We start from the raw sequence: 225,725 nt of genomic DNA on the forward strand, positions 1-225,725 counted from the left end.
GGAGCTGGAGCCAGGGAGGCTGGGAGATGGTAAATATTGACACTGGCTACCTGGGTCCTCGCTCCAGGCTGCTCTGCTGATGTGAGCCAGAGGAGGGGCCAGCCTGGCCGCCCTGAGCCCTGCATCTTTCTGGAACCACCTCACTGAGTGCTGTTTGGGTGGCCACTAGGGCACCTGCTCCTTTCTGAAAGGAAGAACCAATTAACTGGAAAGAAAAAAACACTGGTTCTTCTGCCCACGCCAGCCACCTCCTGTTCACAGGCTGTGGCTATTTGGCCAGGGCCCCAGTCTGCCCTCTACAGAGACCTGGCTGGAAACGAGTGAGACATGACCAGGGGTATGGTGGGCTCTGGATTTGGGTCTTTCAAGGTTTGGATCGTGGCACTGCTTCTTAAAAGCTGTGATCTGGCCGGGCGCGGTGGCTCACGCCTGTAATCCCAGCACTTTGGGAGGCCGAGGTGGGTGGATCATGAGGTCAAGAGATCGAGACCATCCTGGTCAACAAGGTGAAACCCCGTCTCTACTAAAAATACAAAAAAATTAGCTGGGCATGGTGGTGCGTGCCTGTAATCCCAGCTACTCAGGAGGCTGAGGCAGGAAAATTTCCTGAACCCAGGAAGTGGAGGTTGTGGTGAGCCGAGATCACGCCATTGCACTCCAGCCTGGCTAACAAGAGCGAAACTCTGTCTCAAAAAAAAAAAAAAAAAAAAAAAAAAAGATGTGATCTTAGGCAAGCAGTTTCATCTCTCTATGCCTCTGGGGAGTGTGAGTAACCAAACCAGGTACCCAGAGTGGTTGTGAGGATTACAGAAAATGAGATGCCAGGTACAACATACAGAGCTTCCCAGTGGCACCTGGCAGGGACTGAGCACTCCTTAAACCTTGACTATCAGTATTCATTAAAGCCCCTGGCACAGCACCTGGCACCCTTTCTTCTGCATAAAGCTTTACTGCTTCCAAGTGACATCTGCATTGCGGAGCTCACTTTTCCTCTCAGCAAGCCTTCGAGAGAGTCTGGCACTGTGTCCTCATTCCTGATGTTCAGAAGTCAGACTTCTTTGCAGCCCCTCCTCAAAAGGAGGAATCAAAACATCTGTGTTCCTCCTGCTGAAAATCTCTGCCAGCAGCCTGTGGCCTTCACAGTCAAGCTCCCGCTTTGCTGCCAGGATCCAAGGCTCTCCTGCCATCCAGGCACACGCTCATCAGCCACATGGCCTCCCCACCCTGAACCCACCTCACCCTCCTGCCTGGTGCCCGAGCGTCTCTTTGGTCTGGACTGCCCTCTCTATGCCTCCTCCCTGGCTCATTCCTAATCGCCCTTCAGGGTCCTGCTTAGGTATCACCTCTGCTAGGAAGCTTTCCCAGACCTCCCGAGACAGTATAAAACTGAACTACCATGGTGTATTAGTCTGTTCTCACACTGATAATAAAGACATACCGGAGATAATGTACAGTGAAAAAGAAGTTTAATGGACTCACAGGTACCTGGCCTGGGGAGGCCTCACAATCATGGTGGAAGGTGGAGGGGGAGCAAAGGCATGTCTTACAGGGCAGCAGGCAAGAGAGCGTGTGCAGGGGAACTGCCTTTGTAAAACCACCGGATCTCGTGGGACACATTCACTACCGTGAGAACAGTATGTGGGAAACTGCCCCCATGATTCAGTTATCACCACCTGGCCCCGCCCTTGACACATGGGATTATCACAATTCAAGGTGAGATTTGGGTGGGGGCACAGCCAAACCATATCACATGGCAAGGGCCCAGACTTCAGAAGTGGCATTCCTGTCTCGCCAGGAACACTTCAACAAGCTGCCTCACCTCTCTAAGCGGGAGGTTTTAGGTCCTCTTAAAACAGTACCTACCTCATAGTGTTGTTGTGTAGATGAAGGCAAAGCCCTTACTTATCATAGTGCTGGTTTACAGCGCTCGACTAGGTACCTGGCTTTTAGTCCTTGCCCAGCTACGGACATGCTGAGTGGACGCAGACAAGTCTGTCTTAGCCTTGGTTTCCCCATTCTGTTAATGAAGCATCTTAAGCCCCAGAAGCCTGTGGATGGGTTTGGTTGGGGTAAATTAATAATGCAGCCCACGGTGCTGGGGCCTCTGGGCATGTTTTCAGAGAAGGGCTGCAGGCCACCCACTAAAGAAATCCAACGGCAGCACCAGCAGACTCTGCAGGAAGCTGGGCACTCTCCAGCCACTTGAACCGCCACGACTGAGGATGTGAGCAAACTTAGGCTCATGCTCTGATCTTGCCTGGCTTCCTGCGGCCAGTGCTCAGGACACGTTGTCATTTGAGTGCTGAAATGAACCTCTGGGCCTTTCTTGTTCCTCAAGGACAAATTCAACCCCCTCTTTCCCTAGAGACTGGCATCCTGCTGAAGAAGGCATGGCCAAGGCAGGAGGTCAGGAGCACACTCCTTCCCAGGCATCCTGAACTCATCTTTCTCATCCCTCCACCTTACTGTTCCCCACCCCCCACCCACAGGAGGGCTGGAAGACCCATGAATTCTACCAATAAGTAGCCCTCGACCACCTCTTTTCTCTGCCCACTTGGTCCAAGCCCTTGGCATCTTTTTGTTGGGCGATTGTAGGGAAAGGTGAGACATGTGGCTCATGCCTATAATTTCAGAGCTTTGGGAAGCCAAGGTGGGAGCGTTGCTTGAGGCCAAGAGGTCAAGACCAGCCTGGGAAACATAGAGAGACCCTCATCTCAAAAAAAACACACAAAAAAACCAAAAAACAGCTGAGCATGGCAGGGCATGCCTGTAATCCCAAATTCTTGGGAGGTTGAGGGAGAAGGATCATTTGAGCCCAGGAGTTTGAGCTATGATGATGCCTGTGTACTCAGCCTGGGTAATGGAATAAGACCCTATCTCTAAAAATATGTATAAATAAAGATCATGGGCTGGGCACAGTGATTCAAGCCTGTAATCCCAGCACTTTGGGAGGCCGAGGTGGGCGGATCACGAGGTCAAGAGATTGAGATCATCCTGGCCAACATGGTGAAACCCCGTCTCTACTAAAAATACAAAAATTAGCTGGGCGTGGTGGCATGCGTCTGTAGTCCCAGCTACTCGGTTGGCTGAGGCAGGAGAATTGCTTGAACCCAGGAGGCAGAGGTTGTAGTGAGCCGAGATTGTGCCACTGCACTCCAGCCTGGTGCCTTGTGACAGAGTGAGACTCTGTCTAAAAAAAAAAAAGATCGTGGTAGATCCAGCTTCCAGGCTAAACTGCCCTTTCTCTACCTGCTACCCCTCTCACCTCTTCTAGCTCCTCACTCACCCTCTACTCTGGCCTCTCTGGCCTGTTGGACAGTCCCTGGCTGAGCTGTCGGGTCACACTTCCATGACTTTGTTCACTTCATCCACTCCCACCTCTGGAAATGCTTCTAGCCTCCAGAGCCGGCCCAAAGTCCTCCTCTGGGAAGGCAGGCTCCTCTGGTTCGGGTCAGAACTAAGGATGCCCGAGGGCTCTCTCAGCTCCTGGTTGCATTGCAGTTGGAGAGAAACTCAGCGGAACGTGCCAGAGCTGAGAGCTGACAGTCCCTTGGGCAAGATCCCTGAGGAACCCTGTTGCAGGAGCTCCTCAGTTGGTCCGGGTCAGAAATGTGATTGTTCCGGCTCAGGGAGGGCCCTCCTCGGAGCGTTCAGCCCAGCATTTCCTGAAATCCCAGCCCGCCCTCCATGGCCTGAGTGCTTCCTTCAGATGAGCCTGAGGATCCAGGTCTCTTCTCTCAGGGCGTGGCACCTGGCTCACAGCTTGGTCCAAATCAGGTTTGCAGAGACTGATGCGTCAACAAATGTGTGAGGCAATAAATGAACCAGGGCCCACCAGTCCCTTGGATGCTCATTTTCAGTTTTCTTTTAAAAGCTTTTTTTTTTTTACTTTAAGTTCCGGAATACATGTGCAGGTTTGTTACGTAGTTATACGTGAGCCATGGTGGTTTGCTGCACCCGTCAACCTGTCATCTAGGTTTTAAGGCTCTATTCGTCCTGATGCTCTCCCTCTCCTCACTCCCCACTGCTAACAGGCCCCAGTGTGTGATGCTCCCCTCCCTGTGTCTGTGTGTTCTCATTGTTCGACTCGCACTTAGGAGCGAGAACATGCAGTGTTTGGTTTTCTGTTCCTGTGTTAGTTTGCTGGTGATGATGGCTTTCGGCTTCATGCATGTCTCTGCAATGGACACGATCTCATTCCTTCTTGTAGCTGTCATCTTCAGTTTTCAAAACTCAGAAAGCTGATGTGTCAACCCAATTTTATTAATTTTCTGTGGGGATGTGTCTGTCTCCCTTGTCAGGAGCCCTCCCATGAGGCAGATCCCAAGTCTCTCTTTCAGGGTATGGGTGGGACACTTTCTGAACCTCAATCGCATGTTTTATTTTATTTTTATTAAAAAGAAATCTTTTGTGACAGGGTCTTTGTTGCCCGGGCTGAAGTGCAGTGGCATGATCACACCTCACTGCTGCCTCAACCTTCCAGGCTCAAATGATCCTCCCACCTTAGCCTTCTGAATAGCTGAGACTACAAGTACGCACCACCACGCCCAGCTATATTTTTCTTATTTTTCGTAGAGATAGTTTCTCCCTGTGTTTCCCAGGCTGGTCTTGAACTCTTGGGCTCAAGTGATCCTTCCACTTCAGTGTTCCAAAATGCTGGGATTATAGGTGTGAGCCACTGCACCTGGCAAACTCACTTTTAAAATACCCCCAGAGACTCTGCCCTGGCCAAGGTATAATCACACACGTAGCTGGAAAGGCTTCAGGGCTGGAGTGCCATAGACCGTGTTTGGGTCCCAGTTCCAGCACTGACTTTGCTGTATGATTCTGGACATCGCTGCCCTCTCTGGGCCTCAGTTTTCTCATCCGTCTAATGGAAATATCCAGCCTTGCCTGCATGGGTGGTGTGAAGCTGGAAAAATAACCAGAGAAGCAGCTTGGTCAGGCTCCGGGACCAAAATATAGCTCCTATTTCCAGAAAACTAGGCTGTTTAGGTGGGCAGCTGGGCATAGAGTGGAGGGTGGGGAGTGGTGGGGTGGAGAGCAGGGTGGGCAGACAGAAGACTGGTGAGGAGCCCTTCAAGATGCTCTTTCTCCAGATCTATTATACAGCTCGGAGCTTCCTAGGGCGACTTCCCACTGGTAGGATGCCAGATATCCTGTTTCATGTGCCGTGCCATGTGGTTAAACCGGCAGAGCCTGCTGGGATAACTGAATTGTGGAAGATGCTAAGGTTGCATCCAACCCCAGTATATCTGCCTTAGGTACCAAAGTGGTAGGAAGTGGCATATGTTTCAGGTATGTGCCATCACGAAGGCTAAACTAGGCTTGTCGTTTAAGCCCTAGACATATCATCACTCCAAGGGGTGACGGGATTAGGATCCACAAGTCTGTCTTGGAGCAGTTTGCAGATTTCCTCTGTGTGGCCCCAGGGACAGGCATGAAATCATGGAATCAGATTCCCCTCATCTGTGTGTGTGTGTGTGTGTGTGTGTGTGTGTGATCACGCCTGGCTAATTTTTGTATTTTTGGTAGAGACGAGGTTTCATCATGTCCCCTCATCTTCGTTAGAAGCCACCTAACATGGTAATGAGCTCCTGGCCATTGGAGGCATTCAAGCAGAGGCATTTGAAACTTGCAAACAGAAGAGAAAGTTCCTATTCAGAAATGATGTGTAGATCCCATTTCAAATACTCCTTCCTACCCTTGAGCACTAATATTCGATTTTCTTTTCTTTTCTTTGAGACAGAGTCTCGCTGTCACCCAGGCTGGAGTGCAGTGGCATGATCACAGCTCACTGCAACATTTACCTCCCAGGTTCAAGCAATTCTCCTGCCTCAGCCTCCCAAGTAGCTGGGACTACAGGCATGTGCCACCACACCCAGCTAATTTTTGTATTTTTGGTAAAGACGGGGTTTCACCATTTTGGCCAGGATGGTCTCGATCTCTTGACCTCATGATCCGTCTGCCTCGGCCTCCCAAAGTGCAGGCATTACAAGTGTGAGCCAGCACACCTGGCCTAGGATTCGATTTTCGTGTGAAGGGTTATCAGTGCCGTTCCAGCCGGCCTTCCATGCTGGCCTGAACGGCCCACTCAGGGTCCTGGACAGGCGTACTCATCCGACCAGTCGGAGCAGTGCTGTACGTGGTCACGGCAGAGACTCCTCGGGATACAGCCGCAGTAAATGAAGACAGTTGAAGGACAGCGCCACCACCCAGGGCCGCAGGCTGGGCACACCGTCACTGGGGAGACAAGAGCCAGCAGGAGAGCAGTTACCGTGTCCCGGAATGCTCTGTGCACCAGGGCGCTCCCCACTTCTGAAACCCGCCACGGCTCCCCACGGCCCTGACCCATCGGACGTGGGTTGAGTGTGTTCCTGGTTTTCCTGCAGCAGAGAAAATCTCGACTCCACATCTCACAGGCCGTGTGACCTCGCTCACCCTGTCTGAACCTGTTTTCTTGTCTGCTCAAGCTTGTTATTAAGCTAAGGATGTTAGGCAAAGTGCCAGGCACACGGTCAATGGGTGCCAGGCACACATGAATGGGTGCCCTTCCTGCCCCTGAGCCCAGCCACGCTCACCCGCCACGACTCCCTGAGGGTGCTCCTAGCCTTCTCCCCACTGCCCAGGCCTCCGGCATTCCTCCCCACACACCCACCTCTGCCTACTGAGTCCTGTCTATTCTCTCAGGCCTTCTTGAATGCCACCTCTGCTGAGAAGTCTCTCTTGATTCCTTCGGGTCCCTAGCACCTCCTTTTGGCATCAGCATGATGTGAATCCAGGGGTAGGACACATGCTTGATTCCTGATGTCCCCACTGGAATCTGATGCCAGGTGTGTTCTGAGCACCTGACCAGGGCTCAGAACGTGTTTGTTGACTGACCACTGGGGAAGAGATTGAGAGAGACTCGGGGGCAGCGACAGGACTCAGGACTCAGCTCAGGAGGCCTGGGTTCACCTCAGCTCCTTTCCTGTCAGGCATTGCACTGAGCTTCTCCTCTCAAAGCCTCAGTTTACTAACATACAAATTGGGGCCAGTAATTCTGGCCCTGCTTTCCTCATGGGGTTACTGGGAGGTACAGAGATGAGGGAGCCCCAGGTTCAAATCCCAGCTGGGCCAAGTATGTACTCCAGTTTTCTCATCTGTGCCCTTGAAGGTGACTCGCCCACTGCAGAAGAATGAGTCTCCAGAACAAGTCACTGGGCGGGTAGTGAGCACCCCACCACCAGACGTATTCAAGCACGGGTAGAAAACTTCTTCCTAGGAGGCAGGGAAGGCAGGCAAGGGGAAGCCCTAGAGATTCCCTGGCTGCCCTCTGGCTGCTGCCTGGCCGCCGGCCCCAGCCCAGCCCGTGCCCAGACCCCTACCTGGGCTCAGTTCATCCGAGCAGTCCCCGCAGTTGTTGGTCCCATCACATTTTTGGTCTGCGTAGATCCAGGAGGCTGGGTCTCCACAGCGGGCCACGAGGAAGCGGGGGAGGCTGTGGGGCACATCTCCTATAAAAGGGCAGAGGAGGCAGGAAGAAGTCCACATCTGGCCACAGCTGTCTGAGGGCTATCTGGAGGAGGACTGGCCACCTTGGCAGTTGCCAAACTCAAGCTCAGTGCCTATCCACCCCAGAAGGGTGCAAGCAGAAGGCTTCATGGAGAGGCAGCAGAGTCAGAGGGAGAGGAGAGCTCCGTCCCTGGACAGATGCCCAGAGAGCCGCCCCTCCCTTCCTCGGTTCCTCCCCAGTCCTGGAGTGTCCCTACCCCACACCACTGCTGATACTATGCCTCCCTCCACAAACAGCCTCCATGACACCCATCCAAAACCAGTCCACTTTCAAGTTCAGGCTCAAGTTCCCTCACCTCCAGGAAGCCTCCTCTAACTGGAACATCACAGGAATAAATGTGGAGTCTTACAGTTGGGCCCCAGAGCTCAGGGGAGGTGGGGCTCACACACCTGGTGAGGCAGCGTCAGAGCACCTTTCTGGAAAGTGTGTTCTGTTAGACAGCGGTGTGATAGGGCTCCCCAAAATTCACACAAACTCAGGCCGCATCACTAGAGGTAGAAAACCTCAGCCAGGGAGGGAGCAAGCTTCTGGTCCTTAGACTGCCCAGACCCAGCTGTAAGGCCCAAGGACATTTCTGAGGCCTGTCCAGGGAGGGGGACGTGGGCAGTTGATATTCATTCTGTGGAGCAATGATGGAGTAGGGAGGGCGAGGAACCCGGTCACGAGCGGGCTGACTGTGACCTGGAGAATGGGGTGTGGCCTGGAAAAGAGCACGCTCATAGCGGGCAAGGGAGCAATCTCCAAATCCATGCAGCGCCACCATCATGGGAGAGGTTAAAACGCGGTCTGTTGGGCAGGGCTGATAGGACAGAGTTGGAATCAGTCCGAGGAATCGCTTTGGGAAGCAGCTCTGAGCTTGAAACAAGGAAAACCTTCCAATCCTTGCATCCCAGGGGATGGAAGCAGAGGCTGGGTGGCCTCTGTTGGGCTTGCTAGAGAGGGGATTGGGGATGAATGGGGCAAGGACTAGACACTTTTGAGATTTCTTCCATTCTTGAAGGTCTATGATGCAATGATTCTCCCTCCGTGAGCTCCCACACCCCACCCACTGCACCTCTCCAGGCTCTCTCCCCTGTGGCGTCAGGCTCCTCTTTCCAAAGAACTTCAGGTCTGGGGCCAGATCTACCCATTCATTCACTCATTCACTCATTCATTCAGCAAGCCATTCTGGATACCCCTCTGTGCTAGGGACTGAGGCCTGGCTATCAAGCGGACTGGGCCTGCCTCAGAGGAGTTCACAGTCCGATGGGAGCAGCAGATGTGCTAATCAAGAGCAATAACCGGTGTGACTTGGGCTGGGACACAGGGGACCACAGGGACTGTGGAAGCCCAAAGGAGACACTTTAACCTAGTGTGGGAGTCAGGGAAGGCTTCCTGGAGGAGGTAACACTTGAACTCTGCATTGAGGGATGCACACGGGTTTTCTGGGAATGGAGATGCACAGGGTGAAGGCATTCCTTAGTGGGGTCATGGATGTGTGTCCCTGACTGGGATCAGGTGCTCCTGGTTGAAGGCCCTGGAGAATTAAAGGCATGGGGTCATGAAGGTACCTGGTGTGATCAGGGATGGCTGAGCTTCAGTACTGCTGCAGAGAGAACTGGAGTGTGGGGGAACCCCTGGGAAGGGCAGCACCGAGTGGGTACTCACGGCACAAGCTCTCGTCCTCATCCTCGCCGTGGGTACAGGTGCGAACGCCGTCACAGACCCCACTGGCTGGAATGCAGCTCCTCCGGTCACGGCACAAGAAGCCCGTCCTGTTTGTCAGTGTTGTACAAGCTTGAGCTCCTGAATGGGCAGGGGAAGGCCCTGGAGGGTCAAGGGTGGTGCTCACAAGGACAAACCTTCCGCACCTGAGCTGCACCTGGAGCTGGCCTGAGGGACAGGGCAGTGGGGAGGATGGACCCAGCGCTGTCAATGGGGTTCAAGCCCCAGCTGTACCCCCTGCCCGCTGCCCGACCTTGGGCAGGTGACGACTGCCGTGAGTCTCAGGTTGACTGCAACACCATAGCACACAGGCTGTGCGACTGCTGTGGGGAATAAATCAAAGCATCCCTGTGAAGAAACATAGAACAGGAAATGTGCACAACAAGTAATGGTTCTCAGGAAGTGGCGGGAGAAAAAAAAGTACTGGTTCTCTCCTTTACAGAAAACTTATATACAGTGTCACAGGAAGCTTCTGAGGGCAATGTTCCATTCAGTGACGTGGTTTTAATGGCAGAGCTTCTGGTACCAGGTTATGGTGTCAGAAGCATTATATTTGGGCTGGCTGGAGGACCATACATCATCACTCCTTCTATCTGGGCACATCTGCAAAGCACTTCCACATCTTTATTCTGTAGTTCCCCAAACGCCCCTGAGACACGTTCTCATTAGCCTCCCCCCATATGGGAGCAGGAAAGGAATACCCACTCCTAGGGCTGCCCCAAGGAATGAAAAGACAGAAAACTGGCTAAGCCTGGTGGTTCCACCTGTAATCACAGCACTTTGGGAAGCCGAAGTGGGCAGATCTCCTGAGGTCGGGAGTTTGAGACCAGCCTGACCAACATGGAGAAACCCCATCTCTACTAAAAATACAAAATTAGCTGGGCATGGTAGTGCATGCCTGTAGTCCCAGCTACTCGGGAGGCTGAGGCAGGAGAATCACTTGAACCCTCGAGGCGGAGGTTGCAGTGAGCTGAGATTGCGCCATTGCACTCCAGCCTGGGCAACAAAGCAAGATTCCATCTAAGAAAAAGAAAAAAACCTGCAGACAAGGTAGGGGTGGGGGAACCACTTGGCCCCACATGTGTGTATGTGTGCATAATTGGGGTTGGAAGTTGGTTTGTGCATTTGTGTTTGCGTATGTGTGAACCACCTCTCAGCCCCTGGGCTGCCTCAGCTAGGGTGTGTGTGTGTTTGGGGGGCAACTCCAGGGATACTCATGTTGACACAAACACACACAGACGCACACACATGCACACATGCTCACACACAGACAGCTGCACCTACATGCACACTCACAGATACACAGACAACAGATATGCACACACACTGACACGCACACTCACACAGACACAAACATGCATCCACAGACATCTGCATCCACTCACAGACATGCTAAACACACAGAGTGCACACACAGACGCAGGACTGCAGCTGCTCATGTACTCGCATCCAGTTCAGGGTCTGTGTTCCTGCACTGGCAGGTAGAGTACTATGAATCTCAGCCCCCGCCCCCACCTCAGCCCTCTGCACCCACCCTGCCCAGCGGCAGAGCCATCCCTCCCCGGTGCAGCCTGTGAGGCCCTTGGCACCCGGCCCCACTCATCACTCCAGCCCTTCCTGTGCGCTGGCCTCTTGCAGTCCCTCCTTCTCTTCCTGCTTCTCCCACCCCTCAGGGCTCCACGCGTGCGTTCCCTGTGCCTGGGATGCTTTTCCTGGCATTCCCCCATGACTAGTACCCATTGTGCCTATCCTGACTCCTCGATGGGGCTAGACTCTCAGGGCTCCCAGAACCCCGCTGTAACGTGTATTCATGTCTAGATTGCTCTCCAAACAGTGAGCTCCGTGAGGGCAGGCACTGTGTCCTGATTGTTCACCCCAGAGCTGGGGCTGCAGGCATGTGTGGGAGGTGATCCTGTCTCCCTGTGGTGGAGATGGCTAACACCACCTGGGATGGCCAGGCCAGGGGAAGGGGAAGTGTGGGGACTGTGGGGCTGAGAAGAGGTTCCTAACCCAGCCTGGGGGTCCAGGAAGGTATCCTGGAGGAGGTGACATCAGAGCTGGGTCCCTTCAATAATCATGTCACAGATGTGCAGATGGACGCTGAGAGACCGGCATAGTCAGTGTGTGTGTAGGTGTCTGTGTTGTCTGTGCATACAACGTAAGGAATTTGTCCTAAGTCACATGGTGGAGAAGCCAGGCAGGTCAGGGCTCCCCTGTCTCTCTGTGTCCCCCATATCCTCCCCACTGGGTCTGACCCACCCTCTCTTGGCCGCTCTGACCTGGGGTTCGTGATGGGAGTCCAAGCGTGGTGACCACAGCGATGAGGGCGGCCAGAGTTGCCAGGAGGAGCAGCAGAAAGGCAGAGAGGCAGGCCCCACGACGTGAGCAGCAGAGGGGTCCGCAGCCTGCCGAGGGGAGCGGGGAGGGAAACAAGCCTGGGGGGGTGTCGTGATGTGGGGCCAGCACCGGGAACAGGGAAGCCCCTCCCCACCATGCGCCCCGCGAGCAGCCCCTCCCCTACCAGGGTGAGCAGAGCTGGGAGGGCTTGCCTGGAGCAGCAGCTCCTAAGCCCCGCTTGATGCTCTTTGTTCTGCCTGTGGGCTCACCCCACCAGGTGCCACCCCGGCCAGGCGCCCACAGCTGGCTGAATGGCAGAGGTGGACAGCCCTCCCTCCCACTCGCCATCAGGAGGCCTCCTCAGGACGCAGGGAGAGATGGACGCCTGCATGTCCAGTCCCCGCTATGGGGCGGACGCTCCATCTGGCCCTTCATAACTGTGGTCTTTATTTTTCAAAATAACCTTTTATTTGATCTGTGAGGAAACTGGGGCTCAGAGAAGAAAAGGTTCAGGTAACCCAGGGTGGAGCTGGTATGTGAATCCATACCTGTTTGATGCCAAAACCCATGCCCTTTCCACAATCCCAACTGACTGTCCATTCTGGAGTCTGCTGGGATGCAGGCTGGAGTCCCAGCTCCACCACTTCCTACCTGAGCCACACTGAGTAAGTCACTTCACTTCTCTGAACTTCAGTTTCTTCATGTGGGAAATGGGGACCATAATAGCTACCTTAACGTTTGTTGAAAGGATTAGAATTTGTTGAGTTAATGTGTTAGAACAGTGCTTGGCACATAGTAAATGCTGAATATGAGCTATTATTATTGCTTTTTAAAAACTTATTATTATTATTTTTTTTATTTTAGAGCTAGGGTCCAGCTTTGTTGCCCAGGCTGGAATGCAGTGGTGCGATCATAGTTCACTGCACCCTCTAAGTCCCAGGCTCAAACGGTCCCCTGCCTCCGCCTCCCAAAGTGCTGCAACAGGTGCGCACTGCTGTGTCCGGGCTGCTATTGCGCACTGAGGACGTGCCACGTGCCAAGCCTTATTCTAAGCACTGGAAATAGTAGTGATAGGGGACATCCCTGCTCTTGTAAAACTGTTCTTTAATTCTCCTTTAATTCTCTCCTACTTACAAAATTATAACAGAAGGCTTTTCTAAGGACCTCCTGGTGCCCCGCCGTGTGGCTCCAGCTCTGGTCTTCGCCCTCTGCAGCGTGTTATCGCACTTAGAAGGCAAAGCATGGACGTGTCTGAAGGAGCGTGGGAGCTACTGACCTGCCCAGGTCGCAGGTACCTCAGAGAAAGGGGCAAGGGCAGGTGCGATTCATCCCCGTGACCCCAGGACCCAGCACAGAGCCAGGCACATGGTGGGAGCTTTTGTTTTTGGGGGATTTTTTTCCTTCTTTTTTATTTTTTTTATTTATTTTTTATTTTTTTTTTTGAGACGGAGTTTCGCTCCTGTTGCCCAGGCTGGAGTGCAATGGCGCGATCTCGGCTCACCGCAACCTCCGCCTCCTGGGCTCAGGCAATTCTCCTGCCTCAGCCTCCTAAGTAGCTGGGATTACAGGCACGCGCCACCACGCCCAGCTAGTTTTTTGTATTTTTAGTAGAGACGGGGTTTCACCATGTTGACCAGAATGGTCTCGATCTCTCGACCTCGTGATCCACCCGCCTCGGCCTCCCAAAGTGCTGGGATTACAGGCTTGAGCCACCGCGCCCGGCCTTTTTTTTTTTTTTTTTTTTTTTGAGACGGAGTCTCGCCCTGTTGCTCAGGCTGAAGTGCAGTGGCGCAGTCTCGGCTCACTGCAACCTCTGCCTCCTGAGTTCAGGAGATCCTCCTGCCTCAGCCCCCCAAGTAGCTGGGATGACAGGTGGCTGCCACATCTGGCCAATTTTTGTATTTTCAGTAGAGACGGGGTTTCGCCCTGTTGGCTAGGCTGGTCTCCAACTCCTGACCTCAGGTGATCCACATACCTTGGCCTCCCAAAGTGCTGGGATTACAGGCGTGAGCCACCGTGACAGGCCCGGAGCTTTGTGAACACTCTGTGAATACGCTGGCCCAGAGGTCCAGGAGACAAGGGAAGGCCCCCAGTATGGGTCAGTTATTTTCAATCCATTCACATTTCTGATGCAGGGTCCTCAGAAGCAGGGTGGGATTTCCACAGGCATGTAAGGGAAGGGTGCAAAGAAAGGGGCTTCCAGGCAGAGGGCATGGCAGGAGGAAAGGTCTGGTGGTTGCAGGTGGGGAGCGCAAGTGGCCTGGTGTGGCCGGGCTCCAGGATGGATGTGCGCTGGGAGGGAGACGATGGCAGGCGAGGCAGCAGAAATCTGAAACCCGTCATCCCTACAGCCCTAGCTGGTGGCTCCGTGGCCGTCAGCAAACAGGGTAAACTCAGGTAACCAGGGAGGCAGCGTGACTCTGGGCAGGGAGAGGTGTCCTGGTCAGCCAAGCAGCTCCTCAAATATTTGTGCAGCACAGACCATGCGCAAGATGTTGCCACGGGAGGACCGGCAGAACCAAGGCTCCTGCCCCAGTGAAGCTATTGAGCTTCAAAGCCAGAAAGCCCTTAGGTGCCAGTCCCTTCCCTGCACAGATGAGGGAAAGGAGGCTATTCTTGCCACAACCACAGCCGTCACGAGTCAGGACTTGGAAATAAACAAACACCGGTATACAGCAACAGTCCTGGGGCTTTGTAACCAGAGAGACCTCAGTTCACATTTGAACGCTGGCCCTCCAGCCTCCCTGCTGTGAGACCTTGGCCTGGTTACCCAACTTCTCTTAGTTTCAGCCGCCTCATCTGTGATTGCCCCATGACAGGGCCCCTGTCTCAGAGCTGTCCCGGGGATTAAAGGGGCCATGCAGTGCCAGGCACAGAACTGGGACTGGATCCTTTATAGTTAGTATTTTCATCTACCTCTCTGGGTGTCTTTCCTCACTGATCAAATGTGGGCCAAGCCAGGGCATATACGACACTCAATACATGTCTGTTTCTTCCTTCTTCTATCTTCAGAAGGGTAAAGAGAACTGTCCTGGTCACACCATGGGCCAGTGGCACATAGTAGGGCTAAATAAATGTGTCACTTTATCTCTCAGAGGTAAAGAGAATTGTCCACGTCACCCACCTAGTCAGGAGTTTGATGCTGTATTACAGGTGGGCACTGTATGCAGTTTGGTGCCTGTGAGGTCGGCAGCACACAGTAGGTGCTTAATAAATATGTGTGCATGGAGAGAATGAATAACCCTATTAAGCAAGTGACTGTCAGTATGGCTGACCAGGAAGCTGGGAACAGACAACATTAACATGGGGCAGAGGTCTGAGGGGCAGCGGGAGCCTCGAACCCTCCAACCTTCCTCATGCCTCTATAGCCAAGTGCCAGCTTCAAGGGAGCCCCACAGGGCACTGGCCCGGGCCCTTCAGTTCTTTACCTTCCCCTCCAGGGAGGGCCTTGGGTCCAGCAGCAATGCAGCCATCCTCTCCCTGCCCAAGAGAACAGAGCGAGGGGTGGGCTTAGGTGAGGTGAGGTCCAGCCTCAGGGAGGCAGACAGCAGGGTTTTCAGAAGGGGTCACGAGAGTCTTAGGTGGCACCACAGCTCCCTCACACCCCAGCATGCTCATCGTCCCAGATGCCTCAGGCCCGCTTCCCATTTCCACACCTTTGCCTGCACTGGGTCCTCTGTCTGGGACGCCTTTTCCTCTGCTGTCCACCTGGCAAATATTCATCCTTCAAACTGGCGTGGGCAGCAACTCCTCTGTGAGGCTTTCCCTGATACCCAATAAAGCTGATGCTCTCCCTTCCTGTCCACCTGGCTCCTCTGTGTCCGTCCCAGCACTTGCCACCTGGACTTTATAGCTGGGTCACCGGTAGGGCCCCCTACACCCTGGGAGTGAGCCCCGGGCCAGGGCGGGGGCTGATTTTCCTCTATGTCTCCCATGTACACCCCCTCTCTACTGCCCACTGCTCATCCCAAGGTTTGCTCTCCCAAGATCAGGAGCCTTGTCAGAGCAGCCCTTACCTTGGGGAAGACCTTGTTCATGTCTTCGGCTTCTAGCTCCCCGACTGGAGCCGTGTGCAGAGAGCTCAGCACCGGTTCCCTGCCTTGTCACCAGGGGCAGCCTGGAGGAGGGACAGGCAGGAGCCTTGCCTGGGCCGCACCCTCCCTGTGGGCAGTGCCCTCCCTCCCAGCTGCCTTCCAAGCAGAGGCAAGGGCAAGAGGGCCCTGCTCTGGCCAGGCTGTTTCCTTCTCTGCCGTCTGACAGCAGCACTGCGAGGCTGGAATCCTCATCCCCATTCCACAGGTGAAGAGCCAGAAGTTCAGAAAGGGAGAAACTGCCCCAGGTCGCACAGTAGGTAGGAGGGGTGAAACCCAGAAACTTTTCAGGAGTGCTTTTTCCTCTGCATCAGCGAGGAAACTGGAGGAGCTCGCGTTCCAGGGGTATGAAGATGTGGGCAGAAACTCCCAGAATTAACATTTCAGTGCCTAGAAAGCAGGGGTCATTTTCTCATTGCTGTTCTTTCAGTTCAACGACATAGGTAATTTAGATGGAAAGAATATGCACTTTCCACTAAAATTATAAAGCAAGTATAATTTTAAATTATTTTCTTTAGAAGCGTGGCAATGTGAATTTTTATTGTCCTTGAGGTGGCACCCGAGGTAGGGAAGAGGAGGGGGGCTGGTTGCTTGCCTGAATAACCCCTTCTGTGCTCCCAGTGAGTGGGTTTCCCTAGCAGCCTGTCCCACTGCTGAGTAAACCTGGAAGCTTGAGGGACAGGTCCAATGACCCAGACCAAGAAGGGAGAGATGTCTACCTCCAGAAATGAGCTCGAGAGTTCTAGGGAGGATCCCCTTTCACCTGCCTCTGATGCCCATAGATTTTCCAACCTGCAATCAGCCTTTTCTTTTGCTCTGGGAAATAAAATGCTGGATCCACGTGGGTGCAAGTGGGAGGGGCAGACACAGGGGCAGCCCTTGGGAGGCAGCAGGTAACACGGTGCAGAGCTGACGCCTGGACCAGGAGCACGGGGCTCTCATTAGGGCCCTGCCGCTGGCTCTGACTTGTGCAATTCACTCCCCTTCCTGTGCCTCCAATACTTCATCCATAAAATAAAGATATAAACCAGATGAAGGGGGTGTTTTAGCTCAGGATTCCCCAGAATCAGACTCTAAGACAATGTTCGAGGGCAAGCAGATTTAATTGGGAGTGATCCCAGGAAACAGTGGTCGGGGAATGAGGGAAATGAGATTGGAAAGAGAAGGATCCGTTAACAGGAGTGTTAAAAGCAGGTTCCCGCTGTGGGCAAGTGGAATTTAGCCCTGCTGGGGCCCTAGGGGGAGCCGGGGGAGAAGGTGCACCTCAATTATCCCTCTCAAGGTAGGGGGAACTGGGGTATTAATCTGCCAGCTCCTGCCAGTCTTGGTTGAGAATGGCCAGAGGAGGCCAGGCATGGTGGCTCACACCTGTAATCCTGGCACTTTGGGAGGCCAGGCAGGTGGATCACCTAGGAGTTCGAGACCAGCCTGGCCAACATGGTGAAACCCTATCTCTACTAAAAATACAAAAAATTAGCCAGGGGTGGTGGCAGCGCCTGTCACTCCTCAGGAGACTGAGGCAGGAGAATCGCCTGAACCCGGGAGACAGAGGTTGCAGTGAGCCAAGATTGTACCATAATTGCACTCCAGCCTGAGCAACAAGAGCGAAACTCAGTCTCAAAAAAAAAAAAAAAAAAAAAAAAAAAGACTAGTCAGAGGGTGTTAATTCCTTGCACTGGGCTGCCTTAGGCAAGGAGATGCCAGTGTTGGCAGCTTGGCAGCTGCACGCTAGGCTGCTATGTCCTGAAATGGAAAGGGTTGAAAGCATGGGCAGGGCACCCATGGTCCCTGCTAAAGACACTAAGTAGATTTTATTTGGCGTGCCAACTACAAATGATTGGAAAAGGCTCTCTGGAAAGTGCAGCTCAGAAGGATTCTGAGGTCAGGACTGTGATTGACTAGAGATGCCTGCCATGGATTTAAGAGTGAAGAGGGGTATCAGACATGATGATCATTTGCCATTCCGGGACCTGTTAATGCTCTTCAGCCTCTGGCCTTCCTTGACTCTGATTCTTAAGTGTTCCTTTATAAAAAGACTCCTCAGGGCTGTGAAATGCCTTTTCATCCATTGAATCCAGGTACAGCCACATAAAACTGTGCTGAAAGCACTGTGTCTCTCCAGGGCTCAGGCTGTCACCAAGAACCCTTGAGGGAAGGGCAGCAGGGGGCCTGGTGAGATGATGGAGAGGCCCTGGTGCCTCAATCCCTGAACTTCTTGGAATCATATCCCCTGCGGTTCACAGTCTCACTCTCGAGGGGAAGGAATGGACGGAAGGGAGGCAGCTATTATTTATTGAGCAGCTGCTATGCTTCAAGCACGACACCAGCTGCCTCGATCCTCACAACTCTGTAAGACAGGTAATTGTTGGAAACAGATGCTCGGTGCTGCAAAGAAAAGTCAGCACTGGGACAAAGGATCTCTCAGCAATCTTTGCTTCCTGGAGAAAGGGCAACTCGGTCAGCAGTCTTGCCACGAGAGTACAATGAACAAAAGAAAAGCAGACGTATTTATCCTTTACGAAATTGGGGTTGTCCTTATTGCTGTGTCTGATTTCCATTGGCTGGAACCAGACCTCACAATCTAAAACTGAACCTGATTGGCTGCTAACTTAAAATTTTCTTGAGTAGGTAAAGGCAATGGAGAACAAAAGGAAAAGAGGAAATCTAAATAAGGAAAGGACAGGAAGTTGCTCGTGAAAGGACTTAGAAAAGTAATAGCATAAACATCTTGGTTAAAGTACAAGGATATAGAATGTACTATGTGCCTGTGAGCATGTCTAACAGCTACATAGGATAAGGCTTAACAAAGAGTTATTAGCAAAAAGCAAGAAGGCTTTGAAGAAAGTCTTTAAAACAAATTATTATTTCTAACACTTATGATTTATTCTTTAACAAGAGAGGAAACTTTTTTTTTTTTTTTTTTTTTGAGACGGGGTTTTGCTCTTGTTACCCAGGCTGGAGTGCAATGGCACGATCTCGGCTCACCGCAACCTCCGCCCCCTGGGTTCAAGCAATTCTCCTGCCTCAGCCTTCCTAGTAGCTGGGACTACAGGCGTGCGCCACCATGCCCAGCTAATTTTTGTATTTTTAGTAGAGACGGGGTTTCACCATGTTGACCAGGATGGTCTCGATCTCTTGACCTTGTGATCCACCCGCCTCGGCCTCCCAAAGTGCTGGGATTACAGGCTTGAGCCACTGCGCCCGGCCCAAGAGAGGAAACTTTGAAGAGGAAGTTTTCTACTTCCCACGGTAATATTACTACACCCACTTAACAGATGTGGAAACTGGGTTCAGAGAGGTTAAGTAACTTGCCCAAAGCCACACAGTGAGTAAATGGCAGAGCCAAGATTTCAAGCCAGGTCCATTTTGACTCCAAGCCTGTGGACCTATGGAGTTGATTCACACTCCCTCCCTTGTGAATGAGTTTCTGTTGATCACATCTCTGTCAACATTTAGTATCATCAGTGTTATTGACTTCCACCAGCCTGACAGCTGAAATACCATCAGTGGCTCACTGCTGTGAGGATTTGCAGTTCTCTTTTGCTTAACCTCAGATGTGTCTCATTCTAAAGCAGGGAGAGGCTGAATGCTGTGGCTCGCACCTGTAATCCCAGCACTTTGGGAGGCTGAGGCAGGTGGGTCACTTGAGGTCAGGAGCTCAAGACCAGCCTGGCCAACATGGTGAAACTCTGTCTCTACTAAAAATACAAAAATTAGCTGGGCATGGCGGCTCATGCCTGTAATACCAGCTGCTTGGGAGGCTGAGGCAGGAGAATCGCTTGAACCTGGGAGGCAGAAGTTGCAGTGAGCTGAGATCGTGCCACTGTACTCCAGCCTGGGTGACAGAGTGAGACTCTGTCTCTAAACAAACAAACAAACAAATAAATAAATCAGGGAGAATGGTGAGTGCTGTAGAGAGAGTTCTAGCAGCAGCCTAAGGGAATGCCCATGTGAGAGTTAGCAGAAGAAACTGAGTAGCGTGAAAACAGGGCTGCCAGAGTCCCTCAGGGAAACTCAGAACTTGGATCAGCAGAGCCAAAGGGACCTCAGGCTCAGGGAGCGCAATACTTTTACAGAAGGGGAACTAGGGTCTGGAGAGAAGAGGAGACTTGATCAAGGCCATAGAGTGGTCAGTGCCCTAGCACAGCGAGCTCTCCTTCCGCAGCAGCAGATGACCTCAGGAACATCGGCTTGTGCAGCCTCAATTATTTTTAGCCTCACTTTCTCTCTTGCCTAAGGTAGAGGCCCCAGGCTGCCAACGTCGCGTGTTCCAGCAACAGCTCCTGAAGGGCACTGTTCAGGTGCTGGGCCCACGTTGTCCCCTCCTTCTCTACCGTCTGCTCTCTCTCTGGTTAGGTAGAACTGACAGCAGGGGCTTTCACTGCCTGTTCTTGTCCTCGTAGGAGGCAGTTGTTGGGATGGTTATATCATGAAGATTAAGGGCTTGTGCTGCATTAAACAACCTCCACCTCCACCCTGCCGAGCCCTGGGCCTTGACTGGGACCCCTGGGCCAGGGCTGGGTAAACTTCTAGCTAGAGCACAGGTTTTGGAGCTGATAGTCCAAATGGTCTCACCACTAGCTGAGTGACCTTGGCTGGGTCACTTAACCTCTCTGAGCTTCAAATTTCCCATCTGCTGCTCTAAACTTCTTTCCCCTTGTTCCCGGAGAAAGGGCGGACCGGAGATCCTACCTCACTCCATGGGGTAGGATCCTCACCCAACACCACGCCAAGCCCACTCTCTTCACCTGTTCCGTCATCCTTCTCCCCACCAGCCCCCCAGAAAAATATGGAAAGGTAGGAAGAATAACATACCAAATAACCAGGAATCCACTGAGTTAACTAAGGTTAACATGTAGTCATTTTTGCTCCAGATTTTTTTTCTGTTAAATACAGCAATATTGGGGGCCTCTGTTCCCCCCCCCGTTGTACCTCCTTTCCTCCCTCTCCAGAGTTAATTGGTTTCCTGAGAATGCCACGTATTCTCCAGTAACTGGTTTATGTATTTTTAACACATAGGTATATATGCACGAAAAATATGTAGTGCTGCCTTTACAGCTTTTTCAAAACATTGATATAAATATCATCTTAGTGTACATATCTCCCTTGCTCTTTACACACACACACACACACACACAGAGACACATCTAGTGTACATATCTCTCCTGCTTCACACACACACTCACACACACACACACACACACACACACACCCCTAGAATCATAGTGTAGGAGCATCTTCAGTTTCTCCAGCTCTTGTCAAACTGCTCTGCAAAGGGAGTGACCCTGCGCTCCCATCAGTAGTATGTGAGAGTTCCTGTCTCCCCAGTCTCACCAGCTCTGGAAATTGTCAGACTTCCTGACACCCGCCAGTCTGGTAGGTGTGGAATGGAATGCGGCTTAACTCTCACTTCTCTAGTTAGTCCTACTGCTACCACCAGCTGCTAACATTTATGGCGTTCCTCACTTTTGTCACATAGTGTACTATATGCTTTATGTATATTAACACATTCCATCCTCCATAGGAGATGGAGACTATTATTATTTCCATTTTACGCATGAGAAATCGGAGACACAGAGGCTTGAAGTTACTTGCCCACGGTTTGCGGCCACAAGGTGGCAGAGGCAGAACTTAGACCTGTCTGGCGGAAGAATTCACTCCTGTCCTTACCTACGAATTCACTCTTATTCTCACCACTCAAAAATGTGGCCAGTGAATCAGCAGTACCACATCACCTGGGAGCTGGTTAGAGATGCAGATTCCCAGGTCTCCCCAGAGACCACACCAGAATCTGCATAGTGACAAAATGCCTAGGAGATCCGAACAGTATGCAGCCATAAAAAAGAACCACCCTACCCTATGTTGTTATGCAGCTCCTTTTAAAATATACTGGTCACATGGATTTCCTCCCTCGTGAATTGTCTTTTCATATCTGTTGCCCATTTTTCTGTGGGTGGTTTGTCTTTTCCTTATGGATTTACAGATTTCTTTATGATGGATTTGAATCACTTGTTACCTGGGTTATAAATATCTTTCCCAGTCTGTGCTTGTCACTTCTTAGGATGACTTCTGCTGGCTCCTTTAGCTTTCGAAATCCATCGTTCTTGCCCAGAAGCCTTCCTTGTCTTTGCTATACCTATATTCTTTATGTTCTGTGTCTCAACCTTAGCCTGGCTGTGGACAGGAAATCAGCAAACCCGAGCTTGAGTCAGACCGACCTGGGTTTTCATCCTGACTCTGCCAAATTAAGACCTATCTAGTTGAAGGTGGCAAGCTTCAGACTCTCTCATTCTGTTTCCTTATTTGAAACATGAAGATAAGAATACTCAATTCAAAGAGTGGTGTCTGGGATTAAGTGAGTGCACATATGTGAAAGGGCTCTGCATCCTTTAAGGGTGGAATAGTTTCTGGATGCCTTGGTCTGTTTCCCATTACAGAGATTGACCTAGGCACCTGAGAGATCTGCTTCTAGACCTGCCTAGAGGAGAGGCCCAGACACTGCCTCAGCATAAATCACTCCTTCCCTGTCCCTCCCACAAGTCTGGGATCCTGGCTGGCTGACTCACCTCTCTGTTTTCTCAACTATACAATATATGTGTTAAACCCCATCCTGCTTTCCTAGATGGCCCACTTATAAGTGAGAACATGTGGTGTTTGATTTTCTGTTCCTGTTAGTTTGCTAAGGATAATGGCCTCCAGCTCCATCCATGTCCCTGCAAAGGACACAAACTTGTTCTTTTTTATGGCTGCATAGTATTCCATAGTGTATCTGTACCACATTTTCTTTATCCAGTCTGTCACTGATGGGCATTTGGATTGATTCCATGGCTTTGCTATTCTGAATAGTGGTGCAATAAACATATGCGTGCATGTGTCTTCATAATAGAACGATTTATGTTCCTTTGGGTATATACCCCAGGAATGGAATTGCTGGGTTGAATGGTATCTCAGACTTTAGCATTTTAGGTCTTCAAGGAAGACACTGTCTTCCACAATGGTTGAACTAATTTACACTTCCACCAACAGTGCATAAGCATTCTTTTTTCTCCACAACCTCACCAGCATCTTTTTTGACCATTTAATAATAGTCACTCTGACTGGTATGAGTCATTGTGGTTTTGATTTGCATTTCTCTAATGATAGTGATGTTGAGCTTTTATTTGTATGCTTGTTTGTGGCATGTACATATTCTTTTGAGACGTGTCTGTTCATGTCCATGGACTACTTTTTAATAGTTTTTTTTTTTGTAAATTTTTTTTTGTCTAATTTCCTTATAGATGCTAGATATTAGACCTTGGTCAAATGCATAGTTGGCATTTTCTCCAATTCTGAAGGTTGTCTGTTTGCTCTGTTGATAGCTTCTTTCACTGTGCAGAGCTCTTTGGTTTAATCAGATCCCATTTATCAATTTTTGCTTTTATTGCAATTGCTTTTAGTGTTTTCATCATGAAATCTTTGCCTTTGTCCATGTCCTGAATGGTATTGCCTAGGTTGTCTTCCAGGGTTTTTATAGTTTTGGGTTTTATACTTAAGTCTTTAATCCAAAGATGGATGTTATAAGAATCCATTTAAGATGACACAAGAGTGCTACAAAGGGCTTTGCAAATGTCATGGGGATTCAACAAACAAACCCCATTGTGAATTACCTACGTAGCCACTTTTACAAGATAGGTTATTGTTTAATGCAGATGATCCAAGTTTTATTAAAGTTTACATACTTAAGCATAAAGAAATTTACAGATTTGGAGCTCCAGTAATGGTGGCATGATGATGCACCTGGAGGTAACATTATTAAGAGCTTTCGTTGAAACCTTTCATTTTCAATCGGGTGCTTATTTTTTTCCACCCGAGTCTTCAATTATTGCTGTTCTAACACTGCAAAAACAATTTGAGCATAAAAAGCAGAAAAGAGGCAGCAAAATAAGCCCAAATAATTTATAATTGAACAAGAAAACAAAATCATTTACTCTTTTTTTTTTTTTTTTTTTTTTGAGACGGAGTTTTGCTCTTGTTACCCAGGCTGGAGTGCAATGGCGCGGTCTCGGCTCACCACAACCTCTGCCTCCTGGGTTCAGGCAATTCTGCTGCCTCAGCCTCCTGAGTAGCTGGGATTACAGGCACGCGCCACCATGCCCAGCTAATATTTTTTTTTTTATTTTTAGTAGAGACGGGGTTTCACCATGTTGACCAGGATGGTCTCAATCTCTTGACCTTGTGATCCGCCCACCTCGGCCTCCCAAAGTGCTGGGATTACAGGCTTGAGCCACAGCACCCGGCCATCATTTACTCTTAAAATTATAAAAGTAAAATTAAAACAACCTCTAAACCAGGGGTTTGGTGAACTTGAATAGGAAAAATTTTAAATCTTTCTTTTCACCAACTTCTAACTGAAATATACATTTCCTTCGATTATGAATATAGGAAACAGTCCACAGTAGGGTCAGAGTACCTGTGACTTTGTCAATGGTAGAAATGAAACATTTAGATATATTACAGTTATTAGATATTTCAAAATATTAATTTGAAATTACAGTAGTTTTAGAACCACCATGCAATCTTATTCCATGTTAATAAAGTACATGTTACTGTATCATAACATTTTGAAAAGTATCTTCACCTTATTTGAATATGATCAGTTTCCTTGGTAATCCTTTATATTCAGTTTTACGCATTTGAAAACCTTGCTATGAGAGGGATCCACAGGCTTCACTGGATCACCAAAAAGTTCAGTGGTACAAAAAATGTTCAGAACCTCTGCTTGAAACAAATAAGTCATTAATATCATAGGAAGACAGTACTTAATAGTGAAATAGGATAGGCATGGTGGTTCACGCCTGCAATCACAACACTTTGGGAGGTTGAGGCAGGCAGATCTGAGGTCAGGTGTTTGAGGCCAGGAGTTTGAGACTAGCCAGGACAACATGGCAAAACCCCATCTTTACTAAAAAATACAAAAATTAGCAGGGCATGGTGGCGTGCACCTGTAGTACCAGCTATTTGAGAGGCTGAGGTACAAGAATCACCTGAACCTGGGAGGTGGAAGCTGAAGTGAGTAGAGATCGTACCAGTGCACTCCAGCCTGGGCTACAGAGTGAGACTGTCTCAAAAAAAAAAAAAAAAAAAAAAAAAAAAGTGAAATATATGAAGCTGACTTCAACAGTAAGATTTTAGAAAAGGTCTAAAAACTGTGTTTCAGAATTTAATTACCACAAGGAGTTAGAAAATCCACACTACAATCCAGCTTCCCAAACAGAAGACTGCATTTCCCACTATCCCTGTCTTTATCACTGTACATACCCCTACCCTAGACACTAGTGTAGGACAGGGATAAAGTCAAGGAAAGAGAGGGTAAAACCGTCACTCATGCAGATGAGAACCCAAGTGCAAACATGACATGCTTAGCATCTGGAAACCTGGTGGGAGGGGTGCAAGACCATGCTGGGTTCCTAGAGATTGGCTAGCAAACCTAGAATGAAAGGACAGTGGTAAGAAGCCAGGTATCCATGGGGCAGCCTTCCCAGTTTGCTTGGCAACATTCAGACTGTGACCAGGACTCAAGAGACCAGTCTTGGGTTTACCATGCAGACAGACAACATTGTGGGGGAACAGAAAGAGCGTTCTAGAGAAAAGTTCAAAACAGTAAGTAAAATGAAAGGAAATAGTATTCTTGGGTATTAAAAAAAGAACTCTGAGGCTAAGCTTTTTGTTGGCCTCTGGACTTGCCCTTTCTGGTCTATCTTCCATGTTGCTGAGTGAATCATTCCAACACTGTATGGAACACTCTTGCTGAAACCTTTCTATGGCTCTCTGCTGTGTTCAGGATCAAGTGCAGGTTTAAAAAGGTCCTTTATTATCTGGTCTGCCTAGCCCATCTTTTGGTATGCTTTTGTGTGCTGTCTTGGCCTCCTCAACCATCTGCAGTGTCCCACCCTCTGGCCTCTAGGTCTTTGAGCACAGCGTCCCCACCGTCTGGTACACTGCTCTCTGTATTTTGCTTGGCTTTCCCTTTCTCTCCAGGTTTAAGCTTGGCTATCACTTTCTCCCAGAAGTTCTCCTATGTGCTCCCATAATGCACACAGCTCCAACTATGTGTCCGTGCTTATGGAGTCAAAGCACTTTTCACATTAATAATAGTCTCCTTTAGTGTCTGAGCAACTGGAGTCGGGCTCTGGGTCTTACTGCGGTCCTAGCATTTAGCATAGAGCCTGCTGCTCAGGCTGTCAAGCGGTTGTTGAATGGTTAAACTGTGGATCTATAAAGGCAGAGCTGAGCAAAATTACTGCCTTGGGGTGGTGGTGACAGTCACTGGAAATCTGTTTATGATTCCTTACATGTGTGGACTTGATATTTGAGTCCACAAAAATTATAATGGAACTACTTTATATATTTAAAAAAAATCCTAACAAAAATGGCTCATTTATCTAAGATAAATCCAGACAAGCTAAAATAACAAAGTGTAAATTGTTTGCTTCTGGCTGGAAGATAAACTCAGACAGTGCAGGGTTTTGTGCTGATCAGCAGCTCAGATTGCCTAATGAAGCACCACAGGGATTTCTGAGATAAGATTGACCAGATAATCTAGTAATTTCTGATTTACCACAAAATATATCATAAATGAAAGGTACCCATGAAGTTTTGCAAAAAATTTTTGAATCTGGGCCTAGATCATTCATTCTGGTGATCAGTACTGTCTTTGTAATTGCCTGAGTTAGCATGTCTCTTAGAGGAACATGAACCAAGAAGGACCTTAGAAGTCTGGGAGATGTGGACCAGAGACCCTTGAGAATTTGCGTAGGGCCAAGACCAGATTCTCAAGATGTTTTCTGTGTGGTAGCAAAGAAGATTATGACTGTTTGATGGAAACAAGGAACTAAGTTAGGCACATGCAAGGGCCAAATTGCTACTTTAGGAGAAGGGGTTTTGAAGCTCAGCCTTTGTTGCTTTGGTTGGGATTTTCAAAAGCAGAAACACTTTTATGCTGCATATATTTTGGGGATTTTTTTCTTCAAAAGTAAAATCTTTTTTCTCAAAAGTAAATTTCTCTGTTTCAGAATTACCAGAAGTCAGAAAATCAACACTACAATCCAGCTTCCCAAACAGAAGACAAAATTTCTCACTAATTCAATCTTTATCACTGTACATACCCCTACCCTAGACTCTTGTGTAGAACAAGTAGCTAAGGAAAGAGAGATTAAAATGGTTGTGCTGATAATATTCAAATGTAAACATCAGTCTGGTTTAATTATGCTAAAAAAGAGGAGACAAATATTTGAGTGCCTACTAAATATCAAGAATATCTTGGTATTTTTACATATAAGGAATTCTCTCAACAAGAGGGGAGATATTTGTCTAAACTTGAATCAATACTTTCAAGAGAAGTGAAGGTGTATCTCAGGGACTTCTCATTCGGGAAGCAAGAGAAATAAAACCAAGGGAAGGTGGAAGAATATAGGACAACTGTATAGTTGCTCCTTCTGTCCAGGTTTTTTTTTGTTTTTTTTTTTTTTAAAGAGATGGGAATCTCACTATATTGCCCAGGATGGTCTTGAACTTCTAGACCGAAATGATTTAGATAATTCTTTGTGTTTTGTTTTTATAAGGGAGGTTTTTTCCTAACAGTGGGCTCTCTGACTCCTGTGAGACAGCAGCATTATGTATGTTTCTCCCTGTTTGCTTCATTGGATGCATTACAAACAATCAAACCTGTGCCTGATTAAGGAACCAAAGTATGCATTAATGATAGGAGACAAAACAACAGGGCTTTTCATTATGTTTTTAACAGTAACTCCAATTCACTCCCCGGGTTTTATATACAGTCCCCATGTTTGTTTTTGTTTTGTACAGAGGGTCTTGCTATGTTGCCCAGGTTGGTCTCGAACTCCTAACCTCAAGTGATCCTCTCACCTTCACTTCCCAAAGTGCTGGGATTATAGGTGTGAGCCACTGTGCCTGGCTGGGTCCCCATGTTCCATCCCATGTTTTCTCACAAAAATAAGAAAGAAACAGTGACTGCTTGACAATGACCGCAATTCTTCCTTTCTTCCCCATCTGGATGTGTTCACAACTTTCTAACTCTCTATCATCCAAATCTAGACAAACTAAAAATAAAAACCTGTATTTTGTGACCTAAGTCTTACTTGATTAGCTGTCAACTGCTTTTTATTTGGACTCAGGAAGGCTGAAGACTAGGCCATAGTGGGAGTGACTTGACTTACTCTTTAGTCAAACAGCACTGATGGAGTTGTCAGCAATGCTCCTGTGTCTGAGGAAAGTATTGATTTACAAAGGTTTTAACATTTCATGGTACAATAACAGTGAATCATATTAAGATTCTGGTGTATTATTATTATGACCTGATACCATTCTAATTTTAAGATCTGCTGTCATTTCAGGTAAAAATAACACTGGTTTTTGCCAAGTAAAATTTATACTTAATTCTGCATCACAAGAGTCTAATTCTTAGTGTCAAAATGAAGTTTTCTCTGAAAATATGTTCACCTTACACTTGATATGCTGTCTGACAGAGAAAAATAGTTATTTGGAAAGACTCAACCAACAAAAACCTATAGTCTGTGCAAAATAACATCAAATTTACTGCTGAGAGATCACTTTTGCATCAAAATGGTCCCTGACCATCACATTATATAGCAATAAACACAGAATATTTCATAATTCTTTTCTAGGTTGGGCAGAGACAGGAAGGAAGGTTTAGAAAATCAGATACTCAAATTTCAGCACATAGTTATTCAAATGAAATTTTAATGATTTCAGTTCCTGAAAATGTAGTGTCATTAAAGGTCATTTCCTGCTAAATTTCAAATTACAGATTTGTGGGCCATTTCTGAGCAGAAGCATCATATTCTACTAAATATTCAGCTTATTAACTAAGGTAACCGACAGTATCATGACAGGAGGTGAGAAGGAACAATGATCAGCTCATAGCTAAGAAAAGGGAAAAAAACAAAAACCAAAGCAAAAAACAAAACAGCTACAGATATTAGTAAAACAATAATACAATCCCAAACATCCACCTCTTAAATTACTAGAAAAACAATACCAATAAAGTTATAGCAAATAGAGTCTTCACAGATTTGAGTAACTTTATTTGCATTTTATAGTGATTTCTTAAGGCCTATATCCAATGAAAACATTTTAAAAGCTCTATGAGGGGTGGAATTTTAGATGCCTATTACACTTTTCTTTTAAAAGAAAAATGCTTAAATTTCGGAATGAGCAAGATTCACTTTTGTAGGTAGAGGCCCTGCTTCTTCATGATCTTCAGTTTTAGATCTAACAACCACAAGAGAAGAAGCTGGATATCTGTTTAGCTTTTGTTCATTCATAAACTCCAAGTCACCATAAATACTCAGCTTCTGCAAAAGAAAACCAATGCAAATTAGTAGTTTGGATAATTAGGAACCTCTCCAAGTAAGTCTTCAAATAACAATTTATAAATAGTTGGTAGAAAAAAAATTCTATAAATATCTTTAAGAATGAAGAACGCTTCTACTCAAAATGTCGTAAATATATGATTCAGCTCCCAGTGGATGGCCAAAGAAAGCTTTTCCACACGTCTCAAGTTAAAATCCTCAGGAGTATAACAATTGAGTAACAAGAAAAATAATTAAGGATGCCTTATGTGATGGAGTCCTTCAACAACTTAGCTCCCCTACCAAGTGGTAAAATAATTTGGTGCAAGTTTTTCTGCTCCTATATGTTTTAGTTTAACATATATGGAAAATGATAGATGCTATTTTAAAAGACTATGAGAACAAAGAATATGCATGAAATGCTCTAACACTGATAGAAGGGTCTTCATAAATATATAAAGTTTCTCAATTGTTACTACCATATCCAAGACGATACGAAAAGAATGAAAGCATACAACAGAATCACTGCTATTGTTATAAAACTCTTTGGAGAATAATGGTCAAATCTACCATCTTTTGAGAATAGGCAGACTTAGATATATGTATGTATTTCTCTCTCATTCTCTCTCTCTCCCTTTTTTTTTTTTTTCTTTAAAAAAGACAGCGTCTTGCTCTGTCACCAGGGCTGGAGTGCTGTGGTGGGATCACAGCTCACTATATGGCCTTGAATTGCTGGGCTCAAGTGATCCTCCTGCCTCAGCCTCCTGAGTAGCTAGGACTATAGGCATGCGCCACCATGCCCAGCTAATTTTTATTTATTTATTTATTTATTTATTTATTTATTTATTTATTTATTTTAATGATGGGGTCTTGCTAGTTTGCCTAGACTGGTCTCAGACTCCTGGCCTCAAGTGATCCTGCTACCTTGGCCTCCCAAAGTGTCGGGATACAGGTGTGAGCCACCATGCCTGGCCTTATGTATCTCTTAAAGGCAGAAAAGGAAAGTGAAAAGGCTTCACTAAGAAATGGCATAGGCCAGGCGTATGTAATCCCAGATGCCTGTAATCCTAGCACTTTGGGAGGCTGAAAGAAAGAGCACAGATTTTCTTTCTTTCAGGTGGATCACTTGAGATCAGGAGTTTGAGACCAGCCTGAACAACACGGTGAAACCCTGTTTCTACCAAGATTACAAAAAATTAGCCAGGTGTGGTGGTACATGGCTGTAATGCCAGTTACTCAAGAAGTTGAGGTACGAGAATTGCTTGAGCCTGGGAGGCGGAGGTTGCAGTGGGCTGAGATCGCACCACTGCACTCCAGCCTGGGGGACAGAGTGAGACTCTGTTTCAAAAAAAAAAAAAAAAAAAAAACGGTATAGATTCTGTTGTTAATCTACTCATACAGCAACAAATCCCTGTATCCATAAGGTAGACACTGCAGTGCTGACATCACTGGCAAGGCAACTGACTCAATTATAAACCAAGAACTACACAGAAGTACCTGATACTGGAAAGATGTTTTTAAAAGACGCTGAATAAAGAACACCTTTAAAAGTTTATCAAAAGTGATACACGCTATACTGGCTGGGCATGGTGGCTCATGCCTATAATCCCAGCATTTTGGGGGGCTGAGGCAGGTGGATCAGCTGAGGTCAGGAGTTCAAGACCAGTCTGGCCAACATGGTGAAATCCCATCTCTAGTAAAAATATAAAAATTAGCTGGGCATGGTGGTGTGTGCCTGTAGTCCCAGCCAGTTGGGATGCTGAGGCAGGAGAATTGCTTGGGAGGGGAGGTTCACAGTGAACTGAGATCACACCACTGCACTTTAGCCTGGGCAACAGAGCAAGACTATATCTCAAAAAAAAAAAAAAAAAAAAAGAAAAGAAAAAGTGATTAAGTGATACATGCATATAACATGATGAATCTTGAAAATAGTATACTTAGTGAAAGAGACCAGTCACAAGAGACTACATATTGGCTATCTAGGGCTGGAGAGTGAGGTGGGAGTGGGGGTGGGGGTGGTACTGCTGCTGCTGCTTGGGAGAAACCAGGGAGCAATTACTAAGAGTATAGATTTTCTTTCTGGGCTAATGAAAATGTTCTAAAAGTGACTGTCATGATAGCTGCTTACTCAAACATGTTTCAGATGTGGTCTACTGCACTGTTGTCTAAGGGCAGCAACCATCCTGCAAGGAGGTGCCCCAGTACCCTATTCTTTTCCAGTAAAAGAGTAGCTTTAAGACAAGTTCAGGCTGGGCATGGTAGCTCGCACCTCTAATCCTAGAACTCTGGGAGGCCAAGGCAGGCGAATCACTTGAGGTTAGAAGTTCAAGACCAACTTGGCCAACATGGTGAAACTCCGTTTCTACTAAAAATACAACAACAAGCCAGATGTGGTGACGGGCACCGGTAGTCCAGTTGCTTGGAAGGCTGAGATATGAGAATTGCTTGAACACAAGAGGCAGAGACTGCAGTGAGCTGAGATTGTGTTACTGCACTCCAGCCTGGGTGACAAAGCAAGACCCTGTCTCAAAAAAAAAAAAAAAGACAAGTTCAGTGGTTGATGGGTTGAACATGGATCTGATACAGCAGGCCTCCTTAAAACTCAGAATTCACATGTGATTATTGGCTCTGGGACACTGTGAAAGAAAAATGTTTACAACTCTACCTAACAATATTTAAAGATCTTGAAGCAGCAACCAGGAACTGGTTGATTTCATACATCAACATGGAAGAAGCCATCATAGGGGAGGAAGGAGATCTTCTGTACAACATGGTGACTGTAATCAGTAACAGTGTACTGTATACTTGAAAACTGCTAAGCAGAGTAGATCTTAAAATGTTCTCCTCAGCTGGGTGTGGTGGTGCACACCTGTAATCCGGGCACTTTGGGAGGCCAAGGAGGGTGAATCATCTGAGGTCAGGAGTTTGCAACCAGCCTGACTAACATGGTGAAACCTCCTCTCTACTAACACACAAAAAAATTAGCCCACATGGTGGCACATGCTTGTAATCCAAGCTACTTAGGAGGCTGAGACAAGAGAATCGCTTGTACCTGGGAGGCAGAGGTTGCAGTGAGCTGAGACTGCGCCATTGGACTCCAGCCTGGGCAACAAGAGTGAAACTCTGTCTCAAAAAAAAAAAAGTTCACAACACAAAAAATGGCATGTTAGGTAAAGTGTATGTTAATTAGCTTGATTTAGACACTCAATAATGTACAGCATACATATATCGAAACATCATGCTGTTTACCATAAACATGTACGATTTTTGTCAGTTTAAAAAAATAATTAAAGCTAGGCACAGTGGCTCATGCCTATAATCCCAGCACTTTCGGAGGCTGAGGCGGGTGGATCATGAGGTCAGGAGTTCAAGACCAGCCTGGCCAAGATGTTGAAACCTCGTCTCTACTAAAAATACAAAATTTAGCCAGGCACGGTGGCAGGCATCTGTAATTCTAGCTACTTAGGAAGCTGAGGCAAGAGAATCGCTTGAACCCAGGGGGGCAGAGGTTGCAGTGAGCTGAGATCATGCCACTGCACTCCAGCCTGGGTGACGAGGTGAGACTCTGTCTCAAAAAAAAATAAATAAATAAATAAAATAAAAACAAAAAGAATAAGGAGAAAATAAAATCTGTACAGAGAAGTGGATGGGATTATATGAACAATCTAACTAGTGTGTATAGTGATTCTGTGGCTACCGTGTAAACTGAGATTATCAATCAAATGCACACAACAGAGATGTTTTCAAAAGTGTGTTAACTAGGAAGTTTACCACCCAAATATTCTTTATGAGAACAATTACTTAAGGAGGTATTCCAACAAAAGAGGAATCCCTGAAAGAAAACAATATAGAATACAAGAAACAGCAGCAGCTCAGTTGACTAAGAAAACAGGAAGAAAGCTACAACAAAGGATCCTTTAAGTGGAGGCACTAAAGATTCTCCTGTGACATCTTTAAACAATTCAGGTTTATATTTGCTTTTACATGACTCTAACCACCAATCACAGTATTTGGTTCCACTGTGAATATTTACATAGTTATAATATTGTAAGTGCTTTCTACTGGATTTTATTTTTTCAAATCAACCTACAGACAAAGTATGGAAGTGTAAATTCCGAAGAATTTATATTTTACTGTCAAGGGTCATAATAATAAAAATTGAGACACAGAGTATGGGAATAAATAGGAAAGTATAGGCAGTGATGAAGTGTCAACAGAAATTTATAAAGTGATCACAGAAAGTATATAACCTAATAATACACATTACAAAAACCAGAAAGTGAAGATAGGATGAGGTGGGAGATAATGTAAAGGAACTAAATTCCTTATCCTTCAGGAGGAAGATATGATATAATATCTAAAGTTGATAAAACAAAAAAATAGAAGATAACATTTAAAAATAACTACCTGGAGAATTTTTTAAAACTACTGACTGGTTTATCTAAGGAGTGAGGAAGAAGACAATTTTATCCCTTATTTATGCATGAACTCTGAAAGTTTAGAATAAATTCAATGAGCAAATATGTACTTGGGTTTTAGGCCTGGCTTTGCCACTAACTAGTTATATGAACTTGGTTGAGTTACTTATACCTTTTCTAAAACCCAGTTTAACAGAATTTGGATTATTTTCTGATTGCCTAACTCTGCTATCAGACTTAAATGTTTCTCCTAAATGGCAAGGTTCTTGGTCTTATTCTTCATTGTCTTTAAAATCTTTTGAATAGAGCCAGGTACATAATAGGTTATACATAAATGTATGTGATTTATTAACTTAAATTATATTAAGAGTTTATTTATTTGCTTTTTTTTTTTTTTTTTTTTTTTTTTTTGAGATGGAGTTTCGCTCTTGTTACCCAGGCTGGAGTGCAATGGCGCGATCTCGGCTCACCGCAACCTCCGCCTCCTGGGTTCAGGCAATTCTCCTGCCTCAGCCTCCTGAGTAGCTGGGATTACAGGCATGCACCACCATGCCCAGCTAATTTTTTGTATTTTTAGTAGAGACGGGGTTTCACCATGTTGACCAGGTTGGTCTCGATCTCTCGACCTCGTGATCCACCCACCTCGGCCTCCCAAAGTGCTGGGATTACAGGCTTGAGCCACCGCGCCCGGCCCTCTTATTTGCTTTTTTTTTTTTTTTTTTAAGAGACAGGGTCTGTATCTAACAAGTGATCCTCCCGCCTCAGCCTCCCAGGTAGCTAGGACTACAGGTACACACCACCATGTCTGTCTGATTTTTTCTTTTAGTTTTTTATAGAGATAGGCTCCTACTATGCTGCCCAGGCTGACCTCAAATTCCTGGCCTCATGTTTTCTTTCTTATTTTAGGGAAAAAAAAAAAAAGTGAGTTTTGGCCAAGAAAATCTGAGTAACTTTTAAGTTATTTTTACTGTGGGAAAAGGAGAAACTACCAGAAAAGAGTGGCATATTTACACTGCAATATTCTAAAATAAGAAATAAAGGTAAAAATATATTTAAAATAGTTTACAAAAGAAATCCACTAAAACAGCAACATAATAATAGTTCTGGATGACAGGCTGGGTGATTTTTTTTCTCTGCTTCTTTATATGTATTTTATTTTTTAAATTTGTTTTTTGAGACAGGGTATTGCTCTGTTGCCCAAGCTGGAGAGCAGCAGCGTGATCTCAGCTCATTGCAACCTTGAACTTCTGGGCTCAAGTGATCCTCTCACCTCAGCCTCCTGAGCAGCTGGGACTACAGGCATGTGCTAACACACCTGGCTAATTTTTGCATTTTTTGTAGAGACAGAGTCTTGCTATGTTGCCCAGGCTAGTCTTGAACTCCTGGACTCAAGCAATCTTCCTGTCTTGGCCTCTCAAAGTCCTGGATTACAGGCATGAGCCACCATGCCTAGCCTATCTGTACTTTACTTTATAAACTTCTACACTGAGCATATAATTTTTTTCTTTTTAAGAGACAGGTTCTTGCTGTTGCCCAGGCTAGAATGCAGTGGTGTGATCAGAGTTCACTGTAACCTCAAACTCTTAGGCTCAAGCAATCATCCTGCCTCAGCCTCCAAATAGCTGGGACTACAAGCATGTGCCACCATGCACAACTAATTTATTTTTATTTTTATTTTTTTACTTTTTGTAAAGACAGGGTTTCACTATGTTGTCTAGGCTGGTCTGAAACTGCTGTCCTCAAGTGATCCTCCTGCCTTGGCTTCCCAAAGTCCTGAGATTACAGGCATGAACCACTGTACCCAGCCCAGTATTTTTGTAAATAAGAATGTACTTAAAATGAATACGTAGCCAAAGTGTGGAACACTGGCTTTGGAGTCAGATTATCTGAGTTCCTATCTTGGTTCTACCACTTACTGATACTGTAAACTCTCTTGCAGTTTTCCCATTTGGGAATTGGGGAGGATAACAGCAGTCATCTCCCAGGGTTACCATGAGGATTCAATGAGCTTAATCCATCTGAAACACTTAGAACAGTACCCAATAGAAAACGCTCAACCTTACTAATCTCGGGGACCACAATCCAGGCTGTGGTGAATTTATCAAGGTAAATTCCATTTGAATCCATCCTATTGTCAGTCTTTCCTGACAATAGGCTGACCAATGTCTATGTGTATCTTTCTTTTACAAGGAGCATCTTAGAAGTAAGGAGAAGTAGAAATACAAGAAGAAACAAACAGTGTCACAGGCTTGGCAGGTGGTCAACAAAAATGTATTACTATGGTGTTTTTTCTTGGGGGGGGTCCTCACTATTTTTATTTTTTTGTAGAGATGGGTGTCCTGCTATGCTGGCTGGGCTGATCTTGAACTCCTGGCTTCAAGTGATCTTCTTATTTCAGCCTCCCTAAATGCTGTCATTACAGGTGTGAGCCCCTGCATCCTTACTACATACAGATTTATAGCTTTGTTGCCATGAGGATTTAAAGTTCATGAGGCAGCTTGAAGAAAAGTAAAAGACAAAGGCAATCCTATGCAGACACATCATTTCAGCTTTGTCAAGAACAATACAACGATTAAAATATGGACATCAGAGGATGAAAGTAGGTAATGTAATAAGAGGATGCTATCAGTATATTCATCTCATGAACAGATGGGTTCTGTAGAAATTTACCCATTCTCTGTAACTTCCACAGTTCAAGGTTCTTCACAATCCAGTCCAACTTTATGCATTTGGTTTGATTTCCCAGTGTAAGTTCTTTTAATCAGGATGGTTGCTTACAGTCCTTTTCCAACAGTTGGCTTACTCTTGCCTATATCAGAGAGAACTGTATACTCTCCTCTCTGCTAATTCATACCTTACTACCCATTCTTCAAAGTTCACATCAAGACCTCTATTGTGTAAAATCCTTTTTTGACAATCCCAGCAAATAGTCTCTGCTTTCCTTAACACCTCATACAATTATTATTTCTGCCACTTAAACACCTTATCAGCCTTAGGCAAGATGGTATATAGGAAAAGACATAGAAGTTGTTAATCTAAAGATGTGAACTTATTCCAGCCAATACATTCATAGCTTTACAATCCCTGGGAGGTTACCTAGACTGTGTAAGCCTTTTCATTAGTCTATAAAATGGATATTAAAACCTGCTATAGAATATTGTTGGACACTGGATTGATATAAAAGATATATGAAAATACTTTGTAAATTTTAAAGACTATAAAAATGTTAGTTACAAACATTATCCTGTCCCAGTTTCTAGGTACCTATATCAATATCACCTTAATAAAAATATTAAATATTTTTTAAAAATTTATTTTTCATGTGCAAATCACATACTTAAACATCTTTATAGTCTACTAGGATAAGACAGATGTTCAAGCACCATGTTAGGCACGTGCCAATGGCTTATTATTAGATTCTGTTTTAATTTCTGTCTTTTCTTCTTTTCTTTTTCTGTAGTACTTTGTAGGCATACAAAAACTAAAAGTTTATTTCCGTTGGATTAGATGTCGATAGCCATTATTATTCTATATTTAGTTATATAAATACTTTTCTCTTCTTGAAAGCTAAGTTGAATCCTCAAATTATAGACTTTCCCCAAACAAAAATCCTTTACCTTAACAGTTTTATTTTTTTGGGCCAGTTAAATTTTAATTACCAAGGAAGTCACAATGTCTCCCATCTCTTGGGGGATTAGGTATCAGAACGTAAGAACTCAAAATCAAACACTACACCCTTTTCTTTTTTCTTTCTTTCTTTCTTTTCTTTTTTTTTTTTTTTTTTTTGAGACTCAGGGTCTTGTTCTATTACCCTGAGTGACAAAACAAAGCTGGAGTACAGTGGCGCAATCCTGGCTCACTGCCGCCTCAACCTCCTGGGGTCAAGTGATTCTCCCACCTCAGCATCCTGAGTAGCTGGGATCATGGGTATGCACCACCAGTCCCAGCTAATTTGTGTAAATTTTCGTTCAGACACGATCTCATCATGTTGCCCAGACTGGTCTCGAACTTTTGGGCTCAAGTGATCCTTCTGCCTAGGCTTCCCAAAATGTTGGGATTACAGGAATGAGCACCATGCTTGGCCCAGCCTTGCTGCTTCTAAAGCAGCATTACTCCTTAATATTGTGGTAATTTATTTAAACTACTAAGTGGTTCTACAGGTCTTCTCTCCGGCTGAGTATGGTGGGATTACACCTGTAATCCCAACACTGGAGGCCAAGGCGGGCAGATCACTTGAGATCAGGAGTCCGGGACCAGCCTGGCCAATATGGTGAAACCCCATCTCTACCAAAAATACAAAAATTAGCCAGGCATGGTGGCACGTGCCTGTAGTCCGAAGTACTTGGGAGGCTGAGACAAAAGAATCACTTGAACCCAGAAGGCGGAGGTTGCAGTGAGCCAAGATCATGCCACTGCACTCTAGCCTGGGCAACAAAGCAAGACTCTGTCTCAAAAAAAAAAAAAAAAAAAAAAAAGTCTTAACTCCTACATATCCTCTTACAAACTGATGTCAACAGGTCTTTTCAGTCTTAAGAGCCAGAAAGAGACACTTTACTCAAGCCAGTCAACATATATGTCATCACAGTAGTTAGCGTCGCAGAGAGCTGGGAACAATTCTTATGCTTCAAACCTATAATTTTTGTGTGCCAACCTCAACCACATTAAAACCACCACATCTTCTCTCTTTCTATTAGTAGAGAGGCCTTGTTTTTCCAGCTAAACAAATAGGGCATTTAAAATGGTATATCACAGGGCTCAGTCTTCCAATGGTCTAAGGGTTAGAATTAAATTTACCTCAGAGGGAACATACTGCTCCACAGCTGTAGCAACAGTTGCACAACAAATCCAAAGCAACACCATCACCGAGAGGACAAGAGTTGTAGTTAAAATCCACCCAGAATTACTGGAAAAGATCAACAATTCGTTACGTTAAAATTTCATAATGTAAGAAATGGGAGATTCTTAATTATAGTCAGTTAACCTTATGTACTTAGCTCAACAGTACAATTAAAACTTTGTTGATTATCTTTGAAACTATTAAAAAATACTTATAGAAGGAAATATTATACTAATATTGGCTTAGTATCTTTTTCCTCCACTTCTAATGTTTCTGTAACACAGCTATATCACTTTTGTAATAATAAAATTAGACATACTTGACTTTCTACTAAATATATAAGGTAATTGAAAATGTCCTGTGGATTGCACACTGTTGTACAAATGTCATATATTATTTTGCAAGGTATTATGATAATATTTGCTTTAAAAAAACCAATATACCAAAAAGTTAAAGTATAGAATAGCTAAATTTAAAACGATGACTTGTTTTATAAAAGAATTCACAACAGGCTTCCAGAAGTCAGCTTCCTGAGAATACTTCACATATTTAATTTGCCATAATTTACTTACACTTCCATTTAAAAGGGCACATCTATGATAAGACATTCTGCAACCATTATAGCATATCTCAGTAAAGAGATAGTTATATTTTCCTTATAATTAAAATATCTTAAGATACAAGGCCAGTTAAGATAATCAGCAATTAGAGGTTTTTAATTTATTTTTATTTATTTTGAATTTTTATAGAGACAAGTTCTCACTATATTAAGGCCTAGGCTGGCCGTGAATTCATGGGTGCAAGCCATTCGCCTGCCTAGGCTTCTCAAAGTGCTGGGATTACAGGCATGAGCCACCACACCCAGCCTAAAGTTTTTTTCATAATTGGTCTATCAAGATTCAAAGAAGAGGAAAAAGTCAAGCCATTTAAAAATTATTAAAAGTCTAAATCTGACAAAACTATGTAATATAGACAGTCCCTAATCTTCACATCTCTGCTCATCTAACACTGCCTAATAAGAGATTTCTACTTACCACCCTAACCACTCGATAGTTTGCCAAGACTCGAACATGAGGTAAGCAGAGTCGTTGCTTGTTTGCCAGCAAAAGAGGTAGACTTTGGAGAATGTATTGTATCTAAAGGCAGGAAACTCCCATATGATGCTTTAAGTATCCCAATTTTAGAAAGATTAGAGTACAACATATTTTTAATAAAAAAAATACCCACTTTCCTCTACATGTTCCAGCCCTAACTAACCTGACTACTAAGGAATTTACTATAAAATGAGGATATATTTGATATCTGGATTCCAGTAGCAACTAGATAAGCCAGAAAACCGGGGCTCATCCCTTCAATCTCCACAACAAAACAATGACTAGATCCTACAGATTTTCAACTATCTCCATTATCTCCTGTTCTCTTTGTCTACTGCCCTAATTCAGGCCTTATAATTTCTTCCCTGATTTGCCAAAGTTCTCCAACCTGGTCCTCTAATCTATCCTTCACATAGAGGCCTCTTCTTGACACTTGCATTATGTTCCTACTCCTCTCTATTCCTGTTTTCCCAGTTTAGTCAAATTTCTGACTCTCCTTATCCTCCATATATAGTACTATACCCATACACATTGAGCAGGAAGCCAGTATATCTGAAAAAAACTTTTTAATAAATCTTCTGCAACAACTAGCAAAAATTTCTACTCGTCACTTAAGATATTTCTATCTCACCTGTCAATGCTCCCCTTGAAACCTCCAGTAGACTTAAATGTAGGCCTTATATGCTGTGTATAAGACGTGTGTGTGTGTGTGTGTGTGTGTGTGTGTAGCAATCATTATTGTCCATGTCTGTCTAGACCTGAGAACTCCTGACATCTTTCCTAGGTTTCAAGTCCCTAGCACAGTGCACGGCTCTGCAAAAAGAAATACAAGTGAAGAGAGAGTAACCTCAATTTCCATTCTGGAGACAAGGGTGTCTCTTTAATAGCTACAACCAGATTCCACTAACTGGCTGAGTGACTCTGTATGTAATCATGGAAAAATCATGACACTTCAGGAAGTAAATAACTACAGCAGAATAGGATGAGTAGAAGATGTATAATTAGAAAAATTAGGTTTGAATTTTAATATAGTGACTGTGTAACCTTGGGAGTAGTCAACTCACCTCTCTAAATCACCGCCTACTTATCACAGGGTATTGTTCTAAAAGTCAAATTGGATCACTGAAGGGGAAAAAGCATTTTAAAAAAGAACACTTAAAAAAAAATATTTGAGACAGTCTTGCTCCATCACTCAGGCAGTGCAGTGGCGCAGTCACAGCTCACTGCAACCTTGACCTCCCGGGCTCAAGTGATTCTCCCACCTCAGCCTCTTGATAGCTGGGACTACAGGCATGTGCCACCATGCCCAGACAATTTTTTAATATTTTGTAGATATGGGGGTCTCGCTATGTTACTCATGCTAATCTTGAACTCCTGGGCTCAAGTGATCCTCCTGCCTCAGCCTTCCAAAGTGCTGGGATTACAGGCATGAGCCACTGCAACCATCCAAAAGAATACTTTTTATTCAAATGTAGGATCCTATTATAATTTATGCTTGGGCATAAAAATTTCTAAGAAAACATTTCTAGTTATAAAGTTAGTTGTTTTACAAAACCACTTTTAAAGTGTTCGATTTAAAAGAACAACATAGAATATAATGACAAAATGTTAAACGTCAATAAATCAATAATACGCCAGGTAATACAGTACTGAGAAGTGTAATTTAAGATTAAATGATTACTTAGGTTTCACAGAACTATCAAACTGCAATAAACATCCTAAATACCGGAAAGAGAAAAACTGCCCCTTTTTGGACAAGCTCAAAACCAGGTTTAGAAATAAAAGGGTAAAATTTAAAGTTTAATTCTTGTTTTCGCATACAGTCTTTTAACATTTTGCTTAATAAAAGGTATTAATTTGTAAGGTCCACGTAAATCTAATGATATATAATAAAACCTCTCAAGAAACTATTTCTATAAAAAATTACAGGGAGCATGTGGTTTGGACTACTGCAGTTTTATACTTGAGATAGAATAGTCCACTAGAATGAACAAACAGTCCACTAGAATGAACTATAAAGCAAGAACTTGTTTATCACTCTCTAAAATGCTTGGCCTGTTATCTGACACAGAGTAGGTAACAGTCAATAAGTGACATGGCCCACTATCTTTCTTTTTCCTTTTTGTGGGGTGGGAAGGAGTAAAAGCATTGGGGAGGGCTCATATCCTATCTCCTTAGAGAAGAGAAAACATGCACATTTTGATAAAACCTGCCTCTCACCCTTATAAGGCTTGGTATTTCTTCTTAGGAGGGCATACGTTACCTACTACTCTCACTTGCCCACTTAACCATTACCCTTAAAAATTCTTGGCACATGCCAGGCACGGTGGCTCAAGCCTGTAATCCCAGCACTTTGGGAGGCCGAGGCAGGTGGATCACAAGGTTAAGAGATTGAGACCATCCTGGTCAACACGGTGAAACCCCGTCTCCACTAAAAATACAAAAAATTAGCTGGGCATGGTGGCGCGTGCCTGTAATCCCAGCTACTCAGGAGGCTGAGGCAGGAGAATTGCCTGAGCCCAGGAGGCGGAGGTTGCGGTGAGCCGAGATCGCGCCATTGCACTCCAGCCTGGGTAACAAGAGCGAAACTCCGTCTCAAAAAAAACAAACAAAAAAAATTCTTGGCACAGAGCTGACACTCCTTAGTATAGCATACAAAGCCCTTCTTAATCTATAGTCCTCATCTGGATCCTCTAGCCTCATATCTGGCCATGCAGATTAAAAAAATTAAACCTGATATCTAAGCCATTCAGACATACTTTATTTTTTTGAGATGGTCTCACTCTGTCCCCCAGGCTGCAGTGCAGTGGCGTGATGAGCTCACTGCAACCTCTGACTCCCAAGTTCAAGCAATTCTTCTGCCTCAGCCTCCTCAATAGCTGTGATTACAGGCGTATGCCACCACACCCGGCTAATTATTGTATTTTCAGTAGAGAGGGGGTTTCACAATGTTGGCCAGAATGATCTCAAACTCCTGACCTCAGGTGATCCACCTGCCTTGGCCTCCCAAAGTGCTGGGATGACAGGCATGAGCCACTGCATCCAGCCTCAGACATAAGTTAAATTAAAGCTTAGTTTAAATGTGTGGAGAAGCACATTCAACAAAAATCAAGAAATTCTAACAAGAAGAATGTTATTGTACTGTGAAAAAAATTACCTGCCTGGGTTTTATTGAAGTAGTATACCTATTACCTTTTAAACAAACTAAAATATTGAATAGTACAACTTTGGAAGGGAAAAAGTAAAAATGTTTACTTTTGAGGTGCTAATTTTAAAATAATAAAAAGTATTTATCTCTCTCATACAAGTCAGATTTTATCTGTTACACACATAATACAGAGTACATACAGAGAGAGGCATCTTAAAAAGCCATCACTTTCTCCATCTTCAAGGAAATTCCTGTGTGCTTGTGAATTTCTCATTTGCAGATCTGCTGAAATAGTAAGGTACAAGTTTATTATATCCTATATCCCAAAAGCTAGTCTCACATTACTACTTCTAGATATATACACTTTACAGATATCCAATTGTTTTTGTCTGTATCATCTGACACATTTTATAATGTGTACCAGTTTCTCTAGTACATCAAAACCAAATGAATATTCTATCACATTAGGAGTTTCCTGTTTTATTTTCAAATTCTTATTGACATTGATGCTCTCTGCTTAATTAAATGTGAGCTTGGAGGCCAGGCACGGTGGCTCACGCCTGTGATCCCAGCACTTTGGGAGGCCGAGGCGGGGGGATCACGAGGTCAAGAGATTGAGACCATCCTGGTCAACAAGGTGAAACCCCGTCTCTACTAAAAATACAAAAAATTAGCTGGGCATGGTGGCACGTGCCTGTAATCCCAGCTACTCAGGAGGCTGAGGCAGGAGAATTGCTTGAACCCAGGAGGCGGAGGTTGCGGTGAACTGAGACCGCGCCATTGCACTCCAGGCTGGGTAACAAGAGCAAAACTCTGTCTCAAAAAAACAAAACAAAACAAACAAACAAACAAACAAATAAATAAATAAATGTGAGCTCGGATTTGGTTTATTCTAATCTAATTAAAGATGGTCCCCATCTACCAAAATAAACAAAAGGCTAATGAAATCAGTATCTAAAAGAAGGTATCAGTAAATTTTACAAGGTAAGCTCTGCTTTAGCTTGGTGTTTTATGTTCTTATGAGTCAAAATTCATTTCTAACATGGAAAAAAAATTGAATGGGGACTCATACTTTTGGCATTTTTCACTGTGGTCAATTTATTGGTATCAGAATATTTGATTAGTTCATGCTCAAAACATCCTTTGAAGCAAACTAAATGTTTTTAGAACAGTGATTCTTAAAGTATGGACCCTAAGCCAGCAGCATCAGCAAAATCTGGAACTTGTGAGAAATACAAATTCTCACATCTTCTCCCAGACCTAGCAAATTAGAAACTCTAGAAGTGGGGCCCAGCAATCTGCGCTTGAACAAGCTCTCCAAAATCCAATAAACATAAAAGTTTGAGAACCACTGTTTTAGAAATTATCTGTTTATGTTCCATCAGTGTAAAAACAAACACACAACTAACTCTACTACAACTAGATTTGACTGCTAATGTTTTTATCTAAGCTACTTAAAATAAAACTTACAGGACATTTTGCTTAGAGATGATTCCCTCAAATTTGTAGGCTCCTGGTCCAAATGTGGTACATACTGAATTTCTGGCTTAGACTAAAACAATAATGAAAGCAATTAAGTCATTTGTACTTCTTTAGCTTTTTTCAGTATAACAAGTTCTAAAACACGTCATCTCTTTAAATATTTAAACTAAGAAAAAGTAATAGAAATACTGTATAAAAAATAAAACACATTAACCACAACATATTTTAATTGCACTTCCTAAACATCAGATCCAGTGCCTTGCAAAGAAACAGATTTCTGGCAGATTTCTGTTAGTTTAACTTCCTGACAACATTTTTTTTTTAAAGGGAGAGAGGGAAAAATCATGACATACTACATTAAATACTATACTTTGCGGAAATGAGTTCTAATTCTAGTTGATCAGGAATAATTTAGCAGACTGCCAAAACTTTTGGCTAAACACACATTCTATTTCTTCTCATATGAAACATTCCAATCTTCCCTAAGTATGAGCAGTCCATAAACTACAGCCAAACATTCCATACTTTACATCTTCTGTGTAGTTCTGATCCTCTAGAATGGGGGTTTCTCATTCCTACTTATGTTCAAATTCACACTAACTTTAGAGAGACAAAGAGCTAATCTCATACCTAAAGAGGAATGAAAGAGGGCTTCATTCTGAGAGTCAACTTATGGTTTGATGTAAGTAGCTTTAGGACATAGAACTTGTTCATGGGTTTAAAGAAAAAAGTCCTGTGTTTTACTTCTTACCAAATTAAGTAGAGGGGATCCAAGGTTTGGGATAGTGCTAAAAATCACATACTAGCCATACATTAAGCTACTTACTTAGCTGCAGTACTTAAAAGGTTTACTTTATTACCTGAGAGGAAGACAGTGCCACACATTTTATGTGTTAACTGGCAAATTTGGGAATTTACTCAATTAAAAGCATGGTAGGGTAGGATATGAGCCTTGGTGCTAAAGCGCGCTGGGTTTGAAGCTTAATTCTATTACTTACTGGCAGGGCAACTTAAACAAGTTACTCTCACCTTCCTCATCAATAAAATAGGAATAATATAACCTCATAATGTTGTTTGAAGATCTGAGATAACATATCTAGTACAATATAACCGCCAAAGAATAACAGTTATTATCACATAGTAAATGATGAAATAGGAGAAGTTACCTCTTTATGTAAAATACTTCAACAAGTTCTCTTATAAGAGTTATGAGGAAAAACACTATAAAAAACTAAAAATTATGTCATATTGCTTTTATCTGATATCCATATGTAATCATATACGTTCACTATTTATGTTATTATCTCTCATATTTAAAGATTTCATTTTATCAATTTCACCAACATAAAATTTAAAAGACTCAGAGTTCTGGTTAGAAAAGAACTAACTGGCTTTAGATAAGGCTTTTAATGCGCAAAGGGAAGGGTAATCAAACTGATGCCCAGTATTTTAATGTAGGGTCAAATAAGTAATTATTATTTGATGATAAATATTTGTAAGTGACAGTATAGTTCTGTGCTGAAACACTCATTTAAGACATATACATTTACTGTTGTTGGTATTTAGATGAATCCATGAAGCACAGTTGTCACCTGGAATATAACTATTTTTCCATCATCAGCTTGAAGATAAAAAGTCCATGAAGAGGTTATGAAGCTCTGTGCGGAGTCCATCATGTCACTCCAGAATGACCTCACCAGAGTTAGAGGAAAGAGTAGATGCATTTTTGGCATCAAGGACATAAGCTAAAAATAAAAATAAATAAATAACGAGAAACATTATTTTTTGCATATGTATATTCAAGAGAACAACATAAGATTACTCAAATCCTTATTGGGACAGAATACAAACAATTAAATAAATCTACCATAATCAATAGCATTAGAATAAACTCAGTTATCTACACAAATTATGGGAAAGCTTAAAAACCAAGGTTACTTTAATTTGCCACCAAACACACTAGCTAGCTACCTGTCATCTCTATCAGAATAACAGGCTTTTGAATTAAGTCCAAAAATAAGGAGACTCTTAAGATAATTAAATAAGGACCAGCAAGGCCTTGAGGGTAGCAAGGGAAGGGGCAAATCATATCATTCTCATCTTTAATGCTTTCATTGAGAATAAATCATCTATACTGAACATCAATGGAAAAGAGGAAGAAAAAATCAATCAGAAGAATATATACATAAAATGGTAGACATGTAACAACAGGCAGGGTGAAGGGAGAATTTATGGGCTGAGTATATGTAGTAAGCTACTGATAAAATTTTAACAAATGGTATCATCTTTCCTCCAATTCTGACTTCTTTAGCAGCACTGGGCCCCTCTAAAGCACAAGTGTGGGATGCCATTTACTAAACTCCAGGGATAGCTTTGGTTCTGCTTTCTTATTTGAGACAGTGTCTCACTCTGTTACCCAGGCTGATGTGCAGTGATATCTATGGTAACACTTGATTCTAGAAGCTTGAGGCCAGCCTGAGTAATACAGTGAGACCCCCATCTCTAAAAACCATAAAAATAAAAAACACATATACCTCTTAACTCAGCAATTCTAGCCCTATGATTTTATTCTACAGGTATATTCACAAATGTGCAAAATAGATACCATTTATAAAAGAAAAAGATAAGGAATAACCTACATGTTCACAAATAAGGGACTGCCTAAATAAATTATAATAAATCTACACAGATTATATAGTAGAAAAAAATTAGAAGCTCTTCATGTATACTTACATATATAAAATACATATGTGTACATCCTTGTATATGCATAAAATATCTCTGTATTAGTAACCTTGGCTACATTCATGAGGAAAAACTGAGTGGCTAAGAGACAGGGGTGGTAGACCTTTCACTATATGTATACTCTTTTTATCTTTTGAGTTTTGTACACGTGACTATTTCCTGTGCAAAAATAAATAAAATTAAGAAACTTTTCCCAGTATGTCTAGAGAACAGAGTAGGAAATTCCCTTGCAGGGAATTTTAAGAGACAGCACTGGAGGAGTAATCAGGAGCTATGTTGTGATAAACAATTTGGGCTTTAATCTGTATGTAACTGGGAGCTACTGATTATATGTGACAGGAGAATGGCACAATGAAATTTAGAAAAAGAAATATCTGGACACAGTAAAGAATGGAGTTAGAAAGGGTTAAAGTGGAAAAACAGTTTGAAAATTAATTTTAAAATCAGGTAAGAAATGATGATGATCTAAGTTAAGGCAATGGCAACTGTCCAATGGCAGGTGGGATGGAGAAAAAGAACTCTGAAATAATTCCTCTGAGCCTTGGTTTTTTCATATGTAAATTAGGGTAATAGTTTCACTAGAATGTGAGAAGAAACAAAACAAGATTATGAATGAAAGCATAATTTTTAACAGTAAAGCATTATACAAAAGCAGTTATTCAATTGACTTTTCTATTTGCAAACTAATTTAGTTTGCTGAAAGCCAAATATAAAATATAACCTTAAAATAGGATCAAGTGGGTGATAAACACTTCAAGCAATACAAGTCAGTGCCATCTAAGCAGGCTATTTTGAAAGGCAGTATTGTTTCCTACTTGTTCTTGTCTCAGTTCAGCAAATGGCAGCTGATTCTGGCAACCAAGATGGCAAGCATATTGTTCATCAGATTGGGAATATGCTTCTGTACATGCTGTAAGAGAAAAATAGTCAAATTACAAGAAACAAAAGAGAAAGAGGAAAGAAAAGGATTTGACATTTTATAAAAAAATTTCTTACAATAAAAATGATTTCATTAATATGAATCTCCAAATTTGGTAATACAGTAGTAGGACATGTATCTTTAAACTCCATACTGCCTTATTCCTATAAGTCAAATGTTTTAGATATAAATCTATTAATTACACACCCAGGCTCTGGCCACATGATGACACTCATATAAGAGGATCCTTGTAGCTAAGGCTTGTGTAGTGGAAAAAGCACTGGGTTGGCATCTTGAAGATGCCACTCAAGAGTTTAGTTCCATCATTTGTTGGTGTGTGTGACCTGGGCTGAGCAGTTTAACCTCTGACTATTGATTTCTATATGTGTAAAATGGAAAATACCACCACCTACTGCATAGGGTTGAATGAAATAATATATTTTAATGATTTATACAAATATAAGATATATTGTTAAGAACTAGATCACTCAGTTAAGAAGTAAGGGTATGCACATGGCAAGGGGAAAATAAAACAATCAGCCTAACATCTGAAAGTCTAAGAAAACTGAACTAGAAAATGTTCTATAGCAGATGATTCTAATGTTGAAATGGGTCTCTACCAGATATTAGTTCATTAAATCCTTTTCCTCCATGTGATATAACATTTTACCACTATACCAATTTTATTTTTTCCCAACTCAGTAATGCATTTGTAATACACTTCTCAGAAGAGCTAGATAATAAACTAGAGAGCATTATGCACATATAATCAGTCAGGAGACCGAGCCATAAAAATAAGGCTATGATATCAAAGAAGACTGCATGTGAGCCATGGCATAGTGACAGGGGAAAAGGTGCCTCCTTTCTACGCTGAATAAATAGTGTAATGAACGGAGAAAATTCCATTATAGTTATTTAAAAGTTAAACGTCAATTGTGTTCTGATTACAGGTTTCTTTTATCAAACATATTGCTTTCAGCAAAAAGAGAGACAAGTGGTTTAATAGATGACAAAGCCTTTGGCTACTTATTTTAATGGCATGACCAATGAAGAATACACTATTAAATACTGAGTCAAAGGCCTGATTCAGTAAAAGACTTGGAGATAAGTCAAGTAATCTATGATTGAAAGGTTTAGGAAAATTATACTATCTGTGAAAAGGTGGTAATGAATTGTGAGTAGGCTAATTACTACTGCATTTGTCTGACAGAATGCTTAGTTAAACAAAGGTGTAATATTCATAGCAGAAAATAAACACTGTCTCAACAAATAGATGAAATTTAAAGCCCATGAAATTTCTAGCAACAGCTATGAAAACTCTTAAATCCATAATAATTACAATATGTTAGATGACTAGTTTTCAACAGTGTATTTGCCATTTCCTAAAGAAAATACTTTAAAAGCTTATCACATTACATACAGCTGATGTTGTTAGCATAGCATCTTACCAGATTCACATTCCAATTTGGTTCGATTTAAGTCAGTTCCATCATCCACAAACTGACAAATTGAAAACAGCCTGCAACCTCTCTGACATGCATACAACTCCTCTTCCTAGGGAGTTCAAAAACAGTAAGGGTTACCAAAAAATAGTATTTTTTTCCTCAGGGGAAAACAGGTGAGGAAGAAAGCAAAGTTAGTAGTTTATTACAAATCATCCAGTAAGTGTCATAACTGAAAGAAAAAAATGATAGGAGCCAGTTGATACACAAGGCCTTTGCCATATAGAGGTTTGAGTTCCTTATTTTAAAAGTGATACCAAGAAAAAACCCTAGTAGGTAAAACCATTACCCTTTTTTCATTTTCTCTGGTTACAATTTGTGGGGGCAAAAAAATTGAAAATAAAAATAACAGTGACAGGCCAGGTGCAGTAGCTCACACCTGTAATCCCGGGCTTTGGGAGGCTGAGGTGGGAGGACTGCATGAGGCCAGCCTGGGTAATACGGCAAGACCACGTCTATACCCCCCCACCAAAACATATTAACTGGGTGTGGCGGTACATGCTTGCAGTCCTAGTCCTCAGAGGGCTGAGGTGTGAGGATTGTTTAAGCCCAGGAGTTTGAGGGTACAGTAAGCTATAATCACACCACTGCACTCCAGCCTGGGAGACTGAGACCCCATCTCTTAACAACAACAAACAAACAAACAAAAACAACAGTGATACAACTAGAACTTTAACAGAAATAGAAAGGAGTAAGTACCCTAGAACCAACGATTACTTTTGCCACATCCATGTTTATATGAATCACCAAGCTTATAAGGAAAAGTATCAGACTAACTTCACACGGCAAACGGTGGCACAAGGACCTGATAAAGTAAGGTATACATCTGTAAAAATGTTTATATGAAATGATTTTTTTAAACTGGGCTTACATTAAATGAAAACACGGGCGCTACAGTGTGGTGTATGGGAAAGGACACTGCAAACAGCTAGACCTAGATCAAATATTTTGGGTGAGTGTGTAAGTTATTTTACCTAAGAATCACAGGTTTCTCATCAAAAAAGGAGACAATAGCTATTATCTCCAAAGTCCTCAATAATTCAGAAAGACAGCTAATCCCAGCACGGTGCCTGGTATGCAGAAGATGTTTAATAAATGGTAATAGTGTTAATAGGTTTTTAAAATTGAAAACAATTACAGGCATCATTGTGTATGTGTGAAAGCTCAAGACAGGATGGACAGCTAGTTCTTCATTACTAAAACATATTAACTGCTTAATAAGACTAATGTCTTCAGTGGGTTTTTCTTTGCTAAAATATAGTATTTTTAAAAAGCTATTGCATATGGGGGAGCCCCCTCAACTTACTATGTGATCCAGTGTGTACAAACTAGCAGACACCTAATAAAGAAACAGTATGTGCATATACCAGTTGGCAACCAATGAATGCAAGGTATGTATTTCTTTCCAGCAGAAGGATTAGTAAAATTTACGTAGCAGCAACAATCCTTCAAGAAGAGATGGCTGCAGTCTAATATTAAATATATTTTATCATACAACTTTGAAGGTAGCACACATTTGGACCTCAGTTCTAGCTGCATTTACTAAGATAAAATTGAAATAATTTTAATAATTAAGATTTTCATACCTGAGTAGCTTTTGCGGGCTTTGTAAAACAGTTAAATTATTCTTTTATGTCTTTGAAGCACCACATATTTCCTTATACTGTACAGAGGAAGCATGAGCTTATTAGTATGAGCTATATCACATGCAATTTTATTTTCAGATATACTTTCCTTTGTTAAAGAAACCTAGTAAGTCATCCAGTATCAATTTCAGAAAACCATATGGCATGGTGAAAAGGGCCTAGGTCTCAGAAGTCAGCCCTGGTTTGAAGCTCAGCCTTGCCACTTATTCTGTACAACCTTTGGCAAGTTACTGAATCTCTCTAATTCCTCAGTTGTAAAACAAGGAGAATACTCTTACATCAATCCTAACTACCGTTTATTTATTTTCTACCACCTGTATAATTGCAGAGTGTCAATCTTGACTATTAGGAGAATTATACATTTACATCTACAATAGAATTACTATTATGTAGTACTATCTAATCTAATAGACATATATATTTAATGAGCATCTGCAATGTGCCAGGCACTGTGTTAAGCCTTAACATATTATGCAACATCTGGTACAGAGCTGACACTCAACTGGTAGCTATTAAGAATCATATCTTTATTCTAAGTATTTCATGTTATACATACAAAAATAATAATTTCAAGTAAATAATTAATAACCTATGAATCCCAAATGACTGGCAAGCTTGTATATCATGTATCTTCTGATTTAGGACACACGGAAATAAGTGGTGCTTCCACCACATTAAGTAACAGCAAAGTTCATAATTAGAAGGTCTCTCAATGATACTATTTAGGCCAGGTGCTGTGGCTCATTCATGCCTGTAATCCCAGCACTTTGGGAGGCCAAGACATAAGGATCTGTTCAGCCCAGGAGTTTGAGACCAGCCTGGGCAACAGAGCAAGACCCTGTTACAATTTTTTTTTTTTTTTTTTTGAGACAGAATTTAGCTCTTGTTGCCCAGGCTAGAGTGCAAGGGCGCAATCTCGGTTACTGCAACCTCAGCCTCCCAGGTTCAATTGATTCTCCTGCCTCAGCCTCCCGAGTAGCTGGGATTACAGGCACGTACCACCACGCTTGGCTAATTTTGTATTTTTAGTAGAGACAGGGTTTCTCCATGTTGGTCAGAGTGGTCTCAAACTCCTGACCTCAGGTGATCTTCCTGCCTCGGCCTCCCAAAGTGCTGGGATAATAGGCGTGACCTACCACACCCGTCCAGCTTTTTCATTAACATAATTTATGTCTCATGTTTTTTGAACCCAAAGTATGCAATTGCACTTCTGTAGATAAAAGATAGAATAATTTAAAAATAAACACCTCCTGAGTAGCTGGGATTACAAGCGTGTGCCACCACGCCCAGCTAATTTTTGTGTTTTTAGAGAGACAGGGTTTCACCATGTTGGTCAGGCTGGTCTTGAACTCCTGACCACCCATGATCCACTCGCCTCAGCCTCCCAAAGTGCTGGGATTACAGGCGTGAGCCACCGTGTCTGGCCTAAAATGAGATTTCTGTCTGCCAGTTACAAATACCAGACAGAGAAGCTATGTGAGTTTGGAAATTCATCTAATTTCTTACAAAGCATAATGCTTTTTTCCTGGAGCACAAAGCACAACAATTCAGAGGAGTATCAATAGAAATTAGTGAAATAATTAAATTCCTTCTTCCCTTCTTTCCTTCCTTTTCTTTCTCTCCCTCTCTTTTTTTTTTTTTTTTTTTTTGAGGCAGACTTTCGCTCTAGTTGCCCAGGTTGGAGTGCAGTGGCACAATCTCAGCTCACTGCAACCTCTGCCTGCCGGGTTCAGGCGATTCTCCTGCCTCAGCCACCTGAGTAGCTGGGATTACAGGACACATGTCACCACACCTGACTGATTTTGTGTGTGTGTGTTTTTATTAGAGAGGGAGTTTCACCATGTTGGCTAAGTTGGTCTCGATCTCCGGACCTCAAGTGATCCACCCGCCTTGGCATCCCAAAGTGCTGGGATTACAGGCGTGAATCATCGCACCCAGCCTTTTTATTTATTTTTTTAAAATTGAGGCAGGGTCTCACTCTCAGGCTGGAGTGCAGTAGTGACATTTCGGCTCACTGCAACCTCGACCTCCCAAGCTCAAGCAATCCTCCCACCTCAGCCCCCAAGTAGCTGGGACAACAGATGCCCGTCCCCATCCCTGGCTAATTTTTGTATTTTTTTTTTTTTTTTTTTTTTGCAGTGATGGGGTCTTGCCATATTGTCCACACAATCTCCTGAGCTGAGGTAATCCACCCACCTCAGCCTCCAAAAGTGCTGGGATTACAGGCGTGAGCCACCGTGCCTGGCGGAGTATGTTTAATGCAAGTTTATTAACAGAAGGGAGCATAGTAATAGTGTAGCCAGTTTTAAGCTGAATTCCTACTCTACTATTTCTTGGCTATGTAACCTTAGGCAAGTCACTTAAACTTTCAGAGCCTCAATTTCCTAAATTTTAAAACCCTACTTTGCAGGGTTGTTGTGAGAATTAGGGATAATGGTATGGTAAATCTCCCACCACTCTGGCTAACAGTGGAGTCTCAAAAAATTTCAAGTCCAGATCTGTAGGGAGCCAGATGACTTGGAGTTCTTAGTGAGAAATGCTTTAATAAATAAGTAACAATGGTTTATAGATATCACACCAATTGTTAGAAAATAGTGGACATATTAAAGTTCCTAAAGGTTCTAGGAACATATATCCTTTCAAATTATTTAATTATTCTCCCAACATTCTGGTTTATACTACAAAATTGCCAGGAAAATCTTCAAAAAGGAAATAAATCCTAGAACAATACAAAGTAAGTCTCAGCCCAATTCCAGGCCAAATCAATATTAATGAGCTTCCTCATACAATCCACTTAATGATAAGTTTACAAGAAGTAAAGAAAAATAAAGTGGTTAGAGGCAATATTCATTGATTTAAATCTGAAGTTAAAACTTCTTTCTTTCTCGATTGTTACATAAATCTCTGGAAAAATATAGTATAGTCCCGTCTCCCACACTTTATTAAAAAAATGATAATCCTCATGCAGCGTAAAATCCAGCCGTAAACAAAATCTGAGAAGTGCCGGCACTTAGAACTTTTCATTTCAAAGACCTTCTGAAAGCACTCGCCAATATGGAACAATCTAAGCTTCCCTGGAACTGTCTCTGTAGCCACTCTGCAGTTTTATAGAGCAAGGAGGTCCAGCCACAATGGTTAAGCAAATAGCATACAAAAGATGAAGGAAAAACGTAAAGGAAGCTGCCAGCAACATCAACAAAAGCTCTCATAAAACAACATGGGGGAGGGCATATACTCAAATCATACATGGAGAAGGTGTGGTCGGAATCACCAAGCAATTTAGAATGTTTGGTTAACAGAGTTCTTAGGCTGAAAAACCAACTTGAAGAGGGTTAGGTATGTAATTAAAAGAAAGGGGGAAGCAAAGAGAGGAGGGCCATTCCTCTCCCTAAGCTGCGAGCCCCGCCTGTGGACAGTCTCATTTCTTTCCCCACTCCACGAATTCCCCGTCTTCTGCACTGAGTGGTCAGTTTCTGGTAGGCAGACACCTAACTGCTTCTTCTCTAATCCAGTCCCTCTTGGCAGCGTCTAGGACACATTAACTCAACACAGGCAGACAGCATTCCTGGGCGTCTCACTACTCCTTGAGACGCCTTCGTGACGCTTTTTATACTACAGTGGAATCGTCTACTCGTCTGACTCCCCGAAGACTGCGCCCGGCCCCGAAAGACGCTCAGTAAAACAAGGGTTATGAATCAATCATCTGTGGACTCGCATATCTGCGCCTCCCTTCCTAACCACCCCCCACTTACGCTCCTTAAGATGAGGACCCCGCATTAATCATGCGTCTCCTCCGCTATCCTCCTCCCTCTGAGTGCTTGACTCCCCTGCTGCCCCGCAAGCTCCAGAGGAAAGGCATTGTCTTTCTCATCTTTGTGTCCCCCAGCCTATCACCAGGTAGTGCAGGACAAACTTCCGGTAATTACAACGGGAACGGGGTGCAGGCAGGATTAGGGAGGAAAACAGAAGCTACACAGATGGGAGACAGCAGTTGAAGGGCGGATAGAACAGCCAGGTTGCCAGAGCCGACAAAGGTGTGGGGAGCCGAGAGATGGGCGTCCAGGGAAGAGTCGCAGCCTGCTCCGGACGGGCCCTACCTTAGGGTAGGTGTGCAAGGGGTAGGTCAACTGACAGGCCCGGTGGCAAGACGCCGTATCACCCAAGACCGAGTCAAATGCTTCAGCCGAAGCGGTCCCCGAACCTCCGGCCAGGGTCATGGTCAGCAGCAGCAACGGCGGGAGCCCCAGTTGGGTCCTGACCCAGAGGCTCCCCTTCGGCGCCGCCATCTTGTTCCCCTCTGTCACAGCAGCTCAGCTTGTTGCTGTTTTCTTTGAAGGGCTTCCTCCTCCTGGGGCCAGCCCCCTTCCCCACCCTACCGACCGTTGCTTCCGCCTCCGCCGTCGCTTCAGCTCCGCCCTGACCCACGTTAAACGGCCGCCTCCTGCCCCACCTCCCGGACTACGAACTTCTCCTTGGCAGGCGTGAGGAGGGAAACTCAACCATCGCGAGCGTTAGCACGAAGCGGGACCGCCTGATTGTCTTCCCTTCGCGGGGCAGGCTGGGGCATGTAGTTCTCCTCAGGCGGGAGGCGCACGGAATTGTCGGGAAAGTTGAGCTGGGAAAACTACACACGCCTTCGACTCACCTTCCGCTCGCGTTTCTTCGCAGCGCATTCTGGGGAATGTGGTTCGCTGTGGCCCTGAGGCGCGAGGGCCGGCCGGATCCTGTTTAGAGAACTACCGCCTTTGGTGGAAGCGTCTGTTTAGTTTCAACACAACGTCTGGGCTTGGGAGCCTAAGAGGTTGCAGTCTGGAAGGTGCCAACAGCAGCTGCCAGGGCAGCTTTTCCTGGTGGGTCTCACTTCATAACTTTGTTGAGTGCCTCTACCCGGACTCCTGAGTGTTGAGAACAAGGAGGATGGGTTTCTCCTTGTTCGGGGATCCAGAGATTACAGCCGTGGGTAGAGTCCTCTGACCACTGAGCAGTTGTTCCAGGGGATGACTCTGTATTGTGAGACCCCCCCTGCTGAGCTCTTGCGGTGGTTGTCGGTTGCTAATTACCAGGACAACCCTTGGGATTGTGGCTGTGATGAGGCAGTTGTTAAGAGGGCGTCTTTGAGCTCTGTGTAATTCTAACCCTTCCACAGCCCGCTCTTAATTGGAAGACGGCTTAGGTGCACGCTCTAGGAGGGAATATTGGAATCCCCTACTAGAGCGAGCTCTTCCGGAAGCTGGGAACCTCCTAACTCAGGACGTAGACCAATGATTGTTTACGGTTTCAATTCTTAGGAAGCTCTTTCTTTTAAAGAGGAAATCTTCCTGTCAATTCCACCCGAGTCCCTATAATTCAGAAATTCTTCCAGAGAACTCAGTTGTGTCACTTTGGGGAACAAATATCACAGAGGTCTTTGGTGAAGTTTTAGAATCTGTCCTCTTTCTTGACCAGAATCGCTGCAAGCACGTCACGGTAGTCGGAGTCCCCTAACAATGGATAAATTCATCATTCGAACGCCTAGAATCCAGAATAGCCCTCAGAAGAAAGACTCTGGAGGAAAGGTTTACAAGCAGGCCACGATTGAATCTCTGAAGGTGAGAGGGGATCTGGGACTAGAGGAAGTGTGCAAAGGACTGATAGCAAGGTGGTGCCAGAGTTTCTGGTGTGGAAAGACCGATGGATTATTTCTTGTTATGCCTCCTTCCCCAAAGTGTACCTGACCACTCCTTCTTTGTTCCCCCCATAGCTGTACAGCCTTAGATTGATCAATTTCCACACTTCTGCTACACCCTTGTAATTGGTGCAGGGTATGGTTTGCAGCATGTGTGCTAGCTGGTAGGACAAGTCCCCTTCGTTGTTAACTGTTCTGCAAAATGTAGTCTGTTAGGAATGTTAAAGTACCAAATATGGTTCTATATACCTACCCTGTACAGACTCATTAAGGGGTGGGTTTTGATGCAGTTCTGTCACGTCTTACTGCCCAGAACAGTATCAAATGGCTTTACAGCTACAGCTGAGACTGGGGAAGAGGCTGGTTTTTGTTGTTTTTGAGACAAGGTCTCACTGTGTCACTCTCTGGAGTGCAGTGGCATGATCTTGGCTCACTGCAACTTCCATCTCCCAGGTTCAAGCAATCCTCCTGCCTCAGCCTCCCAAGTAGCTGAGATTACAGGCACCCCGCTAATTTTTGTTTTTAGTAGAGATGGGATTTCACCATGTTGGCCTGGCTGGTCTCGAACTCCTGACCTCAAATGATCCACCTGCCTCAGCATCCCAAAGTGCTGGGATTACAGGCGTGAGCCACTGTGCCCAGTGAGAAAGAGGATGTTAATGAACTCTTTGTTGCCTTGAACTCAGTCTGATGTCTGTTAGCAAGAAAGATGCAAAGAGTAGTTACAATGAATCAATCAACATAGTTACTCAATAAATGCTAAAGTAATTATATTTTACTAAAACAAAACAGCTTGTACTTAGTCCCCTTATCATCTTGAACCTTGCCTCTTACATTTCTGACTTTTTCTTTTCATTTTTCTTTATTGGTTCCTCTTCCTCCACTAGGTACCTAGTGTTTGGGCTCCTCAGAGTTCTGTCACATTTTATGTATTTGGCCAGGATCACTTTACCCATCTCAAGGCTTTCTGTGCTAAAACTGCGAAACATGCATCTCCAGCCTAGGTTTCAGAAGGTTGGAGGGGCATCTGGAGCTAGAGAAATTGTGCAAAGGACTGTGAGAGCAAGGCAGCATTCTGAGTACTTGACATCTACTCAGTTGGACCCCTTTCCTGGTTGTCTCTCACAGACTTACCAGACCCATATTGGAAAGCAGTGAAGGAGAGTATAAACAGGCCCTACCTGTAACTGGGTGATCTTTAGTAGCAAGTCAGTCCCTTCTCTAAGACCTCAGTTTCCTCATCTATAAAGTGTGGAGATTGAACTATACCTGTGTTTTTTCAAGGGGCTACTATTGTTGTATGGGGAAAGATAATTCTTCATTATTTGGAGCTGCTGGTGAGTTACAGGATACTTAGCATCCTTGGCTCTCAGGCACTTAAGGCCAACGGCACCTCCCATTCTGATTACCGAAAATGCCCTCACGTATTTCCAGGCAGCACTTGGTTGAGCCCTACAGAACTCTAGATCTTGAAAGTCTGTCCTAGTCTTGCAGTTCTGTGACTGCTTAGAACACATTCAAGGTTTTCAACTGTCTCTACCTTGTCAGAATATTCATGGATAATCGTACATAGCAATGATTCTGAATGAGGGATCATATCAGACTCTCTCAAGGAAAAATGTGGGAAGGAATAGTTGAAGTACACATATACTCTCTTACAAATACCCATATTCTATTTTTTTTTTTTTTTTTTTTTTTTGAGACGGAGTCTCACGCTGTCGCCCAGGCTGGAGTGCAATGGTGGGATCTTGCTCACTGCAACCTCCACTTCCTGGGTTCAGGCAATTCTCTTGCCTCAGCCTCCCAAGTACCTGAGATTACAGGTGCCCACCACCACACCCAGCTAATTTTTTCTATTTTTAGTAGAGACGGGGTTTCACTGTGTTGGATAGACTGGTCTCAAACTCCTGACCTTGTGATCCTCCTGCCTCGGCCTCTCAAAGTGCTGGGATTACATGTGTGAGCCACTGTGCCCAGCCTGAACACCCATATTCTAATATACCTCTACCTACCCCTCTCCTCTCTGGGTTCCTGTTTGTGCCTCATTTGAAAACTACATGTGATGATGAAAATAAATGATGTGAAAATTATGGAATAAGAATAAAACAACAGGCTGGGCTCAGTGGCTCATGCCTGTAATCCTAGCACATTGGGAGGCTGAAGCGGGTGGATTGCCTGAGCCCAGGAGTTTGAGACGAGTCTGGGCAACTTGGCAGAACCCTGTCTCTACAAAAAAATACAAAAATTAGCTGGGTATGGTGGTGTGCACCTGTAGTCCCTACTACTCCGGAGGCTGAGATGGGAGGATCACTTGAGCCTGGGAGGCAGAAATTGCAGTGAGCCAGGATCGCACCACTTCACTACAACCTGGGTGACAGAGTGAGACACTGTCTCAAAAAAAACAAGAATAAAACAACAGACATAAGTAATAACATTCCCCTTAAATGCATTAGCTTTCCTTCCAAACCCGTTTCTTGTTCTCCTGTATTAACATATATCCATATACCAGGTAACTGGGACTAGAAATCTAGGAACCATCCTTAACTCTTTTTTTCTCTTATATCCAATTTTCTTTTTTCTTTCATTTTGTTTTAGACAGGGTCTCACTCTGTCACCCAGGCTGCAGTGCAGTGATGTGATCATGGGACTATGATCACATCATAGCTGCAACTATAGGCACACACTACCACACCTGGCTAATTTTTTTTTTTTTTTTTTTTGTAGAGATGGGATTTCATCATGTTACCCAGGCCGGTCTTGAACTTCTGGGCTCAAGCTATCTGCCCACGTTGGCTTCCCTAAGTGCTGGGATTACAGGCATGAGACACAACTCCTGGCCCAAATTTTTAGTTCTACTTCCTAAAAATCCTTCTTGCCCATACTCACTTGATTGTCTTCCACTTTAAGTTCAAAATCATACTTCTCATCTAGAGCAGTGCTATGGTCTGTTGAGTATTCTCCCTGCTCTTGACATCCCCTATTCACCTCCCTTTCACTCTTACACCAGAGAAATATGTCTCAAACAGAAAAGAAAATCTACTCAGGTCCTTCCTGCCTAATCCTTCCATAATTTCTCATTACCCATCAATAAAGATCACATTTTTTTACGTGGCAGCCAAGGCCTTCCATGACCTGGCACCTGCCTGCCTCATCCTCTGCTAGTCTTTTTTTAATGCCACTTCCAATGTCAACTATTCACAAATCCCCAAAGATGTTGTGCTCTTTCCTACCTCTGTGCCTTTGCTTATACTGTCCTGTTTGCCTGGAATTCCCTTACTATCTTGTCTTGGAGGCAGTGTAATGCAGTAATTAAGAACACAGACTCTGGAGCTCGACTGCCTTCCTAGAATCCCAGCTCTGCCACTTACTAACTTTGTGACCTTGTCAAATCATTTAGCGTCTTTGTGTCTATCTTAATCTATAAAATGGGGATTAATAGTATCTGTTTTATAAGGCATTACAAAGTTTGAGTGAGTCAACATATGTAAAGTGCTTGATACAGAGTCTGGCCCATACTAAGTACTATGTAAGTGTTTGCTATTATTGTTATTATAATTACTTTATGAAATCCTATTCATTTCCCAGGACCTAGTTTAAGTCCTCTACTATGGGGTCCTCCCTGACCACCTTTCTGTCCCCGAGACGCAGAGCCGATCTAATCACTCCCTTCTTGAGCCGTCTCTGTATATTAAACATGTCTGTATCATTGCACTTATTTGTGCTGTATCACAGTTGTTTCTTTACATGCCTGTGCCCTGCTATGCTCTGAGCTTCTTGAAAGTCTATGTCTCATTGATTTTGTGTCACTGGTTCCTGGCATAGGACTTGGCCTATAGTAGGCTGCAATATATTTTTCTAAATGACCAAATGAAGTAAAATAAAAGGCTTGGCATGGCATACGAGGCTATTCTACCCCAGTGTGCTTATCATCTCATCCCTTGTAGCCTCTCCTTTATATGCATGCATTCCAACCACACTTTATTTCTTGCTGTTCTTTGTATAAGCTGTACTCTTTCATGTTTCCAGGGCTTCCTTGGACTTGGTGCTGGTCCCTTTTCCTTGAAAGCTCTTCTGTTTCCTTTTACAGAGTCAATTTCTATCCATTTGTCAACCCACTCAAGAACCACTTTGCCTATAAATCCCAGATTATAAGCTCCATGAGTATAGGAAGGACCTTGAGTATTTTTTTTTTTTTTCAAGACAAGAGCCTTGCTCTGTCACCCAGGCTAGAGTAAAGTGGTGTGATCTCAGCTTACTGCAGCTTCCACCTTCTGGGTTCAAGCAATTCTCCTGCCACAGCCTCCCGAGTAGCTAAGATTATAGTCACCTACCACCACACCCGACTAATTTTTGTATTTTTAGTAGAAATGGGGTTTCACCATGTTGGGCAGGCTGGCCTGGAACTCCTGACCTCAAGTGATCCACCTGCCTTGGCCTCCCAAAGTGCTGGGATTATAGGTGTGAGCTGCCACAATCGGCTAGGACCTTGAGTATTTTATTTGCCTCCCTGTTCTAGGATGTAGCACAGTGCCTGACATATTTAATAACAAATATTTATTGACCACTTAATAGGAATTCATAGTGGATTGGAGAAAACTACAAGTAATCAGACAATTACAATACAATAAAGTAAGTGCTATGACAGATATACTATGACAGATGATCCAATCCACTGTGAATTCCTGAGTCCTGGGACTGCAATATCTTATTATGTTCTGATTCTGCTCTAAGACCTAACACAGTGCCTGCTACATTGTAAGTAAAATGTGCTGAATAAATAATAATCATCTTTATACTGGCCCAGCACAATGCTAAGTACTATAGAGAACATAAGAGAAATTTAAGATCAAAATACAAACCCTCATTAAACTTCCTGAAAAGGGATCAAATTATAAGAGGTTAGTAAATAATGAACCCAGGTGTGGTGGCTCATGCCTATAATCCCAGCACTTTGGGAGGCCAAGGTAGGAGGATCACTTGAGCCCAGGAGTTTGAGACCAGTCTAGGCTACATGGTGAGGCCTCATCTTTACCAAAAAAAAAAAAAAAAATTAGTGGCTGGGCGCAATGGCTCACACCTGTAATCCCAGCACTTTGAGGGGCGAAGGTGGGTAGATCACGAGGTCAGGAGTTTGAGACCAGCCTGGCCAATATGGTGAAACCCTATCTCTGCTAAAGATATAAAAATTAGCTGGGCATGGTGGCATGTGCCTGTGGTCTCAGCTACTCGGTAGGCTGAGGTGGAAGGATTGCTTCAGCCCAGGAGGTTGAAGGTGCAGTGAGCCATGATCATACCCCTGCATTCCAGCCTGGCCAACAGCAAGACCCCGTCTCAAAAATAAAATAATGATACAGAATTAGATGTGATCCATTACAGAATTGTCCTATAAACAATAAGGGTTAAGAAGTAAGAGAAGAGGCCCAGTGCAGTGGCTCATGCCTATAATTCCAGCACTTTGGGAGGCTGAGGTAGGCAGATCACCTGAGGTCAGGAGTTTGAGACCAGCCCGGCCAACATGGTGAAACTTCATCTCTACTAAAAACACAAAAATTATCTGGGCATGGTGGCGGGCACCTGTAGTCCCAGCTACTCAGGATTACAGGAGGCTGAGGCAGAAGAATCACTTGAATCTGGGAGGCAGAGGTTGCAGTGAGCCGAGATCATGCCACAGTACTCCAGCCTGGGTGACAGAGCAAGACTCTGTCTCAAAAAAAAAAAAAAAAAAAAAAAAAAAAAAAATGGTAAGAGAAGAGAGAGCTTAGTGTCTGTTTCGGTGGTCAGAGAAGGCTATGTGGCCAGCCACCATAAAGGGACGGGAGGATTTGGCTAGGTCTGATATATTCTCAGGAAGCAGTGACATATAACCATTCAATGAGTGGTACTTGCTCTTCTGTTTCCTCTATGCATACATGATGCTTGGTGTGTTCACAATAGGAAATTAAAAAGAAATTGAGTTAAATATGAATTTTAGAGTTAGCTAGGTCCACTTTTCCACCAAACATCAGTATTATGTTTTAATGCCAAGAACCTACTAAATGTTCAAGCCTCAGTTTCCTCATAAATAACATCAGAAATAACAATACCTTATCTGCCTGATTGTTATGAGAGCAAAATAGATAAATATATATTGAAAGGGCTAAGCATTGTGCCTAGCATGTAGTAAAAACTGATAAATAGTTTCCTCTTTTCGTGTGTGGCAAAGGAGGGGCTTGTATAATAAAACCAAAGCTGAGGAGGAAGAAGAGGATGATAGTAGGAACAAGGATTACTATAGCATTTATCGAGTCCTTTTTTATGGGCCAGGCATTGTGCTAACTACCGCTTCGCATCGATTAACTCTTTAAGTCTTAATAATAGCTTTGTGAGATGTATGCTTTTATCATTTATATTTTACAGATGAAAAACTAAGGCACAGAGAGAGTAAGTAGCTTGCCTGAAGTCATGCAGCCATTAGTGGCAAAGTTGGGATTTGAACTAGACAATCTGGGTCCATAGTCTGTCCCCTACAGATAGGGTAAGCTGAAAAAAGAAAAAAGAAAAAAAGAAGTGTAGGTTTCTCAATGCCAAACTGAAGAGGTATAAAAATCTTGGAATATTAGGACAATTGTACTTCTGTTATCAGTATATTACAAGTAATTTTGCCATAGGCTTGTCTATCACCTTCTGTAAAAGTGATTCTCAGTAGATCTCATGTAGTATACATTTAAGTGGTAAAGGTTAATTTAGTTAATCTCTTTTGATTCCCTTAAGTGGAAGTGATTTCTTCTGTTGGTTGCAATAAGAGATTTTTTTTTTAAATTAAAAGGTCCTAGAGTATACTCATTCTTTTAGGTTCATCACTTCAGAACGTTCTATAAACCTTTCCTTCCTTTGTAGGATCGACTAGCCAATATGTTGCCTCCTGCCCTCACCAGTGGAATGGTGCCCCCATAACTACTTGTGAATGAGTCATTTTCCCTAATTGGTTTTGTCAAACCTGATATTTCAGCAATCCACAACTGTAAAACCAGATGGCATATTAGAAAGCATATCTTTTTTCCAGCAATAACTGTTCTACTCTTCATTGTAGTTTCCTCGTTGATATTTTGTGTGTATTTCTCTCATTCCTCCAAATAATTTGAGTGTTTTCTGGCCCATATTTAGAAATTGAGACATTTCTTGATATATATGGAATTCTTTTACTCTTGAATAGACTGCTGTTTTTCCTATTTCTGACATAAAATTTCATATCTGAAAACTGTATTGTACTTAGTCCTTGAAGGTAGAAATAGTTTTCTGCAGTTAAACCTACTGTGCACTGGGGATAGTGAGATAAATGAAAAGTTGTTCCAGCCCTCAAGTTATATATAGTCTAGTGGGAAAGACAACCTTGTTGATGATAAGTATTTGCAGAAAGCATAGATGCAATAATAGGAGTCTATACAAGTTGCAGAGGCATGCAAAATGGAGCATGGGAAATGTGGTAGAGGAGAGGCAAGGAAGTCTTCATAGAAGAAGTGATGTTTGAAGAGAGTCTTAAAAAATTAATATTTATCAGGTAAATGAGGCAAAGAAAGAATATCCCAGGCAAAGAGTATAAAATTCAAAAGGAAGCTGTAAATAGTTTGGTGTATCTGGAGCAAATGATGAGACTGAAAAGAATGTCAGGAGCCAAGCCATGGAAGGCCTTTTAAGCCATGCTAAAGAGTTTGGACTTCTTTAGTTCCATGTGGTAAAATTATCTGATGTGGAACCCTTAACCTGATTCCAGCCATGTAGAAATGCTGGATTAAAAGCCACCAATTCAGAGCTGAGCTTGGAAACAAGAAAGAGAAATCCTTAGGGGCCAGGAAGAGAGAGGAAAGCCAAAATCAGAGCTGTAAATGGGAGCTGAAGTTGAAAAGCTCCAGGGAATATTGAATCTAGATATAATGTTTAGGGGCTGGGATTTTAAGGCCAGTACAGACGGGAGATAATGTCTCGGGCAAATGTGATGTGGGGAGCTAGAACTGATCCCCTATGTGAAGCTGGAAGCCAAAACAGGACTACCATATGTTTGTGAAAAATGAGCTAGAAAAATTCTATCCACTGGTCCAGGGAAGCAGATTGTTACCTTCTCAGGGTCTTAGATGGAAACAGAGTTGACAGTAATAATAAAGTAGAGCCACGTTCTTATTACCGTTCATGAATATGTGTACAGTCATCTTCCAGGACCCTCCACCGGTGCCAAAATCCACAAATGCTCAGGATTTTTTGTTTTGTTTTGTTTTGTTTAAAGATGGGGTTTCACCTTGTTGGCCAGGCTGGTCTCAAACTCCTGACCTCAAGTGATCTGCCCACCTTGGCCTCCCAAAGTACTGGGATTACAGGCGTGAGCCACCACGCCCAGCCTAAATGCTCGTTTTTTTTATACAGAATGGTGTGCCATTTGCACACTGTATACGTCCTCTTGAATAGTTTAAATCATTTCTAGATTACTTATACAGGTTGAGCATCCTAATCTGAAATCCAGAATGTCGTAAAATCCAACACCTTGGTTTGCCAACATGATACCCAAAGGAAATGCTCATGAGAACATTTTTGATTTTGGATTTTTGGATTAGGGATGCTCAACCAGTAAGTGTAATACAAATATTCAGAAATCCCAAATCCCAAACATTTCTGGTCTCAAGCGTTTTGGATATGGGATACTCAATCTGTAATACGTAATACAATGTAAATGCTATGTAAGTAGTTGTGATGTGGGTGCATTGGGAGGGCTAATTGTATTGTTAATGGAATAATGACAAGGAAAAAAGTCTTATGTGTGTTCAATACAGATGCAGCCATCTATTTTTGTTTGTTTGTTTGTTTGTTTGTTTGTTTGTTTTTATCTTTTAAAATGTAGTCTGTATTATTTTCACCAACCAAAACACACATAATATATTTTATTATAAAACATTAGGCAATGTTACTTTTGAGATATGCAACCTAAAAGGCAGCCATCTATTTTTTTAAAAAAATATTTTTGACCTGTGGTTAGTTGAATCCACAGGTGTGAAACCTGCTGATCAAGAAGGCTAACCGTAGTTAAATTCACACTATTTGCAAAACTGAAAAAAATTAATATAAAAACTGGCCTAGAACTGAGAACATTCGAATCTTGGCAAAGACAAATGTGAGATTTCTCTATTAAGACCCTTCATATCCTAGAGTGCAGAGGACTTTCATAGAACACAACCCCCTGTAAGGATAAACTAATGGTCAGAAATTACAAAGTCTGTAAGAAAAGAAATTGCCAGGAGGGAGAATGAGCAGACAGATGTAAGTAATAGAATTTCTACCCCAAGAAGTAGAGGTAAGAAAACAATCTGAAAGAGACCTTAAATATGTTTAAAATGTTTGTTACTGGTGGAGGGTGTCCAGGTTCTTGGCGTTTTGAACAAAGAATTGGACAAAACGCACAAATCAACAAATGAAGTGATGAAAGCATAGATTTTAGTACATTCCACAGAGTGGGAGTGGGCTTGAGCAGGCTCAAGAGATCTGGTTACAGAATTTTCCAGGGTTTAAATACCCTCTAGAGGTTTCCCATTGGTTGCTTGATTTACACCCTATGTGAATGAAGTAGTGGCCTGCAACCAGTATGATTGGTTGTGGAAGGTGACCAATCAGAGGCTGAAGTGAAGTTACAAAATTACACTCCGATGTAGTTGAAGACTAGGCATGACACCAGTTTGGTTGGTTGTGCATTTTTTCTTTCTTTCTTTCTTTCTTTCTTTCTTTCTTTTCTTTCTTTCTTTCTTTTCTTTCTTTTTTTTTTTTTTTTTTTTGACACAAAGTCTCACTGTGTTACCCAGGCTAGAGTGCAGTGACGCGATCTTGGCTCACTGCAACCTCCACCTCCCAGGTTCAAATGATTCATATGCCTCAGCCTCCCAAGTAGCTGGGATGACAAGCATGTACCACAATGCCCAGGTAATTTTTGTATTTTTAGTAGAGATGGAGTTTCGCCATATTAGCCAGGCTGGTCTCGAACTCATGACCTCAAGTGATCCACCCGCCTCAGCCTCCCTTTTGATTTAGTTCTACGAAGTCAGCGAGAATTAGCCATAGGTTTTCTGCCTCCAGACCTCATGTTCACAAAGATACAGGAATGGAAACCATAAGATAAGAACAGAATAGTATGTAGAGAGAACAGGAAAGTTTGGAGAAGAAGAAAGACCGAACTTTTCCAATGCACAGATACCCTTACTGAAGCAGAAACATATCGAACTGGTTAAACATAGACAAGCCACAGCTAAAGAGAGAAATACCTGGGATATCTGAAGAAGTCACTTAGGATATGTCATAGAGAAATGAAGAGACAGAAATATGAAAGAAAAAAGTACATAAAGGATAGACAGAGAAGCCATGGAATTTGGGTTTCTGAAGCAGAGGCTTCCGAGAACAATACTGGTATCAATTTGTTAGTATACATCATAAACATTGTAAGGGTAGGTTGAGCATGGTGGCTCACACTTGTAATCCCAACATTTGGGGAGACCAAGGTGGAAGGATCACTTGAGCCCAGGAGTTTGAGACCAGCCTGAGAAACATAGTGAGAACCCATCTCTATAAAAAAATTTTAAAATTACCCAGATGTGGTCATGTCATGTGCCTGTGGACCCAGCTACTTGTGAGACTGAGGTGTTAGGACCGCTTGAGCCCAGGAGGTTGAGGCTGCAGTGTGATCTCACCACTGCATTCCAGCCTGGGCAACAGAGCATGACTCTGTCTCAAAAAAAAAAATTGTTAAGAGTAAACACTAAAATGACAGAAATATAATGCATAACCTCCAAACCATAGAGGGGAAAAAAGGGGTGGAGCACAGTGGCTCACACCCGTAATCCCTGTGCTTTCAGAGGCTGAGGTGAGGGGATCAGTTGAGGAGTTTGAGACCAGTCTGGGCACTGGGCAACAGAGTGAGACCCCATGTCTATGAAAAATACAAAAATTAGCCAGGTGTAGTGGTGCTTACCTGTGATCCTAGCTACTCAGGAGGCTGAAGCAGGAGAATCACTTGAATAGGTTGGGTGAGTAGGGGCAGAGATTGCAGTGAGCCGAGATCATGCCATTGCACTCCAACCTGGGTGACAGAACAAGACTCTGTCTCAAAAAAAAAAACAAAAACAAAAATTAGCCAGGTGTGGTGGCACATGCCTGTACTTCCAGCTACTTGGGAGGCTGGCAGGAAGATTGCTTGAACCCAGGAGCTGAAGGCTAACAGTGAGCTATGATTGTTACCACTGCACCCAGCCTGCACAACAGAGTGGGACACCATCTATAAAAAACAAAAAAAGGAAAAAATAGATTAAAGAAAACTGTCAAATAGAAGATATGAAAGAGGAAAAAAGAGAAAATATGTTCAAATATGTCAGTAATCATAATAAATACAAATGGATTAAACATGCCTATTAAAAGATAGAGATTCTCAGATTGGAATAGGGGATAGGGAGCAAAATAAAGCAGCCACCGGCTATGTAAAGTGTAATGTCTCAGAAAATTTTTTTTTTTTTTTTTTTTTTTTTTGTGACGGAGTTTTGTTCTTGTTACACAGGCTGGAGTGCAATGGCGCGATCTCGGCTCACCGCAACCTCCGCCTCCTGGGTTCAGGCAATTCTCCTGCCTCAGCCTCCTGAGTAGCTGGGATTACAGGCACACACCACCATGCCCAGCTATGTTTTTTTGTATTTTTAGTAGAGATGGGGTTTCACCATGTTGACCAGGATGGTCTCGATCTCTTGACCTCATGATCCACCAGCCCCAGCCTCCCAAAGTGCTGGGATTACAGGTGTGAGCCACCGCGCCCGGCCTGTCTCAGAAAAGTTGAAAGTAAAGAGATGAAGACAGTATACAAAAAAATCTGTCATAGACAAGAGTTCACTGAAACAGTGTTTAGAACATGTAAAATACGGGAAAAGAAACTAAATATCTAATCAGGGAATAGATTTTAAAATTCTAAGGCATTTGTATATAAAAATAATGGAATACTACCCAACACTATTAAAATGGACCAACCGGGATTACATGTTTCAGTATGGATAAATCAAGAAAATGCATTGGCGAGAAAAGTATGCTATTTATATTTTCCTAGTGAAAATGTCCCCTTACTTGGCTTTATTGATTTATTTTTCATACAGTTTAACACTAATACCATTTCATATGGTAACAGATCATAGAAAAAGACTTTGTCTTAATTTTTACTCATGCCCTTAAAGACTGAGACCAAAGCAGTAGGTATCAAATGATATTTCCCAGTGAGATTCTAGACCATCTATACAGAAGGCAATACATGGAGACCAGTTTTAGGAAGCTGAACCTGTCACTCACCATAAGCTTTAGAGTAGGTTGAAGTAAAAGGAAGAGGGGAGAGCAAATTCTTTTGGGTGAAGCAAGAATGCCACTTGGAGAACTTGACTTCAGTACCTGGGGTTGGTGGACAGAGATCAGACTATGCCTTGGAAAATCTAAAGACAGAGAGTGGCTGACTGATGTGAAAGAAGTGGGTGCATTGGCAGGGCTATTACCCTCAGATATTTTGGGACAAAGATGTGGGCAAGTGGGGAGAAAATGCTGGCTGGCCTGGAGTTGAATGAAAATGGACGGGTTCACAAAGATACCTGGAAGGACGATGGGATCCCTAGAGAGAGAGCCTGTGGGTTGCCAAAAACGGGAATCAGGGGAGGACTTGTGGGTGGCTGGCAGGAGACAGTACCCACAGTATGGGGAACTGCAGCTGAGAGCTCAACAGTGGGAGCTTTCCAAGGAATGGCAAAAGTAATCTATACAAGAAAAAGAAAGTCAGCTTTCAATATCTGCCAAGTCTAAGTAGTACTAAAACCTGATTAGCACAGTATCACTGTGTTAAAGTAAGGCTTTTCCTTCCCCTTTCCTCTTTTTCTTTTCCTGGCTTTGAACCTGGAAGGGTCATAAGCCAAAGCAAACAAGCAGACTGGAGAGGAAGAGAAGCAAAGTTGGAGTGACAGGGAAATCAAACACACCCTCTTCCCACCATAGGCTTCTAGGCTGGAAGCAGACACCAGCCATTGGGAGAGAGAGAAGACATTTTTGGGTGCTTTTATCAAACTATCATATATAAAATGCATATAGAAAAGTGCACAAATCACAAATGTACATGAGAAATTTTCACAATAAACACAGCAGCATCCAGATCAAGAAACGATATTACCAGAATCCCCTTCAGTTTCCTAACTGTGCCCACCTCCCTTGGGTAATACCAATCTGAGATTTTTTGTGTGTGTAGTTATAAAAGGAACTTAGCAGTCTCCCACTTTACTTTTTAAATAATTCTTAGTGGAATAATTTCAACACTATAGAAAAGTTTGCCACATCGTATAAAGAACTTTCCCATCTTCTTTACCTATAAGATTCCTTAATTGTTAATTTTTTATACTTAATGGAAAGATGCATATCAACTTTAAGGTAGTACATAGTTTCTTCTAAGAAGGGAAGGAGGGGAATGAGTTCGTGCAAGGTACAAAGGGACTTAAACTATAATGCTTTGTTATTTTATGTGAAATGGCAAAATGTTCATTTTTTCCATTATAAATAGTGGGTTACTGTCTGTAACTTTGTATGTGTTTGAAGTTTTAAAAAATTACTTGAACAAGAGTTTTGAGTCTTATCCTCTAGGAAGTGGGGAACTACTGAAGTGTGCTTTTAATTGTTGAAATAAACATGTCTATGACTTCTCTGCTTGCTGTTCTTGCCTATGAATTAAGTCACTCTTAAGTGAGCTGCAGAGTTTGTTCCCCTCAGCATTGTTTTTTTCTTCTCATCCTTATTGCCTCTCACTGCTAAGTGCCCAGTGGTGTCTGACAGTGTAAGATTAAAACTTGCACTTTTCCTAATAGATGCACCTCTCTCCCTGATTTTCAGTAAGCCGTACCTGCTTTTATGCAATTATCCATCATTTGGGGCCATCAGATGCACTGTACTTTGGTTCAGGTCATAATCAATAATTCATATGTCAATAGGAGCCCCATTAGCTCAGGTGAAGGCAGATGTCTTTCTAATGAAAATCTCCCATTTTCCAAATGACTTTTCTTTTTTCCAGAGAGTTGTGGTTGTAGAAGACATAAAAAGATGGAAAACTATGCTAGAGCTTCCTGATCAAACGAAAGAGAATCTCGTTGAAGCCTTACAAGAATTAAAGAAGAAGATACCCTCCAGGGAGGTGTTAAAATCAACAAAGATAGGTATACTCCTTCTTTATTTTTTAAGAAAGCTTATATTTTGTCTTTTTCTTTCCTTCCTCTCTCCCTCAGACATGAAGTTATCTGCTTTATCAATGCTTTTCAAACTCTCTAGTAAAGGACTATCGTTTAAAAAATTATCTGTTGGTTGCAGGCCAATACCTTGGTAATATATAATAAAAATTAGCAGAAAAATGAAATGAAATACACAAAATACAGCCCCAATTTTTAAAATGAGATTCAACGGATATAGAATTACTCTTGTCATATTACTATGAAAGTTTCTAAATGCTTACATTCAATTTATGTACTTAGTTCATGGACTGGAAACTGGCAATAGCATATGGATAACGTTTTGAGTGTGCTAGATGCTAGCTGTGCAGAAATGAACAAGACATGATTTTGTGACCTCAGGAAACTTAGGGGTTGGGCTGGGTACAGTGGCTCATGCTTATAATCCCAACACTTTGGGAGGCTGAGGCGATCAGATCACTTGAGGTCAGGAGTTCGAGACCAGCCTGGACAACGTGGGCAAAACCCTGCCTCTACTAAAAATACAAAGATTAGCTGGATGTGGTGGTACACGCCTATAATCTCAACTACTCAGGAGGCTGAGGCATGAGAATTGCTTGAACCTGGGAGGCAGAGGTTGCAGTGAGCCAAGATCATGCCACTGCACTCCAGCCTGGGTAACTGAGACTCTGTTGCAAATTTAAAAAAAAAAGAAAAGAAAGAAAGAAAAGAAACAGGGTTTGATAGAAGAGACAAGCATATAGACAAATGGTAACAGCGAAATATTGTAGGTTATAAATAAAAACATGTAAGTAGTGTTCTGGGTACTATTCTAATCTAAATAAAGTATATACTGGGAACTTCAGAAAAGTCTTCATAGAAGAGGTGACATTTCAGTTACATCTTGATATTATAGCATTGGAGATATTTAAAAGGTAAGTGAGGGACCATGTTGAATTGCCATTTTAGTACAGTACACAACTGTGAATAATATGCAAGGGAGGGCCAACATGTGTTCCTCAAGCTGCTCCCGGTTCCCCTGGGAGTCCAGGGCAGTCATTCACAGCTGCTGTTCTTGCCCTCACTAGTGCAGCCATTGCCTTGTCTGCTTCCCCTTGACCTCTTGTTCATGAGAAGCAGGAGAGACAGCAGCTTCAGAACTGGCACTAACAGCTGGGAAGAGCTGTGCGAAATCCCCAAAGGGCCCCCCAAGAGTCTTAGAGTTGTACCCCTGTAATATAAACCAGAATCTGAGAAAATCAGATACTTTAAGAATATAAAACCCTACTATTATAGCCAAGGAGATTCTCCCATCTGCTGCTGGATTTTATCTTTATAGGTTATAATCACTAGGGGGCAATAAGACCATTCATATGAGCATATAAAGTATTTCCACCAGCAGAGGGTACTAGTGATTAATATTTCATAACATGTATATATGTACATATGCATATATATATAGTTAAGCACATTCCACAAATACCGTATATAATCATAACTTAAATATCAACATAATAGTCTGGATTTGAAGATTTTAAGATTGTAATATTAAGATTATAATTAAAAAATATGATTTCTATTTGGTGTTTGAGTACAATTATGAGTATGCTTTCAAGAATGGATATTTCTGATGTTTGGAGATTTCAATTCAAGGATCCTAATGAAACCACAACAGGGCTTAACTTAGGAGGAACTGGAAACCATACAACTTTGAGTCTTTTTCTTTTTTTGGGGGTGGAGTCTCACTCTGTTGCCCGGGCTGGAGTGCAGTGGCACATCTTGGTTCACTGCAATCTCTGGCTTCTGGGTTCAAGCAATTCTCCTGCCTCAGCCTCTCGAGTAGCTGGGATTAGAGGTGCCCACCACTATGCCCAGCTAATTTTTGTATTTTTTGTAGAGATGGGGTTTCACCACATTGGCCAGGTTGGTCTTGAACTCCTGACCTCATGATTCACCTGCCTTGGCCTCCCAAAGTACTGGGATTACAGGCGTGAGCCACGATGCCTGGCCTTGAGCCTTGACTATCCGAAGTCTCCCCTAAATCTGAGGTTGTATGGAATATAGGAGTTTCTTGGTTTCTTTATAGTTAAATCAGTTGCTATGCTGAAGATTTCATTTGGATCATTGCCTGAGAATGTTTACATTCTTCAACCTTTGGTCTTCCTGCCTGTTCCTATTCTGTGGGTTATAAGGGACAAATATTTACTGAGTATCTTTTCTGTGTTGGAAACTATATAGGCATAATAATGAAGGAGACAGATATTGTCCTGCCTTTTTGGAGCCTTAAATCTAATAGTTTAACAAGACTTCATCATACAATGTGATAAGTGCTCTGATGATGGGGAGAAGTTAGCAAAATGACTATATGTGTTAGGAGTAGGGCAGAAGGTGTTGAAGAATGTGTCAGGCAGGAGTACATCACGTGAGCTGTATAGAGGGTGGAGGTGGGAGAGAACATGGTGCATTCCAGAAGCTAAAAGAAGTTTGGCGTGTTAGAAATGTAATGTGCTTGAGAGAGCATGGCAAGAAATGAAGCCAGAGAGACATTCTGGACCAGATGGAGAAGGTTCCTAGTAAGCCATTCAGAACTGTTTGGTCTTGGCATATGTATTAGTTATCTATCACTGTGTAAAAATTACTCTAAAATTTAGCTGCTGAAGACAGTATTTATTATTGCACACAATTTTTTAAGTCGAGAATCTGGGAGCAGCTTATCTGGGTGGTTCTGGCACAGGGTCTCTTATGAGGTTACAGTCAAGCTACCAGCTGGGTTTGCACTCATCTGAAGGCTTGACCAGGGCTTCAGGATTTGCTTCCAGAATGGCTCACAGGACTGCTGGCAGGAGGCCTTAGTTTCTCATCATGTGGGCCTCTCCTTGGAGCTGCTCATGACGTGGCAGCTGGCTTTCCTCAGAACAAGTGATCCAGGAAAGAACAAGAAAGCAAGAGAACAACCAAGATGGAAGCCACAGTGTCTTTTGTAACCTGATCTCAGAAGTGATACATCATCAGTTTTATCATACGCTATTGGTCACACAGACCATCCCTGATACAGTTTGGAAGGCAACATAAGGGTATGAATACCAGGAGTTGATAATCATTGGAGTCTAACTTGTAGGCTGGCTACCATAGCCTGTATTTCTTTTTATTTATCTTAGATACATTATATTTCTATACTTCCTGGACCTACAGATTCATGTTCATTGTTGAAAATTTATAGCCATTATCTCTTTTGTTGTTGTTGAGACAAAGTCTTTCTCTGTCACCCAGGCTGGAGTGCAGTGGCACAATCATAGCTCACTGCTGCGTCGAACTCCCAGGCTCAAGTGATCCTCCTGCCTCAGCCCCCCAGGTAGCTGGGACTGCAGGTTAGCACCAGCACATCCAGCTAATGTGTGTATTTTTTGTAGAGACAGGGTCTCCCTATGTTGCCCAGGCTGGTCTTGAATTCCTGGGCTCAAGCAGTCTTCTCACCTCAGCCTCCCAAAGTGCTGAGATTACATGTGTGCGCCACCATGCCTGGCAACAATCATTATTTCTTCAGAAGTTCCTCTCTTTAATTATTTCTGTTCCCTCCTTCTGATATTCTATTATTAGAAGTATGTTAGGTCTTCTATTCTTCATACCCCTTAGTTTATCTATTTTTTATCTCCTTGTCTGACTCAGCATTATAGGGTAATGTCTTCAGATACGTATCTTACAAGTCATGCATTATCTCTTCAGCTGACTCTAATCTGCTATTTAGCCCATTTGTTAAGTTCTTTATTTCAAAAACTGTTTTCATTTTTACAAATCTGCTTTATCCCCAAAATGTTTTTTATAAAATTTTTTGGTACATTCTTGTAATTGTGCCTTAAACATTTAATATCTAGCTCTTCTGTATTCATCTGACTATTCTAACATTTATGGTTCTTGGGGATTTAAATCTGTTGTTTATTGTTTCTGCTGACTGATGCTACTTGCCTTCCCATGTGCTTGTTGATTTTTAATTGCGAACTCATTATTATATATTTTTTTTCTTTGAACTTTATTTTTTTTTGAGACAGGGTCTCACTCTGTTGCTCATGCTGGAGTGCAGTGGCGCAGTAATGGCTCACTGCAGCCTTGAACTCCTGGGTTCAAGTGATCCTCCTGCCTCAGCCTTTCAAGTAGCTGGGACAGGTAGATACCACCATGCCTGGATCATTTTTTAAATGTTTTATAGAGAAGGGGTCTTGCTGTACAGGAGACCCAGGCTAGGGATCTTGAACCCCTGTACCTAAGTGATCCTCCTGCCTCAGCCTCCCAAAATGCTGGGATTATAGGCATGAGCCACTGTACCTGGCCTCTATGAATCTGTAGGAATTCTGTGGGGCTAAATTGAGATTCCCTCTAAAGGGGCTTAACAACTTCTGTTTCTGCCAATAGTCAGAGCAATCTCTGACCTGTAATATTTTAGCACACCTCTTAAGGATCTCACCTCAGTATGAGAGTCCCAGGATTAGCTCTCCCACCTCACTGCTGGCCCAAAGCTAAGTATTTCAGCAGCATTGCTATTGATATCAGCCCATAGGATAGCCCCACCCCTCCCTGAGTATACCCTTCTAGCTTCTGCTAACTTTTTTTTAATTGGGATGAGATGGCTTTTATCCAGGATCTAGTAATTCTGCAGTGAAAGAGTAGCTTTAGTCCACCATAAAGTTTGAGAATTTGCTCTTTGTCCTAAAGATAATAGGATTATTATTGAAGAGTTTTGAATGGAGGAATGACATACTCAGTTTAGAAAAATCTATCTGGTTGCCTTGTGGGAAGAGTGTTGGACAAAAACAAACCTAGAGGCAGGAAGCTGAGTTAGGGAGCTACTAAAACATCTGCATAAGAAATGAGGGTGGCCTAGATGGAGGAGTAATCATGGGGATGAAGCAATTATAGCTGGAATCAAGAGACATACATGTAATATATCCAAAGGACTTGTAGATTGATTGGATGTTGGGAATGAAGATGAAGCAATGGAGACTGAGGGTTAGCTTTCTGATACGGGCAAGTAGGTGGACAGCAGTACCACTCATTAAGATAGGGAACAGCAGGTTTGGAGGTGGAGGGAGTAAGTTCTGTTTTAGACTTGTTCTGTGGAACATCCCAAAAGCAATGTCCAAAAGAATGCTAGAAATACAAGAGTGAAGCTAAGGAAAGATTGTAACATATACTGGGGAGTCATTTTCAGCATAGAGCTGAGAATTGGTGTGATAATAGTAGATAAGCTTGCCCAGGAAGAGTAAGTTAAGAAGAGCCAAGAGCTGAATCTAAAATCTGGAAGCACACCAGTACTTAAGGACTTATAGAAGAAACTGAGAAGGTACGACCAGAGAAACAGAAAGGAAACAAAAGAATATTGCCATGGAATGCAAAGGAAAGAGTGTTTCTTCTAGAGTTGGGGGAGGTTGGGGGGAGGCAAGGTGGGGGGGTATTGTTTAGCTGTGTCCATTCTTGTCAAAGGGCCAAATAAGCTACATCTAAAAATTACACATTGGATTTTGCAAAATGAAATCATTAATGATCTTGGTTACGACAGTTTCAAAAGGAAGGTTGGGGCAGAAACTTGAGGGGAGAAGAAGATGTATGAAAATGAAACAAAATAGACAGTTCTTTCAGGAAGTTTGTTATTGAAAAAAAAGAGAGGTGACAATATCAGAAAGAGAATGTGGGATTCAAAAAAGTTCTTTTTCTTTTTCTTTTTTTTTTTTTTTTGAGATAGAGTCTCACAGAGTGGTGCAGTCTCAGCTCACTGCAACCTCTGCCTCCTGGGTTCAAGCAATTCTCCTGCCTCAGCCTCCTGAGTAGCTGGAACTACAGGCACGCGCCACCACCCCCAGCTAATTTTTTGTGTTTTTTAGTAGAGACAGGGTTTTACCACGTTGGCCTGGATGGTCTCAATCTCTTGACCTTGTGATCCGCCCGCCTCTGCTTCCCAAAGTGCTGGGATTACAGGCGTGAGCAACTGTGCCCGGCCAAAAGTTCTGTTTTTTTAAGATGGAAGAGGATCCTAACATGTTGAATGCTAATGGCGAAGATTCTGTAGAGTGAGAGAAGTTAATATAGAATAGTAACAGAGCGAGCCACTATTTATTGTTAAGATTGATAAGAAAGATGAGGATTAGCAAGAACCTTGGATCATCATTTGATCGTGTTTATAGAATATATATTCATTCATTCATTCAACACATACTGAGCACCTTCCTTGTTCTATGCCTTATGCTGGGTGCTACAGAATGATGCATGGTTCATGTTTGTAAGGCACCCACGTTCTCTGGAGAAATAGACATTCAGGTGTATAATAATGATTGATGTGAAAATGCTAAAATCAAGGAATGTACAAAGGTCTGTGGGAATACAGGGAGACAGTGACTACTTCTGATTGGGCAAATGGAGAAGGGTTTTCATAGAAGAGATGGGATTTTGCTAGGTCAGAATGAGATCTGGCTCATTGCAGGCAGAGACATGAGTAAAGGAATGGAGGCTTGAAAATCCTGAAAACAACATGCTAGAATGTAATATGCGTGGCTGGAATGGGCAAGAGTGGATAGAGACAGGGCCGTATTATAAAGAAACTTAAAAACTAGCCAATAGGGTATGGACTTTTCCCAGATGCCATTTTTCAAGTGTGGATTTCTTAGAACTCTGGTCCAGTGAGATGTTATTTGAAGAAAGTGTCCCGGGTTCAAATAAGCTTGGAAAATGTTACATTACGATTTCCTCTCTCTTAGAGGTTTTCAGTATACCATCTCGTATAATAGGCTAGATGAAATCCTACAATAAGGAAACCTGTTTGGCCGGATACAGTGACTCATGCCTCTAATCCCAGCACTTTGGGAGGCTGAGGCAGGCAGATACTTGAGGTCAGAAATTCAAGACCAGCCTGGTCAACACGGTGAAACCTCATCTGTAATAAAAATATAAAAATTAGCTGGGTGTGGTGCTGTGTGTCTGTACTCCCCAGCTACTGGGGAGGCTGAGGCAGGAGAACCCAGAAGGCGGAATTCACACCACTGCACTTTAGCTTGGGGGACAGAATAAAACCTTTTCAAAAAAAAGAAAGAAAGAAAGAAAGAAACTTGTTTAATTTTATTTTATGCAGGGTTCCCCAAGGAATTCTTTCCATGGTGGGTGGAGGGGGATAACGTAATTTAGTAGTAAATTTTATCTTATGAGAATTTTATTTTATTTTATTATTTTTTTTTCAGGCATGGTTAAGGCTTTATTGGGCATCTCACAGGGCTGGGGTATAGAGACACAGCAAAGAGATCAGGGTATGTAGACGATCTTTGAGGACAGTGCTGGGGAGCTCAGGGATCAGTCTGGCTTCTCAAAGAAGAGACAAGCGCTGAGGAAAGGCCGTCAGATTGGCGTTAGTGCAGGCAAAGGGAGATGTTAGGAGGGGGACTTTGGTGGAGGAGAGTGGGGAGCTGAAGCTTTAAAGAGCCTCAGTGCAGGGAGGGCTTATGTTAGAAGAAAGGAAGATAGTGAAACCCTAGGGAAGAGAAGACAGTGGAAAGATGGAAAAAGGAAGAAGTCTGGTCCTGGGAGTCAGGGTGTTCTCCAGCGTTCTGCCCAGGAAGCAGGGTCGGCCCCTCCCTCCCATCTTCTGGCAACCTGGGGCCTTATTTGCTGTTCCATGTAGCTGACTTTCCAAACAAACGGCCTGGGACGAATCTGCTGGACTTCATGTAGGCAGAGATCTTCTTCAGACCCTCAAATCAGGACATGAAGTCCTTCAGGTTTGGGAAGGCGTTCAGGCAGCGGGGCTCAAATATACAGTTGTGGTCAAGGATGTCATAGGCGAGGAAGTCCACAAAGGTGATCTTGTCTCCTGCAAGCCATGGCCGCTTCCCCAGAAACTGTGAGTAGAGCTTTAACTTTTCAGGGAGTTCCTCCAAGTACTTTGACTTCAGTTTCTCAAATTCTGGGTCGTAGCAGATCATGACCAGCTTCATCCAGGTGTCCATGGTCTGGTTCTCCAAAATGGCCACAGGAATCTTCTCCTCTTCTGTTTCCCCACACAGGCTGTGCTAGCGGGCAATGCAGTGCAGGATGGCGTCGCTCTAGGTGATCTTCTGAGCCCCATCAATCAAGTAGGGCAGATTGGGAAAGTCCAGGCCCAGCTTGAGTTTTTCCTTCAGCCACTGGCTTCTGTCATAGTCAGGAGCGTCCCCCATCGTGTTGGTCTTTTCCTCATAGCTGGAGTCTACGTATTCCAGGAGCAGGCGGATGGCGTGGGCCAGCCCGCGGAGGTCCCAGTACCCCAGTCTCATGGGCATGGTGCTGGTTTGTGCCGGTTCTGCAAACAGGCCTCAAGCGGCGCTGGAGTCAGACTTTTAGTCCGGAGAAAGGAGAGGAAGGGCCTATTTTTTTTTTTTAACCTTTATTTTAGGTTTGAGGGTACATGTGAAGGTTTGTTATATAAGTAAACCCTCTGTGTCATGGGGGTTTGTTGTACATATTATTTCATTACCTAGATATTAAACCTAGTACCCAATAATTATGTTTTCTGCTCCTTACCCTTCTCCCACCTGCCACACTCAAGTAGACCTCAGTGTCTGTTCCCTTTTTTGTGTTCATAAGTTCCCATCATTTAGCTCCCACTTATAAGTGAAACATGCGGTATTTGGTTTTCTGTTCCTGCATTAGTTTGCTACGGATAATGGCCTCCAGCTCCATCTGTGTTCCTGCAAAGGACATGACCTTGTTCTTTTTTATGCCTGCATAGTATTCCATGGTGTATCTATACCACATTTTCTTTATCCAGTCTGACATTGATGGGCATTTTAATTGATTCCATGTCTTTGCTACTGTGAATCGTGCTGCAGTGAAGATGGGTATCTTATTAGCAACCTATGAGCTTTAGAAACAGCTGCTACTAGAACCATTTAATGTTAACTGTAGGAAGACATGATAAGCGTTTCTGATGACTAAGAGAAAAATGCATAGGAAATGGGTGTTAATAGAGAAAGATCAGGTAGAAATCAGGAGATCAGATAGGAGGTCATTCAGATATTCATTCATGTGCCAGGCAGTGTTCTAGATTCCTGTGATCAAAGCAAGACAAAAGTCCCTATTCTTGTGAAGCTTACATTCTAGTGAGGAGACAGGCAATAAAGAAGAAACATAATAAACAACTTGTATAGTTATGTTAGAAGATGCTAAGTGCTATGCAAGAGAAAAAGTCAAGTAAGTTAAGGGGGATGTGGAATGTGGATGGTGTTGGGGGGAGTGGGCCTCACTGAGAGAGATTTGAGCAGAAACTTGAAGGAGGTGAGGAAGTGAGCCATGAAGATGAGGTATGGTCATAAGCATTGAGGTGAGTGAGACACAGTGAAGGCTTGGACGGTAAAGGCTGAGGAAATGGAGGAGGACTGAGAGAGTGGAGAAGTGAAATAGCTCCTTAGAGAAACCTTTTCAGGGATAATGGGCTGGATTTAGCAAGGACTGATCACAGAAGTGAGGGAAAATGGGGATGTCCTGATGCCTCTCGCTGTGTTGCCACCCTTATCCTCTCCACTGGCTCCCTCTTTCTGCTTTCAGACAAGCAAAAATCTTCTCCTTTAATTGTCTTTGCCACCTTTTCCAAGCACCTAATTTCTCTTCTTTTTATAGCCAGATTCCTTTAAAAATGTTGGCTTCTCACAACTCCCATTTCTGGCCTGCCCACTCCTTTGGGAAAACCGTTCCAAGCTGGCTTCTCCCACAACCACTACTCTCTCAGGACACAAGTAATTTCATTCCATCCAAATCCAGTGGTCTTGTCTCAGTTCTCATCTTTCCAGACTGTGAATTTGAGACCATGGATCACTCCCTTTCTGTTGACATAAATGACACTGAACTTGTTGCCAGTTCTGTATCTATTTTTAAACTGTTTGTTACCTTCATAGCCCTTATCTCAGTTTGTAATCACCTATTTAATTATTTACTTCTTCTTCTTTTTTTTTTTTTTTTTTGTTAGGCAGTAACTCCATGCCAGCAAAGTTACATTTTATTTACCAGTATATTTCAAGCATTAGTGGCATACAGCAGGAGCTCAGGATATAGTCCTCAAATGAGTGAAAATGACAAAGTTGAACAAGTTTTCTCCATGGCTCTTCTGGCCTTCTATGTCCTTGTTTCTTTCCTGTTTGTGTTTCTTCAGTCATCATCCTCTTTCCCCTAACAGCGTGCTTTTCCTTAAAGCTCAGCCCGTAGTCTTTTGCTGCTTCTTTGAAGCATTTCGCCAGAGAGCTTGTCCGTATCTCCAACTTAACTGAAGCCTTAATTCAGATACCTCTTGGATATGCATCTCCTGTTCTGATCCATTTTTGAATCTTAGATTTTTAGAAAGGTTGTTCCAATTTATATTCCTGCCATTTTCTTAAATCTTACAAATGTAAGAGGTAAAAATAGCATCTTGTTTTCATGTGCTGCATAGAATGAATTGTTTTCCATGTGTTTTTTTTTTGGCACTTTGTTCTTTCTTCTTTTTGTAAACCGTTCATGTTCTTTGTCCATTTATGCTGGGGTCTTACAATTTTTCTTATATATTTCTATGAGCTCTGTAAATGTCAGTGTCATTACCCTTTTAAATCCATTTACCTACTTCAGTTTATAAACAAGGAAACTGAGACCCAGAGAGATGAAGTGACTTATCCAGGGCCACCTAGTGAGTTAGCACCAGAGATATAATGAGAATCCAGGTCTCCTGGGGCAGTGTCCCTTCCTGGTTAGCAGACTGCCATTGTACCCTGGACCCCAGCCATATGTCCCTTTATTTTATTGGACTGTCTCTATGGACTCTGCCATCTGCTTGAATTTAACTGTTTTAAATCAGAATTTAGTGCCTTTCCTTGTATACCTCAAATGGGAGTTTTCTTTCAGTGTTTCCATATGCGTCAGTGTCCGTAGAGTTTTGCTCTCACATAAACCCATTAAGTGGAAGTGTCCAGCAGAAAATTGGAGATGTGGAATTCAAGCTCAGATGCAAAATTTAGACTGGAAATACTTATTTGGAAGTCATTTGCCAGGAAGTGTTCGCTTGCAATCACCTAAGTAGATGAAGTCTCTGAGTGAAAGGAAAGATGAAGAGGCTGAAGGACTGAACCTGGGAGAAAATCTATGCAGGGGAAGTGGAAGGAAGAATAGGAGCCAGGTAAAGAGGCTAAGGAAGTATAGTTAGACGGGAAGAGAGCCAGGGCAGTACATAGGCATGCTGGCCAGAGACTGTTCTTAGAGGCAGGGGAAATGGGTGGCCTCAATGTCCTCAAGTGTTGTGGGAAGTTGAGGGCCAGCTAGTAAAAAGTCTTTGGAGCAGGCAGCTACAAGGCCTCTGTGAGTGGATACCTTTATTATTATTATTATTTTATTATTTTATTTTTTTGGGATGGAGTTTTGCTCTTGTTACCCAGGCTGGAGTACATTGGTGCAATCTCAGCTCACTGCAACCTCCGCTTCCTGGGTTCAAGCAATTCTCCTGCTTTACTCCCAAGTAGCTGGGACTACAGGCATGCGCCACTGATACATTTATTATTAAGGAAACCAAAGAGCACTGGGTGTTGTTAAATAGCTGATCAGGCAGTGGAATTAGGCCTTGTACTCTCAACCTGGTGGGCAGTCTGTATATATGAATTTTCACAATACTGTATGTATGAATATTCTGGGAAAGTTTTGTCAATCGTATCTGATTTCAGAGATGCTGTATTTTTGTTTATGATTGATTAACAACAACAAAACCCCTCTTCTTACAAAGTACTTTCACATCTATGACCTTGTTTGATCTATATAACAGTTCTGGAAAGTAAGTGTAATTTTTTTTCATTTTACAGATGGGAAAAGTGAGGCTTGGAGAGTTTAAAGTAACTTGCCCCAGGTTAGACAACCAAATAATAGGTGACGAAGCTAAGATGTTTTTATACCATGTTATGCCATCTCCTGAAACCTAAAGAGGAATAAAAGGCTAAAATCAAAATGATGGTAGGACTGCATTCCTTTCTGGAGGCTCTAGGGGACAATCTGTTTCCTAGACTAGTTGCCTTTTCTAGTTTCTAGAGGTCACCTTCATTCCTTGGCTTGTGGTCCCCTTCCTCCATCTTCAAAACTTGCAACGGTAAGTTGAATTCTTCTCACATCTCATCTCTGACCCATCTTTCTGCCTCTTCTTTACTTTTATGGACCCATATGACTAGATTGGGCCCACCTGGAAAATCCAGGCTGATCTCTCCATCCCAGGATACTTAACCTGAATCACATCTCTAGAGCTCCTTTTGCCATGTAAGGTAACATAGTCACAGGTTCGGAGGATGAGGGCATAGTCATTATTGAGGACGATTGTTCTGTCTACGATAATCCTCAAATTATGCTATGCTTTTCAGGCTTCTGTGCTCTTGTTCACGCTACCTCTTGTGTTATTCCTGTCCCCTTGAGTTATTATTATTTTGCAAAAGCCCTTCAAACAATCTGGCAGAAGCGCCAGAGCATCCAGCCCTTGATGCCTTTGGAGCTGGGAGTTGAGTCACAAACTAAATTAGCATCAGCTGAGTGTGATGCTTTTCGTTCTCAGTGCTTTGCAAGAAAGCTCCTGAGTGAGGTGATGCAGGGTCTGTGGAGAGAGGCTCCTAACCAGGGGGTCTCCAATTTTCTTTTCTTTTCTTTTTTTTTCTTTTCTTTTCTTTTCTTTTTGAGACAGTCTCACTCTGTCAGAGTGGAGTGCAGTGGTGCGATCGTGGCTCACTGAAACCTCCGACTCCTGGGTTCAGGCAATTCTCATGCCTCAGCCTCCCGAGTAGCTGGGATTACTGGCGTGTACCAATTATTTTTGCCCGGCTAATTTTTGCATTTGTAATAGGGACGGGGTTTCACATGTTGGCCAGGCTGGTCTGGAACTCCTGGCCTCATCTGATCTCCCTGCCTCATCCTCCCATTAAGTGCTAGGATTACAGGTGTGAGCCACCGTGCCTTTACCAGCTGAACTGACTCCTCTGTCCTTTTGGCCCTCCTTGGAGTTCCCCTTCAATACTATCTTAGGACCTGTATAATACCTTTTAGTGTGCATTTGTTTGTTGAGATATTGTCCCCTGGCTTTCCTAGAGCTCCTTGAATACAGATTAGCCTGGATTTCCCGGGTCTTGTCTTGCTTAACATTCTATCCCAATGCCTAGCACAGGGCATGGTACATACTGAGTATTTGGTAATGTTTGGTAAATGAGCAAAAGACTGCTTCCTGCAGGGAATTTGTCTTAACAATGTGCTGGGATGCAGAAATCCCCTAACCTTAAACCCAGGGAACTTGACCAGGGTCATAAGACCAGCCAGTGGCACTGCTTACTTTCAAACATAAACTTCATGAAGCAAATAATGACTTTTTGCAGATCATTAACTTCCTTGATGCAGCTGCTGGCCAACTTGTGACCTTGGGGAAAGGTCACGGAGCCTCATCTTTTTCATTTGAATCAGGAGGATGTAGGACTATCTGATCACCAGAGGCAATAGTAGAGGGTTAAAGTGTGGGCTCTGGAGCCAGACTGCTTATATATGAAATCTGTTCTGGCTTATTCTTGTGTTTCACAAGTTACCTCACCTCTCGGTACCTTAGGTTCTTTACCCTGTAAGTTGGAGAACTATAGCACCTACTTCATGGGGTTGTTTTGAGGATTAAATGAATTAATGTGGGTAAAGTAGCACAACAGCTGTCATTATGATTATTTTACAATTTTTTTTAGAGATAGGGTCTCACTCTGCCACCTAGGCTGAGTGCAGTGGCATGATCATAGCTCACTGCAGCCTCAAACTCCTGGGCACACACGATCCTCTTGCCTCAGCCTCCCAAGTAGCTGGGACTGCAGGTATGTGCCACCACATCCAGTCAATTCTTTTTTTTTTTTTTTCTTTTTTGTAGAATAGGGTCTCACTGTGTTGCCTAGGCTGATCTCAAACTCCTAGGGCCAAGCAATTCTGCTGCCTTGCCCCCACAAAGTGCTGGGATTACAGGCATGCCATCATGCCCAGCCTGTCATTATTAGAGTTATCATGGAATTCTCTTTGTGATCTGAAATTTATGATTCTGCTTTGTTTTTTTCTAATAGAGGGTTTCCCAATCTCCTTCTCTTTTCTTGCCCCAGACTGAATTGCCTTTCTTGCTGTTACTCTTCTTTGGAAATTCTTCCCTCTAGCTGACAAGTCTTGCATCCCCCACTGGGCTTCTTTACAGCCCTACCCTTCCTGGGCTGGTTTGGCTGGTGTTGGCAACAGACTCTCCACCAGTCTCGGCATGGCTCTTGTAGGAGTATCTGAGGGATGTACTGCCCCCTGTAGGCAAAAGCAGTGACTCCGCTGTCCAGACCTGTGAGTTGAAGCTTTCTGGCCTTTGGCCATGTCTCAGGGCCTGTGCCCTTCTGATTTTGGAATACCGAGGATGTGAATAGCAGTATCTTAATAGAGCCTTATTGAAGACTTCCTGTGTGCCAGTCCCTAATAACACAGAAGTATAGTGTATTAGGGGTTAAGTGTACAGGCTCTGGAGGTAGAGTCAGGTTGCTTGTGTTCTAATCCTAGCTTCCACACTTATTAGCTGTGAGACCTTGGGCAAGGTGCCTTACTGTGTTTAGGTTTCCCATTTGTGAAGAGTTATAATAATGGTATTTAAGTCATTGTTACAAAAATTAAATGAGATAATTCATATAAATCCTAGAGTGATAAGTAGGAAAAATTCTCAGCAGTGGATAAGAATTAGAAACTTCTCATTTTCTCTGCACCTTTGGATTCAGTTCTTTACAGTGTAGTTTCATTATTTTGTTTGCAGTTGTGTGATTTTCCTAATCAACTCTATCCATATTCAAATGTTAGTACAAAACCAATGTGGAAGTCAAATGTAAATGTTTTGTGTTTAACTGATTCCATTCGGCAAACATTTATGGATTGTCTCTTCTGTGCTAGGCACTTTGCTGGGGGCTAGGAATAGAACTTGGAGTAAGGTACAGGTTCTGCCCTCACTATGTTTATAGTTTTGAGGAGAATATGGAGATTTAAATATTCTAGGCAGAGGGAATGGTATGAGCTAAGGCACAGAAGTAGGAGCAGGCCAGCCAGCATGACACTAAACAGGGACATGCAAGCTGCTCTCTATGGCTAGAAGTTAGTACACAGAGGCAAAAGGGTGGGAGGGGTGAAGGTGATGGGGGAGGGAGGAAGGAGGACGACATGGTGACAGGTGAGGCCAAAGAGGTTCCAGGTCATCTAGAGCTTTAATGCTATGTTAGAAATTAATTTGAAGGCAATGGAGAGCCATTGGAGGGTTTTTGTTAAGGTATGATAATGATCAAATTGTATTTGAAAAAGGTCATTTTGCCTTTAGTATAGGGGAGGAATTGGAGAGGGCCAGACTGGAGACAGATTGGTTAGTAAAGTACTGCAGTAGACTTGTGGAGAAGTGATGAGAACCTGAATCAGGGCAGTGAGAGTGCAGCAGAGGTGAGGAGGAAGAGGAAAAGAGATAGGGAGAATTAAGGAAGTAGATCAACATGACTCGGAATGGCTGAATGAACATAAGGTTGAGAGAGACAGTGGATCCTAAAATGGGTGGGTGATGGTGCCATTCTGTGATAAAAAAAAATGTTGAGTTAGAGGTGTTTGCAGAATTAGCAGGTGGAGGTGTCCAGTAGGGGACTGGATATTTGATCTCATGCTCAATGGGGACCTTTAGCTAGGGACGCATAGTTAGAAGTCATCTGCCTGCAGGTAGTTAGACCACAGGAGTGGGCAAGATGACTCAGGAAAGGCAAGTGGAGAAAGAAGAGAGACCAGGGACAATGCCCTAGCTGGGGATCAGAGATAAAGATTGGGCAAAGGATCAGCAGCCAGCAGAGGAGACAGAGAAAGAAGAAGAGACCCAGTAACAGGTGGTATCTCCAAACGCAGTGCAAGAGAATATTTCAGGAAGAAGGCCGGTGTCAGAGGCCACAGAGAGGCCAAGTAATGTCAGGATGGAGAAGGACTGCTGGATTTGACCAAGTTGAAGGACTCTGTGTTTGAGGGACTTCTGCCAGTTCATTTCTCATACATAAAGCTGGATCAGCAGTACCTTTCTTGGAGAGGGAGAAGGTTAAGGTGAGAATCTTATGAAACAAGAATCTCTATTCTGAAGAAACATGAGTATTGCCCTCCTATAATGCAGCCGAGACTATTAGGTTTGTTGACACGTTGAGCCAGCTCACTAGATTGCGAGCTGAACTGCATGGATATACACGGTCCCATTACTCAGAAGAGACCAGCATTAGTAATTTTCTTGTAAATTCTTTAAGACTTTTTTTCTCTGCATATAAACAAAAATGTTGTTTATATGTATATACATATGTAGTTTTAAAAATAAATAGTGGCTCATACTGTGTGCTCTGAGACCTGCTTTTTTCACTTAACTAAAAAAAGTGATCGTTTTTCTTTTTTCTTTTTTTTTTTGAGATGGAGTTTTGCTCTTGTTACCCAGGCTGGAGTGCAATGGCGCGATCTCGGCTCACCGCAACCTCCACCTCCTGGGTTCAGGCAATTCTCCTGCCTCAGCCTCCTGAGTAGCTGGGATTACAGGCATGTGCCACCATGCCCAGCTAATTTTTTGTATTTTTAGTAGAGACGGGGTTTCACCATGTTGACCAGGATGGTCTCGATCTCTCAACCTCGTGATCCACACGCCTCGGCCTCCCAAAGTGCTGGGATTACAGGCTTGAGCCACTGTGCCCGGCAAGTGATCGTTTTTCTAGTTACTATGTGTAGAGTTATTTTAGTTTAGTGTTTTGTTGGGTTTTTTTTGAGACAGAGTCTCCCTCTGTCACCCAGGCTGGAGTGCAGTGGCGCAGTCTCGGCTCACTGTAACCTCTGCCTCCCAGGTTCAAATGATTCTCATGCCTCAGCCTCCTATGTGGCTGGAATTACAGGCATGCACCACCACGCCCAGCTAATTTTTGTATTTTTAGTAGAGAAAGGGTTTTGCCATGTTGGCCAGGCTGGTCTCAAACTCCTGGCCTCCAGGGTTCCACCCACCTCAGCCTCCCAAAGTGCTAGCATGACAGGCGTGAGCCACTGCACCCAGCCTATTTTAGTTTTTAATGACTGCAAAGTAGTTATTGTTTAAATTGACTGATTTATTTAACAAACTGGACCCTTACTAATGAGCTTGTAGGTTGTTCCTAGCTTTTCACTATCACAAACAATACTGTATTGAGTATTTCTGTACACGTGTCTTCTTTGTACACTTTGGCAGGTAAAATGTAGGCTAAATTCCAGGGGTTGTGACTTTCTCATTTCTGTATCCTCAGCACCAGGCATAAGGTAGAAACCCAATGAAAGTGTTTAAATGGGCCAGGCATGGTGTCTTACATCTGTAATCCCAGCACTTTGGGAGGCCAAGGCAGGTGGATCACCTGAGGTCAGGAGTTTGAGACCAGTCTGGCCAACATGGCGAAACCCCGTCTCTACTAAAAATACAAAAATTAGCCAGGCGTGGTAGCGCATGCCTATAATCCCAGCTACTTGGGCTGAGGCATCAGAATCACTTGAAATGGGCAGGTGGAGGTTGCAGTGAGCTGAGGTCGTGCCACTGCACTGTGGCTTGGGTGACAAAGCAAAACTCCATCTTAAAAAACAAACAAACAGGCTGGGCGCGGTGGCTCAAGCCTGTAATCCCAGCACTTTGGGAGGCCGAGGTGGGTGGATCATGAGGTCGAGAGATCGAGACCATCTTGGTCAACATGGTGAAACCCCGTCTCTACTAAAAATACAAAACATTAGCTGGGCATGGTGGCACGTGCCTGTAATCCCAGCCACTCAGGAGGCTGAGGCAGGAGAATTGCCTGAACCCAGGAGGCGGAGGTTGCGGTGAGCCGAGACTGTGCCATTGCACTCCAGCCTGGGTAACGAGAGCAAAACTCAGTCTCAAAAAAAAAAAAAAAAAAAAAAAAAACTGTTTAAATCTCCTGGATCTAGGTATGACATCTTGTCGTATCTTATCATTTTATTGTTTGTATCTACAACAGTGACCAAGTTTGCTGGTCACTGAGTAATCTTAGGGATAAGGAGAACTCTACCCAGAAAAAAAAAGTATCCAGGAATGCTTTGTCCTTTCAAGTAATGTATATTGGAAAGCACTTTCCTAAGCATTGCTAGCTAGGAAGCACCTTTAGACGTTTCTAATGAATGCTCTACATTCCTCCTCCTCTTTCTCCTTGTGATGAGTATTGATGTCCTCCTTTCCCAGGTTCATAGAAAGGCTACGTACAAATTCCTGATAAATAATTGGTTAGAGTGAGAAGTTAAAGACTCAATATTATTTTACCCCAACTTCCCTTCAAAGTTACATTTTTTTTTCAACTTCAGGATTCTCCTCATAGAATCTTTAAAGCCGGGACAATTTCTTGTTTAAGCCCTACATGACTGGTGGCTAGCATAGTATCTAGTGCAAGCAGGCCTTCAATAAAGGAATCAAACAATATTGGGCTATGCTGTTGGCATAATCGGAGAAATTTTCTGAACTTTTGACCATTTTCTCAAATAAATTTTTTTTCTGCTTCCCTTTGTTCACTCTTTCGTTATGCATTAAATTTTTTTTTACTGCATTTTAGGTTTTGGGGTACATATGAAGAACATGTAAGATGGTTGCATAGGTACACACATGGCAGTGTGGTTTGCTGCCTTCCTCCCCATCACCTATATCTGGCATTTCTCCCCATGTTATCCCTCCCCAACTCCCTGTCTCCCACTGTCCCTCCCCTATTTCCCCCACCAACAGGCCCCAGTGTGTGATGCTCCCCTCCCTGTGTCCATGTGTTCTCATTGTTCAGCACCTGCCTATTAGTGAGAACATGCGGTGTTTGATTTTCTGTTCTTGTGTCAGTTTGCTGAGAATGATGGTTACCAGGTTCATCCATGTCCCTACAAAGGACATGAACTCATCATTTTTTATGGCTGCATAGTATTCCATGGTGTGTATTTGCCACATTTTCCCTGTCCAGTCTATCATCGTTGGGCATTTGGGTTGGTTCCAAGTCTTTGCTATTGTAAACAGTGCTGCAGTGAACATTCGTGTGCATGTGTCCTTATAGTAGAACGATTTATAATCCTTTGGATATATACCCAGTAATGGGATTGCTGGATCAAATGGAATTTCTATTTCTAGGTCTTTGAGGAATCGTCACACTGTCTTCCGCAATGGTTGAACTAATTTACACTCCCACCAACAGTGTAAAAGTATTCCTATTTCTCCACATCCTCTCCAGCATCTGTTTTCTCCAGATTTTTTAACGATCACCATTCTACCTGGCTTGAGATGGTATCTCAGTATAGTTTTGATTTGCATTTCTCTATTGACCAGTGATGATGAGCATTTTTTCATATGTTTGTTGGCCTCATATATGTCTTCTTTTGTAAAGTGTCTGTCCATATCCTTCACCCACTTTTGAATGGGCTTGTTTGTTTTTTTTCTTGTAAATCTGTTTTAGTTCTTTGTAGATTCTGGATATTAGCCCTTTGTCAGATGGGTAGATTGCAAAAATTTTTTCCCATTCTGTTGGTTGCCAATTCACTCTGCTGACTGTTTCTTTTGCTGTGCAGAAGCTGTGGAGTTTGATCAGGTCCCATTTGTCGATTTTGGCTTTTGTTGCCAATGCTTTTGGTGTTTTAGTCCTGAAGTCCTTGCCTATGCCTATGTCCTGAATGGTTTTACCTAGATTTTTAGATTTTCTTCTAGGGTTTTTATGGTGTTAGGTCTTAAGTTTAAGTCTTTAATCCATCTTGAGTTAATTTTAGTGTAAGATGTCAGGAAGGGGTCCAGTTTCTGCTTTTTGCACATGGCTAGCTAGTTTTCCCAACACCATTTATTAAACAGGGAATCCTTTTGCTTGTTTTTGTGAGGTCTGTCAAGGATCAGATGGTTGTAGATGTGTGGCATTGCCTCTGAGGCCTCTGTTCTGTTCCATTGGTCTATATCTTGGTTTTGGTACCAGTACCATGCTTTTTTGATTACTGTAGCCTTGTAGTATAGTTTGAAGTCAGGTAGTGTGATGCCTCCAGCTTTGTTCTTTTTGTTTAGAATTGAGTTGGCTATGTGGGCTCTCGTTTGGTTCCATATGAAGTTTAAGGTGGTTTTTTTCCAGTTCTGTGAAGAGGGTCATTGGTAGTTTGAAGGGGATAGCGTTGAATCTGTAAATTACTTTGGGCAGTATGGCCATTTTCACGATATTGATTCTTCCTAACCATGAGCATGGAATGTTTCTCCATCTCTTTGTATCCCCTCTTATTTCACTGAGTAGTGGTTTGTAGTTCTCCTTGAAGAGGTCCATTACGTTCCTTGTTAGTTGTATTCCTAGGTATTTTATTCTCTTTGTAGCAGTTGTGAATGGCAGTTCGTTCTTGATTTGGCTCTCTTTGAGTCTGTATTGGTGTATAGGAATGCTTGTGATTTTTGCGCATTGATTTTGTATCCTGAGGCTTTGCTGAAGTTGCTTATCAGTTTCAGGAGATTTTGGGCTGAGACAGTGGGGTCTTCTAAATACACAATCATGTCATCTGTAAATAGAGACAATGTGACTTCCTCCTTTCCTAATTGAATGCCCTTTATTTCTTTTTCTTGCCTGATTGCTCTGGCTAGAACTTCCAATACTATATTGAATAGGAGTGGTGAGAGAGGGCATCCTTGTCTTGTACCGGATTTCAAAGGGAATGCTTCCAGTTTTTGCCCATTCAGTATGATATTGGCTGTGGGTTTGTCATAAATAGCTTTTATTATTTTGAGATACGTTCCATCAATACCTAGTTTTTTGAGGGTTTTTAGCATAACTGGCTGTTGAATTTTGTCGAAGGCCTTCTCTGCATCAATTGAGATAACCATGTGGTCTTTGTCTTTGGTTCTGTTTATATGGTGAATTATGTTTATAGACTTGTGTATGTTGAACCAGCCTTGCATCCCCGGGATAAAGCCTACTTGATCATGGTGGATAAGCTTTTTGATGTGCTGTTGCAGTCAGTTTGCCAGTACTTTGTTGAAGATTTTTGCATCTTTGTTCATCATGGATATTGGCCTGAAGTTTTCTTTTCTTGCTGAGTCTCTGCAGGGTTTTGGTATCAGGATGATGTTGGTCTCATAAAATGATTTGGGACGGATTCCCTCTTTTTGGATTGTTTGGAATAGTTCCAGAAGGAGTGGTACCAGCTCCTCTTTGTATGTCTGGTAGAATTTGACTGTGAACCCACCTGGACCTGGGCTTTTTTTGGTTGGTAGGCTGTTAATTGCTGCCTCAACTTCAGCCCTTGTTATTGGTCTTCATTTTATATTAAATTCTTATTGATTATACTCTGTTTCTGCCCTTCATTTTTTATTCCCTATCCTTTTTTCTTTTTTGGTGTTGGTCCACATCATTTTCAATATCATTACTATATGTTATAATATCTTAGATATTAGTTATGAAGCTAGTTGTGCCTCATAACTCCTCTTTTTCAAAATAGCATTTTTATATACTTGTCCAGTTACATTTGTCTAGAAGTATTTGGTTGTAGTCTAATAAAAATAAACTATTGAGATTTTTGGTTGAGATTACATAAAATCTGTAATTTCTTTTTTGCTGTTTGCTTCCTTTCCTTTCCTTTCCTCTTTTTGTTTCTTTTCTTTTCCTTCCTTCCTTCTTTCCCTCTCTTCCTCCCTCCCTCTTTTTTTTTTTTTTTTTTTTTTGGCAGAGTCTTGAGTCTTGATCTGTTGCTCAGGTGAGAGTGCAGTGGCGTGTTCACAGCTCACTATAGCCTTGAACTTTGGGGTTCAACCATCCTCCCATCTCAGCCTCCCAAGTAGCTGAAACTACAGGCATATGCCACCACGCCTGGCTAATTTTTTAATTTTTTGTAGAGACAGAGTCTCACTGTGTTGCCCAGGCTGGTCTTGAACGCCTGGGCTCAAGCAGTCCTCTCACCTTGGCATCCCAAAGTGTTGAGTTTATAAGTATGAGCCACTGCACCTGGCCAACTAATTTCTATGTAGGCATTTTTGTGCTTTTCCATCTCATAATAAGGTTTATTTTCCCTTTATTCAAATCATCTGTTATGTATTTTAGTAGGAATGTATGTTATTCTTTGTACGGGTCTCTCATACAACCACCCTGCTCTCCTGATTCCCATCTCCTGCCACTATGCTCACTGCTGGAGATACAAAGATGAGCATCCCCTAAGGTTAGAGGATTTCTTGCACAGCAATTTCTGCAAGAAGCTCAATTTGGTGAGCAAAAGAGATAACCAATCAGATAATTACAACTAACTCTAGTAATTATCATGATAAACAGAAGCATAACGTGCTAAAGAAACAGAGCAGGGGTGCTGACCAAGACTAGAGATATTAAGGAAGAAATCCTGGAGGAAGGGACCCTTAAATGAGTCTTAAAGACTGAATGGAAGTTGGCCAGATAAAAAGAGAAGGAGTATTTCAGGCAGACAGAGTGTACATTGGGGTGTGTGTTCAAAAGTAAAGAGATACAAAATAAAATGTTTTAGGAGCTCCAAGTAGCTGGAGTATTGGATGACAGTGGATAGTAGCTGGAAATGAAGATAGAAAGTAGGTAGGAGGGTGGCAGATTGTGAAGGGACTTTTATGAAAAGGTAAGGGTGTATATAGCACCAGAGGATTTAAGTGGAGGAGTGAAATGGTCAAATTTATGCTTTAGGAAAAAAGTCCCTAAAAAAGAAAACACTAAAAATAAATAAAGGCTATCCTAGCTGCAGTGTGGAAGATGGCATTAAGTGGTACCAAACTTAGCCAGAGGGGTCAATCAGGGTGTCTCCGTAATCATCTGGGGCAACATGCCCTAAGGCAGGGCAGCGGTACTAGGGATGGAAGAAAAGGAGGGATCCCAGTGTGTTAAGGGAGGGCGCACAAACAGACAGCACCCTTGCACGCTCACAGACCCATTCTTGTCAGCGCTTTCCAAAGTGCTTTATAGTTTTTGCTAGTTTCAACAGGATGTGTTCCCCTGTTGTGTTCTGACTGGCTATTGCTGACCTAAGAAAGCTGTTGGTTTTTAAAAATATGTCTATCTTATATTCAATCCATGGAACAGGATTTAAGAATTCATTAAAATAAAAAATTTAAAAAATATATATCTATCTTGTATTCTTCCATTTTTTTTGAACTTTTAGTTTTAAGTGTTTAGTTGACTTTTTTAGCCTTTCTAGGTATTTATTTTTATCTAAGTACTTGTGCATATTGATATTTTTGACCCTTCACCTTTTAAAATTTTTATTATGAAATTCTCAAACATGCACAAAAATAAAGAGAATATTGTAACTAACTCCTATATGCCCTTCACCCAGGTTCAGTAACTAAGATTTTGCCCCACTTCATCTTTCCCTTTTTGCTTTTGTGTTGTTGCTGAGGTATTTTAAAGCAGAATCTCTGGCCTTTTGTCATTTCAACTCTACGTACTTCAGTATGCATCTCTAAAAAATGTGGATATTTTCTCATGTAACCATAGTGCCATTGCTGTTGTGCTTAACAAAGTTCACAATTATTCCGTGGTATAATTTAGTATCTAGTGCATATTCATATTCCTTGTTTATCTCAAAATATCTTTTAACAGTTGGTTTGTTCCAACTGGAATTTGAATCACAGATCACATTTGGTAGTTTGGACTCAAGAGACTCTTTTAATCTACAGTAGTCCCTAACCCTAACGGTCCTTTTCAAAAAAAAAAAAAAAACCAAACAGAAAAACAAAACAAAACAAAACAACTCTACCAACTGTGGAAGAAACCATATCTGTTATCCTGTAGAATGTCCCACATTCAGAATTTGTCTTGTTTCTTCATCCTATAATTTAATTTATTCTTCTGTATCTCATATTTCCTGTAAATTGGAAGTTAGCTTTGAGTGACTAACTGGATTATGGTTCTTTTTCTTTTGGGGAAGAGGATAAGACTACTTCATAGGTTAAGGGTTCGAAGTACTTTTTCTGTCTGTTAGTCCCACTCTTGGGGATGCTAACATTGAACAGTGGGTTTAGATGATGACAGCTCATCCTTCTGTTATAAATTTCCCCATCAGACTCATTGAATGAGTTCATCCACTCACGATTGTCTCTGAATGAATTATTTCATCAGGGGATACAAAAAAAGTTCTCATTCTGTCAGTCTTTTCACATGTATTAGCTAAATACTGTTCCCGTAATAACTAGAGCTATTTTGTTGTCTTGAAATACACGACGTACCCCACTCCTCAAAAAACCTAGAAAAATGCTTAATTCATTTTCTTTTATAGTAATTTTTGGTTAAAGAATGGGTACCTTTGTTGTTCTTTTTAAGAATCTGTTGATTATGCTTCTGGTTTATGACTAATGCATTGGCTAGGCGGCTGAGTCTCCCCCAGTTATTATCTTATTATCTCAGTCCTTGTGAAACAAGCCTCTTTAGCACAAAAGTCTTTAGATTCTTTGGTGTGTGAATGACTTTCTCAGCGCCACACTCAGTCCATCTAGTCCTGCGCTTTTCAAAAGAAGACGGAACAACCTTTCCTTTGGTTCTTCTCTTCCTGTTCCAGGTCACACTGTGAACAAGCTGCGTAAACACTCAGATTCAGAAGTGGCTTATCTTGCCAGAGAAGTTTATACTGAGTGGAAAACTTTCATTGAAAAACATTCAAATAGACCTTCTATTGAAGTTAGAAGTGATCCCAAAACCGAGTCATTTCGGAAAAACGCCCAGAAATTACTCTCAGAAGCCTTGGAATTAAAGGTAATGCCCTAAATTTATATAACTATTATGTACCCATAATGATTAATTTTTAAAATAGAAGAAAAATCAAGTTAATGTCCTGGTTTGAATGTGATTAGTAGGTACTCTTGGTTAAACTGCCTCATGTTTTCATAATGAGCTTTCATAGTCTTAATGCTGTCTGTGGCTTTATTTTAACCAGTTATTCTTTAAGCATTCTGGATTTACAAGCATTCCAGGAGACAATGTTGTCGGAGGGCAGGCTTTGGAACTAGCAAGATCTGAGTTGAAACCCTGACATTCTAGTTGTGACACCCTAGGCAGATACCTTAACGTTTTCTGAGACTTGATTTCTTAATCTGTAAAATGAGGATTATAAATCCTGCCACCTAAGGTATTAGGTTATAGGAAGCATTTATGCAAAAGAATAGTAGATACTGCTGATTAGAAGTTATTTAATGAATGCTGGTTACTTGCCATTTAAAATTCCTTCCCTTCTCGCTGAAGTAAAAATTCTGTGACTGACTGTGTTATGGAATATCAATGGCAAAATAAATAGCTGTCTGTTGAAAAGACTCAATTCCCCCATTTTTTGTCAATAGCCATACCTTTAGTTTTAAGGCATGAAATCAACTGGATAGACATGTTCACTATCATCTTCACAGCTCACAATTCAGATGATGTTAGTGGTTTGAGGTATACATGCTGGAAGAAGGATTTTTGCTCATTAATAATGATATTCATTGTCATCATCATCAGACAACAAATCTTATAAGCTAATTAACACTCTGGAAAGTCAGACATATAATATTCATGTTTCTTCCTCACCCCAGGATATCCCAGAGCAACTCTACTAAAATATCCTTAAGAACAATTTAATATTAATAAAAGAAGCAATTCAGAAATTCAATTTAAATGCTAAATCTGTTACTTCAGTCTTTAAAAAAAAATTTAGCAAGGCGGGTGGATCACCAGCCAAGAGATCGAGACCATTCTGGTCAACATGGTGAAACCCCGTCTCTACTAAAAATACAAAAATTCGCTGGGCATGGTGGCACACGCCTGTAGTCCCAGCTACTCGGGAGGCTGATGCAGGAGAATTTCTTGAACCCAGAAGGCGGAGGTTGTGGTGAGCCGAGATCGCGCCATTGCGCTCCAGCCTTGGTAACAAGAGCGAAACTCCGTCTAAAAAAAAAAAAAAAATTTAGCCTCTCTATCTCAATTATTTATCTAAAAAAGAAAGACTTGTGATATAGTACTTACTTTTTTTTTTTTTAATTAAAAAATTTTTTTTTTTTAAAGATGAGGTTTCACCCTGATGGCCAGGTTGGTCTTGAACTCCTGACCTCAGATGATCCACCCACCCCGGCCTCCTGAAGTGCTAGGATTACAGGTGTGAGCCACTGTGCCCAGCCAGTACTTACTTTTATTAAAATAAAGTTTTGGACCTGAAGCGAATTTGTACCAAAGCAGCAGCTGCATTGCCACAGTTCTGTCTTCACTTTCATGATGTTTCCCTTGGTCAAAAACACACTAAGTCATCTCCAAGTTCAGCAAACAATGGCAAGGTAGAGCCACCAGAAATGTACACCTGATTTTCATGACTATAAGGTAATGCTGTATTAGCTAGTGGAGCTACTTTCTGCATTGCTATGTGGACATATATAGCAACACAAACCGAGTAGAATGGAACCTGTCTCTTGTTGGTAGAGTCACCCCAAAAGAATAGAGAGATTAGTAATCATCCCTGCTGGTATAGTAATGAATTGTTTAAAAAAAAAAAAAAAGCTCATAATTGGCTGGGTGCAGTGGCTCACACCTGTAATCCCAGCACTTTGGGAGGCCGAGGCTGGTGGGTCACAAGGTCAGGAGATCAAGACCATCCAGGCTAACACAGTGAAACCCTGTCTCTATTAAAAATACAAAAAATTAGCCGGGCATGGTGGCACGTACCTGTAGTCCCAGCTACTTGGGAGACTGAGACAGGAGAATCACTTGAACCTGCGAGGTGGAGGTTGCAGTGAGCCAAGATCATGCCACTGTATTCCAGCCTGAGTAACGCAGTGAGACTCTGTCTCAAAAAAAAACAAAACCAAAAGCAAAACCCAGCTCATAATTGATACCAATTTTAAGCACTGTCTACCCATTAAGACATGTCATTATTGAAGAAATAAAGTACATATGAAACCTTTATAAAAAAATAAAAATTTGGGGTTTTTTTAATACAAACTTATAATAGAAAATGAGAAAAATGTAGAAAAGGGAAAAAAATGTAACCCAGACATAATCTTGTTAACACATTGGTACATTTCCTTTTTCAGTAAATTATTATGGCATTTTAAATGAATGCTGGGCAAGTTATCATTGTCTGAGATTTATATAAAGTGAATTATATGCCAAATGTTCCGTAAGATATTTTTATTGATTATTTAAGTAACATTGCAGAAAATGACATAATTATGTACATTTGTGTTCTCTTTAATCTTGATCAATTTTAGGTAGTGTCATTTTGTATATCCTTTTCTCTATATGTTTTTTCATGTTTATAGTTTTTAATGTCTATTTAATAATTCAGTGAATTGCTATGCTGGAAGTTTGCTTAACTTTTCCTAAAGGAAACTTTAATATGAGTATTAAACCCTTGGAAGAGAGGAAAAAATATGAAAGTTGTAAGTCTAGTTTTCCAGAGTATCGATTAGCTAACAAGATTTATTTTAAATAAAGTTTAGTTTTGAAATAAATCAAAATTATTGCAGAAACATACAGTGTGGGTATATAATATGTAGTTAATGTGGTGGTAAATATCAGTTCCCTTGGTATCTTTTTAAGTAAATGATAATAACGAAGTTATGCTTGTAAGGATTAATGAGCAGTCTGCCTACTATATTAAACTCCATAATAATTATCCTTTTAGTTTATCCATTAATTATCCTTTAAATGGCACATTAAGTGGTAAGCACTCAAGTGTTATAAAGCAAAGTTAAAAAAGTGATACACTTGTTAGTGCTTTTCAACATAATTGGAAAAAATATCAGATTAAGTATAGCTGAATGGTTTTGTTCCCAAAGAGTAAATTTAAAAAATTAAAAGTATGCATCTGTCTTTCTTAGCCAAATAATAATAATAATAACCATCTGCTTTCCTTGCATAAACAGCATTTGATAGCATGTTTATCAGTTTGTTATGTTAGAGTAAATATAAATACAAATGCTTTTCTATAAGGTTAATTCTTAGCACCTATCATCATCTGAGATATTTCCGTATTAGAGTAAATCAATGAACCATCTAATTCAGTATCTGGTCTTTGACAGTAATCAATGTTGAGTGCATTCAAATCAGACATCAGATCTCCATGAATGTACTTAATCAGGCAGTAGTAAAGCATTGGGTAAGTTATTGGCCCAGTGACTTAAAAGCCTCTACAAATAGCATGTGTTATTGCAAATACCAAATCTTCTCATTACATTTTTTAGGGGAAAAAAAAATGTTTCTGTGTTGTTTCACTCATATCCTTTAATAGTGAAAGCCATAGATGAAGAATAATATGTACAGCCTAAAGGTGCATCTCTTTATTACCTTACAGATCTTGCTTTCCAGATTCATGGATTATTTCCTTGTTCTTGGAATAGTGGAATAGATGAATAAAAACTCCATCGTTGAAACCCAGGCTCCATTCCCCTTTACTTTCTTCCTTCCAGATCTTCTTTGTTCTTCCCCGTCTTTTAGATCTTTCCTCATATGAACATCCCCTGTGGTGTCATTCTCTTACTTCCCCTTCCTCATTATCCACTCTCCTTTCCTACCTCATGACCTGTGATCATTTTCCTATTATGTCATTAAAAAAATGAACCTGATTCTCAAAGTGAGCCTGTATCATTAAGAGTTATGAAACACTGGCTGGTTGGCTCAGTTGGTTGTCAGATGGTGCTAATGAGATCCAGGTCAGGGGTACGTCCCCATATGGGACTGTTAGTTTTTCTTTGTTTAATGGCCTCGGACTGCACCCCTGGCTTTGACCAGCTCTCTCATGAATGTATTCAAGTGGTCAAAAAGAAGTGTAGGTAGATATGTACAAATTCAATCATGCTACTGGAAAATCCATACAACGTTTGCTTCCAGTGGCTATTCAACAGATGTTTAGTAAGGACCAACTTGGTGCTGGGGGAGAAGACAAACATGAATGAGTCGCATTCCCTGTCCTAAAAAAGCTTTACTGTCTCCTGGCTGAGAGCCTATAAATGATTAATTAAAATAGGAGGCAGAGTGAAATACTGGTACTAGCAAGTATCAACACACAAAGTACAGAGCAGTTAAATCTGATGGGGGAATCGGGAATGCTTCATAGAAGAGATGGCAGTGGAACTCGCCTTTGTAAGAGGCATAGGAATTTGCTCCCTAGAAAATACACATCAAACAGAAATCGTATTTTATCTGCTATGTATATGATATTAGAAGAGCAAGAAAGAAGGGAGTTACACATGGGAAGGAAGGACATTCATTTAACAAATATTGGTTGAACACTTACTGTGTGCCACTAACCTGTGCTAGGCATGGGCAGTTTAGAAATGGATTCAACATGGTTTCAACTCTAGCAGTGCTTACAGTCTTCAGAGGAAGATAGACAAATAAATCGTTACAGGACAGTGTGGGGAGTTCTGCACTTAAGGTAAACGCATGAAGAAGACCCTGTTCCCTTGTCCTGAGAAAGTTCCCACATGTGGCAGACATCACAAATTGGTTATGGCACCATTTCCCACTGATGAAGGAGCTCAAGGTGGTCATGTTTTATATCTTCCTCCAGCTATTGCCATTTCACCCAGAATTAGACAGCTGTATAACCCACTTAACTCACAGGCACAAACAAATAAGGAAGGCAGATTTGATTCTCTGTCTCTGGGAAATGTGAAGTAGGAGATACCAAGAAAACCACAGTGCAAGTGTTAAACAGAAGCGATGTTGGAGGAGTTGTGAGGAAGCAGAGCTATGAGTAGAGAAAAGATAGATGTATAGCTTAGGGGAAGAGAATAAGGCAGTTAGAATTGGGAGTGAGTAAGGCCCATGGAGAAGAGTAAAAACATGTGAGAAAGAGACCAGGCAGCTCCTGAGAGATCTAGAGAAAGGACCGATTTCTAAATAAATTCCTAGGTTTCTCCCAGTGTTCCTATCCTCATTCCCATTCATATTATCTCATAGCAAAAGCCCTTTTTCTCAAGGACTCAGTGAAACTCTGGTCCTTCCACTCAGAAGGGTTTATCTAAAGCACCAGATTAGGACCCACTGGAAAGGACTCATCAACTTGGGTGGGTTCCCAAAGGCACTTACAAGATAGGCATTTTTCACTTGGTGCAACAAACTTGTTATACACATGGTACATGATGAATCATTTTCTATTACGATTTCTATTTTAATGTCATATTTTTCTCCATTTCTTCGTTCTGATTGGTCTTCATTTAACAAGAAGCATGCATGAGAATTGTTGCCTTCTATCCCACCACACTGCTGGCATACACCTGTCATGCTGTCTCCCCCCAGCTTCCCACCCACTTCTAGGATCTGAGTTTGTGAAGGGCAGGGTTCACATCCTTTCTGTTCTGTCTCTCTAAGAGCAGGCTAGACCCAGAGTAGCAATTCAGTTAACTGTTTGCTGAATGGAGTATGTAAATTCCAAGATAACTTCAGAGTTCTTTTTTTAAAAAAAATACAGGTACTACAATTTGCTGGCGTCCCCATGACTTGTTTTACAAACACATATATATCCTTTTTCTTTGATGACCACTCCCCTCAAAAAAAAAAAAAAAAAAAAAAAAGACTTTCTTGCTGAGTTCTCTAAACATCAGTAGAGGCTAACCAACCTCACAACAGGATAAGGAACTTTCTTTCTGGCAAATGCTGCAGGGCAAATGCTGGGCAGCCAGTTAGCCACCTTTCCAGCTTCCTAAAGTAGTCTGGTGCCAGGCCTGCCTCAGGGAGCTAGTTTGGTGCCCACCCAGGAGGCCTTGAAAAACTTGGGAGTCTGGGTTCTAGAGAGCCACAGTGCCAAGTCCACTCACTCCAGCACAAGCCTAGGAAATAATCTGTCCGTCATTACGACCATAAACTTTTGTGCACATCTTTTGTCTGCTAGACTAAGGCAGATGTCTGGGCCTGGATATTCTCTCACTTTCTGTCTGTCTCTTCCAGTCCTGTTCTGCTACTTGCTTGGTTCTTATGTCTTCCAAGTTTCTTTTTTCTACTTACTTTGGTCTATCTTTCTCTCATGTTAGGATATTTTACTAAATGTCAGGTGACTCCTTTTTATTTAGGGTGTGTTTTCTCTTTTTTTTTGAACTTTGCTTTTTCAGAGAAAAACAAACATATATGTACAGCTCAGTGAATTTATCATAAAGCAAACACCTCTTTCACCTGGCCAGATTCTACTCACGCTCCAGGTCTCAGGTTAACCTTCATTTCCTCTTGAAGCCAGGCACTGCCCTCCTGGGTTGGGTTGCTTTGCCGTGGCTGTGCTCTCCCCAGCGCTGCTTCCTCTCCTTTCTCCTGGCGCACAGGCTCCTGACAATCCCTGTTCACAGCCTGTCTGCCCTACTGGACTAGGCTGCCCATGGGCCCAAGGGCTGAGCCTGCCTTAGTCACTGCTTATTGCTCAGCCCAAGCACAGAGCTTGGCACATAGTGCTGAATAAATGTTTGAATGAGTGGCTACGGTAGGGAGAGAAAGGTTAAAGGAAACAAAGGAAGCGAGAGAAAAAAAATTTTGTCTCCTAGTTTCAAGGAATTTTCTGCTAGGAGAGACAAACTTAAAATATAGATCATTGGCTGGGTGCAGTGGCTCATGCCTGTAATCTCAGCACTTTGAGAGACCAAGGTAGGAGGATTGCTTGAGGCCGGGAGTTCAAGAGCAGTCTGGACAACATAGAAAGACCCCATCTCTAATTTTTTTTTTAATTAGCTGGGTATGGTGGCACATGGCTGTAATAATCCCAGCTCTTGGGAGGCTCAGTCCAGAAGATCACTTGAGCCCATGAGTTTGAGCCTGACCCATGAGTTCGACCACACCACTGTACTCCAGCCTGGGTGACAGTGAGACAGTATCTCTAAAATAAAAGTGTACACTTCATTTCTAATATATCATGATAATGACTAAGGGAAGCCCAGGGCATTGTGACAGCCTGAAGAAGAACTTTCAGTCCTTTGCACTAGTGTTTTCTGTTGTTGTTAGGTTGTTTGTTTTTGCCAAGGCTTTGACATGCAAAGAGGAGTGTTTTTTGTAGGGAAAGGTGTGCTTGCTAAGGGAACATGTGCTGTGCAGAGGGATAGAGGTGTGTGAAAGTGGCCAAGAGTGGAGTGCTCAGGGCTGGCCGTAGTCAGGATTCAGGAGATGAATAGCTGAAGATGGACCTGGAAAGGAGGGTGGGGCTGAGGGGGTCTCAGACCAGCATCCCAACCTACCCTGGATTCAGACCATGAAGACAAAATCCCAGATCTGTCCTGCTTTGATTAGGTCTGGGACCTCAAGATGGCTTGAGACTGAGCCAGACCACCCCAGAATTGCCACAGGTTCCATCCCCTCAGCTCTGCTTAATTGAAACTGCAGGAGTCCCCAGTCTCAGCCATTCTCTCAGAATGTTGAAAGGGCTATTAGTCTGGTGAAAGGGAAGAAACATGAACTTTGGAGTCAAGGGGTCCAGGTCAGAGTCCCAGCTCTGTATCTTAGTAATTGTAAGACCTTGAACCTTTGCCTTTGAATCTGTTTCCTTGTGTGTAAACTGTGATAATAGGAGTTATGAGCACTAAATGTGAAAAGTGATTTTTAAACTGTTCTTTACACATATTAGGATCCAGACCCCATGCTTCTAAAATGCTGTAAAGAGTTAAAAGGCAATCTAAAAACAAAACAAAACAAAAAATATGAACCGTTATACTGATTTATTATTCTTGGGCTTCATTTCCTGGTTGGTAAAGTACAGGGCCCAGTACCCGTTGCTTAGTTCAGGCCAGTTTCCTGTTATAATGGCAAATATTACCACCCGGCAGGGGTTGTGAATGAGGTCCCTGTCACAAAGCACATGGCCTTGTTCCTTAATTGCCAGGGTGGAATTAATTTGCTCTTCCTGTTTCTCTTGTGACAGGAAGTAGATGTCCTTGAATTTCAGTTGATTAATGGAGGCCTCTGAGCAGAGTGCTCCAGCCTCTCTTGCTTTTAATCCTTATCCAATGTAAGGCTCTAATTTAATAATTTTGCTGTTTTTTAGATGGATCACCTACTGGTTGAAAATATTGAGCGGGAAACGTTTCATCTCTGCTCCCGCCTCATTAATGGGCCGTACCGGCGGACGGTGAGAGCCCTGGTCTTCACATTAAAGCACCGAGCTGAAATCCGGGCTCAGGTGAAGAACGGCTCGCTGCCGGTCGGCACGTTTGTACAGACCCACAAAAAGTGACCTGAGGACGGTTCCAGCCCTGGGCCAGGCAGAGAGGAAAATGGGCCTCTCTCTGCCATTCAAAGACGCTTTTGAGTTTGGGTGATGGCTGATGCTGGCTGTGCGAGATTTTCCCATGGTGCCCTTCCTTTGCAGACAGAGGATGCGGAGAGCCCTAAGAGACAGGCCTGCAGGAATGTGCTTCATTAGCTGGAGTGCGCTGTTGCTGCCTAACAGAACGCACGCTGGCTGTCACTGGGAAGCGCCATACGGTTGCTATCACCCAAAATGGTGAAAGGGTGACGGATTTCACTGTGAGGATGCCAAGGACACCTCTAAACTTCCCCCATGTCAGGCAGATGAAGTTACTACTTTATTTCACCACCCTGCAGGTTACTGAAACTCAATTACCGCTGCCGCTCACTCGGTTCCATCCCCCTGAGTTTAGACAGCTCTGGTGCCTCTCAGAACTCCCCTGTCTGTTCTCTTTGCTCTACCCCAGGGGTGAGCCTGCCAGAGCCTGCCAGAGCCAGCCGACTACCCCTTCTTCCCAGAGCTCACTTATCTGAACATTTCAGCTCTCCCTGGAAGACCTTCTGCCTTGGTCTCCAGAGCCCCCATGCTGAGGCTACTAATGAGGAACTGGCCCGAAGCCTCCCACACCTCCGGGTTTATTTGAATATGCTGGTGCTCTCAGTTTAGGGCTCTGTAGAAGATACACGATGAAATTTCTCTTGAAATGAATTACTGCAGTAGAAAAAAATATGTACATGTGTATGTTAAAACGAAGTAACTCTACGCAGGCCTGTTTTAACAATTATGTAAATGAGACTTGTTTTTTAAAAGTAATAATAAGCTGGGACTTTTTTTTTTCTAAAACAAAAGGCGGAGTCTGTTTATTGAAAAGTGTTTTGGGTTGAGAAAGGATATAGTTGGTGAAATTAAAGAATGATGGAACAAGGATTTGAGGGAGGTAGCAAGACTCAAGGAAGTGGGGATTAGATTAGGGGAGACCAGAGCACGTTTGTAATCTGAAAGGAAGGAGCCGGTAGAAAGGGAAGATTTAAAATTAAAAAAAGAAGAAGAAGATAGTTGAAAAACAAGGCGAGAAGGGACAGGACTAACATTATTGCCTGTCTTCTGAATTCTAGGTGCTTTTCCTGAGACAGTCTATTCACATTTACATGGGTCTTTAGACAGTTTTGTAAAAACCTTGCTTACTTCTCTCACGCATTGTATTAGGTAGGTATTGTTGTTTTCATTGTTTGTTTATTTAGCAACCATTTCCTGAGCATTCATTCTGTGGGGTAGGTGGCTACTGAGCAGTAGTAAAAATAGGGGCCTGAGGCTCACTGAGCAGAAGCATCACCTTCAATTTCCCCCTGCTGGTAATTACTAGATCTCAAGTAATAATCAAGCATTTACCCTGGGCCCAGCACTGTGGTAACCATTTTACAAAAAGAAATACCCAGTTAAAGATGAGAAAAGTAAGGCTCAGACAGGTGTAGAAACTTACTCAAGGTCACACAGATAGTGAATGACAGACCTAAGATTCAAAATCCAGGTCTATTTGACCGTATACAGTTCCCTTGGATGATTTCATCTACTCTCGTGTTTTCAAGCATGCTGATGACATTCCAGTTTGTATCTTCAGCCCAGACCTGTCCCCTGACTTTCAGATGATATCTCCTAGATGTCCTATAGACACCTGAGATACAACATGTCTTCTCTCCATTGGCAGTACCAGCAACCCAGACACTCCAGCTAGGAACTCAAGGGCAGCCTAGACCCCACATCTCCCACCCTCAGCCAATCAAGTCCTGGTGGTTTTATTAGGTTGGTGCAAAAGTAACTGTGGTTTTTGCCATTACGTCTAATGCGTTACTTCTTTGCATTTGCTTTTCCAGTTGCAGTGCTCTTTTCCCAGCCATCTGCATGTTCCTGTCCTCACTTGATTTAGGTCTCTCTTTCCCTTATCCAGAGGCCTTTGCTGACTACCCCAAATACAATAGCTAACTCCTTCCCAACCATGCTTTAATACTGTACCTGGCTTTATTTTTCTTCAGAATACATATGACCCTTTAACATAGTTCTTTATTTCTTTATTGTCTGTCTCCCCACTCCCAGAATATAAGCTTCATGAAAGCAGAATCTTTGTTCCCTGCTATGTCTCCAGCATCTGGAACAGAGCCTGGGACAAACTAGGTCTCCATAACTATGTATTGGATAGTTGAGGGACTGGTTGTGCATGTACAGAATAAGCATCTAATTCAATCAGGGGGTGCTTCCTGGAGGAGCTGATAACTGTGTTCAGTCTTAAAGGGGAGGAGTTTGGATAGGGGAATGCTAGATAATATGACAAAAATTTAATAATTAAAGGGCAGGAGTAATTAATTGAGTGGTTGCGATGCATGCCTGGCAGAGCAAGCAGAGTATTGAAAAACCCAGAAGTGGAGCTATCTGGAAGGTGATTGGTATGGCTGGAGTAGAGAACCCTGGCAGAAGAGTAGCTGGAGATGAGGCAGGAGAGGAAGGCAAGGATCCACAGCAAGTTTGAAGGGTCTTGAGCAGCAGGTGAAGGGGTTAGACTGATTTGAAGCAGGAACTGGTCAGTTTTGTGTTAACAGGCTATGTGGAAGAGAAGCTGGGATAGGGAGACTGGAAGTAGCAAGCCTCACGTTTAAAGAACCAAAGAGTTCTGCTAACTTAGGAACCCAGAGTAAGTTGAAAACAAATTGCTCTCTGGCTGAAAGCCTTCAGTGGCGGTAGTTGGAAAGTAGAATGATTGCAGAGATGTGCTTTGGAGATTTGGAAAGCAGGCTGTGTTATTTGTGGCTGTTTTCTCCTTGATGCATGTGCAGAATTTCCATGAACGCTAATGGAGCTATTCTGAGCATTTGCTGAAGGGAAGGAAGCTTGCAGACATCCCTCCAATCTTGCCCACCCACTGAGAAGCACCTCGGAGCTACAGTCTGTTAAAAATGAAAAGGGCCGGGCGCGGTGGCTCAAGCCTGTAATCCCAGCACTTTGGGAGGCCAAGGCGGGTGGATCACGAGGTCGAGAGATCGAGACCATCCTGGTCAACATGGTGAAACCCCGTCTCTACTAAAAGTGCAAAAAATTAGCTGGGCATGGTGGCACGTGCCTGTAATCCCAGCTACTCAGGAGGCTGAGGCAGGAGAATTGCCTGAGCCCAGGAGGCGGAGGTTGGGGTGAGCCGAGATCGCGCCATTGCACTCCAGCCTGGGTAACAAGGGCGAAACTCAGTCTCAAAAAAAAAAAAAAAAGAAAAGGTTGAGGCCGGGCACATTGGGCACACTGGCTCATGCCTATAATCCCAGCACTCCAGGAGGCTGAGGCAGACAGATCACCTGAGGTCAGAGTTCAAGACCAACCTGGCCAACATGTTGAAACCCCATCTCTACTAAAAATACAAAAATTAGCTGGGTGTGGTAGCGAGTACCTGTAATCCTAGCTACTCGGGAGGCTGAGGCACAAGAATCGCTTGAACCTAGGAGGCAGAGGCTGCAGTAAGCCAAGATTGTACCACTGTACTCCAGCCTGGGCGACAGAGTGAGACTCTGTCTCAGAAAAAAAAAAAATGCAAAGGTTCCTCCTGAAATGGAGTGACAGTAGTTTCTGAGACCTCTGACTTACCTGTAAGTCAAGGTGTGAATATGTCTTATAAGCATGTTCAGTTGCTAGGGGAAATGTGGGAATGTAAGTACCATTTGTGTCTGCTCTAACAGCTTGTTGATGCTTTTCTTGTAGTGTTTAAATTGGAGGTCCTGGCCAGGCGTGGTGGCTCACGCCTGTAATCCCGGCACTTTGGGAGGCTGAGGCAGGCACATCACCTGAGGTCAGGAATTTGAGACCAGCCTGGCCAACATGATAAAACCTTGTCTGTACTACAAATGCAAAAATTAGCCGGGCGTGGTAGCAGGCACCTATAATCCCAGCTACTTGAGAGGCTGACGCAGGAAAATTGTGAACTCAAGAGGCAGAGTTTGCAGCAAGCTGAGATGGCACCATTGCACGCCGGCCTGGGTGACAGACTGAGACTCAGTCTCAAAAATAAATAAATAAATAAAAATTGAAGGTCTAGGTCCTTTGTGTAGGGACTCAGTCTCTGTATTTTCATTCATTCACTCAACAAATATTACCCATCTTCTGTGTGCCGAGGGCTAGACTGGCGCTGGAGAGATAATTTCCTCTTAATCTGGTGAGACAGATAGACACATAAGTAAATAAATGTAGAATAGCATATTGGGTCGTAACTGTAGACATAAAAATATTGAGAAAATGGGGAAAGGAATGAATAACACTACTCAGAGGAAGAATCTTCACAGAGGAGTTCATGTTTGAAGCAAAGCCAGAAGGATAGGTAGGAGTTCTTAGCAGAGGGCTCAGTCTATGTGAAAGCACAGAATCGTAAGCTGTATGGCTAGCTTCAGTAAAGGCAAATATTATGAGAAATATGGTAGTGAGAAATAGGGCAAAAAAAAGTAACTAAGGCCTTGGAGGCCTTATCAAGGAGTTTGGACTTTGACCTTCAGATAATGGGAGACCATGAGAAGTTTTTGAGGAGGTGAGGGACCTAATAATGATGTGTGTTTTAGAAAGATTTAAAAAAAAAAAAAAAAAAAAACCAACAGATATTTTAAGAAAATTTTAAACATTCAAAAGAAACCTAACAATTTAAGGCAAAGGAAAGAAACACTTGAGATTCAGTAAATTAGAGGTTTTTTGTTTTTTGTTTTTGACAAATGAAGTTTGAAGTTGCCCAAACAGTTATCATTAGAGAATTCCAGGTTTGAAAAATGGCAGGAGGCCCAGATAATGCATTTACTGTGTTCTGTGGTGAAGGAACAGGCAGCTGGCCGTTTTTCATTTATAGAATATCAGGTTCTTAAACTTGTGCCTGTCAACCTTGGTTTTCTTTTGCTGTAGCCTCCAGCCTCAGAGCCTTACTCTGAGATTGGTAATGTGTTTTGGATGTGTTTATCACAGCCAGATGGGGCAAGGGCTCAGTTTGTTACTGCCCATTATTGGAGCCAAAGGGAGTCCATCCAGAAAACAAAGCTTTGGGAGTTTCAATTAGTTGGGTGACACTCCCTTGGTATAAAGGAGAGATGGTTTGATTAGATGACATTGTATTTTCTTTAAATCAACCAAAATGATATAATTACTGTCAGGGATGGACTTACTCATAACCTGCAGAGGTTGGTTTCAAGATCCAAGAAGATGTAGACAGCCAATCAAATGCTGTTTTTTAATCTTGATAAAATCATTCTTTCAAATGTTATTTGTTGAGTTCTTATGTGTCAGGTATTAGGGTCACGGGGATAGAGAAGACATAGTCTTTGGCCTCAAGAAGCTTACAGTCTAGTGAAGGAGAAGACAATAAACAGACCATTTTCACTATTGATTTATTTTTGTTTTGAGACAGTCTTGCTCTATCGCCAGGCTAGAGTGTAGTGGCACGACCTCGGCTCACTGCAACCTCCACCTCCTAGGTTCAAGCAATTCTCACACCTCAACCTCCCGAGTAGCTGGGCACACGCCACCACACCCAGCTAATTTTTATATTTTTAGTAGAGACAGGGTTTCACCATGTTGGCTAGGATGGTCTCGATCTCCTGACCTCATGATCCGCCTGCCTTGGCCTCCCAAAGTGCTGGGATTACAGGCGTGAGCCATCACACCTGGCTTATTTATTTATTTTTATTTTGGGAGGGGGTCAGGGTCTCACTCTGTTTCCCAGGCTGCAGTACAGTGGCACAATTACAGCTCACTGCACCTTTGACCTCCCAGGTTCAAGCAAACCTCCTACCTCAAAGCCTCCTGAGTGGCTGGGACCATAGTTGTATGCCACCACACCTGGCTAATTTGTTATTAGCCATTTTGTCACCATATTGACCAGGCTTGTCTTGAACTCCTGGCCTCAAGTGAGCCTCCTGCCTTGGCCTCCCAAAGTGTTGGGATTACAGGTGTGAGTCACTGTGCCTTGCCCAGAGCATTTTTGAAAATGCAAATGGGCCGGATGCAGTGAAATTTTTAGGAGCCAATGGTGTGGGATATGGCAGGGACATACTCTTGAAATTAAAAGATACTTGTTGCATCTCACTCCAACCACTAAGAAGGAAGCACAATGCCTGGGAGCCCTCTTTAGGTTTTGGAGACAGCATATCCCACACCTAGGAATACTGCTGTATCCACATACTGGATGACACAGAAAGTTGTCAGTTTCAGTTGGGGCTCAGAGCAAGAAAGGGTTCAGTAGAAGCTCCAGGCTACAGCACAAGTGGCCATGCTGTGTGGGCCAGATGACCTGGCAGAGCACAGTGTACCTGAGGTATCTGTGCTGGGAACAAATGCCTGTGAAGTTTATGACAAGACCCTGTAAGGGAATCACAATGTAGACACCCAGGATTCTGGAGCAGGGCCATGCCATCTGTAGCCAAGAATTGTATACTTTTTGAGAAACAACTCTTGATGCTACAGGGTTCTGGTAGAGACAGATCATCAGACCATGGATCATCAAGTTGACCATGTGGCCAGAGCTGCTCATCCATGAGCTGGTTTCTGCCAGATCCACCAAGTCAAAAGGTCAGGCAAGGCCAGCAGCAATTCCTAATATAGAAATAGTACAGCTGGGGTTGGGCATAGCAGTGCTAGAGGGCAGGAAGATAGTTACATGAGCAGGCGGCCCAGACATCTGTGTCATCCACTACCTTTGCACGAGTACCTGTCTGTCCCTCATTTCACACCTTTGTCTGCCTGGGCAGCTCTTTATATCTAGCTGACAGAAGAGGAAAAAAAGCCAAGCTTTGTCCTTAGATAGGTCAGCTCAGTATGTAAGAGCAAGGCAAAAAGAGACTGTGGCTGCTCTGCAACCCCACACGGGCATCCTTGAAAGACAGCAGAGAGGGGAATCCTTCTAGTGGGCATAGCTGTGGGTCATGCACCTGGCCATCCACTTTATGTGGAAAGAGAAGGAGCCTGAGCTTAGACTCTACATGGATCTCATGGACAGTGGTGAATGGCTTGGCTGGTTGGTAAGAGATCTGAAAGGAATAAGATTGGAAAATTGGAAACAAGGAAACCTGTGGTGGAGGCATTGATTGGATCTATGGAAGTGGGCACCAAGTGTGAATATGATTATATTCCATGTAAACACCCACAAGAGTGCACATGCCATGGGAGAAGCACTAAACAACCATGTACACACAGTTGATATCAACCAGTCTCCATCTGAGGCCACCCCAAAGCTAGCACAGTGGGTGTATAAACAGCAACCATGGTGGTGTATTAGTCTGTTTTCATGCTGCTATAAAGATACTACCTGAGACTGGGCAATTTATAAAAGAAAGAAGTTTAATTGACTCACGCTTCTGCATGGCTGGAGAGACCTCAGGAAACCCAGTCATGACAGAAGGCAAAGGGGAAGCAGGCACCTTCACAAGACAGCAGGAAGAGAGCACGTGCAAAGGGGGACCTGCCAACACTTTAAACCATCAGATCTCTTGAGAAGTCACCCACTTCAAGGAGTGGGGGCTTTAAAAAAAAAAAGAGAAGTCACCCACTGTCACGACAACAGCATGGGGAAACTGCTCCCATGATCCAGTCACCTCCCACCGTGTCCCTCCCTCAACACTTGGGGATTATAATTTGAGTTGAGATTTGGGTGGGGATGCAGAGCCAAACCATATCAGATGGTATGGCATGCCTCCCACTCACCAAGATTGATCTAGTTATTGCTGCTGCTGAGTGGTCGGCCTGCCGGTAACAAAGACCAACTCTGAGCCTTAGATATAGCTCCATCCCTTGAGAACAACCAGCAGCCACTTGGGAAGTTGACTATATTAAACCCCATCCACCCTGGAAAGAGCTGTGATTCATTTTCACTGGAGTAGACATATATTCCAGATATGAGTTCATCTTCATTGCCTGTAGAGCTTCATCCAGCACAACTCTCGAAGGGCTTATGCAATGTTTAACCTACTGGGATAGATTATGGGATCTACAGATTATGGGATAGTCATCCAGGATCTCATATGATTCCACAGCAGAAGAGATGCACCAGTGGGCCCCTTGTCCATTCATCTACTGCACTATTCTTAAACTGCCAGCTTAGACCTGTCTGTCGAAGGCACAGCTGGGGCACCAGCTCGGAAATCCTGAGAGAATAGCTGCCATCCTCCAGGATGCAGCACATGTTCAAGATCAAAGACCGTTACGTGATAGTTTGTCTCCAGTGGGTAGAGTACATGAGTCTAGGAACCAAGAAACGAAAGTAGGAGTGATCTCACTCTTACCATCACTTCTAGTGACCCACTTGGACATTTGTGCTTCCTGTCCTCACAATTCTGGGCTCTGCAGGTTTGGAGGTTTTGAGTCACAAGGGAGGAACACTTCCACTAAAAGAAACATCAAGATTACTACTGAACTATTAGCTGTGACTGCACCCGGACACTTGAGCTTCTCGTGTCAAGAGACTAGCAGGCAAGAACAGTCACCATTCTTTGAAGGATAATTAACCCTGATCATTAAGAGGAGGTACAGCTGCTGTTAAGCAATGGAGGGCAGAGAGTTATATCTTTGGTAGTCAGTTGATTCACATGGAGACTTCTTGGTATTCCCTTGCCCTTGCCCAATATTTTTTCTTTTCTTTTTTTTTTTTTGAGATGGAGTCTCACTCCGTCACCCAGGCTGGATTGCAGTGGCACTGTCTCAGCTTGCTGCAACCTCCACCTCCTAGGTTCAAGCTATTCTTCTGCCTCAGCCTCCCGAGTAGCTGGGATTACAGGTGTGCGCCACCACGCTCAGCTGATTTTTGTATTTTTAGTAGAGACAGAGTTTCGCCATGTTGGCCAGACTAGTTTTGAACTTCTGGCCTCAAGCGATCCACCTGGCTTGGCTTCCCAAAGTGCTGGGATTACAGGCCTGAGCCACAGTGCCTGCCCCCTCTTGCCCAGTATTTATGAAATAATTATAAAAGTGCCCAGGCTGTGACCTGAGCAGGATATGCTGACTTCAGGCTCAGCCCCCTCAGGGCTGACGGTCTAAATCATGTCTCAGTGGAAGGCATGGAGACCAGAAGAGGTGCTGGCTTAGGGTAAGGGGAATCTAGAGTGCATAGTACAAGAGGGAGATGATGAGTATCAGTTGTGGCCTCAAGATCAGTCAGCGATGAAGGTTGTAGTTTGTCTAACTAACTTTCCTAAGTTTCCCCCAGGAAAGGAGGCCCACCAGAACTTAAACCAAGAAGTGGAGCTGGGCAGCACAGGTGTGGGCTGTAGTGGATGCCATCCTGTACTGCCCAGATCCCCCCACCACTACATTTGCTGGGCCTCTTCACACAGCTACTAGGAGTGTTCTCAGCCAGCACCCCTCAGCTGTCAGCCCCCTGGGAATTCTCCTCAACGGAAGAGTTACCTCACGGACATACCCGTTTCCCAGTCAGGTCAGTTCAAGGTTATGAAGGCCTGGCCCCACTGCCTCAACTTGACAACTCTGAAGGGCCATCGCAACTTCACAGCCTCCCATGGGACTGGCTGAGGTCTTCATACAGCGTCAGAGCCCAATTTATCTCTCTCCCACTCCTGCTTCCTTTCCTGCCCCCTTCCCAAGAGCAATCCCTGCTAAACTTCCTGCATGCTATTCTCCATCTCAAAGTCTACTTTCAAAGGAAGTGGGCCTATAACGTAGCTCTTCTAGTTGTTACTAACAGCTCTAGAACAGGGGTCAGCAAACTTTTTTAAAGGAAAAGATAGTAAATATTTTAGGCTTTGTGAGCCATGGCAGTCTCTGTCACAACTATTCTACTCTGCTATTGTAGTACAAAAGCAGCTGTGGACAGTATGTAAATGAATGAATGTGGCTGTGTACTAATAAAACTTTATTTATAAAAACAGGTGGTAGGCTGCATTTGGTTCATGGGCCTTAGTTTGCCAAAACATGCTCTAGAGAAATGCTATTATATGTGCACAAAGGAGGCCCTGCAATGTGATTTGTAATAGCAAAATTTTAGAAACAGTCTAAAAGCACATTTAAAAAAGAATGGTTAAATTGTACATCCAGATTTTGGAATACCGTACTGTGGATAAAAAGAATGAGTTTAGGTCTGTATAACAGCACTTTCTAATAGAAATATAACACAAACCACATATATATTTTTAAATTTTCCAGTAGCCGCATAAAAAAAGTAAAAGGAAACAAATGAAAATTAGTTTTAATAATATATCTTGAGTTCAATATGCCCCAAATATTACTTTGATATGTAATCAATATAAAAATTCCTGAGACATTTTACATGTTTTGTACTAAGCCTCTGAAATGTAGTGTGTAATTTTACTCTTAGAGCACATCTCAGTTTGGGCTAATTACATTTTCAAGTGCTTCTAGCTTCATGTGGCTAGTGGCTACTGTGTTGGACCACGCAAATCTATTAAGTACTGATGTGGGAACATGGCTGAGACATATTGTTAAGTGAAAAAAGGAAGTTGCAGTACCATATGTACACTATGAACTATTTATGTAAGGGAAAAAAACTATTTCCATAGAGACATATTGAGAAAAAGAAAAAAGATGTGTACAGATATACACCCAATTTAGAGAGAAGTTTTGGATGGGGTGAGGGGTTATTAGTCAGGAGGGACTCACTCTCTTTGCCTGATTTTTTTAAAATAAACTTTTTATTTTGGATTGATTTTAGATATACAAAATGTGGCAAAAATACAGAGAGTTTCTGTACGTCCCTCACCCAGTTTCCACCATTGTTAACCTCTTATGTTAGTGTGGTACATCTGTCAAAATTAAAAGCCCACTGTGGGTATACTACTATTACTGAACTCCAGAATTCACTCAGACTTCACCTGTCTTCCCACCGATGTCTTTTTTCTGTTCCAGGATTCAGCCCAGGATCCCAGGCTGCATTCAGTCATCCTGTCTGTCCTGTCTCTTCTGCTCTGTGACAGATTCTCAGTCTTCCCTTGTTTCCCATGACCTTGAGAGTCTTGAGCAGTATGGCCAGGTATTTTGTAGACCATCCCTCAGTTTGGGTTTGTTTGAGGATTTCTTCATGACCAAGTTGGAATTCAAGGTTTTGGGAAGAATACCACTGAGATGAAGCACCCTTCTCATCGCATCACACCAGGCGGCACGTGGCTTCCACAGGACTATTCACTGGTGATGCTGGCCTTGAGTGCTTGGTTATGTTAGCGTTTGCCAGACTGGCCCACTATGAAGTTGTCATTTTTCCCTTTCCATATTCTATTTTTTGGAGGCAAGTTACCAAATCCAGACCTCACTCAAAGGTTGGAGGGCTGGGGGTGAATTAAACTCCACCTCCTGGAGAGTGGATTATCTACCTATATAATTTGGAGGTCTTTAAGGAAGATTCGTCCCTTCTCTGCCATTTAATTTATTTTGATAATTTATTAATATATCAATATGGACTCATATTTTATGCATTGGGTTGTAATCAATCTGATTTTTTATAGTGAACATAAATTCATATAATGTATTTTTTTAATGCAGAAAACATACAAAAACCATGCCATATGAGAAACAAGCTCTTATGATTGGCAGGGATTTTTCCTCCACAGCTTTTCATGTCCGCCTTTGAGTAGGATAATCATTAGCTTACTGCCATTCAACTAGCAACCCTAGACACGCTATTTCAACTCTCCAGACCTCAATTTCCCCATCTAAGTAAGAGAATGTTTCATGAAATGGTCTCAGAGGTGAAGAAGGGGATGGTGTTTGTATGATTCTAAGTGTCCACATATTTTGTTGCCTATTAATAGACCCTAAGTCCTTAATGGTTATCTTCTTTTATTTATGTTGGAAGATGAACTCAGAGCTAATAGCCCTTGAGAACATCCTGTAAACATAGTCAATATTTATATCCCCCATTACAACCCCAAGGGTCCACCTTCCTTGCTCTTTCACCCCTCTAAGTGGGATTAAGTTTTCCTTTTATTTCTCAGCTTTTTCTCCAGCAGCTGAAGACTAACCTGAGGCCTAGGATTCCTAACGCTACCAAGCATCTGCTGACTCTTTGGCCCCATTCTTGTGCCTCTCATCTAGCTATGCTATAGCCACACTGATGTCCTTGTCACCCTGCATCGTCCCCAAATTCATACATTGATGACCTAACCCCCAGTACCCCAGAATGAGACTGTCTTTGGAGATTGGGCCTTTACAGAGGTAATTAAGGTAACGTGAGATTATATGGGTGAGCCCTAAATCCAATGTGACTAGTGTCCTTATAAGAAGAGATTAGGACGCAGACAGCACAGACCATGTGAGGACACAGCAAAAATGTGGCCATCTATAAGCCAAGGAGAGAGGCCTCAGAAGAAACCAAAACTGCTGACACCTGATCTTGAACATCTGGTCTCCAGAACTGTGACAAAATGAATCGGTTGTTTAAGCCACCCAGTCTGCGGTACCTTGTTCTGGCCGCCCTAGTAGAAGCAAATACACACGCCCATGAATGAAAATGCTTCCTGAATGCCTCACTCCTATACGCCAGGCCCGGTGACAGACCCCAGGCCACAGAGATGAACCAGACAGGGGCTCACGGTCCAGTGAGGGGCCAAGTCATCCGTCCATTGCCATCTGACACACTAGGGGCTAAGTGGGGAACTGGGAGTGCGGTGGAGGGACTGCTGACCTATGCCTGTAGAAGGGGCCTGGCCCAGAGGGTATCAGGAAAGAGTTAGCAGAAATGCTGACTTGTGAGCTGGGTTTTGACAGGTTTAAAGGAGTTTCCCAGGCAGGAATGGCATTCCAGGTACAAGGAAAGGTACATGCAAACATAGAAGCTGGACAGATGTTAAGGAGTAGGTGTGGTATGGATGGAGCCAAAGTGCAGCAGGAGGAGGAACAGCCCGAAGTGAGCCTGGTGCAGGAGGGAGGGGCCAGTCCATGGGTGGCCGGTGTCCTGGGCTAGGAATTTTTACTTACAGAACTTTAAAGGTTTTGAGGTGAGAAAACTCCAAAAGTAAAATTATGGTTCCATGCATAATGTAGGGACTTACTATGTAGGCAATGATTTGTTTTCCAGCAAATACAGAGCACCTATAGCAAGCACATCAAGCATTTGTTTCCCTCTCCACCTGAATGTGAACTTCTCCAGGGAAGGGACTGTGTCTGGTTTATTTCTGTGTCCCCAGCAGAGGCTGGTACAGATCAGGGGCTCCATACACATGCACTGAATGAGTACATAAAAGCCCAGGCAGGAGGCCAAACCCTCCCCCAGCCGTGGGTTTTCATAGTTCTGAAGCTGGTGCTGGTTCAGTAAATCTCTCTATGTGCAAGAGCCCCGTCCCCTCCTGCCTGATGCAGAGAACAAGGCTCCCAAAGAAGCACTCAGGATTGAATTACTTTCAGAGCCAGAAAACACATGGCCTGTGGCAGGCTTATCGCCGAGGTAGGTAGCCCACCTGGCATGGAGATGACTTGAGGCCTGCTCACAAGGGAGAAGTGTCCAGGATTGCCACAGGGGCCTCCAGACCAGGACTTCAGCAGATCAGATAGGGGAGGCTGTGTGTCAGAGGGGAATCAAAATCATCAAAGCCCCAACCACTATGTGGTGAGCTCCTGTACAGGCTAGAGACTATGCTGGGTACTCTGTGCAGTTTGCCTTAGTCTTACTGTTACCTCCCAAATGTGACCCCACCCCTTAATCTTCTCCCCATCCTCTTATACCTGAGCCTCTTATGCCAAGAAGACCTCCTAAGGTCTTCCTGGAAGTACCTTCTCCCTTCTCTAATCAGTTCTGCACTCGGCAGCCAGAGTGAACATCTAGACTATACCACAGGTCCTATCATTCCCGTCCTCAAAACCCTTCAGTGGGTCTGGATGTGGTGGCTCATGCCTGTAATCACAGCACTGTAGGAAGCCAAGAAGTGAGCCTAGTAGTTTGAGACCAGTCTGGGCAACATAATGAGATCCCTTTCTCTCTTTACAAAAGAAAAAAAATAGCCAGATGTGGTGGCGTGCACCTGTGGTCCCGGCTACTTGGGAAGCTGACGTGGGCGAACTGCCTGAGTCTGGGAAGTTGAAGCTACGGTGAGCTGTAATCGCACCACTGCACTCTAGCCTGAGTGACAGAGCATAACCTTGTCTCAAAAAAAAAAAAAAAAAAATCAAAAGAAAAGAGAAAACCTTCCAATGGCCCTGATCACCCTAAAAATAAAACAAAAGTCCTTACGGTAGCCTACAAGGTCCCACATGTCCTGGCTTCTGGCACCATCTCCATCTTTGTCCTACCCCTGGCTCCAGCCTCTCTGGTCTTCTGTTCCTCAAACTCCCTGACTCTAGCCCTTCCTTGGGGCATCCACGTGCGCTTCCCCTCTGCCCGGCATGCCCCGATTGCCCCGAGGTGACTCCTTGTCCTTCAGTTCTTACTCCTCAGAGAGGCCTACCCTGGCCACCCACTCTAATCAGGTCCACATCCCCAAGTCAATCTCTGACAAATCAGTGCTTTTTTTTCTTCATAGGACTTAAAACATTCTAGAGTTACCATATGTACTTCTTCATTCCCTTGCTAATTTTTTTGCCTCTCCCACCAGAATTCACTCTTTTGAGAGCAGCGACTTTGTCCGTCTCTCCTTCACTGGACCTCCAGTGTCTGGCACAGGACTTGGCCCTGAGCAGGGCTCCATGCATATGTGCTGATGAATGGATGGCACCCCCCATGCCTCCAGGCTGGCCTCTGTTAGTCCACGCAGCCGAGCGGACAGTCTGGGCTCCATGGGAAAAGCTAATCCCAAGCGTGTGGACCGACAGATGGTGTGGAGCCCAGAGCTGAGGCGCAGCTTTTATTAGTCTGAGTTGCTTTTGCTGGGAATAGGATTAGCATAAGTACCATCCCAGGCAAGTGGATAAGGTAAAGCTCTGTTAGTTACATTCATATTTTGTTTCTTGGCCACAGTGCTGGGCCAAACTTGTGCTGGGTCAGCCCAATTCATGGCTAAGGGGTAGTACTCAGGAAGGGCAACTGGAGTGGGACCTTCTCAGTCCCCTCTCCTCACTGACCTCCAGAGTAGCCTGTCCAGCTCCTAAGTCCCCACTTCCCACCCCAGGCAGAATGCTTTTTACTGGCCCCGCTGTCCCTGGGTGAGGCCTGAACGCTATGATGATGAAGACAAAGAAGGGATGATGGTGGCTATCACACAGCTCTCCCGTGTAACCCTCACAACAACAACAACCCTGCAAGGCAGACGGTATCACCATCCTCATTTGGCAAATGAAAAGCTGATGGCTCAGCGAGGTTAAATGACTCAGCCAGCAGGCCACAGACAGGCTCCAAATCCCAGTCTGTGGGAATGATTGGATGGGCACTCCAGGGTGGGCCAGCCTCCCTCTCTGGCAAGGCTGCCATGCTCCCCAGTGCCCTGGTTTCAGCTTTGACTGGATCAGTGAGGAGCCAAGTCAAAGATCAAGTCAAGGAAACTCCTATTTTCTGGCTAAGAAGTATCACTTGCCTTAATCTCTTCACTTTCTCTTCAGCTCCATTAAGGAGCATTTAACTCTTGGAAGGAGTCATTTTCCACAAAGAAACAGGGTTCTGAAAAATCACTGTGGGTCGGGCTCAGTGGCTCACACCTGTATTCCCAGCACTTCAGGAGGCCAAGATGGGCAGATGGGCAGAACTCTCGAGCTAGGGCAACATGGCGAAACCCCAACTCTACAAAAAAAATATTTAAAAATTAGCCAGGCATGGTGGTGTGCACCTGTAGTCCCAGCTACTAGGGTGGCTGAGGTGGGAGGATCACTTGAGCCAGGAGGTTGTGGCTGCAGTGAGCTAGCATGGCGCCGCTACACTCCAATTCAGCCTGGGTGACAGAGACCCTGTCTCAAAACAACAACGAAGTGTAACATGCATATAATAACAATAAAAGCTGACATTTATGGAGTATTAGGTGCCAAGACTATACTCAGTGCTTTTCACACATTATCTCAATGTTTGAAATTTCAGTAATTTATGTGAATAAAGGAATTCCGTACATGTGATTTAAAAAAAAGAGAGAGAGATTATGAAACGGTGAAGAGAGAAAAGAAGTTCTCCCTGCCTCCTCTGCACTCCCGTGCCCTCTTCCCCTTCCCACAGGCCACACGGTGACCAGTTCCTTTTATCCAGCAGAGTCCATGAATGACCCTCAACAGCCCTTTGAAGTATTATTATTCTGGAATTACATGTTAGGAAACTGAGGTTCTGAGACAGGAAGTCACTTTCCCAAGGTCACACCACTTCAGGGCAGAGCTAGGAGTTCGTCCCAGACGGGTTGACTGAAGCCCATGTGTTGAGGGTCACCCTGCCTCCCACAAAGAGGAGAGAACCGGAAATTTGAGCTGAGAAGTCTGTGCTGGGCAGCCAGCTGGACTCGCTCGCGAATGGGCTTTGTCTGCCTACACCGATCTTGAAGAATTCAAATTTGGATCTCAGCAAACTGACAAATTATAAGCGGTCACAGACCATCTAGGTTACTGACTAATAGTCAAGGCTGCGAATACTACAATCCTGAATCCTCCCGGTCATCCGTTCTTGCCGTTTCCTGCCTCCTTGCTCCTTTACACCCATGGTTGGTCATCTGCGGGCGTCAACTCAGACAAGCTGCTTAGTATAAAGAAGGTCATGGGAAGCAGAGGAGGCAGTGCACAGCTCTGCAGCTCCAACACCAGGCTAGGCCTCAGCTCTGCCCTCCGCGTGGCCGGGGCAGTCCTGTCCCTCTCCAAGCCTTAATGTCTTCATTTGGGACAGGCGTCCCCAAACTGCGGCCCCCTGAGGCCATGTATCCGGCCCCCCGCCGCCCTTCAGGAAGGGGCACCTCTTTCATTGGTGGTCAGTGAGAGGAGCACAGTATGTGGCGGCCCTCCAACGGTCTGAGGGACAGTGAACTGGCCCCCTGTGTAAAAAGTTTGGGGACGCCTGATTTGGGAAATGGGATTAATTCTATTTAATCAAAAGGTTTGGAGATCCTCAAGCAAGGTAATGAAAGCCAAATGGTAATTAGCAAAACCCCACGCAAATATAATTTTAATAACAATAAAGGAAAGTTGGAATAAACCTAGTGGTCTCTATGTGAAATAAGCCAGCTTAACTCACACCTGCTCTCTCTTCACTTCCTTCCATTCCACCCACCAACCTGCATTTATAAAATCTTTTACAGTTTACAAAATCCTTTTCATCCTGTTTTATTAGCCCTTGTCCAAGCCCTATGAGCAGGAGGTTCCAAAGATTCCTTATCCTGGTGCCCCACACTGCCTTCTCTCTGGTCATGACTGCCCAGGGGCAAAGGCTATAAAGAGAGAACCCAGGTTCCTTGATTCCCAGCCCTACAAAGTACAGAGTGGAGTCTGACTTACCTGCACCCACTTTGTGGATTACAGCTTCCCAGTTGAGAGTTCTTGGTCAGGCCGCCTCTTCTGTCTGAACCCAAGCAATCTCAACAGTGACATGCAGGTGATAATCACTCCCAGTTGACAGATCAGGAGACTGAGGCTCCAAAAGAAGAAGTGACTTGCTCAAGGTCACAGAGCTGGTGAGAGGTGGTGTGGTCCTCACACCTGGCCATATCGCTGCCCTGCTTAACACCTGCAGTGGCTGCCCTGGCCCACTGGCTAGAACTCATGCCCCTGAGCTTGACTCTTGAGGCTTGCAGTGATCTGGCCCCCACCCCCCTCCCCAGATTCACCTCTCAGCGCCCTTTCTACACCTCAGCCTTTCCAACTGTGTCATCATTCCCCAAACACACAATGACTCCTCAACCCCTTGTCTTTGCACCTGATATTCCCTCTGCCAGGCTGCCTGTGGTCTCCTGCTCACCTTTGATCAATCCCTCTCATGCGCCCTTTGACAGGTACGTGACACAGTGAGCTTTCCTTGTTGTTGTCATCATTACTGTACTGATCATGTCACAGAGTGGATCAGACCCCAAGCTTTGGAGCTAAACTGCTTGAGTTTAAGGCCTGGCTCAACCACTTACTAGCTGAGTGATTCTGGACAATTTCGTCAACATCTCTGCACTGCGGAGGTGTTTTCTCAGTTGTATCATGAAGGTCCCTCCTGGGATTGTTGCGAAGAATAAATAATACACAAAGAATGATGGGCACAGGGCCTGGCATAGAATAAGTGCTCATTCAATATAGGCTACCTCTTATTATTTTCTGTGATTTGTATTTGGTGATGCGTACCATCTACCCATCCCTGTGCTGGGCACAGCTAGTTGACCCAGATGCGGTCTCTGGCTTCAGTCCCCAGGGGAGAAGAGAGGCAGATAAATATCCCATGATAATGCATTCATTCTGACCAAGCCACTGTTTTACTGAAAGCATCCTGCGCCTGTGTTCATGAGCTCTGAAGAGCAAACACCATTCTGCAACCACTTCTTCCTCACCAGACATGGACTGGGTCCTCATACGCCCACCCCACTGCATGTCTCATCCATGGGGAATGGTTTTGGCAGCTCCCCATTCTTTGCAGGTTAACCCCAGAGACAGGCTGTTTCCAGAGTGCAAGGGAAGACTCAGCTGCAGCACAGTTTATCTCCCTGGGCTGCTCCCTCAGCTGAGATGTATGAGCTGTGCCTGTCACAGTGACCCTGCAGGCTCAATTACAGATCTGCTTCTAGGCTAGACTGGGGCAGAAACCTGCCCAGATTTACCAAGTGGCCCCGAGGGAGAGCCACAGGCCCTGTCAAACCTGGGACCTCCGAGGGCATGGGGCCCATTTAGCTGCCTCGCCTGTCACACACAAGGAAACTGAGGCTAGACACAGGAAGACACATTCAAAGCTCTTACCAGTGAAAATGGGCCCAGTGTGAGGTCTAACATGGGCCCTGAGTGCCACCGAGGGAGCTTATTTTTCTATACGTGAGTATATGACTTCACTATTACTCAAATAGTTTTCTTTTTATGTAACAAAATTATTTACTATGGAAACATACTTTGAAACTTGAACCAAAAGCTAAATATTGCACTTCCATAGACAAAGACCACATTCTGTCCCCATAAGCATATTAGAATGAGGCTGGGCGCGGTGGCTCTTGCCTGTAATTCCAGCACTTTGGGAGGATGAGGCAGGCGGATCACCAGGTCAAGAGATCAAGACCATCCTGGCCAACATGGTGAAACCCTGTCTCTACTAAAAATACAAAAATTAGCTGGGCGTGGTGGCACACGCCTGTAGTCCCAGCTACTCAGGAGGCTGAGGCAGGAGAATGCTTGAACCTGGGAGGCAGAGGTTGCGGTGAGCCGAGATCGCGCCACTGCACTCCAGCCGGGCACCTGGCGATGAAACAAAACGCTGTCTAAAAAAAAAAAAAAAAATTAGAATGTATTAGATGAAACAGAAATATCGCCTGGCTTCACTGGCTTGTGGTTACAAAATGGAGTCCCATTTTTGCCAAAAAGACAATGACCCTGAGCCCCACTTCTACATAAGCAGAAACTTAGCCTTCTCAGAAGCCACAAGCTAGCCTGTCAATTGCAGTCACCATATTTGCCGGTTCTTCCTCTCCACCCTCTGGCTCTTTCTTCATCAGTATTCTCAGTTAGTGAGGACTTTGGAAGGAGTCCCGTTGCTGCTGCTATTAATGGTGCCTGCAGTGAGGACAGCGTCGGGGCAAAGATTCCTTATCCTGGTGGCCCACACTGCCTTCTTTCTGGTCATGACTGCCCAGGGGCAGCAGGGGCTAAGGCTGAGCCCCCACAGAGGAAACCAGGTTCCTTAACTCCCAGTCCTACAAAGCACAGTGTGGAGTCGGGCTGACCTGCCCGCCCCCTTGTGGATTACAGCTTCTTAGTTGGAGAGTTCTTGGTCAGGCCGCCTCTCCTCTCAGAACCTGAGCAACCTCAACAGTGACAAGCAGGTGATGAAACCCACTTGGAAGGCTGTCAGGAAGATCAAATGAGATCACTTGTACACAATGTTTGGCGTATCATAGGTACTCAATGAATTAATGGCTGTTACCGGTATTATTATTATTCTGTCTGAGGCTGAGCTTCTCCAGAAACAGGCTCTAAAAAGGACTATTTGAGACAAGTGGTTTGAGAGGTGAGTCAGAGGAGGCACTTGTAGAGGTGTTGGAAGGTGAAACAGGGAGGAAAAGAAGCCAACAAAGGGTGTGTTATCAAGCCGATTTTTGCTATAACCAGCCAGGGCTCAATTCCACTGAGGATTTCTGCATGATAGAGTACAACAAGTCTTACTGGTGTCCCTATCAAGGGGCGAGGGAGCTGGGGTATCAGTCCACCAGGAATTGTCTGGAATTTGATGCAGAAGAACGAACATTAGCGCTTGCTGACAACTTTCTGTGTGCATGCAGGCCAGGCCTGGCTCCGAAGCCAGAGAAAGTCCTCAGGCAGAGTTGCAGGGGCTGGCACTTAGAGGTTGTCAGGTTGGCATGCACAGGGATGGTGAACATCAAGGGACGCAGGCAGGACCCTTCCAGCATCTGCCACAAATTCCACGTAGGGTCACTTCCTCTGAAAGACAAGACACTGAACTCTTTTTTTAGGCTGGGGTTAGAACAGGAGGAAGGCTACTTGGGACCTAGTTCCAGCTGTCATCTTCTGATTGGACTGTGACCTTCTTCTGTGCTATCTCTGGTCCTCAGTTGCCTCTCCTGTCAAATGGGGAGTTCAAAGCAGGTGGATCTTTGGGTCCCAACCAACTCTCAGAAATTTCTTAATTCATCTGGCTTTTTCATTTGACCCTCACAGCACCCCTTGGGGAGAGGTAGCAGGAGCCAGTGTGATCTCCCCGTTGAGAGGGGAACTTCCCTTCAGACTCAGGGAAAGTGAATCTGCCAGTGATTCTCAACGTGGGGTCTCTCCACCTGCAGCCTCCCATCACCTGGGCACTTGTTAGAAAATGAAAAGTCTTGGGCTCCACTTTAGGCCTATTAAATCAGAAATGCTGGGGCTGGGACTAACAATCAACAACCCCCCTTTAACAAAGTCCCCAGAGTTCTGACCCTGGGCATGCTCAGGTTTGAGGCCAAGGTCAGACAGTGAGCTGAAGGCAAAGCTGGAGCCAGAACCTAAGTCTTCTTTCGCGCAGGCGTCCTTTGAACCATCTGCACACAGGGCTCACTCTGGGGTTCCGTGGTCCTGGTGTCTCTCAGCTTTTCTCAGATGCCTTCCTGCCCCCTCCCATCTGATGTGCCTGGGGCTTATTACAAATCTCAGCTTGAGGAGAGGAGAAGAAAACTAATTTTGAAGTCCTAGAAACTCGGGTAGAGTAGCTGGAAGCTTCTAGTTATCCCATCTGCACACACCTACTTCCCAGGGCCACTGAAAAACGGGGGCGACTAGCGGTATTTCCCAAGGTCAAACAAAGCTCTTTCTTCTGCAGAGAGCCAGGTCACAGCATCCAGTAAGGGCAGAGTTGGGTAGGGTTGGGGTGAGATCTGAAGGTAGGCTGGGGGCTGGAGGGGTGGAATGCAGCGAGTGAAGGGTGCAGTACAGTCCCTACAGGTCCTCCTCCAAGAGTGGCAGCTGAAATGCCTGAGAGGGGAGAGGACTTAGCCAAGGTCACTCAGCCAGATCTGGGCCTCCCGACCACGGCCCAGCTGCTCAGAGGAGGCCTTTTGGCTCCCTCACCCCTCTCCAAGCTCTCCTGCAAGCGTTCTTGGGATTACCATGTCTTTGCACCATTCTGCAAATCTGACTGCATGCCCACTGGGCACTATGCTTCCTGGTCTGTGCCAGGTGGAGGCTGAGCACTGGGGATGCAGAAATGTGAGTCAGCCACCTTGACTCAAGGGATCACTGAGCCACTCGCAGAAATGTCCCTTGGGCGGTGGGTCGGTACCATCACATACTCCTAGTCTCCAGACCCACTTATTCCTTCCACGGAATCTGGGTGGCTCACCCATTCCTGGGCCCCTCCGGAGCAGCTGAGGGGCTCTCCCCTTGCCTCCGCCCTCCAACCGTACCCTCACCTCCTGTACTCACAGATGGCCTTGCCTTCCATGCCACAAACGATTAAAGCATCGCACAGGAGCTCCCTCACCCTCCTCCCTGCGGGAACACAAGCCTCACTGTCGTGTTCTCAGAGGCGTGTGCGTCCGGTCACTGCCCGCCCCTCCCCTTGTGCCCCAGCCCCCGCCTCCCACTCTGTGACAGGCCTCTCTTTACTTCAGTATCCACCTCTTACCCTTCCTTAGCTTTTCCCATCAGTATTTAAATGCACTTAAAGCCTTTCCATCCGCAACAAACAAAACCAAACAGAGGAAAACCAGGGTCACCATCCACAAAATCAGTCCGTTCTACCCCCACCGGCGCTCCAGCTCCTGCTTGCCTCTCTTCCACTCAAGAAAGGCCACACTTCTCCAGGGAGCCATGACTGTCACTGTCTTAACTCCTCTCCTCAACTCCTCCTCGGCCCCATCTTCACCTGCCCAGGTCACCAGTGCTGTCCTCTTTCCCAGTTATGAATCAAGGCTATGGGTCCCTTCCCAGATGGGTGGCTGTCACATCGCCACTACCCTCCTAGGTCTTGGGCTTTTGTGGCTCCTCTTCATTCATCCAGCTATAATTTAAGTGGCTCTTTTTCTGTGTCAGTCACTGGGCCTGAGCCTAGTGACTCAGTGATAAGCAAGAGGATCAGGATCTGCCTTCCAGAGCACAGGGAAAAGCGGATCCTCGGGGGTCCTGCTCTCGTGCCCCTCCTCTCCCCACGATACACAGCCTCTCCTGATCATCTCAGCTACATGCTGATGACTGTCAGAGCCCAGCTTCTGCCCTGATTTTCCCCATCCGCACAACTACCTGGGGGCCAATTCCACCTGGATGGTCCACAGGCACCTCAGACTTGTAAGGAAGGTTCAAACGAAATTGGAGTCTGCTCCTTAAATGTCCCCTCCTCCCCTATACCAAGAACGGTACCACCATTCATACAACTCATGAGCCATAAACTTGGGAGACATTTTTCACTCTTCCCTCCAGCCCCACCTTCCAACCATGTGCTTTCTCTTTTAAATTTTATTTTTATTTTTAGAGATGCTGTCTTGCTCTGTCACCCAGGCTGCTATACAGTGGCATGATCACGGCTCACTGCAGCCTCGAACTCTTGAACTGAAGCTATCTTCCCACCTCAGCCTCCTGAGTTGCTGAGAATGGAGGCTCAAGACATCGCGCCCAGCCCTCCTTCCTTCTAAATCAGTGGCATTGTCCTTCCCATGGCCACTGTCCTAGGCTCACATCACTGAGACACTCCCCAGCCCGTCTTTCACCATTCTTGTGCCCTCCACGCCATTGCATGAACATAGCTAGAGAGGTCAAAAGTAAGCTTGAACAGCCCAAGTGTCCATCAGTGGAGGAATGGGTGGACAATTCGTGGTGGTCATCCACACAATGGAATATTATTCATCCATAAAGAGGAATGAAGTCCTGATACATGCTACAATGCTGATGAACCTCAAAAACACACACCATCACAACCACCACACATGTGCACCATCACAACCACCATACCCATCACAACAACCACACCCATCACAACCACCACACACGCACACCATCACAACCACCACACACACAATCACCACACACACCATTACAGCCACCACACACACCATCACAACCCCCCGACACACACCATCATAACCACCACACACAATCACCACACACACCATCACAGCCACCACACACACCATCACAGCCATCATGCATGCACAGCATCACAGCCACCACACCCATCACAACCACCACATACACAACCACCACACATATTATCACAGCAATCACATACACCATCACAACCACCACACCCATCACAAGCACCACACACACAATCACCACACATCATCAGAGCCACCACACACACAGTCACCACACACACCATTACAGCCATCACATACATCATCACAGCCACCACACATGCACACCATCACAACCGCCACACCTATCACAACCACCACACACAATCACCACACACCATCACAGCCACCGCACATACAATCACCACACACACCATCACAGCCACCACACAATCATCACAGCCACCACACACAACCACAGCCACCACACACAATCACAGCCACCACAATCACCACACACACCATCACAGCCACCATACATGCAATCACAACCATCACAACCACCACACACACAATCACCACATACATCACAGCCACAACACACACCATCACAGCTACCATACACACAATCACAACCACCACACACCATTACAATCACCACACACACCATCACAGCTACCACACATGCAATCACAACCACCACAGACACCACACACACCATCACAGCCACCACACACACAATCACAATCACCACACATACCATCCCACCCACCACACACACAATCACCACACACACCGTCACAGCCACCACACATGCAGTCACAACCATCACAACCACCACACACACAGTCACCATACACCATCACAACCACCACACACACAATCGCCACACACCATCACAACCACCACACACACAATCACAACCACCACACACACCATAACCACCACACACAGTCACCACACACCATCACAACCACCACACACGCCACAGCCACCACACACACAATCACAACTACCACACACACCATAACCACCACGCACACAATCACCACACACCATCGCAACCACCACACACACCATCATAGCCACCCACACTCAATCACAATCACCACACACACCATCCCGCCCACCACACACACAATCACCACACACACCATCCCACCCACCACACACACAATCACCACACACACCATCACAGCCACCACACACGCAATCACAACCACCACACACACAATCACCACACACCATCACAACCACCACACACACCTTCATGACCGCTATGCACATAATCACCACATACACCATCACAACCACCACCCACAGGCACCACACGCATCATCACAACCTCCCCCCCCACACACACGCCATCACCACACACCAGCATCATTCTCCACAGAGCACAGCAGCTGGGCAGGTGCAGGCAGAGCACTGGCTGGAGGCGTCTCTGCAAGAGCGAAGGGCAGAGCGGTGAGGACCTGTGAGCCAGGCTGGAGGGCTTCACCCTGCGGGCAATGGGGGACCGCCGCCGGCCTGATCATTTAGGTCCCTCTGCTGGGGTGTGGGAGTGGAGTAGAGGAGGCCGGAGAGGCCATGGCCAGCCTGTCCAGAAAAAGCCCCTGCGGGAGGCAGATGTCACCCTCACTGTCCCTGCAGTGCGGGGTAGGTGGAGACGGCATGTCCAGGTGCCAGAGCAAGAATTCCTGGACCTAGAACCTGGGACCAGTGCAAGCTGGCATCCCCCTCATCCTTCGTTCAGCCGTGGTCTGGATGAACTTGGGGCATGGCTGGAGGCCGCGAGCTGTGGGGGCTGGTGGCGGCAGTGAGGCCAGAGAGAAAGGAGAGGACTGGAGAGATGGTGGCATGTGGGCTGACAGGGCTGGGCATGACTGACACCTGGGGGAGAGGGAGAAGTCCAAGACCAGCCCAACAGCCTGGGGATGGAGACGACAAGAGGGAGCACCGATACCGTGAGAGGCACAGGGCGTGGCTGCGCGTGGGTGAGGGACTGCAGCGTGGGAGATTTCGGTGGAGAACCAGATCGGGAGCCACCAAGTACCATGGAGATGGTGACGAAACCCGCAGGCCGGCAGGGATGGTGCTCGGAGTCTGCAGCTGCAAGACCCCTGCTGGGGGGACCCCAGGCCAGGCAAGGATCCCGTTGTCTCCACTTTGCCACACTCGCTCCTCTAGGGGGACTGACCAGCCCCTGTTCGCCCAGGACTTTTCTCATTTAAAACGGAGATTCCCATGTCCCGGGAATCCCCAGTCCCAGGTAAACTGGGGCGAACCGGAACGAAGGATTACGCCTCGCTTATCTCAGCCTAAAGACTTGTTTGCTGTCTATCTCCCCTAGTCAACCGTCACAGGCAGGACTCGGGGCCGCTTTGGGATGGAGGAGGAAAACCGCAGGGAAGCACCTTGGCTCTCTTCCCGGCCTGGAAACCGGCGCCACTCGGCCGCGGCGCCTGTCACGGTGGGTGGGTGGCTGGGCCTCCCGGGTCCCCCCGCCCCTCCCGGGCCCTCTTCCCCATCCCGCTTTCTCTCCAGGGTGGCCTGCGGCTCCCGGAGGTGCCTCGGAGCCTCCTTGCGGCCCCACAAGGTGGCGCTGTGTCCAACGCCGGCCCCGGGCTCTGCCGAAGGGACAGGGGACCCGGAGCGGAGCCGCCTCTGAGCCGCTCCCAGACTCGGGGGCTCAGGGACGCGCTGCAGCACACAGGCCGCCTCTTTCTGCAGGCATATTCTTACTCACAGGCACCCTCGCGGCCACCCAGACCCCAGATCCCCGACACTCACAGCCCTGCCGGAGCAGGGGCAGAGCCAGGAGAGACCCCGGGGAGCGTCAATTCCAGTCCCCTCTAAAGACAGTGCACGCGTGTCCACACACACGGGCATACACGCACATGAACACACACGTGCACCCCCACCCTGGGCTGTCAGGAGCCCCGCTTTGCTGAGGTCCCCCTTCCCCTTGAAGCCTCCCCTCTCTCGACTCCTGCCGTTCCCCTCACAGCCCGGCGGTGGGCATCAAATGAACTTCCGGGGGAAACGGGCTCGCGTGAGGGTGTCAGGGGTAACATTAGACCCACAGGCACATATGCAAACAGGTCTGTGGGTCTAATGTTAGACCCAGCCACACATGAGGGAACACCTGTCCCGCCACCATCCACACCTGGGAATGCCAGCAGGGGACACATAGACACAGGGCACACAAACTTGAGCTCTGGTTGCTGGGAGCTGCGGGTCTGGTCTGGACATCTGACACCAGTGGGGTCCCCCCTCCCAGCATCTCTTTCTGCCTTGAAGCTGGGCTGGGGAGGAGGGCCAATGCAGGCAGGGTTTCCCCAGTTCAGTTCTGGCTGGGAATATGCTCTTGCACCCCGCAGGCACCCCCAGCCCTGGTTCCAGCTCCCTCTATCCTGGCTGTGGGACCACAGGCAAGGTCCTCTCCTCTCTCATCCCTCCCCTGCTCCCTGGGGCTGAATTTTCTTCTGTCAGACCTTAAAGAGGGCTTGGGGGATCCTGGTGAGAGGCGGGCAGTGAGGGATGCAGTGGGCTGGAGGGTCTGGCACACCTGTCAGAACTCCCTCTCCACCACAGACCCTCTGGGTGACCTTGGGCACCCTGATGAACCTTGCTGAGGGGCTCCTGTCTCTAAGGAGTCCAACGCAAGCCACAGTGCACCAGCGGCAGATGGGAGCTCTTTGCTTCCTCTAGGACACAGGGAATTATTATTTTGTGGCAGGGGAGTGTGTGTGTGGGAGAGGGAACAGGAGACTTGGGAAAAGAAAGGCTTTCCACAGTCCTGACAAAACTAGGGGTGTCGAATGATAAACTCTGCATCCCCAGAGAAGAAAGGGGTGACCCAGTCTCAGAGTGTCCTTGACTCCTTCCAACCCCACCCAGCCCTGTGAGATCCTTCACTCTGCCAAGGTATGGCTGAAACAGAGGAGGTGTGGGCATCCAGGAGCGTGGGCTGTGGCCTGGGCATTCATGCTTCCGTGCATATCTGGGTCTGTGTGCAAGTCTGTGCAGGAGAGCATCTCTCCACATGGCCGAGAGTGTGCAGAATCGCTCAGGGGAGCCTGGTGGTTTGGGTTGGAATCATAACGCCCAAGACATCTGTGGGCTTTGTGACTTTGTTCAAGCTCTTTACCTCAATGTGCCTCTGTTTCCCCATTTGTAAAATGGAGATGATGATGATAATAACTGAATAGCATAGGTCTCACAGGGATGAAATTGATGATACAAGTAAAAGCAGTTAGCTGAGTGCCTGGTGGCCCACGGCTGGTGTTCAAAAAAGTGTTAAAAGCTATTTTGTTTATGGAGCTGCAGTATGTATTCATTCATTCATTTTCCTCTCTCTCTCTGTGCCTGGCCAGCCCTGAGGACACAGATATGAATTGGGCAGGGTCCTTGACTTCCAAGAGCTCCCAGGATGATAGGGGAGACAGATCCGAACACTGATGACGAAGCGGAGCAGATGATGAAAGAGGAGCCGGGAGGCAGGAATCGGGAAGAGGCCTCTGGAAAAGAAGGGGTGCCAGCTCTCGGACCCCCACGCTCGCTGTGTACCAGTCCTGCTGGAGCCTTCACTGTTCCTGAACTGATAACCTGCCTTCCTACCTCCAGGCCTTTGCTTGTGCTCTTTCCTCTGCCCAGAATGCCTTCTCCTGTATTCTGCCTGGTGACTGCCGCACATCTTTAAAAGATTAGCCTCAATAGTACTTCCTCCCTCCCACTCAGACTAAATGGCTCTTGGCTTTGACCACCACACAAATCAGAGATGACCCACACGTACAGCCTCCGGGAGCTACTTGTTTCCAAGCCTAGATCCATCATCAACTTACTGTGTCACCTTGAGTGTTTGAATTTACCTCTCAGGCCTCAGTTTCCCCTCTATAAAATGGGCAACACCTCTTTCTTAGGACAGATATGAGGCTCAAAGGGCGGAATGTCTGGGGAAAGAACTTTGCAAATTGTAAATCGCTGGGCACCTGTACAGGGGAGTTATTCAAACAGCGTCCTTTCCTCTCTTGGATGTGAGCCAAAAAGTGTGTATCCCTCACTGGTTCCAGCTGCGTTTACCTGGAGCTCAGGTGTGGAGCAGTTTCTGTTTAGGGTTTGTTTGTATTGATTTCAAAGACAGGGAAACTCCCTCGTGCAGGTGATGTGGGCAGAGCCTGGTCAACACAGTTGCCAGGGGAATCCCTAGGGCTGGGAGCCCTGATCACCCCCCACAGTAATCAAGCAGAAACTCACCCCCAAGGAAGGAGAAAGGGCAGCAAGATTGCCCTGTAGGGACAGGATGTCCCTTGGAGTCAGGTGACCCGGGTGAGTCCATTTCTTCTGGGGAACGTTAGGCCAATCACCTCTCAGGGGCTTCCGCTATAAAGTCATGCCATAGGATTTATAATTTGAGAAGCCTCTTATACCCTGGGATTCCTGGAGGAATCAAGTGGGGACCAGGAGCTGGCGCGACCACCCGAGATCTCCCGGGCCTTGACCCTGCTGCATGGGAAGTCCCTCGCCAGCCAGGCCCTGTCCCCACCAGCCTCTCTGGCTTCGTGGCTTCCGCCCTCTCCTTCCCACTGTGTACTGCATCGAACTCAGAGTCCCCTCAAGCCCCTAAATCTCTAATCTTCTGCCACCCCACCCCCTGGTCTGAAGTGCCCTTCCTGCCCTTTCTCCTGTTACGTGTCATCTCTCAGACCCTGCCCAGGCACCGCCTCTTCCAGGCTGTGTGGGGTTTCTCTTCTGGCCACAGTTCGCATTTGCTCTGTGTCACTGTTGGTTTACGGGCAGGTCTCCCCAAACCACTTATATTTGCCACTGTCTACCTAACAGCCCCTGCGTTCAGGACCTGGCAGCCATGACCAAATACCCCTGGAGTGTCCTTTGACTGGTGGGGGCATCTGGGAAGTGCGTGTGGTTTCATAGGAAGAGCCTGCAGGAGGAACGAACTCAGTCCCCGCTCCACCACTTACTCTCTCATGAGACAGCAGGCAGTCTTCCGTAAGCCCCCTCAGCCTTGCTGAACCCCAGCTTTCTCACCGGTGAAGTGGGGCAAATGTGAGGGTTACGGTGGGGGCGTGTCCAGAGGGCTCAGTGACCAGGACCCGCTGCTGCTGCTACTTCAAGCAAGTCCAAGGGAGATGGTGTCCTTGGCTTTCTGCAATGCGCTCCACGGAGCAGCAGCCAGGGGAGGCTCTGAGTAGCTGTGAGGTCTGGGCCCAGGTGGGGCTAGGGTGCTCAGAAAGCCAGAGCTGCCTTCCCACAGTCCCACGGCTGGACGGGCTTGGAGGAGGCCAGCACAGGGCAGTGAGCCCTGCTGATTTTCCAGAAAGGGGGCCAGCCCAGGGCCTTGTTGACTTTGGAGGGGAACATGACGTGGCCCTGGGAGGTCCTGAGGCTCAGCGTCCAGGTCAGCAGGGCCTGGCTTACTCACCGTGTGTTCTAGTGCCTGCGTGGGCACTCTGGGCAGGCCAGATCAGCCAGAGGTTCCTGGAAGACTTGCTGGGAGCAGCTCTGAGCTCTGACAAGGCACGCGCAGCAGTTTGTTGGGGCTTCTCTAGGGCCTCAGGAGCCCAGAACCCGTTTTATAGCCTCCGAGGGGGACTGTGTCTTAAGGGTCAATACTTAGGGAGCCTGTACTCTGCACTGGTCACTGTATCCAGAATAGGATTTCACGTCAGAGTTCATGTTTAGAAGCAGGGACTCTGAAATCAGACTACCTGGCTTGAGGCCTGGCTATGGTTACTGTGGGTAAGGAACCAACCTCTCTGTGCCTCACTTCCTCCAGCACTGAGGCCTGAACAATCCATACGTGTGAAGTGTCTGGAACGATTCTGGGCTCTTGGTATTAGCCTTCACCTAATGGGGGCTATTTACCCTCGAGCAAATTACCCAACTTCTCAGTGCTATTTACCCTTGAGCAAATTACCCAACTTCTCAGTGCCTCAGTTTCCTCATCTGTGAAATGGAGCTCCTAGCAGTACCCACCTCACGATGTTATTACAAAGGCTACATGAACTAATTTATGCAAAGCACGTAGATTCCTAGAACAACACCAGGCACGCAGTGCTCTGTGTGAATAGCTGGCATGTATTTCATCACAGCTGCAAATGTGAGTTTGGTTCTTACCTGTTTCCTCACGGCCTCCCTGACATGCTCGACTGTAATGGTTGAGGTCTGAGCTCCATAGACCAACATACTGCCTGGATTTCTGGGTTTCTATCTTGCCTCTACCATTTCTTTTTTTTTTCTTTTTTTTTTTTTTTTTGAGATGGAATCTCACTCTGTCACCCACGCTGGAGGGCAGTGGTGCAATCTCGGCTCACTGCAATCTCTGCCTGCCAGGTTCAAGCGATTCTCCTGCCTCAGCCTCCCGAGTAGCTGGGACTACAGGTGTGTACCACCACACCCAGCTAAATCCCAGAGACGGGGTTTCACCATGTTGACCAGGCTGGTTGTGAACCTCTACCATTTCTTAGAAGGAGTCATAATAGTTACTGTTTAGAGAATTAAATGAGAAAATAAATGCAAACAAATCTAGAAAAATGCCTGGCATAGAGTAAATCTCAATAAGTGTTCCTAATACTAGTCTCAATTTACAGATGAGGAAACTGAGAGGTTTTGGAATATGAGTGAACTTCTAGAGAGTGAGTGGCAGGGCCAAGCTAGGAACAACTCTAACCCCATCTCCTGACAACATCAATACCTCATTCCTCCCTGTCTCCTGGTTGCCGCCACTCTGACTGATACATGGACAGATTCTTCGAGCACGGTGTGCCTTGCAGCTACTTTCATGCATGTCTCTCCCTGTTAGACAGTGAGCTCCCGGGGGCAGGCCATGCCTGAGCCAGTCTGCATCTCTCTGCTGGAGGACACGGAGAAGGCACTTGAGAAATGCCCTTGACTTAGATTGTACCACAATACAGTAATCCCACATACATGGGATGGAACAAATTGAATGCAACTGAATCCATCCATTCATTCACTCATTCAACCACAGATACTCATACTCATTGAGTGCTGCATGTGCCAGCTCTGGCAGCGGCGAACAAGATGAAGATGGCCTCATGAAGCTGGCTTTGCAGTGAGAGGAATCAAGCATAGACAAACAGAAGCAGAGAGCTAACAACATTTCAGGTGGTGATGCCTGCTAGGAAGGAAATGAAGCGAAGCAAAGGGGTGCCAGGGATGGGCTAGGGATGCTATTTTAGGTAAGTGGTTCAGGGGGGTCATGTGAGCAGAAAGGGACATGAAGGGACCGAGTCAGGAGACGCATGACTGTGGGTGGGAACAGCCTCGGTCTGCAGGAGAACAGCAGGGAAGCTGGGAGGTGGGATAGGGGATGGGGTGGGGACTTGCTTTCTTCTGGGGCCTCTTTCCAACTCTAGGATCTGAGGACTCCTCAGGGAAGCTCTTGCCCAGGCCAGAGCCCACTAGCCAACCACTTCCTGATCCACCCAGGGGAAGCCTTGCATGGGGTGCTCTCTCCATGTTCTCTCAACTTAATCCTCATGATAATCTGGTGAAGAGGGTGTTTCTACCCCCATCCCACAGGTGAGAAAACTGAGGCTGAGAGAGGTTAAGCAACCTACCCAAGGTCACAGAGAGTCAGGGAAAGAACTGGAAATGATCCCAGGTCTGCCTGACTACTGCATGCATTTGCCGAGGACCCTTTCCTCAGTGACATCAGCCTTACTGGGACAGGCCGGCAGCAGATCCAAAGCTCCCATTCAAGGGTTGGCATGTCCCAAGGTCACACAAGGGAGCTGGGGTTCCAGTCTGGCTCTTTCCACAGCCCCTCACTGTGAAAAGAGAAAATTGGTAGGTGAGCAAGCAAGCCGAGCTGTGCCCGCCGTGTCCAGTGCTCTTCCAGGGCCAGGGCAAGTTGGCTAATGGGTATCATTTCAGCCCTTTCATTTCTAATAGATGCTGTGCTGTCATGAAGACTGTCATTTTCCACAGCTCACGCAGATAATCAACGTGCTGGCTGCCTGGAGGGTTGGGAATGGCAGTATTTGGGCACGTCTGTGAAGATAACATCATCCTCTCATTCTCTACCATTTCAGTCCTTGCCCAACCAGACACAGCTCTCACATTTGAGGGCATTGCCTGGGAACCCAAGAGGCTCCAGCTTGCTGCACAATGGCCCCAGTTCAGGGAAGAGCTGACTTTCAACATTCCATAGCCATATGACCTTGGACCCAGTCCTTACCCTTCCAGAGCCTCACTTTCCCCATCTGTAAAATGGGGACAATTAGGCCTATCCTGCAGAGTGTCTTAAATGAGATTATTACCATGGACCTATGCATCTACTTAAAAGCTCTGACTTAGAAACCTAAGTTCTAGGCCCAGCCTTGTCATTGATTTGCTGTGTGACCTTGGAGGGACCCATGTTAAACACCTGCCACATAGTCGGTGCTTAGAAGATTGTAGCTAGAACAGTGATGGTGCTGAAGGTAACGATGTTTGCAACATTTTTCCAATAAGAAAACAGGTCAAGGCCAGGCACAGTGGCTTACACCTGTAATCCCAGCACTTAGGGAGGCCAAGGCAGGCAAACCACTTGAGGTCCAGAGTTCGAGATCAGGCTGGCCAACAAGGCGAAACCCCCATCTCTACTAAAAATACAAAAATTAGCCAGGCTTAGTAGTGCACACCTGTAATCCCAGCTATTTGGGAAGCTGAGATAGGAGAATTGTTTGAGCACAGGAGGCAGAGGTTGCGGTTAGTCAAGATCGTGCCACTGCACTCTAGCCTGGGTGACAGAGCAAGACTCCATCTCAAAAAAGAGAAAAAGAAAAGAAAACCGAGCTAGAGAAGGGAATGGGCTCATGAGGGTGAAGGTAGCTGGCTGGTGAAGGTAACTGGCTTGAAGGTACCTGGCTCAAGACTGAGGGTGAGAAGGTGAATAGGAGAGAAAGAGGAAGGGGCCTCTAATCCCAGCACCATGGGACAGATTCAGGACTCTCCTGCCGGCTCACCTACCCTGACAAATGTCCCTAATTCATCGTGTGGCTGCATCCTCCCAGCGAGATAGAAACTGTGGTGCCATTTTGCACATGGAGAAATCAAGGCTCATAGAATCAAAGTGACTTGCCCAGGCTCACACAATTTGTAACTAGAAGAGCTTGACCCCATCGCAAACTCTTCCCGTTGGACTTGAACTCATTTCAATTCCCAATGTCCAGGCAACTCTTTTTCCCTTGCTTAATTCCTTTCTTACTTTGTTGGTTCTTTCTAATTTTTTTTCCAAGTTACCAGCTCATCTATCCCGCTCCCTCCCCAGCTCTGCTCTCCCACAGCAAACGTCTCACAGGCAGGAATCTCATCTGCTGTGTGTGCTGCTGGGTGTCTGGAGCCTGCCACAACAGACACACAATCTGGAATCCAGTGGATGCTTATTGGATTGTTGAGTGAATTGTAATTGGGCCACGGTTTTTGTAACTTGATGCCAGTGGGCAGCATGGTCAATCTGGAGATTTCTGCTATTGTGAAAGGACTCTCTGCAGTGATCATTATGCAAATACACAGATGAGCAGGGGAAAGTGGTGTATTATAAGTCGATTTTTTTGTTTATTTTTCAATAAGAAGATTGCTTCACTTCTTGATGTCAAGGGGAGCTCTAAGAAGGATGGATCAATTTGCGTAATAATCCCAGAGGTCTTCTCAGAGGAAGGGTGGGAAACCCAACCCCAGCTCCCCGTGATGTGAACTTAGAAAATGCGGATGGACTGGAGTAGCTCTGAGTAGACTGGAGTAGCTGTGAGTGAAGTCCAAAGGCAGGAGAGGGTACAGAGGGCTCCAAAGAGAACTCCTCTGGAGGGCAAAGATGGACTGGCGATCTGAGTTCAGCATCAGGGGCAAGGACAGAGATGTGTGGGACTTCAATCGGCTTTTGTCAAGGATCACAGACATTTAGGAAAAACTCCAACATGAAAGAGAAACACCAGCCTTCTGTTCCAGCCTCATGACTGAGCACAGTGTGTGGCCTGCCCTAGTTTATATGGGGCTCTGACCCAGCGGGGCATAGCCACCTCCACGGATAAGCATCTGCCAGGATGCGGAGGTCTGGCCTTCAACCGTGACACCGTGTGTCCTGCTTTAGACAAAGTTCCCAGGGTTCCTCAGTCAATTCAGGAGGGTGAAAACCCCTGGCTGGATACTTCATTAGCTTCCTGCTAATGAATGCCTAAGGTGACCAATTAATTGGAAAAATAAGACTAGGTGCAGTGGCTCACACCTGTAATCCCAGCACTTTGGGAGGCTGAGGTGGGAGGATCAACTGAGGTCAGGAGTTCGAGACCAGCCTGGCCAACATGGGAAACCCTGTCTCTACTAAAAATACAAAAATTCGCTGGAGGTGGTGGCGGGCACCTGTAATCCCAGCTGCTTGGGAGGCTGAGGCAGGAGAATTGCTTGAACCCAGGAGGCAGAGATTGCAGTGAGCCGAGATCTCGCCACTGCCCTTTAGCCTGGGCAATAGGGCAGGACTCTGTCTCAAAAAAGAAAGAGAAAAATAAGTGCTGTCCTTATTTGTACCCTGAGTTGGTAAAGCACGCATATAAGTTAGAGAATTAGTCCATTTTATCTACACTTTGCCACCAGTGACCAAAACTATCCTAACTGACAAGTAACACACATGGGAGAGATCTTTTCTACAGCAGAATATCTTTAAAATTAATAAGAGCAATTGCATTTACACACAAAGCATGCTACAGATTACAAGGCTCGTCTCCATCTCTGCCCTCCTCTGAGCCTCATGCCAGCCCTGTGAGGGAGCAGGGCAGAATGGTTGTCCCAGGAAACGGAGGCTCAGAGAGGGACATGACCTGCCCGTGGTCACCAAGTCAGCAAGTCCCCGTCCCACCCCTGTTATGGGTCCCTAAGCTGCCTCCCAGGCATGTCAGATGCCAGGCCCCTATTCTGTTTATTCAAAGCAGCATCAGGACCACGATGGCAATAACCATGAGGATTCCAGCCAGGATGCAAAGACCCAGGAAGACGATGTCACTGGTATCCTGGGCCACCATGGTCACTGGGCCCTCCAGTGCCTCCGCCTCGTCCCCGGGGGGTGCTTCCTGAAGGTGCTCTGCAGTGGCAGCATAGGGCCCCAGCCAGTGAGAGCCGGACAGCAGGTGGACGGAAGCTTCTTTGCGCCGCGGCTCACAGCGGACCTCGTATTCATGGATGTCCTCCTGCCCCGCGGCCGAGAAGTCGATGTACAACACGCTGACAATCACTGAAGTGTTGTTTCTTCTCTGTGGGGTCACAGGGTACTCATCACACCCAAAGGAGCTTGGGCTGACCCTGTTTCCCTACATATGTGGGGGTCTCAGTACCAAGGGGGCAGAGCCCCAGGAGCCTGGGTTCTAGTCCTAACTCCGAGCCTCAGTAGTCCCATCTGTGAAAGGGGTACCGTGAGGGTGAGCTGTCTGGAAGGACAATATCAGATTTGATGCCAGTGTTTTTCTGGCTAATGCTCTTGGCACATTTACCATGGTCCAGGCTTTGTATTTTAAGTATCTTATTTCACTCTCACAACAACCTTCTCTTCCTGGTACTATTAAAATCCCTGTGTTACAGATGAGGAAACTAAGGTCCCGAGGTTAAATCCCTTGCCTGAGGTCACACAGCACACAAGTGACAGAGCCCATATTCCCACTCAGATCTGCCCAGCTCTTAACTGTGCTCTTGGCCACCACACCTCACTTAAAAGAATATGGAACCAAAGGAGGCTTTTCAAAGCATCGACTCCAATCTGCCATCCTTGGCAAATTTACAGATGTGACTCCTGAGGCCTGGAAGGGAAATGACTTGCCCAGAGCTGGGAGAGAAACCGAGTCTCCTGCCTCCACATTAGGAGCTTTGTCCCCGGTGCTGTGTGGCTTCCCCCCGCAGCCTTTTCTCCTGATGATATCTGCAGTAGGTATCCCTGCTGTTGAGTCCCTGGCCACCCCCGTGACAGCAGCCTGGTGTTGGGAAGAGCCATCAGGAGCCTGGCACAGCACTGCCCTCTCCACCTTGGATGAAGGAGTCAAGTGGGCCTGAGCCGATAGAGCTGGAGGGCAGCCTTGTGATGGGCAGTCTGGTGTGGTCGGCATCGAGGCAGGGCCGATCTCCCGCCCACGCCCAGTCCACAGCAGCCAGCGCCCTCTTCAGGGGGCCCCAACTGGCCCTGTCTAGCAGGTAGCACTTCTGAGATGAGGCTTCTACAAATCAAACCTGCCTAGCAGAGTCACAGCAGCCGTGAATAGTGGGAAGTCCCCAGCACCAGAGACTGGGTGACCCCTTTGGGGAAGGGTTGAAGGGGTGTCACAAATAAGGAGATTTTTTTGTTTTTGTTTTCGTTTTTGTTTAGAGACAGAGTCTTGCTCTATTGCCCAGGCTGGAGTGCAGTGGCATGATCTCGGCTCACTACAACCTCTGCCTCCCGGGTTCAAGCGATTCTCATACCTCAGCCTCCCAAGTAGCTGGGATTACATGCGTGCACTGCCCTGCCTGGCTAATTTTTGTATTTTTAGTAGAGATGGGGTTTCACCGTGTTGAACAGGCGGGTCACAAATCAGGAGTTTTATGGCCTAGATGACTATGTGTTGCTTCCCAAAGGGTCTGATTCCATGTCCCCAGAGGAGTCCCTGCCTGCTTCCGAGAACTTGTGCCCTGGATTTGTGGGATACAGAATCAGGACCCTGGGTGAAGAAAGACTCCTGAGAGTGGAAGGGGGCCCAGTGAAAGGCTGAAGTTCATCTATAGAATAAGAAAGGGAGGGGAAAATCAGAGAACGGGGATGGGGAAACTTTCGGGGTTTTGATGAGTGACAGGCTTGAGAAATAAAGAAAAGCCACACAACACGGGGTGTTGATGGCTATGTAGTCAAGTCTGTCATGCTTTTAAGGAGATGCAGGTAAATATTGGCATGGCTTTTTATTGCTGTTAGCTGTTTGAGCTACAGATCTTTGAAAGCAACTCTATGCAAAGACTGATCTTTGAGGGTCTAGGATTTATAAGGGTTACACTAAGAATCCATGAATCTAAGGTTCTTTATTTTATGTTTCCAAGATACTGACCCCAAGGTTCCATGGTTCTTTCTGTTTGTTTGTGCTTGTTTGAGACAGAGTTTCGCTGTTATCACCCAGGCTGGCGTTCAATGGCCCGATATTGGCTCACTGCAACCTCCGCCTCCCAGGTTCAAGTGATTCTTCTGCCCCAGACTCCCAAGTAGCTGGGATTACAGACATGTGCCACCACACCCAGCCAAGTTTTGTATTTTTAGTAGAGACAGGGCTTCCCCATGTTGGCCAGGCTGGTCTTGAACTCTTGACCTCAAGCGATCTGCCCATCTCAGCCTCCCAAAGTGCTGGGATTCCAAGTGTGAGCCACTGCGCCCAGCAATTCCATGGTTCTGTGGTTCTGAGTTCTGGTGGTGGTTCTGTGACTATGAGACAGTGAGTGTCTGCGAGCCCTTGGTTCTAGGATTTCATGAGTCCCTGCTTCTAGGATTCTTTGTCTCCATCATTCCATGACTCTATGGAATGTGGTTCTGTCCCAAACCAAACCCCTAGGGGACTTAGGGCATGGAGTAGGGGGTAGGGCAGAATATCCTGCCAGCCAGGACTGGCCCCCTACCCTTCTCCTCTTCTCAGGCTGCCAGGAGGCTGCGAGAGGCAGAGGGTGGCCTGGAGGGACCAGAGGCATACATGCAGCTAATGTTAGGAGGCGGGGGAGGGTTTGCAGGAAAGCACATGATTTCTGCTAAATCAGACTGCAAAGCCCCTGGATTTCAAGTCTGGGAGTCTCTCCAACAGAGGCAACTGTTTCTTTCCTCCATACCCCAGTTCCTGATCTGTCCCTAAGCATACAAACATCCAGGGTGCTTGAGCCACTACCCAGTGACTCTCTGAAGGCCCCGAGTTTGGGGTCACGGCCTCCAAAATACAAGGATAGTAGGGAAAATGGACTTGTAAGCCTCACAGCCTTTTGAGGAAGGGGACTCCTGTGCCTTTTTGTGTTGCGGAGCCCAGGGATGGATCTGGATCAGCAGGGTGGGGACAGGTGAGGGAAGCGGGGCTCCCACAGCTCTGCATATTAAAGGCATGGGGTCTTCAGGGTCCATGGGGAGCTCTGAGGGGAAAGGGGAGGAACAGCAAGGAAGAACTAGAGGCAGCTCAGCTAGCAGCGTTCCTGTAGCAGGAGTGACTGGTAGCATCTTTAGGTTGCTGCCGGGGTTGGGCCTCGGGACCCTCCTCTGTGTCTCCTATTTCAGTTCTTTGCTACCTTTACCCTGAGCAAGTTGGTCGAGGTAAGTAAAGCCAAGAAGGGCTGAGCTCTGCATCCAGGCCCCCAGAGCCAGGAGAAGCTGAACTTTCAGGAACGGCAGGTGCCTTTCAACAGGGTCAGAGCCCCTCCCTTGTGCCTGCCCCTCCCCCAGCCCCTACCTGAGACTCCGTGCCGCAGGTGTCAAAGCGGGCCTGGATCCTGAAGTTGCCGCCCACCTCCTGGGCAGCACAGCTCCGGCTGCCCAGGTAGACCTTGGTCCGCTCCAGCGGGGCCAGTGCCTGTGTGGCGATCAGGATCTGGAAGTCCGTGCGGGAGCAGCTCACGTTCATGGGAACCACTGGAACAGGAGGGAGGAGCTGGAGGCCTTAGGGTCAGGCAGTCTCACCCTCACCTCCTCAACACCCCCTACCCTCTCACAAAGGGCAGTGGATGGGGAAACTGAGGCCCAGAGTGGGAAAAGCTCTTATGGAATCCAACAGGGCACGGTATGGGATATCTTACATGGGTTACTCCGTTCAAGCCCATCAGACTGTGAGCTCCTCAAGGAAGGCACCTGATTCTCGCAGCGTCCTCTGGGCCCAGCACAGAGCTTGGCAGGCCAGTGAATGCTGAGTGAATGAATGAGTGTTCGTAATAGTCAGAAAAGTTCAGCTGGGCATGGTGACTCACGCCCGCAATCCCAGCACTTTGGGAGGCTGAGGTGGGCTGATCACGAGCTCAAGAGATCAAGACCATTCTGGCCACATGGTCACATGGTTTCACATGGTGAAACCCCATCTCTACTAAAAATACAAAAAAATTAGTTGGGCGTTATGGCGCATGCCTGTAGTTCCAGCTACTGGAGAGGCTGAGGCAGAAGAATCACGTGAACCCAGGAGACAGAGGTTGCAGCGAGCCGAGATTGTGCCATTACACTCCAGCCTGGCAACAGAATGAGACTCCATCTCAAAATGAAATAAAATAAAATCATAATCATAATCATGAAAGTTCATCTGCTAATCGCTTGGCCACATGCCAGGCAATTCATTTAGTTATTGAGCAAATATATATTGATGGCCTACTATGTGCAGGCCCTATTGTCAGCACCAAAAATACAAACATGAGGGAAAAAACACAGCTGAAATTCTTGCCCTGTGGAGCTTCCATTTTAGATGGGGGAGGGGGCCATAAACGTAAAGTACACACACCTGTCAGAGCGCCCCAGAGGAAAATCAAGCAAAGAAGAAAGAACAGAAGAGCAGAGTGAATCGGGGAGGAATGAGGAAGGAGAGCGGCAGTTTTAAAAAGGGTGGCAAGAGAAGCCTCACTTTTCCTCCCTACAATGACCCCAGGCGGTGCATGTGACTAAACTCATCGTACAGGTTTGAAAACTGACGCTCTGAGAGATGAAGTTGTTTGCAGTGGCCAATTGCGTGGACAGGATTTCAAAGTTCGTGGTCTATGCAACCTATTCGGCAGGCCCCTGCAGCCCTCCTGGATAGGACAGCGTGCACATGACTCAAAGTGTCTGCTTTGTGTGAGCATGTGTGTGTGTGTGTGTGTGTGTGTGTGTGCGCGCGCGTATGCATGTGTGTGCATGGAGGGGTGAGGGTAGGGGAAAGGAAGGCGGCTGCCTGGTGGGAGGAAAAGGAAAGGGAGCTGGCAGGCAGAGGCCTGGAACTCTCAACCCCTCTCCGGGAAATGCCTCAGACATGTTTCAGCCTCTGGTGTCTGGGCAGCCGGGGATTTATGGGCCAGCCGTCTCCCACGATGATCTTGGTGGTGCTGAACTGTGTCACCCCCGACTGACACTGTGGCTGCCCTCCCAGTGAGGAAACCTCCTGCACCCTGGGCCGCATCTGGAGCCTCGCCCAGCATGAGTGCCCCTGTCTGCCCCTGGGCTCCCACGGGGATCTGGGGAGGGAGGGAGGTGGGGTGGAATGGGGGCAGGCACTCCCGCCCTGAAGCCCCTAGAACAGTAGCTGGGATTAGAGCCGCCCCTAACTTTCCCTCATTCTCTGCAGAAGGGGCTGGGAGGGGGACTGGGAGAGCTCTGGAAATAAGACTACCAGAGGCAAAAGGAACTTTAAAGATCTTTTCAATGTCCTCATCTTACAGGTTGCGAAACTGAGGCCCACGGAGACACAGGGGCCATGACAGCTAGCGGAGGCAGAGCCAATGGAGCTGGACTGTCCAGGGCTGTGCTAACAGAGCCACAGCTCTCCCACCCCAGTTTGCAGGGGGAGCCCACTGAGGCCCGGAGGGGCTGGGCCTGCCCAAGTTCGTGGCTCTGCCTCAAGCTTGCAGCAGCTCACCATCTCCTCCCTCGCTGGCCCCAGCTCCTCTTGCATAGGGTGCAAGGAAGGATCTTTTGAATGCTGAACAGACCTGAGACACCTTCCTGAAGGAAAGATATCCTTGGATCCAGGCATTGTGACCTGTGTTGCCTCATTTGGCCTTCGCGACCACCTGTCTAGGGCCTTCATCAACCTCTTTTACAGATGAACCCCTTGGATGATCAGTAAATGGCAGCATTTGGACGTGGCCCTGGTCTCTGAGCTTAGCCCTGGGCCGCCCTCCCTTGTGCCCCTCTCAAACAAGCAAGAAGAAGGCAAGAGAGTTCTAGTCCTGGCTGTGTCACTGACTGCCCATGTGGTCACAATGAATCTTTCCCCCCTCAGCACCTCTGTTGCTATCCCTGCACGGTGAGCAGCTTTACTCAGCCAGAAGAGGGCACGGTAGGTGCAGAGTGCAGGCATTTCTAGGCCTATAGACAGGGAATGGTGGGAGGAGGGGAGCAATGGTGGGCCATCTTGACTGACAAATCTAAACAATAATTTGGAGCCTGAGAAAGCCCAACACCAGCTTCCCAGCCTCCTCTGCAGCAAGGCATGGTCCCTCTGACTGAGTTCAAACTGATGAGACATTTTTTTGAGGTCTTGTGAGAGCTTCTAGAGATGCTTTTGCTTTCTTGATAAAGTGCCATTTGCAGCTGGCACCTCCCCTGTCCTCTCCAGCCTTGAACATGAATGTGACGCCTGGAGCTATGGCAGCCATCTTGCAGCTGTGAGGCTCAGAGAGGCCCAGAGATAACACTTGGAACAGTGTTGGGCCCTGGACCAATGCAGCAGCTGCCCAGCTCCAATCTTCTTGTTGAGTGAGGGAAAACAAGAGCCATTTGTTCAATCAGTAGTTCTGAATGATACAAGCAGGGCTGGTAGGCACACCCATGGTTATGCCAATTTTTTTTTTGCCACAAACAATATTACCATATTTTGTCTATTTCTCCTGAATACAGGGGACCAATTACAGCACAAGAGGGGCCAGGGGCTCATGGGGGAAGGAACTAGATGGGGAGGGGTGAGGACGCATGAAGTTAGGAGCTGGGGAAGGAGGCTCTGGAATAGTGGAAACACGCAGGAGCTACACTGTACAGTCTCAGGGCTCCTGAGACTTGGCAAGGGTTTAGCTGCCAGAGAAGGCGCTGGAGAAGACCATTCACGGGAGGCAGGACAAGCTGGTGTCCCGGTGGTGGGATGCTGGTGGGAGGGAGGAAGGAGCTGCAAAGACGGAGGCTGCAGAGCCCCCCCTCACCCCTCAGTGCACCCACCCCGCAACCCAGCTGACCTCCAATGTAGGCCATGGAGAAGCCCCTGCGGGTGGTGCTGCGGTCCGTGTGCAGCAGAATCAGAAGCTGGTTGTGGCTTGAGGTGATGGGTGGTGGCAGGCGGTGTCCACACCAATTCCCCAGCAGGGGTGCCTCCTCACTGGCCCCATCGAAGGCTGCCAGATGGTCGAAGTCACAGGTCTTGGTCAGGCTGTTGGGCTCCTCCAGGTCCAGGTCCAGGAAGAATACCTTGACTCGGTGGCCCGGGGGCAGGCGGATGGTCCAGTGGCAGTGGATGTTGTTGGGGTAGGAGCTAGGGTACTGTGGGCTGGAGAAGTTGCCCCGCATGGCCATGTACACCTCCTGGCATTCTCCTGGGTGGGGGAGGAGCAGCAGTGAGGAGAGAGGAGAAGTCACCCTCTGCAGTTACAGCTTAGGCAGCAGGCACCACAGCAGTCCTACTGGGCACCATGGATAGCAAACCAGGCAATTGATCCCAACTGGATGAAAGCTGGGACGCTAGATCCCAAAGCTTGTTTTAAACTGCAAGTAGCTGAGAGCTGAGACTTGCATTCCAATTAATAGTCCCCTTCATGAGTGTAGGTCCTGTTAGGAATTCAGTAACACACAATACCTGTCCTCAGAGTTAACTCTGCACTGCCTGGCACGACGGATGATGAGGTTCATGCTGGTCTCCCTTTTCTCACTAGCCCATTTGGTATGTACTATGGGCAGAGCAAACACTCTCCACCCTCCAGGCCTTTGCACATGCTATTCCTCCTGCTTGGAACACCCTTCCCTTCTGCTTCTGTCCAATCCTTCAGAGTACTGCTCAATTCTCTCCTCTAGGAAGTCATCCATGATTCTTACTGTTGGATAGCACAGATCATAATGTCTTGCTTGTCTGTTCCCTTATGATCTCCCCAACTGGACTGTAAAGTTCCCATGACTTCATCCATTCCTTTGTACAAATATTGAGTACCTACAATGTGCCAGGTACAAAGATAAGCCCATAAGGGACTCACAGTCAGACAGGGAAGACTGACAGGCAAACCACATATGGAAGTGATGCGTGTTAGATCACAGTGTAAAAAACTTCTATAAGGAGTTGAAAAGGGGATTAATTCTGGTAAAACAGGAAGTCTTTGCAGAGGAGGTGACATGCTTATTTATGTCTTGGCATTGGCCAAGAGTATGCTACAGCATTCCAGGCAGAGAGAGTGCAGAAAGCCCAAGCCTGCTGGGGGCAGAAAGGTGGGACCCCTGCAAGTGTAATGGGGAGACAGGAGCCCAGTAGGCACGGGAGGATTTGGGGTGGAGCTCCAGCCCCTCCTACCTGAGAAGTAGTAGGCCTTGAAGCCACGGCCTCCGATGTTGAAGTCGGACTTGAAGACCACCTGCAGCTCGTGGCCCAGAGACACGAGCGTGGGGGGCCTGGTGCTGCCACAGTAGTGGTGCCCACGGGTGGGGCCAGGCCCCCCAAGCACAGCCACGTAGTCATAGGTGCACTCCTCGTTGCCCTCCACCTGGAAGTCCACGAACACCAGCTTGACGCTGGCAGGGCCAGCAGCCCGGATCACCCAGTGGCACTCCATGCTGTTGGGGTAGTTGTTGGGGTACTCAGGGCTGGTGAGGACCCCCGACAGGCCGGTCAGGACGCCGCCACACACATCTGCAAGGGAGACCCCTTGAGCTGACCTTTCTCTCTCCTTGTGAGTCCCCCGTTTCCTCCCTTGAGAACCAGACACCCCAACATGCTGCCCCCAGTGCTACCTCCTGGGGGCCTCATTATCATCCACTGAGCACCTGCCGCCCAAGTAGCAGGTGTGACATGCGCTCCGGCCTAGCATTCAGCCCCTCTGCCGCCCGTTCAAATCTTCATAGTAGCCCCACAAGGACTGTGCTGCAGTTTCTGATTTTACAGTTAAGAAAAGGGAGGCACAGAGAAGTTAAGCAGCTTACCTGTCTGAGTTTGAGTTTGCCCAGGCAGACCCTGAGATAAGGATTTGAGGGCAAAGAGTTTACTTGGGAGATCCAGAGGACCCCAGGTGGGGAGGAGGGGAGTGGACAGAGAAGGGGAGGTGTGTTCAAGCCACCTGTCGACCTGTCAGGGAACTCTGGGGACGGCGTAAAGCACACACTTCAGAGTGAGTTCTGCCATTCTAGAAGCGAGGGAGACGCGTCATTTATATGCCAACTCCCCAGAGTGCAGGCAGAGGGTTGCTGCAGGCTGGGAGTGACCTACTGAGACTTCAGGAAAAAGCCCTCCAACAAAGAACCGTGGAGGTTGGCAGGAGCACATTGCAGTGGCAAAGCCCAAGGGACATGCCAGGGCCCTGAGAGCAGGTCACCCGACTGGTAACTGGGAAAGTGGGATTTGAACCCAGGGAGATTAACCATCAACTCTGTGCACTTGACCCTCATGACCTTCACTGGCCACTCCTATGAGGCCATTGGGGCACAAAGGTTGAGGAGCCTGAGCTCAGGAATGTGATGAAACCTCCCTAACAGATGAGGAAACCAAGACTTAGAGAGAGGATCTGATGAGGTAGAGCTTGGTTTGACATCTGAAGACAAGTGGTCTCCCATCTCTGCCTCTTTTTTTTTTTTTTTTTTTTTTTTTGAGACGGAGTTTCACTCTTGTTACCCAGGCTGGAGTGCAATGGCGCGATCTCGGCTCACTGCAACCTCCACCTCCTGGGTTCAGGCAATTCTCCTGCCTCAGCCTCCTGAGTAGCTGGGATTACAGGCACGCACCACCATGCCCAGCTAATTTTTTGTGTTTTTAGTAGAGACGGGGTTTCACCATGTTGACCAGGATGGTCTCGATCTCTTGACCTCATGATCCACCTGCCTCGGCCTCCCAAAGTGCTGGGATTACAGGCGTGAGCCACCATGCCTGGCCCCATCTCTGCCTCTTATTAGCTGTGTGACTCCAGGGAAGTAACCCAGCCTCTCTGAGCCTCACTGGAACATTAGAAATCATAAGACCCAGCCGGGAGTGGTGGCTCAGACCTGTAATCCCAGCATTTTGGGAGGCCGAGGCCCCATCTCTGCCTCTTATTAGCTGTGTGACTCCAGGGAAGTAACCCAGCCTCTCTGAGCCTCATTGAAACATTAGAAATCATAAGACCCAGCCGGGAGTGGTGGCTCAGACCTGTAATCCCAGCATTTTGGGAGGCCGAGGCAGGCAGATCACAAGGTCAAGAGATTGAGACCATCCTGGCCAACATGGTGAAACCCTGTCTCTACTAAAAATAAAAAATAAAAGCTGGGTATGGTGGCACGTGCCTGTGGTCCCAGCTACTTGGGAAGCTGAGGCAAGAAAATCACTTGAACCTGGGAGGCAGAGGCTGCAGTGAGCCAAGATTGCACCGTTGCACTCCAGCCTGGGCAACAAGAGTGAAACTCCATCTTAAAAGGAAGGGAGGAAGGGAGGGAGGGAGGGAGAAAGGGAGGAAGACAGAAAGGGAGGGAGGGAAGGAAGGTATTGTAAGACCGAACCAGCTTGATCCACTGGGCTCAGACGTGAGCAGAGTCTGAAAATATGCTGCTGGAAACTCTCAGGGAGCTAGCTTGTCCAGTACAGCAAGGGTGGATGAATGCTGTGACTTGCTGGAGGTCATCCAGAGAGGGCACGCGTGGGATGTATTTCCTGAGACTCCAGCATCTCTCCCTATGGCAGGGCTGTGTGACCAGGGCTCTGTATGGGGTGTCTAAGGACTTGGCATCTTTTCCCAGTGCCAGCCCAGCCACGTGACTTTAGGAAGGCCCTCTCAGAGGCTCAGATTTTGTGAAATGAGACAGCAGGTTTAGATAGCCTATAAAATCCCTTCCAACACTAACGACCTCCATGAAGACTTCCCAGAGTACCCTGGGGCTCCCAGCAGCCCCCTGGAGCACCTGCTGGCACCTGGGGCAAATTTCATTCTTATGCTGTATTTCAAGCTCTCTTTTAATATAATGAAAAGACAGCACCCTCAGTCTTTAATATCTTTAATAAGATATTAAAATTTAAATATTCTACCTTTAAAAGTTTAACTCATTGGAGGTAATCAATATTTACTTGTGTTTTTAATGATTGGCTTATAAGAAGTAAATGTTAAAATATGAATTTACAGGCTGGGCACAGTGGCTGACACCCTGTAATCCCAGCATTTTGGGAGGCCTAACTGGGTGGATCACCTGAGGTCAGGAGTTTGAGAACAGCCTGGTCAACATGGCGAAATCCGATCTCTATAAAAAATACAAAAAATTAGCCAAACTGGGTGGCACACGCCTGTAATCCCAGCTACTCAGGAGGCTGAGGCAAAAGAATAGCTTGAACTGGGGAAGTGGGTGGAGGTTGCAGTGAGCTGAGATTATGCCACTGCACTCCACCCTGGGCGACAGAGCAAGACTCCATCTCAAAAAAAAAGAACTTACAGAATAAATGCATACCACTAAAACATTGCTTCTCTCTCTCTCTCTCTCTTTTTTTACATTGGGGATTAACATGGAGGGTCCACTTGACATAAAGATATTCCTGTTTTTTGAAATGTTAGGAGATGTGACTGATGGTATTATGACTTTGATATTAACATTCTAAAAATCTAAGGGTCTAAAATTCCAGGCTGGTGGGGTGGCTCATGCCTGTAATACTAGCACTTTGGCAGGCCAAGATTGGCAGATCACAAGGTCAGGAGTTCAAGACCAGCCTGGCCAACAAAGTGAAACCCTATCTCTACTTTAAAAAACATACAAAAATTAGCTGGATGTGGTGGCACATGCCTGTAATCTCAGCTGCTCAGAAGGCTGAGGCAGGAGAATTGCTTGAACCTGGGAGGTGGAGATTGCGGTAAGCCAAGATCACACCACTACACTCCTGGGTGACAGAGCAGGACTCCATTTCAAAAAAAAAAAAATTCTAAAACTATGATTAAATCAGCCTATGGTTCTTGCGTTGTAGCATTCTACAATTCTATCCTTCTAAATGCAGCAGTGACTGAGGTCCCACTTGAATCCCCCAGGATTGCTGTTGGTCGACCCTGGGGACCAGTAGCTTCTCTGGGTGTCTATTGTTTGTGTTAACATCAATGAGGCCTTTGGTTCTGGCACTGGGAGGAAGCAGGAGCTTTGAGCCTTTGCAAAGAACCTGGGGACAAAGATGAATGAGTCAAAGAGAAAGGCAAGAAGAGCCAGGCCTCCTCTCCCCTCCCTAGACTGAGAGGCAGGTGTCAATCCTGGTTGAAGAAGGGAGGGGTTAGGGATACATGATATGAGTCACCAGCTCCACCCAGACCCTCGTGCGGGAACTCAGACGGGGATTCCCAAGCCATGAAGTCGTGGGATGCTGCCGCAGGCTGCAACAGCAGTGGTGTCCCCTCTTGTGGCCTGATGCCATGACACAGGACAAGAAGGGCAAGGGTAGTAGAGTGTGACAGTGCGACCCTCTGAGGGCTCCGGGAGAAATGGAGGGAGGCTTCACACCATGAAGGTGGGAACTGCAGCTACCAAGATTATCAGCATGGTCATGAACGGTGAGGAGGCTGGCTTTTGCCCTATAAACTATGCATGAGAGCTGGGTCGTGCAGGTTACAGAGCGGCCTACATGCCAAGATGCCAAGACCCTGCAGGTCTTACCTGAGCCCCACTGCTATCCTCCCACTTCCATCCCAGAGCCAGCCCTTCCACTGCCAAATTCCCGCCTTGAACTCCTGGGCTCAAGTAATCCTCCCGCTTTGGCTTGCCAAAGCACCAGGATTACAGATGTGAGCCACTGCATCAGGTTCCTAATGCCCCCCTTGACCTTTCTGGTAGCCCGCGGAAAAGCCATGGCTGGCCACGTGCTTGTCTGAGTGGAAGATGACAGACATGACATGCCAGGAGGAGGTGAAGGGCGGCGGGGGCACCTGGCCGCAGAACCTCCCCAGCAGGTTGCCCTTGTCTGCTGAGGCCCCGTTGTAGATCTCCAGGAAGTCGAAGCTGCAGGTGTCATGGTACTCCAGGTCAAAGGCATGGAAGGTGAGCAGCACGGAGGATCCCTCGGCTACCACGATCAGCCAGCTGCACTCTGTGTTGTAGGGGTACAGTCTAGGGAAGTTGGGGCTGGAGAAGTTTCCGGAAGGTGCTGAGAGCACACCCCCACATTTGACACCTGGGGCAAGAGAGAAGAATGCCTCAGACTCCATGCTGGGGTCTTGGGTACATGTGGTAAGGGCAGTGGACCCAGCTACAAATCTACCTCTTTGGGATGGGATGAAGGAACACAAAACCATGTGTTTTGTTTTTTGTTTTGTTTTGTTTTTGAGATGGAGTCTTACTCTGTCACCGGGGCTGGAGTGCAGTGGCATGATCTTGGTTCACTGCAACCTCCACCTCCCAGGTTCAAGCGATTCTCCTGCCTCAGCCTCCTGAGTAGCTGGGACTAAAGGCGTGTGCCACCACACCTGGCTAACTTTTGTATTTTTTTAGTAGAAACGGGATTTCACCATATTGGACAGGCTGGTCTTGAACTCCTGACCTCATAATCCACCCGCCTCAGCCTCGCAAAGTGCTGGGATTACAGGCGTGAGCCAGCGTGCCCAGCCACCATGTGTTTATTTGCTCATGCATTTACTTATTCTTCAGAATGCTATTCTTCAGATGCTGATCAAGCATGCTGGTATTCATTCCACAAATACTATTTGAGTGCTAGGCATTGTTCTAGGTGCTGGGGTTACAGCAGAAACAAAACAGACAAAAACCCCTACCCTCATGGAATCCGCATTCTGGCAGAGAAGACAGACCATAAACCTACCAAGTAAAATACAGAGCTTCTGACACTGTGAGAAGCTATGGAGACAAAAGCAAGCCAGGAAAGGAGACAGGAAATGGCAGGCAGGACCCTAGAATTTTAGTTAAAACATTACGCAGTAGGGAATTGTAAAATTATTAAAACATTAATTTGAAATGAATAATACTAACCCCCCCAGGGAAAATGTGCAGAGTCTGCTACAATGTTAAAAGTACATTTTTATATGTGCAGATTTGCTTGTGTTTAACAAAAGAAAACAATGGAAGGAAACCAATAAGAATAATCCTCTGTCACGGGAAGTAGTAGAAGGAGGGGAGGAAGCAGGTACGCTGGCTGGATCTCCTTACATGGGCCCTGTTGCAGAATTTTCACTTTGTAAGCACATAAAATATTTTATATAATTTTGAGATTTAAAAACATGTTTAACCCCTAAATATCCCAAACTGAAACAAATAAACGGAACCTTACCAACTTGGAGGCACAGTCACCTGGGGAAGAATGATTTGAAATGACTTCGAAAGACAGTATTTCGACCACACAGTCCTAGTGGGATATATCTCAAGGTCAGAATGAACTGCAGCAATATCTCAAGCTATATTCAGTAAACTTACTATTAGTGATACTATTAAATACCATTTGACAAGTACTGTGTATTAGAATAGAGCAAATAAGTAGGCTAATGTCAATAGAAACAAATATTTTCAGTGTAAGAGTGATAGGTATACAGGCAGTGCTCGACTTACGACCACGGTCGGGACGCGGAGCGGTCGTAACACGATTTGGTCGTAAGTTGAGTAGGCTGCATGTACAGTTGAAATGGTGCACGCGGAGATGGTAGTGCTGCCAGAAGCTGGTCCGCACTGTCGTACGCCCAGCTGGGCAATGTTTGCGCTGCCAGAAGCGGAGCAGTTGTGGCTAGCGATTGTGATTGTAAAGTCGAATGGTCGTAAGTTGCACAAGTCGTAAGTCAATCAATACCTGTAATTTTTTTTTTTTTTTTGGACAGAGTCTCGCTCTGTCGCCCAGGCTGGAGTGCAGTGGTGTGATCTCAGCTCATTGCAACCCCCGCCTCCCAAGTTCAAGTGATTCTCCTGCCTCAGCCTCCCGAGTAGCTGGGATTAGTTCCTGCCACTACACGTGGGTAATTTTCCTATTTTTAGTAGAGATAGGTTTTGTCATGTTGGCCAAGCTGGTCTCCAACTCCTGACCTCAGGTGATCCAGCATAATCAAATAATGGATCCAGACAACATTATCAAAGCCTATTCTGATCACTGAGTAAAAAGCTGGTAAGAGTTAAAACTTAGATAATTGGGTATACAGGAATTCCCTGCAGAATTATTTCAACTTAGCTAAGTGTTTGATTTTTTTTTTTTACTGGTCAAATAAACCAGATAAATAAAAAATTTTATAATTAAAAATATACACCAGGTGTGGTAGCTCACAATTGTAATCCCCAGCACTTTGGGAGGCAGAGGCAGGAAGACCACTTGAACCCAGTATTGCAAGACTCTATCTCTGAAAAAAAAAAAAATTAGTTTCAACTGACTATTCGACAATGGAAAAAAAAAAAAAAAACTAAACTAAATTTCAAGTAGACCAGGCTAACTAACCCTGAACCCACTGGCGTATCTAAGTGTCAAAGTGGAACACTGAACAATAAATATCTTCTTGAAAAAAAAATCAAGAAATCGGAATCTCAGGAAGTCTCTGGATCTGTCTATAGTTAGAGTGAATATGGAAGCTAGAGGAACATATCATGAAGATGCATTTGGCAAGTCTGGAATGTGGCAAATTCTATACGATAAATGACCCTGGGGCTTCAACAATAAATGATAAAGTGAGAGGAACGAGCCACAACTGTTGTATTAAAAGAGTCAAGGCCAGTGTCATGGCTCACACCTGTAATCCCAGCAATTTGGGAGGCTGAGGCAGAAGGATCACTTGAGGCCAGGAGTTTGAGACCAGCCTGAGCAACATAGTGACACCCTGTCTCTAAAAATAATAACTTAAAAAAAATTTTAAAGAGTCAACTATTGACCAAATTCAATGTGTGGAACTTGTTTGGATTCTGATTTGAACAAATGAACTGTAAAAAGATTTTTTTTTTTTTTGGTCCACTGTTGGGGAAAACTGAACATGAACGGAGTAGCACATAAAATTAAGGAATTGAGCGGGGAGTAGTCGAGTGCTCCTGTGGTCCCAGCTGCTCGAGGCTGAGGCAGGAGGATCACTTGAACCCAGGAGTCTGAGGTTGCAGTGAACTATTACCACAGCACTGCACTCCACCTGGGTGACAGAGAGAGATGTTGTCTCTAAGAAAATTGTTTTTAATTAAGCACTTATTATACCATGACAAAGATATTGAGGTTATATACAGTTTTATGATGTGTTTCTCTGTTAGAGACATACTCTGACATATTTATGAGTGAAATAGTATAGCATCTGAGATAGGCTGTAAATTTCTTCTCACCTCCCAGAATGGGGCTGGGGTGGGATAGAAGAAACAAGAAAGCCAAAACGTTGATAGTTATTGAAGATGATTGATGGAGACATAGGGATTCATTGTATGATTTTCGCTGCTTTGGGTGTGTTTGAAATTTTTCATAACTAAAAGTTAACAGCCAGCACATCCCTGGCCACCTTCTCAGCAAGGCCTTCCTTAACCACCCTATAACACCTAAAACTCTCTCCCCAGCCCATGCTCCTTCTCTCCCTTTGTGCTATATGCTTCTCCGTAGAATTCGTCACGATCTAACATACTACTTATTTTACATACTGATTTGGTTCAGTATCCTGCCACAAAAACGTAAGCTCTATGAGAGCAAGGATTTCTGTCTCTTCCCCCTGCTGTATTGCAAACACTTGGAGCAGTACCTGTCACAAAGCTGGTGCTCAATGTATATTTGCTGAATGAATGAGTGAGTGAGTGAATGATCTTATATAATCCTCACAACAGCCTCATCAACCAGGCAGGGCAGCTGTTACTGACTCATTTTACGGATGAGAAAACTGAGCCTGGGGAAAGGGAAGTTACTTGCTGTAGTGAACATCTATTGTTTTGGGTCTGCCCAATACCCCTGCCTCCACCACTTGCAACGACAGCTCCCTCTTCTAGACACTGCTCCCCTCCTTCCCTCCACGTGGTAGCCTTCCCTTCTCTTCTGGCTCCTTCCCTGACTCTAGCTGGGCAGTCCTGGGGCTCCCACCACCACCACCACAGTGACTGGCCCATGGGGTGGGCATGTGCTCCAGGCTAGGCTAGTGTTCTTCTCAGAATGTCCAGATAGGGGTTCTTTTCTTTCTGGTCCCTTGACTGGGAGTGGGAGCCCTGGGGGTGGAACAAGGTCCATACATTGCATTTCGTCGATATTTGCCTCTTAAATTTTTAAAAAATTCTTATTGGCCGGGCACGGTGGCTTACACGTGGAATCCTAGCACTTTGGGAGGTCGAGGTGTCATGGCACATGCCTGTAATCCCAGCTACACAGGAGGCTTAGACAGGAGAATCGCTTGAACCCGGGAGTCAGAGGCTGCAGTGAACCGAGACTGCACCACTGCACTCCAGCCTGGGCAAGACAAGACAGAGCGTGACTCCATCTCAAAAAAAAAAAAAAAAATGTATTATGTGTGTTCTCAGGGCTTAAGAAAAAATTCCCTCTGTGGACTGGAAGAGCCATATGAGATGTAGAAGCGGCCCTGGAGCCCAGAGGCCCTGGCTACAGAGCCAATGTATTCTTCTTTTTGCTTAAACTCATCCAGGTTGAGTTTCTGTCACTTGCAACCAAAAGCATCCTGAAGAATGCACTTGACTACATCTCTGTAAGAGAAGACACATTCGCTAGCCATGTGACCGGCACCAGGCCTGCGCTGATCAGAATGGGCCCCTCCGTGGGAAGCTCACCGTGGGGTGGGGGGCAGGAGGAGCCAGGCAAATGAGACAAAACACACGCAGTGTGATTGCACCGTGGCCATGTGGAGACTCTGGGGCCCGGGGAGAGGTAAACCAGTCTTGCTGGGGTCAGCAGTGTCAAGGAGGGGCAAGATTCCCAGAGGGGGTGATATTTGAGCTTGTCTAGGAAGAATGAGAAGGTTTCATCAGTGGGGAAGATTTGCAGGGAGGAAATGGCACGGACAAAGGCTCAGATGCATGTGCACTTAGCCTCCGTGAGCCTCAGTCATGCATCTGTGAGATGGGGATAGTGGTGCCTCCCTTGCTGGGTGGTTGTGAGCGCTGATGAGCTAAAGGCTGTGTGGAGCCGCACAGATGCACATTATCGGCTCTCTGATTGGCTCCTGGGGTGGGACAGGGCAGGAATGGCATCTAATCCATGCCTTTATGGCAAAAGGACCAAGAGATAGTCTGTCCAATGCCTGTTCTTGTCCTTCCCCCAGCCCTACCCACAGGGCAGGAAAAGGCACCAGAACATCGGAGCAGAATTCCTGTAGCCAGGTGGCTCCAGTCATCAGCATAAGCAGAGGCCCTGTCCACTGGGACCCAGGGTTTCCCCAAGGCCCCGTAAGCCCTGGTGGCTAGAAAATAGAAACAGCTAGCTCCTCCCACACCCAGGCATGGGTTGAGACGCTTGAGTGCCCATCCCATCTCTGCCAGTCACTGGGTGACTGGCCGGGTACGATTCCTCCCTGAGCCCCACCTGAGCCTTGCAGAAGGGTGAAAGAATATCACCCCGGCTTCACAGACAGGTAAACAATGCTTGGAAGGCCAGAGCAGCACAAGGCCACTGGGGACCACAGTGCAGGAAGAGGGTTCCAGGAGCCCCCTTGAGGGCGCATGTGAGGTTGGTGGAGGATGTGGAAGGCTGATGGAGGGAGTGGTGTTTGATCTGAGCTTGAAGAGTGAGCCAGATGTTCTCAGGTGGAAAAAGGGAAAAGAGACTTTCCAGACAGAGGGGACAGCAGGACTTAAGGTCCCTGAGGCTGAAGCAGAAGGGGTCATGATTCCCCTGCCAGAGCATGGGATGCTCAAGGGACGCAGGAAACTGAGGCTCAATAAGATATGGAAGTTGGAGCCCACAGAGGGCACTGAAGGCCATGAGAAGGAACTTTGATTTCACTTGCTTGGCAGTGGGATGGACAGCAGGGGCTCGGGAGGAGAATAAAGATTCGTCAGCAACAGGCAGGGTGTAGTAGCTCATGCCTATAATCCAGCACCTGCCGAGGCAAGTGGATCATCTGAGGTTAGGAGTTCGAAACCAGCTTGGTCAACATGGTGAAACCCCGTCTCTACTAAAAATGTAAAAATTAGCCAGGTGTGGTGGTACATGCCTGTTATCCCAGCTACTTGGGAGGCTGAGATAGGAAGATCACTTGAACACAGGAGTGGAGGTTGCAGTGAGCCGAGATCACGCCACTGCACTCTAGCCTGGGTGACAGAGCAAGACTCCATCTCAAAAAATAAAATAAAATAAAATAAAATAAAATAAAATAAAATAAAATAAAATAAAAAACAAAGACTTTTCAGCAATAAACCTTTAACAGTTCTCAGAGCCATTCCCTTCAACCTTAGTGACCATGCAGCCTTGGACAGGTTACTTAATATCTCTAGCCCTCAGTTTCTTGATCTGGAAAATGGGAGGCTAACGTCTACCTCGAAGTTTGTTATGCAGATTAAATGCAACCGACATGTGAAACATCCAGCACATGGCAGGCACTCAGTAAATTGTCTTCCCCAACCTCAGAAACAAAAACATTCTCAACTTGGCTACGGCCCCTAAAAGGACCTCCTGCCTTCTGGCCTCCTATGTAGAAACTTCTTGAGCTCCTGGCTGCTGCTTGTCCACCTCCTTCCCCTCCCAGTTCGTATCTGTCCCAAGAGCGCCTACCTTCCATGGCTTGGGTCCAGGGCCCTGGGCCCAGCAGTGCCACTGCCAGCAGGAGGCCAGCCCCCCACTCTGCCAGCATCTCCTTACCAGAGGCCCCCACAGGTCTGCAGAACTCAGGTAGGTGAGGATCTGAGGGTCTGGAGTGGGGGAAAGAGAGGTGAGGCTGAAAGGGCCTCCAAGTTAATGGTGGCATGAATAATTCACTGGCCCCTAGAATTAGTAAGCCGATCCCCAGGTACTTCCTTCACTCACTGTAAAGTGACGGATCTGGTGTCCCCAGGTTTACACGTTCTGAGATCTGCACTGACCACACTGCATCAGGAAGGGAAGCAGCCTGGGCTGGGAAGGAAACTGGGTGGTGGTGAACGGGCATAACTTTTGGAGCCTGGTAGATCTGGGATCGATCCCAGTTCAGCCTGTCACTTGCCAGGTCAGCTTGGACAAGTCATTTAACTCTCCTGGTCTGGGTCTTCTCATCCATCCAGTGGGGCTGTTCAGCTCCTCCCCAGGGGCTGTTGCGAAAATGAAAGGAGATGGCACTTGCTAAAGCACAGAGTAGGTGCTTGCTAAGATTATTCCCATCCCCACCCCTGAGGGAGCGGAAAGGAGCCTGTATTTAGTGGGACAAGCAGGACAGCTTCCTTAGACATGTGGACTTAGCTCAGAGGGGGAGGGAGGAAGTTGCTGTGGACAGTTGATGAGGGAAAAGTCTTTTTCATACAAGAGTGCAACAAGAATAACAGAATTAGAAAATCGTATTGTGCAACTCTTAACACAACAATAGGTCGGGGCCCCAGTGTAACTTCTGGCTGAGAATATGAAATCCTCCCTCCTTTATCGCTCCCAAGCCTTGCTTGAACATCATTGGCTGCCAGGCCCTGCATAAGGAGCTGGCACGGCAGAAATGCCCGGGGGACTTTGTGTCCAACAGGAAGTAGGCTCTTTCTTCTCCTCTGGAGTCTTTTGACTCGGTTCAGTTCAGCCCAACACACTTATCTCAGCTCCTTCTCTGTGCAGAGCGTGTGCCAGGCATGGGGACAGCAGGGGTACATGGCGCATTCCTGCTCTCCCGGCGGGGATCCTAGGCTCTTCCTGGCAGGTGAAGGTCTGAATCCTCGACCCACCCCTGCCTGGCTATGGTAGCCTGGGAAAGTAACCCAACTGGCTATCCGAGGCCAGGTTCCTGGATTACGAAATTGGAACGAGAATTAGCAGCCTGCAGTTTGCTGAGAGGATTAAATGTGATAGTGCATGAGAAACCTTCACCAGTGCCTGGCTCAGTGCATAGACACACTCAAGATTTCTATTTATCCTAGAGGAACCCAGAGAGCATCATCTGCCAGATAGCATGTGCCTCTGGCCCAACCTTCTGTCAGGAAGTCCCCAGGGAGCCCTTTGCTGCAGGCTTAGGAGGCCGAGTGGAAGGTGTTCAATGGAGCATCAGGACCCGTCAGGCCTGAGGGATTGGCTTACCTGTGGAGCTTGATTGTCAGGAAAGAAGTATTCAGCTGTTCCAGGCAGTCTGAGAGAATAGGAATTTCTTTCTTTTCTTTTTCTTTCTCTCCCTTTCTTTTTCTTTCCTTCCTTCCTTCCTTCCTTCTTTCTTTCTTTCTTTTCTTTTCTTTTCTCTTTCTACTTTTTCAAGATGGAGTCTTACTTTGTCACCCAGGCTGGAGTGCAATGGTGCTATATCTGCTCGCTGCCACCTCCACCTGCTGAGTTCAAGCAGTTCTCCTGCCACAGCCTCCCAAGTAGCTGGGATTACAGGTGCCCACCACCAAGCCCAGCTAATTTTTGTATTTTTAGTAGAGACAGGGTTTCACCATGTTGGCCAGGCTGGTCTTGAACTCCTGACCTTGTGATCTGCTCGCCTCAGCCGCCCAAAGTGCCGGAATTACAGGTGAGAGCCACCTCGCCCGGCCAAATGGAGTTTTTAAACACCTATTGTCCTATTGTGTCTGTGAGACAGGAAGGCAGGGAGAGGCGCCAACCTAGTACCTGCTGAGTGCAGGGCCCGGTGCTGGGTGATTCACATGTGGGTGCAGCCTCCCAGCTTTCATAGCCTTCGGTACCCTCCTGAAGGACAGAGCAGGAAACTGAAGCTCGAAGGGCTGCAGCCACTGTTTTGGCTTGAGTTCTCTCACACGAAGACCCAGGGACAGTAGTGCGTTTGGGAGGTGATCCCAGGAAACACAGGTAAGGAAAAGGGACGAGGAGGGGAAAGAAGCCAGTTCAGGGACAGTCAGTGAGCAGGTTAACACTGTGGGCAACCAGGGCTAAGTCGAAGTGGGAACCTCCAGGACACAGTATAGACTGTGCCTCTCGCTGTTCCACCAGAGGGGGAAGAAGTAGAATATTGATCACCAACTCCCAGTGCCCTTGGTTGGAAGTTGCTCTAAGGGTCTTATCTCCCAGGTATTTCCAGCCTGCTGGGCATGGTCCCAAAGCCCTGAGGCAGAGAGTACAAGGGACCACAGGCAGGCTGTCTGCATGATGCGAATGGTGGATGCCACAGGATGCGGCAGGGCCATGAAGCACCTACTGAGCCATCCATAATGAGAGGCTGTCATCATTACAGTAACCCCACCCTGGACTTGACATCTCCTGTATTAGTCGGTTCTCATACTGCTATAAAGAACTATCTGAGGCCAGGCGCAGTGGCTAATCCTAGCACTTTGGGAGGCCAAGGTGGGTGGATCACAAGGTCAAAAGATCGAGACCGGCCGGGTGTGGTGGCTCACGCCTGTAATCCCAACACTTTGGGAGGCCGAGGTGGGTGGATCACGAGGTCAAGAAATCGAGACCATTCTGGTCAACATGGTGAAACCCCATCTTTACTAAAAATACAAAAATTAGCTGGGCATGGTGGCGCGTGCCTGTAGTCCCAGCTACTCGGGAGGCTGAGGCAGGAGAATTGCTTGAACCCAGGAGGTGGGGGTTGCGGTGAGCCAAGATCGCACCATTGCACTCCAGCCTGGGTAACAAGAGCAACTCCGTCTCAAAAACAACAACAACAAAAAGATCGAGACCATTCTGCCCAACATGGTGAAACCCCCATCTCTACTAAAAATACACAAAATTAGCTGGGCATGGTGGTGCCTGCCTGTAGTCCCAGCTACTCAGGAGGCTGAGGCAGGAGAATTGCTTGAATCCAGGAAACGAAGGTTGCAGTGAGCTGAGATCGCACCACTGCATTCCAGCCTGGTGGCAGAGCGAGACTCCGTCTCAAAACAAAACAAAACCAAAAAAAAACTCTTGGAGACTGGGTGATTTATGGAGAAAAGAGGTTTCACAGACTAACAATTCCACAGGCTTAATAGGGAGCATGACTGGGAGGCCTCAGGAAACTTACAATCATGGCAGAAAGGGAAAGGGAAGCAAGCATGTCTTAGCATGATGGAGCAGGAGAGAGAGAGCTCGCGAGGGGGGAGGCACCATACACTTTTAAACCATGCGATCTCAAGAGAACTCACTATCATGAGAACAACATGGAGAAATCCGTCCCAATGATCCAATCACCTCCCATCAGACCCCTTCTTCAACACGTGGGGGTTACAATTCTATAGGAGATCTGGGTGGGAATAGGGAGCCAAACCATATCTCCTCCAGAATCATCCCATCTCTGAAATATTTGTCCCACTCCCTGCTGCACCTCTCCTCTGAGCACTCTCAGCAGCCTTTCAATGATACCCCATCCGTGGTAACTGCCATAGTACCCCCTGGGCCCTTCAAAATCAGCAGCTCCCACCCAAACTAAACTAGTCACTGTCTCCCACACTAATCTTGCTTCTCCTCTGATGGTTCCTATTTTAGGTAGCGGCACAACCAACCCATAAAGCCAGCAATGTAGGAGCCTGCCCCATCTTCCTTCCCCTCACTCTCGCATCCATTGGTCATACTTGAGCTTGGTCACCACTTCTGCCTCTGAAATGCCATCTGAAGCCACGGCTGCCCCAGTTCGCCATCTCTCCTGCACGATTTCAGCAGCAGCCTCCTCACTGGCCTGGGTGTCTCTGCTGCTGCCTGCTCCCTGCCCACCCTAAAACCACATGCTACTACTTGCTGCCCTGCCCCATGCTGTGATCTTTCTAAAATGTTCATCTGAGTCAGGCACGGTGGCTCACAGCCGTAATCCTAGCACTTTGGGAGGCTGAGGTGGGTGGATCACTTGAAGTCAGGAGTTCAAGACCAGCCTGGCCAACATGGTGAAACCCTGTCTCTACTAAAAATACAAAAATTAGTTGGGCATGGTGGTGGGCACCTGTAATCCCAGCTACTCAGGACGCTGAGGCAGCGTCCTCACTTGAATCACTTGCACCTGAGAGGCAGAGGTTGCAGTGAGCAGAGATTGTGCCACTGTACTCCAGCAACAGAGGGAGACTCTGTCTCAAAAAAAATAAAAAAATAAAATGCGAATCTGATCATGTCATTTTTCTGCTTATGATGAAATCCAAAGTCCTCTTTTGGCAGTCATACCCCTTCAGGTCACCTCCCAACATGTCTCAGACTTTCTCCTCCTCTTGAGCTCCACACCATGGCCCCCCGACATGTCTCTCACTTTTCTGCATGTGCTATGCCCTGAGCCTGCATTGCCCTGCTTCCTGCCCCATTGTCCCTTGGTGGACTCTGAACCTTTAAAACAGTTGTCACCTCCTCCAAGGGGTTCTCTTAACCCCACCCCAAACTGGGTGAGTTCCTCCTCCCTGGGTGCACCTCTAGCACAGAGGGGACTCCTGTACCCCTGCTGGCTGGTTTCTCATTTTGGTGCTCTGCACAGGGCTTGGCCCAGAGTGTATCCTCTCCCCTATGTCCGTCTCTGCTGCCTCTCTAGCACATCCTAAGTGCTTAGCAGCCATCCATGGACTGAACTACTCAAGGATGCACCGCTAGGAAGTGTCTTTGTCAATGTGAACCCATGTTCAGGTGTGTTCAAAGTCTGCTTTTAACCCTGCTGAGGTCGTGTGGGCTGCCATGACCAAATGCTGTAGCTTGGATGGCTTATAAACAACAGACATTTACTTCTCCCAGTTCTGGAGGCTGGTGAGTCCAAGACTAAGGTGCCAGCAGATTCTGTCTGGTAAGGGCCCATTTCCTGGCTCATAGATGGCTTCTTCTTGCCATGTCCTCACATGGTGGAAGGGGTGAAGACGCTCCCGTGGGCCACTTCATAAGGGTGCTAATCCCATCACCTCTCCAAAGACCCTGCCTCCTAATACCAGAGCCATGGGGGTTGGGATTTCATGAATTTCAAGGCACACACCCATTCAGACTATAGCACCTGCTGGATAGAGTTGGCAGGGTAGCCTGGTGTAGCAGTTCAGCACGAGCGCCCAGAACCCAGACCACGTCAGTTCAAATCACAACTCTGGCATTTGCTAGCCATGTGACCTTGGGCACTTTGCTTTGTCTTTCCAGGCCTCTGATTCCTCATTGGTGAAATGAGAAGAGTCATGTCTACCTGCAGGGCATCATGAGGATTGAAGGGGCCGGCACATGGGGAATGTGGAGACCTGTGCCAGCACCTCGTATAATAAGTTCAGAGTGTACCTACCTCACTGAAGACTTCAGGTCTTCTTGTATTCTTCTTTTGAACCCATCTATCCTGATGTCACCTCCGGGTGGGGCCTCCTGCTGCCTGGCTACCCCTCCCTCCAATCAGCAGCCTGGCCGTGACTTCTCTACTGAAGTCCCCAGGGGAGGTGGTAGAGCAGGAACAAAGGCCATCCACCTGCCAGGGGCATTCGGGAGTGCCTGGGCCACCCCCAAGATGAGTCAATATGGGGTGCCTGGGTGCCTGCCAGTGCCCTGCTGTGCTGACTCCCATGGGCTGAGCCTTGAGGATCCACCCTTAAACTTGCAGGGGGTTTCTTGGCATACGATGACCCTTCCCTCTATGGCTGGCTCTGCAGCACCCTCGAGCTAGTGGGCCCAGGAGGTTGCGAGTGTGCTTCTGGGACAGATGCCGATGCTGTGTGTCCCTGTTTCTGGCACTCTGCACATATGTGCACCATCCCTGGGTGTATGTTTATCATCCGCTCTTACTGTTTCCTGGGGTACATGATCCCATCTTATTATCTGTGCATTGGGCACTAAATATAGGAGTCTTTCTATGGATGACTGTTCGCTGCATGTGAATGTCTTGTGTGGCCGGGTGCGGTGTCTCATGCCTATAATCCCAGCACTTTGGGAGGCTGAGGCAGGCAGATCACCTGAGGTCAGGAGTTTGAATTAAGATCAGCCTGGCCAACATGGCAAAACCCCGCCTCTGCTAAAAATAAAAAAATTAGCTAGGCATGGTGGCGAGCCCCTGTAATCCCAGCTACTCAGGAGGCCGAGGCAGGAAAATCGCTTGAACCCAGTGAGTGGAGGCTGCGGTGACCCAAGATCATTGCGCCACTGTACTCCAGCCTGGGGACAGAGTAAGACTCCACCTCAAAAAAAAAAAAAAAAAAAAAAAAGAGTATGTCACGTGCCACTGCACCCATCACTGTGCATTCATGTCTGCTTCCTTGCGCACATATCCATCTCTGCGCTCACGCCCGGATCACACAGCACCCGGTCTCCGTCTATACACATGTCTCTCTATACATCTAGGGATATATAACTAGATCTGTGTGTACCCAGATGTATATGTGTCTATTTCTCCCTCTGGGTATAAACAAAGATTTCTGAGTGAATGTCCATGTCTAAATGCAAACGTCATAGCCGTGCGAGTATCCCAGGAACCACGTGTGTGTCTCTTCATATGGACACATCTCTCTTTATAAGTGCACATCTATTCCATGGATACACAGCTTCTGCTGGTGTAGATCTGTGCCCGAATGTGTGGAGCTGTGAGTATAGATGCTCACACGTGGGTACACGCCTGCATACCTCTGTGCATGTCTGTGGTGGTCTCCGAGGGTGCACCTCTAGAGCTGGGGCTTTTGTCTTCATGTCTGTATCCTATCACTGGTTCCTGGGTCCAGGGGTGGTGCCCAGGGGATAGCAAGGTGCTGCCTAATACCTCCCTTGTCCACAGAGGTCTGGGCTGACCTGCGGTTGTGGCAGAGGGCAGGAGCCACTCCACCCCTGGGGATTCCTGGCTGGGCCCCAGGAGCCACGTCTCCCCTTAACAAGGGCACTGGGGACTTTGGAGAGTTTTCTATGAGTAGGGGCTGTATGCAGAGGCCAGGAGGCAGGGCCATTGGGAAACAGTCCTTACTCTCTGCTCCTGAGGTGCCTGTTACCTCCACACCTCCTCTACCAGAGCCTGGTAGACAGCCATGGGATCAGCACAGTAGAAGTGGGGGTGTGTGTGAGTGGGGTGGGGGTCCCTACATGATGGAGGAGGGGAAGGAGAAACAGGACAGCAATACAGGAGAGAGAGAGAGCGAGCGGGGTGAAGGATCACACAGAAAGGTGGAAAGCTGACGGCAAGGGAGGTAGGCGGTGGCCCCGATGGATCCAAGGCTGCTGGTGGACTGGGGTGCAACCCATGGGGTCCTGCCGGCCCCTCACACCCCCCCCTAGGGATGGGGCTGTGCTGAGAGGAGGACGGGGACACCATATTCCCTGTGCCTCCCCTCTCTCTGAGTCTCTCAGTTTTTCTCACAGTCTTTCTGCTCAGTTCCCGTTCCCAAAGGCTAGGATATGAATATCACATGACAGAAATGATGTCCTGGAAGTCCAGATTGGCCAAGGGTGTGACCTTCACAGCCTCCAGCTCCTGGGCCAGTGGGAAGAAAGAGAGGAGGGGGCTAGAATTGCTGCCATTTTGACCCCCACCCCTAGCTCTGGGCCCTCCCACACCGTATCCCGCTGAGCCTCCTGACCCTGCAGGAGAGTGTACTGTCCCCATGTCACAGATGAGGGACCTGAGGCCCAGCATCATGAAAGGGCTGCTTCCAAAGCTGGGGCAGAGTGAGCACTGGGGTTCAGGCAAAAAGTGGCCCCTCATGGGAGCCGCCTGCCCCTCATAGCTCTGTGAGATGCGAGTGTTCCTGGCAGCACTGGCCACTGTTCCTGCCCATGGTTTTATGGAAGGAGCAAGGGTTTGGATTCTAGTTCCTCCTACACCTTGCTGCATAACCTGGAGCTACCCACTCACCTACCCATCTGGCATCAGTTTCCCATGTGTAAAGTACCTCGCTGGGCTGCCACGAGGACTGATGCAAGATCCGGAAGGCGAAAGGGCCTTGGAAACTGTAAAGCACTGTGCACCAGTAGGTGTCCCTGCGTTCCCAAGAGGATGAGTGCTACCACGGCAACCTGAGCATTGACTAGAGCGGCCGTGGATGGGGCTGGGCTTTCACTAAGCGCTTTGCAGAGGGCATTTAATCCTCACCATGGCCCTCTGAGTAGAGACCACCCCTGCCCATTGCACAGATGAAGAAACTGGGGTGAAGTCACTGCCCAGGACCCCATATCCTTTAAGTGGCAGAACCAGGATTCAAATCCAGGACTGTCCAGCAGCAGTGCTGGTCCTCTGAGCCACCAGGTGGGGCCACCAGGGGAGTCTGATGGAAGAGGTTCTGAAAGAGGATCGGCAGGGCCCGGAGGCAGCAGGGTGGGGAGACACACACAGGAAACCTCCTGCTGGTCTGGTCTCTCCTCCCACTCCTTTGACCACCATTTAGTCCTGCCTCTTTGGCCAAGTTGTGACCTTCAGCAAGCAAAGGTACATGGAGGAAGTTCACGGTTACAGAAGGGAAGCTGCCCTGTGCCCCTCCCTGCTGGGATGGCTGTCCCAGGACCCCAATCTCCAGGGAGCTGGCTGGAATGTTTTGCTGCTGCCTCTTCCCCTGAGGGCCCTCCCATCCTCACCCTTTCTCACCCTTCCCTTCACACTCCACCCTCCCTAATTCCTCTCGGCTGCTCATTCGCAACCAGCTCTAGGAACTAAGAACAGCCTCAGCACAGGAGACTTCCACAGTGCCCTGCCTTCCCCTGGATACCAAGCCCCAAACCTCCCTGCTCTACAATAAAGCAACTATTGAACTCCTCCTGTTTGCCAGGCATACTCATCTCCAGCCATATCCAAACTAGGTGATCTTAGCCAAGTTCCTTAACCTCCCCTCTGTATCTCAGTTTCCTCATCTGTAAAATGGGAACAATGAGGTAATTTTTGTAAAGGGTTTGGAGGAAAAAGCACAGGGCCAGGTGGGAAGCTCTATTTAAAACCTTTATTAATTTACATTAAGATCTACATAACACCTTTGCAAGGTCAGAATTACCAGCTCCATTTCACTGTTTGGTGACTGGGGCTCAGAGAGAATGGCTCATCTGTTAAGTACCTACTATGTGCCTGGCCCAATGCATGATACTTTTGCACATTATCCCATTTAATTCCCATAGCTCTGTGGGGAGGCGTTAGCACCCCCACTGTTTCCAAACACTCCCTCAGGGGCAGTATCACTCTGCCTGACACCCCTGGTTCACTGTCTGTCTTCCCCACCAGCACTTAAACACTGGGGGGACAGAGAACTGCATTTTGTTCACCGCCGTCTTTCAGCCCGTGGAACAGATGAAGTGCTCAGCAGACACCTGTTGAGAGAAGGAATGAAAACATCCCCAGTTTGCAAATGTGGAAACTCCAGTACCAGCCACAGGTGCAGTGGCTCATGCCTGTAATCCCAGCACTCTGGGAGGCTGAGGTGGGCAGCTCACTGGAAGTCAGGCGTTTGAGACCAGCCTGGCCAACATGGCGAAACCCTGTCTCTACTAAAAATACAAAAATTAGCTAGACGTGGTAGCGGGTGCCTGTAATCCAAGCTACTTGGGGGGCCTCGGCAGGAAGAATTGCTTGAACCTGGGAGGCAGAGGTTGCAGTGAGCCAAGATTGCACCACTGCACTCCAGCTTGGGGGATAGAGGAAGACTCCATCTCAAGAAAAAGAAAAGAAAGAGAAAGGAAGAAACTGCAGTTCACAGAAATTGTGATTTGCCCCAAATCACACAGCTGGCTCCATGGCAGAGCTGAGATTTGAACCTTTGTCGGACCAGCTCCAAAGCCTGTGTTCTTACCACAGTGCTAATTCTATGCTTGGGAGCCTCATTGGTGGAGAGGAAGAGGTCTGAGCTGGGATGCAAATAAGGGCAATGGGCTGTAGATGTCTGGAGAGACAGGTAGCTGAGGGCCAAGACCCTCACAGAGGCTCCTTCACTGAGAGCCCTGGGTTTCTCCTGTGCCCAACCTACCCACCTGGGTTTCCCCTCAGGCTGCTGGTCATTCCGGTCAGGGAGCAGCGCTCCCTCAACAGGCCCTCCCTCAGGAAGAGGGGCCAGCCAAGCTCAAGCTCAGAAAGTCCAGACACAGAAGCTGCCACACCCTGCCTCCGGGGCCTCCTACTGTGCACAGGTTCGTCAGGGAGCTCGAGTGAGAAGGAAGGGCTCAGAGAGAAGGGTGTGCCAAAGCTTTGGACTGGCAAAGCTGGAGAGGACTTTAGAGAGCAAGTCCAACCCCGTCTTCCTACGCTCTTTTCTGGCTGTGGAAACTGAGGCCCAGAGAGAGCAGAAGAAAAGACAGAAGCCCACATTCTGTTGGACACCTCGTGTCAGGGTCCCTAAGAACCCAGGAGAAAAACCCTGGAGAAGCAGGTGTTCAGGAATATTTGCTGATTGCCTGCATGGATGACTTATATAGTCCCCAGAGCAATCAGCTGAGGTAGGAATTATTATCCCATTGAGGAAACTGCAGCCCAGAAAGGAAGAAATTGACCATCGCCTCAAATGCCTCTGAGAACTGAGCTCTGGGCAGCAGGGAGCTTATTGGGAGCACATGGGGTGGAGATGGGGCGTGGACGCCAGGCTGCAGTGGGTTGAGGAATCAAGGCAGGGGAGGAAGCAGGCACTGAAAGTTGTAGGCAGCGCTTCAAGGTGAGGCGAGAAATATGAGGGGGCAGGGGCGGAGAATTCTTCCCTGGAGGAACCCAGAGTAAGGCCGGGCTGCTGCTGGGCTTTGCGGCATTATCATGGGGGAACTTGGACAGGCTTCAGGGTTGGTTGGACAGAGCCAGGAGAGATATTCTGGCGATTTCCTGGAGGAAGATCCATTTATCCAGAGGGCAGGGATTGCTGAGCTGGGCAGGAAGGGTTACTTCTTGCTAAAGACCCCAGCTCCCCTGTATTAGTCCATTTTCACACTGCTGATAAAGATATACCCAACACTGGGAAAAAAAAGAGGTTTAATTGGACTTATAGCTCCACATGGCTGGGAGGCCTCAGAATCATGGCAGGAGGTGAAAGGTATTTCTTACATGGTGGTGGCAAAAGAAATAATGAAGAAGCAAAAGCAGAACCCCCTGATAAACACATCAAATCTTGTGAGACTTATTCACTATCACAAGAACAGCAGGGGAACGACTGGCCCCTTGATTCAATTACTTCCCCCTGGGTCCCTCCCACAACATGTGGGAATCCTGGAAGATACAATTCAAGTTGAGATTTGGGTGGCAACACAGCCAAATCGTATCATTCTGCCCTTAGCCCCTCCAAATCTCTCATCCTCACATTTCAAAACCAATCATGCCTTCCCAACAGTTCCTCAAAGTTTTAACTGATTTCATCATTAACTCAAAAGTCCATAGTCCAATGTGTCATCTAAGACAAGGCAAGTCCCTTCTGCCTATGAGCCTATAAAATCAAAAGCAAGCCAGTTACTTCCTAGATACAATGGGGGCACAGGCATTGGGTAAATACAGCTGTTCCAAATGGGAGAAATTGGCTAAAATAAAGGGGTTACAGGGCCCATGCAAGTCTGAAGTCCAGCAGGGCAGACATACTTTAAAGCTCCAAAGTGATCTCCTTTGACTCTAGGTCTCACATCCACGTCACGCTGATGCGAGAGGTGGGTTCCCACGGTCTTGGGCAGTTCTGCCCCTGTGGCACAGCATCCCTCCTGGCTGCTTTCAGGAGGAGCTAGTGTTGAGTGTTTGCGGCCTGTCCAGGTGCACGGTGCAAGCTGTCGGTGGATCAACCATTCTGGGGTCTGGAGGATGGGGACCCTCTTCTCACAGCTCCACTAGGCAGTGCCCCAGCAGGGACTCTGTATGGGGGCTCCAACCCCGCATTTCTCTTCCGCACTGCCCTAGCAGATGTTCTCCATGAGGGCTCCACCCCTGCAGCAAACTTTTGCTTGCACATCCAGGCATTTCCATACCTCTTCTGAAATCTAGGTGGAGGTTCCCAAACCTCAATTCTTGACTTCTGTGTACCCACAGGCTGAACACCATGTGGTAGCTGCCAAGGCTTAGGGCTTCCACCCTCTAAAGCCATGACCCAAGCTGCCCATTGGCCTCTTTCAGCCATAGCTGGAGCAGCTGGGACATAGGGCACCATGTCCCAAGAGTGCACACAGCATGGGGACCCTGGGCCCAGCCCACGAAACCACTTTTTCCTCCTGGACTTCCAGGCCTGTGATGGGAGGGGCTGCCCTGAAGGTCTCTGACATGGCCTGGGGACATTTTCCCCATGGTCTTGGGGATTAACATTAGGCTCCTTGCTACTTATGCAAATTTCTGCAGCTTGAATTTCTCCTCAAAAAAATTTTTTTTTTCCTACTGCATCATCAGGCTGCAAATTTTCCAAACTTTTCTGCTCTGTTTCCCTTTTAAAACGGATGCTTTTAACAGTACCCAAGTCACTTCTTGAATGCTTTGCTGCTTAGAAATTTCTTCCACCAGATACCCTAACTGGTTATCTCAAATTCAAAGTTCCATAAATCTCTAGGGCAGGGGCAAAATGCCACCAGTCTCTTCGCTAAAACATAAAAAGGATAACCTTTGCTCCAGTTCCCAGTAAGTTCCTCATCTCCATCTGAGACTACGTCAGCCTGGACCTTATTGTTCATATCACTATCAGAATTTGGGGCAAAGCCATTCAACAAGTCTCTAGGAAGTTCCAAACTTTCCCACATTTTTCTGTCTTCTTCTGAGCCCTCCAAACTGTTCCAACCTCTGCCTGTTACCCAGTTCCAAAGTCACTTCCACATTTTCAGGTATCTTTTCAGCAATACCCCACTCTGCTGGTACCAATTTAGTGTATTAGTCCATTTTCATGCTGCTGATAAAGACATGGTGGCTCAAGCCTGTAATCCCAACACTTTGGGAGGCCAAGACGGGCAGATCACGAGGTCAAGAGATCGAGACCATCCTGGTCAACATGGTGAAACCCCGTCTCTACTAAAAATACAAAAATTAGCTGGGCATGGTGGTGCACGCCTGTAGTCCCAGCTACTCGGGAGGCTGAGGCAGGAGAATTGCTTGAACTCAGGAGGCGGAGGTTGCAGTGAGCCGAGATCGTGCCATTGCACTCCAGCCTGGGTAACAGGAGTGAAACGCCATCTCAAAAAAAAGACATACCTGAGACTGGGAAGAAAAGGAGATTTAATTGGACTTACAGTTGTACACGGCTGGAAGGCCTCAGAATCATGGTGAGAGGCAAAATGTAGTTCTTACATGGGGGCGGCAAGAGAAAAGAGGAAGACACAAAAGTGGAAATCCTTGATAAAACCATCAGATCTCATGAGACTTATTCACTATCATGAGAATAGCACAGCAAAGACTGGCCCCCATGATTCAAGTACTTACTCTTGGGTCCCTTCCACAACACATGGGAATTCTGGGAGATACAATTCAAGTTGAGATTTGAATGGGGACACAGCCAAACTATATCATCCCCTTGGAGGCAGGGGAAGGAAAATAACATTCACTGACACTCCCCTGTGGGCCAGACACTGAGCTGAACACTTGGTTCACACAATCTCCTCTACGCAAAGCAGCCCTGGGAGGAAAGAACCAACATCTTCATCTGACAGAAGAGTGGTCATCAACCCATGGTCACACGGCTTCTGGCAGCTCGTCCCTTCCTTCAACAGGCACTGCCTCCACACTGTGGCCAGACATCACACTAGATGCGGTAATGGCATGGGGAGGAGACACAGTACCGAGCCCTGCTCTCATGCAGGAACACCACTTTCTCCACTAGCTTCTTTATCTCTTGCTAATCAGTTTCTTTGCCTATAAAGAAGCTGCTGATTTCTAAAGATTGTGAGAATTCGGCCAAGTGACATAGTAGACACTGTTGATGTGCTATCCATATCCCCCTGCCAAACTGGAGGTAACCATGGGAACTTTCCATGTGCACTGATGGCTTCCTGTGTGTCTCTGCCTGGGGACTTCTCTGGCTGCCAAGCACTTGGCCCACCCAGAGGAAGCTGGAGTTCCAGGAATTCATGCCCTCAGCCAATAAGGGAGTCGGGCGGTTGGTGCATAAATACCCCAGCTTCTCTATCCCTCGGTAGGATCACTGAGGCATGTCCTGCACAGTCTCTTGGCAGGGCCCCAGCAGGATGAGCTCCGGGTCCCATCAGGGGTAGCCTGCCCATTCACATGTCTTTCATCGTCTTTCCTCATGACTCCCTCACCATGCTTTCCTGAAGCACCTCCACATAAATTTCTTGCAACCAGATCCTTGCTCAACGTCAGCTTTGGGGCAAACCCAGCCCAAAACAATCACATTTTAGAGTCTGGTGCCCAGTAGACACTCAGCAATTGCTATCTACCTTGATACTCATTTTCTTTCCTTTTTTTTTTTTTTTGAGATGAAGTCTCACTCTGTTGCTAGGCTGGAGTGCACGATCTTGGCTCACTGCAACCTCTGGCTACCAGGTTCAACCGATTCTCCTGCATCAGCCTCCTGAGTAGCTGGGACTGCAGGTGCGTGCCACCATGCCCAGCTAATTTTTGTATGTATAGTAAAGACGGGGTTTCACCATGTTGACCTGGATGGTCTCCATCTCTGACCTCATGATCTGTCCACCTCGGCCTCCCATAATGCTGGGATTACAGGTGTGAGCCATTGCACCCGGCCATTCATTTTCATTTTTATAGAATCAGACAGCTTTGCCCCAGCTGAGTCATCCGCAGCTCATCAGCATCTTCCAGGAGCAGGTATGGGCCTGTGGCCTGGGGATGAAACTGAGGGTCATGGGCCTCAACCTGTATAACCTCATGGGCCTGTAGCCTCAATCACTTGGAAGCTAGATTAATCTCTGTCACACACACACACACACACACACACACACACACACACACACACACACACAAACTATACAGTTTATAAAGCTGTTTTCTTGTGTTCCAGGGCCTGCATCCGATTTTCCCTCCCATTGTTCCAAATCATATGTTCCAACTCAGGGTTCTGTGTTCAACACATTAGGCTTGAAGCCTAATGTGCCAAATGCTCTGCTTGTTGCAAATACACACCACCGCCACCGCCACCACCACCACCACCACCACCACCACCACCACCACCACCATCTCCTTCTTCCAAGTTCCCTTGGGGTCAGCCAGGCTGGAGGTGAAGTTCCCTTGCATCTGGGCAGAGGAGCTGATATGGCTCACTTCCCTTCTAAGCTGCCTGGTGTGGCCCACCAGCCGGCCTGTGTGCCCACCTGGCTGTGATTCTGAGTGCTGGGACCAGACCAAGGCTGTCACCCCACCCCACTACAAACTAGTCCGCTCTGCTGGCATTGGGATCCAGGGGCAGGATGATGTGTTGGTCTCCAGCCAAAGACTGTAGGACCTGCACTCAGACAGCTTTGCCACCTCCCGTTATGTGAACCCATGCTCTTCTGTGTGGCACTGTTGAATGACGTCTGTTTGGAGTGAGCCCTGCAGGATGAGGCCCACGTAGTGCCCCACATTAGACCCTGACACTCAAACCTCAGCCCCCAGCCCACCAGTAGTCAGTGTCTCCCTGTGAAAGCAACACCTATCTGGGCAACCCCAGCAGCTTCCACAACTCATGGCCCATTACAAAAATAAACAGAGTAAGATGCACCTACATTTCGCCTCCTTGGGCCACCTGGGCCACCCACGCTGCTGAGCTCCTTTGCCTCTGGCTGGAATTATGTCAACCACCACAGCTCCCAGCTGGATGTACAGATCAGAAGCTCTGAGGGGCAGCTATTTATGTCTTTGATTAATAAAAAATGGGAGATAAATTAATAATGACTTAAAACATGCAATTTGGGATCAAAATCTTCCAAAGCATGAGAAAAATAATAAAAAGAAGAGTTCTTGATAGTGAAAAGCCTGGAAATAAATGCTGTCTTCAGAGGTCAACCATGAGTCGGGCACTGCTGGGGAGAGAGAAAGAAGGGAGAACAGGTTCTCATACCCACTCCATGCCAGGTGCTGTGCTCGAGATTTACACATTGCCCTCATCGTCACACAACCCCAGGAGACTGTGCCACCATCCCCATTTTATAGATGAGCAAACTGAGGTTCATAGAGGCCAAGTTACTTGCCATGGGTCACAGATGAGTAAGAGACTCGAACCTAGGTCTGCTGCATTGACCAAAAAAAAAAAAGGAAGAAAGAAAAAAAATAGGCCAACAGTGTGGGGCTTGGCAAGTCATTCTGCTTTGAGTTTATGAGGAAGAGGGACAAGCAGAGGGAACATCACGTCAGCTATGAATACCAGGAACGACTGACATGATTTACTGCTATGTCTCCTGAACCTAGAACAGGGCCTGGAACACAGTAGGCGCTCAGGAATGACCTTCAGTAAATGACTAAAATGTCTGGGGGGATAAAGGGGCACAGACTATTCTGAGGTAGGAGAAAGAAAGTGAATGTTTCTAAGCCCCTAGTTTCTAGAGAGCATTGAACAAGCACATTTGACTTTTTAAAAAATCTTTAATTATGGAACTATTTCAAACACAGAGAAAGGCAGAAAATAATACAGCAGACTTTGGGGAACTCATTGGCCCAGATTCACCAGGTGTTCACATTTTGCCATGTTCATGTCAAGTATTTTTATAGTAAAATACATACACGGATATGGCTAAAAGCCCCGTCACCCTGTCCCATTCCCTTCCATCTATCACCATAGGCCACCACTATCCTTGAAGTTGGTGTGTCTCTTCCTGAGCATTTGGCATTATTTTGGGTTTTTACTTTCCAAGAACAGGTATCTCACTGTAGCTATCCTTTCACAATGTGCATTTCACTCAGTTATGTTTTGACTTTGTCTATGTTGGTACATGCGGATGGAGTTCACTTTAATTGCTGTATCCACTGTCTGAATATACAACTGCATTTCTCCATCTGCTTTTTGATCGACATAACAGGCAGTTTTTATTCCTTGCTATTTCAGAGAATGCAGCAATAAAAATCGTTTTTATTACTTTTGAGACTGAGTCTTGCTCTGTTGCCTAAGCTTGAGTGCAGCAGTACAATCTTGCCTCACTGCAATCTCCACCTCCTGGGTTCAAGTGATTCTCCTGCCTCAGCCTCCTGAGTAGCTGGGATTACCACTACACCTGCCTAATTTTTGTATTTTTAGTAGAGATGGGGTATCTCCATATTGGCCAGGCAGGTCTCGAACTCCTGACCTCAGGTGATCCACCTGCCTTGGCCTCCCAAAGTGCTGGGATTACAGGCGTGAACCACCACACCTGGCCGTCAATAGAAATTTTTATACACATCTCTGGGTGCACTCATGTGTCACACACAACCTTGACAACAATCACAATATGCTGGAACTTGTGTACCCCTACATGACCTTGGAAAACTGCTTGAAGTCTCAGCAGCTTAGTTTCCTTGTCAGTAAATTGGGGTAATAAAATAGCTTGTATTTTGGGGAAGATTCTGTGCTTCAAAGTAGAGGAAACGCATTCGGCCACATGGAAAGCACTTCTTCAAGATTAGCTGTCTACTGCTCAGGTATTCGACTTTCAGGAAGTGCTGAGCATCCTCCCCTGTCTGAGGTACAATGGGCTGGCCCTCATGCTCACATGCAGATGAGACTGATGGGTGCAGTGACGGAAAAGCACACACGCCTCTCTGCTAACTGACCAAGCTGGAGTGGAAGAGACAGGCAAGGCTCCCAGAGGAAGCGACACTGAGCTGAGAGCTTAGAAGATGAGGAGGCAGAAAAGGTGAGTGGGAGATGGGAAGGTGGGAGACTGGCCAGGCAGAGGAAGCTGCAAGTATAAGGGATGGGCTGACGCAAGAGAACATGTTTGGAGCCTGAGAGGTAGGTGTGAGCTGGCCGTGGCATAGAACAAGTGTGGAGAGGTAGGCAGAGCAGACAGGCTATACCCCGAGGCTATGGGGAAACGGAAGGATTTCAAGCCCGGCAGTAACAGACTTGGATCTGTGTGTGTGAAAAACAGGGCTGGTCTTGGCGTGGAGGTGGCATGGAAGGGAGACTGGGAGATGGGAGACCCATGAGGGGAGCGTTAAAGTGGCACCAGTAAACGCATGAGGGGAGAACTGAAGCTGTTGCCACTTCTGCTACCAATAATCTGTTGCCTTCCTGAAGCTTGGGATGCACGCACACAGAGAGCTCTGTCTGGCTCACAGATTGAGAACACTTTGTTGACCTCTCCATGCCTGTGTGTCATGTCTAGCTCCTAAGTCTCCCTTCTCCCACTGCAACATCACACGGTGGCCACGCCTCCCACAACACGCAGTGGGCATCTTCAGAGGGACAGCAGCTGGTGGATGACGGAAGCACCCCCTCCCGCCCCAGCTCCAAGAGGTCTGAACTCACACCACACACCCTACACTCTTCTTAGGCTTGCTCAGCACCTTGTAGGGCACAGCACCTGGCCCTGCACTCTCAAGTTTCCAGGTGACAGGAGCCCTTTAGGCTTCTTGGCACCAGGGGCATGTCTGGGTCCTCACCAATGTCCCATGATAAGAGATCCCACCAGCAGCCAGGCTGTAAAGAACCAGGTCAACACATTCTAGTACAAAAGGGCTGTTGGTTACCACCGGGCAGCCTTGTCTACTATCTAAACATCATATATCTATAACGAGACAGGGACAGAGACACAAGAACTGCCCCAGCCTCTCTACTTCTTAAGTGGAGATCCCCTTTTTGATTTTTTGATTTTATTATTATTACTGTTATTTAGACAGGGTCTTGCTCTGTCACACAGACTGGAGTGCAGTGGCTCGATCACAGCTCACTGCAGCCTCGACCTCCTTAGTTCAAGCAATACTCCCACCTCGGCCTCCAAAGTAGCTAGGACTACAGGCACACACCACCACATCAGGCTAATCTTTGTATCTTATTTTTATTTTTTGTAGAGACAGGGTTTTGTCATGTTGGCCAGGCTGGTTTTGAACTTCTGGGCTCAGGCAATCTGCCCGCTATAGCCTCCTAAAGTGCTGGGATTACAGGTATGAGAGATTTCGAAGTTTCTGAAGCCTCTATCCCTAGTGACAGTGGTGTGCCCTGGCCTTGCCCTAGACTAGGCTAAAGCACCTGCCATCCATTCTCCCAGAACTCCGCACTTCCCTACTCATGATGCCATCCCTTTTACAATGACAGGTTGAATTTCTGCCTTCCTTGCTAGGCTGTAAGTTCCGCCATGGACATAACTGCATCTGCCTGGTGTGCTGTTGTTCCCCTGATGTCTGAACAGAGTCAGGCTCCTGACAAGCCCCCGCTATTTGGAGCTGAGTCAATAGGACGTGCTAACTGAGGGAGAGGAAAGGGTGGAGGAAGACTCGCAGACCTCAGAGGCCTGGGGAGAGGAAAAGTGTCTTGCCCAAGTCACAGGCCAGGCAGGAAGAGATCACAGTTCCTGCTCGGAATCTCTGACTCTCAGTCAGGGCCTTTCCCACTCATTATACTGTGCTAGAAAGAGGTTACGAAACCCATAGAAAAGTGTTCTATAGTTAAATAAGCTTGAGAAACTCTGGGTTAAACAAAATGAAAGGAGTTTCTTTGCCACTGATCTTTTCAGAGCCTTTAACACGCTCCTATGCCCATGCTTCCAGAAGGTCACACACAGTATGCCATGCTCTCTGGCCCTGGAACTCTGCCTGTGAAACAGTTTGAAACCTCCGGCACCATCCCCCAGCTGTGTATCATAATTATTTATTAAATGTGACACAGTAGAGAGATTTGTTGCAATTTTTTTGAGTGGAATAGGAAAATCCTTTTGTACAAATAATTACTCCAAGCCTTATATACAAACGGGATAAAAACAGAACTGCTCTGGTTGAAGGGGGTCTGGGGATCCATCTGGAGCTGTCCTTTCACTGCTGCTATGCAAAGAACCCTCGTTTTCTTTGGAGCACAGTTTGAAAACCACTGGTGCAGAACTCACACATGAGGTTGAAACTAGGAGGCTTGTAGTTTTTGTTCTACCATGGACTGTTTTTACCCTGGGAAAGCCATTTAGACTCATTGGGCTTCAGTTTCCCCAAGTATACAATAAGTCTGTCACACTGTATGTTTCTTGGAGTCCTGAACTTTCAGCTTTGATATGGTGAGGAGTGTACTCCTATGACTATTAAAGTCTAAGATTCCATGGCTTAGTATTCCAATTCTGGGACTGCCTGTAGCCAGCCCGAGCTGGTGCAGCATGCCGGAGCCCAAGCTGTGAAAAGCAGAATTCATTAACTGCAGTGCGCTGCCCAGGGGCACTGGGCTCCTGGGGTGGGTGACTGGAATCGGCAGCCGCTCAGTGGGCAGAGCTGGGATAGGGACCCAGGTCTCCTGACTCCTGCTCTATCTTTAGATCTCCATAGCAACAGTCGCTAGGGCACTGAGCTGAAGGCACAAGCTGAGCGGCTGCCTGCAGGAGGGAGGAGCATTTCCTTCCCGAGCCTCTTCTTTTGCTAGGCTCGGTTCTTGAGCCAGGAAAGGGGACTGTTCACATGAAGCTGTTCACAGCAGGAAAGGTTTGGGGTCAGTCGAGGGCCCCATCTTGCCCTCAGGACACGGTCAAGTCATAGAACCCAAGACCTTTTTGTGTCAGGCTCATGGCACTGGAGGAAAGGTAGGGTCCTCCTCCAAAGAGCTCTTAGCCTCTCCTGTGTCCTTTCCTACACACCCAGGAACACCTAATCTAAGATGGTGCTGAGGCCACAGCTATAGCCCCCAAGAGATCCTCTATTCAGAGGGGCCAGCGAAGCTCCTCCTGACTCTTCCCCTGCCCAACTCCTACTCCTCCTGGGGCTCAGCCTGGACTTGGCTTCCTCTGAGGAGTCCTCCCTGACTTCCAGGCTGGCTGCTCACCTCCTCTGGATGCCTACAGTCTGTCTTTCCTCCACATAGTAGGAGGCCAGGAGGAGTTATTAACCTCCAGGGGCAGATGAGAAGTAGAGGTTCTGAGCAGTAAAGACACTTGCCCAAGGATACCTGGCAAATGAGCAGCAGGACTAGGCCTGGACTCTGTGTGTTCTGATTTCAGTCTGTGCTCCTTCCTGGGTCTCAGTAGCAGGCCCCTGGCCTGGGCTTTGGAAGGGCGGCCAGGGCTAGAAGAGGAAGTAGGAGTCCTCAGTGAGGCCTGCACACAGCAAGCACCTGGCTATGTCCTTGGTGAACTCAGCTGAGCCACAGACCAGTGCGAATGGCTTTCTCCGACAGCAGCTGACCAGCTCTTTAATCAGGTCCTGGCCCAGGTGGCCAAAGCGGGTCTTCTCTTGGTAACTCCAGGGAAGCTGCTCTGGGGAGCTCTCCTGGAAGACAAGAAAGGTATGGGTGACTACGAGGGAGCGAGGGGTCCTTACGTGTTCACACAGCCAGCTCGTTTCTGAAAAATGAGGAACCTGAGGCAGAAGGGGTAGGAAGCCAACCTGCATCCAGCCCCACCACAGGCCAGGCACTTCCTCCTCACCCGCAAAACAAGCCTGTGGGAAGGCTATCACCATCCTATGACAAAAGCGGCCCAGGGAAGAGGAACTTCCCCAGGGCACACAATGAGGCGGGGACAGCAGCAGGACTAGAACTCAAGTCCTGCCATTTCTCATTGCTTCCCAGCAGCCATTGTACCTGCCACTGTGGAGGAACGTTTTCTCCCCTGACTGTGGGTTTCCCAGAATCTTTCCACCATTAGCCATCATCATCACCCTCGGAGCATAACTTTTGCTCATTCGTTTTAAGGTTTTGATGAATGTATTCATTTAGCAGATATTTACCAAGTGCTTACTCTGTGCCAGGCACTGAGCTAGCCACTGGGGATATGGCAGCTGCTCAAAACAGACAAGGGTCCTGGCTGCATACAACACAGACCCCAGGTCACAGTGCCTTCATCAAGAATGGCTAAGCTCGAATTCCAAGGCTGGACTGTGCCCCCAGGGACCCAGGATCCTTCTCTCTTCCCTTCTAGCCTCAGCTGTGGCTTTCCTCCTCAGGGTTACAAAATGAAGGCTCCACTCCCAGGTGACTTGAAGAAAATATATTTAAATGAACATTTTATTGGAATACAACATACGTGTAGAAAAGTGTATAAAGCATTAAGTATACAGTGGGCATTAATTACACCAGCACTGTGGCTCTCCGAACAGTGGCTAGTTTACAGCTAGCCCTCTGTATCCATGGGTTCCACATTTGTGAATTCAACCTTGTGGATTCAAAATATTTTTAGAAAAACATTAAAAAATAACAACGTACTAATGAAAACACAAATAAAAAACAATACGGTATAACAGCCACTTACTTAACATTTACATTATATTAGGTATTATAATTTAGAGATGATTTAAGGCACGTGGAAGGATGTGCCTATGTTATATGCAAATACCACACGATTTTATATCAAGGACTTGAGTATCCTCAGATTTTGGTATCTGCAGGGGGTCCTGGAATCAAGCCCCCATGGACACCTAGGAACAACTATATATATAGTCTGAAGAATTTAAATGCAGAAACTATGTAACCAGCCCACAAAGAAAAAAAATCCAGAACAGAGCTATCATTCTGCAGGTCCTATGAGGGCAAGTTGCTAGTTCCTGGGGCTAGGCACAAAGACAGGATTGGTGGGGGGTAGAGCTCCATTGCCACTTTCCTGGCTGAGTGACTGTGGCCTCTCAGGATCATGACTGTGAGGAAAGTATCTGCTATGGAAAGCCACTGTCCAGAGAGCCGCAGTGCTGGTGTAAGCCATGGCAGAGGCCCGTGAGGAGTGGCCTCTATTCTGAGGCATACTCAAAGGGCCCTGGAGGCAGGTGCAGCGGCTCATGCCTGTAATCCCAGCACTTTGGGAGGCTCAGGTAGGAGGATCACTTGAGCCCAGGAGTTCAAGACCAGCCTGGGCAATGTGACAAAAGCTGGTCTCTATGAAAAATACAAAAATTAGCTAGGGATGGTGGAACATGCCTGTAGTCCCAGTTGCTTGGGAGGTTGAGGTAGGAGGATCATCTAAGCCCAGGGAGGTTGAGGTTTCAGTGAGTGGTGATTGCACCACTACATTTCAGCCTGGGCAACAGAGTGAGGCCCCGTCTCAAAACAAAACAAAACAAAATAAACAGGGTCCCTGGAGTCCTATCTCACAGAGCCTGTGCTAATGAGGGGTATCCTCTCTGATGATCTGGCATTTCCCATGATCTCGCTATGGTCTGACCCACCAGATGAGGCCTTGGGGCCCACTGGCCTCGCCTTCCCTTTCCACTGCTCAATTCCCTCAGACCACTTAGGTTCAGCACAGCCCATCCCACCATGCACCCTGAGATGCCCTGGGCCTGGCTGCTGCTGAGATGGGTAGGGGACCCCACAAACAATGATGGTGCAGCAGGTGGGTGCTGTGAAGGAGAGCCAGGGCAGTGGCAGCAGAAACACCAAGGCCAGCCTGGGAGCTCTAGGAAAGCTTCCAGGATGCACTTATACCTCAACAGGGATGTGAGGGCTACAGAGGTGTGAGGTGAGGAAGGGGGAGCACTCTTGGCAAGGAGAATGGTATGAGCAAAGGCCCAGCAGCCAGAAAAGCACAGCACATTTACAACCATGGGCAGACCAGTGACATCAGGCCACAGCTTACAGGGAAAGTGGGCTAGAAGATGAGGCCACAGAGGGTGGCACTTCCCGGGCTTGGACCTCATCCTGTGAGCAGTAGGGAGCCAGGGAAGGGCTGGAAATGGGGTGGTGGTGTGGTCGGATCTGCCCTCAGGACTGCAGGATAAATTGGCATAGAGTGGCTGGGATGGGAAGACTCTTGAGAATGCTGCAGCTGTGGCCCAGGCAGGGGAGGGAGCATACTGAGCCAAGAGAGTGTGGACAAGCAGGAGCTACCAGCCATCCCTTCACCTGCCACTGATGGCCAGCCTACTTGCCTACCCAACCCCCAGGCCACGACCACCGCCCTGGCCTAGCTGGGAGCTGAAGATCTTCTATCGCTATTGCTAGTGAACTTTAACTTAAATGCCACATGCTTGGTAAAGCCCTCCTGACCCTGCCTGGCCTCTCTTGCCCCTGCTGGCATCCTGAATATCCTCACAGCACCTTGCGCTGTGCTGCTTTATTCTGAGGAGCGCAGACTTTGAGCAGGACCTCCTGGGTTCATACTCCACTCTCCACTAACCAGCTGTGTTACCCTGGGTAAGGTTCTTAACCATCCTGTGCCTCAGTTTCCACATGTGTACAAGGAGCATGATGGGCATATAAGCCTCCTAAGATTGTGGTGGAAATTAAATGAGTTAATAAAGTGCTTAGAATGGTGCTGGGTATAGAGAATGTGCTGAATGAAGGGGAGTCCTTTACAGCCATCTCTGTGGCTGTCACCCATAGACAGGTAGACAGCGGGGGGGCTGGGAGTGGGTCACCTTCACTGTTGTGTCTCTGATACCTGGCATGTACTCAGGCAACAGAGGAGGGAAAGGAAGACTGGCCAGCCGCTTGGGGACCCTCTGCCAGGTGCCTCCCTTCCTGCTTTCCTCCAGGCATCCTTGCCCAGGCTCACAGGCAGGCTGTCTGTGTTGTTGGGCAATGGTGGCCTATCCCCCGTGCCTACCCTTCAGGCTGCATGTTAGCCTTTGGCTCCATTCCCCTCCCTTGGGCACTTTCCTGCTGCCATGAATGTTCACCATGCTCTCAATGTCATGCCACTGGGCATTCTGCCCCATGGACAAGCCCGCAGACCACAGGCCTGCAGACCACAGCCCCTGGGGAGACTAGGGACCCTGATATTGGGACAGGAAATCCAATTTCCTTACCCCTCACACCCAGCCACAATATTGAGGATCAAATAAGTGTTCAGGGACTATATAAAGCTTTCTCATAGCGGGACCAGACGAGAAGGCACTCCACAGGACCAGGCAAGAAGACTGACCCTGAGCACCATGGAATGCAGGGGGCCCAGCAGAAACCCCAACCCAGGGGCAACAGGAGAGAAAAGTTAAGCTGTCAACCAGGGAAAGGCAGGCCACCAAAGGTAGCTGAGGGCCTGGCTTGAGATGAGGGGCAAAGATGAGGCCTGTGCTCTGGCCTATGGGGGTGGCCCTAAAAGGTTCACCTGCATGAACAGAGGGGATATGGAGTCAGACGGAGAAGGGGTCAACAGGGAGAGTCACTGCCAGCTAAGGAGGGGTCCTCCTATGGAGGGACAGGCTGAGGGGGGAGGATACTAGCAAGCTCACGAAACTCAGATCAGTTTACTCAAGCAGTCACTGATGAGTCCCTGTTCTGTGTCTGGCATTATGCTAAGCACTCAAGAGAGAGTGCTGAGGCAGACATGTGGTCCCTGCCTCAAGGAACATCACTCAGCTGGAGGGAGGTCTGCAGCCTGCCCCAGCCCTCACAGCCAGGCCCCTGCCCATGTCACCGATGATGCCAGAGGCAATGGGAGGCAGGAATGCATGGGGTGAGAGCCAGATTTGGCAACCAGACAGCCCTGGGCTCAAATCCTGGCCTCAACCCTGTCCAGCAGCATGAGCTGGTGGGCAGCTTCACTCCCAGAGCGTGCATCTCCTCATGTGTATAATGAACATGAGAACACCTGCCTTCTGTGCCACGTACAGGTAGGTGCTCCACCAGTGGCAGGGATTATGACTACACTGTCTATTGCCAAAGAGGCTACAGCTGGTCCTCAGGACAGGTGCAAAGGGACTGCAGAGTCTCAATCAAGAAAGGAAGTCACCATCCTGGGCTCACCTGGCTGAGTACAAAGAAGGTACGGACGTTCCAGAAACGGGCCTGCTCTTGGAGGAAGGTTTTCAGGTAGATGCTCTCAAAGGTCTTGAAGCAACCAACCAGAGTGACAAAAGTCTCATCATCCTCATTGTCTGTGATGCTCTGCAGGATGGGCACCATGGGGGCCAGGCCCGTGCCCGCAGCCAGCATGAGAAGCTCACCATACTGGGGAACAGAACAGGTATGTATGACACAGGTGGGTTAGGGGAGTTTCACTCTGTCCCCTCTAGTATGGGGTTTTTCCTCATGCTTCCTTCAAGTGGATGGCAGTGCCCTTCTTGGGTGTCCAACCACCTATGTCCCCTCTCTACCTCCTCCAGAAAGCCAACTTTGCTTGTGAAAGGCATGTGAGGTTTGAGTAACAGAGATGATGGGATATGGGGGCTGAAAGGGAACATAATATTATAGCCATTCCTGTAAGTGGCCTACTTGCCTACTAAAGCATCTCCGCAAGGACTCTCTGTTTACACACTTCTGCTGACAGGGAGCAAACTACTTCCCAAGGCAGTTTGCTCTACTATAGGCCAAGTGCTTTGCCAGAGAAGTCTTCACAACTTACATTGAACTGAAATCTGTTCCCATCAAAGCCTTGGCCACTCCCAACGCCTTTCCAGCCCTGGAATGCTTCCTCTGCCCCAGGGTACCTGTGCAGAGATCTCAAGGGCCCACCTTGGACCTCTGAGCTTGCTAATCTCCAGGCTAAATGAAAAAATACGCATAAGCATGTAGCACAGCACTGGCACAAAAGAGTCACCTGAAAAAGGTGAATTCCCAGCTGGGTGTAGTAGCTCACACCTGTAATCCTAGCACTTTGGGAGGCTGAGGCAGGTGGATCACTTAAGGTCAGGAGTTCGAGACCAACATGACAAAACCCCATCTCTACTAAAAATACAAAATTTAGCCAAGCGTGGTGGTGCATGCCTGTAGTTCCAGCTACTCAGGAGGCTAAGGCAGGAGAATCACTTGAACCTGGGAGGTGGAGGTTGCAGGGAGCCAAGATCATGCCACTGCACTCCAGCCTGGGTGACAGAGAGAGCCTCCATCTCAAAAAAAATAAAAATAAAAAAGGTGAGTTCCAACCCCAAGAGGTCCCAGTTCCATCAACTCCTCCTCACTGAATTTGTTTCTTGGCTTTAGGCCTCTTAAAGAGGGGTGACCTCTCTCTCCTTTTTTTTTTTTTTTAGACGGAAGTTTCACTCTTGTTACCCAGGCTGGAGTGCAATGGCGCGATCTCGGCTCATCGCAACCTCCGCCTCCTGGGTTCAGGCAATTCTCCCGCCTCAGCCTCCTGAGTAGCTGGGATTACAGGCACGCCCCACCATGCCCAGCTAATTTTTTTTGTATTTTTAGTAGAGACGGGTTTCACCATGTTGACCAGGATGGTCTCGATCTCTTGACCTCGTGATCCACCCGCCTCGGCCTCCCAAAGTGCTGGGATTACAGGCGTGAGCCACTGTGCCCGGCCCGAAGGGTGACCTCTTTAAGGTCAGTGCCTTAAAGGTTAGTACCTGAGCAATGCTTCAAGTATCTTTAAGGCACAGACCTTAAAGAGGAGTATTTACCTCCCTCATTCTAGAGATTAGGGCTCTGGGTATAAACCCCCAACCATGTGATCTGGGCAAGCTCTTTTACCAATCTCAGCCTCCGTGTCCTCAGTGGTAAAAAAAGAAAAGCACTGTCCCATGATAGCACCTATCTCAGAACTGTTACAAAGATTAAATAAGATGAAGAAAAGTTAGCTGGGTTTGGTGGCTCATGCCTGTAATCTCAGCTACTCAAGGCTGAGACAGGAGAATCGCTTGAGCCTAGAAGGTTGGAGCTATAGTGCGCTATGATCATGCCACTGCACTCCAGCTGGACAACAGAGTAAGACCCTGTCTCAAACAAAACAAAACAAAACAAAACAAAACAAAACAAAACAAAACAGAAAAGTGCCTGGTGCATACAGTTAGATTCCTCCCCTTCCCTAAGCTGCAGAGACTCCTGCCTGGCAGCTACCACTCTTCCTCCCATCCCAGCTTGGGCTATCCTCTGGGAGGCTTTCCCCGATCCAGGGCAGGGGAGGGTCCTTTGTATTTCCACAGCTTCCTCTGAGTCCCTCCACACCACACTGGCCACACTGTGCTGTTGTCATCTGTCTGTGTATCTGACTCCCCCAGCAGACAATGAGCTTCTGGAGGACAGGGGCCTTATCTGACCCATCTCTGGGTCCCCAGAGTCCAGTACAGGCCTGGCCCTGGGTGGACGCTTGTGTCTGTTTGTTGAATGAATGCACAGACAGATGCTAATATATCAGTCCACAGGGCTGCTATAATATCCATCTGTAATGAAGATGGCTGTAGAGCAGTAAAACAGGGCCCGGAAGAGGGCAGGAGCTTCCCAGACATCCTCGTGGGGTGACACCAAGGCTTACTGAAATTTCAGTGAACGCATATTAAGGTGTGAGACACACCCTTTCTTTCTCCTCACCATGAGGCCCTACAACCTCCCTAGATAAGAAATGCAGGAGCTAGACATGGTGCCTCATGCCTGTAATCCCAGCACTTTGGGAGGCTGAGGTGAGGATCCCTTGAGCCAGGGAGTTTGAGACCAGCCTGGGCAACCTGGCGAATTCCTGTCTCTACAAAAAATACAAAACTTAGATGGGCATGGTGATGTACATGTAGTCCCAGCTACTCGGGAGGCTGAGGCAGGAGGATTGCTTGAGCCCAGTAGGTGGAGCTGCAGTAAGCTATACAGCACTCCAGCCTGGGCAATAGGGAGGGAGGGAAAGCAGGAGGGCAGGAAGGCAGGAAATAAATGTAGGGCCTTAAGTGTTCTATGCAAGTGAAGGAGCAGCCACAAGGCATAGGGAGGCTCCACCAGAAAAGGTGGTCAAGACAATGTTCATCTGTTACCCACTCTAGGCCAGGAGGAAACACAATTTCTATTCCCTGCTCTTAACGACCTGGGGGATGCAAGGCTAAGCATGACTAGCACTAGGAGAATACTATGAAAGAGTATTAATATATGCATACATTTATGGGAAGATACAGAAATTAAAGAATTTTTTTTTTTAAAAAAAGAAAAAAGCCCATATGCATAGCACACGTCTGTAGAATGGGAGTTGTAGCACCTAAGTGCTGCTGTGAAGATTATGTAAGTCAATATATACCAAGTGCTAAGGTCCGAGCCTGGCACTCATGAGGTGCTACAAGTGTTTGATATTATTATACATACATATTACACCGTGTGCATGCAGTGTGCATTTGTACATATACTCATGTGGAAGAGGATTTGGAAGGATATACCACCAAGCTGTAAGATGGGTGTGTCTGGGTAGATTGCCTGTGTGTTTTATTTTCTTCTTTTTGTTTCTTTCCATCTGCTGATTTTTGGGTAATGAACATGCACTGCATTTATAAAAGGGAAAAAACAATAAAAGCGATTTTTCTTTTTCTTTTTCTTTTTTTGAGAGAGAGTCTTTCTCTGCTGCCCAGGCTGGAATGCAGTGGCAAGATCTCGGCTCACTGAGACCCCTGCCTCCTGTGTTCAAGCAATTCTCACACCTTGGCCTCCCAAGTGGCTGGGATTACAGGCATGTGCCACCACACGCTTGGCTAATATGTTTTGTATTTTTAGTAGAGATGGGGTTTTGCCATGTAGGCCAGGCTGGTCTCAAACTCCTGACCTCAGGTGATCCACCCTCCTCGGCCTCCCAAAGTACTGGGATTACAGGCGTGAGCCACTGCACCCAGCCATAAAAGCTATTTTAAAATTAAACAAAAAGAATGGAGAGGAAGGCATGATTCATTCTTTTCCATTTGTTTTCATTTTGCTTTGTTTTCCTAATTATAAAGGTAATAGGTGTTCACTGCAAATGATTTAGAAAGTATAATGAAGAAAATAAAAATCACCCATAATTCTACCACCCAGAGCTTCTAACATTTCATTGCATTTTATTTTCATAGTTTGTGCATTTTAACTTAGTTTCCCAACCTCCTGTATATTCAGTTTTGTACCTAGCATTTGTCACTTGATCTTACAGTGTAAGTATAACATCATTTATAAACATAATCTTAAAATCCAGGATATTATTTTATCAAGCACCTATAACCCAGTGTATTTAACTGTTCCCCTGTTGTTGGATATTCAGTTGTTTCCAATTTTCGGCTATTATAAATAAAGATGCAATGAACAAACGCCAAAGAGATAGCATTTTGATTCATTCCATAGGACAGTCATCCAGAAGTGGAATTACTGGGGCAAAGGATTTGAAGATTCGGAAGACTCTTGGTACATACTGTCAAAATGCCTTCTAGATATGCACCAACTGATGAGAAATTACGAATTCTTTCTGGGAAAGTTGGGGAAGGGTTTGAACATGCCAGCATGACAGAGGAAGAGCCATCCGAGCTGGGAAGTAGTGGGCTCCCAAGCAGGAAGCCATGGGGTATATTTAGTCACGTGACTGCACCGTGAAACTGGAAAGGTATCTGAGGCAGAGAGCTCCTAAACGCCAAGTATGTGAGTCTGACGTTCTAAGCAATGGCCACCCTGGGTAGGTTTGGAGCTGGCCAGGCAGTTTCATTTATAAGTGTCTATTCCATCTCTTCCCATGTCCAACCCCCAGGATACACTTGGGATTGGGTTTGAGCTCAGGGATAATAGCACAGTGAGATACTGTGGGCTGAAACATGAAAACCACAGTCAACGGGGATCTCTAGAAGATTTAAGGTGCTGGCACTGACCTGGTTTGGTTTATAGAAGAAATCTCCGAAAGGTCCTCGCCAGAAAGCTATGGTTCCTGCTCTCCAGGACTCAACATACCGAGACATCAGCCCCATCTGGTAGCACTGGAAGCAAACACAGATGTCAGTAGGACAAGTACATACTGCCAACACAAACCAGATTAGCCATTAATGTTGAGCCCATTCTGTACGCTAAGTGCTTCATATGTGTTATTCTCATTTAATTGTCCTCTTCATCCTAGAAAGTTGGTACAGTCATTCCCAGTTTTCAGATGAGGCCCAGAAGCTTACCCAGAAGGTAGATAGGAGGCTGGGATGAGAATCCACAGGACCTAAAGCCTTCAGCATAGAGGTCCCAAACCCGAATGCCCACAGGGACCATGCAGGTACCATAAATGAGTGAATAGCTGGGTGATGATTAATGGCAATTAACACACAGTCTCAGTGTCAGGGAACCAATAGGGAGTGATGGGGACTATGGTAAATTGGTGAGCGAATGCTCCTTTCTAAGGAGGGAAGCCTCTTTGCAGGTTTCAGTCCATAGTTTGTGGGGCCTAACTGGCCAGATCTATTGAATTTCCAAAAGCGGCAGGAATTCCATATTTTTATTTAAAATCTCCCATTTCTGAAATGTCTGCAATTAATTTAAAATTTTAAAACTTTATGCTGGCCAATACCAAATACATCTGTGGGCTGGATTCAGTTTGTAGGCCACCCACCTGCAATCTCTGCATTATTCTACACCATCTTCTGGCTGGATGAAAAATGAAGGTTATAGGAGTGAATTCTCCATGGGGACAGGAGACTATATTTCCTGGATCACCGCCCACTCTGTATCAGGCACCATGCTGAGGATGCAGGCAAGACAGCTAGATCTTAAGTTTCGTGAAAGCGGCCAGTGACTGAACCATGGAAGTAACTTAATAAATATCTGAATGAATGAATGAATCAATCAATCCAGATTCAGGCTCTCCCCTTAAGGAGCTCACAATCTAGAAGGAACCTAAGTCTCAGACATATACAAGGTAGAGACCAACCATCTAATACCCACGAGAAAAATAAACTAGAAATAAACCTGAGAAGGGTACAGTCACTTCCATGGATGGAATCAAGGATGGCTTCCTGGAGAAGGAAGCATTTGAGTTGGACCTTGAAATATGGGCAAGATGGAATTCACTGGGGATGGGAGCAGGGGTGCAGAGAGGACTCTGGACATCAGGTATAGTATGGTCAGGTGTAGGACAGCCTGGGTCATGTTTTGGGAAGAGCAAGTGAACATGGTAGGGTGAGGGTGAGGGTAAAGCACAGGGAGACAGGACTGGAATGGTGTTTGGTGTAAGATTATAGCCAGGCTTAAAGGAGAGACAGGGCTTTGGTCCCCAGACCTGTTTTTTTTTTTTTGTTTTTTTGAGATGGAGTTTTGCTCTTGTTACCCAGGCTGGAGTGCAATGGCACGATCTCAGCTCACCGCAACCTCTGCCTCCTGGGTTCAGGCAATTCTTCCGCCTCAGCCTCCTGAGTAGCTGGGATTATAGGCACGCGCCACCATGCCCAGCTACTTTTTTGTATTTTTAGTAGAGACAGGGTTTCACCATGTTGACCAGGATGGTCTCGATCTCTTGACTTCGTGATCCACCCACCTCAGCCTCCCAAAGTGTTGGGATTACAGGCTTGAGCCACCGTGCCCGGCTCCCAGACCTGTTTTTAAGCACCCACAACCATCTCCGATATCGTCCCTGCCTTCCTTGGGCACCACCTGCACAAGGCAAGGGAAGTCCCTGGCTCAACTGGAAGGGGTCTAAAGGAAAGGTGTGGTTTTTCTCCTGCCTTGCTGGAGGCTGTCTCCATGAAAACTGTGTTTTCTGGCCCCAGTCTAGGGGAAAGGCATGACCCCAGCTGTGGCCTTAGAGCCCATATGGCATACATAGATAGCACCCAAGGAGAAGAGAAGGATTCTTCCGTGTTGTCTTTAGTACTCTGACATGGCTTGGCTATGTCCCCATTCAAATCTCATCTTGAATTTCCATGTGTTGTGGGAGGGACCCAGTGGGAGGTTACTGAATAATTGGGGCAGATCTTTCCCGTACTATTCTCATGATAGTGAATAAGTCTCATGAGATCTGATGGTTTTATAAAGAAGAGTTTCCCTGCACAAGCTCTTTTCTCTTGTCTGCCACCAGGTGAGATATGCCTTTCGCCTTCCACCATGATTGTGAGGACTCCCCAGCCACGTGGAACTGTGAGTCCATTAAACCTCTTTCTTTGGTAAATTGCCCAGTCTCAGGTATGTCTTTATCACCAGTGTAAAAACAGACTAATACATACTCACACAGAGCCTGGCACAGAGTAAATGTTCAACACATACATGTTAAACAGAACTGACACTGAACTTTTGTCCTTTTATTACCCGCGGGGCCCTGGGACAAATGATGTCATCTTCTGAGCTTCAGTTTCTTCATCTGTAAAATGGGAATAATATGATCTACTCTGCAGGGTGATGATGAGGTTGAGAAAAGATAATTAGAATAAAGAGCCAGAGGCAGTGCCTGATGCCCAGAAGGTGCCTGAGAGATGAGAGGTCCTCCTTCCCTTCTGCATGGGAGGGTCAAACGATAAGCCCTGCCTGCCTTCCCAATTTGCAGAGACATTTCTGGCTCTTCCTAGCCAGTGGCTTAGAGATAATTAAGCATCTCTCTAAAGAGAGGCTTTCTGGTAAACGAAGGACAAAATCAGCCTTGCAGCTGGGAGAGATCCAGCTGCCCTGAAGAACTGTCTCCAGGCTTATGCTTTCCACAGAAACACACCCTGACGAGCAGCTTGGGGAAGCAGGCCATTTGGAGAGGATTTGTGGAATCTCCCAGACAAACAGTTGCGTGAAGGGATCCCATCCAAGCTTATGTGTGAGGGAATAAACACTCGGGCTCAGAAGGCAGGCAGGAAGGCAGGAGCTGGAGACAGTGCTAAGGTCTCAGGGTCAGGGTGCAGGACTCATCCACCGGCAGCATTTCTTACTAGCTGTGGGGCCATGGGGCCTCGGGGCCTCCGGGGAACTCAGTTTGCTTATCAATGAAATACAGATAATAATTCATGTCTTTTAAGGTAGATTAAAGATGTGAACACTATTCTTATATATTAGTAATATTATTCCATTTGGGAAATGATGACCTAGAGCTGTATTAGGTTGCCCGATATGAAGCTGATGTTTCTTTAAGTCAAAAAAGTTAGAATATCAGCAGTTTCATGTAGCTTAACCTAATTATTCTTTCCATGTAACTGAGCCTCCACAACTTCTTACATACTTGTTGCCTATTCCCTGGGTCTCCAGGGTGTTCTGTATTCAATCTACTTTGTTCATCTCATCTCTGCCAATTCCTCCATCCAACCCCGCCTGCTCCCCAAGCACCCTCTCCTCCTGTCTCTCAGGCTGGGTACAGTTCCCAGAAGACTTGTTCTATTTCACTCCTCCCAACCTTCAGCCTAGAATGCCATTTACGGTCACTGCCAATTTGTAATCCTTCTTCAAGGTCCGACTCAAATGCCCGTGGTTCTGCCCACCTCCTCCTGAGACGCGATGTCAGCTTAGTCCCATCCACAAGCTCCTCCATGTCCCACCTCTTGACTAATCCTCTCAGCTTGTATTCTGTTCCCTCAGCACACCTCCCTTCTGTTCCAGGAAAAAGAACTCACTTCCCCAATTGCCTTTGTCCATGCTGTTCCCAGCACTGAGTTTCCTTCCCACATTTTCCCTCTAGCTCTCCACTTTTTAGATACATGGCTTCTCCAAGGACGCCCAGCCTGCCTCCCGGGCACCCCAGCTACTGAGTGGGCTGGGCCTCTTTATGTCAGGAAACCTGTCACACTGTATCATCCTAATCTGGTTGCTTGTCCTGGGCAGGTATTCTGAGGACAGGCACTGTGCCTGACTTACCTATGGACCCCCGTGCTCAGCACACAGTGGGTATGGGAGACCTTGGCTCCCCTTCCCTGCCCAGCTTGGTACTCACTCTCCGTGGATGGCAGAAAAGTGAGGGGAGCAGCTTTCCCTTCTTCCCCTTCTCAGTCTGTGCCACCTTTTAGTAAAATCTCTCAGGGATATACTGGAATAGACCTCTGTTGGTGGTCTAGCAGCAGTCCCTTCCCCAAGAAAGCAGATGGAAAAAGGCCTTCACCTGTCCCTGCTCCTCCCTCAAGTCAGCCTCCTTTCCTGTGAACCCTGGCTCTTCCCACATTGGTAGGAACTTCCCCTTCATGACCAACTTGGCAAAGAAGGCACAAGTCCATGGCATCTGAGAGAATCCTCAAGGGTCAGCTTACCTTAATTAACACTTCAAAGTATCCTTCTGCGTTGGCAGGGCTGATGGGCGTATAGGCTCTCTGAATTTCTAAGTCATCTACTATCCCTCTAGGAAAGAGAAGCATGCAATCAGTCAGCCAGTCATTCAACAAACCCTTATGAGGCCAGGCATGGTGGCTCATGCCTGTAATCCCAACACTTTGGGAGGCTGAGGCAGGCAAATCACTTGAGGTCAGGAGTTAGAGACCAGCCTGGCCAACATGGTGAAACCCATCTCTGCTAACAAAAATTTAGCCGGGTGTGGTGGCTCACGCCTGTAGTCTCAGCTACTTGGGAGGCTGAGGCATAAGAATCATTTGAACCTGGAAGGCGGAGGTTGCAGTGAGCCAAGATCATGCCACTGCACTCCAGCCTGGGCAACAGAGCAAGACTCTGTCTCAAACAAACAGACAAACAACCGCGAATCCTTATGCGGTACCTCCTCTGCCAGCATGGTGAAAGTAAAGGTCCTCACTGAGAGGTAGGCAAGGTGCAAGAAGGAAAAAAAAAAGAATACTGGGCTCATCCACTGCCACGTGCTGGCTGTGAGATCCCAGTAGATCATCTGATTCCTCATGGCCCCTTCTGTAAAATGTGGACAGCTATCTGCATTCCAGTTGTGTGGCTCCTCTGGGACTACAGATGGGAGAGTGCTTCAAAAGTGCACCGAGGATGTAAGTTGTTTTGGGGACATGACTAACATTTTTCCTGACCTCTTCTCTACCACAGAATGATAAAGATAAAAACAACTGTTAACATTTATTAAACACTTACTAGCACCTGACAGAAGCATTGGGACTGGAAGGATTCTCAAAGGGGCCCTAGTCTAAAGCCCTATCTCATGCATGAATCCTTTACGTTACCAACAGGGTCAGGATAACCACCATGAGTCACAGTAACAGCCACAGTGTATTAAATGCATACATGCATCAAGCATTTCATATGCATTATCTCATTTAACTCAAACAACAACCCAAATGAGGAAGCCAATGCTCAGAGAAGGGAAGTCACCTGCACAGCTCAAATTCAACCAGAGCTCTGACGTCAGAGCTGGGCTCCTCACCACTGTTCCTCAGAGCTTCCCAGGAGCTTCCCTAAGCAGTCGTCTCTCAAATCCTACCACGTACAAAATTTCTTCTCTGAGGTATGCGAAGATTACAAAGGCCCTGTCTCAATGCACCAAAAGCAGGAGGGCCTGGACAGAAATATTTAATAAATGCTTACAAAACAAATGGGGACATAAGGAACAGAGCATAGAACGTGGCTTGGCTGCAGAGCACTATGACGTCTGCTGCAACAGAGGTAAAACTGGCATATTTCGGAGGGAGTGCACAGTCTCCTCTGGGAGCCTCGGAAACCTCCTAGAGGTAGGCAGGATGGGCCAACCACTGACAGGGGCAGATGGGGACAGGAAGGATGGTGGGAATGTGGCGTGGAGCAGGAGGCTGAGACCAGAGCAGGGGTGGGGTGGCAGAGGGAGAAGAACATGGCGGGAAAGCAAGCTGGGGCCTTGGGTTAGGACATCATCATGGAGGCAATCTGGTACCTCAGATACTTTCTGCAGTGCTACATTGTCTCCATGTGGCACCTGAGAGTGACAGGGTCAGATGTGTGTGTTAGGGATGTCACCGCAGGGACAGAGAGGAAGATGGAGGGGAGCCAGCCTGGAGGCAGGGAGTTCTAGGCATTCTAGCTCACGAATGGAGGTATGTCTGGGGCTGTGACCTGCCCTGTGGTCCCTCCTGCCCACTGAGATAGTGAACTTCTAGGACTGCTGGCCAGGCCACAGGCCAGAAGGAGCTGGACACAAACATCAGGGACCAATGTGAGGCAAGTGGCCAGAGTCTAAGCAGCAGTAAGTACTCTCCTGGTTTCCACCTTCTACTCTGGCCACACCTTGTTTCCTTTGCTAGCTCCTCCTCCTCTTGCCAATACCTCAGATGCCGGTGTTTCCAGGGTACGGTCCTATGCCCCTTCCTGTTTCCATGCATGCGTGTTCCCAGATGCCACTCAGGTATGTGCCAACGACTCCCAAACCCATGCTTGCAGCTCAGATCTCTCTACTGAGGCTCAGACTCGCAGAGCCAACAGCCTGGCAGACCACTCTACCTGGATATCCCAAAGGGTCTTGTCTCTGGGCAGGCAGGGGTGGGGACCGGAGTGGGAGTAGAGTGCCTAAGTAGGCTGGGAAGTAGGAACCTCAGAGGAGTGGTTAAGAATGTCACTCAGGAGCCAGGCTGACTGGGTTTAAATCCTGGGTCTGTGACTTATTAGCTATGTGGTGCTGGGCAAGCCCTTTATTCTCAATTCTATCAATTGGTAAATAATCACGTTAGGTTCATACCACAAGCTCTAAAGCCAGACTGCTTGCCTTCAAATCCTGGCTCCAACATTTCCTAACTGCATGGCCTTGGGCAAGTTTCTGGACCCCTCTAAATTCAATGTCCTCTGGGGAATAACTGCGCCTACCACACAGGATTTTGTGAGGGTGAAATGATTTCACACACAGAAGCACACAGAACCGTGACTTGGATAGTAAATGCTATGAAAGTGATTGTGTTATTATTTATTATGAAAATGCATTATCTAGTCCAATTCCAAGAACCCTCTGAATCATGTGTCACTATGTCTGTCTATCTTGAAGATGACAAATGGAGGCTTAAGGGAGAGTACGCTAGTTGCTCAAGACCACCAGATCCTCCCACTACCTGAGCGTACCGTAGGATGAGGTGCTGGCCGGGCTGCAGGCCAAGCTGGCTGTTCCCAGGTAGAGCAAAGCGGACACGGTAGGTGTCCTTAGTGAGTCTGTCCATGGCACTGATGCAGAAGGCCACGAAGGTCTTTGGGTTCAGCTTGGAGGGACAGCTCTGCAACAAGAAGAGATCCAACAGCTAGAGGCCAGGGCTCCACAGATCCACAGGCGTCCACTGCACCCTTCCCCCTGTCTCCAAGGAGAGGCTGTCTCAGCTTGGGAAGTTTCCTGTAAACTGGACACTAGCCTCACCTCACTTCCCTTTCAAAATCAGATCCAAGAATGGCAGAGCATTTTCCTTTGAGCTTATCCTGCTCTTAAGTCTTCCATGGCTCCCTCAGCTCCAGGGTAAAGTGCAGGCTCCTTCCTTAGCTGGACACTCAAGGGCCCTGTGGATGACCCTCAAGCCTCATCTTATCACCCAGTCTGTCCATGACACTGATGCCAGACTTTTCTCTGTCCTCCCAAGAATACCCTGCTGACTCCTATTTCTGAGTCTTTGTTTGCTCAAGTAGTGCCCTCTATCTAGAACATTCATCTCCAATGTATAAAAGACCTATCCATTCTTCAAACCTGCTAAAATCCAGATGTGCAGAATTTAGAAGTTGATGGGACCTGAGAATATCTAACTCAATACCTGTGTATTACATATGTGGAAACTAAGGCCTGAGTTGAGTCATGCTGGCTTGCTTGTCCACAGTCAGACTTTAAACAAAGATTCAAATACATGTCTAAGTCTCAGCCCACTGCCTTTAACATTCCACCCCATCCTGTACCTCCTCCAGGAAGCCTTCTCTGAATGCTGTCACTCACAGATCTTTCTCGCCTATAAAATACTCCATTAATTCCTGGGACCCTTCATATCCAGCTTAGGGCCTGGCACCAACTCTGGAACCCCAGTTACCCATGGTAGTGCTGACAGTATCACTGAACTGACAGAAATTCTCCGGCCTGGCATTTGAGGCCTTGTCTCCACTCTGCCCCTTCCCACATCCCCATCCAGGATGACCTTACCATCATCCAGAGCACCTGGGCACCCTCTGGCACAGCTGCCTGGGGCTTTGAAAAGAGCACTGGACTGGAAGTAGGGAGAACTGGGTTTAGCCCCACCTCAGCTGCTGCCTCCCTGTGGGGCCTTTAGCATATCAATTGATCCTCTGGGATTCAGTTTCCCAGTCTATAAAAAGGAGCCACTCATCCCTGAAAACTTTATAGGGTTATCATGAGGGTCAGATGAGATACAATGTAAAAATGTAAGTTACCATGGAAATGTAAAATCTTTTCCCATTATTATTGCTTCATTAAAAGTTAAAAAACAAAATTATAAATTGGAATATGCTATTTTATAGAACTGACAAAATGTTTGGATCTATTTGCTTCCATCTGTTTGCAATTTTTTTTTTTTTTTTTGAGATGGAGTCTTACTCTGTCACCCAGGCTGGAGGGCAGTGGCATGATCTTGTCTCAATGCCACCTCCACCTCCCAGCTTCAAGTGATTCTTGTGCCTTAGCCTCCTGGACAGCTGGGATTATAGATGTGTGCCATCACGCCCAGCTAATTTTTGTATTTTTAGTACAAAATTTAGATGGGGTTTCACCATGTTGGCCAGGTTGGTCTCGAACCCTTCACCTCATTTCCAGTGTTATAATAGGTGATGACAGCTACTGAGCATCTACCATGTGCCAGGTGCTTTACATATTTATCCCATGAAATTCTCATAACAACTTACAAAGTATTAACATCCTCATTTTTCAGATGAGAAAACTAAGGTTTAGCACACTAAAATGACATGCCCAACATTACACAATTAACTGGTAGAACTGGGCCTCAGTTCACACTCTATCACAATCCTGTGGTTCTTTTTTTTTTTTTTTTTTTTTTGAGACATAGTGTCACTCTGTCACCCAGGCTGAAGTGCAGTGGTGCAATTTCGACCCATTGCAACCTCTGCCTCCCGGGTTCAAGTGATTCTTAAGCCTCAGCCTCCCAAGTAGCTGGGACACAGGGGCACACCACCACACCTGGTTAATTTTTATATTTGTAGTAAAGACAGGGTTTTGCCATGTTGGCCAGGCTGGTCTTGAACTCCTAAGCCTTAGATGATCCACCTGCCTCGGCCTCCCAAGTGTTGGGATTACAGGCATGAGGCACCATGCCTGGTCAAGTAACCCTGTGGTTCTTTGTCCCCCTTCTGTAAGCTGAGTTTTTTCAGCACTGATACCCTGGCACTTTTATTATCAACCTCCTTGTGCCTAGCATACAGAATATGGTACTCAGTAGATCTGAGAGAAACACATTCATTCATTCATTCAACAAATATTTAATGAGTGCCAACTGTAATGCCAGGAACTACTCAAGGTGCTGAGGATAGAACAGTGAGCAAGACAGAGGCCCCTTCTCTTCCAGAACTAATATTTTAGCAAGAAGATGGACAATATACACATAAAAGAGTACATCTGGATGGTGTCTGGTAGTCCTGAGTTAGGAACAGAAATGAAATTTGAGCAGAGATCAGAAAGAAGTAAAAGGGTGAGCCATGTGGAGATGGAGGGCAGTGAGAAACAGAGGTTGTCATGAATACTCCCCAGTCATGGGCAGAGGCCAGAGGGTTCTAGTCCCCATCACCACCTTCCAGTGGCAGAAATACAAGGAGACATTAAATATAAAGTCATTCATGCCTGTAATCCCAGCAAGCACTTTGGGAGGCCAAGATGGGAGGTCTGCTTAGGCCTAGGAGTTGAGCACAGCCTAGGCAATACAGCAAGACCCCATCTCTATCTTCATAAAAAGCAAAACTGTGGCCAGGTGCAGTGGCTCACACCAGTAATCCCACTACTTTGGGAGGCCAAGGCAGGCAGATCACTTGAGGTTAGGAGTTTGAGGCCAACATGGTGAAACCCTGGCTCTACTAAAAATGCAAAAAAAATTAGCCAGGCATGGTGGTGGGCGCCTGTAATCCCAGGTGCTCAGGAGGCTGAGGCAGGAAAATCACTTGAACTTGGGAGGCAGAGGTTTCGGTGACCTGAGATCACACCACTGCATGCCAGCCTAGGCAACGGAGTGAGACTCCATCTCAAAAATAATAATAATAATAATAATAATAATAATATATAAAGTCATGTTGTTTGGGGTTCAGAAAAACAACTGCAAGGCCAAGCATGGTGGCTCATGCCTGTAATCACACCACTTTGGGAGGCCCAGGAGGATGGATCACTTGAGGTCAGGAGTTTGAGACCAGCCTGGCCAACATGATGAAACCCCATTTTTACTAAAAATACAAAATTAGCCAGGTGTAGTAGTGCATGCCTGTGATCCCAGCTACTTGGGAGGCTGAGGCAGGAGAATTACTTGAACCTGGGAGGTGGAGGTTGCAGTGAAGCAAGATCGTGCCACTGTACTCCAGCCTGGGCAACAAGAGAGAAACTGTCTCAAAAAAAGAAAGAAAAGAAAAACAACTGTATTTGTTCAGGATGTATGATCTATAGTTTAAGAACAACAGGTGTGGCCAGGTGCGGTGGCTCACACCTGTAATCCCGGAACTTTGGGAGGCTGAGATGGGCGGATAACCTGAAGTCAGGAGTTTGAGACCAGCCTGACCAATATAGAGAAACTCTGTCTCTGCTAAAAATACAAAATTAGCTGGGCATGGTGGTGCATGCCTGTAATCCCAGCCACTTGGTAGGCTGAGGGAAGAGAATCGCTTGAGCCCGGGAGGCAGAGGTTGCGGTGAGCCGAGATCATGCCGTTGCATTCCAGCCTGGGCAACAAGAGCGAAACACCACCCCCCCTCACAAAAAAAAACCTCACACACACAAAAAAACAAACAACAACAACAACAACAACAAAATACAAAAAATTAGGCAGGTGTGGTGGCACCAGCCTGAGGCTGAGGCAGGGGAATTGCATGAACCCAGGAGGCGGAGGTTGCAGTGAGCTGAGATTGCATCACTGCACTCCAGCCTGGTGACAGAACAAGATTCTGTCTCAAAAAAAAAAAAAAAAAAAGACTAAGCTTTGGTCCAGTTTGGGCCCCAACAATGGGGAACGGTTGGTCAAAAAGTGACAATGGTCAGGCATGGTGGCTCATGTCTGTAAATCCCAGCCCTTTGGGAGGCCAAGGTGGGAGGATCACTTGAGACCAAGAGTTTGAGACCAGCTCTGGCAATGTAGTGAGACACTCCAACTCTACAAAAAAGAAAAAAAAAAGTGATGATGCCATATGGCATTGAGAGAAGTAGAAATGGGAGACGACTTCTGCTCCACATTAATCAGGAGGGACACGGAAAATGGGAAGACTGTTCAGAGGTGAAAGACAGGGACAGATTCAAACAAAACCTGTGTAGTGTCAGAAGGAATGGGTCCTCAGTTTCCCTATCTGTGTAATATAGGGGGTGAAGTCCAGTGTTCTGACATCTATAACTGTGAACCCTCCCAAACATTACAATAAAGGGCTAAACAGCTTAGTCAGACTATCAAGTCCTGGAAGAGTTAAGAAAAGGAGAAACAAGTCAGTAAGGACCAGAGAAGAAGAAATATCAGCCCTAACATCCTTTATTTACCTATATGTTATAACTAGTTTGGTCCATAAGGACAAGGACTGTGTCTGTCACGCTCGCTCTCAAATCCTGTCTCACAAGGCCTGGTATATAATAGGTGCTCAATAAATATTTATTAAGTGAAATGAATGTCAAGCTCTGTGCTATATATCACAAATGTTTAGCCTCATTTTACAGATGGGGCAACTAAGGAAGTTTGCCTCAAACCACACAGCTGCTAATAAGTTTGTTCCAGGGCTGGGCTTTGAGCCTGGATCTGTTTGCTTCTGTTATGCTCACTCTTTTCTTCTGCTATACAGTCAGGGAAGGCTTCCCAGAGGTGTGCTTTTCAGGGCCAAGGCAAGTAGATTCTGCCACCCTGGTGTTCATGTTGAGAAGCAGTTCCCCTCACCTGTGATTCTGGTCCATGCAGCAGGCTCCTGTCCTTGCTGGCTCGGGCTGCCTCCCACCTTGCCAGGTTTTGGTGATAGAGGTCAAACACACAGGGTGAGCAGCCACTGCCGCAGCACTGGGAGGGCAAGGGTTCCATGGGCCGCAGCTGCAGCCAAGCTTCCTCAATGTCGTCGTCCTCCTCCCTCTCACCCATCATCAGTGGGCTTGGGCAACCTAGAAGGAACAACTGGGTGCTCTTCCAGAACAGACCAGGCTCTATGAGACCACAAGCCCAGGCCTTATTCCTTGGCCAGCCTGGGAGGGGGAAAACTCAGGGGTTATTCTCTGGTCTCCTCTATTCCTCACATTCTCCAAGGCCTGCAGAGGCCAGGCTCTGTGCAAGCAAGGGGACAGAGATAGATCAGCCAAAGAGTCTGTGGTCTGGTGGGAAGCATTAATCACTTACTATCATTGGTTTTAGAAGAGCAATCCCTCATGTGAAATGAATCTTTCTTTACTAGAGGAAAGGTTTTGACTTCAGGAAACCTGGTTCTACTACTTATGAGCTCTATGCCTACAGGAAGGTTTAGCAGGGTGGGACACCGTTGAGCACAAGGATGGTATCTTATTCTTTCAGAAGCATAGTTTGGCATATGGAAGAAAGGCCACAACAATCAGATCTGGTAACCAAGGTTTCCTGATCTCTTCCTGTGCTCTGAGTGCCAGTCTATACTTTTCATGGAAAAGTCTCATTGAATTTAAAAGATATTTTTGTTTTGTTTTGTTTTTCTGAGATGAGGTCTCACTCTGTTGCCCAGGCTGGAGAGTAGTGGCATGCTCATATCTCACTGCAGCCTCAACCTCCTGGGCTCAAGCAATCCTCCTGCCTCAGTATCCTGAGTAGCTGGGACTACAGGTGTGCGCCACCATATGTGGCTAATTTTTTTTCCTTACTTTTCATAGAAAAGGTCTCACTATGTTGCTAATCTGGTCTCAAATTATAAAGTAAAATATATACTTACAACTCAATTAATTATAAAAATTATAAAAATTAATTAAACATATAAAAGAACACCTGTGTAACTACTACACAGCCAAGTAAAAAGAACCTTGCCAGCATTCCAGAAGCCACCTGTGTCCCTTCCTGATAACTCCACTTCTCCCAGGTTACCATAATCTGACTTTTATGATAATTATTTCATTTTTCCCCTAGTTTTGTCACTTTATTTGCAATCCTAACCACTACAGTTCAGCTTCGCCCAGTTTCGTACAGCTCCTAAAATGGTGGCAACTAGGGTTTTAACTCTGGTGTGTTTGGTTTCAATACATACTGTTCTTCAATCACAGGAAACAGAAGAAGGCTGTGATGGTCCAGGTAGGATGGGATGAGGACTCAGACCTGCAGCTTCAGACCGAATGAGAAGGCAGGGGTCAATGAGACAAATACTCAAGAGGAAATTAACAGGACAGTGAGACCGACTAGATGTCAGGGAGTGTGGGGGATGGAGGGGTTGAAGGGACATCCAACCCTTTGGAGCTGGCTTGGATTTTGGGTAGACACAAGGCTCAAGAAGTTGAGTTTTAAGAAAAAGAAGAGGCCAGGCACGGTGGCTCATACCTGTAATCCCAGCACTTTGGGAGGCCCTGAGGTTCGGAGTTTGAGATCAGCCTGACCAACATGGAGAAACCCTGTCTCTACTAAAAATACAGATTAGCCAGGCATGGTGGTGGATGCCTATACCAGGTACTTGGGAGGCTAAGGCAGTAGAATTGCTTGAACCTGGGAGGTGAAGGTTGCAGTGAGCCAAGGTCACGCCATTGCACTCTAGCCTGAGCAACAGAGTAAAACTCCGTCTCAAAAAAAAGAAGAGAGTTTACTTTGAGATATGCTATGCCTGCTTGCGGAGCGCCTGTGGGGCATCCAAGTACAAAATCCAGTAGTGAGTTGGATTAAACAGGTCTAGATATGAGTCTGGAGATGCAGAAACAAAAAAGAGAGAAAAACAGGTACAGGTGAAGGCCTGCCTGACTTCACTCCCTCCTGTGAGCACTCCATGCATTTGGTCCATCCCTGGTTATAAAAGGGGCTCAATAAACACTTTTCTTTCTTTTTTAACAGGGTCCTGTTAATTTCTTCTTATTTCTCTCATTGACCCTTGCCTTCTCACTCTGCCTGAAGCTGCACGTCTAGGTCCTCATCCCATCTCACCTGGACCATCACAACTTTCTCCTGTTTCTCGTGACTGAAGAATGATATGTTTTGAAACCAGAACAATGCCCAGCTAGTTTTCATATTTTGAGTAGTGACAGGGTTTCACCATGTTGCCCAGGCTGGTCTTCAACTCTTGACATCAGGTGATCTGCCCACCTTGCCTCCCTAAGTGCTGGGATTATAGGCGTGAGCCACCGTTCCCGGCCAATAAACACTTTTCAGATGAATAAGTCTCTCTCTTTACCTTACAGTATTCTAACTGTTACATGTGTATGTGTCTCTCTTCTTTGAAACAGTTCTACTTGAGGGCAGAGTTCTGTTTTTCATTTATTCATGAAATGGCACAGTGGTTAGTCTTTTTTTTTTTTTTTTAGATAGAGTCTCGCTCTGATGCCCAGGCTGGAGTGCAGTGGTGTGATCTTGGCTTACTATAACCTCTGCCTCCCGGCTTCAAGCAATTCTCATACCTCAGTCTCCCAAGTAGCTGGGATTTCAGGTGTGCAGCACTACGCTCAGCTAATTTTTGTGGAGATGGCGTTTCACCATATTGGCCAGGCTGGTCTCAAACTCCTGGCCTCAAGTGATCTGCCTGCTTCAGCCTCCCAAAGTGCTGGGATTACAGCATGAGCCACTGTGCCTGGCCACAATGGCTATTTTTAAATGTGTATAATATGAAAGAAGGGAAGAAAGAAAGGAACTCAGTTTCAGAGCTATTGGTTAAACATAGTCTGAAAGATAAATTGGTGAGGAGAAGTTAAATGGTTATTAATTATGTATTTATTTATTTTGGAGATATGGTTTTACTCTGTTGCCCAGGCTGGAGTGCAGTGGCATGATCATGGCTCACTGCAGCCTCAACCTGCTGGGCTCAAGCAATCCTCCTACCTCAGACTAGAGTAGCTGGGACTACAGGCATGTGCCACCATAGCCAACTAATTTATTTTTTGTAGAGATGGGGTCTCACTGTGTTGCTCAGGCCGGTCTCAAACTTCTGGACTAAAGCAATCCTCCTGCCTTGGCCTCTCAAAGTGCTGGGATTACAGCATGAGCCACTGTGCCCAGTCTGAATTATTTTGAGATGTTTCTGTGAGGGCAGTTCAGGATATATCAGGGTTCTCCACACTTACATGTAGAACTCCACAGTTTATATGGAAACCTCACCTGCAAGCTAACTATTCATTTAAAATTTCACAGGCAGGCTGGGCACAGTGGCTCAGACCTGTAATCCTAGCACTTTCAGAGGCCAAGGCAGGAGAACTGTTTGAAGCTAGGAGTTCAAGTCCAGAGTAGGCAACATAGCAAGACCCTGTCTCTCAAATAATAAAATATAATTCCACAGGCAAATCAAAGTAAAAGAGTGTTCCCCCGCAACCAGGCGCAGTGGCTCATGCCTGTAATCCCTGCACTTCGGGAGGCTGAGGCAGGCAGATCACCTGAGGTCAGGAGTTTGAGATCAGCCTGGCCAACATGATGAAACCATGTCTCTACTAAAAATACAAAAAATTAGTCAGACTTGGTGGCGGGCGCCTATAATCCTAGCTACTAGGATTCCGCTGAGGCAGAAGAATCACTTGAACCTGGGAGGTGGAGGTTGCAGTAAGCTGAGAGATTGCACCGCTGCACTCCAACAACCTGGGCAACAGGAGCAAAACTCCATCTAAAAAAAAAAAAAAGAGGAGAGAGAAAGCGAGAGAGAGAGAGAGAGAGAGAGAGAGAGAGAGAGAGAGAGAGTGTTCCTCCCTCTTAGTACTGAGAGCAGAGCTGAGGAGAAGTCTGATGCTACAGAGCATTATTTGATGTAAACATCGTACCTCTAAAATGCAACTACCTTTGAGAGCTCCCAGCATTTTATTTCTTTCCATTCATTCCTCCCACAAACACTAGGCGGGAGCTGCTGCACGAGGTGCTCCAGGATATAGAGGTGAGAAACCCTCATCCTGTCCTGGAGGAGTTCCTGGACTGGTGAGAGAGTCACTCACTAAACAGATGATAACCATTATAAAAGATGCCATTTACTGGGCCAGAGTCTATGCCAAGTGCTCTGCAGGCCTCACTCAATCCTCCCAACAGCCATACGTAGGTAGGCCACGCTCCTCCTCATTTTATAGAGGAGAAAACTGAGGCCCAGGTCAGGAAGCCAGAAGTACGCAGGCCAGTATGCACGCCTGAGCCTCTTTCTCCTTCAGACTGGTGCTCTTTCTCACGAGGCTTCCAAAGGGAAGGGAAGGGGTGCCTTCATCTCCAATTCCCAGCACCTGCACTGGGCTGGCACAGAGCAGGGAATCTATTACCAAACTGTCATCAAGTTTTACGGGCACTCTGGGGCCTCCAAATGGCCCTAATTTCACTCATGCATAAAGTAATAGGATCAAAGAGTGGGCCAAGTCTGTGAGGGGGCAGAGAAGCAAACCACCAAGTCTGCCAGAGAGCAGGGAAGTCCCATTTCTGGGATCCCAATCACTTCCCAGGAGTCCATACCTGTAAGACCTTTTCCTGCTTCCCACCCCCATTTATACTGGAGCTTCCTGTGGTACCATAGGATGTAATTCCACTCTCTCCCTATACCAGCCATCAGCACATCTGCCACCAGTCCCCTGCTTAGCAACCTTTAATGGCTCCTGTTGACTACTAGATAGAATCCAATCTCCTTGCCTGGTGCCCAAAGCTCTTTCTGATCAGACCTTATCCAAATTCTCTTACCACTTACTATCATTGGTTTCAGAAGGGCAGTGTTAAATGAATCTTTCTTTTTTCTTTTTCTTTTTTGAGACACTGCACTCTCTGGAGTGCAGTGGCGTGATCTCAGCTTACTGCAACTTCTGCCTCCCAGGTTCAAGCAATTCTCCTGCCTCAGCCTCCGGAGTAGCTGGGACTACAGGCATGTGCCATCATGCCCAGCTAATTTTTGTATTTTTTTAGTAGAGACGGGGTTTTACCATGTTGGCCAGGATGGTCTCAATCTCTTGACCTCATGATCCGCCCGCCTCAGCCTCCCAAAGTGCTGGGGTTACAGGCATGAGCCACCATGCCCAGCCATGAATCTTTCTTTAACAGAAGAGTTTAACTTCAGAAAACTTGCTACTGCTCATGAGCTCTATCACTTCAGGAAGGTTTAGCAGGCTGGAATCCCCTTCAGGTCAAGGATGGTGTCTTAGGCTGTGCATGGGAGCTCACACCTGTAATCCCAGCACTTTGGGAGGCCGAGGTGGGCAGATCACCTGATGTCAGTTCCACATCAGCCTGGCCAACATGATGAAATCCAGCCTCTACTAAAAATACAAAAATTAGCCATGCATAGTGGCACATGCTTGTAATCCCAGCTACCCAGGAGGCTGATGCAGAAGAATCACTGGAACCCAGGAGGCAGAGGCTGTAGTGAGCTGAGATCGTGCCACTGCACTCCAGCCTGGGTGACAGAGTGAGACTCTGTCTCAAACAAACAAACAAAAAAGGATGGTGTCTTATTATTTCTGTATTCTACCACCAAGCACAGCCTGGCATATAGAAGGTTCCCTGTGACTGCTTACTCAGGTTACAAATACGATCTGGGAGCCTGGAAAACAGCGCTAGGTGTTGGGAGGCAACAAAGGTAAACAGGTCATTGTCCTTACCCTCACAGAACCTCATAGGCTACACACTGTTACATCAACCCAGTCCATTTTTACTGTATGCTATTGACCAGGTATGCATTATGAGTGAATGAGGTCTGGTCCCCTATTTATGATGATTTTGTGTGTGTGTGTGACAGAGTCTTGCTGTATTACCCAGGTTGGAGTGCAGTGGCAGTATCACAGCTCATTGCAGACTCAATCTCCCATGCCCAAGTGATCCTCCTATCTCAGCCTCCTGAGTACCTGGGACTACAGGTGTGCGCCACCATGCCTGGCTAATTTTATTATTTGTAGAGAGGAGGTCTCATCATGTTGCCCAGGCTGGTCTCAAACTCCTGGGCTCAAGCGGCCCCTCCCACTTAGGCCTCCCAAAGTACTGGGATTCCAGGTGTGAACCATGACTCCGCCGTCTCCACGTTTTAACAGTCTCACTTTCTCTGCTATTTTGGAAATTAGCAGGAAAGTTGGCCATGTCAGTCATAAATTTTAAAGAGCTGGTTCATGTGTCCAGTGAGCCTCTATCTTTTCGTTCAAGAGGCACCACCTTTAATCCAGGCCTTGACACATATTGCCTCAGGTTGGATGACTTTTCCCACCCCAGGCCTTGGTTTTAAAGGTCAATCTCCCTTCAAAGGCCCTCCCTGAACTTCCCCCTCCTCTTTCTCTATAAGGCACTCTATTTACTTCTATTATATGCTCATTCACTAAACATATTTACTAGGTGCCAGGCACTGTTCTCAAGGCTGCGAATACAGCACTGAAGAAACTGAAACCCTTGCACTTATGGAGGTGAGAAACAGTTATTAGACAAGATCAAAATGGAAAACAGATGGCACGAAAGTTCGAAATGCTAAAGAGAAAAACAGAAAAGGGATAGGGAGTGTGTGTATCGCAGTTGACTTATCTGTTTGTGCTGTTTACCTGCGTTCTGTCTGCATCTCCCATCTGTCTTATTTACCAATGCCAACCGGGGCTCAGAGCAGCGCCTGACACAGCGGGCAGCTGATAGACAGGTGTTGAGCCAGGAGCAAAGGCGCAGCTTCATCGCTCTCTCCCTGCTTTCAGGAGGCGAAATGGGAAATCCAGAGGGAAAGGAAAAGGGAGGAAAGTGGCTCGCTTCTGGCGCAGGGGAAGAGGTGTGCACTGAGCAGTCGCGCTCGGAGTTGGCTTGGGGGACACTCGAACACTCAGGAGAGGGGCAGCGACCGAGGCGCTCGCAGCAGCGCGCTGTACAGGTGCACAAGCTTAGGCATTTCCATCCCTATTTTTACAGCGGTGGACACGGCCTCAGAGAGGGAAGTGCCTTCCCAAGCACCAACTGCTCATAAGAGGTCAACCTTATTCTAAGGCCAGGTTTGAAGTCCAGGAGCGATTCTGAATCCGCCACGACTACTCACCTACTAGCCTGCGTTTCCCCTCTCATGAGGATTCTACGGATTCCTCCCAGTCTCCGGGCAGGCGGGGCAGGCTCAGCAGGTCTCACCTATAAGGAAATGAGAACAGGCTGGGGGCAGGCGCAAGATAAGAATATCCTGATTGTGATTGGTTGAATTGGCTGCCATTCCCAAAACGAGCTTTGGCGCCCAGCCCCTTTCGTTCCCAGCAGGCCTTGCGCGCGGCAAGATGGCGGCATCCAGGTGGAGGTCTTGAGGAGTTCGGTATGGCGTTGGTGTCCGGGCCCGCAAGGTTGGCCCTGGCTGGCTCAGGGCAGCTTGGCCTTGGGGGCTTCGGGGCCCCGAGACGCAGGGCGTATGAGTGGGGCGTGCGCTCCACGCGGAAGAAGGAGCCTCCTCCCCTGGATAGGGTGTACGAGATCCCTGGACTGGAGCCGATCACCTATGCGGGGAAGATGCACTTCGTGCCCTGGCTGGCGCGGCCGATCTTTCCGCCCTGGGACCGCGGTTGGAAGCACCCACAGTTCTACCGCTCGCCGCCTCTTCACGAGCATCTGCTGTACAAAGACCAACCCTGCTACATCTTTCACCGTCGTTGTCGCCTTCTCGAGGGTGAGGCCCCAGGACGGGCGGCAGGGGACCATGTACCTCTGCCCAGCGCTGACCCCGCCCTCTGTGGCTTTGGGCAAAACATTGAAACTCTGTGGGTCTTGTTTTCTTCGTCTGCGAAATGGGGCCCTAATGATTCCCATCTTCTGAGAGTTGTTAGAATTGAGTTGTAAGAAGCTGGGCCTCTGTGCAGGAGTATAATAGAGAGTTTGCGTGTCAGCGTGACACCTGGTTTCTAGGCCCAGCCCTGGCTCTCTCTGTTTGACTTTGGGCAAATGGCTGACCATCCTGGGCCTCTATTTCCTGTGAAGTGAATGGTGTTGACTGGACAGTCCACGTTGACCATACCAGGTCTGACATTCTGGAGATTAACCGTACATTTTAAAAGTAGATGGAGAGAGTTTATAGTGGAGACGACAGAATATTTAATCTCCAGGACTGTCACCTCTCAAGCCCATGTCTACTACTCTGTCACTCTCACTAGGGACAGATTAAAATGACTTTGCCAAAATCAGCCTGTCTATCCAAAACAGTACCAGAAATTATCTTCCAGAGTCCATGGTGGGGCTTGTTTATCCCTTTTCCCATTCTTCCATCTTCCTTCCCCATCCAAATCAGGATAGGTATGGGGCAGGTCTTGAAAACAAAATGTTTGAGGGAAGGGGGAACGGTATTTTCCAAGGAGTAATTAGAAACAACAACAACAACAACAACAACTTGGCAGGATTTGGGGACTAAGCCAGAGAATAAATCCTAGGTTTGAAAAAACTTAAGTCAATTGGCCAGCTTCTTAAGCTTCTCAATCCCATTCTTGAAAGCTGATTTTCCAGCTTTTAAACACTTTCATTGTCCTTACAAGGTGCTGGGAAGAATCTCACAAGACTTGGCATCCTTGAGTGACCCTCAAGTGGATGAATACATTAGCAGTATTTCAGATGTTAGGAGATTACATTCGTTTGCCTACGCTGAAAATGTATCGTATATCCTGTGTTTTTGCTACTCACAGAGAGGTTCTGTACGTTGTAATAAAATTCTGCAAGATACAGGGCTAGAGAAGCCAGTAGAGATAATGGGGAGAGGTGATGGTCTTTAGCATAGACAGACTCAGGTTCTCCTCCTGGCCTTGTCACTTAGAAGGTATGTAAGTTAGAGCAAATTCCTTAGTCTCTGAGTTTCATTTTATAAAACCCCATCTACCTGGCGCGTAAAGCTCATGGCACAGGGTAGATGGTGACTTTCAGTAAATGGCAGCTGTAGTTATCACCTGTTTTTCATATGCAAATGAAACAAAGTCTTAATATTTATTACCATAAGAGAAATTGCCTGAGGGTGTCTCCCCCAGAGTATCCTAAGCTCCCTTTCATCCCATACATTGTCTGTCTCTTTCCTTCCTTCGTTTCTCTTTTTCTTTCAACAAGAGTCCCATTCTGTCATGCAGGCTGGAGTGCAGTGGTGCAATCTCACTGCAACCTCTACTTCCCGGGCTTAATCTTTCCTCCCACCTAAGCCTCCCAGATAGCTGGGACTACAGGCACACACCACCACGCCTGGCTAATTTTTTATATTTCTTTCGTAGAGATGGGGTTTCACCACATTGCCCAGGTGAAAATGAGACCATTGCCCTGGTCTCAAAGCAATCTGCCTACTTCAGCCTCTCAAAGTGCCGAGGTTGTAGGTGTGAGCCACCGTGTCTGGCCCAGACACAGTTTTTCAAATGAAGATATAACCTTGAGTCAGAGAAGTATTCCTCCAGCTGAGATGAGTATTCTGTCAACCAAGGCAGCCACCAGCCTTCTGTCGATTTGTGGGCGTGATCATTGAGAAGAATATGGTATTAGCTTTTCATTTGAGAATAGAGGACTGGTGTGTTTACTTGATCCAGAAGTTAAGATATCTAGGACTATGCATGTTCCTCCCTTAGAGAAGCCAGATTTGGGGAAGGTGAATCTAGGGAGGTCTTTGCCTGGCACCACAGCCCATCTCACTGAGAGTAGCTAAGTTTCTTTAAAGACTGTCAGGCTAAATTGAATCTATTTTAGTTTACATATACACCATCTTTTATTTATTTATTTTTTGTTCAGTGATTTTCTGTCACTAATTTATTTATTTATTTTAGAGACAGGGTCTCACTCTGTCACCCAGGCTGGAGTGCAGTGGTGTGATCATAGTTCACTGCAGCCTTGACCTACTGAGGTCAAGCCATCCTCCCACCTCCTGAGATGCTGGGATTATAGGCATGAGCCACTGGGCCTGGCTATGTATATACCATCTTTCATGCAAAGTATTTTGGGCAGTTTATTTATAACACAACCTGATTAAATTAAAAAACAGATATGTGGAGGGGATCAGTACGAAGGAAAAATAAAACAGTAAGATGAATACGACAAAATTTTTTTCTGTGAGGTTCTACTTTATTTATTTATTTATTTATTTATTGAGAGGGAATCTTGCTCTGTTGCCCAAACTGGGGTACAGTGGTGTGATCTTGGCTCACTGTAGCCTCTGCCTCCCAGGTTCAGATGATTCTCCTGCCTCAGCCTCCCAGGTAACTGGGACGACTACAGGCAAGGGACGACTACAGGCAAGTGCCGCCGCACCCAGCTAATTTTTTTTGTATTTTTAGTAGAGACGGGGTTTCACCGTGTTGGCCAGGCTGGTCTCAAACTCCTGACCTCAAGTGATCTGCCCACTTCAGCCTCCCAAAGTGCTAGGATTACAGGCATGAGCCACCACGCCCAACCTCAGGTTCTGCTTTCTAAAGGGAAGCCCCAAACCTGGCTCTGAGCTTGCTAGCAATCAACAAATGGTACGTAGTTAGGGTCAGCTAATTAGATCATCTGCTTGTTTTTATAATTAAAGTTTTATTGGAACAAAGCCATGTACACTTGTTAATTATTGCCTATTGCTACTTTTGTGCTCTAGTAGCAGAGTTGAATAGTTGTGAGAGAGATTGTGTGGCCCAGAAGCTGAAAATATTTACTATTTGTCCTTTTGAGAAAATGTTTGTTAACCTCTGGTATAGAGACAATTCACCATGCCTATAAGACAACAGGCCAGGTACAGTGGCTCATGCCTGTAATTCCAGCACTTTGGGAGGCCTAGGTGGGTGGATCAGTTGAGGTCAGGAGTTCGAGACCAGCGTGGACAACATGGTGAAACCCTGTTTCTACTAAAAATACAAAAATTGGCACAGTGGGTGCACGCTTGTGATCCCAACTACTTGAGGGGCTGAGGTATGAGAATTACTTGAACCCAGGAGGCGAAGTTTGTAGTGAGCTGAGATTATGCTGCTGCACTCCAGCCTGGGCAACAGAGTGAGACTTCATCTTAAAAAAAAAAAAAACACACACACACACACACACGGAACAGTACTGTATCCAGGAAAAGCCCAGCCTTTCTATACTAAGGCCAGAGAGGTTCAGCTCCTTAAAGTATTCATGAAAATTCAAAAGGTATTCCCAGTTATTTCCAAAAGTTGCTTTCTCCTAAGAAGGCAGCATGGGCCTATGCCTGGGCCCACCCTAATAAACGAAGTACATTTGGTAGACACAGGCTTTTTTTTTTTTTTTTTTTTGAGACGGAGTTTTGCTCTTGTTACCCAGGCTGGAGTGCAATGGCGCGGTCTCGGCTCACCGCAACCTCCGCCTCCTGGGCTCAGGCAATTCTCCTGCCTCAGCCTCCTAAGTAGCTGGGATTACAGGCACGCGCCACCACGCCCAGCTAGTTTTTTGTATTTTTAGTAGAGACGGGGTTTCACCATGTTGACCAGGATGGTCTCGATCTCTCGACCTCGTGATCCACCCGCCTCGGCCTCCCAAAGTGCTGGGATTACAGGCTTGAGCCACCGCGCCCGGTGACACAGGCTTTTTTAATCAGGGCTGGGGTGTGGGTTATTAGAAAGGATCCTAAGTGAAGGGTTGGCATCCATCAATTTAGTCCCATAGCCCAGGGTCTATCCACTGCTTGCAGCATTCAGCCATATGATCTCAGCTGTCTTTAGCCACTGTTTGAATTCCTCTAGTGGCAGGCAGTCACCACTTCAGTCACCTGTTAACCATCCTGAAGTAGATGGTCGTTCCTGAACACATGTTAACCATCCTGAAGTAGATGGTCGTTCCTGAATTTGACTTGAAATCTGGCTTTCTTAGCTTCTGCTCTTCCCTTTCGGTTCTGTCCCCTCAGTTGTCACAGAACAAATCCAGTTTCTCTCTTGAGGCAGCCTTTTTACTAAGATGGTACCTGGTAGGTGTAAGTATCTCCTCCTGAATCATTTTCTTTCTTTCTTTGTGTGTGTGGCTGATTACCTCAAAGGTGTAAAGCAGGCCCTCTGGCTTACCAAGACCAAGTTAATAGAAGGCCTTCCTGAGAAAGTGCTTAGCCTAGTCGATGATCCAAGGAACCACATAGAGAACCAAGATGAGCGCGTTCTGCGTGTGATCTCTCATGCCCGTCTCTGGCATTGCACCGAAGAAATCCCCAAGAGAGAGACCTACTGGTAAGTTTCCCCAAGTAAAGAAGATTTCCAACTAATGGATCTTGGAGTCAACCTGTTGCTTTAAGTCCCCAGATGTCTCTTTTTGTCTTCAAGCCCAGTCATCGTGGACAATCTAATACAGCTGTGTAAATCTCAGATTCTCAAGCATCCTTCTCTGGCCAGGCGGATCTGTGCCCAAAACTCCATGTCATCTGCTTACTGGAACCGAGGTTGGTTATCTTATACACCAGAAAGCCTTGATCTGATTTTTAGGTTTTTTTTTTTCCCCCCTTTCTACTCAGCCCCATCACCAGCTCCCATTCCCCTGCCCCCAAATACCTATCCTCACTCCTATCTTTCGTGGTCTAATTTTGTAGGCTCAGATATACCCTCAGTATAATTCGCCATAGCCCAACGATTTTTGTTTTTAATCACTTTCTAAGACATTAACTCAACCATTAACAGTCAGCCATATCTATTGAGTGCTTGGGATGTACATGGGAAGTACCTACATGCTGAAGGTAAGGAAATAATAACGCACATGTAGTCTCTGCCCTCATAAAGCTCAAATTCTATTGCAATAGTCTTCTTACCACACTTAGACCTTACTCTTCCAAATCCATTTTCAACATGGCTTGCTAGAGTGATCTTTCCAAAGTACAAGTCTTTTTATGTCCCTGCCCCATTTCAAATCCTTCACTGTCTCCCAGTAGTGTAAACCATTTGTTGAGGGTTACCAGCCCTCATGATTTAGTTGCCACTTAGTCTTTCTAGTCTTATCTCCTGCTCTACTGCCCTGCCCACCCCATCCCTAAATTAGCCACTTGCAGGTTTTTAGCATCAAGCTTTCACACCCATGTGCCTTGCACATGCTGTGCATTCTGTCTGGAATACTCTTTTTTGTTTGTTTTTGAGACAGAGTCTTGCTGTGTTGCCCAGGCTGGAATACAGTGGCATGATCTCAGCTCACTGCAGCCTCTGCCTCCTGGGTTAAAGTGATAGTCATGCCTCAGTCTCCAGAGGAGATGGGATTACAGGCATGTGCCACCACGCCTGGCTAATTTTTGTATTTTTAGTGAAGATGGGGTTTCATCATGTTGGCCAGGCTGGCCTCAAGTGATCCACCCATCTCAGCCTCCCAAAGTGCTGGGATTACAGACGTGAGCCTCCTGCCATGCCCAGCCTGGAATATTCTTTTCTGCTTTCTTCATTTTTTTTTTAAATTTTTTTTTTTTTTTTTTTTTTTTGAGACGGAGTTTCACTCTTGTTACCCAGGCTGGAGTGCAACGGCGCGATCTCGGCTCACCGCAACCTCCGCCTCCTGGGTTCAGGCAATTCTCCTGCCTCAGCCTCCTGAGTAGCTGGGATTACAGGCATGAGCCACCATGCCCAGCTAATTTTTTGTATTTTTAGTAGAGACAGGGTTTCACCATGTTGACCAGGATGGTCTCGATCTCTCGACCTCGTGATCCACCCGCCTCGGCCTCCCAAAGTGCTGGGATTACAGGCTTGAGCCACCACGCCTGGCTTCTGCCTTCTTCATTTAACCATATTCTCCTTATCTGCAAGACTTCACTCAAGCCTCCCTTCTCTGAATCCAGGCTGGGTTAGCTGTTCCTCATCTGTGCTCCTTATGCCCATTCTGCCATCATAGCATAGATGACACTGTACTGTCAGTATCTACTGTTGGTTCTGTCTGCCCCACTAAACTGAACTCCTGATGGCTGGGACTGTGTCTCACTGACTTTGTCCCCAGTGTCCAACAAGTCATGGTACACAGTAGGTGCTGACGGAAGGGATGCGTAAATGCATATTGTCCGTGTTTCAGGCAGGGATATTCAGAGAACAGAGGTGTTGTAACTGGTGGAATCCTGGCGCAGGGAAACCAGCTGTGGAATGATTTGGGATTTTAGAACATCTGCTTGGTCAGGTCTCCAGCTTGCCCATTTGTGTATAGACTTCCTGGCAAAGAGTCAGCTTTGCAGAGGTAATGACACCACTAAGGAAATGAGTGAACCTCATTAATAGAGGAGTACTTGGCCCATCATCAAGTATTACCTCTAATTAAACTACCCCATTTGGAGCCGTCACTGGAGGAGGGATATGGAGGGAATTGAATCAGAAACCACACAAGAGTGGTCTGTGGGGAGAATTGAAAACCCAAGGTTAGGAGAGGTGCATGCACAGTTATTTTTCTTGCAGATTATATGTGAGGAAACAGGAAATACTTTAGAAAACTATTCTTGAGGTGTGAGTGTGATGTATTTTAACAAACAGGTCAGAGTTTATCCATCCACAGACGTAATATCCCTTCCTCACCTACCCAATAAGAGAGGCCACATGCTAATTAATGACAGTGCTGTTGACCAAACCAATTTTTAGACATATAAGAAAAACGGCCTTGATCCATTATCACACTGTGGGTATTTCTGAAAATTCAAGCACTTCTGAGAAAGATTTGGCCTCTGTGGATACTCCCAGGAGGCCATTCTCAAGGTGTTTTTCAAAGCGTATTTTGTCTGGTGGCAGCATGTGATCTCCTGTGGGGACCTCTGTGAAGCAGGTCTACGCACGTTCACCATGGCTGGCTTGCTGATGAGTCAGATGTGTGTTTGCTTTCCTCATGCCACCTACATCTGCATGTAGCATATATGCTAATCTGACGTCAGTGAGGCTGTTTAACTGGCCAGGGTTTTCTCACTCTTCAGTTGTTAAGGACAATCTGGCCTCTTTCCTAAGTTTGAGAATCTCCTCTGCCTCTAGCCTCGGTGTGCCTCTTTCTCTCCATTGCTCCTTCCCTGCTGTATCCTACTTTAGTCACCTGGATTTGTCTTCCTAAATTCTGCCATGGAGTTGCCTGCACCTGTGCCTTTGGACATTATTCCTCCTTAACTAGTGTGCTTTCCCCCCTGTCTTTACCCGGCAAGCTCTTACCCAGTGGTTTTCAATTAGGGAGAAACATTTGGCAGTGTCTGGAGACATCTTTGATTATGCTGTGGACGGGTGTGGGAAGAAGGGATGGGGAGGGAGTTCAACTGGCGTCTAGTAAGTAGAAGCCAGGGTGCTGCTAAACATCCCACAGTACACAGGACACCCCCTCACCAAAAAATTATCTGTCCCCATGTAAATAGTGCTGCAGTTGAGAATCTCTGCTCTTACCCATTCTTCCAGATGTCTTCTTAAGGCATTGCTTCTTTCAGGGAGTTTCCCATTCCCAGAGAAGTTCAATTTGCCCCACCTGTACAACTTTTCAATATGCTTCATCCTTTTCATTGTAGCACTCACTACCTGGTGAGCTCCTTGAGAGCAGAGAGTATCTCACACACATCTCTGGGTCCCCAGCTTAGCAGGTGCACAGGTATGGTGCAGGCTTCACTCCCCAGAGACCATTGGCCCTTAGGGTTTACTGGGAAGGGAACACAGGAAGAAGAGTGCATTGGTTCATCCCTTCTTAGGGATCCCAGGATTAACATCTTAACTCAGAGCTTTGTGTTCTGTGATTAGGCTGATGATCTAGAAAAGCTATAAATGACTTGAGGCACATGGGAGGGTGGAGGCTTTAGGCTTTACAGAGTTAAGAAAGTCTTTATTTATTTATTTTTAGTTTTTTGAGACAGTTTCACTCTGTTACCCAGGCTGGAGTGCAATAGCGTAATCTTGGCAACTGCAACCTCTGCCTCCCAGGTTCAAGCAATTAACATGCCTCAGCCTTTCTAGTAGCTGGGATTACAGGTGTGCGCCACCACTCCTGGCTAATTTTTAATATTTTTTAGTAGAAATGGGATTTCGTCATGTTTCTCAGGCTGATCTAGAACTCCTGGCTTCAAATGATCTACTTGCCTTGGCCTCCCAAAATGCTGGGATTATAGGTATGAGCTACTCTGCCCGGTTGAGAAAGTCTTTATACCAGGTTAGAGTAACCATTTTTCTCCCTTTTAGAGTCTCTTCTCCTTCAGGCCCGTGGTTTTATTGACACCCAGCTGAACACTAAGGATCCTCTGCCCACCATTGCCTCCAGAGAGGAGGTTGAAGCTACTAAGAATCATGTTCTAGAGACTTTCTATCCCATATCACCCACAATCGACCTTTATGAATGCAATGTTTATGATGGAAAAGATCACACAGGTAAAGATCAATGTCTTGGACTCTTAAGCAGTGTCGGGGAGAAGGACATGGTGTTTCTGGAGGGAAAGGATATACTAAGAACTTGCTGGGTACTAGGCACCTCACGTGTGTTACCCATCTCCTAGGATCTGTGGCGGCCCCATGAGGCAAGTACTATTGTCTTCATTTTACAGGCAAACTGCAGCTTAGGGAGGTGAAGTGATTTGCTTAAAGGCGGACTTTATGTTTTACCTCCGTGAAGTGACTCTGTTACTCTGTTACATCAGAGTGGCTTGAGGGGCTTTTTTTTCCTTCAGCAAACTGTATCATTGACCACGTGCAGGGCTTTTGACCCAGGCTTTTTCTTTATTCATAGGTCTCATGAAAGGCACCCATTTTCTGTTTACCCTTTAACTCTGGCCAACCCTCTTAAAGGACTGAGGAAGCCCCATGGACATTGAGTGGGGTCATTAATCCTAACTCTGTCAAGGAAAGCACGCAGGAGAGCCTCTAGGGCAGGCGTCCCCAAACTTTTTACACAGGGGGCCAGTTCACTGTCCCTCAGACCGTTTGAGGGCTGCCACATACTGTGCTCCTCTCACTGACCAGCAGTGAAAGAGGTGCCCCTTCCTGAAGTGTGGCAGGGGGGTGGGGGGCGGATTAATGGCCTCAGGGGGCCTCATGCGGCCCGTGGGCCGTAGTTTGGGGATGCCTGCTCTAGGGTTTTCAGAAACCTTCTCTAGGGTTTTCAGAGCCTACATTAATTTCCCAGCCTCTTTCTTTTTTCTTTTTTTTCTGAGTTACAGTCTCAGTCTGTCACCTAGGCTGGAGTGCAGTGGTACGATTGTGGGTCACTGCAGCCTCCCAGGCTCAAGCAGTCCTCCCACCTCAGCCTCACAGGCATGTGCCACCATACCTGATTAATTTTTGTATTCTTTTTAGAGACAGGTTCTCATTATGTTTCCTAGGCTGGTCTCAAACTCCTGGGCCCAAGATCCGCTTGCCTGAGCCTCCCAGAGTGCTGGGATTATGGGCGTGAGCCACCGTGCCCAGCCTTCCCAACCTCTTTCTTCCTTCTTTTTCACCTGTATTCACTGATCCAGATCACTTATTCTAGAAGTTCCCAGCCTACCAAGAGTTACTCGTAGCCATGCGGGGGAAGAGAATCATGACTTGACAAGGTCATGGCTGAGAAGAACAGGTGCTAAACTTTGATCTCAGCACCAGTGTTGTGTGGGTCAGTTGTGAGTGATGAGGCGAGTCGTTTGTCACTAATATTAAAGTAGTAAATTTTGCAAATGACTTGCTTTCTTTTTAATAATTACCACAGATTTCAAGTTCTCGTTCTCCTAACATCACTGTCATCTTTATGACAGAATGAGAGAGAAAGGTGTGGAGTTAGAACTAGCTTGCAGGAAGCACCTATAACAGGTTGGTAGGCATTTTCTGTGAAGAGCCAAATAGTAAATATTTTAGGTTTTGCAGGCCACATATGGTCTCTGTCACAGCTACCCAATAGACAGACGTAAATGAATGAGTGTGTTTGTACTCCAATAAAAACGTTATTTACAAAAACAGGCAGCAGGCCAGATTTGGCCAGCAAGCTGAAGTTTGCCAGCCCCTGAGCTATAGTGATAGTATCTCCTTTTGTTGAGCCTCTGTGTAGCACCTGTCCCTGGGCTAAGGCAGGGTGGCTTTCCTGAGGCTTTGTGGCAGGCTGATGAATCCTTTTTACCACTCCACATGATTGTGTCTCTTGCAGGATTCCAGGAAGGTTATCCTTACCCCTGTCCCCATACCCTGTACTTATTGGACAAAGCCAATTCACGACGACGCCGCTTTCAACCAGATCAGCTGCGGGCCAAGATGATCCTGTTTGCTTTTGGCAGTGCCCTGGCTCGGGCCCGGCTCCTCTATGGGGTACGTATGTGGAGAAGACCACTGAGCTGCTTTATGTGGTGTTGGGTCTTCTCCCTTAAGGTTATTGCTCAAGAGGAAGAAGCAGGGGGATGTAGGGAACTGATTCCTAAACCGAGGAGTTTTAGGGAGGCGCACTTCAGCCCCTCCCTAAAGGAGGAGATGAACCCGCATCACTAGGGGCTGACTGCCTGTGCTTCACCTGAGTAGCTCACTTGATCACAGTCAAGTCCCCACCTTCCAAGCTATGCCACAGAATTACAGGGAGGCCATGCAGCTTATCTGGCATGGAGCTAGGACTGCAGCTACGTCTGCCCCACTCTGAAGTCTTCAGTTATTTGTGCTGCAGCATGCTGCCTTTGTTCTTGCAGTGGCAGAAGTACAGCACAGGCGGGAGGAGGTGGAGCAATAGAGATGACCAAGCCCTGCCCGCCAACTCAGGATGGGTGCTGGGGACCCACGATACTCCTTGGCAGTAGCCCCTGATCGGTAGCCCCTGAGAGGAGGTCTCAGGGACCTAGAAGGTATAGAATACAGACTAACTTGTCACAGAGAGCTGTCCCAAGATGGGAAAAGCCTGGCCCTAAGGACAAAGGCCTCCAGGGAGCGGAGGGCTGTATGGGAGCCCTCAAGCAGGCCAAGGACACCAGATCCTTGGTTTGGGGTAGGGGAGTTCATGAGAGCCACTGCTGGACCCCCAGGTCTTGGTTAGAGCCTGAGTCTCTTCTAGAGTAGGAATAAGGAAAAGTGCTGTTTCCCACCTTATTTGGCCTAGAGGGGTTGGAGAGCCATGGTTAGCCAAATGGATAGGGAGTGGAATGGGCCTGGCCCAGATCTAGCACCTGCTTCATACCACACATTTACTTAGGGTTTTTATTTAAAAAAAAAAACACAGTGGTTTGTTCATAAAATAGAGTCTTGGATTAGCAGCAGGAGCATCATCTGGGGACTTGTTGGAAGTGCACACTCTCAGACCCACCCTAGACCTACTGAATCAGAAACCATGGAGTTGGGGCCCAGTGATCAGCATTTTAACAAGTCCCCCAGTGACGCTGCTCCAAGCTTGAGTTAAAAAAAAACACTGAACTGGCCAGGGGCGGTGGCTTACACCTGTAATACCAGCACTTTGGGAGGCCAAGGTGGGAGGATCACTTGAGGTCAGGAGTTCAAAACCAGCCTGGCCAATGTGGTGAAACCCCATTTCTACTAAAAATACAAAAATTAGATGAGTGTGGTGGCGAACACCTGTAATCACAGCTACTCATGAGGTTGAGGCATGAATATCGCTTTAACCTGGGAGTTGGAGGCTACAGTGAGCTAAGATTGCACCACTGTACTCCAGCCTGGGTGACAGAGTGAGACTCTGCCTCAGAAAAAAAAAAAAAGGAAAAGAAAACCACTGAACTGAAATTTCAGGACCACTGCATTACTTAATAATTGTAGTTTTTTAACCCCATGTGGCAGATGCTATTAGCTTCACTCTATAGATGGTAAAACTGAGGTCAGGGAGGCTAAGGAACTTGCCCAAGGTCACACAGCTAAGAAATTAGTAGGTGTCACCTCCTTATGTGACCTTCTTGTGTCTTTCCAGTCCTAGGACAGTTGTCTTTATTCCCATTCTCTGACTGTATACTTCCTAAAGGCTCCAAAAGGTTAGGTAGCTCGCCCAACATCCCACAGCTAATGAGTGGGGAAACAGAGATTGGAACAGTGATCTCTCCAGTTTTGAAGGATGTGCTACTCTCAACTCAGACAGGGGTAAGAGGAAGAGAGTCACAACCCTGGTCCCAGGCCTGCAGACTCATTGTAGCTTCTGTGCCAGCTATTGCCAGCAGAGCCTGGGTAGCAACGATGGCACTAATTGCCACCCAGTTGGGTAGGAGAGAAGGCCTCCTTCAGCCCCTCCAGGTACAAATTATTCCTAGGGATGTGAAGTTGAGCAATTATGGGAAGAGCCTCCATGTAAAAGGTAAAATTGCTGAGAAATTTATGTACTACCTGCAGTTTTATTGATCTGTAGAGGGAGATAAGAGTCAATACAGAATTCTCGGCTAACACTTACAGGTACTTTTCTTTTTATTTATTTTTCATGCAGTGAAGAACAGTTATTTCTAAGGCGAACAGCCCCAGTGTGGCCCACACTGAGGTCTGACATTAGGTATTCCTAATGCCAGATTCAGCCCCAGTGGGGTGAACACAGGCAGCATTTTTGAATCAAGGATGGCCTGCTTCATGGGGCCTGCCTGTTGGATCTTTGTTCAGTGAGTAGCAGTCACCAAACTGGATTGCTGCAAAGTCTCAGTAGCTCACCATATGATTTATTCCCAAACTGGGCCACCCCTGAGAATGATGAAGCGCCACTATTAGATACACTGGGACACCAGGATTAAACCAGAACAAAAACAACAGGGCTTTCAGTGACTTAATAGCATCGAGTCTGATCCTGACTCATACCCCATGGGTTACCTAGAACAAATTATACCACCTCTCCGAACCTCAGTTTCCTTATCTGTTAGTGGGAATATACCTCTAGATTTATGCGTAGAGCTGACTTGATGTAAAATTGGCAAGCTGCCTGGCACCTGAGGGGCCTTCAGTGAATGTTTTAGGTGTTACTACTATTCCTAAGTGGCAGTAACTAGAAGAGATCAGTAGCAGGAGTTGACTGCTGAAATCCTGACACTGACTCTGCTGTGGTGGATAATCCTGAAACGTGGCCCATGCTGAGTTGCAGTGTAAGCATGAAACCCAGCTAATGTGACTGCCAGACCCTTAGAAGCAAGGAGGGGGTGGGGGAAGTGTGTGATCTGGCATGAGCCAGTTTGGGTTCTATACCACCCATCTTTGTGACTTCAGGCAAGTCACTTTACCTCACTGAGTCTCAGTTTCCTCATCTGTCAAGTGGAGTGAGAACTGAATGATATTACATCTATCCATTGACTCTCTGGATTCATATTTGATAGCTGATGTCACTGTGGTTCTCATCAAGTAATGCCAAGAGTTTGAGGGATTTCTGTTATTAGCCTCCCAGCTGGCCTGCCTGAACTCTGGCTTGCCTGGAAATCGCCTTTCAGTGGCAGGAACTATTACTTTGATGTGCTCAAGTTGAACAGTGGGCACCCTGGGGCCACAAGGCACAGCCAGCCTGGCTGAAGGAAGGCCCGGCCCTGGACGGTGCCCTGAACTCCTCATTCTATTTTAATTGCCCCGAAGAGAAGCCGTTCAGTGGACGTAGGTGGACACTGTAAAGGGCAGAGCTAGAAGCTGCCTGGGCCGTGCTGTTCCTTACACTCCACAGCTTCTGATTTGTTTTCTTTGTCCCCTTTTCCTCTCAGAATGATGCCAAGGTCTTGGAGCAGCCTGTGGTGGTGCAGAGTGTGGGCACGGACGGACGCGTCTTCCATTTCCTGGTGTTTCAACTGAATACCACAGACCTGGCCTCTAATGAGGGTGTCAAGAATTTGGCGTGGGTGGACTCAGACCAGCTCCTCTATCAGCATTTTTGGTGTCTCCCAGTGATCAAGAAGAGAGTGGTCGTGGTAAGTTGAGCCGTCTCCCGCCTGGTGATAGGAAGAGGGCCATGCTTCCACCTACCTGGTATGCTCCTCAGGTGGGATTGCAGGGGTGCTCTGGGAGTAGAGCCCTGGCCCTGGGGACTTCCCACCCGGGATCTCCATCTTCAGGGCTCCTTTAGCCCCGCCGCTACTAAGGCCTTGCCCAGCGTTCCACTCCAGCTCCTCCTTCCCTTTGCACCCTCCCACCAATCCAGTTCCTCGCAGCTCCCAGGGTGCTCTGCGGCTTCATGAGCTCTGGCCTTTGTACATGCTACTCCTTTCATCTAGGAGGCTTCTCGCCTGCTCCCCTTCCCGTTACTCTTTGTCTGACTATCCTCCCCTTGTCCTCCAGGTTTACCATAAGTGTTTCCTGTTCTGGGAAACTCACCAGCCCTGTCCCCATCCAAACCCTCACTTAAGTGCCTCAGGTGGGCTGCCCTGGCCTCTGGATTGCCCCAGCTTAGAACAGTCACGCTGCTCTGAGTAGAATCTCTTCACGTGTTTTTTTTCGTCCACCAAACAGAACTCCAAGCTCCTAGTCCTCGAGGGCAGGGCCTGGAGGGCTACATTCATTTCATCCCACAGATACATGGCACCATCGCTGCTGCACCCCACTGCTTAGCTGGCAGGGTCCAGGCCTGTTCTCTGTGTAGTGGGCAGTAGCAGCTTCTAAATAAATTCCTGACTGAGTGTCCGCCAGTGAGATGCACCCTGGAGAGACACACAGCAGGGTCAGAGACTGGAAAGCAGAGTAGGGGTCCCTGCTCTGGGACCAGCTAGGTCCCACACAGGCCTCAGTACAGGCTTGCCAAATGGAGGCACTGAGCCTTTGAACATTCTCAGCAGGTCACTTCTTGAACTAGTTCTCTGGCAGCTCCCAGTGCTCTCTCCACCTGAAATGCCTGCCGGGTCTGTGCCCTTTCCCATGGTCCTGGAAACCCTCAGTTCGCCTGCATAGTCACACCAGCCACCTCCATGTTCTCTGCTTTTAGTCAGATTTTCCCTCCTGACTCTGTGTCTTCAGGTGCTCTTTCCCCAGCCTCTCCCTTTTAGGATACTGACTCAGGGCCCGGCCCGTTATGTTTTGGAGACAGCTCCTCCTCACCTCTGCAGCCTCACCTCCTGCCGCTCCACCCCCGCCAGCATGCACCCTGGGCTCTGGCCTGATCTTGCTCTTCCTGCCTTCATTTCGACTTCCTCTGTTGCATATGCAGGGCTCTCTGTCGTCTCTTTCCTTTTCCTTTCCTTTCTGGCCCATTCTGCTCGCTCTTCCACGTATAAATATTGGCGAGTTAGTCATTTCTCCCTGCTTTCTTGTTTTTCCTACTTCTGCAGTGGGTTCTGTCTCCTTTTATTTTCACTCTTTGAACATCTGACTGTAAGCTCCTTGAGGACAGGAACCGGAGTCAAGTCACTGCTGTGTCTCCGTCTCCAGCACGGGACACAGGCCCAGTAGAGAGCAGGTGCCCAGTAAATGTGTGTGGAATGGGTGAGGGATGATTGTCTCTGGGATTAGAGAGGGCAACAGCCCATTTGCTCCTGGTGGTTGAAGTGAGAGGGCCTCAGCAGCAGAGCAGCATCAGCAGCTGTTTTGGCTGAAGGGGGCTGGGAATGCCTCCTGTCCTCCCAGCCTGCAGCCCCTTGACACCCCTTCTTAGTCTGATAGAGAGACGATGTCAGAAAAAGAAACAGTTACTGTCCAGACACTGAAGATCTACTTCAAGCCAATCTTTGTTTTAATTGCTGCCATTAAATCTAATAGCAGGATCCTAATGGGCTCTCTTCTTTCCAGGAACCTGTTGGGCCGGTTGGTTTCAAGCCAGAGACTTTCAGAAAGTTTTTAGCTTTATATTTGCACGGTGCGGTGTGAGCCGAGGACCCCTCTGAATCATGAAAACTCCCTTGCGTCTTTCCCACGGAAGAGGGCCTGGGCCCCGTGGAGCCTCAGTGCTCATTTGGCCTGCTGCTCTTGCTGACAATAAAGAGCCCTTGCATTGCACTGAAGCCTGTGTTTGGTGTGAGGGTGCCATCCGGAAGGGCCCCTGCACAAGTCCAAGCCCTGGAGCCTGACCTGCCCCAGCTGAAGCCCAGCTCTGCCCTCGACCCATGTTGTGACCTTAGAGAAGTATCTTCATCTGTCTGTTTGCATTTCTTCATCTGAAACCTGGGGCTAATGTGACTGACTTTGTGTTAAGAGTAGGTTCTGTGTGTGTAGTGTCTGCCACATGGCAGATACTCTGATGGTCACTAGGTTCTTGCG

At 46.3% G+C, this 225,725-nt stretch overlaps 6 protein-coding genes and 2 pseudogenes across 13 annotated transcripts; 3 read left to right on the forward strand and 5 right to left on the reverse strand.

The window, feature by feature from the left end:
* Positions 1-4,247: 4,247 nt before the first annotated feature.
* On the reverse strand, positions 4,248-15,688 carry LDLRAD1 (low density lipoprotein receptor class A domain containing 1). Its single transcript, XM_010348753.3, has 6 exons — positions 15,613-15,688; positions 15,025-15,076; positions 11,539-11,664; positions 9,203-9,340; positions 7,368-7,496; positions 4,248-6,243 (listed from the first exon to the last, which is right to left on the reverse strand). Exons 1-6 carry the CDS (start codon positions 15,631-15,633, stop codon positions 6,095-6,097), a joined length of 615 nt encoding a protein of 204 aa, XP_010347055.1. The 5' UTR covers positions 15,634-15,688; the 3' UTR covers positions 4,248-6,094.
* A 12,738-nt stretch (positions 15,689-28,426) lies between these two features.
* Positions 28,427-55,330, reverse strand: TMEM59 (transmembrane protein 59). Of its 2 annotated transcripts, none has more exons than XM_010348741.2 (8): positions 54,946-55,330; positions 49,149-49,254; positions 47,597-47,691; positions 45,629-45,781; positions 44,025-44,106; positions 42,755-42,836; positions 38,270-38,378; positions 28,427-29,060 (listed from the first exon to the last, which is right to left on the reverse strand). In XM_010348741.2, exons 1-8 carry the CDS (start codon positions 55,132-55,134, stop codon positions 28,905-28,907), a joined length of 972 nt encoding a protein of 323 aa, XP_010347043.2. In that variant the 5' UTR covers positions 55,135-55,330; the 3' UTR covers positions 28,427-28,904. The 2 variants fall into 2 exon arrangements, with proteins under 2 accessions (XP_010347043.2, XP_003921577.2); XM_003921528.3 differs by having other exon boundaries at positions 42,755-42,839.
* A 206-nt stretch (positions 55,331-55,536) lies between these two features.
* Positions 55,537-121,126, forward strand: TCEANC2 (transcription elongation factor A N-terminal and central domain containing 2). 3 transcript variants are annotated; one of them, XM_039474414.2, is made up of 5 exons: positions 55,537-55,698; positions 56,294-56,436; positions 70,591-70,732; positions 95,294-95,487; positions 114,794-121,126. In XM_039474414.2, exons 2-5 carry the CDS (start codon positions 56,335-56,337, stop codon positions 114,887-114,889), a joined length of 534 nt encoding a protein of 177 aa, XP_039330348.2. In that variant the 5' UTR covers positions 55,537-55,698; positions 56,294-56,334; the 3' UTR covers positions 114,890-121,126. The 3 variants fall into 3 exon arrangements, with proteins under 3 accessions (XP_039330348.2, XP_010347031.3, XP_074236962.1); XM_010348729.3 differs by lacking the exon at positions 114,794-121,126 and adding an exon at positions 103,715-113,798; XM_074380861.1 differs by lacking the exons at positions 55,537-55,698; positions 114,794-121,126 and adding an exon at positions 103,715-113,798 and having other exon boundaries at positions 56,124-56,436.
* Positions 78,116-79,088, reverse strand: LOC101028653 (glutathione S-transferase Mu 1 pseudogene; annotated as a pseudogene).
* Positions 95,494-97,204, forward strand: LOC120366062 (cytochrome c oxidase subunit 7B, mitochondrial pseudogene; annotated as a pseudogene).
* Positions 121,127-139,105: 17,979 nt separating the features above from the next.
* On the reverse strand, positions 139,106-159,090 carry CDCP2 (CUB domain containing protein 2). Its single transcript, XM_039474473.2, has 6 exons — positions 158,934-159,090; positions 152,106-152,453; positions 147,654-147,989; positions 146,338-146,691; positions 142,890-143,068; positions 139,106-139,712 (listed from the first exon to the last, which is right to left on the reverse strand). The coding sequence occupies exons 1-6, from the start codon at positions 159,010-159,012 to the stop codon at positions 139,386-139,388; spliced, it is 1,623 nt and encodes a 540-aa protein (XP_039330407.1). The 5' UTR covers positions 159,013-159,090; the 3' UTR covers positions 139,106-139,385.
* A 16,526-nt stretch (positions 159,091-175,616) lies between these two features.
* Positions 175,617-208,900, reverse strand: CYB5RL (cytochrome b5 reductase like). 4 transcript variants are annotated; one of them, XM_074380863.1, is made up of 8 exons: positions 208,811-208,900; positions 208,335-208,468; positions 201,610-201,824; positions 196,628-196,776; positions 193,891-193,978; positions 189,577-189,681; positions 184,808-185,011; positions 175,617-180,402 (listed from the first exon to the last, which is right to left on the reverse strand). In XM_074380863.1, exons 1-8 carry the CDS (start codon positions 208,834-208,836, stop codon positions 180,199-180,201), a joined length of 1,125 nt encoding a protein of 374 aa, XP_074236964.1. In that variant the 5' UTR covers positions 208,837-208,900; the 3' UTR covers positions 175,617-180,198. The 4 variants fall into 4 exon arrangements, with proteins under 4 accessions (XP_074236964.1, XP_074236965.1, XP_003921575.1 ...); XM_074380864.1 differs by lacking the exon at positions 208,335-208,468 and adding an exon at positions 202,922-202,995 and having other exon boundaries at positions 208,811-208,886; XM_003921526.4 differs by lacking the exon at positions 208,335-208,468 and having other exon boundaries at positions 208,811-208,897.
* A 94-nt stretch (positions 208,901-208,994) lies between these two features.
* On the forward strand, positions 208,995-225,464 carry MRPL37 (mitochondrial ribosomal protein L37). Of its 2 annotated transcripts, XM_003921525.3 has the most exons (7): positions 208,996-209,419; positions 213,728-213,911; positions 214,005-214,120; positions 217,830-218,015; positions 219,757-219,914; positions 223,247-223,450; positions 225,258-225,464. In XM_003921525.3, exons 1-7 carry the CDS (start codon positions 209,074-209,076, stop codon positions 225,333-225,335), a joined length of 1,272 nt encoding a protein of 423 aa, XP_003921574.1. In that variant the 5' UTR covers positions 208,996-209,073; the 3' UTR covers positions 225,336-225,464. The 2 variants fall into 2 exon arrangements, with proteins under 2 accessions (XP_039330538.1, XP_003921574.1); XM_039474604.2 differs by lacking the exon at positions 217,830-218,015 and having other exon boundaries at positions 208,995-209,419.
* Positions 225,465-225,725: the final 261 nt, after the last annotated feature.

The sequence above is a fragment of the Saimiri boliviensis genome, chromosome 11 (genome assembly GCF_048565385.1).
Source record: "Saimiri boliviensis isolate mSaiBol1 chromosome 11, mSaiBol1.pri, whole genome shotgun sequence".
Lineage (NCBI taxonomy): Eukaryota > Metazoa > Chordata > Mammalia > Primates > Cebidae > Saimiri > Saimiri boliviensis.

Bases quoted from the DNA above. Each gene is read 5' to 3' on its own strand.
- TMEM59 (XM_003921528.3), bottom strand. From the start codon at position 55,134: ATGGCGGCGCCGAAGGGGAGCCTCTGGGTCAGGACCCAACTGGGGCTC. The intron at 47,692-49,148 runs GTAAGATGCTAT...TTTCTCTTACAG, and splicing joins CAAATTGGAATGTGAATCTG to CATGTACAGAAGCATATTCC. The intron at 42,840-44,024 runs GTAAGTTTTATT...TTACTATTTCAG, and splicing joins ATCTCTAAGCAAAATGTCCT to CAGATCTGCAAATGAGAAAT.
- TCEANC2 (XM_010348729.3), top strand. From the start codon at position 56,335: ATGGATAAATTCATCATTCGAACGCCTAGAATCCAGAATAGCCCTCAG. The intron at 70,733-95,293 runs GTATACTCCTTC...TTCCTGTTCCAG, and splicing joins GTTAAAATCAACAAAGATAG to GTCACACTGTGAACAAGCTG. The intron at 95,488-103,714 runs GTAATGCCCTAA...GCTGTTTTTTAG, and splicing joins CAGAAGCCTTGGAATTAAAG to ATGGATCACCTACTGGTTGA.
- MRPL37 (XM_003921525.3), top strand. From the start codon at position 209,074: ATGGCGTTGGTGTCCGGGCCCGCAAGGTTGGCCCTGGCTGGCTCAGGG. The intron at 214,121-217,829 runs GTTGGTTATCTT...TCTCCCTTTTAG, and splicing joins ATCTGCTTACTGGAACCGAG to AGTCTCTTCTCCTTCAGGCC. The intron at 218,016-219,756 runs GTAAAGATCAAT...TGTCTCTTGCAG, and splicing joins TGATGGAAAAGATCACACAG to GATTCCAGGAAGGTTATCCT.
- CYB5RL (XM_074380863.1), bottom strand. From the start codon at position 208,836: ATGAGAGGGGAAACGCAGGCTAGTAG. The intron at 201,825-208,334 runs GTAAACAGCACA...TGTTCCTTCTAG, and splicing joins GAGATGCAGACAGAACGCAG to GTTGCCCAAGCCCACTGATG. The intron at 196,777-201,609 runs GTGAGGGGAACT...TTCTTGTTGCAG, and splicing joins TGCATGGACCAGAATCACAG to AGCTGTCCCTCCAAGCTGAA.
- LDLRAD1 (XM_010348753.3), bottom strand. From the start codon at position 15,633: ATGAACAAGGTCTTCCCCAAG. The intron at 9,341-11,538 runs GTCAGAGCGGCC...CTGCCCATTCAG, and splicing joins ACTCCCATCACGAACCCCAG to GAGCTCAAGCTTGTACAACA. The intron at 6,244-7,367 runs GTAGGGGTCTGG...TTGTCTCCCCAG, and splicing joins CTCGGATGAACTGAGCCCAG to TGACGGTGTGCCCAGCCTGC.
- CDCP2 (XM_039474473.2), bottom strand. From the start codon at position 159,012: ATGCTGGCAGAGTGGGGGGCTGGCCTCCTGCTGGCAGTGGCACTGCTG. The intron at 147,990-152,105 runs GTCAAGGGGGGC...TCTCCCTTGCAG, and splicing joins TTCCGCGGGCTACCAGAAAG to ATGTGTGTGGCGGCGTCCTG. The intron at 146,692-147,653 runs GTAGGAGGGGCT...TCCCCCACCCAG, and splicing joins CAAGGCCTACTACTTCTCAG to GAGAATGCCAGGAGGTGTAC.